Genomic DNA, 288,358 nt, shown 5'->3' with positions numbered 1-288,358 from the left:
GACAGGCCTCGAGGTACAAAGTGCCCTTCTTCAGGTCTCTATCATTTTTCTAAGAATGGAAAGAATATAGTTATTCAAGCCATAAAAGGCTGGAACATCAGAATTCCATTTAAATAATTTTTTAAAGCCCAACAATATTCAAAAACATTTGCAGGCAGGAATTCATATCTAAAAGATACCTTATGTCAAGGGGAGAGTGTATCAAGAAAGTGGTAATGATTATGGCACTGCTACAGTTTAATTGCATTTTTTTAAGTTTCTAGTCACTTTGTTGAATTCCACCAATCACATTAAGACAGGTGAATTCTTCATTGTTGATAACTGAATTGAGAATTTACAAACTAATTCATACAATTGGAAAGGTTCATGCATATTTGGGGACAAAAGGGAAGAAATTATTATATTTATTTCTTATTTGTATTTCTTATTTTTCCTGTTAAATGTACTGAATGGAGAAAGTTCACTGTGTATTTGAAAATGTTGAATGTTTCAATGTTCAGAATTGTAAATGTTAATAAAACTGAAGCTATTCAGTCATCTGATAAATTAAACAGATCAGAAAATGGATTTTTTAAACTATGCTCTATCTAGATCATAAATTGGAATCTGATCCAGCCTGTAACTATTGGCATTTACTGTTGTAGAGTTTTATGTCCCTCTAAGCTGCTCTATGAAAAGACCATGTTCGTATTCTATTTTGTATGTGTGATAATATTGTTCTTAAATGAGTCCAGGCTATATGCAACCTGACCTGCTGGCTATGGTTAGGTTGAGATTCTAGCAATGAATATGTATTAAATGAGGTTATTTATTTTATAACAATGCAATTTTTTTAGGTTTATTTTTATATAGCAAGGACATGGTCAAAATTCAATTTTTAAAATAAATCTTTTGAAAATATTACTTGTGTGGACTGATACTCTCTAAAGCAACCTCTCTAAACCCTCCCTTTTTGTTCCTTCACACTATAACACATTATATTATTTAATTTTCCATACCAAGAGCTTTACATGAAAAAACTATGAAGTTTAGCAGTAATTCAAAATTATAGTAATACAAGTTCTAGAGCTTCTAACTTTTTTCATAAAAACTGGTAATATAAATAATTTAAAACCTAGCAAATTATGTGTCAGAAAGAAATATTTGGAACCAAAAATATCAATTATAATTTCTCAGACATTTCTATCCTGTACACAAGGATAAAGAGTGAGATGAAACAGCAGAACAAGTAGCCTTTCTGTGGGGTCTAGGAAAACATGGCAAAACAAAAAAAAAGATAAAGCTGTCAGGTGTGGAACAATGGAAAGAGTACATTCTGGATTGATTTTTATCAAGTATAAATAGTCATCAACATAATTTAAGAGTAACACTTGAACCAAGAAGTAGTCAAAGATGATCTCTCCAATTATCATCTACTTCCTTAGTCCAACTGAGATCAGAAGACTTCAAGGTCTAAACATTCCACCAAAGGTGACACTCAACAAGGTAGCCAAGGAACTTGTTCATTCTTACTGGTCTATTCCCCATCTGTCCCTGGAGCTGTCTGATGAACTATTATTAAGGTAGAAAGACTGTAACCTTGGGTTTGAAATGTCTTGCTGTGCTAACTGCAATTCAGAACAAAATACACAACATCTCTCTCTGAGATGAGAACATCTGATTTCAGCAGTCCAGAAATTACAGTCTTTTTGTATTTACATATCATTCTGCAACCATTTACAAAAAAGGAACTCGAGCTCCTTCCTCTTTGGAACCACCCTTCAGGTAGTTGAAGGCTGCTATCAAATCCCTCCTCACTCTTCTCTGTAGGCTAAATAAACTCAGTTCCCTCAGCTTTTCCTCAGACACCATGTGTCCTAGCCCCCTAACCATTTCTGTTGCCCTGTGCTGGACTCTCCAAGTCTCTCCAACACATTATCTCAATGTGTCTAGCTGAAGAGGGAACCTGTATCTGAGCCTATCTCTACACAGTCACAGTAATGTGTGCTTTAAACTAGAATGCTCTCCCTCCCTCGCTTTTCAGCCCTCAAAGTCTCAGAAGTGCTGGACACGTGGGGAAGCCACATGCCACAGAAAGCTATGGACCCATTTTGGCTGATTCGCTGACACCCAGGCCATGACTCTAGAGTGAAGTCAGACTGGGGCGCGAGTAGGAGGCAGCCCTGATCAACATAGCTGTGCTGGCTGAAGCCCATGTTGTAGACACAGTCAGAGAAGCAAAGCTGTTTTTGCTGTGATAGTTCATCTTACACCAGAGGAATAAGTTATACCAGCAAGCTATGCCAGTATAAATTGCATACTCCACCTCAATACTGGTACAGCTAGCACTACTGTACACTTGGCCTCAGACTCCATTTCCAATGCTTTTAAACATTTTTTGCTCCGCCTGGTTTTACGCAAGCTAGAATCAGGGTAGAGGTCCATAGAATCATAGAAAATTAGGGTTGGAAGGGACATCAGGAGGTCATCCAGCCCACCCCCCAGCTCAAAGCAGGACCATTGCCAACTATATCATTCCAGTCAGGACTCTGTCAAGCTGGGCCTTAAAAACCCCCAAGGACGGAGATTCCACCACGTCTCTAGGTAACCTATCCCAGTGCTTTACCACCCACCTAGCGAGAAAGTTTTTCCTAATATCCAACTTAAACCTCCCTTGCTGCAACTTGAAAGCATTGGTCCTTGCTCTATTATCTGTAACCACTAAAAACAGTCTAGCTCCAGTCTCTCTGGAACCACCTTTCAGGTAGTTAAAAACAGCTATTAAATCCCCCCTGAATCTTCTCTGCTGCAGGCTAAATAAGCACAGTTCCCCTAGCCTCTCCTCATATGTCATGTGCCCCAGCTCCCTAACCATTTTTGTTGTCTTCTGCTGGACTGTCTCCAACTTGTCCACATCCTTTCTATAGTGGAGACCCAAAACTAGACAGTACTCCAGATGTGGCCTCACCAGTGCAGAATAGAGGGGAATAATTACTTCTCTCGATCTGCTGGCAGCGCTCCTACTAATTCAGCCCAGTATGCTGTTAGCTTTCTTGGTAACCAAGGCACACTATTGGCTCATATCCAGCTTATTGTCCACTGTCATGCCCAAAGGGGGTCCTTTTCTGCAGATCTGCTGTTTAGCCAGTTGGTCCTAAGCCTGTACAAGTGCATGGGATTCTTCCATCCTAAGTGCAGGCAGGACTGCACTTGTCCTGATTGAACCTCATGGGTACATCCACATGAGCATGCACGTGTCTTTTGCCCTGCCTCAAACCCCTTTCAGGTGAGGCAACAGGCACATGCAGGAACAAAAAAATATTCCCCCGGATATCCAGGGGTCTAAAAAAATCGATGTTTAAAAAAGCAGGCAGGGTAACTGGAGGCTCGGTCCTCCATGGGCACGCTCTGGCTGCCGGAGCATCTCTATGGTTGGCCCTCACCCTGGTGCTGAAACACACAGCCGAGCAGGCCACATGTTTCAGCACCAGGGCTCCAGTGCCAGTGAGTAAGGGGTCAGGGGGGCTGGAGGAGGATGGAAGGGACCATGGGGGGGGACCCCCCAATGGCTCTGCCCACTCCCCCAGCCCCCTGACCTCCGCCAGTCCCCCAAGGCCCCCGACCCCTGCTGGAGCTGTCCCCTCCTCCTGCCAGCACCCCCAAGGCCCCTGACCCCTGCTGAAGCCAACCCCTCCCCCCTGTCAGCTCCCCCGAGGCCCCGACCCCTGCCCTGGCTGGCCCCTCCCCCTGCCAGCCCCCCCAAGGCCCCCAACCCCTGCTGCTGCCAGCCCCTCCCCCCATCAGGCCCCCTGAGGCCCCTGACCCCTGCCCTGGCCAGCCCCATCCCCCCAAATTCCCCTGATCCCTGCCCACCCACCCCATAGTTTAAAAAGACCAAAAAAACCAAAAAAACCCTGCACTTACCAGCAGTCTGGCTGCCTCTGGCTGACTGGGGCCCTGCCCACACAGTGCAGGGCAGGGTGACAGCCCCAGCAACCTCAGCCCCGGCCCTGCTGCCCTGCCACTGCCCTCTGCTGCCTGGGGGGCACTGCCAGGAGGCCCTGGAGCCCCCCCACCCCTGCTTCTAAGGTAGAGGCAGAGGCTTTTTTTCCCATTTTTTTCTGGTTTTTTTCTGGGGCTTTTTAAGTGATGGTGCCTAGGGTTGTAGGGTTAGCCATGGGAGCCTAGGGGTGCAAGTTGGGGGGTGAAGCTGGGTGGGGCAGCCATTGGGGTGTCTGGGGAAGCAGGGGTGGGACTGACTGGGGCAGCTATTGGCAGGGCTGCAGCAACTGGTGGTGGGATGGGGCCAGATGGGGCAGCAATTGGGGGCGGCAGTGGGCATATGGGCCTTGCAAGGGAGGTAGTAGCACCTGTGGGGGCCATTAGGCCCCTGTTGGGGGGCTGTACCCCTTGTGTGGGGGCTGAACCTCCTGTTGGGGGCCCATACCCCTTGTTTGGGGGTTGAACCCCCTGTTGGGGGGCCATACCCCTTGTGAGAGGGCTGAACCCCCTGTTGGGGGGCTCAAACCCCCTGTTGGGGGGGGCAAACCCCTTGTGTGGGGGCCATCGCCCTGTGGGAGGGTAGCAAAACATGTAATCATGAATTCATGAAACATGTATTTAGAGTTCACTTTATTGTTATGATGAGAGACTTGCTTTAACACTATAAAATATATCAATAAAACATTGTCCAACTGATCACTGTCTCTGTCTTGCTCTCTGTCCTTATAGTGGTCTTTTGTTTTACTTGTAGAGGAACATGGATTTGGGGGTATTTTACAGAGTGACTTTGGAATTTTTTTATCAGGGATTTTTCAGTTTTCCAATAGGGAACACCAGAATTCCTGCTAGGCAGGCCAGTGGCAGGACCCTGCTTGCTCAGAGCTGGCACTTTGGACTCATCTGGCTGTGGCTGACCTCCTGGACAAATGGGGCCAGGAGGACATGCTTTGACAGTTCAAAGCAGGCCACCACACCCGGAACATCTTCCAGGTGATAGCTGCCCAGATGATCAGGCAAGGCCACACATGGCAGTAGTCTGAATCCTACCCCTACCCTCCAGCGTATCTGCTACACCCCCCAGCTTAGCACCATCCGCTAACTTGCTGCATGTGCAATCCATCCCATCCTCCAGATCATTAATGAAGATATTGAACAAAACCAGCCCCAGGACCAACCTCTGGGGCACTCCACTTGACACCAGCTGCCAACTAGACATCAAAACATTGACTACTACTTATTGATCCTGACAATCCAGCCAGCTTTCTATCCACCTTACAGTCCATTCATCCAACCCAAATTGCCTCAGTTTTCTTGCAAGAATGCTGTGGAAGACAGTATCAAAAGCCTTGCTCAGTCAAGGAATATCATGTCCACTGCTTTCCCTGCATCCATAGAGCCAGTTATCTCACTGTAAAGGGCACTCAGGTTGGTCAGGCATGATTTCCCTTTGGTGAATCCATGGTGACTGTTCCTGATCACTTTCTTCTCCTCCAAATGCTTAGAAATTGATTCTTTGAAGACCTGATCCTTGTTTTTTTCCAGGGACTGAGGTGAGGCTGACTGGTCTGCAGTTCTCTGGATCCTCTTTCTACCCTTTCTTAAAGATGGGCACTATATTTGGAAGAAAGTACTAAAGCATTGCGCAGTAGCACTGTTGCTGTATGGGCATGTGTAGACATGCCCCACATGAATTACCATGGATGCAGGAGTGTTGAAAATATTATAGTCATGATATAAGCAACATTATAGTCATGATCTAAGCATAATATTATAGTCAAGTGAAGGGAGGTGTTCTGTTGCTTCCCATAGTTTTATCTTACTATTTTAATTAGGGTACGGCCAGCCAGGAAGGATTCTTCTAATGTTGCATCAGATATTCAATAGTGATAGGGATCCTCCTTTCCTCTAAGCATAGGCAAGACTGGGATGACACAAAAGGCAAGAATGCTCGCCTTTGTAACCTATGAAATATTTGCAATAAGTCTGAACTAGGTAATTGCTTCAACTAAGGCAGTGTGGAATGAGAGGTCAGCACTGACTTTGTGCTGAAGCGTAATTCATCAATGAGCAAGGGGTTTCATGGAATCTCCAGAAAATGAAAATTTGAATAAAATAAAATTTAAAATGGTTATTGCCAGTATTCCATTTTGTCAGCATTCAGTTTTGTTAAACTTGTGACAAAACAGAATGCTGACAATAACCATTTTGAATTGGCTGGTCAATGTGTCTTTCTAATGGCTGTTATAATGATAAATCTCTTAAACTGAATAGGAAATAAGCGCAAGGATATTTCTGATATGCCCTGCATTGCTAGACAAGCCCTTAAGGTAGAAATACATATATACATATATTTACTCATAGTGGCCACATTACAGTCTAACAAATTACACCAAATGTACCAATTCCTATAAAAGGTTGTATGATGAAGTTATAATGATCCAAGTGTGCAGTGTAGAATTTAGTAATATGATCTGCTTCCTAACACAGTTCTGAAAAAAGAAGGAATGGAGCATGGCTGACTATGCTATGATAGAAATATCAGGATATTCATAACAGAATGGACTTATTCCATTATTTCAAGCATGGTTTAATAAAGATAAAATCAAATTTCTGTCTGTGTAGCTAGTTTAATAGGTTCAGATTCTTGGAAAGATTTACTTTGAGCATGTGTCATTTTCTCAGGAAAACAAAGAAAAAAGAAGCTAAGAACATTTATCAGATGGAAAGAGAGACCAGCAAGCAGTAGTCATATGTTAGAGATTTAGATACTTATCTGTTCTAAATTTAGGACCATCTACCAGAAAACATTGTTAAGTTGTGTAAAATAAGAGTTTGAACTCCATTAGGCAGAGTATTCTTAATAATCTATACAAATCCATTGTCTAACCTCTTAGCAAAACTACATAGTCAACCCTGACACAAGATACGAACACCCAAATCTGCCATAGGTAAAGCAGGTGGGCCACGGCTGCCAACATCCTGCTGCTGTAAAAATTGTTAATATACAGTCAAGAGATCCCAGGAAGAGGGCCACGTCCTACACCAAAGAAAAAGGCAAAAACATTCATAGTCCAAAACAATCTGACCATGGAGTAAAATTCCTTCCTGACCCCAAATATGATGATCTGTCTGACCCTGAGTGGAAGGACAAGACCCTCTAGCCAGTAACCTCTGGCTTTGGTCCCAGCAGAACTGGCACACTTCCATCAAAGTCCCCAGCTCTGGCTGTAGCCAACACACAATGCTTCTGAGGAAGGCTTAAAAAAACCCATAGAAAGACAAAACTCTTGGGGTAGAGGTGATATATTTTATTAGACCAACTAGATAGTTGCAAAAAAAATTATTATTTGCAAGCTTTGGAACCCAAACACCCTTCTTCAGGCAAAGGAAAATTCAAACATTGTACAATTTATCCTGGGTAGAAACAAAATTTCAAATTGCATAAGAGAACTGAAAGATGGTATGGGTTCTCCTGCATGAGAAAGTTCATTTGTAAAAAAGTTGCTCTTCGAGTATGGAAATTAAGCTCAAACAAAGGGTGGAACCCTTTTACCTCAAGGTGTCTGGCAGGATGTTGAATTTTAAAACAAAATTCATTGGGCACCTTGATTTCCATGTCACCCATGACTTCATGAAGATCATTGTCAAGGACTCCAAGATCTCTGCCAGTTCCTTCAATACCCTGGGGATCTGGGTACCAGTTACTTCCTCTGCTTAGAAAGACAGAGTGGACAAGAGTGGATAACTGAATTTATATAAACAGTAAAAGATTTGCCACAGCCAAAAATGGACTCTTAGTTTCCTAATATGCAATTCAAGAGTAAGAGAAACAAGGAAGTAGATCTTGAGAAAGAAAGAAGGAAAAAGTATCGCAAGAAAGTGACAGTACCTTCATCAAGATGTCCAATGGTCTCAGGAATTTAAATACAGATTAGAAAATATGTCTAAGTTCCTGAAACTGATTTGAAAATATCAAATGTTTATAGCTATGTTCATACAATTGAACAAAGTTGTGGGGCAGCCAACACATGCTATCTGAATAGAATGGAGTCACAAAAGACATCGGTTCATAAGGTAGCGTGGAGGGGAAAATACCTGACAGCTACCATCCACTGACAATGCTAAAATTCATAAGGTTTTATTGAGGAAAAGAGGAAGGTAAAAAGAAGCCAAGCAAAAGAAGAAAAAAAAACAGGGCTAAACTATGGCAATAACTTATTTATAAATCATTTTGGCATAGCATGCAAAAATGGTTGACTAAACAGAAAACAACTTTGGAAGCCAAGAACTAGGGGAAGATGGTTGGGAGTCCATTGGGAGGACAAATGACTTTGAAAGTTACTGCTTTTAAGTTATCAATGTCTACAGCAGCTGAAGATCTGACCATAGTATAGACAACACTAAAGAAATAAAACTTATTTTATTTATTTAATCTGACTGTTGACTTTCAGTGAATTTACAAGTAAGCTCACAACCCATCCCTGCTCTCCTCTAGTAAGCACCTGGCTCTCTTCTAGTAAGCACTCTCCTCTAGCAAGCACCATCCCTCTTCAATTCTCCTCTAGAGAAAGCACCAGTCTTTATAACTGTAAGAGCCTTGTTACACATATACTTGCAAGAGATGCAAATCATTGGACTGTTGTGATGTATTAAAGTTAAAGTTAATACATGTTAGGGTGGCATCACACATTCACTTGTAACAATTGCAAAGCATCGGAATGTAGTGACATATTAAAGTTAGTACACGTTAGAAAATAACCCACACCTGAAAAGGAACGACTTTGGAATAACACTCAACACATGTTAAACTGCTTCAACATGTATCTGCTTGCTGTTTAATTGCACTTAGTAAGCAATAAGTTGAATGTGCAATACTACCCTTAAAGTATGCAAAACCAATTCCCTTTCCTAATGCAAAAGCACAACTCTACTGACATCATTCAAATTGTGCTAAGGTATCAGCAGAGTTTTCAAAGTTATATTAAAATTAAGGACAATCAAAATTTTTCTGTCAAACTTTTCTTTTGGAGGGCGAGAACGAACAGAAAATTAGGATGCTGACTAGATACAACTTATAATTGGAAATGCCTGCTTTCCTTGAAAAAAATTCATTTTTTATGAAAAAAATTAAAAACTGAAAAAAACAGCTTGAGCTTTTGGCCCATATCTATAATTAGATCTATGTCTATACATATATAGATTATACTTATAATACATAGAGAGATGTATGGGATATAAATGAGAGAGACAGAGAGAGAGAGAGAGAGAGAGAGACTAGACAATTGCCCATCAACAATGATGGGGAGGACGGGGGGGCTGGGATGGAGCACTTGCAGGGAGTAGGGTTGGGGAGCTGAGGCCAGCGCTGCTGGCCTCGACTCCCTCACCCTCTTTCTGGTTCTTGGCATGGCTTTGGAATCATGGTGGCGCTCCCCCATGCTTGAAGCACTCTGACTGGCTGTTTCCATCAGTCAATCAGAGTACAAATAAAGCGTTATAGACAGACAGACTTAGGTTTTATAATTTTAGATTAGATATAGATATATAGAGAGAGCCTAATGATAGATAACTATCAGTAGGGTTAGAGCCCGTTTGAAAAGATGATCTTTTTATAAAATAGATTTATTTTTTTTTTGCATACTCTTATACAGTAAAAACAGAGAGATTGTTAGTCATAAAAAACAGAGGACCAGTATGTAATCTGAAAAATAAAGAGAATTTAAAGAAAAAAATATAATGTATCTTGTTAGGACATTGGCCACTTAATTCTTTTTCTTGTTCAGTTGTTTATTTTCTTCATTGGTAACCAGGCACATTTCATTATTTTAAGCTTATAAGGTAGTGATATAGGTGTGTGCACATCCCTGTTCAGACCTGCCCTGCTGACAGGTAACTTTTAACGCCTATTCATTTTCTGCATTTTTACTGTATTTGTGATAAACTTTCCTATGGATGAGAATTAAAGATGCTACACCCTTTTTCTCTACCTTTGGGGAATACACTTTCATAGCAGCTACCTAGGATAAAATGGGAGGAGGGTGGGGCAGGAAGTCCATGTTACACTACAAGGAACACCAGGAAACTAATTAATATTATGCAGCAACATGTGCCATCTTATTTCTATAAGCATTCCTTTACAAGCTGATATAAAAGTCTTTCCTATAAAAAGCCCTATAGGCTTCAGGATAGAATTATGATGCCTTATTGCTAATAATGCATCTGAAAATCTGCTGCTGGGATCCCCTGACTTCAGACAGTGGGTGACTGATGTTCTGAGATAGAATGAAGCTTTGAGGTAAAAACAAATATTAAAGATTGCTAATGTGTCAAATGTTCTATTTTACCTCAGGGCTAGAGAATAGTAATGCTCTCAAGACAAAGTAAAACGTGACAGCATTAGTACCAATTTGCATACTGAGTCTGTAAGAACCATGTAATGAAAATTTAAGCAACCTGATAAGCTTCCAAAAGTGTACTTCAGTTACCTAGAAAATTCATTGATTCTGCTTAACAAACAAAATGGGAGTTGCTACGTGCCCATCAAAGTTAATAATGAAGACACAATTATATTGACCTTGTTCAGCTGTGAAACGCTAGTTCTTCCACGTGATAGTGAATGCATTGACATACGCAATTAATGTGAAACAATAAACTCTGGAGCAGTTTACTGCTCCTGGGCATAGCATCTACACGTGTATCCAGGACAGCAGCAATATAAGCCAGGATAGAACAGGCCCAGGCTGGCAGGACACAAGGGGGGGGGGGGGGGGGGGGTCAGCCCCAGGCTCTAGGCAGTGGTGTTGGGTGGTGGAGTGTCTGGCTGGGGCATGAGGGTGCCACAAGTACAAAGTCATGTACCTAGGCAGCGGGCAGAAGTCTGGCTCCCTGCTGCCTGGGTTGGCCAGGCATAAATTGTATACATGATCAAAGTCTAAATGTGCATTTACTTGAAGTTATTTACTTCACTTTAAGATAGTACTGTCAGAGACAGCCTCCAACAGTACAATCTTATGGCAGAGTTAATTAGTTTACTGTGACCTAATACTGCTGCACATGTAGATGGTGATGCTTTACTGTGCAGCAAATTAATTTACTTATCAGTAAAGCACACATGTAGATGCATCCAGTGGGTGTGTCTACATATGATTTTAATGGGCGTGCTAATAATATGTGCCACTAATAATGAAAAAATAAACTCTGGCACTTGTTGCACCGGTGTTTTTTACTCCTGGGCGCACTGTTTGAATATTGTGCCTGGGACTGCAGCATGTTGATCTGTGTTGGAGCAACCCTGGCTGACAGGAGGCCCAAGGGCCAGCCTGCCAGCCCAGGACTGCTCCAACCAGCTTAATATGCTGCAGAAGGGCTGGCTAGGGCATGAGGGTGCTCCAGCTAGCAAAGTCAGCATTTATACATGTGGTACTGCAGAGTGTCACAGAGCAGGATCCCCAGGGGTGGCTGTGATGCCCCTGGCAGCTCTGTGATCTGCAAGCTCTGCCCCAAGGGCACCCTCTTATCTTTCCTGCCATTTCTTTGATGGAAAAATAACTCAGGAGGCTTCACTTAGTCTTGGTTCTCTGAGCCTTACTCAAGCTCTCTGATCTGTATGCCTTTTGCCAAGCCTCTCTTCAACACGGTGCTGCATGAGATACCTCAGGCTTTATGGGCCATCCCTTTGCCACGCCCCATGCCTCACGGGTGTTACATTGCTGTTATGCTCTGTTGGGGCCTTGGCCTACTCAGACTCCACCCCTTTGATATAGCTAGGCCTTCTAGCCTGGACCCACTGTGTTGGGCATGGCTTTGAGGCACTAGCCCACAAACTCCTCTTATTACTGGGCCTCTGGCCCTTGCAGCTCACGCCCTGGCACTGGGATCTCTGGAAGTGCTTCTGGTCTACTTCTGGGTCTGCTGCTGGGAAGCCCCCCATGCTTCTGTGGGACACTCCATGTACCCCAGCATCACAGCATTCATGAACCCCTGCTACCTAGAGGTATGTAGAAAAGACATTTAAAGCTGTGTCTATGTTCAAATCTTTCCGAATCTCTCTGAATTGATTTGGAGGAGTCCAATTCAATTCAGAGAGACTAAAGGGTCCTCTGATTCAATTTGGATTCGAAGATTCGGTCACCAAATCAGACCAAATCTCTGCCAAATCAAATCAGGGACTGAAGCTTCACACAGCCCTAATTGTTATGTGTTGTGCATCCCTTTCCATATGTTATACCCAACGTATTTCATTTTTATTTCCTTCCCTATTGTAGAACCACTTAGAAAATGTAAAATAAAGCAGAGAAACAAGTTATGTCATATAGGTCATAATTTATATATTTTAGTGCTAAGAATTCAAATAGATAAAATTATGAGATTACCACTATTTCTGTTGGGATACCATTCCATTGTCTGAGAGATTTCATTATTAAGCCTTTTATTGCTTTTCAAGCTATTTTTTCATTTTCTCACCTCTTTGTGCAAGCCCTACATACTTCTTGCCCTGCTTAGTATTTGCACCTTTCTGAAAGTTGTGTGCTGATGTCATTATCAAGCTATGCATATTTAGCACTTCATAAATCTAATTTCTTTAAGTATATTAGAAGCCAAAGACCTGCTAGGGAGTCAGCTTCACCTTTGGATAATCAAGGTGTTAAAGGAGTGCTAAACGAGGACAGAGCCATTGCCAAAAAATTAAATGTAGTCTTTGCATCTTTCTTCACTGTAGAAGATGTTAGGTAGATTCTCTCAGCAGAACCATTCCTCTCTAGGGACAAGTCTGTGGAATTGACCCAAATTAAGGTTTCAACAAATGAGGTCATAAAGGAAATTGATAAATTAAACAGCAAGAAATCACCAAGGCCTGACAGCATTCACCCTAGGGTCCTAAAGCAGCTCAGTAATGAAATTGCTGAACTCCCAACTGTAGTATGTCATCTATCACTAAGAATGGGTTCAGTAGCAGAGGACTGAAGGGTTGCCAATGTGGCTGCAATATTTAAAAAGGGCTCCAGAGGGGACCCAGGGAACCAGAGGCCAGTGTGTCTAACTCTGTTCCTGGAAAACTGGTAGAAATAATAATAATAATAATAATCATAATAATAATAAATCAGCACATGGATGGACATGATTTGCTGGGGAAGAATCAGCATCATTTTGTCAAACCTCACCAACCTTTTAGGATTCTTTGAGGGTGTCGATAAACAGGTGGCTCAGGGTGATCCAGTTGACACAGTATATCTGGACTTCCACAGGGTCCCCCATCAAAAATTATTAATGAAGTTAGGTACTCATGGGATTACAGGAAAAATCCACTCATGGATTAGAAATTGGTTTAAGGATAGAAAACAAAAAGAGTGAATATAAATCATCAGTTTTCAGGATGGAAAAAAACAGTGGGATTCCCCAGGGATCTGTGTTCGTTCTTTTTAATATACTCATAAATGATGTAGAAAAGGGGGTGAGTCGAGAAGCCAAACTTGTGGATTACACAAATTATTCAAAGTGGTAAAAACCAAGGCATACTACAGAATGATCTGTGAGGCACTACATAAGGATCTTGCTCTATCGAGCAAATGGGCAACTAAACAGCAGATACAATTCAATGGAGATAAGTGTAAAATGATGCACATGGCCAATAATATCTCAAGCTATAGTTACACTATTATGGGCTCTACATTAGCTCTACTTTACCACGCAGGAGAAAAAAATGGGAGTTAATATAGACAGTTTGCCAAAAACATCAGCTCAGTGCTCAGCAGCCATCAAAAAGGCAAACAATGTGTTATGAAATACTAAAAAGGGAATTATAATCAAAACAGAAAATATCATTATGATCCTTTATAAATCCATGGTTCATCCACACCTTAAACACCATCCCCAGTTTTGGTCACCGTACCTCAAGAAAGATATGGAAGAACTAAAGAAGGTACAGAAAAGGGAACAAAAGTTAATTAGTAGCATGGAGGTGCTTCCATACAAGGAAAAACTAAAGAGGCTAGGCCTGTTCAGTTTAGAAATGAGACACTTATGGCGGGGTGAGGTGGAAGAGGAGGGGAGCAGGCATATGATAAGGGTTAACTAAATTCAAAGTTGTGAAGAGAAAGTAAATAGGGATTTATTATTTAGTATCTTTCACAATACCAGAAGTAGGGGTAATAAAATTAAACTAATAGGTACCATATTTCAGGGTGTGTAAGTCAGGTTTTGAAGCCCAATTTTGGTGTCTTAAAAAACAAACTTGACTTATACATCATGACACTTCATGCTGCTGACAGACCATTACTTTCGCAAATACATGAGGCACAGTCGCGTTAACTGCACTAATTGAAGGAAGAGCGACCCCACTAATTACAGGAGGCACAGTCACACTAATTACTAGCACTATTTTATTGAAGACCAAACTTAGGGTAATTACCAATTACTCAAGATGTTGCCAGAACAAATTAAATACAATGCCAAATTCACGACCATAGTCATCAACTTTGCTCTTGGTACTAACAACAGTTCTGCAGTCTGTCAATTTGGTGTGCAATCGCTAGTGCTAATCGCTGCTGATGGTGCTATTCACGGTGGAAATTGTTTGATTGATTGCTCCCAATCTGTGCTGATTGATAATTGCACATAACCCATGGCAACCAGTACTGATTGTGCTAATCATGCCAATTACTCTTTGCTATTGATTCTGAATAAAATGTGGGCCAACTTATACACTGGGCCTATTTAAATCCTGATTTTTGCATCGAAAAACTGGGGTCAACCTATATACTATGTCAACTTATACACCGTGAAATACAGTAGTAAGTTTAAAACTACCAAAAGAAACTTCTTTTTCACACGGTGTGTAATTAGTTATTGACATTGGATATTGTGGAAGATGACAGTTTAACCAACTTTAAACAGGGATTGGATAAATCCTTGGAGGAAAGGTGCATCAGTAGCTACTGAATACAGGAGTTAGGAGCATAGCCTCTGAATCAAAACCTCTTGAACATTAATGCTGGAGGCTGCAAGTGGGAGAGAAACAAGGGAAAAACCCAAATCATACCCTGTTCACTTTCCTGTTCAGCATCCACTCTCTGCCAGTGTGTGACACAGGATAATGGCTAGGATTGATCTATGGTTTGATCCAGTAAATGGCAGTTCTTATGTTCTTATGTACATTCTTAGAAATGCAAACAGGCATTTGTTAATGCTGAAAGTTATACTCTCAAAGCCAGTTTTCAGTTGATTACTCAAAGCAACTGAATACTTTGAGGAAAGGAACTGTTTTGTTTATTTTCTAAATTATTTCCTAGCAATAAACTTATAGACTCCATACCCCATCACTCCTTTCCTGAGTGTCCCTGAAAGGGCAATACACTCAGTATACTTGTTGCTTATATCTTGGTTGCTAACTGAACATAAATGTGTTTCCAAAATACAGCCGGTTGTAGCATGCAGGGCTGGGATTCTTGGCACAATTCTTAAAAAATGGCTATGCTACAGCACATTAAAGTGTCCTTCAGAACTACCATTTCAATCCAGTATTCCCCTCCTGGAGGCATGAAGCTTCAATGCCCTACCTTTCAAATCTATTAACAGTCTTTACAAGGGCAGGGCTTGGAATTCTGTCCTTGTACTTACTCATTACTGCTGTAAAGCTGGCTAATACTCACACAGCCTGAAGGGAATTTGTTTGGTTGGGGGGGGGGGGGGCGTGTTTGAGAAGAAGGGTTGAAGAGGAAGGAGATATTTTTATTTCCTAGGCTTCCTGGGGTGATAATGTCAGCGGGAACTCTAACCTCTCAAACATAGGAAGATGCTATCCTGAAAGCAAAACAAAAAGAAAAAAAACTTAATTATACTAGATATTTTTAATGCTTTTGGACAAAAGAATGATCAACAACTCTGCCAAAATACAGCAATAATAACCATACTTCTTATAATCAACAGTTTCCTCAGAATGTGAAAGTGTATTAGGTACATGTATCTATGGTCTTCCTATACAGATGGGTTCACATCATGTTAGCAGTATGGGTGAGGAGTTAGGACATGTTTTAAACATCATTTTTGAGACCTGAGCCTCTGTCCAAAATTGCCAAAGAAGTATAAGTTATGGTAGTGAGTGTTTATTTTTCCCTGATAGGAACAGTTACCAAATAGACACAAAAAACTTCACTTAATGATAGCTATTTTCTAGTAAAATATTTCACTTTTACCTGAGTTTAATGGTCTATTCTATAAAATATTTGGTTTATTAATTTTAATGAAACCATGAAAGGCTAGAAGAAACCTGATTATTAATCTGTTAATGAACTTTCTGCATATTTTTCCTCCATTTATTAACCATCCTCTCCCTCCTCAGCAATTTCATTCCTTTCGCTGTGCGTGCAAAGGTAAAGGCATAAGCAGCAGATTTCCACCTATATTGCTCATGGACTAGGCAACTGTGCTTTATGACTGACTTTACCTTTTATGATGCAACCAGATTCTATTGGCTAAAAAAAAAAAAGTGTAAATGATGAAAGTTGACTTTGAAAGTAATTCAGCGTGTGAGCATAGGCCTGACACACATCTGATGAGTCACTTAAGTGGGGAAAAAATCCCACTTGTTAAAGCCACCACCTGACTACTTTTTTGGATTTTGGCTTGTTCCTCATGAATCTTTTCTACCTTCTAAAACCTGCTTTGTCCTTGTTTTGAGCAAAATTCATAACAACAGAAAGTAGATCTGAAGGTTGAAGTTTTCTCTTCTATACTGGCAAAGTCAACTGCAGATAGAATAATAAGCTTTGATATTTTGGAAAATGACTAGGGCCTGGTAGCACAAATCAATAAGACTTGATTTTTACATCTCTTTAGCACTTTTGAAAATATGATGCTAATCTTATATTGTAAATAAATAGGGCACACATAACTGTGCCTGATGGTATGCGCAATTATAGTTAGATCTTTTGAGAAAACAGGTGCCATTAGAAGAGTACTTTAATTAAAATATGTAAAAATAGGGATGTAACAGGGAGCCTATGGTTCCTGTTGCTTTAAGAAGGAAAAATAGCAGTAAACGGTGTTCAGACAGCCAAATAAAAGTTAGCTGCAAAGGAATAGGTAGTGAGAGACCAGAAGCTGAGAGTGCCTATTGCTGTACAAATTGCACAGCAATAGTATAATAGGTCAGAGCCCACAGAAGCAATAGAGTCATTGCTGTAGGAGTCAGGGTAGCAACAACAAGGTGCCTAGGAGAATGAGGCAGAGGAGAATGAGAATTATATCAGGAAAAACTTCTTCATGGTAAGGGTGGCCAACATTTGTAATGGGCTTCCAAGGATGGTGGTGCTCTCCCTTACCTTGGGGGTCTTTAAGAGAAGGCTGGATAGGCATCTGACTGGGGTCATCTGCCCCCAGCACTCTTTCCTGTCTAGGCAGGGGGTCGGACTTGGTGATCTGTTGAGGTCCCTTCTGACCCTAGTGTCTATGAATCTATGAGAGGGGGGCAGGTCTGCCAAGGCTACCAAGCCACCTGACCAGGAGTGGGCAGGGCTTGAGTGACATATAAACTAGGACTTGAACCAGGGCAGTCAATCTGGCTTGGGAAGCCATAGATGGAAGAGCTCTGCAAGAAGTGGGCAATAGCTGCAATAACAACTGAGATCTGGATAAAAATGGGACCTGGAGAGTAAGAAACTGAGGCCTTGCAGGGTGCAGGGACTCAGGATGAAGGTGATTTTGGTATGCAGCCAGTGAGCTGAGGAATTGATGTTATAGCCAGGGTGCTCATGTTTTGTTTTGTTTTGTGGTTTAGACTAGTGGACCAGGTTTGGGATTGTAGGGGAGGTCAGGAGGTCCCAGTAGTGCCACAGAGATGCAGTGAGGCTTGAACCTGCTGGAGACAGGATGCAAGCTTCAATATAGCCCAAGAGGGGCAGAGAGAAAGGCCAGAGGCCTAGCACAGGAGAGGCAGGAAGAAAAGGACATGGAGGCAGGAGTCAGGAATCCAGAGCCCGGGAAGGGGCAGAGACAGGGCCAAAGGTCCAATGCTGAGAGAGGCAAAGCCAGGGTCAGGGACCCACAGCCCAAGAGGGGCAGAAATTAGGGCCAAGGGCCCAGCAGCCCAGAGGGGCAGTAACTGGCAAGGGCATAGATGCCAGGGGAAACACGGAATGAGACTAGGGGCCAAGGGCACACTGAATTAATTAATCGTTAGTACCTGTGAGGCATGGGCATGGCTATAAGGGGTGGTCAGAGGTCATGATTAGCCCATAAGGCAACAGGTGCCCTGGGTGCATGTACAGGCCTGGAGGGCCAACTAAGTGCAAGGCCTGGAGTGAGTCCATCAGACTTTGGGGCGTCCAGTGGCAGAAGGCCAAAGTGGAGCTTGCTCTAGGGCCCTGGGACAGCCTTCCTTTTCAAAATTCTCTAAGAACATTCAAGCATGGCAAGAGGAGTGAAGGGAGGGTACCTACAGCTAGAGCAGGTCAGGAGCCAAGAGGCCACCAAAGGACATCATGACCACCCTGGAACACTGGTCCTATTCTATGGGCAGCAAATGAGCATTCACTTTGTATCTACATAGGAGAAGATTGTCTTATGAGACATTCAAGTTCTTACAAGAGGACTCGATGAATATATGTTTAAAACTACCCAACTTCCTCTTCTTTAGTAAGGAAGATGATTTTCTCTTAAGAACTACTGACTGATGACACTTCCTTGCAAATACTTCTCATAATTTCATCTGCAAATACATCTGCAATCAAAACAGGAAGAACCTTTGTTCAGAAAATGTTTCTTTTAATATCAGTAATTCCTGTGTCCCACTAACCATATTTTAAGTCCATGAATTTTTAGACTGAAGTTGTTCAACTGCAAACACGTTGCAAAGTTTCATGTACCTTCCTAGAAATAAAGGGCACATATCATTCAGTGCCTTCCACACTGCATGTGCAATGGAGCAGAGTGGAAGGAAAAGCAATTTAATTATTTTATTAGTTAAGTAGCATAAAAATCAACAGGCATCATTAAGCACCAAACAGCAGAGGCGTCACTAGCTATTGCAGTGCCCTGGGCAGAGATGCTGTTGAGCACCAGAGAGCAGGAATGGAGGGTGCCAAGCCCCAGATAATATGGTGCACAGGTATTTGTCTATGAGGGTTCTGAGACTCTGGGACTTGCTCCCTTCCCTAGTACTCACCTTGGTGTGAAAGAGACCAAACTTGGTTAGTCTCCCTTCAGTACACTGCAAAATACAACTGTTTCATGAGGATTCTGTGGTAGACTGAGGATATGCTTCCTACAGCAATCAAGGGCTTGAAAAGAAGGTGTTTTTGAATGTGGTAGGCTGACAGAATTCCTTTTTGCATAATTAATTTAGTGTTGCTGCCTTTCTTTTGTGTAGTGTAAATTGCTATAGAACATCTACAGCACTGTGTACCCATATTTTTAGTAATCAAATAAAAAATAGCAGCCTACTTCTTGATATATTTGAATAACTTCAAATACTTGTCATAGCATTTTTGCGCTATTTCACTGGCAATGATTTACCGGAATAGCTTCATATTATGAAACATATTATGAAACAGAAAATAATGAACAAGCATTTATGCAGTCTAGATTAAACTAATGAAAAGTGTATACATAACTGTTTGGATCATCATGCTCAAAGAGCAAATGTCAATGGCTCGATAACTAATTGACCGGACAGCTGGGAAAGGTTTAAACTGTACATCAGTGTGAATCCACAAGAAATGGATGCCAGGAAAAAGGGAAATGAAACATACTGTTGTGTTTGTCCAAGGACATTCAGAAAATAAAATGATTCTAGCCACAAGCATGGGTGAGAATGCTGCCAGGCTGGCCAGCATAGAATATATTATGAAGATAAGAAAAATTAAATGTATTAGTTGCCATGAGTAGATGCAATAAAAAATAAGTTTAGATTCTCATGTTTACATTCACATATCTCACAGAGCTCTATTTCTCACTGTAGATTATTGTGACACTTCAATGAGTTTCAGTTAATTTCAGCTCAGTTGGCTCCTCCTTTCTGGTTGCCAGTGGCACTGGTACTGCAACCTCTGTCTCCCAGGGTGTGAATTAAGGGGGAGCTGAGCCCCCCATAAGAAATGAGAGCCCCCCTGTAAGATTTGAAAACCATAACCTCAGGAGGTCTCTGATGGGATTGCTCCTTCACTTAGGTGGACTTATTGATCAATTAACTAGTTCAATTTTTTTGTGGCCCCCCAGCCCCCCCCCCCCCCCCCCCGAGTCAAAGTATATTTCGAACCCTGCTGGCTCCTGCTCACCCACTGTCTTGGTGGGTACCTTTTCCACCCCTTTTCTCTACTTGAGTCCCCCTGCAAGTGAGGTGACTAGTGGGACTTCTACTCACTGGGGTTTTACAATCTCTGTGAGGGTCTGACAAGGCTTTCTCCTCTCAATGCTTCCTTTTAGGGTCTCCCTACAGGAACAGTCCATTAGCTTCTCCTCTGGGAATTTCACCATTCTTCTCAACCCTATATCTTCTTATGATCTCCTATGAGCAACACCATGTCAGGTATCGGTAGGCCCCACTTCTGAAAAATTCATTCTTGGACCATCTGGATGGCAGACCACCTTGTTTTAGGAGTCACTCCTTCTTCCCCTCTGTGGACCTTGCCTTCTTCCATACTCGGGTCCTAGTCACTTCAACTGAACAAAACTGCTGTTCACTTAAAACTCAGCAGAGACCTATCAGGTTCTTGAGCTCTGTGCAGTTTCTGAATGAGCATCTTGTCACAGCAAGAAATAGAGCACCAACATGCAATTTTATACCAGATCTACTCACTCAGTCCTCACATCTTCTCTAGCTACCCTGCCCAAACTCCAGTTCTTAGGGATGCCAAAGAAACTCTCACAGTTCTTCCTACGAAATATCTCCCCATCCCCCTCTGCTATGTCTGGAATCCCCAACAGATGCTATGCAGAGTACACATGACTGCTAGGCTTCAACCCTTGCTTTCATTAATCATTCATCGCCTCTGTAGCTTGCTCTGTCCTTTAAATTGACAAAGACACATTTAGTAGTGACAACTAGACATGCCAGTGTACAGGAGGAAACCCAAAAATACACATTTTCCAGGCTTGATATTTTAACATAAGAATATATGGGACATACAGTATTGTATTTTGAACATCAACATTGTGCAAATCAACATTGCTGTCCTTCATCGGCACAACACGAACTCACACCCTATAAGCATCAGATCCTAGCTGTTTACTTCAATCTGTGGCTATCATTTATTAAACTAACTTACGCATAGAATTCTTCCTTTTTAACAGCTACAATAATTTCTTGCATGTTAATGGATAACTTGTGGAATTTAATGGCAGTCTTAAGTAGTTAATGCCTTCCGCAATTACAGTAGACGTCTCTGTAACCACCTTACCTTAATAGCTGTATATGCTCCCAAAAGTCAGCTCCATGTCGTCAGTTCTCCTACTTCTTTCGTGTGTGATGTGCTCCATTAATTATTATTATTTATGTTGTCATACTGCCCAGAGGTCTCAGCCAGGAACAGGTTTTCATTCATTGCACTGTAAAGAGCAAACTGTAGTCACCCTTCTGAACAGCTTATCCTCTACAAAGACAAAACACAGACAAGGATGTGGAGAAGGGTGGATATTCCCAGCAGGGTAGTCAGAGAAAAGATGGGTCATGATCTTATTAGTTCCATTATTTATTTATTTATTTAATTTTTTATTTTATTAAATGGGGGGGGGGTTCTACTTAGGTGGCAGGGATAAAGTAAGCTAGAGGTGCAAGTTAAGGGGAGCACAATGAAGTCAGGGAGAAAGGGTGAAAGGTAAGAATGAAGGGAAAGAAATGGAAATGAGGAAAGAAAAAGAAGTGGGTGAGACTGGCAGAAGAAGAGCTGTGAAGAAGAAGAGTATAATTGAAGATGGGATAGATCAAGAGGAGCACAAATTGTGGGATGAGTGAGGCCAGATAAAGCGGATGCAAGTGAGCAAACAAACACTCAGCAAACCAAAAACATTGCCCAGACTTCTAACTGTGCATTTCACTGCCACCAGGAGGCTGTGAACATCTGTGGTGTGGTAAAAGGCAGGGAAATAGAGTAGACCCTCGTCTGGGTCTTTTGAAATCTCTCTGGGACAACTGGTATGTTTGGGATAGTAACTTGGGAAGCTCGGATGCTTTACCCTCAGTACCCATTGCCTGAAGCCACACCAAGCTGGGCACAGAGCCAGCAGTTGGGGGGGAGGGGAAGGGGAACCACCTTGGTGCCTCTGCTCACATTGGCTCTGCTCCCAGGTTGGCTCCCAGGAGCAGAGCCAGGAGCAGAGCTGGTGTGAGTGGCATCAGGGAGGCAGGGCCAGTGTGGGTGGCAGCAAGGAGGCAGTGTGCCCCCCCCTCCCCTTCTCTCATCACTCAGACTAGCTGGCTAAGCTCCTGGGAGCTGAGCCAGGAGAAAAGCCAGGGTGAGCAGTGGTGGGGAGACAGTGCCCCCTGCCCTCCCCTCCCCCCCACACACACACTGCCTTGGACTGGGTCACTAAAGCTGTGAGCCGACCTAGTCTGAGGCATGGCAGGAGGCATGGGGGGTGTAGCACTCACTTTACCTGGCAGGAGCAGCAAGACTGTCTTTCATGTTGCTCCTAGTCCTGCCCCTGTTCACCAAACCTCTAATGACAAGTTACAGTCATGCAGGTGGGGGGCAGTCAGAGCAGATTTTTTGCCTTACTATGTGACTGCTCCACGAAACTGAATGGCACTGAGCTGATTAACATTTGTTTGGCTGACAGAGTAAGGTCTGTCAAAGCCCTTACACTGGTGTATTGTCACTCCTCACTTTATGAAGGGTAACTTTCTCCAGAATAGACTGACTTACAATAATATAAGGTTGTGCATCATGTGTCTACTCCTTTTTAACTCGAATCTTCTTGTCATGTCCTGTCACCATGTTCAAATGGTGTCCAAAACAAGGGACATATTGTTGCTCCATTTGTAGCTTCACCAAGGTCCTTATTGGTGCATAGTTCTCCTATACCTGGGCAGGCCAGCAGGCGTTCTGTAGTCTGAACATTTACTCCATGTGCACAGGTGTCATTTGAGTCATTGGAGTATCCCAACATTTGCATCTTGACTTTAGTCTTAACAATCACTGTTGGGAGGTGCTCAAGATTCTCTATGCTGGCCAATCAAGCTCTGCGCCTGCAAAGAGATATTTGGCAGTTTTGATATTCATCCTAACTCCCTCGTAGGTCACTGTAATCATGACTGCCATATTTTTATTCATGTGATTATCAGCATTCATGTGACTCAAAATCAGTGGCTGCAGAAACTTTTCAGTGATTTTTAGTCTATTGGAAGCCTCAGTATGGCCATATAACTGTTGCCTCTTGTCTTTGATCTGCCAGGTGTTTTATATTTTGTTTGCTCCTGCTCTCCAGATATCTGGTGGGCCAATTCCAGCAAGTAGATGGAAACTATTGACATTTGTTGGTGTAAGGCATCCCGTAATGTACTTGCATCTTTGAGAGGGGGGCAACTATCTATCAATCAGTATAGTGTACAGATATGCCAGTCTTTCTCAAACCAGGCATGTTATTCAGCTTCTGAATAACAAAGTGCAAGTGTACCAGGTCATAATATTGTTGGGCTCCCCCCCCGTCCCCATTTGGAGTTGATAAGCTTATTTAATATGTTGTTCTGGGAACTAACTTCGCTCTTTATCTTTTCTAGGTGTGCTTTATATATAAGTGTCAGGTTGCAGCCATATGGGTTTACAGGAAAAAGCAATCTGGACTTGTAGTAGAGATGATATCTTTTATTAGACCAACTAGATTTTTGCAAAAACATTCTTTAAATGGAAGCTTTCAGGCACAAACACCCTTTTCTCAGGCATTGGAGAAAAGATTGTAAAAGTTCTCCTGGGTAGAAATGAAAGTTCATATTTCATCAGATTTCACAGAGGAGTCAATAGATGAAATACTCCTCTGGGCAGGCATTTCTTAGCTGGTAAGGTGTCTCTGAGCTATTTAACAGATGATGCGGGGCATTACCTCTGCCTTGCAGCTGCTAGTCTCATACCATGCCCCCGTGCTGGGTGCTACAGGCAGCTGCCTAGGCCCAGCAGCACCAAGACAGTCATATGCGGGGCCAGACAGCATCCCAGATGGCATTCTCCCTGCCCAGGCCCATGCCTATGCCTATGCCCGTGCTTGCCGCCTGGGGCCCCAGCTGGTCCAAGGAGGAAACTGGCAACCTTATGGCACTGTGAGACTAGGTGGAGGTATAGCACCAGTTCATGGGGGTGGGTGCTCCAATGGCCACATCTATGAGGCCCTGTTAGGCCAGATGCGGGAATACAGGCATAACCAGCTGGCACAGCAGTGCTGCATAAAGTTGAAGGCCTTGTGGACACAGCAGGTCCACTCCACCCAGGTGCAGGTCTGATCCAGGCAGCAGTTGAAGTGGGCCTAGTGGGGATTCAGGTGGCTGATGTAGGGCCGCATGAGGCAAGGCAAGAGCAGATAGGCAGGATCCCAATGAGCAGCCATGGTGCCTAGCAGGTCTGGCACCCCCAGTGCAAAGCGGCCACTCCACCAGGCCTGGCAGACTGGAGTTCTGGAAGACGTGGGTGTCATGGGCACTACCTGCCCAGATGGCACTTAAATGTCTAAAGGCCCCATGATGGTCCACGAAGGACTAGAGCACCACAGAGAGAAAGTCCCTCTGACTATAGTAGGGGTGGTCTCTGTGGGACAGGCAGGTAACGAGGATGTGGGTCCCATCCAGACCCCCAATGAACTGGGGGAATCCCAGGGCACAGAACCCTACCACCGCCACCAGGGGGTCATGCATGCACACCTGCAGGATGACCTCCCTGACAATGGCCTTGCCCATGCCAAACAGGTGGCTGATGTACTGCATTCTGCTGGGTGTGGCCAACTTGAGCAGGGTGAGGGTCAGCCGAGTGTCTGCAGGGAGGGGCGGCTGCATGCCAGTGTCCTTCTGCTCCAGATGGGGCTGGAACTCCATGAGGTCCCAGAAGGTGGCCTGAGTCATGCAGAAGGCATCCAGCTACTGCTCATCATCCCAGGTGTGCTGGACAATGAGCCACCACCAGTCCTGGCTGGCCCAGCAGGCCCAAAGACAGCAGGGCTGGAGGCCTAGGAGGGCAATGGCAGCCCCAACGGCATCATCCAGAAGCCCCTCATCAGTGTCCCTGCTGGTGGCAGATGTGGGGCAATGGTGACGGCCCTGGAACAGTGCACTGTGGCCAGGCAGGCAGTCATTGCATGTGGGGGAGCCAGGCAGGCCCCAACAGCCATGTGCCAGGTGGCGGGTGGCACAGCAGGGCAAAAGAGCCAGTGCAGAAGTCAGCCAGAGCCCAGCGTTCTGGTTGTCACTGCCGGGGCAGGGGCTGGAGAAGCCATTGTGCAGGGAGACAGAATGAGGAAAGGGAGAGCTGCTGCACGCTGTCCCTGCACTTCGCAGGCTGCTCCTGACCAGAGAGCAGTGAGTGGAGCTGGCTTTTGAAGAAGGCTGCTGGCAGCTGCAGCTGGAGCCTGGAGCTCCTCCTGGTGGCAGCAGGGCTGCAGGAAGTTTGGTTCTAAGAGCAGCAAATCTCCGTAGTATCTGCGTGTGTAGACACCTGCCCAAGAGCACTTAATCTGCAGAAGTTTACTCCCAAGTAAACTGAGCCCAGATCAAATGCATGCGTAGATGCGCCCAGTTTGGTTTACAGCCTCCTGAGGTGCATCTTTTTGAGATGCTGTATAATGTTTTTACAAACTGCTCGTAGTTTTTTGATGTTGGTTTGATGTATACTGCAAAGGCATCAAGGTGTTTGGTGAAATCATTCCACTTTGACTTCTTGGAATTGAAGCAGCATCAGAGGGGTTCTAAGATTGGTGTTATGATTGGTTTGATTTATAAGATGATCAATCTGTGTTGTGAATGGCAAATAGGTTTCACTTTGGCTTTGTTACAGAATCTAGCTATGTTGTTGTTAGCAAATGCCATATTGGAGTTTTAGCCCTCTTTTCAGCAGCTACTATTAAAATAATTGTTTCACAGATGAGGCTCAGTTGATGTGCCTCTGCCCATGCTTCAGTCTATTTCCCATCTTCATTGAATGTGTTGTATCCCCAGTTGATGCTATGACTCTTAAAACTGATGATGATCACTTGCGTTTTACTGTGGCTAAGGTTGATGGGCTGTAACGTTAAACTCCTCAGATATCTATTGTTAGAATTTCAATATTTTCATAATCAGACATAGCTAATGCATTGATGATGAGGACAGGTTTAATGAAGATTGCATTGCCTTATTGTTCATGTGCTCTCAATGGCAAGCTTTTTCCCTGATCTCTTGGGCAGTTATCATCTGTCCCCCAGTGTGTCACTTGAAGGCGTAGTGCTTGGCAATCACGATCAGTACATAGTTTGGCAAGAATTCCTTGTTCAACAGCTGAAAAACCCATCAACATTCACAGACATGATTGTCAGTACTGGCCCTGATACAGACCTTTTATAATGCTTATCCCAGGGGTGGGCAATTATTTCAGGCAGAGGGCCGCTTACTGAGTTTTGGCAAGTCATCAAGGTCCATATGACAGGCAACCAGGGGCAGATAAATATTAATTTTCTAAATTTCTTTGGGGCCCCGTGGGCTGCATAGAATAGCCTGGTAGGCCACATCCAGCCCATGGGCCTCATTTTGCCCACCCTTGGCTTATCATGTTTCAGCATAGTTTTGATTATAGCTTTGATTGAGGTGATAGTTGTGTAGCGGGATTTGCAGACTCTGGAGTAAAATCAATTTACACTGCAATAAACATGTTGTATTCTCAGTTTCTGCACCTAGGGTATGTACAGCCATTACATTTAGATTGACCTAACTGCTCATCTGTGCAATCTGTTCAGGGGAGTTTAAATTGTCCCCAAAATAGTGGGCCTGATCTAAATTAGTTCATCTCCGGAGGTGGACTAACTTAGATTGGGAATGAGTTAACCCAGTTTATTGGATACCTGTATGCATTCGGAGTACAGCTCCAGAGCTGAGAAAGCCAAGCCACTTACCCAAGCTCCAGGGCTGTACTCTTCGTACCTCTCCCCCGCAACCATGACTGAGAAATATTTAGCTCCACAACTCCACGACAGATAGCACCCCACTGTGAATCCACTAGCCCCCACATTGACCTGCCAGCCCCCGCACAATCCCACCCACCCCTTCCCCCACACTGAGTTACTTACACCAGCTTTCCCACATGGTTCCCACACACCACTTCTGGTCTATGTTCATGTGAACGTAAACTGGGTATGGTGAATGGCTGTTTGAACCCTTCACAGGTAAGAGAAGGGACAGGGAACTTATTAAAAGAATTTCTCTTTCCATGAGTCTCACAAGGTGCTAATTCAGTTCTACCAGATTGAATGGGCCTTTAGTAGATAACACTGCACGCATTCACCAAGAATTAGCAAAATCAAATTTCCTAAATTTGGGAAGTTCCTGTCTAGCTCACTAAATGCAAGTCCATTTCAACAGGTGAATAAGTAAACACTGATATTTGTTTTCTCTGAATGCAAAGCCTACAAGTTGTACCTGTATACTGCAGCTGAGCTTGACATGGTACTGAAGGACTGGGAAAGGGAGAAGAATAAAGTTACCTATTTACCAGGATTGTTTCTCCTTTGTTACAGACTCACTGGCGTGGTTCTATACCTACCACAGGCTAGAACTTCATGGGGTTGTGTAGATATGTACCCAACTCCATCAGTCCCTCACCCAATTCCCTGCAACTCAACATGCATATTTGTAAAAGGTCATCCATTGTTATCTAATATTCTCAGAAGCTGACAGTTAGCCAAGTTGTTTGCAATATCTATTGCACACCTGACCCTTCTTCCTGCTTAAAAATAATTTCTCAAGCAACTGGTGTTAGACAGCATATTACAAACATGAATAGAAAGGTCTCTGTTTTAAAGGAGCTAAGTTAACACCCATGGGAAATGGGCATCTAAATATTTTTAAAACATATCCCCTAGGGCCTATAAATCATTATGAATGTATTAGTGGCAGGTCTTATACTGATTATAAGCATACTTGTGATCTACTGAGACCTATAACAACCTATAATAATTGATTCAGCATTTTTAAACACCTTATACATAGAAACGTAATGAAAAGCACAACCCTACTCACTTTTTTGCTTAGTTTATTTTTTATGCCTTGCACCTAGTGTTGCCATTCAGGAATGGTGAACTTGTTCCACACCTCTGTAATAACCAAAGCCTTCACTGGCAGTCACAAGCTTCAGATGTTCCTTGAAAAGGAAAAAAGGAAACAAAACCCTAATGAGCATTCCCAAGCTTACTTGCAGCCTGACCTGCACAACATAAATGCAAGTAAAATATGCAATAATAAATTTAAACAGTTCTTAAGGCTTGGAAATGCTGGCTTTAGACAGAGACTTCATATAATCCAAGCATTTAAGGAGAGAACAGTACTCTCTGAAGATCCAAAGAGGAGGAAGAAAGCAACGCCCAAATTAAAAGCATGCTAAAGGAAGCCTCCCTATAAAAGTTAATCTCAAGACTATATGGGTGTGTCCCTATGAGTATGCACATGCAGTTTGCAGTCCTCAAAGCCATTTGAGGTACCACAAACCACACATGGCACACATGTACCCATGTTCTGCGCTGCTAATTTGTAGCACAGTGAGGGTTTTTGGCACTCCCCAGGTGCTAAAAAAAAATACCACTAAAAAAAAAAACCCCTACCACTAAAAAAAGTGTCACAGTGCACGTTGCAATAGCATGCACCAACAGAAACCAATGCTCTAGCTGCCAACCAGGCTCCGAGCAGAAGGCTTAGTGCTGCTGCTGCCTCCCCAGGACCACAGGTAAGGCCGCTGGGGCCTTACTTCTTTGTTTGGCTTGTATAAGGTATTCTTTCTGTTTTCTTTCTTCTTTCATTGTAATACAAATATCCATAGAAGCATAGGAATCTAAAGCTTGTTGCCAGAAAAGACATATCAGCTATGAGTGTCTAGAACAGTAGTGTCCTGATTTTTGTTGAGATCTATGTAAAACCACACTATAAATATTTCCCCCATAAACCTTCAAAAACAGACAATACAATAATCCACAGTAATTCCCTTTGTTTGGTTTTAGATACATTTCTCTCTTACTTTGGCCTCACTACCATCTCTATGTAAATTCCTGTTTTCCCTGCCAGAGAAACATTCAAGTTTGGTGTGTGATATAAAAAAAAAAGTTTAGTATAACTTAAAGTTAAAACAAATACTAAAAGACTAATAAATAGGGACGTTGGCATGCCAAACTGTTTCAAAGTCTGGAGTATGTTGGATCATGAAACAGACTTTCCAGGTCTGTTTCTTTACTGCCTATAATAAAAGTCTGAATTTGAAAAAGCACTTCCAACAACTCTTACTGGCATATCTGATTCATTTTCACCTTGTGAATCATTCATCCTTTTTCTCCCTTTTACCAGAAACTGACATTAGACCTGTCCAATGGATGTATTCATCAGGTGAGATGTATGTGCAACAGAGCATAGCAGCAGAGGGGTGTCTGAATCTAGAGTCTGAGACCCATTCATCAAATATTCCTGGGTCTACTCCTGCTCAGCTTACTCAGTGCTATATTTAAATAGGGAGACATGTTTTCCCAATGGAAAAATCTTAAACATTATAAAAGTGCTTTTAAAGAAAATATAAGAGCAGAGAAAAGAGCTGGATGGCTTACAAAACTGATAGCATAATATAGAACTGATCCCCTTTAAGTCAGCAATTTAAACTCATCAGTCCTGACAGTAATTTTTGTCAGATTCCTGATAGTTGGTTGGGTCTCAGTCCAGTTCCTTATAGAAGGGCCTCACCATCAACACAATCCCAGAACAGTAAAAAATCAGAGGACTGGCCTACCTTATTAAGTTTTGTCAGCAGAATATGAACTATTTTGCATGCAACCAGACTCAAATTTTAATGTAAACTGGCAAAATCCAGCCAGATTACAGACGTTCTCAGCTAACATGTAGCAAAATGCTTATGTGAATGTGTTCCTTTGACACGGCAAAACCAGCAGGTTTAAGCCGTTCATTCTTACCAAATGTGCACCGTGCCTCTTCCCAGTACAGCCTCTCTCAATTGACTTTTATTAGTAGATGTTTAGGATTGTGAATCCAAAAAAGATGACAAAGCCGGTAGGGAAATACAGATCGCCCAAGTGAGGGACTAACATTAGAGGGATGGGGGTGAGGAGGGGAACGCAATAGGTTACAGGAGATACAATGTTAGCCAACTAAGCCCGGGAGTGAGAGGAGGAGGGAAGGGGAAGGGGAAGGAGGGGGTTCATGATGCTGAGAGATGAAGAAGATGGATACACACAAACCCATTACAATGGTCCGCAATGGTGGAAGAAGTGGTTCGAAGGAAGTGTCTCAGTCCATATAGAGTCTCATTGCGGGTGTCCTCTTCGGCTGGAGCGGGGTCATCTGTTGCTGAAGAATCCTCTCAAAGTGAAGGTCCACTGGTGCAGAGCAGGGGTTCAGGCAGTCCCCTCTGGGTCTGGTCTGGCGGCAGTTCGTCTGGGGGGGTTGGAGTACTGGCAGTGGCCCATGATGTGTTCCACATAGATGTCGTGGGACCAGCGGATGGTGTCGGACACCATGAGGCAGCACATCAGCTTGGCGTAGCAGCGGGAGACACGGCAGGCACGCAGGATGCTCTCGTTGCTGGGGTCCCAGGCTCTGAGCATTGCCATGATGAGCGTGTCGACCATCCCATCGTAGCCACAGCCCCGCAGGATGTTGGCCAGGATGTACATGCAGCATTAGCCAGAAGTCAAGTATGCAGGTGCTCTAATGACAATGTCATCCATCCTAGACAGGCAAAAGGTCTGATGGCAAGACTTCAGTGTAGACATGGATTTAAAGAATCCAAGAATTGAACAAACCTTGCAAGTTCCAAGGTGCTCATCTGTTAGAAGGAATTCCTCAGGTTTTTCTTTTAAGGATCTGTGGAAGCAAGCAACAGCTAGTACAATCGGTATCTATGTGTCACTTCTGCTATGGTGAAAGGGGTTCACTTCTGTGGGGTGTCAGATTAACAATTTGTACTAAACCTGGGGCTAGGTTTTTTGAAGAATCATGAGGAAATTGGATGCCATTTGTTTTCAATAGGTATGGGAAATATAATTCTATTTAGCTCCTATGGAAATCTTTAGCCTAAAAGCACTGCTTCCCTTCTTCCCTCTCTCCCTCCCACAAACACAAACATGCACACACACATACACACAAATTTTAAAACCAAAATATTTACATATTCTACAGAGCTGCATATGCTGACTGGCTATCAGACAATGCAAGAGTCTCCCAAGTGAAACTTCAGAAGGATTTCAAGCATTCCTGAGTCACACAAAACCAGAACAAGAAATGGGGAAAACATTTGAAAGTAAGGTCTTTCCTATGTTTAATTTGTATCATTTCCTAAGAATCTTATTGAATCACACTGAGTTACATGCAGTCTTTGACTGTAAATGTGTCTTTGACTGTTGAAACCAAAGAATCCTGTACAAGCAGGCTAAAACTTGGGATTTCCAGTTCACAGGAAATTTTGACATTTTGAAATTCTGTTTCATTCAAATCAGGGCTCTAGTCAACTTTTTTTTTTTTTTTAATATTCTATGCACTGACAGCAAAATTTGTAAATTTTTCAGTTAAAAAACACCAACTTGTGGTGTTTCTGTAACAAAACATGTTCCTGATGTCACAACCCAAGGGTGTGATTTTTTTTTTTGTGTGTGCTTCGGCACTGCTGAATTATTTTCCCACCGTTTGTAGCTTTCTTTGCAGAGTGCATTTCTTCGTTGCAACACAGAAATGCACGTTGCAAGGAGTTCCCGCCATTTGTATTTAAATTCGTGCCCCACTATTGGTCAGTTCTAAGTTATTCCTACATGGCGGCTAGCAATTGGCTTGCTAGCCGTATAAGAGGCTTGAGTGGTTTCTGCCCAAGTCGGAGAACCTTGAGCACACTGCAGAGTGCCTCCAAGGAGATTTGACTTGCGGCTAAGCTGATCGATAGACTGATCACCTATCGATTCTTCTCCCCGTCGCCGAACGATCCCTCGACGTACCCTTCCCTGCACGCAAAGTTCCACGGAGCCTCGAAAATTTCTTGTGAGTGAATCAGAGTTCTTTCTGAGTCCTTAAACTAGGATTTAAGCGAAGTATTCCTGGAAACGTTCCAGCCTACACCGCGACCATCTTCAGTGTAAGTAAACAATCTTAAACAACCATTAAGCGTCCGTGCCTAATTCTAGTGCGCCACCTGCCTTCCCCGACCCGGCATGTCCAGGCTGCTGGCCACAGCCCGTGGCGCAAAAAAAGGGCCTCGGATCGTTCCCGGCCCACACATGGCGACGAGTATGGGATCAGGAGAAGGCACGCTGGAGCTAGAATTAGTTAAGAACTGCCCTTGGCGCAGTGGAAAACGCCAAGTAGAAAACCTTATGGAACTGGAGGCGTATATCGCTTACCACCAGGCGTGCGGAATGGGTGAGAGATTTATCAGTGGACGTCTTTCGCTGAAGGGAGAAGAGGGAGCTTCCGAAGACAGAGCCCCGAAAGAGAGGGAAGTGTATTGCACCCCGCGGCATTTGGGTGTATGATGAGCGATGAGCGGGTCCTGTTCAGGCCCCTCGATACTGTGTCCCTCACCAGAGTCAACCCGGCAGGCGAAGTAAATCCGACCCTCACCCGGGAGTGTGCCCGTTGCCTAAGATATGCTCGGGAGAGTGAAGAACTGGTGCCAATCGGCCGGTTCTGCCCCTTCATGGTGGTGTCTAGATTAAGGGGTCGCGAGCTTCCATCCGAGCTCCGCGAAGATCTGGAGACGGAGGAACGCGCCGCAGATGAGAGGGTGGCCCCACAATACAACAAGGGGGGAGTGTTAACTGCAACTTTTCGTACTATAACTGATCTAATGACTAAGAATTTAAGTTTGAAAGCCCAGCTGCGTATGGCTGTTCGAGTGGTCAAAGAAGTGGCTGAGAAAAAGAATCCTGAAACGCCACGCCAAGATGGTGCCGAGCAAGAGGGAGACTGCGTGGAAGAACCGGAAAAGAAGGGTGGAGCTTCAGAGGAACCCGCGAGAGTTCGGTCAGCGACTCCGCCCATCGACGCAGCGTCGCTTCCGGCGATCCCGCCCATCGACGCAGCGTCGCTTCCGACGACCACGCCTTCCTGCTGATGAAAGGGAGAATCAAGTGGAGGAGTGCATCCACCCCTCCTGCCTGAAGCGATAACAGCAATAACTCCCACAGTAGCAGTGACTCCCACAGCAGCAGTTCAGCCTACAACCACAACTAACCGAGTTGCCACTGCCTACTATGCTCGTACCAGAACTGAACTACAGGATTTATGCAGAGAATCAAGAATCCAACCTGAAAAAACTCTAGCTGTGTGGTTGGGACGTTTGGTCGTAGAACTTGGATCCGACCTGCTAAACCAGGAAGAAGCAAGCTTCTTGGTCAGACAAGCTTCATGGAGTAGAGGACATGTCACTGACATCGACATGGTAGCAGTTAACGTTCACTGGCCTATTCCACTGCCAGTGCTTGTTGCAGGACTGATCGGTCAGAAAGCCCACGCATGGCATGACGGACGGCCAGAACATACCGGTGCAGAACATCTCATGCTAGCAATCATCGGAGTCTCGTATTGTGCCTGGAACCCCAGAGCATATGCGCTGGGACTATCATCACTCCAGCGAATAAGACCAGGGCCTCACCGTCATCTACGAGATCCTGGAACCGTTCCAGTGACCGTTCACAGCATAGATAGTTGTCTTGAGGTTTATGGGCAAAAGAACATTGTCGTCCTCCAGATTCTGCACAACCCAATGGTGAACCAGCCTGTGAGTAACCTCCTTCGTCAGTTGTCCCGACTGCGTATCCTGATGGAGCCAAGATTATCCGGTGATCGGGAGCATCAACACCCGACTGAAATTCAAGGCACAAAACACCGCGAATCCGACCTTCCATCATTGCCACAGAGAACACCAGAGGAGCGATACATGTTTGGATTTCTCCTACAGTGTTCTAGACTCAATAAGCGGCAACTTCGGATTTTAGGGGACGCAGGCCAATGGCAACTGGCCTATGAGTTAGGTTTCCATTACCTAGAAGAATTAGACGACGGCTCCTCGACGATTTCATCTAGTTGAGTGTGCAAGAGAGGGTAGTTTAGAGCAGCAAACACTTGTATTATATAGAAATGATAGTATAGTTCCATGGAAATTTTGTAAATACGTTGAGATGCGTTAACTTATTTTTTTTGAGAGTTTTGTTTACAGATCCGAAATTCAGAGTGCGTGGTGAAGGGAAGCCCCAAGAAGGATAACATCATCGAAAGAAGTGAGGGCCTGACGCATGACTTCGCCGTAACGCCCACTGAAGCCCTGATCGTGCAGTTTTTTGTTATGAATCTGATTATGTGTATATGTATTTGTGTTGGTTATTATTTGATTCGATTCCTAGAGGACGAACTTCTTATGTTAGCTAATTTTGTGTTTATTCATTTTGTTCGATGACTCGTGATAAGAGCTCTTAACTACTCGAATAACAAGTGTGCAGCATAATTCAGCTATGCCTTCAGCAAGGGGGGATGTCACAACCCAAGAGTGTGATTTTTTTTTTGTGTGCGCGCTTCGGCACTGCTGAATTATTTTCCCACCGTTTGTAGCTTTCTTTGCAGAGTGCATTTCTTCGTTGCAACAAAGAAATGCACGTTGCAAGGAGTTCCCGCCATTTGTATTTAAATTCGTGCCCCACTATTGGTCAGTTCTAAATTATTCCTACGTGGCGGCTAGCGATTGGCTTGCTAGCTGTATAAGAGGCTTGAGTGGTTTCTGCCCAAGTCGGAGAACTTTGAGCGCGCTGCAGAGTGCCTCTAAGGAGATTTGACTTGTGGCTAAGCTGATTGACAGACTGATCACCTATCGATTCTTCTCCCCGTCGCCGAACAATCCCTCGACGTACCCTTCCCTGCGCGCAAAGTTCCACGGAGCCTCGAAAACTTTGTGTGAGTGAATCAGAGTTCTTTCGGAGTCCTTAAAGTAGGATTTAAGTGAAGTATTCCTGGAAACGTTCCAGCCTACACCGCGACCATCTTCAGTGTAAGTAAACAAGCTTAAACAACCATTAAGCGTCCGTGCCTAATTCTAGCGCCTGCCTTCCCCGACCCGGCGTGTCCGGGCTGCTGGCCACAGCCCGCGGCGCAAAAAAAGGGCCTCGGATTGTTCCCGGCCTGCACACCTGAAAGCCAGTAAGTTAAAATAACATGTCAGTTTGCCTGTCACTTTTCCATCACCCAGACTCATTTATGCCCAGGCTCAGGAGGGCTTCCAAACTTCCTGGGCCATCTGACTTCCCAGACAAGGGTATATTCTTACAAGGCATGCAGTCTCAGAGGCCTGCTTCCACTGAATTTTGGAACTTCATTGCTCATATGAAGGACTTCCACTGCTGCTCCATTCCCAAGAGAGGCCCCAGGGTTTGCAAGCTCCCAAGTTTCTGGAAGAGATTTCAGGAAAATTGGAAGCCCTTGACTTTCTGGCATTCTCACCTAATAGGTTTTAGGGTCATCTCTCATAAAAACCCACACAAAATATTTTGATAAAGGCTGAAGACACATTTCTCCCAGCTAGCACTCAGCCAAAAAGTGAAATGCTGAAAAATTCTCACAGGGAGAGCATTCAGTATGTTCTGAGAATCAAATCCCTTTAAGATACTTTCACAAATGTTCACCTGTGGTATTATAAAAACTTATAATCACAAGATACAAACAAAATGGTGGGTGTTCTGAGGTGTATTGAGTTCTTTCTCAGATAGGATTTTGTTGCTGTAATTTCTGATATGCAGACTGCTGGGGTTCATGTATTCTGGAAAGCCAACATTAGCAGGTAGTTTCCAGATTCCAAAAGTGATGCAGAAAAACTCAAATCTATGTTCAGGGTGAAGGCTCAAAAAGTTTTATTGTCCTTGAACAGTACACCAGTTGGTCTGATTAATGGTCAGTGCAAATTAGGGCTCCTATTGACATTCAGGGAGTTTAGGGGGTGTTAGGACACATTAAAAATGGCCACCTGATCTAATTTAGGTCACCCAGGTGTGGACCATAAACAGAGGCCAGATAGAGAAATTACTAGAGGTGCACCGATACATCAGTCCAATATCAGATCAGTACCAATATAAAGAAAATTTGCTGTATTGGCCCAATGGGGTCAATAATTTGGCCAATAAGTGCTCATGCTGTGAGCAGCTGCAGCACAGCACTCAGGCAGCCAGGAGCAGAGCCAGCAGCATGGAGAGCTGCCTCCAGCTGGTCAGTCCATTGTAGTGGAAGGGGAGCAGGGAGGGAAGGTGGACAGGTGGGGCAGATCAATGCCCCCCGTGGTGAGGGAGGGGGCAGGCTGGGGCACGGGACAGAGTCACAGCTCCTTGGGGAGGGTATTGGCAATGCGGAGGGGGTTCATGTGCACCCCCTGGAAATGCCAGCCACAAAACTGGAAGTGCCGGTGGAAGTGCACTTCCAGTTTCACCGCTGGTGATTTCAGGCTCGGCAATCAACTGCTGGGGGACCCCCCCCCAGTCACCAATCTGGTGCCCCCCCAGACTTGGGAGGCATGAGTCACCCATGGGGAGGCACAGTTCACACCACTGCTTGCACCCCAGGAGGGCACGGGGGAATGTACCCTCAGATATGCATGGGGCAGGGTGGGCTGCAGCCAGGGCTGTGGGGGGCTCTTCTCAGCAGGGACTGGACTCAGAGTGAGTGTTGACTGGATGCTGCATCTACCCCAGATTTTGCCACAGCTCAGCTCCCAGTGCTGCCCTGGCTTTTCGTGGCGTGTGGCTGGAGGTGGGGCATTGAGCCAGAGCAGGCAGCTGGCAGCGGTGGTGCTGGGAGTGGTGCGGCAGCAAAATTTGGAGTAGATGCAACATCCTCCCAGTACTGCCAGTGCCTGCTCCAAGCTCAGCCCCTGCCAAGAAGAGCCCCACGCAGCCCCAGCTGCAGCCCACCCCACTCTGCCTTCCACATATCCTGGGGCACAGCCCCCCCCCGTGCCCTCCTGGGGTGCAAGCAGTGGTGGGAGCCTCCCCCATCATGAGACACAGCTCCGGCCCCACCATGCCTCGCCTGGGCAGCACCTGCCCCTGCACCCTCCCTCACCATGGGTGATGTTGAACTGCCCCCCCTATGCTCCTTCCCTCCCCATTCCCATTCCACCACACAAGAATTACCAGCTGGAGAAAGCTGTATTGGAAATCAGATTGGTATTGGCCAATATGCCTCCTTAAATATCGGCTATTGGTATCAGACCCCAAAATCTCTAGCAGTGCATCCCTAGAAATTACACTTATTGCATGGTAGGCACACAGAAAATGCTCTATAGCCATAACCAAACTAATGGTCAGGGTACATAGAGTGCTGTAAAAATGGCAGATCCCACTTAAGATAACTGTGAATGGATGTAGGTTATAGGGCCATAATAAACATCTGTACCAGATCCCACCCCAACTCACAGTAGTGTACATGCAAGGGGGGTTTAGTTCAGTTTAGTTCTCCCTAAATTGAAACAGTGGAAATGGTGGGTTTTTAAAAACCCACCATTTCAATTTAGGGAGAACTAAACCTCCATCACATGTACAAGCACCATCTGAGAAGAACCAATATCTTCAGAAACAAGCAGAATAGCTGGACCTGTCTGAAAAGATATGAGCTAGCTTTGTAAATCAGTGGATTCTAAAAAGGAACACAGTCTTTATTTTGGACACGGTTAACTGAAGACCAGCCAGGGGATGAAATCAAAAACACATTTGCCATAGCAGTGCCAGCTGGCTTTTGAGAACCAAAATACTTCCTAGTAACTGTAATTCAAGATGGGAAATCTGGATCTCATACTCTCAAAAGCAGTCAGCAACATCCTCTGTAGCCATAGAAGTACAGAGGCAAATGAGCAATGGTCTCAAATGTGTTTTACAAACACCCATTCTGAAACCAGCCTTGGCAAGTAAGGGTTCTTTGCAGTGGTGAAAGCTTAAGGAACAGAGGCTGGTGAAGTTTCCCAAGACAACAATGAGTATGTGAAAGAAGATCATATACAACTTCTAACTTTCTGGTTCCCTCCTTTGAGCATTAAATTACAGGCAAAACCTGGGCCCAGGTCCTGAAACAGCACATTTTCCTTAATGATTGTGATCTTGGTGGTGGTAGCTATGATCTGTGTCAGACTGCTCCGCCTCGTGCAGCAGGAAGGACTGGGAGGCCAAGGTGCACTGCAGCCAGCCCAAAACCACCAAGCCATCAGCCAGGTCCCCTCTCTCCCTGCTGGCAGCCCAGCCCAGTTCCATGGACCCCTGCCAGCCCATGCCCTACACTCCTGCTGCCCCACTCTGGGCCCCGCCAGCTCTGGCCCTGGGACACTGGCACAGGCCCCACGCTCTTTTCAATTCTACTCCCCCTCCCTCCCCACTGCTGCTTTCCCCACTTTTCTGCCTACCCACCAGCCACTCTGCACCACATGGCTCCCAGCTGCATGGCCAGACCATGGGATGCAGCAGTTGTTAGCTTGGCCCTGGTGACTGGGGTGATCACCCACGGTCCTCCCTGCCCCTCACCCCCCACTTTTACCCAAATTTCCCACTCACGTGTAAGCACAAACATCCCCATGGTCCCAAACCAGAAGCTCCTGCTAAGCAGGGGTTTCCTGCTGGGGAGGCAGGGCCAGGTGGAACCTGCTGTTGCAGGAGCTTGCTGTGGCTTCCCCTGGGGCCTACTGTCCCTGGCTCCTGTCATCTTTCGCCGGATAGAATTGCCTGGCAGGCCAGATCCAGCCCACAGTCTGTATTTTTCCCACCCCTGCCCCAGAGTGATGTAACTTTCCCCAGTGTCACCACAAGCAGACTGTGAATTTGTTCTGAGAAGGGAAGGAGGGACATATTAATGTTTTGAGTTCAGAAGTCCTTGTGGTATTTGAGTTCAAGGCATACCAGACTGGCCCCACCAGTTGCTGATACTGAGAACTAAAAGAATTGTATTGGGAGGCTGAAGCATTAAACCCAGGCTGGTAAACCCTTAGAGGACTGAGAAAAAAGGGGCACATGTTACCAGCAGGCTCTGGAGCCAGCAAAGAAGTCACCATCAGCTGGCGAGGCCAAGAGAGGAAAGACCCCAGGCACCCTATGCAGAGCTCAGGCACGGACTGCCTAGCCAGTGGACCCCCTACCGTAGATTAACAAGAGTTAGTAGCAGTGCTACAGTTGACAAGGAGTGTGGTCATGCAAGGGTGTCACAAACCCAGATTTTCAATGGAACCTGAGGAGATTTATCAACCAGTTGGGACTATAAGCCATAACCAAGCATGACTAATTGAGTGACCCGATAGCTGCATCATCCTTCCACCAGATGACCAGTGGCTTGGCAATCTTGTAAAGTCTGGTTGGTGCATGGATAGGGTGTAAGGAGAGGAGGAGCCCCAAGGACCAGCAATTCTGTGAGTGCCAAATATAAATAACTAAGGATCCTCCCTTTATCCTCAAAAGATCAAGATGTGGTGGGTGAGTTGGAGGCTGGACCTCATGAGTAAGAAGAAGAAGTCAAGCTGTCTGGTCCCAATAACTGACACTTAATGGACAGGAGTGCCCACTCCTGGCAACAAAGCCAAGTGGGGCACAGCCTTCCACAATACCACTAGCCATTCAGTGCCAAAAATAGCAGATATCCAAGGCCTCTCTGGTTGAAATTAGAGCAGAGAAAAAAATAGTGATGTAGAGTGTGGATGTTCTTTAATGGTAAGATACTTTATTTATACATGTAGATTCAACTTAGCCCTATTTCATTCAATGGTAAGCTGTTTTCATTTACCGCCAAGTAAGAAAAAACAGGTGAACAATTACTTTTCCCCATTAAGTCACTGCGACTCAACTCATTGGGAGGCAATGGAAATTATGCCTTTTGAGTGCCTGCACTCCTGCTGAAAGGGGGTAATAGATTCCTAAGTCATGTGGATGTTTTTTGTTTTTTTTAAATTACCCTATGGCTAAACCAAAATATGGCAGGCTTAAAAGTATTTCTGACTGAATGGACAAAGCCAAAAAGAATATAGCACTGGGTTCAGCAGGCAGGAAAAAGAACAAGTTCACCTAATGGGTAAAACAATAAAGATTAAAAATTCCACTATGGGAAGAACTATCAAATGACTGAGGGAATGAAATGGCAGATAGATCATTATCCATCAAGACAGATATGAAGACATAGAGAAGATAATAATAAAAAAAATGTATTGCTACATGTTCATTATTTTTGTTCCTCTGACTGTTATTCTGTAGAAATGAGGAGGGTTTTCAGTTACTATGATATCCAATCAGTTCCCTAGGACATAACATTTCTTTACTGGCATTTCTTCATAACTAAATTTCTACATATGTGTCTTATGCCATTGCAAATGTGTACAAAATTGCTTTGCAACTGTAAATGAGGATTACTCGTGTGTATGATTTTGATACTGCAAAATATACTTACGGCACTGTCAACATGACACAAAATCATGAGGCAATGACATTCAATGCCAAATATGCAAGTACCTTAAAATGGATATTTTGCAGGATATATCTAGAACACTACAAGAACAACGCATACTTACACAGGACTCCTTAATCCAGGCTAAGCAAAATACAGGCCATGGGGCAGATCCAGCCCACCAAATGATTCTATCTAGCCTGCACCTGCCCTGGCTTCTGGCACTTCCCCATGCCAGCCAGCTGCAGCAGCAGCAGCAATCACTTCCCTTTCCAGCCCAACCTACCATGTCCTGCCCCTACCCCCTGGTGTATGCACCAAGGCAGGGGGCACGGAGCTCCTGGCCAGTCTTCTGCCTGGTGAAGTTGTCTGTGCACAGTTCCAACCCTGTAGCCATTTGCAGCCCAGACCCTGGGAGTTCAAGCTCAGATAAGGTTCTCCCCACTGATGGGAGAGGAGATGCAGGGGGAAGAGGGCTAAGAGCCACAGGTTATCTAGGCTCTGCTGGGCTGAGGCATGGCAGGGGTGCAAGCACCACTAACAGAGTGCCATGCTGTGTTCCTGTGAGCCACTTCAAAACAGTGTGGCACTGGCCCAGCCTAGCCACATTCTGGGGTCTCAGGGTAGTGGACGGTGTGCAGGAGAAGGGGGCCAGGAACCATGAGTTATCTGGGCCCAGCCAGGATTTTCCTACACTATGCTCCCCGTCCCTCCCTATACCCCCTCCCCCACCCTGAGTCCCTGGCATGTGCCCAAGTCAGGCAGGAGTTGCTTCAGCTGCACTCACATGACCCAAGACAGTGCACAGGAACACAGTCCTGCACCAGCCTGACCCAACTGCATGCTGGGGACTTGGGGTGGAGGAGAGGGTGCAGAGAGAAGGAGGAAACAAAGGTTAGGTTCCTCTAACTTTTGTCTAATCACCTCCTTCCCTTAAATAAATGGGAAATTATTTGGACTGGAGAGCCACTTAGGAAGTTTTGGTGACCTGTTGTAAGGTTGGAGGTGCTAACCCAGCCCATGACCACTCACCAAAACTCCCTAAGGGGCTCTTTGGCTGAAATAATTGCCCACCTCTGATTTAATCTGATTTAGTTCTGTGGAGTCCCTGGCAAAGGAAACAAAGTGAATGTGGCCTTATTCATAGTCTGTTTCATGTAGTCAAATTATTTTGAGTCATTTAAGGCAAAAGTTGTCTTTCCAACAGTTTATAAAGATAACACATTTCAAATGCCTAGTGCCTCCTACACAGAGTGCCAACCTATCTCCCTTACTTGGTTAAGAAAATATCTAACCCTTTAACTGTACCCTGCATCAGTTTAATCTTGGAATTTGTTATATACCCACTAATTACCTTAGTTTGCAACCTACTTACCCTCACTTCTGTTTGTACAGCTCCCAGCACAAAGGGCTGAATCCAACTAGAACCATTCAGTGCTATCATAATATAAACTGTTATAATCTGCTAATATAATCTGCTAATAATGATACAATCATTTTTGCCTGACTCCATACCATGCATGAAGCCTTTTTTTAAGCAGATGCAGGCCTTTCACTTTCCAAATTTCTTCCTTAAAATGTCCTGAATGGTTCCAGAATGCTTGTGTGAAATATTTTAGGCTCCTTTTACAGAACTACATGACTAAGTTCATCTACCCCTTTATGCTAAACTTAGTTAGACCTTTCACTTTCTGAATTTCTTCCTTAAAATGTCCTAAATGGTTCCAGAATGCCTGTGTGAAATAACTTGTTTATAACATAGGCTCCTTTCACAGATATTACATAACTAAGTTCATTCACCTATTTATGCTAAGCTTGGTTAGGCCTTGCAGCAACTTTAGCCATTTTAAAATTTGGGACATATGTCTCTAATCCCAAAAACCCTAGAGCTTCCATACTTAGCATTACTACCTCCTTAAATTTAGGCTACAATAGAGACTAATGAAACTATGGGGTACTGGTCAAATCTTAAACAAAAATGAAGCAGGTCAGCTACTGAATCACTAACAGCAGTTCCCATAGGACATTTGGAGGGATTTTCTACATGTTTGTTAACTTTTCTGGGCTGTATCTACACATGCACTTAACTGTATTAGATTAATTAGCTGTAGTAAAGCATCACTATCTACACATGCAGCACTATTAGGGCTGAGTAAATTAATTAACACTGCTGTAACATAATGTGGCTCACTAATTACGGCAGGGTCATTAACTACAATTAAATGCATGCATAGTTGCTGACCATTAGTGTAAATTGCATCTTCAGCCCAGCCAGCAGGGGGCCAGACTCCTGCCTGCCACCTAGCCACACAGTTCCACACTTTTAGCACCCTCATGCCCCAGTTAGCCCCTCTGCCACCCAACACTGCCACCCAGAGCTCAGGTCTGACTCCCTTGTACCCCCTGCCAGCCCAGGCAAAGCAGGGCAGGAGCAATCCTGGCATTACCTGTTCCACCATGGCTCTAATTCCTGCTGTCCCAGGTACATGTGTAGAAGCTGGGCCTGGAAATAGTTTATTCTGGTTCAAACTGATCTGGAGTTTACTGCTTCAAATGAATTGCACATGTAGGTCCACCCGTTAAGTCATTTTTGGCTGTGTGTCAGAGAAGTTTATTTGTTTGAAGTTAATAAACAATGGGTTTATTAAAATTGATTCATATGCCAGTGATTTTCATTAAAAATAAGTACTTTGCAGAAGTTACAGAAGATGTAAGATATTTATACTATTAAAAAGAGGTCTAAATACAAGACAAGGTCAGAAAAGGTAAGTGAATGTTTTCCACATAACAAAGACACATAAATGGGAAATTTTGAATATTTATACTATTTGCACTCATGTATTCCAGGAAGTTATTATAAAATACATTCAAATTAAGTTACTTTTTTAAGCCTTTAGCCTACAATTGGATCTTTGCATTCACATGGATGGTTCTTGAATTGCTCAGATTTTGCTGCAGTAGAGTTGCAGTGCTATAGCTGTGATTGTCCAGGGAATATGTGAGAAGCAAGGTTTTGGTGGTATGTTTTATTGTACCAACTGTATAGCTGGAAGGGATATTAGATAAACTTCTGGAAACAAAGTGACCTTCTTCAGGCCTCGGAAAGAAGCAAGTGAAGCCTAGCTAAATACCAGATAAAATAATGTATTGCGTTTAAATCCATATGTAAAAAAAAAAAGGCACTTAAGAGAGGGGAAGAAGGCTATAAACTAGGAACGAAGACAAGTTAGTAGAATTCTCTTCAAAACAGAAGCTATTTTTGAAAAGAAACTAATAATGTAAAAGAACAAGACCATTCAGAAGGACTGTGAAGTACTGAGAGGTTCAAAGAGACACGTGTTAGATTATGGGTCATGAAACCATTGTGTTTGTAGTCAATGAGATTTAGTGTCCAGTAAAATTATGATTTTTTGTTCCTAGGCCCAACATCTGAAGTTATTTTGTACAGTTCTCTTTGCTGCTTATTATGTAAATCCCCCACATGCCTATCTTTCTCTAGGGGCTAGAATTTTTAATGAGATCATTTATTAGACCAACTGTATAGTTGGGAGATAAGTTAACAGCTCTATATAGTTGGTCCAATAAAAAATACAAGCAGTCCTCAGACTTACAATGCAATTGGCTCCAAAAACCACATCTTAAAGTGAAACAGCATACCTACAGGCTGGGGAACTCCCTTCTCGTCAGCACAGAGGCAGAGAAGGATTTTGGAAACACTATTGATTCCAAGATGAACATGGGCCCCCAACGTGGGGACGCGGTCAGGAAGGCTAACTGCATGCTGTCATGCATCCATAGATGCATCATTAGCAGGTCCAAGGAGGTGATCCTCCCCCTCTATGCAACATTGGTCAGGTCACAGTTGAAGTACTGCATCCAGTTCTGGGCGCCGCACTTCAGGAGGGATGTGGACAGAATTGAGAGGGTCCAGAGGAGGGCCACTCACATGATTAGGGGGCAGCAGGGTAGGCCCTACAAGGATAGGCTACAGGACCTGAACCTGTTCAGCCTCCACAAAAGAAGGCTGAGAGGGGATCTGGTGACCACCTATAAACTTGCCAATGGGGACCAGCAGGCCCCGAGCACTACTGGGGGTAACAAGAAACGACGGCCACAAGTTGACTGATAGTATATTCAGGCTAGATATCAGGAGGCACTATTTCACTGTCAGAGCAGCTAGGAGCTGGAACCAACTTCCAAGGGAAGTGGTGCTCACTCCTACCCTGGGGGTCTTCAAAAGGAGGCTAGACAGCCACCTAGCTCAGGTCATTTGACCCCAGCATCCTTTCCTGCCCATAGCAGGGTGTCGGACTAGATGATCTGCTTAGGTCCCTTCTGACCCTACCAGCTATGAAACTATGAAACGTCGTAACTCAGAACCAATTTTCCCATAGGAACAATGTTATAAATGTGGGGTTGGTTCCTTTATGATGCTGGATACAGCTGTATCCAGCTGGTAAGTCTGGTGTGGTGGAAGGGGAGGGGGAAGAGAAAGGGTGTGGGGGGGCCTATCTTCAAGGCCCCCCATAGTGAAGGAGGGGCTGGGGTAAGTTGCTCATCTGGCAGTTCCCGCCGCTTGTCTGGGAGGGCATGGGGGGTGCATGTGCCCCTGGAACTGCATGGGGCAGGGTGGGGCAGGCAGGGCTGGGGCTGTTTTGGGCTGTGCTGGGTGCAGGGGCTATGCCCTCCCACCACTTGCCCAGCTGGGGTGGGGAAGGCATGGGACAGGGACTCTGCACTGCCTCTAGACAAGTGGTGCACAGTGGCGGGAGCCACTCTCCCTCTGGATGAGCCATGGCTCCGTCCCGTGCCTGACCTGCCCCAGCTGGGTAAACAGCAGGACGGCATGGGGGAGATGTGTGCCCCTGAATCAGGGTGGGCAGGGCTGGGATTGTGCTGAACTGTACTCCAGGTGGGCAGCGGGGCCTATGGGAGGGCTACCCCCCCCGCCATAGCCTCCACTCTGCCACCTGCCCCACCCCACCACCTGCCCCAATCTGAGGGAACACACTCCCCCCATGCCCTGCCACCACTCTGAAGGGAGCTTATTCCACAATCTGGAAACCCTGACTGTGAAGAAGTTTTTCCTAATGTTGAGTCTGAATAGATCTTCCAGGAGTTTCTAGCCATTACTCCTGGTTTTTCCCTCAGGTGCCCTGGTGAACAGTTGCTCACCAAGCCCTGGGTGTACTCCCCTAGTGTAGTGGTAAGCTGCTACCAGGTCCCCTCTCAGCCTTCTTTTCCTCCAGCTGAAGAGTCCCAGTTCTCTCAGTCTTTCCTTGTATGGCTTGCCTTTTAAGACTCTGATCACATGGGTGGCTCTTCTTTGGACTCTCTCAAGCTTGTCCACATCCTTGTTAAAGTGTGGTGCCCAGAACTGGACACAGTATTCCAGCTGAAGTCTCATCAATGCTAAGTAGAGCAGAAGAATCACCTCCTTGGTTTTGCTGGAGATGTATCGATTGATACATGCCAGAGTATTATTTGCCCTACTGGCTACAGCATTGCACTACTGGCTCATATTCATAGCGTGGTTTATTATTACCCACAGGTCCCTTTCATTTGTGGTGCTAGTCAGCTTGGTGCCACCAAGCCTGTAGGTGTGTTGGGGGTTGCTCGTCCTGAGGTGAAGCACTTTACATTTCTCGACATTTAACTTCATCTGGTTCCAATCCGCCCAACTTGCTAGCCTGTCTAGGTCTGCCTGTAACTGTAGCCTATCTTCAAGAGTGACCATGCTTCCTCATAACTTGGTGCTGTTCATGAAATTGGCCAGAGAGCTCTTCACCCTCACATCCAAATAGTTAATAAAGATGTTGAAAAGTACTAGACTGAGCACCAACCCCTGTGGGACACTACTGCCCACTCCTCACCAGGATGATACAATTCTGTTCACTACGACTCTCTGGGTCCCATCCTGCAGGCAGTTTCTCACCCACCTGACTGTCTCAGAGATAAGCCCACAATCCTTCAATTTTCTCACAAGGACATCATGGGATACTAGATCAAAGGCCTTTTGGAAGTCTAGGTATACAATGTCAACCTGCTCTCTCATGTCCAGGTGATGATTTACCTGATCAAAGAAGGAGATGAGGTTGGTAAGACAAGACCTCCCTGCGAAGAAGCCATGATGGCTGTCATTTAGAATCTTACCTTCTGCAAGCTTATTGCAGATAGACCCCCTGATGAACTTTTCTAGGATTTTCCCTAGGATGGAAGTTAGTCTGATTGGCCTACAGTTACCCGGGTCCTCCCTTCTTGTGGATAGGCACAACATTGGCTCTCTTCCAGTCCTCAGGGACTTCTCCAGAGCACCAGAGTTGTGAAAGACTTTTGCCAGGGGTTCTGCAATGACTTTGGCCAGCTCCTTCAACACTCTTGGATAAAGATCTTCTGGTCTTTCTGACTTGTAAATGTCTAATTAATTGGTCATACACCAATTCTACCGCAATAGTAGGAAGGCTATTATTCCTACTGTGCTCATCCTCTACTCTACCTGATGTGGTTATCCCCTTGGTCCAGTGAAAGACGAAAGCGAAGTAGTCATTCAGGAATTCAGCTTTCTCCTGGGTGCCAGTAACCAGCTCTGAGTTGTTGAGCAATGGCCCCACACTCCCATTTGTTTTCCTCCTGTTCTCTATGTACCTAAAGAAGAACTTCTTGTTGTCCTTGATTCCCATTGCTAATCTAAGTTTGGTCACTGCTTTAGCCTGTCTTATCTGTTCCCTGCAAGTGTGGGCCATCATAAAATAGTCCTCCTTGGGGCCTGCTCCAAGCTTCCATTGTTTATAAACCTCTTTCTTAAGAGGACTGTGATTTCCCTGTTTAGCCAAGAGGGATTCCCAGCCCTTCTGTTACCCTTTCTCTGCATGGGAAAGGACTTCCTTTGTGCTTCAAGGATCATGTACTAAGGAACAACCACTCTTCATTCACACCTTTCACCTTCGGTCCCTGGTCCTGCAGCACTTGCCCTACTAGTGCCCTTAGCTTGTTGATATTTGCATTTTTGAAGTCCAATATTTCAATCCTTCTATCCTATTTGTCTGCCTTACATCAGACAGTGAACACGATGATTTCATGGTCACTGTCACCCAGACTTCCCTGTATATTTAAGTCAGTCACCAGGTCATCTCCTTTGGCCAGGACCAAGTCTAGCAGAGCATCACCTCTGGCTGGTCCATGCACTCCTGAGTTAGGAAGAGCTCCTCGACACAGATCAGGAAGAATCATAACCATTCCAACTTGGCTGAGTGTGCCTCCCAGGAAGCTGTGTGTGTTGGCTGGGGCCAGGGCTGGAGCTATTGGGCAGAAGTGTGGTGTGGGCTGTCCTGGGCAGAGCTTGGCTCCAGGAGGTGTAGGGTGGTGGTGTTTGGGGAATCCCTCCTGCGGGGCACTGGAGGACCCACCTGCCATCTGGACCCCCTAGCCCATGGGGTCTGCTGCCTCCCAGGGGTTTGCATCCGAGATGTAGCAGAGAGAATCCCCAGGCTTGTCCGGCCCTCCGACTACTACCCCATGTTCCTTATCAATGTGGGAACTAATGACATGGCCAGGAGTACTCCAGACTGGGTCATGAGTGACTAGAGGGCTCTAGGGGATGGGTTTGAGAGGTTGGGAGCCCAAGTAGTCTTTTCTTCTGTGCTCCCTATTGCAGGCTGCAGTCCCAGAAGGGAAGGATGCATCAAGGAAGTGAACTGGCAACTCCGACTCTGGTGCCACCGAGAAGGCAATCCACATTTTTTCCATGATTAAAATGAAACACCACTTATATATATTTGATTTTAATCATGGAAAAAATGTGGATTTGGGGTTTGGTTTTTTTTAGACCAGAAAATTTGGGATTTTTTTTTTTTATCAGAGAAAACCAGGATACCTGCTAATGATGTAGTCACCCATGGGAGGGCAAGGCTCTCTCTCTCTCTCTAAGTACCATATCCAAACAGGATTTTGGTGACCATGGTCTTTCACATATTGCTTCTCTTTGAGGCATGCAGAATTTCCAGTGTTCATACATTAGATAGACTCTTGACTTAAGTCAACCTCTGTCTTCCACAATCTCTCCTTCCTTCAATCTTTCCAGTTACAACCAGCCTTTCAATTTCCTCTTTCCTCATAACGTGTCTGAAAAACTCCAACTTTCTCTTCCTGATGTTAATCATCAGCTTCCTCCTGCAGCCTGCTCTTAATAAAATATCTTCATTTGAAGTGTGTCATCCAACATACCTTAAAGATGCACCTTAAGAACCACATCTCAGTTGCTTCAATTCCCTTTTCTGTACTTAGCAATATTGTCCAGAATTCTGATGTATACTGATTGCATTCTGATGTCTTGGAATGAAACTGCATCAATGCAAGGCTATCACATGAATAAGGCTGACAGCAGAAATGAGGTTTAAGGCAGAATCCCATTTCACTTTATGTGCCCAAAAGACGGTTTTCAGTTGCATACCTGCCATTTTGGGCACTTATACACAGTGTGTGATCCTAGTGAGGAGGAAGACAGTCCTCCCATGTAGGGGGGAGCTATCCCTCCCCTCAGGACAGCCACCGGCCAGCCCCATGCTGAGCTCAGCAAGCTCCGCTTGGCATGGAGCTGGTCAGGAGCTGCCCCATAAGTGGAACCAGCTCCTGCCCAGCTCCATGTAAATCAGGGCAATTCCTGATCTGTGCAGGGCTGGCAGACAGCTGCCCCAGAAGTGGAACATCTTCTTCCCCCACCTAACCCCATGCCCCCTGGCTGCTGCAGAGGGGCAGAAAAGAGATGGAGTATCCCTGCACAAAACTGCTCCCAACAGGAGCACATGTAGACATGTTCCTGCCCAAATGTTAACATGCCTTAAATTACTGCACAGTAACTTTAATGTGCATTAATTGCATGTGTAGACACACCCAGGAAGCATCTAGGTTTACTTCTCTTTTAAACTTAATCTTTTATCATTAAAAAAAAAAATCACAAACTTGGAGATAATTTATTCCCAAATTATTTTACTTGGTGATAATGAAACTGGGAGAGCAAAAACCACCCTGACAATACATGAGGACAGAAGCTGAAATGTACTCTCCAGACATTTAACACATTTACAATGGTGTGAAATGTAGTGGGCAAGCCATGCAAGCCATAGGTACCAAGTCTTTGGGTCTTCTCGGGCTGAAGCACCCACTGAAAAAAAAATAGTAGGTGCTCAGCACCCATGAGCCACAGCTGTGGCTACTTGCAGGCTTTTTTTTTGCTTTTTTTTTAAGTGTCTATACTGGAAGAAGCAGCACATTACTTCAACTTGGCTCTGCAACATCTATAATGATCAGGTGCTTCAGCAGGGCTTTTTGGCACTTTTATGTAAAGCTAATTCAACCAGCTATTAGATAAAAGCACCAAAAATGCCCCATGAATGCACCCAATCTTTGCAGATGCTGCAGAATTGGGTTGAAGTAATGCACTGCCTTTTCATTCCATCCAGGAAGAGCACACACCAACTGCTGAAACTTCCTTAGCCTGACGATGAGTTTTGAACCCAAAAGTTTGCTTAATAACTATTCTCCAACCATTTGGGTTAGTCTAATAAAAGATATCAAATTCACCCAAGGAACCTTGTCTGTCTTCTGCCTTTTTTGGGGCATACACAGGGCTTGGCACAGAAATGCATTGGGTTTAAAGTGCCAGGTTTTCTTGGGTGGGTTATTTAGTTTTTGTCAATGGGTGCTTGCAGATGTAAATTTAAAAACAAAAACAAAAACCCAATGTCTGTGCCTATGATTCAAACTTTCAAACTGAGACAATGTCAATAAATCCAGTGGGGAATTAACACTAAAAGAACAAAGGATTCAAACTCCTCTTGTGTAAGTTAAACTGGTGTAGGTATCATCTGTCCACAACAAAGAAGGACCTTATTATACACTGCAGTTTATGCTACTCAAATGTTAATCAGTGTTAATGGTAGTTTGAGTTTGGAGCAGACAAACCATAAGGCCAAAAACCTCTCTGGCAGGCTGGCTGGTGGGCTCACCAGCAGCCCAGCTTGTTGGTTTGAGCCCAAATGGCTCACGCTGATTGGTGGGGGCATTTCCCTTCCCCCACACCAATCAGGCAGACTTGCCCCTCCCTGACCCAGGGGCATGGTAAAGAAGAGGACCTGAGGGGGAACTAACCTCTGAGGCTTTCCCATTGGTCTGTTTTCAGTCTGAGGGTGGAGCCTCTGGAAGGGATAAAAGTCCATGTGCCCAGCACATCAGTGGCTTTGAGGGATGACAAAAGGGTTGCAGAAGAGCTGATGGAAATGATCAGTGGGGCAGCACAGTTGCCCCAGAAGTGCCCTGAAGATGTCTGCACTGAGAGGGAAGCAGCAAGCAGCTGCATTCCAGCCCTGCTACAGAGACAGCCACAGTGTTGGTGCATGGAGGGTCTGGAGGGAGCTGAAGGTACTCCGTGGCTGCACAAGGGAGCGCAGGGCCCCCACCCTGCAAGTGGCAGGAGCCCCGTGGTGCCCAGAATGGTGCACAGAGCCAGGAGGGAGCCCCATGTTGCACGGAGCCTGGGGAGAGCTGAAGAGACCCTGCAACTGCATGAGACAGCATAGGTCCCCACTCCTGTAAGAGGCTGGAGCCCCTTGGGGCAAAGGACCTGACGGGGCTGACAGGCCAGGTAGCTGCATAAGGCAGCTCAGGCCTTCCTGCAGCAAGTGGCAGCAGGATGGAGTGACCATCCCAGTGAAGGAGGGAAGCCCCTGCAACTGGGGGGGTGGTGGGAAAGAGAGAGAGACACACACACACACACACAGACATACAGATCAGAACTACTGTCATTTGTGAGTTACCCATGAAGGGAACTGCACTTCCAAGCAGGGGAAGAGATGAGCATTTCCACAGGGGAAGAGGGGCCCTTCCCTTTTGGTGATTGTAGGGAAGCCCTACAAGAAGGGTGGGGGGGCAAAGGAATGACCCCTTTGTGGCAGGGGGAGTTAAGGTCTCCTTCATCAGGTGGTGGCTTCATGGTCACTGAGCCATTCTAGGCACGTGACCTAGGGGAGGGTGACAGTTTCACAGATTCATAGGTGCTAGGGTCGGAAGGGACCTCAACTAATCATCAAGTCTGACCCCCTGCCTGGGCAGGAAAGAGTGCTAAGGTCAGATGACCCCAGCCAGATGCCTATCCAGCCTTCTCTTAAAGACCCCTGAGGTAGGGGAGAGCATCACGTCCCTTGGAAGCACATTCCAAGTTTTGGCTACCCTTACCATGAAGAAGGCCACCTTTACCATAAAGAAAAATTTTCCTTGTGGTAACCTGTTCTTTTTTCCTGGCATTATACAATTTCTGTACCACTGTTGTTGTTCTTGTTCCTTGTATTGTTGGAATCTTTGCTGTCAACTTGTGTACTCTGATGTTGTATTAAGAGATGATTATAAGCTGCCTGGTTTAGCCTGATAGTGGTTCAGTTGCTTAAGGGTCCGCTAGAGCAGAGGGTCTCAACCTTTGGTACCTTACGTACCCACACCGATCAATGTGGCAAAAGCAAAACCAGAAGTCCCACCGTGGCACTTCTGGTTTCAATACCATGAGCTGAGTCCCACGTTTTCCATCACAGCCTGGGGCAAAACAGCCTGTGTGGGGTCTCCCTCCCTATCCTCTGGCACACTGACGCTGGGGAGTGAAAGTCCTGGCACACCAGACACAGCAGGAGGAGCGGTGGCCAGAACTTCTGGCCCGAGCAGGCAAAGACCAAAACGCAGCACCCGCATACCCCCTGCCCATGTCTCATGTACCCTCAGGGGTATGCGTACCCTGGGTTGAGAAACACTGTACTAGAGCATCCTTTATTCAATATTTGCTTTCATTTCCTTATGTATTGAATCTTATTAACGTTATCTCATTTATGTATGTTTAGATTATTGTTTTATCTTTGCCAGGATTCATCTGTTGACCTATGTTTTATTGTCAATTGTTCCCTTGCCTGCCACCTGGAGGGCCTGATGAGGGTAGGGGCTATACACCAACTGGAAGAACACAGAGGGTCAAGGCCTACGCTAATAAAGTGCCTTCGTTTGCCATACTCAGCTGAGATTGCCTGGGTTTATGTTTAATAAGAGTTACTGTTTTTTTGTAAACTTACATCTGTAAAGTGTGAGTGTTAAATTTATTGGCACTGTACCATAAAATTAAATTTGTAAATAGTTAAATATCACTGGGTCTCTGCTCTGCTCTGCTCTGCTCTGTAGGGGAAGGAACTGAGCCGGCCTAAAGCTAGGCAGTCATGCTCCCATAGCTCACTCATACCCCTTAACATCCCTTCAACTGAAAAGAGGGTATCAGCCATGTACCACCTGGGCTACACTTCTCTGACTGTCCCCTACCTGCACAGCTGTGACTTGTCACTAGACCTAAGTACAGACCATCAAAAAGCCTGAGGATGAATCGATTTAGTCTTCGCAGGTTAGTTTAAACTGCATAGATTGACCCAATAAACAAGTGGGACACTCACTTATGATTCTGGAAATGCAGCCACATGTCTGCAATGTCCGAGGCCAGAAGTCAGAGGGTACTAAAGCATGCCTCCCTGCTGGGCCGGAGCAAATGGCTTGGGCCAAGACTAGCCTACCCACCCTGTGAGGGGTAGGAGGGGACTGGGGGTGGGGGGTGCAAAGCATCTGTTTCAATTTAACTTGAATCTGGAGGGGATCTGGGACAAGTTCAATAAATCAATTTAACCTAAATCAGTTCAAGTCTGATACTACGTCCATCCAGATTGATCTTAAATGGGTTTCAGCCATTCTGAAAATGGCTTACATGCACTGAATTTCAGTTGGTACAGATCTAAACCAGTTTCCAATCACTTATACCAGTTTATGTGTAAATCTTATCGCTAATCTAGAGGGCTTAGGAGCAGGGGCCTGACTAGGAGCTACAGCTGTGAGTTACCACTCCAAAGAAGGTGAACTAGGACAGGCATCTAGTCCTGCTCTAGGTTGGAGTCTATAAGAGATGGTTTGGAGGGGGAGGAAAGAAAAATGAAACTGGGAGGCAGAAAGTTAATGGGATGAGGGGTAGGTAAAAAGATGGGAGCTGGAAAGGAAATGGGAGTGGGGGAAGGGTGGTGAAATGAAGGATGTCAGCCACTGAAGGATAAACTAAAAAGTAGAAATAAAAAAAGAGAGCGAATTTTTGAAGACATGAAGAAGAAGTAAATTTAAGAAGGTCTCATGTTTTTAATAAATTGGGATTGAGGGGTAAGGGGTGCTGGTCAGCTTTCTGGGGTGGATGCGAGGTGGGAGCAGTGAGGGAAGTGCTTTTGGAGGAGCTACTGCCTCTGCTGCAGGAAAGAAGCCTCAGCTCATGGGGACCTGGTCTGGTCACCTACCTTTTTCCCTTCCCGTCCTCCAGGCCCCAATCCTAGACCCATCTGTGCCCTGCAACTTGACTAGCTGGCATGTCCCCCTTGTACTGTCATCTCCCCACCAGCCTGGATTGACCAGCTGCTCCCTTGCCCACTCCCCCCAGATTAGACTCGCCATGCTCCACCTCCCAGATTCCCATTTATTTCCCACCCCCCACCAGCCTGAGTTGGCCTGCTGCCCCCTTGGCCCCCGCAGATCAGACCTACCATCCTCCAGACCTCAGTTACCACCCCCCATAGATTTCATAGACATTAGAGACTGGAAGGGACCTTGTGAGACTGGGTCCAGCCCCCCTGCCAGAGGAAGGAAGTCTGCAGGGATAAGATGATCCCAGCACGATAAACATCCAAATGCCTTTTGAATGAGTCCAGAGTAGGTGCTTGCACTACCTCTAAGGGGAGTCTGTTCCAGATCTTGGACTTTCGGGCTGTAAATAAATTTTTCATTATATCAAGTCTGAATCAGCCTTCTAGAAGTTTGTGGCCATTAGACCCAGTTATCCAAGTTGGGGAACCCTGGTGAACAACTGTTCTCCCAGATTCTGATGCACCCCCCTTATATACTTATAGGCAGCCACCAAGACCCCCTCTGAGCCTTCTCTTTGCTGGGCTGAAGAGTCCCATGTCCCACAGCCTCTCCTCATAAGGCTTGCTCTCTTGGGCTTTTATCATATGGGTGGCTCTCCTCTGGACTCTCTCAAGCTTATCCACACCCCTCCTGAAGTGAGGGACCCAAAACTGGATGCAGTACTCCAGCTGAGGCCTCACTAAGACTGAATAAAGTAGGAGGATGGCGTCCCTGGTTTTGCTCAAGATACATTGGTGGATGCATGCCAGAGTTTGGTTTGCTCTGCTGGCCATGGCATCACATTGGGGGCTCATTTTCATCTTGGGCTCAATCAAGACCCCCCAAGTCCCTTTCAATTGTGGTGCTAGTGAGCATAGCACTGCTGAGCCTATCAATATGATGCTGATCTTTTTCTCCTGAGGTGGAGTACCCTGCGTTTCTCTACACTGAATACCATCAGGTTTAGGTCTCCCCCCTTTGCAAGCATGTCCAAATTGGCCTGTATCCCCAGCCTGTCCTCCAGCATGATTGCCTTCCCCCATAGTTTAGTGTCCTCTGTGAACTTTGCCAGTCCACATCTGACACTCGAATCCAGGTCATTAATGATGATATTGAAGAGCGCTGAGCCCTGGGGGATTCCACTGGTAACCTTGTGCCATGTTAATTTGTTCCCAACAACTAGTACCCTTTGGGTTCAACCCTGGAGCCAGTTCCCCAGCCATCAAACTGTGAGATGGTAGAGGCCACAATTCCCCAACTTGGTCATGAGGACATCATAGGAGACCAAGTCAAAGGCCTTCTCAAAGTCCAGATAAATTACATCAACCTCATCTCCCTCATCCAGGCAACGTGTCACCTGGTCATAGAAGGAGACATGGGTGACTGGTGCCACCTTAGTCAGGGGGGGCACATGCCCCACCCCCAGTGACCAGTGAGTGATCAGGGGGGTCCCCCCATAACCATTCTCACTGACCAGAAGGGGGGTCCACAGCCAATCTCACTGCCTCCGCAGCAAAATTCACCAACTGGGAAGCAGCCGCAGCACTCCCAGAAGTGGGCGTGGTGCTACATGCAGCGCTCCCACTCCCCAGCCGGCACTCAAAGGGGGGCACTGGCACTCCCACCTGCCCCCCTGCCCATCGCCTAAGCTGGGAGCACAGCCTGTTGAGGGGTGCACCCGCTATGCATTGCCACTGGAAGGAGATGAGGTTGGTCAAGCAAGACCTTCCAGTAATAAAACCATGTTGGCTGGCATTCAGTAGGTTGCATTCCATTAGCCTGTTGCAGATGGATCCCTTGATAATTTTCTCCAAGATCTTTCCAGGAATGGACATCAGACTGATGGGTCTGTAATTCCCTGGATCTTCTTTCTTCCCTTTCTTGAAGATTGGGACCACGTTGACTCTTTTCCAGTCTTCCGGTACATCACCCAAGTGCCACAAGCTTCCAGATATCTTGGCCATAGGGTATACTATGATGTCCACCAGCTCTTTTAAGCCTCTTGGGTGTAATCCACCTGGGCCCATAGACTTATGGATGTCAAGCCTCTTGAGGTGTTCTCTCATTTGATCTATATCAATTGTGAGCCCATCTCCTGGGCTCTGGTTGCTTTGCATCCTGTCTGACAGTGTGACCCCCTTGGGCAGGTGAAAAACTGATACAAAGTAATTGTTTAGGAGATGGGCCTGTTCCTGGGCAGTAGACATCAGCTGCCCCATTTGATCTCGCAGGGGGTCAATGTTGCTTTTGTTCTTCCTCCAGCTTCCCACATATCTGAAGAACGAATTTTTGTTATCCTTGATTCCAGTGGCTAACCTGAGTTTGATTGCTGCCTTGGCTTTTCTGGACCTATAGATAAGGGCTAGTGCTGAGTAATCCTCCTTGGTGATGATTCCAGTTTTCCATCTGGTGTAGGGTTCTCTTTTTTGTTTCAGGAGACACAGAAGTTCCCTGTTGAGCCAATGGGGCTTCCCTGCCCTCTGACTGCATTTCCTGCAGGATGGGATGGACTTCCCTTGCACTTTGAGGACTGAGTTCTTTAGGAACAACCATTACTCATGGACTCCCCTTCCTAGGGGGCCATGGTCCCTTAGCATCTGACTGACCAGTCTCCTGAGTTTGTGGAAGTCAGCCTTCCCAAAGTTGAGGATTTCTGTTTTGCTGAGGGATTTGCTCACCCTGTGTTGGACAGAGAAAGTAATCAGATCATGGTTGCTGTCACCAAGCTTGCCCTTGATCCTCAGATCATCCCCTTTGGCCAGAACCAGATTCAGCAGTGCCTCTCCCCTAGTTGGCCTGTAGACCTCTTGCATTAGGTACAGGTTGTCACTGCAGGCAAAGAAACTATGCAACAGGTCAGACCTGGCCACGTGCTCATCCCACAAGATAATAGGGAGTTTGAGGTCTCCTATGACAATCATACATCGGAAACGTGTGGGCTCGGCCAGTTCCCTATTGAATTCAAGATCCAGTTCTTCTTGGTTAGGAGGTCTGTAATAGACCCTATGAATATATCCCCTTCCCCATGTTCCCTCCGTAATTTAGCCCAGAGGGTCTCAAGATACCCTCCATGGCTAATGAATTCAGTTTGAAGGGAAGTGTACTGCTCCTTGACATGAGGAGCTACACCCCCACCCCTCTTCCCAACATGATCTCTCCTGTAGAGGGTATAGTCTTCTATACTTACTGACCAGTCATAGGAGTCCCACCAGGTCTCCATTATCCCTACAAGGTCATAATCATTATCAGTCAGGAGAAGGGCCAGCTCCTCTTGCTTGTTACCCAAGCTTCTGGAATTTGTGTACAGGCAGTTGAGTATGCCATGGAAAGTCCTAGGCTTCTGTATGTGATGGGATGTAACCTTTCCTTGGGCTCTTATTGGAGTGGGTTCCCTTGGGCTACCTAAGCTGTTACTGCTGTGATTGGTATGACCTGGGCTAGAACAGTTGACTGACCACCCATCCCCCAGCAATCTTAGTTTAAAGCCCTGTCAAGTAGGTCAGTCATTCTGGCCAAGAAGAGCTTCTTTCCCTTCCAGGTGCCGTGGAGGCTATCCCTTCCCAACAGTCCGCAACCTCTCTCACTGAAGTGCAGAGTGTGGTCAAAGAAACCAAACCCTTTGTGATGGCACCATCGCCAGAGCCTTCTGTTCACCTCACTGATGCATCTATCCCTCTGGAGCCCATGACCTGTGATAGGGAGGATCAAGGAAAAACTACCTCACCCCCCAGACTGCTGAGCCCAGCCCACAGAGCCCTGTAATCAGGAAATTACACCATGGAGCAGAAGCCAGGAAAAAGCCCCTGAATCAAGTAACAATCTCTTCCCCCATACCTCTAGTCTTGGCACCCTTTAATTTCTCTTCATGCTTGGTGGCACCTCCACTCCCCTCACATTCCCCCGCCCAGCCTCTCTACTTGCACTTCTTGACCTACCTTCTATATGCTGTCTGGCAGCTCCTGCTCCAGCCCAGGCTAGGGGGAGTAGCTGTACAGGGACCCAGATTGCTGCTGCTGCTGCTGCTGTCCCCAGCTGGAGAAGACTCCTCTTCTCTGCACCTGCTCTCACAGTGGCGGGGGCACTTGGGAGGACCCACCTGCTGCTGCCACTGCACCTGTCCCTGACTGAGTTTGGCTCCCTGTGCAGCCTAGATGGAGTGAGGCAGGAGCAGCAGCACTGGAAACCAACTCCTCCCCCCCCCACACACACACACACATGCACGTCAGCTGGAGGCAGTGGAAGGGGAGGAGACATGAGATGCTCCTGATCATAAAAGTGAATGAAGGAGGTGACAAGAGAAGGGGATTCTTACCTTTACTGGGGACTTTAAAAAATCCCAGACTGGTGTTCTATAGCATGCTCTGAAGAGGTGCATCCCCTCTGGATTGTCCCATGATTACTTTATACTTAAATAAAATAAACAGACATATAGGGTTAGAAGTTTGGGGCAGGGGGTTTAACAGAAATCTGGCAGCATTCTTTTGGGATTTCCTCAGCAGCACAAACAGAAATAGATTTTTTTTCTTTTATGGCTTTTACCCTCAAATGCCATCTTTCAATTAAAAAAAAAAACAATCACAGTCAGTTAACCACCCTCCAAACTAAAGTTTCTAGCCACAGGACAGGCACAATACAGTGAATGGGAAGGTACATTTCCCTCATAACCCCCTACCTCAGTGGTTAAATATGCATTTAAAAGGGCCCACTACTAAAAGTCTTAGAAAAGTTCATCCTTTTTAATTTCCTAGATGGGCGATCAGCTTTTCCCACGTTGACTGATTCATAGACCATAAATTTATTGTTATCTTTCTTTCTTCTGCTCTTTGCCTGAAAGTCAAAACCTCCCAAGTGATTTTTGCTTCACTAAAATTTTGGTGTTTTGTTGTGTTTTTTAAGAAAATGATAAATGTTATAGAAGCTTAGCCTTTGCATGGTTTTTAAGAACTTTTAATACTTGTAGGGCTGCCAGATGAATGCCACCCCTACTAACAATTAGCTGCATTTCCACTAAATCAAAGACTAACCTGTAATCCAGGACAATGCTTTACTGAGCAAGGTTTTTTTTGTAACTTGAGACATCCCCAAATAGTGAAGCTGGACTTACTCAAAGCCAGTATTATGAAATATCTTGGCCCCATTTCTCTGTAAACTGGAATAACAGTTGGTGTGAATATTTTTCTATGTGAGTAGATTTGTATTGGACAATGCCCAACACATGTAATACTCTAGCTCATAAATGCATGATCTCTTTAAAAATCTATCAAGTCTCTGTTCCTCCCACATTAACCATGGATCTCACAATCTTGACAGTAATCATCATTATTAAGCAATAACATTACAGAAATCTGCATGTAATAATATACTATTAGATCTCAAATCCTCCCATTACATGTGGTTTTTTTTTCTTTTTTTTCCTTTGGTCTGGGTATGCTACCTTTTCTTAGTGATTTCTGAAACAATCATCACATTTCCCCTCTACAATTTGCTAAGCTGCCATGCACCTTTAAGATGCACTGAACTCGGATTCTCCAATAATGTTAAATATTTCATGATTAATCTCATATTCACATGTAATTTAAATGGAACTGAGGAATTTTTGCTTGCTCTATGAATAGCCATTAATTCTAATATAATAAAAGGTTTGGTCAGTCTGTCTGTGTGTCTGTCTGTAATACTTTTGGGCAGCTGCCCATATGCTGCTGAGAGGGCGGGTGGCAACTTGCTGCATGGCCCAGGCTGCATGTGCCCAAGTTTGCACCACTTCTGGGGAAGTGGCAGTAGCAAACATGCCCCGGCTGCCCAAGCAGTGGGGCTTCCCCCCAGCGCCCTGCCTGAGGGCAAAGCAGGGGGATCATGGTCGCGACACCCTGCCCCGATGTCCCCCAGAACAGCCGGCAGGGAGGTAGACATAGCAGTGGGCTAGAAGGTAGGGAAGGGAGGTGGAGCGAGGCCGGATCCAAAGCAGTGAGGAAGAGGGGTCAAGAGGGGCTGGATGCGGAGCAGCAGGGGGAGTGGAGCTGGGTTAAACCTGGAACAGTGGAGTGGGGCAGTGCAATGCTCAACAAAGAGTGTTACCTTAAAAAATGTAGTTCTGGAGAATAAGAACAGAAGAATCCTTTCCCATCAAAACATCACCCTAAAAAAAAAAATGCAAACATTCGGTGAAGTTCCAACTTCATCTCTGATGTAAGTACAATGCTGGCAGTGACCCTGCAGACTTCCCCACCATGTTGTTCACGATAAGGGTGGTTCTTCATGGTAAGAGTGGCTAAAATTTGGAATGGGCTTCCAAGTGAGATGGTGCTGTCCCTTACTTTGGGGGTCTTTAAGAGAAGGCTGGATAGGCGTCTGGCTGGGGTCATCTGACCCCAGCACTCTCTCCTGCCTGTGGCAGGGGGTTGGACTTGATGATCTGTTGAGGTCCCTTCTGACCCTAGCATCTATGAATCTATGATTCCTATCAATTGATGTAAATCTAAAAGGATTAACTTCTGTAGATATGAGGGAAGTCTCACTCTCTTCATCTCTGGTATCTCCCTCAAGATTCCCAAAAAAGATTATCTTTTGAAATGTCACATTTGTCTTAAACCCAACTGGCAATAGAAACAGGCCTGTGTTACAGATAGAGTTGATCCAGATCCAAACATTTGGAAATATCTTGGATGTCCAGATCAAGGGTTTTGCTTTGAATCATTACAAAATAAGTTCACTGCTGGTATATGAATCTAAACTTTCCAGTCTACAGGTCCAGTGTCTTGGTTCAGCATTATATAAAGCTGGGGGAAATGCTCAGTGGTCACCTTCTGATACAGGCTTATATCAATTATAACATATTAGTATTTTAAAGGTACTTTACTTGCTGTTTTTGACCTCTAAAGGTCAATTATAAGACAGATATCTGTAATTCCCTACTCACTGTGAGAAAGAGAGAGAGTAGCAGACCCCAGATCCATATCTGGAAATTATTTTACATACTTAAAAAATCTATACCTACTTTTAGTCAATTTAGTTAAGGAAATAGATAATTTCTGAAAATCAAATCAAACTAGTAAGCACCCGAATCACTACTATCTGTGAAGCAAACAGCAATACTCTGTGAACTGAATTGTATTTCCATCACCTTTGTCATTTCCTCTTCCCCACTTTAAAAAAAAAGAAAAATTATGCACAATTGGAACTAATAATAAAATGACAATGAAAACAGCCTGTCATAGGAAAAAATCATTGGCTTTGGAACTGGTATGTGCTCAAAATAAACTAAAGAAAAGCTTATCTTGGGCTAATGGTGACTTGGATAAATAAGAATGAACAATCTAAGGAAAGGGGTCATATCTATGAATTATTCAGTTACTCAGACTTTCTCAGCTTTATCATCTGCATTTACTCAGACTATGATGCTATCAGAACTAGGAAAAAAACATTTTTCTTTTCAAAATATTTTTCACCCATTGGCAACTGTCCTCCCACCACCCAACTCTATTCATCTCCTTATTGCCCTTAATTGATGTCATAGAGGAAAACAATATTGACATTGTCTACACATCCACATCTGAGGCATATGACAGGGAAAACCCTGCTCTGTCTCAACTCCCTGTCTAAAACAAACAAAATATCATTGGGCCACCCATCTTTTAGTCATGGGACTACTTCTGCTGAAGTCATGCAGCCTCTGCACTGAATACACACCACGTAGATCTTTTTCTTTGAATGACCACAGCTAGGATGTGACTTTATAGCTAAACCTGTCCCTATGAGAAGTATCTTCAGCATTTGTTCATGCATAAATTTGGAAATATCTCCCCTACATTCTTTCCTCATCACAAGATTTAACTGTTATCTGCACTTACTTAGGCAGACAAGGTTATTTGGGTAAATCTGATATCTTTTATTAGACCAACTCAAATAGTTCTTGATCAAGATTAGCAATGGCTAACCACAAGTGGCACAGGCAGCTGATGTGTTTAATGAATGGCAGATTGCTGCTCTGATCCTTGTCCCTTCCAGTCAGGGTAGGGGCAGGACTTAGGGGTCAGTGCTGGTTTGGGGATTTGGCCCCACAGAAGCTTCTCGGGTAAGTGTCGCTGAATTCAGTGTTGCCATGGCAATGAGATGCAGTGCAACTAACAAGCTGACACAATTGCAAGCATGTCACAAATTAAGTCCAAAGCATGAAAAAAAAAATGGCTACCACTGTTCGGGATAAGCTGCTTGCTCTAGCACCCTTTACATAAAAAGGTTATTCTTCCAAGTAGCCACGACATCTGAAACTATTTACACTGTAAGACATCATGCACGTCTATGGCAATAAATAATAGTCAGTTGCTAGTAGCTTTGTGTAAATGGAAGCAAGGTTTCCAGGAAGCAGAGTTTCCTTTTCCAAACAGGTATAACAGTATAGTTAAAATACAGTCATTTGAAGGGAAAAATTAATAGTACATTTCTCTCCCAGGCATCTTGTTTGTAGATTTATTTTCAGAGTCTACCTGTTCCTACTTTGTTCTTTATTGTTATGAGCATATCAGAAGTATTTAGTACTTGATTAAGCAAATACTAAAATGACTACTCCTGTAGATGCAGCCAGTGTGGGATGCTTCAGACATGGCAGATATTCAAGAACATTAAGAGTTTGCGCAATCTCTAGGGACTCCAGATGAAATTTATCCTTGGAGAGAGGGGCAGCATAAAAGCATACTTTCAGTATGCTACGCATGGAAGGGGTGCATTAGACTTGTGCTACCTTTCTTCAGGCCCACAGACATTTCTTTCCTCACAATACTCTAACAACTGAATTACTGGGTATCTGGGGTGGGTATATCTGAACAAAGGAAGGAGAGGGAGTGCAATCAGGAAAGTCACGTTAGTGTCACCAAGACCATTTCAAGGATTTCAGACTGCAACATGTTGGTCTAGCCTCTCCCAACTACCTAAGATTTAAAAATCCACCCTAATATACACATTGCTCAAAATGGTAGACATTTTTTTCTCTGAATATGCAAATACACAGCAACAGGTAAGCTCCTGACCCACGCGACAATCACAGTATATAAAAACATAAGAACAACCATTTACTGGGTCAGACCATAGGTCTGTCTTGCCCAGTATCCTGTGTTACACAGTGCCAGAGAGTGGATGCTGAAAGGGAGAATGAACTGGGTATGCCCAGAGTTTTTTTCCATTGTTACTTTCTCACTTTCAGCCTCTAGCACAGGGGTGGCCAGAGTTACTCACCCTGGGAGCCACATCCAATCCTCCACCAAAGTTCAAGAGTGCTGGTGCCCAAGTCGGCAGTCCCAGAGGGAGAGAAGGAGGGAGGAGGATGGGCTCGGGGCATGCTCCCCATGGGGAAAGCCAGAGCAGTGAGAAGTGACAGGCTGCACTATCCCCAACAGCCACCTTGGGGAGATGTGGGTAGGGCTTCAAACAATTTCCAAAGACCCACAAGTACTGTACCATGGCCACTTTGGCTCTAGCATTTAAAATCTAGGAAACTCTGATGCACAGAATCATAAAGAAGGAAAGCTGAAAGAAAGGCCGTTGATATTAGTGAACTTCACAAAGTCATTGAGTACGTTTTACAGCACCAGGAAACAGTGCCTCTTTCTTCCAGTAAATTCTGTTGCCCGGTATGTGGCAGGCAGAAAATAGATACATGAAGTCCGTAAGTGGCCTCAATACAATTTCGGAACCCAATTATTAATGGGTTCCCAATTAATAGCATCCTCCTCAGGTGAATGGGTTCACCTATTAATAACCTCCTCCTCATTGTCTAGCCTTTATAACCAAAGGGCATAGTATATTCTTAATGTTTGCACATACTTCCATCCTAAAAGCCCCATAACTAATTTATACTACGAACCTAGTTAGTTACTGACCAGCTGCAATCAGGAACGGTAAACTCTCAGACAGTGATGGTTATGGGTATGGGCACATGTGCATTTAGAGTAGCTTGAAAAACGAAACAAACAAAAGGGCAGCAGCTGTTGCCTTTTAATCAGTATTAGAACAATGTAGACAAACCAGGAATGATACAAATGTAGCAAAACTGCTCCAACTTCTAACACTAAATGAAGCTGGACAACTTGCTAAGCGAGTGTCTCTGGATATTCTGAAGGTCTGCTGCCACTGCTAGTCATCACAAATATGTAGCAATAACCTGTCCCACATTGCTGCTATGTGCCCAAGGTAAAAACTGGGACTGTACTAAGTCAAGGCTTTCCAGGAAAAGGTAAAGAAAAGGTATGGGTTTCAATTACTTCTGCAAGTACTCACTTCCTTAAGCCATCCCAAGAGTTTAAGTATATGTGCAACAGCTTGATTAGATTAACTTCTCTGAGGATTGTATGTCATTGAATGTTGCTTTAAAAATTAGGATGTAAGATTCCAGCCAGTAGATTCTCTATTCTGGCATAGGGTGTATGAAGAGGAAACAACCCAGTTTAAATCTAGCTAATACTGTGTTTATGAAATTCAAGTAACCAAAGTTTATTTCCTAGCATGCTTAGCCTTAAGGACTTTTCAGTCAGGCCTATTAGAGGAGAAAGCAGACAGTTAGACAAAGGCTTCTGCCTCTTAAGCTGTATCACAGTCTGCCCTTTGATATAACTGTCAGATCTGATTCTCTAAATACCTTAGTCATGCAGTACTGAGAAATCCATCTAGCGTATCTAGGATAATGTGGCCATCAACTGGTATTCTTTAAAATAATTTTATGTCTATTTTCTTTCAAGGCCAAGTGGCCTGTGCTACCCATAAGATCTGTGACTTTGGAATGAAATCCCCAGGCTCAAATTTAATAATAGATGTACATCTATATATAGCTGTATAACATGAGTCATATACTTGTATTACCCTTGCACATTTCAGAATACTTCCATAGGTATATTTTTCTTCAGTCTGTGTAGATGATGAGACTCTTACTCTGTATAATTTAATACTGTATCCAGTAAAACTAGTTTGAGTTAAGCTAAACAATGTCTCACATATAAAAAGGGATTTTCTATAAGCCTGTGAGGTGGTCAGCAGAAGTTTTTATATTTTGGGGGAATGCTATTTAGTTCATGTTTTTAAACTTTTCCTAATAAAGAACAGAGATGAGAACAAAATAAAACAAAATACCATCTCCAAATGACCTTATATCTACTAAGATGGTAGTAACCTATTAACTATCTGACAGTGTTTGTCCTTGAATACATTGAACAGCTATATCTGGTTTCTTTTAAATGTTTCAGAGAAGAAAAAAATGAGATGATTTTTCACCAGTGTTTTTTAGTATAAATCAAAGCTAGAAAAGGGTTTTTTTGGTGGGGTTGCAGTTATTTATTATTTTTAAAGCTTTTTTATTCCACCTGCTTTTTGAAAAATACCCTTAGAAATTCAGCTTCTGACTACTGTGGAAATTAAACAAACAACTTTTTCAGGCAATGACTATGGGTAATTACAATTCAGAACTGAGCAATCTGAGATTCAGAAGTGGAAGTTAAAGAAGGATATTGCTTAAATTTACACATGCAAATTAGTTACTTCCAATAAATCCAGCTTTGTAATGAGTGATGAAGTTCAAAGTCACAGAGTCTGAGTGAGCACAAATACAATAATTGTCAGGTTTTAAAATAAAGCTTTTGGCTCATGAAACATTTTGTGGGTTCAGAATTTATTTTTGTTATGCAGTAAAATGATGCATAGACTTTGTATAAGGTCTCCCTGCATCATGTAATCTGGACTGAAGCCCCTGCTCTATTTCATTTCAATCTGGGATTTCACCTTGTGTCCTACCCTATGATGAGCTAGTGTAGCTTCCAGGAACCTAAGGAAGCCATGTCCATGATGTAACCAGTTCAATCAATTGTAGCATGAAGCTTCACAGTCTACAGTGCAATGCTATTAGACCACAGAAAATTAATTTTCACTGCCATAAAAACATACTGTCCCCAACAGTTCATCTTATGGCAAAATAACTGTGCCTAAACACATGTTTAAAAACTGACCCAGATGTACATTGCACCTGGTCAGCCCAGGCAGCAGGGTCCCAGACCCCTGCCTGCTGCCTAGCCACATAGCTTCACTCCTTGGGCACTCTCGTGCCCCAGCCAGCCAGCCCCACTGCTGTCTGATGCCCAAGGCTGACCCCCTGAGCCTGCTGCCAGCCCAGGGCTGCTCTACCCTGGATCAAACTGCTGCAGTCCCAGGCACATGGGTAAATGCTATGCCCGGGAGCAGTTAACTCTGGCACAAACTGCATCAGAGTTTATCATGTTACCTCAATAGCACATGCAGATGCCCCCTGTGTCTCCTTCACCCCATAGGCAATCCTACTAAAGGCAAGGTCTGCCTCTAGCCCCTACCTGCCGTCAGCTTAGCCATGTCTCCTATGTCCTTCTTAGTCCCCTGAGACAAATATAGGTCAGTAATTCCTTAGCTTGGCACTTGCTTCAGATTGGAGCTCTAGCTCCCCAGCTCCCAATTCAGCTCTAACCATTATTAGCAGAGAGAGAGATAATTACTTGTGTTAGTTTGAAATCAGGCAAAAGGCAGGGCAGAGTGGCACCTTAGAGATAAATTAATTCAAAGATACATAAGGTTTTGTAAGCAACAGCTTACTTTGTCAGATGCTATAAATAGACCTGCAGGAAGCAGTTCCACACTGCCCTGCCTTTTCCATTGTTACAACAGTTCATGACATGCTTCCCATATGATTAGAACAGGGGTACCAAACTCACTTTGCCCTGCAGATTAGATGAGTGACACACAGGTGGTCCACAGGCAAGATCAGGCCAACAGGCTTATGGACCCTGGACCTCACCCCCTATGCTGGATCCAGTGCTTTCAACTCCCACTACAGCTGCTCCAGGATCCACATTGCATGCAACACCTGTCCCAGAGTGGCTAGGGCAGGTGCCATGTGTGGTGTGGATCCCAGACCACCCAGAGCACCTGTCCCAGTTTCCATAGGACCCATGACGTGCCCCTAGCAGTTGATCCAGGACTGTGCTGCCCTCAGAGTCTACTACAGCTGCTCTGGGTCTAACGCTGCTTGTGGTACTTGTGAATGGGCCCCAGACCAATTGGTGCAAGCACTATGTGCAGTAAGTATTCAGGAGTTCCTAGGCAGGCATTATGCATTATGGTGTGGCTCCCAGAGAGGCCAGGATGGGCACTGCATGTAGCATGCATCCCAGGCCCTGCCTGCTGAGCTAATCCAGATCAATTCAGAACCAAGGGCAGCACCGTGGGCCAGATAATGTAGGCCACATTTAACACTTGTGAATTTTTCAGTGAATCAAAGTATCCAAAATGTTTCAAGTAAAAAAAAAAAAAAAAAGAAAGAAAAAGAGCTTTGATTATCCCCAAACTGAAATATTCTGTTTTGGATTCAAGACAGTAGCCCTCGACATTTCTGATCCTGTGGTCTCCCAGCCCAGCAATCACATAACCTAATCCCCTTGCAGTCTGCTCCTGTTGTTTCCCCTTACCCCCACCTGAAATGTTCCCAACACAAAGCTAATTTACATATGTTATCATGGGAAGCAGCAAAACAGCATACACACAGCACTGCATCTATGCTAACTACCCTGCCCACAGAAGCCCACAGCATCTGGAGACAGCTTTGATGCTTCCCATGCCAGAGTTAGCGCAAATAAAAGCACCCAGATATGTGACATAAAGAGGGGGGCAGCCAATTGCTCTTCAGGCAACTGGTTACAACAATGGAGTTATCAGATACAGTTATGCCATATTAAGAGTCCATGAGATCTCTTCCACCTTGGTTCAAGAAACACCTAGCACTGACAAGACTTCTTGGTGCTGAGCAATGGCATCCAAATCCACCTCATTCATAAGTACAAGCAAAGTTGTCCATTGTGATCTAATGGGCATAGCACTGGATCAGGATGCTGAAAACCTGATTATGCCTTGTTTGACCTTGGGCAAGTCACTTTCCCTCTTATTCTATTTTCCTATCTGCTACATGGGAATACAGACCTTCTTTGTGATTATGAGATCCAATAATGGAGATCTAATTAAAAAGCACCATGTAAGAGCCAGGTACTGATGATATGATATTCCCTTCCCAACTTGCAACAGTAGGTCTTCATGTGATGTGTGTTGTCATAGCATCAGGAAGGACAGATGGGGAATTTAACACCTGAACTCCCTAAAAATACAGCTTTTCATGCAAGATTAACTTGAGAGAGAGGAAGCAGGAATAACATTTGATTTGACATTACATTTTTCAAAGTGCTGCACACATATTAAACCAGTACCTATAGAGATCAAATCCACACCTGGCAAAAATAGACTGTGAAAGCAGAATGATTTTTAATAGATTTTTTTCAAATTTTTATATTGGAAATCAAGTTAATTGTTATATTATGCTCTATCTATCCTGCTTGTAATCTCCATTCCCCAAGGGAAGTAGTTACAAAAGAATTAAGATATTGTTTTTATCAAATATATTCTGTTACGTATTAGAATCTGGGAATAAGGTCTAACTTTCAGCCTTCCCATCTCTTACATAAGCAAGAGCCAAAGGTCACATTCTTATGCTATATTTTTAGATATAATACATACCTGAGTTTACATGTATATTTTACAACATTTAACAACTGACTCTGAAAAGTGTGAATTAAAAATCAAGCGTGTTGCATCAAAACACACACTTTACCTACCATCTGTAGTGGCCACTCTTCAAGAACCATGTAGTAATACTTAATTTGTATCACACAGAAATGATTACAAACACACATTTTAACAAGATGACTTACCTGAAGAAGAGCTGCATTCTTATCTTTAAGTACATTCTGAAGACTAAGGATTAACTCCATACTAAATAGTTGTTTGACTTTCTCACCCTTCCAAAACGTTTCAACCCCATGGTGACAATGAGACATTTGCCAAATATTTTAGTGTCTCAGAATCTGCAAGAAAGTTTCAGCTAAAAAATTTGACTCAATTCTAACTACTACATAGCCCAGCCAGAACTATTATAATTAAAGTATGACCTGGACATAGTGCTGATCTATGCTTTTGCATGAGCTACATTCCAGAGTGGAGACTTAATGGGTACCAATAGTAAAATCCATTATTGACACCCCAGCAAAAAGTTGGTGGGGGTTTTTTCATACGATAAAAACAGTGCACCAGAGTCGCATTTCACATTGCTGGACAGACCAGAGCCAAGATTGAGATGGACTGTCAAAGGCACTGAGATTTCCAGGATAATGGAAGATAGGGCATTCTATAACTACGTGATTTGAGGTCTGTGAGGGGGTACCGCATTTACCAGTGGTACTTGATATCAGCCTATTTGATGCATGTTATGGTAGAAGTGGCCATAGCCAGTTTGGAGCGTACTGAGGTAGACCCAGGAGGGTCTGTCCAAATCAAAGCTGGGAGGTCTCATAGAGGTGTTTGGGATGAATGTGTTGATTCTGCAGTTCTCAGGTGCCCATCGTTCTTCCCATAGTTGTGCAGCCCAGTCATCTGGGAAAGACTCTTTGGAAATAGAGCGCAGGTGAGCAATAACGGGTTTCCTAGTTTGAAGGTGCTGCTCAACTGGAGGGTTTGAGCAGATGTGCTGATGTAGGTCATTATGGTCTAGTTCAGTGCCGCAGGGGACATGGAGGCATTGCTGCTCATGGCAGATATCAAAGGAGTAATACTGCTGACAAGTGGAAGCTGTGATATAGGGGTAGAGCACATTTAGGACCAGCTGTCTATCTTCCACTTTTCAGAGTGCCTCCTCAATGGCCCAGCATGATGAACTGGTCCATATTTTATTTCAAAAGTCCATATCAAATGTGGCATTCACTCACGCCAAGAAACAGAAGAATTGGAGGACATCATCAGAGCTAGCTCCTGTGAGCCAGTGTTTCAGAGTTGCCATCTTGGCTTGGCCCAGCAGGAAATTGGCCAGGCAGATCACATTCCCCATAGCCACTCAGTACAGAATAAAGAAGATGTACACGGTCTTGAAAAAGTCCAAGTCCAATGTGTCAAAGAGGTTGCTGAGGGCACAAAGAGTGCACATATATGGGGGAAATCCAGGAAGGCATAGAAGAGAGTCTCCTCCACCTCCTCCTTACAGAAATGAGAGGTCACTGATACCATTAAGCAGTGGCCAAAAGTGCCTGTGGCCAAGGCTTAGGTTAACCGCCATCACTGGAGACCACCAGTTCTGTGAGTGATGGATAGCTTGTACAGGGTGCACCAGGCTGGGCAGGTTTGCTCTGGTTTTTTTACCACTAGGCGTCACTTGCATGTCAAGTCAGGGTGGGCAGCAAAGACACAGGAATGATGTACTTTGACTGTCCATATATACAGTGCCTTCCCAGACAGGCTCTCAAAGCAGATCCCACCATTGTTCTCATTGAGCGTGGGGAAGGATAGCAGGGTACTGGGTCTGCTACTTTCATCGCTGTCCACAGCTGGAGAAATAGGTTAGGATGAGGGCAGTCTGTCTAGCCAGCTGCCATTGGAGATGGCTCACCCTGTGAGGAGGTGGTCCTCCAGGGCAACAAGCGCAGCCACAGGGCAGGCAGCTTTCACTTCAGCTAAAAGGTGCATAGCAGAACAGACAGAGGGCAAGCCCAGCCAGTCAGCCAGGACTTTTGCTGTGAGGGAGGAAGGTCAGTCTTAGCTGTAGCTGTTATTTTAGTCATATTATTTCATTAAGCATTTAGAAATGCAAGCATATTAAATGAAATTTATCATAACATTCATTGATATTTTTGCTTTCTGTTTTTCCCCTTTTTTGTAATTCCATGGATCTAATTTTTTATAACACTAACAGAGTTTCTTGATGGATACTTCCAAGATGCCAGCACACACTACACAAGTATAACCTTTTATTGGCTCTAGGTAAATTCCTGAACAATTAAACTAGCCTGAGAGAGAGAGATGACAACCCCTTTTAGAGAGAACTGGCAGCCATAAGAAAAAAAGCTTTATCCAGTTGCAGTTGGCTGAAGTCTAAGCCAAATAAAAACATATTTTATGACAATAAATGACAGAGTAGTATGTAAAAGTCTCCTGAAATAACTAGTATGAGTCCTGGGAAGAGAAGTATATTTGAACTTGTTTAAATGACTACTTTAACCTTTGTGTAGATCCTATACAGCCTCCATTAGTCACATATGCAGAAATGCAACCTGGTAGAAGGATGAGGTCATTTACCAGTAATTTTTATGTATTAAATGTCATAGATTGTTATGGCATCTAAAATTAATTTTGAGCATATAAAAAATAGGGAATCTTTTGCCAATACTAATGGTCATTAGTTTGATTCTGACTGCTAGTCATTACCATCAGTAAGGTATGTACTGACATATAGGTGAAGTGAACAGATAAACTCAGTCCAGCTCTGTGCACTAGTCCCCATATCACTAGAACAGGCACTATTAGGCAAGCTTGTTATGGGGAACAACTCCAATCTATCGATATTCAAGGACAAGTGCAAAGTCCTGCACCTTTGACAGAATAATTGGGACTAGAACCATTGCAAAGGAAGTCTGTGCGTGCTTCCGATCAGGAGAAGAAATGCATTCTCCAGCAAATGTGTTTCACAGAAAATGGGGATCTGTTACAGCGTCCTCCTGTAAAACAGTTTTTTAGCAGCACATTTGGAGGCCTGGGGTCCCCCAGTTCACAAGGTGTGAAACAAGATGACGACTTCAAATATGCATCTTTTTTTTATCCCATGCTGTTGCAAAATGAAGTACTGCTTTCCAGTGCAGTGCTCTCACCCTCTCTCAAAAACTTAATTCGCTTCAAAAAAGAAATATTATGACCAGATAGTTTCCTGTCTAGAATAAATGTAGACACAACTCTTTGAAGTATCTGTTAACAGATATCCCTTTCACCTGCCTTTTAAGTAACCAAATTTGTTCGACAAACATTAATATTCGTGTTAGGAATAGTTTTGAACTGTTTATACTGGATGACCAGTTTTATCATTCAAGATATGAACTACATTTTTCAAGCTTTTTTATTAATCTCCAAAGGCATCTGGTTTCTGTCCCCAATCTAATGCCTTAAGCTTTATAAAACTTATTTCCCCTTTTGCCAGAAAATTGAGTTTCTTATTTAAACAAATCTCTATTAGTGGGCCAAAATTTGCATTTTGCTGACATTCCTAGAAACAAAACTTCAAATTCTCTAAGGCCAGGTACAGATGTTCAAAAAGTGCAAGGAAGAATGAATCTAAGTTATGCAGTTTTCTGTAAGCAGTGTAGTTTAGATCAGTAGTGAACAAAATACATACCTGCCAGCATGTTGCTGTTTTCAAAATGGAAGGGGAAAAAGAACAGAGGAAGATTGGTCTGGGTTGGGGGGGTTTAGCCCTGGCTGGAGGGTGGGGCAGGCGTATAGGAGCTCTCCCCTCCCCCAGGTGAGGGTCAGATCCAAGACTGTAACACAAACATTCCCCCCATGAACCTAAATTGAAATCTCATATTTAAGGCTTTATCCCTTTTTGACGTGAAAGTGATTTTTGAATGAGCTAGGCAAGTCCAAAGACTTTTTGCTTAGATTTGAGAACTAACCTAAGTCTCAGGCAAACATAAACTTGGTTTGAACAGGACACTGTTAGCAGTAGGACATTACAAAATACTTCCGAGTGTAAGCAGCTTCTTACTGCACTAGATGCATCTGAAATCATTTTGGAGAATGCCCAATGGAGAGAGTAGATATTATGGATTATAGATACTAAAACCAAGAAATACAGTTTATTTTTTGGTTATTTTTTTCCCCACAAAAGCCTTCAGATTAAGAAAGTGGAATGTTATTGAAATATTTTTGGGCATGATTTTGCTTCCTAATTTACACCCACATACATAACTGGCTCTTATTCTTATTTCCTTTACAGGTGTATAGAGCTCAGCAACTTCACCTGATAAACCTCAGTTAGCTTCATTCCCCTGAATGTGCTGTCTTCTCTCTCCCCCTTCCCCCAAACTGTAGATTTTTTGTATATTTGTTAACTGCTCTTAATTGTTACCCAGCTGGGTAATTGTCCCAGTGATTTTTCCCAGCTCAGTCAATTTCTGTAATGCACTGCAAAGAGACAAAACAAGAACAGGCTAGAGATGAACCTTACAGAGCAGTAGTTTTCAACCCTTTTTAATCTGTGGACCACTAACATAATTCAAATGGAGGTATGGACCTCTCTGGAAATTTGAAATGGAGGTGCAGACCCTTTTGAATTGTAAGCGTAGGTATTCATATGCTTTTGATTGATCATAGTCATCTTTTGTGGACCCCATAGACATCGTCCATTAACACAGCAAGAATCCATGGATCACAGATTGAAAATCAATGTTATAGAGTAAACAGTACAGTACAAAGACCCACTCCTGCACCACTTGAAATGAAGGTAAAATTACCCCAATTTCAGATTTAAGTGCTATTACATTTCAAATCTTGCATGTGACTGAAAGACTGTGAGATAAATTTAACCTCTCCCCTGCCCACCAAAGTTCACTGCACTATCCATTAGACCACTTCAGAAAACACACAGTGGGCATGTTGGTGGAATATGACCTACCATGAGTCTCAATGGGATGTGGTACAGATGTTTGTTATGGCATTCTGGTGCTGAAGTCTGATACCACATCAGTCCAGGTGCATCTTAGGATGGGATTTTTACAGTGCTCTGTGTGTCCCTCTTTGATTGGAAGAAGGCCAATGTGGTGCCCATCTTCAAGAAAGGGAGGAAAAAAGACCTGGGAAACTACAGGCCAAACAGTTTGACCTCAATCCCTGGGAAGATTTTGGAAAAAATTATCAAAGAAACCATTATTGACAAGCTAACAGAAGGCAACACTCTGAGGGATAGCCAGCACAGGTTTGTTGCGGGTAGGTCTTGCTTGCCCAATCTCATTTCCTTCTATGACCATGTGACATATCACCTGGACAAAAGGGAAGAGATTGATGTAATATATTTGGACTTTAAAAAAGCCTTTGACCTGGTGTCCCATGAGGTCAGACTCAGAGAATGGTAGTTGACAGAACTGAATCACTAGTCACGGCACTCGGTGACTAGTGGCATCCCCCAAGGCTCCGTTCTCAGACCTGTACTCTTTAAATGTTTTAATAAATGATCTGGACACTGGTGTAAAAAGTGGACTGGCCAAGTTTGCTGACAACACCACACTCTGAGAAAGAGTGTCCACACTTGAGGATAGGCTGGTGATCGAGGCCAACCTCAATAGGCTTGCAAGGTGGGTGGATGAAAACCTGATGGCATTCAATATGAAGAAATGCAAGGTGCTCCATCTCAGAAATAAAAACCCACATCACACTCATAGACTTGGCAATGCTACACTCACTAGCACCATGACTGAAAGAGAGTTGGGGGTCATGATTGACCACAAGCTGAATATGAGCCACCAATGCGGTACCTCAGCTGGCAAAGTGAACAAAACTCTGGCTTGCATCTACTGATGCATCTCGAGCAAGACACAGGATGTCATCCTCCCACTGTACTCGGCTTCGGTGAGGTCACAGCTGGAGTACTGCATCCAATTCTGGACTCCCCAATTTAAAAAGGACATGGAGAAGCTTGAAAGAGTCCAGAGGAGAGCCACACACATGATCAGAGGGCAAGAGAACAGGCCTTATGAAGAGAGGCTGCAAGCTATGAAACTTTTCAGCCTGGAGAAGCACAAGCTCGGGGTGACTTGGTGGCAGCCTATAAGTACATAAGGGGTGTGCATCAGGATGTGGGGGAACACCTGTTCACCAGAGTACCCCAGGGGATGACAAGGTCCAATGGTCACAAACTCCTGCAAAACCATTTTAGGTTGGACATAAGGAAAAACTTCTTTACTGTCTGAGCCCCCAAGGCTTGAAACAGACTCTCCCCAGAGGTGGTGCAAGTACCTACTCAGGACATTTTCAAGAACATTTGGATGTTTATCTTGCTGGGATCCTTTGACCCTAGCTGACTTCTTGCCCCTTGGCAATGATCTTATGAGGTCCCTTCCAGCCCTAATGTCTATGAAATCTATGAAATCCTGACTGTCTGTTTGGTTATGGATGTAGAGCACTTTCTATGTACCTACAGTGCAATATGTAACTTCTGTACATGGCCATGGGACCTAGTTTTGAAAACTTTATTCACATAAGCAGCCCTAGCAAGTAAGCATTAAATCTGAACAACAGATTACAGAATCAGGCTTTTCAGAAACAAAATGTAAAGTTTCTATCAATTCTTCCATTAATATTTATTATAAGTAGAGCAGGTCTGAACTGGAAATTTGTTTTGTAGGACATTTAAAATTTTTGAAGTTTGCTTTTCAATACTATCTGGAACCTACAGATTTTTAAAATTTCAAAGATACTGTTACTGCTTCTGTTCATCTTTTATACTTTTACATTGTTTCATGATTCATATAGTAGTGAAACAGTGTGACACATAATCTATGACACAAACAAGACACTTTGAAACATGTTATTTATAAAATAAACAAACTCAAAATAAACTCATAATTTTTTTTATAAAATAAATGAATAGCCATGCACAGGGCAGAGCTGCAATCTGTAGCCCTCATGCTCTGGGCAGGGGTGCACAAGCAGAGAATCACAGCTCTGCCTCGGCCCCAGACCAGGCTCTCACTGCTGCAAGGAGCCAGGGCAGTAGGGCTGTGCAAAGCTTCAGTTCCCAATTTGATTTGGTGGAGATTTGGCCCAATTCAGTGGCCGAATCTTTGAACCTGAATCAAATCAGATGACCCTTTAATCTCTCCGAATCAAATTGGAACCCTCCAAATTGATTTGGAAAGATTCGACAATTTGGATGTAGACCCAGCTTTAACTGTTTTTTCTACATATCTCAAAGTACCAGGTGGCTCGTGAATGCTGAGATGGTGGGGCAGATGGAGCGTCCCGCAGGAACACAGGGGAGTCCCCAGCACGCTCCACAGTAGACCCAGAAGTGGACCAGAAGCACTTCCAGGCCACTTCCAGGTCCACCGGGGAGCATGTGGCTGCACCCCTCTAACTCAGAGACTGGTGCCTCCTGGGCCTGGGGGTGCACCTGGGGCCCCCCTACAGCCAATCACCAAGCTGGGGAGTGTGCAGGGGGGACCCCCAGTACGCTCCCTGGTGGACCTGGAAGTACTTCCAGTCTACTTTCAGTTCATTGCTGAGCATGTGAAGGACCCCCCCCCACTCCTGTGGGATGCTCCATCCACCCCAGCATCGCAACACTCACAAGCCATGCTGGTACCTCGAGGAATGTAGAAAAAGCTTTTAAAGCTGTATCTGTGTCTGAATTGCTGATTCTCTGAATCAGCTTCGAATCTTCAAATTCGGATTCAGTCAAATCGAATCAGGGACAGTGATCCGAATCAATGAATCGAATCACTGTCCCTGATTCAGGCCAAATCTAATTGAATAGGACCTGCTTTGCACACCCCTAGGGGTCAGAGCTGCAATCCCCTGCTCAGAGCATGCAGGCTACAGATCATGGCTCTTCCCTGGCTCTGGAGTAAGCTGTCCCCATTGCAAGATCCCAGCGGCTCCAGAGCAGCCCTCTGTCCTGCTCTGCTGCACATGCTGAAGCTGGGGTCTCCATGAAGACTGGCACCAACCATGCGGACAGAGGCTGCTGGAAAATGGAGTCCAGCTTCTGGCTGGGTAGTCCATTTTGCCCACCCCTGCTCTAAAATGTCACTATAAGAGAAGCAGCTGTGGAGCAGAAGTGTAATCCCACAGGAGAGTAGTAGACCACCCTGAATCTTGAATGTTGATCACAAGCCCTGAGCACTTTCATGTCTTCTCAAATATTCAGCTCCCCTCCTGAAACCACATCCTCTCTCACAATTGACAGCATTCCCTGCCTTCATAGAATATTACCAAAAATTGTGAAATGGTGTAGTGCTCACCCCAGAAGCTACCATCAAGGGTAGAAGTCTGATGTTCCCCTTTAAGGAGGAGCAGCAGGCTCTGACAGCATTTCAAATCATCAGCAAAAAGTCCTGTAGTGTTTCAGATCATTAGCATAGAGGAAAGTCATTTATATAATTGTGAAGTTTTGAAATAGAGGTTCTTTTCAGAACCAGGCAGTGCTGTGTAGTGTTTCTCCAAAAGACCAGCTGACGTATTCAGAATTACAGTACTCTATGGGTATTTTTTCTCCTGTACTGTAGTCATTCCAACAAAAACATGCGTAATTATGTGCTGTGCATAGGAAGCCAGAGTGGAATACTGTGAGAGTCTGACTAAGAATAAGGGGTATGGTTAGAAAGTAGGGAGAGAGGTGAGGCTGTGAACCTAATATAGCCAAAGACAAACCTCAAGGCACTGGTTGCAGGGACGTTCATGAGCTCTTGTATCTGCAGTTATGTTTCTAGTGTTTGAGTTCACATTCTTGAAGTCTGCTTTTTTGTTTCTTTGTGGGGTTTTTTAATATTTCAGGGAACTAAGAAAGGTGCAGATAGTCATATGATTCAGCCTTACATGTTTAATATATGGTAAACGCTGAACTTCTGATAAGCACCAACAGCAGAATTTTATTTCATTTTACAAGTTGAAATGGCAGTTACCTAGGTTTACATGGCATTTCTGGCACTTATAGTATCATAGTAGCTAGGGTCAAGAGGGACCAGAACAGATCATCTAGCCTGACCCCTGCCACAGGCAGGAATGAATGCTGGATTCACAAGACCCCAGACAGGTGATCATCCAGCCTCCTCTTGAATTTGCCCAAGGTGCAAATGCCAGTTTGCAATTCCATTACCTGTGCAGTGTGGAGACATAAGCATCCTTACAAGCTAAGCATGTGAAGTAGATCACACACTGGCAAAACAGGCTAGGAATACACATATTTGAAAGTAAGTCCTGAAAAAATGGGGGGCTCCCATATTTTAAACCCAGTAGCTTATTGGTTATGGCACTTGCCCTGGAAGAGGGACAGTCATGTTCTAGGACCCCCCATACTCAGAGGAGGTTTAAACAAGCATCTTGTTGGCTTCTTGGCACAGTACACTAGCCACCAAGCCACAGGTCATGCATTATCCTACAGCACTCCTTTTGAAGGTGAATCTTGCCTTTAATAGTCATTGGATAAAATAAACAGAGAGCAATGGGGAAGTTTCTCCCTCCGTGGGAACAAGATTCTCAGCTAAAACCTAGAGGCTGCTTCCTTCCAGAGCAGTACCCATCTTACTCAGCTTCTGACTTGTTTGCTACTTCTGACCCCATATTGTCAAAAGGAGGGTTGTATGATGTCTAACAAGTTTCCTGGTGGCTAGAGCAAAGTAGAGGGCATATAGAATAAAACAGAATTTTGCCCAGAGCTTTTTCAAAGATGTCATAACAGGAGATCTGATCTTTAATATTTCTGTTCCTGAGTGACTGAAATATCACAAAATAAAATGTAAAGCTCCCATGATATTTCAACCCCATAAATAGCTTTCTGAGAGGAAAAAAAGACCCATGAAAAAATAAATAAATAAAAATATTAAGTTACTTGGCTTAAACTTCATGTCTCACAGAACCTTAATGAATTGGCCTATTTACACAAAAATTATTCTGATTATTTTCTAAACCTATCCAGTTCTCACTGGGAAAAACCCTGCCTGAGAGAGTGCTGTATTGTCTGTTTTTTACTACACAAAATATCACTGCAGCCTGAAAAATTCTCACGTTATTTTGTTACTTCCCTTTTCTAGCCACAATTAGGAAGGTCAGGGCCATAAAAAATGGAATATAACTTCTTGAAAAACAGAACTAGATACTTCTCAGTATCAGAAAAGATATACACAAATACTAAATGACTACGCAGTAACTGAAGTTACTGTGCAGTAGCATCGCTGAATGGATTTTAGGTGCTGCTGACTGTGCAGTAGATTGTTACTACTGCGCAGTAGCATCACATCATGCTTCGTGTCATGCGATGTTACTGTGCAGTAGTGAACTACTGCACAGTCAGCATCTCATGTAGATGTACCCTGTGTCAATGATTTCAACATCTAATGAATGATCATTTTATGATATCATAATATAAGCAAACAGGCATTTGCAATACCATATATATTAGCATATTTCATTTATGGAATTTTTTTAATCAGGGTAGCATGCTAAAAACATTTTTATAACCCACTGTAAATTATGTACTATCCAGGTTTATTAAAGCAGTTCATCTAAAAATCTTTTAGGAGATTTCAAGTTTTTCATAGTTCAAGAAATATGTCAGGCCTTTTATAAATCCTTGGTGGCTTTTATTTATATATAACTACTTTAATAAACTCTAAAAGTACATAATTTACATTGAGTTATAAAAAATTCAGTATAATATATATATATATATATATATATATATATATATATATATATATTATACTGTTTAGATCAGTACTGAACAAAATACATACCTGCCAGCATGTTGCTGTTTATACACACACACACACCCTGCCTGAAGGATATATATACATACATATGTGTGTGTGTGCGTGTGTATACACACACACACACACACACTGAATCAGGGTAGCATGCTAAAAACATACAATTTAATTATATTTATAAATATAATTTAGAAATAAATATAACTAACATTATGCATATATCTGTATATGTAGGTATACATATTTGTGTGTGGTTGGGTGGGTGTGTATCTCCCTAAGGATAGAATGAACTTGATCTTAACCTAAGAATCTCAGGCATTTGTCCCTACAGATCACAGAAAATTGGCTACAGCCTTAGGTGATTTATAGAAGGGATACTCCTGCAATACCCAGAAATACCACACTAAGGCTGTATATAGACTAAACGAGAGGTGTGTGTGCACCACACTTTAAAGCAGGCTAAATGTTTTTGCACCACTTTAATGGTGTTGGTGTTTGCATGCCTCAGCAGCATATTGCGCATTAATTCCAGCTGCTATAGGAAATTTGGCAGCGTAATACATTTTAAGTGACTTGGGGCGCAGCAAACTAAAACTCCTTCAAAGAGTTTTAGTTTGCTGCTCCTACAGTCATGGAGTGAAGCACCCGGCTCTGTGCAGCTCTACAGGAAGCCCTGCAGGCAGCTTGGCAGCAGCCCAGGAAGGCAGGCACCGCACAAGAAAAGTGGCAAGCCTGATCTCCCCCCGTCCCCCAAGCCTGCCTACCTACTTGAGCTGCTCCGGAGCCTGGTGCTTCCCTCTGTGGCTGCAATGCCCCCCGGGACTGTCCGAGCCAGGTGCCTGTAGGCGGGTGCTGCCTGAGGGGGAGACACCGCTGCCATGGAGGGAAGCACCAGCCCCTCCCCCCGCCTCCCCCACAGCCCAGGGACCACTCCACCTGCCAGCAGTTCGTCCTCCACTCCCTGCCGGAGAGACAGAGGAGTGTGTGCATGACACGGGGGTTTAATCAGTCCTAAATTGAAGTGGTGTTTTTTAAAACCCACCACTTAAATTTAGGGCCCCTGTTTCTTCTACACACACCCTAAGATCCTGAGGCTACAGGTGTAGTGATCTACTGAAACAGAGATCAAGGTTCAAGTGTCTTAGTTGGGAATTGAGTCTTCCCTAAGCCTACATTCACATCCCCAAAATACAATTTGTAAGTGAGAGGGCTTACTCTAGTGATTATGTATATATGCACGCACACACTCTCTCACTCTCTCTCCACTTCCTCCTCTCCTCTGCCCCCCAAAAAGATCAGTAAAAGCCACTGAATAAGGTGAGTTGAATTTTACTTTCTAATGTAACACGGTTGCATGTAGCACTAGAGGCAACTGCTTTCAGCTCTTTCTGGAGAATTCACAGCTTGCCCCTGTAGTTTGCTGCTGAACCAGGAGGATAGGTGCATATTCTATTTAGAAACTAAAAGTATGAACCTTTTACCTATTTTACAAGAGGGCAACAGACACTACTCAGCCAGCCTTCTCCCTTTGAACAGTTTTAAAACAAAGGAGCAGGTCCTGAATCATTCAAGCTGAATCTTACATAAAGTAAGAAAATCCAAAGGGAAAGTTAGCATGAGTAGAAAGTAAACTTCCCTGTTTGTGTAACTCATTGCTTAATCTTTTGAAAAGAAAAGCAACAAAAAAAAATAGTAAGAGTCAGAATGATCTAATATCCTCTTGCACGTGACTTCCAAGACATGCCTTTTTCTTTTTTTACAAACTGAACTAACAGGAGGGTGGTTCTACAGGGAGTCTAAATATTTCTTTCATTTCTATGACACAAAATATTCTACAAGCTCTCAGGCACGTACCATGTCTGATCACATAATACCCTTATACATATTTGTTTTTGTCCCACGATGTGCCACAGGTCCGCCACTTTGGAGCAGACTCAGCTAATCAAGTCTGCTCCACACGTGAGCTGATGTGAACTGCACTGTGCCACGCGCACTTGTGTAAGCAGCAAAATGCGCATCACATGCAGAAAATGGCAACGGCGCGCTTTTCAAATAAAACACCTCCAATGCATTTTAGTTCAAAAGCACTCCATTTTCTCAGCACTGTCGCATATTTTGCCATTTATACAACTGTAAGCAACACAGCACCAGCCACTTGTCAAAGTACCCAGCACTGCAGTACTTGCATGTGTAAAAATGCCAAATAGAGCACTAACAAATGTGAAGCTCCCTGCTCTAATTCATGGCACTTCCCAGAAAATGCCATGAGTTACACCGACTGTTCCCCCTCAACCCAACAGATATTCGCTGTTGGGTGAGGGAAGTGGAGGAGCAAGATCCACTTCAGAGCCAATCCAGAAGGAGCAGCTTCTCTCCCCTAGCCCCTCCCCAGCTCCAGTGCTATCTGCAGGATAAGAGCGGGAAGAAGCAAGGGGAGGGAGTTGCGGGCTGGGGTTTGCACAGCTAACAGCTCCTGCCCCCTCCCTCCTCCCTCTTTCTTCCTGCAGGCAGCACCAGGGGTGGGGCCAGGCTGCATTGGCCCAGCCCTGATCGCACGTAGGGACAGACAGAAGTTAACCAAGTCACTCCACATTGCAGTGCCTTCATCTGAACCCTCATTACATGATGATTCATTTGTCATGCAACTGGACACTTTTTAAAGTGTGCTTTCTGTGCAGAGTGCTTTCTGTCAGGGCATGGCTGTAGAGCATTTTCAACACTCCTACCATGCGACAAATGTCACTTCTGTCGGCACCCATAGTGTCAAAAATGTAACTTCTGTCAGCACCCATAGTGTCAAAAATCCACTTTGGTGCTTTACCATCCTTTTATATCACTTCTATACATGTGAAAATATGCTAATTTCCTTACAGACAGCTAGAAAAAAAATCATTCCACTTACAGATGTAGCATTACTATCTAAACTGAACAATTTTCAAAACAGGACCCCTGTATGTTCATGTATGTGCTATTTAAAATAACTTTAAAGTAAGAACTAATATTAGCCTTCACAGAAAGTCACAAGACATTTTCAGAACAATATTACATACTACACAATGTGCCATTCATGGAACATACAAGGACATTTGATATAGACATCCAAAAAGAGAAATTCAGTCCTGAACAGAGATTCAGCCAAAGCTCTTGGTATCAGTAAAGTCCTGATTCTAAACCTAATGGAGGTTCACAGTAGAGAATGTAACCCTAATGCCAGAACCCTTCAAATGCTCTTGTGATACCCCAGGATGCCAGACTCACTAAGGGGTGTCATCAGATCCCTTGAAGGATTCTGCAAGGTGTGAGGAAATAAGCAAGATACAAGGAGTTAAACAGACAAGCTAAGTATATAAACACAGTCTCAGGCTTGTCCCTGCCTGAAGGATCCCCCATCCCCTCTTCCCAGTCTCTCTGCAAGGGAGAAACACTGTAATATATAAATTAGTTTTTAAAATTGGGTGGGGAGGGTTGCCTAAGACAATTAGAAAAGTTACAGAGGGTTGACAGTGAGGGGTGCCTCAAGTCCAAAAGGGATAAGAATCACTGATCTATGCCCATAATATTCCACTGAAGTCAATGGAGTTCAACAGAAAGTTAACTAGCGATTTTTGCATGCTAAGTGGAAAGCAGGAAATGAAAATACTGAGTGCCAGAGGGCTGGGACCAGGATAGCAATAAGGAGGATGTATCAAATGTTATGAGAAGCATTGTTTCTAAATTGAAACCTGGGGCTTTGATTCCCCACTCTAGTTATGCTACTGATGTTCAAGTCAAAACAAAATGAAACCTTTGCAGTACCATTATTTTGAGAAATATTCGTTCACTCATTGGCAGACATCGGTCTCAGGAGACCATTGAGATTGCTCCTTTGGTGGGTTTGGATTGCTCCTTTGTGGGTATCACCACAGCTTCTTGAGTGGCTGAGTCAGGGGTGGGCAAAATACAGCCTGTGGGCCAGATCCGGCCTGCCAGGCCATTCTATATGGCCTGTAAGGCCCCTTAAAAATTAGAAAATGAATATTTAACTGCCCCTAGCTCCCTGTCAAAAATGACAGGGGCCAGGGGCAGTAAGACCCAGGGGGAGCCAGCAGCAGAACTAAACAGCCAAAACAGCAAGTCCAGCCTGCCCCACAGCCCCCCGCCCCCAGCCCCTTCCATAGATGTTATAGATTTCATAGGCATTAGGGCTGGAAAGGATCTCGGAAGATCATTGAGTCCAGCCTCCTGCCCCAGGGGCAGGAAGTCAGCTGGGGTCATAGGATCACAGCAAGATAAACATCCAAATTTCTCTTGAAGGCGTTCAAAGTAGGTGCTTGAACCACCTCTGATGGCAAGCTATTCCAAACCTTGGGGGCTCGGACAGTAAAGAAATTCTTCCTTATGTCCAGCCTGAAATGGTCTTGCAGGAGTTTATAACTGTTAGAGCTTGTTGTCCCTTGGGGCGCTCTGGTGAACAAATGTTCCCCCAGATCTTGGCGGGCACCACTTATAAACTTATAGGTGGCCATCAGATCGCCCCTGAGCCTGCACTTTTCCAGACTGAAAAGTCCCATAGCTCTCAAGCCTCTCCTAGTAAGTTTTGATTTCCTGACCTCTGATCATGCGCGTGGCTCTTCTCTGCACTCTCTCAAGCTTCTCCACATTCTTTTTGAATTGTGGAACCCAAAACCGGATGCAATACTCCAGCTGTGGCCTCATCAAAGCCAAATACAACAGGATAATGACGTCCTGGGATTTGTTTGAGAAGCATCTATGGATGCAAGCCAGTGTTTTGCTTGCTTTATTAGCCACAGCATCGCATTGAAGGCTCATGTTCATCTTGTGGTCAGTCATGACCGCCAAGTCCCTTACATCCATAGTGCTAGCCAGCATAGCACTGCTGAGCCTATAAGCATGCTGCAGGTTTTTCCTCCCAAGGTGGAGAACCTTGCATTTTTCAGTGTTAAACACCATCAGGCTTTTGTCCGCCCATTTCCTGAGCCTGTCAAGGTCAGCCTGGATCGCCCTCCTGTACTCAGGTGTGGATGCTTTACCCCAAAGTTTGGTATCATCAACGAACTTGGGCAGTCCGCTTCTGACACTAATGTCCACATCATTAATGAAGAGGTTGAACAAAATAGGTCCAAGGACAGAGCCTTGAGGGACCCCACTGCCCACAGGGCACCATGATGTTTGACTTCTATCAACCACCACCCTCTGGGTCTGACCACAGAGCCAATTCCCCAGTCAGTGGATCGTCGTGGACCCGAGGCTGCAGTTGGCCAGTTTTGCCAAGAGGTGATCCTGGGATATCAGATCTAAGGCTTTTTTAAAGTCCAGATATATGACATCAATCTCCTCTCCCTTGTCCAGGTTATAGGTCACCTGGTATTAAAGGAAATAAGATTGGTCAAGCAAGACCTACCCACAACACATCCATGCTGGCTATCCCTCAGGATGTTGCCATTGGCCAGTCCATTAAGAATGGCCTCTTTGATAATCTTTTCTACAACCTTCCCCGGGATAGAGGTCAGGCTGATGGGCCTGTAGTTTGCAGGATCCACTTTCCTCCCTTTCTTGAAGATAGGCACTACATTGGCCTTCTTCCAATCTTCAGGCACTTCACCAGAGCACAAGGAGGTCTCAAAGATCCATGCCAGGGGCTGAACTATGATGCGAGCCAGCTCCTTGAGTACCCTGGGGTGTAGATTGTCAGAGTTGGCTGACTTGAAGGTGTCCAGCTTCTCAAGGTGTTCCTTCACGAGGTCAGCATTGATGGAGGGCAAGGAATCTCCCTCACCCAGGCCTCCCTGTCCCATAATGGGCATGGGTGTCCCGTGGACTGATGAAAGACTGATGCAAAGTACCCATTTAATAGGTTGGCTTTTTCCTTGGCATCGGTTATCAGTTGTCCCATCTGGTTTAGCAGGGGTCCAATGTTGCCCTTGCTTTTCCTCTGGCTCCCCACATATCTGAAAAAGGACTTTTTATTGTCCTTGATACTTGTAGCCAGGTGGAGTTCTGCTGCAGCCTTGGCTTTCCTGGTTCACTCCCTATAGGCCCGGACCAGTGCAGAATATTCCTCCTTGGAGGTGGATCCCATCCTCCATCCTTTGTAGGTCTTTCTTTTTAGATGCAGGAGGTCCGCTAGTTCCTTCCTGAGCTAAGAGGGCTGCTGTGCCCTTTTGCTGCCTTTCCTCTGAAATGGAATAGCCTGAGCTTGTGCATCTAGGATTGCTCCCTTGAGGAGCAACCACTCTTCCTGGACTCCCCACCCCTTGGGGTCGTGGTCCCTTAGGACCTCACTGACAAGCTTCCTGAGCTTGTCAAAGTCAGCTTTCCTGAAGTTGAGGACTTCTGTATTGCTGACTGACTTGTCACCTTTTTGGTGGATGGTGAAGGTGATCAGCTCATGGTCGCTGTCACCCAGCTTCCCTTCAATCATTAGGTTGCTAATTAGGTCATCCCCAGTTGCCAATACCAGGTCGAGCAGCACTTTACCTTTCGTTGTCCCATAGACTTTTTGCATCAGATAAAGCTCATCCACACATGTGAGGAAGCTTTACAACCACTCGGATATGGCCAAGCGCTCTTCCCACAAGATGTCTGGGTAGTTGAAGTTTCCCATGACAACCATAGACCGGGAGCATGTGGCCTCAGCCAATTCCCTGCTAGTAGACTCCCACCATTGTATCCCCTGTGCCATGTTCCCCATGGATTTTAACCCAGAGGGTCTCCAGTCATCCACCCTGGGCATCAATGTTGGCTTGCAGGGATGCGTAGCTCTCCTTGACATAAAGAGCTACACCCCCTTCCCTTTTGTCCACTTGATTTCTTCTATATAGGGTATAGCTGTCTATACCTGTGGTTCAGTAATGGGTGGAGTCTCACCAGGTCTCCGTTATCCCTGTGACATCATAATTATTTGTGTAAAGCAGGAGGACAAGTTCCTCCTGTTTATTCCCCAAGCTCCTGGCATTCATATACAGGAATGCAAGTGTCCCCTTGGGGGCTCTTGCCTTGTCTACAGATTGTTCCAGGGCTGGGCTCCCTTAAGTGCCTTGGTCTGCTGGCTTTCCAAAGGTTGCTCAGTGGGCCAGCAGTGGCGGTAGCCCCCCGTCCCCCGGCAGGCTTAGTTTAAAGGCCAGTGGAGCAGGTCAGCCAATCTGGCTGAGAAGAGCCTCCACCCCAGCAGAGAGAGGTGGAGGCCATCCCTGCCCAGCAGATTGCTGCCTCTCTCACCAAAGAGCGGACTGTGGTCATGGAAGCCAAATCCTTCCTGATGACACCAGTGCCGCAGTCTTTGGTTCACTACCTCAATCCTTCTCTCCCTCCTCAGCCCATAGCCTGAAACCAGAAGGATCAAGGAAAACACCACCTGAGTCCCCAACCCCTTAACACCCATTCCATCCCGATCTCCAGCCATAAGCCTCTGCCTAGCAGGGGCTTCTGGCCTGGGATTCTTTCTGCCTCCCTGTGCCAAGGGAAATACAGATAAAAAGGATGGGGGGGAGGCAGGGAAGGACCATGGGTGATCGCCCCAGTCCTCAGGGCTGGCCATGCCAGCTCCTGTGGCCCCAGCACTGCAGCTGGGAACCACATGGTGCCAGAGGGGCAGAGTGGGGGGCAGGAGTGGGGAAATGGATGCAGCAGGCAGGAGGAAGAGGCAGCAAGCTGGCATGCAGAGTGCAGCAACAGCTGAGCAGGAGTGTGGAGCCCACATGAGCTAGCACCAGCAGGGGCTCTATGGAAACAATCTGGCTCCCTCCTCTCCCTCCTTGAGAAGCAGCAGTGGGAGAAGAGCAGCAGTGGAAGATGGGGGCAAATGACAGCAAATGGGAGCACAGGGCCCATGCCAGTGCCCTGGGGCCAGGAGTGGCAGGAGCTCAGAGCCTGGGCTTGCAGAAGTGCTGGTGGGGGCTCTGCCTGCTGCAGGGCAGGGTGGGCAGGCTGTGGGCAAACCCTCCCCTTCCAAGCAAGCCACCCTCCCCCTACACACTCAGCTCCACCACAAAACCTATACCCACCCACACCCCACACAACCACACCCCCACAAATCCCTCCACCATATCCCACATGCCCACAAACTTATAGCACCTCCTCACCCCCACACCCCAAAATACAAAAGTAAGACTTCATTTTAAGCTAATATACTGTCACTTCTATGTACACTACACAAACACATGGAAATCAGGACAGAAATATATTTTTTAATGAAATTAATAAATGTTGTAGTACATGTTTGATTTTTAGAATATAATTTGGTATTTTTCTGGTTCAGAGATGGCAAAACCCCCTGCGGAAAAGAGTAATTCTGGGGGCAAGGGGAGAGACTTCTGGTGGCAAAGGTAAGGGGTTTTAGGGTCATAACTTCCAGTCCCAAGATGGCAACCAGGGGGCGGAGCACCTGTCAAGAGGTAGGGTACCCATGTGGCCCTCAATGGCTTGCCAAAACTCAGTGAGTGGCCCTCTGCCTGAAATAACTGCCTGCCCCTGGGCTGAGTTCAATAAGCAACAAGCAGACCCTACAGCAAGTTGCACATACAAACTCAGTTGAGCTTGCGCTGAGTCTTGCCTGCCTCTGACACATCTTCTCTATCTCATTATTGACTACTGTCCATCTCAAAGCAACATAAGTCCTGCTTCTTGGTCGCTTCCTTTTTGTTTCAATGCATTGGCAAAGCTGGAGTAACCTCTCCAGGACGCAAAAGCCTTGGCATTTGTCTAACTGTTAGAATCACCCTTTTGACTTTGCTGACTCATCCACTGGAAAGGTAGAACCAATAACACTTGGGGCCGAAAAAGTTGTAGAAGCTGCCAGAAAGAAGATTGAATAACCACCTAACCACCTTAGGGGCTCCACTCTGGGTTTTCTTTTAAGGTTTACTCCCTTAGCCTTCACCGCTACCAAGACAATCCACAAGGCAGTAATTGTCATTGCCATCATCTTCTTCCACCAGCTTTGCCATTGGGAAATATTCTATTCTGCTGCAGATGCCATTTGGGATGACCAGAGGACAGTTCTTAATTATGAGAGATGTTCCCCCTTTCTAAGTTCAGCCTATTTCCAAAAGTGGTTGCCCAAGGTGCAGCACATGGAGCCATTAGTAAGAGTTGGATGCACGTGAGAACCAGTGATTCCAAACCATCTTAACAAGGTGTTGCCATTTAAGAAACAAAGGTTCTACCCCTCCTCAAGCATCCCATTGTTAAATATTTCATTTAAGAAATATGAAACCAAGATTAAAATGTATACATCATAGGCATCTGCTTTCCTCAGTGTCACAGGACACAGGTAACTTCAGCCTACTTCAAAACATTTTGGTTGCAGAGGACATAAATATTCACAAGCAGTAGTTGCAAAATGTACATAAACATTGTGCATAAACTGCATAGAGGGTTGCCTGTCTGGGGGTAGTGGGTCTAAAAATATCCCATCAGCATGGGAGGAGTAGGAAGAGCACAGCTCAGAGACTGGGGCAAGCGGCTGGGTTTTTTCACTCTGAATGTGCGCAAACATCAGGATAACCCATTCCTGATCTAAGTTCACCTACTCATGTGAACTACTTTAGATAGGGTCCACCTTTTTGGCCTGATTTAAACCCCCACTGACAGCCCATACAGATTGGCATTTAGACCAACCTAACCATAGTTAGCTGTCTTCCACACTGCTTGCACCCGAGGAATTTTTCTCCAGCTGCATATAGAGCTTGTAGGACCTTTTGTACCACTGTGACCCTTTCACTTAGTGTATAGGAGTCTGAAAAGTGAGGCCTTAACCCAGGGGTGGGCAAAATAAAGTCCATGGGCCAGATCTGACCTGCTGAGGGATTTGGTCTGGTCCACAGTGGGTCCCTCAGTCCTGCTTGGCCCAGGTGCAGGGGACAGCCTGTGCCCTGGCATGTGTGGCTGGTCCCACCACCCCCATGGAGACAACAGGGCTGGGGCAGTGTGATGGCTGGACTCCATTTCTCAAAAGCCCCAGCTCCTTCTGGCTGGCACTGCCAGACCCAGCTCCACTGCTCAGGCACCTCGGCCCATCTGTCCCATACCCACCACTGGAGGCAGGACCCACATAGGCAGGGCACTCAATCAAGGTGCTGGGATGGGTCTGCAGGCTGGTAGGTAATGGCATGCAGGAGTGAGATGACTCGGTGGGACGGGGGACACCCCAGGATGCTGGGTCGGTGACAGCACAGGGCGATGACAGCACCTGGGACAGACCTGCAATCCACTGCCTGCAAGCCCCTACAATGGGTTCAGGTTCTGAAGGCAGAGGCATGCAGGGAACAGATCCTGGCTATGCTCCAGCACCAGCCCTGCACTATCACTACCCCAAGACCCCAAACACAGCTCCCCATCCACCCAGCTGTATGCCTACCCATGTGGCTCCTAGCTGATTTCCACAGAGCCCCCAGGATCATGAAATGATGTGTACCCCCAGAGGCTGGGGGACATGGCAGCGCTAGCGGCGGTGGGAGTGCAGCGGTGGTAAGCGGAAAGCTCCTGCAGACACCGCCGGTACTGTCGGCAGCGGGGTGGCAAGCACTGACCAGGGATCGGTGACCACCCGCAGATGCCGCCTTCAGCAGTGGTGCTGGCCAGCAGCCAGCGGCAATTGCTGACCGCCCACAGATGCCACCAGCAGTGTCGGGTGCAAAGGAGAGTGGCGAGCGGTGACTGCCTGCATAGGGAGTGCACCACCACACTCAGGCGGTGCACATGCACCTGCATAGCAAATGCACGCATCACCAATGCCCGAGATCACGGGGCAGTGACAGTGTAGAGCCAGGGCTGGGGCAGAGCCCCAGTTCTACAGGAAGGGGCATGTGGATCATGACTGTGCCCCAGCCCCGCATTGTCACCACCCCATGATCCCAGGTTCTCTATGGAGATTGGCCATAATCTGCACAGGCAGAGTGCACAGCCAGGAGGACAGGATGGGGCCACAGCTAACAGGGAGCTCAGTCCAGGGCCAGGTTAAGGATCTTGAGATAGTGATAGCAGGGGCAAGGGCTGGGGCGGAGCTGTGATCTGCCCTGCATGTCCCTGCCTGCAGAACCAATGCATGTCACAGGGACGAACAGGGAGCAGATCATAGCTCTGTCCTGGGCCCTGACCCCATGCTGTCACCACCCCAAGATCCCACCCATTGATCTCGGCCTTACCAAGCCATCCTGATCCCAAACACTGATCCCTGCCTACCCAGGGCCTCATCCCACATAGGGAATTTGAGTGAGCAGCTGGAGGGGGTGAGAGGTGCTTACCCAGGCCACAACAGCTCAGCAAAACTCCTTATGTGGCCCTATGGGCCTTAATAATTGCCCACCCCTGCTCTAACTCATAATACACATATTGTAACTTTTAGTTCCCTCTGGGATTTCTAAATTTTCTGTCATACATAGCGACACACTTTTCTTAAGTGTAATTATTTCAAAGAGAAAAATATTCCTTCTTGTAACTTGATAGAGTGAAGAGTCTTTGCTGCCTTCTTTCCCTCACTGTAGAGTAGCCCCTTACTAGAATGTCATAGTCACAAAAAAAAATTGAATTCCCATGAGGTTTGTTTCTTTAAAAAAACAAAAAACAGTGCAACCTTTTCAACCCTAAGACTCTAAAAATGCACCTGCCTCCACTTTGAACACACTTTTACCAGGTGTGCTATAGCTCTTGATGTGTCAAAGAAACAATCATGGGGCAGAGCACCACAGTACAGCAGATAACGGGAATGATAAGCAGTGACACATTTAAGAAATGTATTAAGAAATGCAATAATCTTGTCTAGCAAAGGAAACCAAATTTTAATGCACTGCCAGTCCATTGGCTGACTCCCATATGATTATTTACAAAATAATGTAGGAGAAGTAATTTAGGATATAATTCATAGACACACTTCGTTCTTTTCTTCCTTCCAGTGTTGTCTCTAGCAGCATCATTGCATCTGCATATATAAAACAGGAAATGGACTGCCAAAACACTGATAAAAACATGGATACAAGTTACTAAGCACGCATTCTCCCCAGACTACAGTACGTCAACAATGGAATCCTAGTCTGAGAAATTTCTTGGATAAACTTCTCATCTTTCCTGGCACAGTGCATAACTCCCAGATGAAAGTCTAAGAACAATCCTTCACCATTTTCCTTCTGAATCATAGAAAGTTCTGGCTGGAAGGGACCTCAGGAAGTCATCTAGACCAACCCCCTGCTCAAAGCATTCCAGCCAGGGCTTTGTCAAGCCAGGCCTTAAAAACCTCCAAGCATGGAGGTTCCACTACTTCTCTAGGGCTACAGACATTCAAAAAGCCTGAGCCTGAATTGATTCACTCTTTGCAGGTTAGTCTAAACTGCAGCTTAAACCGATTAATAACTGGACAGACATTTTCTGTTAAATTAGGATATGCAAGCATGTGCCTGCAGTGTCTCAAGCCAGAAGCAGGGGAAGAAGGGGGGGGGGGGGGGGGGGGGGCTTTAGAGCATGCCTGTCAGCCACTGCCAAAGGGGAGGGAAGAGAGACGCCTTCCAGGGTTCTCACCCCTCCCTGATGGAGTAGAGGGGGCATGGCCAGGCAACAGCCAGGACTAGCACAACACACAGGATGCCAGCAACAGCTTGTGGGGAGGTGGGGAGAGGAGAGCTGATGCCAGACTGAGGAATGAGAATGGGAAAAAAGTCTTCTCTCTGAAGCAAGCATGTATTGAACACAGCAATTTGCAAAGCATACAACAGGGAACTACCAAAAATCTTCACCTAAACTAAGATACAGCCCAGTAAAACATAGCATACACAACTTAGTCTAACTTAAAATGTAAATCAGGACAACAAGAGAAAACCTTGCATAAATCTTACTAATCCTGAGGGCAGTGTCTCCTTACAGCCAGGCATTCAGGCATTCTGACTCTGTTAAGTGTATTTGTCCTTCTGCCACCCACAGCACTTTTAAAAAGATCTATTTTGGTTTAATATGCTGTAACAGAAAATTTGGTTTTCTGCCTTCAGTTATGCAAGTCCTCCCTCACAATGTCCACTTTTTTATATTGGCCTCTATTGCCAGGTCACTTGAGTCTAAGTAGGTGCAGCTGTTGTTTGGGTAGTGGATAGCCAATCAGCACCATCTACTGGTACTGGGAAGGATTAAGTATAGGCTTCCAAAAACTCCTGTTGAGAGTTTTCTTGGAAGGAGAAACTAAGGATGCAGAATTCTCATTTAAAAACAGGATGGCATAGTAGACTAAATGAACTAAAATCAGATTTGATAAGATGGGTGTCCTGCTCATAGAAGGGCAGGATTGTTTAATACAAGTAAGTTCAAATCATTCAAGAACCTCCCTTGAGGTAGTTCATTTCTCGTATTTCTTGTTCATTTCTAGAATATAATAATGTTTTAAAATTGTGTACTCAGATTTGAGACATAGTTAAGCTGAAATTCAGCTTTGCACAAGGAACCAAGAAAAAGCCTATGCATTCTGTAATCCTCTTTATGGCCTCTTGATATTTACAGGAAGCCTTTTGCTGGCTAGCTGAATCTCAGCCTGGATAACCCTGATAGATCATTCAATAGAAAAGAGAGGAAATATCATCAATTGGTATGCACAAATTTTCTAATATAATGCTTGATCTAATATAATCTTGTCTCTAGAAGTGGCCAGTGTGGGTGTTTTGCTTACAGGAATTTCTTAACACGTTTGATCTTAATCTGTCGCTATAGGGTACAAAATCCGGGACCTAACTAATATGGTATAGCTCTGGCAGAAGGTTTAACAAACAAGAACTGGACAAAAACACCACAAAAAATCTGCCTTTAAAACATTTCTAATTGGGTTTATAAAACTTAAGGACTTTAAAACATTTTAAAATTCTAATAAGCTCTACAGCTCACTAAAAATAAAGATTTCAGTTAATTTCCCTCATCAAGAATAGGTTTTTAGGTTGTAGGTTCTCAAAGACAAGGTTTTTTAAGTAGACGTTGGTCTAAGGACATAGGTAGACAAGGTTCTTTAAGTAGATGTGATATCTCTTATTAGACCAACCAAGTATTATTAGACCAACGACTTAGTTTCTCATTGAGAATGAATTTTTAACCAAAATAAACTCTTGCCAGAAATAAGCCCTAAAACTCCAAAAAGTGGAATTACAATCAACTTTATAATACTTCTTGTCCTGGAATATCTAACATTATGATAATGTAACTTTAAAATAAAGCAATGAAGCACTTTTAAAATTAATATATGGTATTTATTCAAATAAAAAAGCAATGTTTTTTTCCCCTCATGGGCAAAAAAGCCCTTTGTCTTGGATTTGAGTACAAAGTAAGGGAAAGGGGAGGTGGGGGCAACAGCTATAGCTCAGGCTCCAGCTTTAAGCTAGAGTCGAGGTCAGAGCCACAGTATCCAGTGACCCCCCACTCTACCTGTCCCCCACAGCCTCTTCTCCCTCCATACCACTTGTATGGAGGGAGCAGATGAAGGTCAGGCCCAGAGCTCCTACCACTGCAGGATACAGCTGGTGTTGAAGCTACTATGTGCCCCATGTCCCAGGCTAGAATGGGACCAGACCTGCAACTTACAGTGTGTGGCTAAAGGAGACAGAGGCTGTGGAGGGTAGGGGAGTGGCAGAAGCTACAGAGAGGGCAGAGGCTATGGGGAGCAGGTGGTGGGCCAGACAGGGAAGCAGAGGCTGTAGGTGGAAGAGGAGGCTACTAGGGGCGCATGTGGCAGTGGGCACAGGTGAGGGGGGGTGCAGCCACAGAGAGGACAGGAACTGCAGGGGGGGCAGAGAGCAAGGGGCAAGCTACTTACTCTTTTACCACCTACCCCCTGTCACTGCTTTCTCCACTGCAACAGTGGGCATGGTGAATTTAAGATGACTCTAATAATTAGATTCTATACATGGAAAGCTATAAGAAAATTATAAATTTTCCACGTATGGAATCTAATTATTGGGGGGGTTGTCTTAAATTCAAATTCATCTTGGATTCAGATAAATACAGTAAACTAATGTGCTCAATTTATGACAAACTATACAAATGTTGCCAAGTGTATAAAAGGTAGGCTTTTGACATCTATCAGAAATAGTAATATTTGCTTCATTTGAAAAGTGGGAAGGGGTTGTTGAAAAAATATTTAAAGAGTCTATGTACTGACTCTAGTCTTTGATTGGTTAAAGTATAATGCTAAGGATAAGAGCCCCTTTTTCTTCATCAACTTTTAGGGAAACAAATTGAATCAAAACTTAAATCTTCCTTAAAAAAGTGAATAGCTACACTGAAATCAATGAGGCTACTACATGAGGAAGGATTATTCCATAATTTACTTTTTATTTAGTAAATATACACAAGACAAAGGATAGTAGCAGTTACATAAAATACTCTATGAATAAGTAAAAATGTAAGTGATTGATAAGATTGCTGTAACGCAGGGGAACAATTCTAAATCCAGAGTTCATCAATGCACAAAAATGAAGATCCTGAAAGTCTTTACCTGCTGAAAAGTGTCACTAATGCCAGGCGGATATCTGAGTGAACAGGAAGTTTGCATGAATATAGGCTGCAGGAGTGGTTCAGAATGTTTTACGTGCTCCTATTTTGGCTGGAAAACAAAGGAATTTGCTGTGGGGCAGGAGCATTCCTATTTGAAATCTGTGTACAAAACTGTAATAATGTGACAATGCTATTAAGCAATATGATAATTATTTGGTAGGCATTAAGTATATATTATTCAACAAATAATCAAACTGGGAGAAGGGTTATGGTGAAAACTGAGTCACCTTGGTCAGGCAGTTACTGAAAGTCCATATGCTCCTTCGATTTCTGTCTTTGCTGCTATTCAATTAAAATATTCCTGTTCTGACTAGTCTATTCCATTTTTGCAAGTATTATTTAGAAGTGCTCCATAGCAGCCTCCTGTAGAAACTCACATAAAAGTATTCTCCCCAGCTTATGATACGGTTTGAAGAGGGGCTTAAACCCAAACCCTAAAGTCAATCATTCCCAAACTTTAGTTCAAATGTTGCCAAGCTTTGCAGCCTACAGTGGTATTTTAGTGGTGCTCTGTGACAGATTTGACAAAGTTGAAATGTCATATAGAAGGGACCTACTTAATTTGCAGGGGTTGCCCCGCAATCTAGCAGGCAGAATGTGGGCAGCCATTTCATTGGCAGAGCACAGCAGATCTCCCCCCTCCCCACACCTCTGATTGGCCAAGGGCCCCAGTGGCCCTGCTCCTCACCGCTGATTGGCTGCAGGATGCTACCTACCATGTGGCCCCACTCCTCACAGCAGATTGACTGCAAGGGCTTTCCATCATGCAGCCCTCCCCCACCAGCAATTGCTGGAAAAGGGCAGGGCCACATGACAGGAGGCCCTTACAGCCAATCAGTGGCGAGGAGCAGAGGCAGTAGCCATCTTACCTGCTGGCCTTTGAGCAGACAGCCCCCATCCCCGCTTCCCTTTCCTGCCTGGCTGCTACAGCATGCTGAGTAATGCTGGCTTCCTCTAAGAAGCCAGCATTTTCTGCCCCATAAGTTTTTTTCTTACCCATGGATTTTGTGGATTTCATGGGCAATGCTGGATTTCATGGAATCTGCAAAATCCACAAACTCACAATTTTGGTAGGTCCCTAATTATATGGGTTTAAATTAAGAAGATTAGATAGAAAATAAATTATGTTACAGAAATAATGTTAGAGGGGGCTAAAAGGGAACTGCCATCTGGCTGATACTCAAGGAGAAACCAGTCAGGGACCTCCGAGGGGCTTTCACATACGTACATTTAGAAACAAAGACTAACAGAAGCCAAGTACTTCCTCTGTGCACTTCCTTTACAGAAAGTAGATGATTATAAGTTTCAAGGTGGGGTGTGTCAGGTCAGAAATTCAGAATGTTAAGCACTAAGAAAAACATAAAGACCTAACATGATCTATAAAGTTCAGTTTCTGGACTTTGGCCTTTCCTACATATCCATCGCACCTGAAGTGTCCATGACTTGCATAACTGCTGCTTAACCTAATTCAGACTGGAAGAAACAACAGGAGAACAAGTCACTTTACAGTAGTCATTGCTAGCCATGCATTATATTCATAGTGTAAAAAAGGTCTTTGAAGACAAGCTAACCAAGCAGTGGCAAATGGACTTGGTTCTTTTGAAAACTATTATTTGGGAAATTAAAATTTTGCTTAAGCTAACAGGAGGATCAGGAGCTACTGATGAATTCTTCATTATTTTTCCCTGAAGAGTTCAACCCAATGGAAGTTATACAAATTATTTCCTATAGTAACATCCCTATTAGAAAGATGCTGTTTCTTCCAGTCCTAAAGTTCTTCACTTGATGGGACAGAGAGAGGATAATGAGGGTGTTCTAGCCTTAATAAAAAACATATTAAAATAACACAGGTAGCTCCATGGTGCAATAGGTAACATATTGGACTTCTAGAGGGTGAAAAGATTCAAAGGTTCTAGGTTTGAGTCCTGGAAGAGTTGTGCTTTTGGCTGGATAGGCATCTGGCTGGGGCCACATGACCCCAGCACTCTTTCCTGCCCAGGTACAGGGTTGGACTTGATTATCTGTTGAGGTTCCTTCTGGTGCTAGCATCTATGAATCTATAACCAGAAGAGTATTTCCAGGCTGAGGAAGTAAAGGGAGATTTTCCCTGCAGTCAAATTCCTCTTATAGTAACAAAATTGCATGCAGAGGTTTATGAATCTGTTACATTTTCCAACCAAGATAATCTGATTCTCTGCCTCAAGCCTCAGAGCTTGATTACAAGGAAATTTGGGGTGGCTTCTGGAGTTCTTAAACCCTGGATTTTCCACACCTGAAACTGATCTTAAGCACCCCTTATGTGGCTCAAAGTTATACCACACCAGGGCAGGATTATCTGATTCATGTTACCTGGCTCATGTTAAACTAAGATGTCGCAGGCTAGCCTACACCTTAGTATAAACACCCCACCTGCCCTCCACCCCTACTGGCCCAGATCAGGCCCACTTCCCCCCTCCCCCACACACACCCTCTCTGGCACCCCATATCCCTGCTTGCTGTCCCCTCCCCCTTTCCCACCTTCCCCTGCTTACTTGTGGCGACCTGTGCTGTCTGTCCCAGGAAGCAGGTAGGGAGGGGTTACCTTGCCTGCCTGGCCGCTGCTGCTGCTGCTTTCTGGGCCAGAAGAGCAGCAGCCTGGAAGCAGTGAGGCAGATGAACACCAGTAAACTATTTACTGAGACAACACCTCAAACAAGAAGGAAAAATTCATTTCTTCCATGAAGTGGGGAGAGAAGCAAAACTGGTTTATTTGAAAATGTGTGAAGATGTTCTAACTCCTAAAGTGCCTTATTAATTACTACCAGGGAGAGTCTGTCTACTTTGTCTTGCCTCTCCAGACTTCAGCCACATAATACCTTAAAGTTAGAAGGTTCAGTGAAATCTCTTCTAGTCCACGTTTTTTCAAGATTAGAAATTAATTTGCTCAAACGAGGTCTTTGCTAATCCTTGGACACTTTTATACATCACCCTACAATTCAATACATTCAAATAAAACCTCCTTTTAATGATCCATGGAAACAAGTCATCTTAGTGTTGCCCCACCATCATTATTTCCAGTCAAGATAGTTATTTAAAAAACATCTGTTACAGAAAGAGACTGTGACACATTCATAAAAGCTATGACTTCCATTGTTCCACAAAAAAAAAATTGTTCCAAAAACCATAGAGATGTATGTGGTTGGAAAACTTGGATAAGAAAAGGATAAAATAATAGATAGTTGGTGAAGAAGTCACCTCTTGGCCACAGAAAACTTTTTCTAGACATTCAGACAAGATCTCAACTTCTGCCTTCAGGATCTCATAAACTGATGTTGGACACAGTGCTTTTGCAGATACCAGTGGGACAGCCAGGTAGCTTAGCCTAATAAGAAGCTGCAGTTACAAACTCACAGTGGAGAAATGTTGCGCTGCCCAGTTAGATATGGAGGGGGCATAGAGAGGTGCTAAATAAAGATGGCTATCCAAACTTAAAGAGCTGTGATTCTGGTCCATATTCTATTCACACTATTATTTTCACGGTCACTATGAAAACTGGAAATTTAAGAGAAGTGCCTTTCTAGGCAAAGTTATGGCACTGCCCCAACAAAACCCTTTGAATGTCCATTGCCTGAGCCACACATTGAACAGCACACGTGGACAGCTGTGAAACATATTTAGCGTCTGCTTGTACATCACAGGATGACTATTTCTAGAATGAAAGGACAATACAGATACCACCTTTATTGTATGAAAAGTTACAATACCAACTCTTCAACCAATTCTTACAAAACTTCCCAACATGTCCATTCATTCACATAACTAACAACTGTTTTTCATTCAATGTGTGTACAGAAAACATCTTCACAGTGTGGCTTGTAACTTCAGACCACTCTCAAGCAAATTAATGCTAATCTAATTTTTAATGCAACAACACCAAGGCATCTATTTTTCCACTAGTTTCAATATATGCTCTCAATATTTGCTCTGCAGGGGGAGCATTTACATGAGCACTTTACTGCAGAACTAACAAATTAGCTCCACAGTAAAGTATCACTATCTACATGTGCACTGGTATTAGGGCACAGAAAATTAATGAACTCTGCCATAAGCCAGTACTGTCAGGGACAGTTTTATCTTATGGTGGAGTATTTAAGTGTGCTGAAACGCATGTGTAGATGGTGACAGGTGCTGGCTAGGGCAAGAGAGTGCTGAAGTGCAGGGGTTGCCTGCTGCACTGCTCCACACTTTAGTACTCTCATGCTCCAGCCAGCCCCTTTGCACCCGACACCACCACCCAGAGCCTAGGGCTGCCCCCTGCAGCCTCCTGCCAGCCCAGGGCTGCTCTGCCCCAGCTCAAATTGCTTCTGTCCCAGGCACACATGTAGATGCTGCACCCAGGAGCAGCTGACTCCAACTCAAACTGCTCTGGAGTTTATTGTGACATGTTAATGTCATGTGTAGATGAACCAGACATTTCAATGTACTTGGAAATAACATGCAACACTAGTACTTCTCAGCTGAAGATAAGCATTTAAACTTAACCCACAAGAAGTCATGAAATTCAGCATACCTGGTCATTTTAGAGTTCTTCAGGTGTTATTTTGAAAGTCTAAAGGATCCTTCTTACAGTTGGTGTGACACATCTCAGTAAGACACAAAAACAAAGATAGCTGGAAACTAGCTAGGAATACTGTTAAACTGAAAAAAAAAGAAAAAAAACATTTAAAAAAACATGAGAAATTTTCTTGTTTAATCTTTACACTCAGAAGTGATACATTTATGACTGAACTTCCAAACTTATATCAATTTATGATCATTAAAAATACACAAAATATAAGGCTTTTCTTCATTTCATGACATTTAACAATAGAATTCCTCCTTATATGACTGTAATAATGACTCTTTAGGAATTAAAAAGTTTGGCTGTAATATTAATGTTTTATTATAAATATTAATATTAATATTTTTGCTTCAATTTAAACTGAATATTTTTCCCAACTTTTCAGTTTAGTCACTGAACCAAAAATTCTATTATTCACTCAATCATACACAAAGAGATTCTGCACAGTTCACATAGCAAATAGAAAAGTGCTGGTACAAAGTACTACTGTGATCAAGAATCTACACAACTTTTTCCTCTAAAACAACTGCTACTATTTTAGTTTAAAATACAAAGGTTCAAAATGGCCTAAAACAACAGAAATGGGAAATAATTCTCATCTTAGACAAACTGGTCAGAAAGTCATAGTATTTCTTCAGGAAGCCTTTTAAAAATGTTGGACTGAGATAAGGAAAAATTGAAATGCTTGCTTTTATTGAAGTTATTTTATTGTACACCATTCACACAGCCAACTAAAGGACTGAGCTTATGATCAACAAAAAGAAAAAAAGACAAAAATTACATTTTTTAAGCATGTAAATGTTTCTCTTCCTTCATAGACAGAAGTCATGGCAGTCAGTAGGTGGAGGCAAACAAAAACAGACATTGCTATTTTCTATGGACTGAATGTCAAAGCCTCTATCAAATTATTATTCTTTTTATAAACTACCCTTGGGAAAGTGTCTTTATTGGGTGCATCTACACGAGACACTTAATGCTTATTCTACTGTGTATTGGCATGGCTGGCAAAAACTGTACTAATGCGCTAAAGTGCAGTAGATTAATGGTCATTAAGCTTCACATAAAAAGTGTTCATCTGCACTAATGCGCAGCAGCACCAATTATGGCACATAATTATAGTGCATTAATGAATGTGTAGACACACCCATTGGAAAGCACATGATATAACTGGAATATTATATCAATGATCTCTACTAAAATGATTTGTGTTGCCTAATATTCACATGCAAGTTTTATAGAAAAATTAGAATGATATTATTCCCAAAATAGGAAGCCTGTACTTCTCATATTTTGCAAGAGTTCACAAAGTCTAAATCCCTGAAAAGTAGCAGACACAAAAGCCTCACGGAGGATCTTTGTACCGACGTGGCCGGCCTGCTCTTGTCCGCACGCCATCAATTAGTAACTGCAGAATGATACATTACTGTGAGGCAGACAAGCCACGTAGACATGACTGTACGGCTACCGTAGGTACTTACTTTTTTACTAGTGGTCAATATATGCGGTACAAAGAAACAAGGGAAAGTATGTCTGGCATTTGATATTTTGGGGAGTTGGAGAGGAGGGGAGTGTGGTTTAATGGATTTCCACCCAGCCCTTATACAATTGTACATAAAGTCTGATTTCCTGAAGTCTGGGTATTAACACGGAAGGTACAAGTCCCAGCCCATATTGTGATTTTCGCCTAGCAATTATCTCTCATCTTTTGATAACATGCTGTACTCTAGCTCTTCATAGCTGAGAGCTTTCATTATCCAGTCCTGTGAACTATGAAGCAGATTCTTAGGAAGTTTGCCATCTGCTTTAATTTTGGGGGATTTTTTTATTCTTTAAATATTTATTTTGGAACAACCTGCTGAAATGTAATTGTGTACACTAAAAGGCTTGTAACTAGAGATAATAACTAGTTCCACTTCCTTAATCTTTCCCTACCACAGCAAGAAACAAAAATACAGTGCTGGACAGGGTTCATATTTAAAACACTGAAACATAGTTATGGTTCATTTATTCCAATACCAAACAGTTTATCACAGTTATTGTTTTAAACAAAATTCTGAGATATATTCAACAGATTTAGATGAAGGTCACCAAGTATTGGAGAATGACTACTAAGAACAGGGTCTCCCTTTCTGCTATTTTGTTCTTATTAATAATAAAAGACAAACTGAACATGTAAAAAGAAAGTTGACAGTTTAGTGATTCAAGTCCCTGGCAGTGGCCGAGAGCACAAAGTGAAACTCAGGGAAGAACAGCCTTAAGCCATTGCTATCTCAGACCAGAGGTTCTGTCCCTTGAGCATAATACATGACATCACAATAAAATGTATACTAGCTACAGATGGCTCCCAATTCCATTCAAGACAATTACAAAAAGCAGGTGTTTCCTGGATAAAATAAAATCCTGGTCATATTTCTATACTGGCCCCTGGAAGGAAGTTTTGTGGGAATGGTTACACTGGCTCTATATCCCTGAAGGATCCCCATTCCATTTTAGAGGTCCTCCCATGGTCAGCTACCCAAAAGAACTACCAAACACTAGGACCTGTGTTGTGGGTAAGGACGGTAGCCTGCACGCTAAATGTAAAAACAATATTGCAAGAAAAATAAAATTACTAACTTACACACATTTTCTGCATGAAAGTGGCCAAACACATTGAAGACATAAAGAAGCAAGGTTTCCTTTATGAGCTAACTTGCATTACTGATACATTTCTCAATTCAGCTTAGTTGCATGTGATTTTTTAACTAGCCAATAAGCATTTCATTACAGAAGAAAGGAAACCATTCTGTCACCAGAATACCCCAAGACTTGTTTATCACTGGGGAAAATATATACTAAAAAGAAATAGCCTTGAGATGTGAGGAAATACAGGGCTCCTCCTGAAAAGTCTAAATGTCCAGGGCAAAAACCAATTTAATTTTGTCTTCCATTGAAGGTGAGAAGAGTTGGGTACATTCTGCATCATGTAGAATCTATCTTCTGAACCCCATAGCCAATATGAATAGGAAGTGTTTTGGGAAAATACTGCATTTTTAACTATTGCATCTATATTTGGAGGGAGAGGTGTTAATAATGATGTGCCTCTCTTTGTTAAATTCTACAAAATTTTCCATTTCCAAAGAATAAAATGTCACAGGCATGTCTTTTCTTTTAGCTTTTCTTTTCTCTTTCATCAATATTTGGGCTGTTTGTATTATGTGCCTTACTTTTTCCACAGCTGTTCTTTTGATATTCATTTACAAGCCTCTTACTTATAGATCACCACCCTTGGAAGTTAACTGGATTTTACTGCATTTTGGTCACTTTACAACCTCATTTTATTGTTTCCTATATTGCCCCATTCCTGTCTTTCCGCTTTAAGAGTCTGACCCTTTTTCCTTTGGACTTATTGGTCACTCTGGTTTTAATTTATCTGTAACATTTACTTGAAGAAAGAGTGTATTATTTCCTTTCCATATCTACAAGACCCCTTCCATAAAGTGAAATGATAAGTAGAGACCATACTCTAATGCTCCAAACTGCAGCAGTGAGGATCTCAATGATATACATCCAGAAGATTTAAAATCCATATGTCATGGGTTCTCAAACTGGAGGTAGCAAACAGGGGTAAGGAGATTGCCCTTTCCTTTTTTTATATGGCAGAGAAATTCCAGGTAGATGGGAGGGTAAAGAAGTAGCTGTGAAGAATCCAAACTTAGAAAAGATGGAGAAACTCTGTGCTAGGTATTCCATGTAAACCACTAAATTAATAAGTTTTCACCTGATTAATAACTTCAGTATAACTTACTAAGAGTGGTACATCACCCACAATATTTTTATTCAGTCAGCACATGGTATCAAACTAATGCTTATACCTTAGTTTAGCTGATATGCATTTGAGAAGCCCTTTGATCACAAATGTGAAGGCAGCTGATACACAGAATGAAATTCTCCACTTGCTAACTTAAGCAAGCAGGGGAAGAAACTGTTCCAATAGAATACATCCCCCACCCAGGTACTATTACCTTAGTCAAAGCACCCCACATAGGAAGTAGCAAGTTTTGAAATATTTTCCTGCTCCCTCACACACCAAAGTACACACTCAACAAAATTTATCTGAAGATATTTTTCTCATTTAGGAAACTAGAGATACTACCTACATGACTGTTGCAACATCATTCTCGGATATATTCCTTAACACTTCTCTGAAATGTCCTGATTCTAAAAGGAAATGAACTCAAAGATCCTACACTGAAGCAAGTGATTTAAATAATAAAACTGGGATTTTCCGAAGCAGACTATTAAATTAATCACTCAAAGGGCAATGAATTTCAGTGGGAGGTAAACTCTCATGCACTTTTTTGAAAATTCCAGCCTAACTTCCGTTGCTTCTAGTTGGTATAGTATTAAAGCATATTCCTTTGTCCTGTCTCATGTGACAGGCTTTTATTTGCAGAAACCAGATTGAATATAATACGGATTGCATGAGAGTATAAAAGTGATGAAAAGCACTATTATATGAATACACAAACCCAGGTGGAAAATGTATACAAGAAACATAATCCTTTCAACCCACACCTGCAGGTTGGGAATGAGGGAGTGAGCAATTTCCTGGCCTCTGTGCAGGGAATTTCCTGGGCCTGATTTTATGGGTTTTGGGGCTGATTGGCCCTGCAGGAAAGCCAGATGGAGGAGGAAGAGAAAAGAGGAGGAGGAGGAGTGGGACTGGGACACAGCTGCCTTTCAGCCCTTACCAAATGGGGATGGCTGCTGTCTGCCCACTGCCCTCACAAGTCCCCAGTCCACTGTAGTCCCCACCCTGCTACCCCTGTCCCACTGCTCCTGTGTGATCACTGCTTACCACTCAGATGGTTCCAGATGGCAGTAGTGGGAGGCAGTGGGCATGTCAAAGAGCTTGGGGCCAGTATTGCACAGGCCAGACTGAGCTAGTGCACTGCATCCTGACAGAGTAGTTCCAGGATCTGCAGCAGGGACAGATGCCAGTGGCCTTGAGCAGCAGGCAGGAGATGGCAAGAGCTGCAATGTGCCCATAGCTGTCAGGGGCAGTCTCACTCCACTGGGACAGGCTACACTGTGCCCGCTGCTGCCATCTGGAACCATTTGGATGGTGAGTACCCAGGAGCAGCAGGGCAGGGGTAGCAAGGCAGGGAACTACATGGGGGCAATGGGTGGTCCCTGGTTGGCTAAAAGGGGGCTAACAGGAAGCTGGAGCAGACCTCACCTGGTTCCATGGGTAGTCCCTGCTGTGTCCCCATCCCACTCCTTTTCCCTCTTCCTCTCCTCCTCCTCCACCTACCCTCCTACCTCCTGTCTGATGCAGGGACAGCCACAGCAGGGGGGAGCTGGAGCTGCAGCTGAGAGGGAGGGAGTGCCGGGTAGGCAGGGGCTGAGGGTCAGGAGTGAGGGTCACCAGCAGGGCTGGGGCGGGGGAAGAGGCTGTGGCTTGGGAGTGAGGGGCACCAGCACATCAAGGCTGCTCAGAACCACAAAGTGCAGGGTCGGGGGGTAGCTGCAGCTGGACCCACATCCTGGTGAGTGCAGGGGCCAGGGAGAGCTCTGATTTTCCATGATAAAAAAAACCAAATCAAACACCAAAATCAATAGGTATTTAAAATGTATTTAATTGTAATGATTAAGGCACTGGTAGGCTTGCAAATGGATTTAAAATTGTAAATATAACAATACAACATTGTGTTCAACTGATACCTATATAGTGGTGTTTCATTTTAATTACAGAAAAACGTAAGGGGGGGGAGGGGCAGTTAAATCAGAGAATTTGGGACTTTTTAACAGAGAAAACCAGGATCCCTGTTTATTAGTTAAAGGAATTGCCTCAAATAAGATTTTAATTTTGATAGCAGTATCAAACATGGAAATTAAAATTCTGTGCGTCTTCAGGGCCCATTCCAGTGATGACCACATGATATTGCATTTCTACAGCTCTCTAGCATATTCTGGGTATGTCTACACATGTATTTACATTGGCTTAGATCTACTACACAGTAAATTACTGCGCAGTAAGTGGAAATAGGCATCTACACATGCAGACATTAAAGTGCATTAATGCCATGTGTGGGCTGATTTGGGACTAACTTAAGTCCCAAGTCAGTCTGCACACACAGTGTTATTTTACAGTAAGGTGCCTACATGTGCATTACTGCACAGTAACTAATTGGGCATAAATTTGATACCGCATGATGCAGGTAGAGGCACACCTGTACTGAGCAGTAATTTTGGTTACTGTGCAGTAAATGTGTACATGTAGAGGTGCACTCTCTGTAAATAATATAAAGTGAAAACCAGTACTTGTAACACTTGACTGCTCCACTGTAGGTCTTGTATTTCCTGCTCATGGAGCTTAAAAGCTTTACAGACATACTATCACTGATAGAGGAAAAGCAGAGATTAAGTATGCTTCACAAATGTTATCAATGTAATCATTGTAATCAATTACAAAACACCCAATGAAATGACTGGAGGCAAGTTACATCCTCCAATGGTAAAACGGGGAAGGGGAGACGGTGGGGAGATGATATTATTGGTTTAGCTGCAGGATTTTGTAGGCCTAAAGTCTATCCCAGATTCGGTACAAATTGTGGCATATTGTTATCATATGAGTAAAATGGGTTTAGTTTCACATATGTAAAATGGGTATGAAAATATCATACATGTGTGTCTTGTAGGGATGTCAAAGTTAGAATTAATTCCTTAGGATGAACCATGTTATCCACAGCTGTAAGATATTTATATGCAAGTATAAAATGGATTTATATACTCCCTATAGAAGAAAACATCTCGACAGTAGTAGACAATAGGATGCAATAGTTGAGATTAGACTTTGTTTCTCCCCTTCTAACTTGCTCATCCCAAGGAAAGGATTTTTGTCAGCAGTGACCCAAAAAAAAGACCCACACACATCAAGAAAGCAAATACATTTTTCCCCCTGCAATCAAGCAAACAAACATCCCATTCTTGCAACAACCACAAGGAAAGAAGCACCACATGCTAAGCATAAATTGAAAATAGAGGACTAAATTCTCAGGCAGTGTAAGACGTGTAGGGGGTGCACCCCCTGGAGGCACCAGCCACAAAACCGGAAGTGCCGCCGGAAGTGTAGACTTAGGAGGCACCAGTTGCCCCAGGCAAAGAATATGCTACACATATTTTTTAACCTAAAAGACATTTCTGTGTCTTCTGCTGGTGGCAGCCATCTTGTTAAAAAATGACTTCTCTTGTGATGCATGCAATAGCAATATCAGAATTCAGTATATGAAACTGTCCAAACACTTCCCCACCTAAGTTTGAAGCAGTGTCTAATATCTGGAAAAAAAATTTATTGTGTAAACACCAAACATAAAATAAAACAGGATTTTTCCTGTGTAAATTAATGAGGCTAAAGCCATTTGATATAGTGGCATAATCTGGGGGTTTTCCCTGAAACCCATCCATTCAGATCACAGTTGAACTTCAAGTCTTTCAGTTTTGACTAAAAAATACAGCTAATGATATAGCTGTAAATATAATAGGATTGCTGTGATCCTTCCCACCTCAGTGTCATATGATAGGCTCAACTATTATCAGGATTATATGATTCAGTCATTCTAATCTTAGCAATTAGTCAACTTAGTGTGTATTATTATCAACACCAGTAATAATCCTTTAATTGTAATTATATATATATATTTTTTTTTTATTCCCTAAAGGAAAAATATTCTTTCTTCAGACTCTGGTTATGAAATCAATCCAGCAGTGTAAACATTTTGAGATGAACTCATTGACTTCTATGGGCCTTTATACAGAGGCATGCTAATATATTTTACTTCAGGCAACTTGTTTATCTAGAGGGTATATAAAATTACTGCCACAAAGCTCCAATAGAAAAAACCCCAACCTTACCACATGCCACAAAGGGGAGTAGGAAAGCAAGGCATCTTCATGGCACAAGAGGTAATACAACAAAGGAAGGTCAGTGAATGGTAAAAAGGACATGAGGTATGGTACATAAGGTGCAGCTCATGTGGTTGTATAGTATTCATAAGCTACAATATATTTACCTCTCATTCTTTATATTATTTTTTTTCCTCTTCCTGATAGTCCGTTTTATCCAGATTTCTCTTCCATCATGTAGAATCTGTCATGGTAGGGCAGAGTAGAACCAGGTGGGGAAGCTCAATGCCACCACCACAAACCCCATACCCCATGGCAAAGCACCCCCTGCCCACCCAACAGCAATGGGGTGGCGGTGCAGAGTTATGCTCCTCACTGCTGCTAGGCAGGTAGGAGGTGCTTTACCATGGTGGCATGGGGCTCGTGGAAGTGGCACTGAGCTTCCCCACCATGCTCTGCCCTACCATGCTGGATCTCACCGGCTAGGCTGCAGAGGCCTTGGGAGTGGGCAGAAGGGCTGGGAGCTCGAGACCACAGTGGACAGCCTGCCTCTGCCCCATGCATAAATCTGAGGGGCATTTCCCCCCCCCCCCATGCCCTCCAGGAATGTGCGCAGTGGGCAGACAGCCAGCCTCCCTCTGCCCCATGGATGAGCCACCCATGGCTCCACTCTGCTCCCTGCCCAGGGCCTGCAGCCATGGAGTCCAGCCCTGGGCCTCATACACTGCCCAGGCTGGGCAGCAGCTCCAGCCCTGCTCAACTCCCTCTTTCCCTCATTATGGGGGCCTCATTCCCTTCCCCCTGCCTCCGACTTACCTGCAGGGAGCTGCTCTCCAGGCTGCCTGGAGGCCATGTGCATGTGTATGCATATGGTGCCCCTGCCTGACTGTCCTCTTCCTGCTCCCTCCAACCCCTTGCAGGCTGGAACTCTGCCAGCCTGCAAGGGGAAACCCACCATTACCCACATTTTTCTCCTTCAAAGGGAGAAAGTGTGGGTTTTTCTCCTTTAAAGGAGAAAATGTGGGTTTTTCCATGGCAAACAGAAAACCCAGATCCCTAGTAATAAACTATAGAATGTTAAGAATAGAGATAAAATATAAGTTTTAAAATTACTTGAATTACTTATGTGAAAGGCAAGGATTTTTGTGGGTGATATTTTTATTGGACCATCTTTTTCCCAACCATGCAGTTGGTCCAATAAAAGATGTCATCCACAAAAATCCTTGCCTTTTGCAAAGTTCCTGGACCATCACAGCTTCAGCATCATTCCAAAGCTACAAAAACACCGAATTATTTATGTTGATCTAATTTTACATTTGTTTGCTTAATTTGGGCAGTGGGAAGAAAAAAGTCCAAACTTTGCTATTTATGCATGATCCATTTTCACTTTTAAAGTCCTTCATGCTACAATATTTGGTCTACATACATAGCAGGATAAAGTCTGCTGCTTTAAAAAGAATAGTTTAAACTTAATATAAAAAACAACAATTGGAATATTTCTTTTAGTCTTTGGTTTTGGAAAAGCTTGTTTGCAAAATCTAAATTGAGGACCAAATTTGATTCGACACTGACTCCTTTCAGGGATTCATTCTGTATATAAGAAGTGGGATCAAACTAATCCTCTTAACTAAATGGAAGCCTATGCTATCATATAACATATCTTCTTGTTAGAAAACAAAATTTAGTACAGATGCTACAAAAAATATCACTTGGACATTTATCTGATTTTGCTTGTCTTATGTCTAAGCCAAGAGCATTAGTAGTATAAACTAGTATATTGTATGGACAATGTGCCTCTAGCTATATAACAAAGCTGCATTTTGTATCATATAACTATCACAAACAAAGTTATTGTTGCTCAGAATTCAGTTTTGCTAATTTGGCTGTCACACATCCATGTGTGACTGGATGACACACATGGATACATATCTCACACCCCTGATTCTGATACCCAGCAGAAGCCTCTGGTATAGGTCTAGGCTGTGTTTATGCCCCTCAAGTTCCCTACTGGCAGGAATGTTATGATATCCAAGCAGAGGGAAGAATGCCATGTGATCTATTTAGCTCCATCACAATGGACTGAATTTCGTATATTAAACCCAATGAACAAATTGCTCAAGGGAACTACATACACAAGAATAATTTCCAGAAATTATTTTGAGAATAGTTATGAAAAAAAACCACAGGACAAGAGTTGTCAAGAAAACCACTGACCATTCAGAGTATTCATAAGTAAAACCAAAAGGTAAAATTCAACTAAAATAATTATTTCACCAGTTTACCCAGTCTTATTTAAAGTACCTTTCATTCTACTTTCCATCTCACGCTCTGTAGGACAAATGGGGAAATAAAATAGTAATTATGTAGCACTCAAGAATATGTATGTTGCTAATGATTAATATTATGTCATTTTGTTTGCATATAAATCAAGCAAATTTATAAACACAAAGACTACATGTATACATGCATAACTAGTATTGTGCATATGTGAAGGCTTTCTTTTTTCGCAATTTAAATTTGGACTAAATAGGGCAGCCTGAATGTAATTCAGGGAGCCAGATTCTGCCTTCTCTGCAATCAGCAAGGCTCCATAAGGATCCATGAGAGCAGGATGTGACCTATAAAATTGTTAATAACATCAGAGCCAACACAAATCTCACTGACTTACAGCTCCCAGACAGATGTTTCTTTAGAAAAAGCCTCAATTTTACATGTATACAAAGAAAAATAGTCCAGTCATCAGTGCACCACAATAAATACGGGGCCCCATGACGCCGGTTTTACAGGCATTTTTTTCAGAGAAAATGTGCGTAACCACATTTTCAGTTGCAAATGTTTTATTTCTAATAAGGGTTGGCCAGTGGAATAAGCTGCCAATGAAGACTGTGGAATCATCTCAACTGGACACATCTAGTGCTAGACTTGGCACACATGAGTAAAAATGGCTTCGAGGAAAACAAAATCCTTCCATGACGCAGTGGGATAGAACTAGGGGTTCCTTCTTAAAGAAATAATGAAATCATTCTATGATTATATGTTTAGAAATACGTGTATGTATTGCCAGTTTATTTCCGAACATAATCAAAGTTATCCCAGCAAAGTGATTCAGATCCAAGTCTGTGACGTACTGTATTATATCAGTAACTGTGAATAACTTCCTTCAGCACCACATTTGAAGTCTACAGCTAAGCCTCAGTCATTTCTGCTTCCCCACTCTTTCCCCATTTTATCTTATTTCATTCCCTCCTCATCCAGACACTACTATTCAGTATATAAATATTTCTCCTATCTGATTCCTGTATGTTTTAAAAGGCAACAAAAACAGTGTGCTCTCCAACTCTGACAGAAAGGTGCCATTGATAACTCGCAGAATACATCATTCTCATGCCCAGTTGATTTGTATGGATGCCAGGTTCCAATCCAAAACATAGCCAATTATTAAAAATAAATGTAAAAACAGCATTGTTCAAAGAAAGTCCCAAAGTCTGCGTGAGCCATTAAATTATTAAATATGGCATTTTACTAACCATTAGAAATGAGCACTGTAAATTTTCTTTAAAATAGGCAAACTAAAAGATGCTTAACACCAGGACCATGCTTAAATGTGGACTTCAGATACCAGCAAATTGATGACAGCCACATGGAGTGCCAATGAGGGACTGCTAATTTACACATTTACAAAAGAAAAGAAAAGAAAATCAACCTCAAACTATACAATTAAACTCTGCAAGCACATTATCTTATTACCACAACTCTTCCCTTCCTCCTCCACACATTCCTTCTTATTGTTACACTCGTGGTTTCTTTCAGATTTGGTTGTCAGCTCTTTAGGCCAAGGATCATAGCTAGGCTTGGCAGAATTCAATTTTTTATTTTTTTTATCATTTTGACAGCTAATATCAATACTTATTTTTAAGCATTTCTTTAAATTTTTACCAATTTTTATCCGTTTCTATCAATTTAAATTTGGATTGCATGCCCAGCCCAGGGCAGAAAGCAGCTCCCCGCAGCCCACCTGGTGAGTACCAGCAGAGGGCAGCCTAGCCCCTTAATGGCCATGGCCTCCTGCCCTTCTGGGCAACACAGGCAACTAGGCCCCAGGGCCATCCCCATGTGCCCTACCCAGATCATGCTGCCTCTCCCCATGTACCTAGAGCTCCTGCCAGGCCCATTCCCTTATTCATTAATAATTAATGAATGAGAAGCAAGCTACAAAGAGTTGGCTCCTGCACTATCTTCCAGGGCACCCTACACAGAGCCAGGAGCCAGATCTAACCCACAGGCCAGGGGTTGAGCACCCGTGTTCTATTAAATTAGATTTACTCCTGTGGTGTTTAATCTCTATTTACATTCAAATGAAGCTGGGTTCAGATCTGTCATTTTCTTATCTGTGGGTATATCTATGCATGCATTTACGCCAGCTTAAATTTACTGCACAGTAAATTACTATGCAGTAAGAAGGAATAGGCCAGCATCTACATTTGCAGGCATTAAAGCACATTAACACTGTGTGTGGACTGACTTGGGACTGAAGCTAGTCCCAAGTCAGTCCACACACAGTGCTACGATTCAGTAAGGCGTCTATATATGCATTACAGTGCAGTAACTAATTGGGCGTAAATTTGATACCTGCAAGATGCTCAAGTTGACATAAGTCACTATATTTACTGTGCAGTACAGGTGTGCACATGTAGACATGTGCCCGTACTGCACGGTAAATGTGCACGTGTAGACATCCTCCATACATATTATAGTATTTGATATAAATGTAATTTTTACGTAACTTCATAAAAAAGACAAGTGTGACAGGACTGAGACCCAGAGGCAGCTGTGGTAACCTCCAGTGAAGCTCACTTGGCCTTCAGCCAACAACTAAATTCCTCCAGAGAGATAGACTCCACTTTTGAAAGAGCCACCCAGATACCACATGAAAATTTGCTGCAGCACAAAAAGAAAATCCCCACAAATGCACATCATTAGTTATGACATATCACCCTTCCCTGGAGCATACACAGAAAATCCTCAAACAATTGCAACCCATACTAGAAGAAGACATGATTCTTAAAGAGACCTTCCCAGAACCACCCATCCTAGCCTTTAAAGAAGCACCAAACCTTGCTAAGCAGAAGCAAACTCCCTATGACCTAAACTACACCTAATGGATCCAAACCATGCCAGGACAAGAAATGCAAAACCTACCAACACATGTCCACCACCTGCACAATTACCACACCAAACAACAGAAACATCACCATTCCTGGATCTTACACCTGCACCTCCAGAAATGTTATACATCTCATCCAGTGCACCAAATGCCCTTATGGAAAATATGTAGGAGAAACCAAACACCAACTGTGCACCAGGATGAACACACACCAAAAATCTACCAAAGACAAGAATGCCCAACTACCTGTGGGGGCACACTGCTCACAAGACAATCACTCCCTCCCCAATCTCTCAGTTCTAATTCTCAAAGGGAATTTATAAAACACCTTTTGTAGATGAGCCTATGAACTTCACTTCCTAAATCTACTGGATACAAAAAGTCATGGACTCAATGTAGACATTGGTTTTATGACACATTACAACCTGCCTGATATCTGATTCACCAGGTACCTGCCAGGCCTGACGTCTTACACTTTTCTTTTGCCCCCCTCCTTACTTCTGTCCGCTCCCCTATTTTTCTGCCCTTTGTCTTCCTAATTTCCAGCTATTTCCTTTTTCACAGACAGCCTCTTTTCTACCTTGAATTATTACCACTGTAGAGTTTCCCCTAGGAGTTGTCATAGCACCAAAGTCACTACCACTGTGAGCTGCTCTTCCTCTGCCTGTTCCTGTGCAGGCTCTGTCCAGGACAGGCCACTGACCACCAAAGCTTCCACCTAGGTCCTAGTCTGGCTTCATGGGAGCTATAGCCTGCATGTCCTGCCACAGACAGCCAGATGGGGGAGTATTTGCTGGATAAGAGGTCTCCTTCTAACCCTGGTGGTTTCTCTCAGGAACCATGGAAGGGTGCTATAGGAGGAGGTGGCTAGGCTCAGAAGCTTCTATGAGTATAAGGTTTTCATCAACTGGATGCACAATGAGTCCTCCAACACCATGGAAGAAGGGCAGCCATAGAAGGCAATGGAGGACAAAGACGACTTGGATACTTAGGAAGGTGAAATCTGGAAGTTGTTAACTCTGGCAGCAGACAATCCTCTTCTTTTGAAACTGTGAGGGAGAAAAGGTACAAAACCCTGTCATCAGACAAGAAGGAGCCTGTTCCAGTGGCTTGGCAAGAGATGCCCCAAAGGGTGAGAAGATGAAGACCATTGCTATCAAGGAGTGATGAGTAGTGGCAGTGACTGGTCAGTAAAATATTCAGCAACTGAATATTACAGTTCTTGACAACTACATGATTACAATGTTAATGAAATACTGTGTATCAAAGGCAAACATTGCCCTCTACAGGCGATATGTGTAATGGCAAATATTTTCTAGGAAGCAACAATGTATAATATCATCCACCCCATGAAGTGAGCTCCGGCTCACAAAAAACGTATGTATTTAGTTAGTTTATAACAGGAGTGGGCAATTACTTGGATTGGAAAACTACTTGATGCATTTTAGCGAGCTGTCAAGTGTCATGCACACATGTATAAGCACACACACACACACACGTGCACTCCCCACAGAGGCTGGGGACAAAGCGCAGCTCACCCAGGGCCTGTGGGGCTGAACTGCATCTCCAGAGTGCTACGGGAGACTGAAGCAGCCCTGCCTGCCTGGCACCACATGGCAGGCCCTAGGCAAGTATGCTCAGGCAACCTCTGCTGTTGGGCAGCAGCTCCAGCTCCAGCTACTGCTGGCACTGTACATGCTAGGCAAGTGGGCAGGGCTGCTTCTGCCTTGCATCCCATCATGTCCTGGGTGGACTGGACTCCATCTCCCAGGCCACCATGTGGTGCCAAGCATCTGGGCAGGGCTGCTTCCACCCAACATCCCCTGCAGCACAACCAGAAGCCAAAGCTGGAGCCACTGCCCATGCCACCTTATGCAGGCCAGATAGGATCAAATAGTGGGCTGGATCCAGCCCATGGGCCATATTTTGTCCACCCCTGGTGTATATGTCCTGCACCTTGTATAAAATCATCCATCCCATGAAGTTCGCTTGGACTCTCAAAAAACTTATGCATATCTGATTTAGTTAAGTCTATAACTAAATAGACTCTACCCTGTTTTTTGCCTGACTTCAGACTACCACAGCTAACTACTTCTCTAAAATCATCCCATCAAAATTGAAGAAAAGAATCATTAAAATAAACCAGAAACTTTAGAAGTGGTAATGTATCTCACTAGAACAGGTCTCCTTCTAACCAGAAATATTTCAGGATAAAAGAGAAATAAAAGTATTCAGAGCTCATGATGCAACAAAATAATAATCCCTGCGAGTTTGAGTCACTCTTTTTGGTGCAACTGGTACTAAGCCCCTAAGGAGAACAGGCGATGCCGCCTCTGCTGCCATTCCCCTCCCCATTCTGGCAAATTTAGTTTAAAAAAAATGTTTCACAGGCCCACCCAAAGTTTCTATGGCAGTCTCTTCCCTGAAGCACCAAAATGCCATAATGGAACAAGACAGTGCAGCTCTGCGGTGGAATGAGACATGAGGAACTACAATGTTCTGTTTGCTCCTCATTTTAAGCCAAATGACAAGCACAGGAACACACTGAACTTTTCTGGTTTGCTCAATATCAGATTATATGACAACCTTTAATCCAACCTTGTTGAAATAAACAATTATTATTATAGACAGCAAAAAATGATAGACAACCAAAAATTTTATGTAGAAACTACCTCTTCGTAAACAGGAAAGTTACCATTAAAAAGTACACATTAAAATCAGTTCTTCTAACAAATGTGATTCTGCAAACATGCCATGCATATTACACCTTCCTAACAGGGAGGATGCAGTTTTACTCACTGATATTAAGGGTGAATTTTCATGGAATTCTGAGGTATATTTTGTTCTCAGAAATAAGAAAGGAAAACCAGACAAAATGCAGAATTGAGAACTCTTACAAAGTAGAGAAGAGGAAGGCAAAGCAGACTACAGCCAGTTACGAAATAGCCACATTAGAGCATCAGCTATATGACTGCCCAATTTGAAGGACCAACCCAAGAAAGACATGCTGGGTGAAAAAAAGATTCCTATAAGGCAGCAACCCTGCAATAAAGATTATTAATTAGTAGGTGGTAAGGTGTTGTAGCTAGTCCCTATATTATACTTAGGGGTCAATTACGCAGAAAAAAAATGAACGATTCTGAGGACTTCAGTTATAAAAACTGGATGAAATTTAATAAGACAAGGTCCCTTGCTTAGGTTCAAATCCAGAAATTTAATTTTATGTAAAATTTAGACACCTAAGCCTAAGTAAAAATTGATAGAATCATAGAAAATTAGGGTTGGAAGGGACCTCAGGAAGTCATCTAGTTCAACCCCCTGCTCAAAGTAAGACCATCTATATCCCACCCAACTATAGCATCCCAGCCAAGGCTTTGTCTAACCACGTCTTAAAAACCTCCAAGGATGCAGATTCCAGAAGCTCTCTGGGTAACCTGTTCCAGTGTTTTACTATACTCCTAATGAGAAAGTTTTCCTAATATCTAACCTAAACATTCCTTGCTGCAACTTGGGACCATTGCTCCTTGTTCTGTCATCTGCCACCACTGAGAGCTGTCTAGCTCCATCCTCTTTGGAACCCCCCTTCAGATAGTTAAAGGTTGCTATTAAAAGACCCTCAGTCTTCTCTTCTTCAGACTAAATGGGCATGTCCAGATGTGCATGGAAGTTTGGTTCTCTGGAGACAACTAGCAGCAGTGCACCTTGTTGGATATTGAGGGGTCAAAAAAACCTGTGGAAAATAAAAACACAGAGCAGTGCACACTCAGGCAGTATGCCCTTGTAGCATGGAGAACATCGGACTGTGCAGTATGTGGCACTGTAAAGGTGTTTGCGGTGCCACATACTTCATGACCGTGCTCCTCTGGACGCACCCTATAAGCCCAGTTCCCTCAGCCTCTTCTCATAAGTCTTATGCCCCAACCTCCTAACCATTTGCATTGCCCTGCACTAGGCATTGTCTCCATCGTGTCTCCAATTTGTCCACATCCTTTCTGTAGTGGGAGGACCCAAAACTGGACACAGAACTCCAGATGTGGCCTCACCAATGCCAAATAGTGAAGAATCACTTCCCTCGATCTGTTGGCAACAGTCCTATTAATGTAGCCCAGTATGTTGTTAGCCGCCTTTGCAACAAGGGCATGCTATTGGTTTATATTCAGCTTATCGTCCACTATAACTGCCAGGTCCTTTATTGCAGAGCTGCTGCTTAGCCAGTCAGTCCCCAGCCTATACCAATGCATGGAATTGTTCCATCCTAGGTGCAAGACTTTGCACTTGTCCTTATTGAACCTCATGAGATTTCTTTTGGTCCAATCCTCCAATTTGTCTAGGTCTTTCTGAATCCTAGCCCTACCCCTCCAGTGTATCTACTGCTCCCCCAGCTTGGTGCCATGTGCAAACTTACTGAGGGTGCACTCTAACCCATCTTCCAGGTTGTTGATGAAGATTTAAACAAAACCAGCCCCATAACCAAACCTTGGGGCACTCCACTTGGCACCAGCTGCCAAGTAGACATTAAGCCATTGATTACTACCCTACTCTAACTGACTCTGAGTACTCTAAGCCCTAGAATGCAGTCAGTTTTTTATACACTTTACAATCCATTCATTCAACACAGACTTCCTTACCTTGCTTGCGAGAATGTTATGGGAGACCATGTCAAAAGCCTTGCTAAAATCAAGGTATATCACATGGACTGTTCTCCCTGCATCCACAGAGCCAGTCATCTCATTGCAGAAGGCAATCAGGTTGTCCAGGCATGACTTCCCTTTGGTGAGTCCATGATGACTCTTCCTAACCACCTTCTTCTCCTCCAAGTGCTTCGAAATAGATTCCTTGAGGACCTGCTCCATGATTTTTCCAGGGCCTGAGGTGTGGCTGACCAGTCTATAATTCCCCAGATCATCCTTTCCTTCCTTAAAAGATGGGCACTATATTTGCCCTTATCCAGTCATCCAGGACCTCTCCCCATTGCCATGAGTTTTCAAAGATAATGGCCAGCAGCTCTGAATTCACAATGGCCAACTCTCTCAGCACCCTCAGGTGCATTACATCCAGCCCCATTGACTTGTACATGTCCAGCTTTCCTAAATAGTCACTAACCTCTTCTTTCACCACTGGTGGTGGCTCAACTCCTCCCCAAACTGCCATCAGGTGCAATAGTCTAGGAGCTGACCTTGCTTGTGAAGACTGAGGTAAAAATGTCATTAAGTACTTCAGCCTTTTATGCATCCTCTGTCACTAGGTTGCTCCCCCTTTTTACTAATGAACCCACACTTTCCCTGATCATCCTCTTGTTGCTAACATACTTGTAAAAACTCTAGTTACCCTTTGTAACCCTTGCTAGCTGTAACTCCAATTGCACTTTAGCCTTCCTTATTTCCATGGGGGCATAGAGCTTGAACTGCTTAAAACAGCTTAGGCCACATCAGTTCTTATCCACTGTAATCATGTAGGAATAGTTTTGTAAAGGAACCCCTCAGTTCAACAGACAACAGTCTTCAGTCTGGAACTTGCTTTCTTAATTAACAAGATCAAAGTGGGAAAAGCCTTCCCCCTGAATAAACAGAAAATAAGAAGAGTTGGAGCATGGGTCCAATCCATAATCAACTGAATAATTCAGATAGTCCAATGATAACCACTTTATGACATCCCTCCTCTCTTAATTTATAGCTTAAACATAGTCTTTTAAATACCTTAGGGTTCTTCTCCTTTTCACACAATAGACCTCTCTGAAATAGCTGGGGTCATCTTTACAGACAAGGACACACCTTCCTTGGTTTCTTCTCCAGTAATTTCGTTGATACTATTGGCCAGAAGAAAATCTTCCAGCTTTAGTTCTATGAGATGGTCATTACCAAAAAGCAAAGTCTTTTAAAGTGCTGCACATTATCCATGACATACATTACTTGAAATTTGTGTGTGGCAAAGTTCTCTCTTGGGCTTTTTCACAAGTGGCCTCATATATCCATATATCTGAAGATTTTGCCACACTTCTAATAATTTCAAAACTACATCCACTGTAATTAAAAATATTTAAATCACAGTGGATCTGGCCCACCAGGCCATTCTATCTGGCATGTGGGGCCCCTAAAAAAATTAGAAAATTAATGTTTATCTGCCCCTGGCTGCCTTTCAAAGATGACAGGAATCAGGGGCAGTAGGACCCAGGAGGAGCTGGCGGCAGAACTAAACAGCTGCAGCAGCAAGTCTGGCTCCATCCCCCTCCCCCCCCCCCCGCCCCAAGCCCCAGCAAAAGCCTCTGCCTAGCAGGGGCTTCTGAAGGCTTCTGGCCTGGGAGTGTTCCTGCCTCCCTGAGCCAAGGGAAATACAGATAAGAAGCAGGGGGAGGGAGGCAGGGAAGGACTGTGGTCAAGTGCCCCAGTACTCAGGGCTGGGCCAACTCCTGTGATCTTAGGACGCAGCAACAGCTGAGCAGGAGCGCAGGGCCTGCGCCAGTGCCCCAGGGCCAGCACCAGTGAGGCCCAAAGCAAGGCAGCATGAGTGTGGGGCTGGGCTGCCAGGGGCTCTATGGAGCAGAGCTGCCTCTACTCCCTGCTTGCGCAGTGCAGCCCAGCTCTATACAGCCTCTGGCAGCCCAGACCCTGCACCCGTGTTGTCTTATTCTCAGCCCTGCCAGCACTGGCCCCAGCACGGGCCCTGTGCTCCCACTGAGCTGTCCCTGCACTCTATATACCCATTTGCTGTCCCTTCCCCACTGCCTGCTGCAGCCATTTCCCTACACCCCCCCACCTCCACCCGCTGCACTCTAGCACCATGTGACTCCCAGCTGCAGCACCAGGACTGCAGGAGCACCTGGGACATGGTTCTGGAGTGACTGGGGGGACAGGGAAGCAGCAGGAGAAGGGCAGCAGTGGCAGACAGGGGGCAAGTGGCAGTGAGCGGGAGCATGGGGCCTGTGTGGCAGAAGCGCGGAGCTCAGGCTTGCAGGAGAGCTGGCAGGGGCTCTGCCTGCCACAGGGGGAGAGGGGAGGGACAAACCCTCCCCCTTCATGCAAGCCACAACCCTCCCCAGCCACCCACACCCTCCACACCTATCCACCTCCCTGACAAATCTCACGCAAACACACACCCTCCACCATACCCCACAAACCTATGCCCACCCTTCTACCCACACCCTCCCACATTATACAAAAGTCAGGCTTCGTTTTAAGCTATTATACCATCACTTCTATGTATACTACACAAACACATGCAAATCAGGATAAAAATAGTTTTTGAAATGAAAATAATGAATGTTATAGTACGTTTGATTTTTAGAATATAATCTGGTATTTTTTTGGTTTGGAGATGGCAAAACACCTTGCTGAAAGGAGTAATTCTGGAAAGCAAAGGGAGGGACTTCTGGTGGCAAAGGTCAGGGGCCACAGGGTAGGATTTCTGGTCCCAAGATAGCGACCAGGGGGTGGAGCACCTGTCAAGGGGCAGGGCTACCCATGCAGCCCCTGATGGCTTGCCAAAACTCAGTAAGCGGCCCTCCACCTGAAATAATTGCTTGCCCCGATGTGGAGGCAACAGTGCCTTCTGGCATATGGCAACTGTGTGGTTGTAGCAGTAGCTGCTATATCCACACCTCCACCCCCACCAAAGTGCCAGGGCTGCTGCCCAGAGTTAGTTATGCTACCATGCAGGATTTGATTTCATCCTTGTGGGGAAAATAAAGGCTGCTTCCCACAAATGTTTGACCACACTGATTTCCAGAAGTGTAAGTAGGAATTTTGGTGCCCTGGGCAGAGGTGCCTGAGAATGGAGCTGGGGGAAAGGTACCGAGTGCCAGAGAATCTAATGGAATAGACTCTGCTGCTGCCTGTGCCACTGCAGCACAGGTAGCTACAGAAGTTTATGGTTTGTGATCTGTCCTAATGGTAAAGGACTTCCCAAACAATTGTGGATGGGATCCTTCCCAAAATTAACAGCTAGACATTCCTTCTATGACTAGGAATAAACCTATTCAATGTTAGCATTCCAGAAACAAATCAAATTAGCCATTCTCTAAAATGCACCATTCTGTTATATAAAGCTACCTCTACCCCATATGATGAAGCATCACATGACAGAATTTATTTCCTAATTAACAAGGTGTAGAGAGGACTTGAGTAGCTTACTGAGCTTTAAAAGTGCTGCTGTGTTTGGGGATCAGGGACTCACTCAATAGCTTTAACCTTGTCTGCCCCAAATCCTCCTTGTCTACCTGATGGCCTAGCTATACCAGTTCTGCTCTCATAAAAAGCATTTATTTTCTTTTAAGAAGGATATACATGTTATGTACTGTTTGAAAACTGATCTTTACCAAGTAGTGGTAAACAGACTGTAACAATGGAAAACAATGCAGAGGCTTCACCATTTATAACATAGTGACCCTAAAGGGATTGTGCACTTAATATAGCATATAATCCTTTCAAATGTACCCCCACCCTGCCAAAAAAAATCTAGGAAAAGGAAGAAAGCATATATATAAATAAATCAGCAGCATCTAGTGTGGGGTACTTGGCCTTAAATTTGTCTCTGTGAATAATAATGAATAAAAAAGTCCAAATATATCTTTTACTACAATAACAAATGCTATAACAAATGAGTAACAAATAATTAACCCTCCAACCTGGTTGCTACAATACTGCTCATTTCCCTCAGCCTCAGTGCCAACTACCATTTCCCCACCAAACATGCTCAAGAGGGTCTCTCTGACCTTCCCAAGGTGCATTTTGAAAAGTTCCCTTCTGCAGTACAAAGGGGTTACACATCCTTCTGAGTTTGAGATGTTATTTAATTTCCTATGCATCCTATATTGAGATATTGGTTTAAATGTATAAACTCATACAAAGGGAAGGGAATCATGGGACCACTAGAAACAGCCCCAACTTTCTGGTAGCATCAATGTTCCCTTCCACACTGAGTACATTTGAAGAGAAGCAGAGACCATTTGCTTGTTCTGGGGCCTACATGTTGCTGCTGTCACAGGCAGCATTACTACTTACAGCTCTTTGGTTTTAGAAAAAATGGAGAGCAGACTGGAAACAAAGGGAGAAAGCAGAAAGAAAAGCGGAAAAGGAAGGTGCAGCAACAATGACCTTCAGCTGCAGATATTGGGAAGGGAATATGAGACTGAAAAGGAGAAGTTTGGTTTTATTGTGCCCAAAGGTTAAAGCTGAGTCAATAGAATTAAATGTTGCTTATCACACAAAGAATCCAGTTTGCTCTAAATATTTGGATGAGTTTATTCTGAGCAAACATTAGCAAAATTATATGGTACCTGACATACTATCTAATTCACGGTACAAGTAGAGAGGAGAGATGAAGCAGAAAAGGAGCCAATAAGCATTCACAAAATTCTCAAAAAAGTAACTGTCCAAATAAGCTAGGAATCGTACTTAGAAAGAGCTTCCCACAATTTTCAGTATTCTCCAGAGAAATATATATCTGCAGGCCCCGCAGATTGGCAATGTTGGCCTCTTTAAAAATCCTTGTAAGCGCACACAGAAATGCATTACATAAAAACTAACAGAATATTATGTCTTGCTACTCAATAATGTGTTTACACTGAGCAACCTGGTGAAAAAAGGCTTCTTGAAATCATTCCACTTGTGATGCATCAAAACACCAAGTGTGGAAGGGAATCTTATGGCTACCAGAAACCTCTGCTGCAGAAATGGATTTTGCAACAATGTTTCTACAATGTTTCTATTGTTAAATTGCTTGCTAAATTTAACAAAATCCAACTCAGAATGTTTTGGACCTTTAAAGCTGAACACTATAAAGAAATCAATCTGTTTCACACGTGCAGTTAAGTAGGCCTTAAATATATGGGTCTTCTGGCTAAGCATAAACTTATTCAGCATTTTCTAAACTGTTCTTGAACACGCCTGAACTACACAGTGAGCGAGTGTTCACAGGTAAGGCACAGCCCTGGACTGTGGTGGGAGCTGGAGGAAACTTTTCCCAGTAGTTGGTAACAAGGGTAGAAGGAAGCATGGCTCTAACTTCTTTTTCCCTCTCTGAGTTATTATGCGTTTTCAAGAATGCACAGAGACAAAAATTCATATTTTCCCTGCACAAGATTTGCGACAGTGACTGACCTTTGCATAGACAATATATAGGAGAGACACTGGCCATGGATGGGGGGTACATCTGTGCTGGGAAACCCATCCTTTTTCTGGCATAAAAAGTGAGTGTACTGGTGTTCAAGGAGTTTATGGCAAAAAAACCAAAGTGATTCTGTTACGGTCTGTTAGCTCTTTCAACCAGCCACTTTGTCAGAGAGTAGCACCATGTGGTAACACCAGTACAGTTTCATATAGTGGGATGGATGTCCCCAGGATCCCCAGGTTACCACAGTCTTGTACTCTATCTTCCCCTCTTCAAGGGAGGAGGGAAGGAAAGCAGCTGATTCCCTGATAGCCCAACCAGCAATGAGCTGTCAGGGAGTCCTGTGAGACCCTACTACTGCAGGCACTTAAGAGTCATAGCTGTCTTCAGCATGGTTAAAGCAGCAGTGCCAATCTCCATCACCCCTTGAACTCAGGGACTATTCAAGGGACAGCAAGAATGTCCAAATGTAGTGAGGGGGGAGAGGGGCAGGAGAGCAATTTGCCTTGCACTACCAGTGCTGCAGGGTGAGTGGCTGTTGTTGGCCACTGATACTTAGGCAGGTTGTCAACGATCAAACTCCACTGGCAGTGGCCATCTACACAGCAGCCTTCTATTGCCTCCCGGCTAAAGAGCTTACCTTTGAGGCAGCTGTGACATTCCCAAGCTAAGGAGCTGGAATGGCTATACAGCCTCCTTCTCACCCTATTTTTCATGGTACAGGAAATTCTCAGCACACAAATTGAATGTCTGCCCATAATATCTCTGAGATGGGCCCAACACTCCTATGGCACAACAGGTTAAGAATCCTAAAGGTCAAATATAGTATCCTGCATGTTCATTTAAAGCTATTCTACATTTCGCACTTAATTTATATCACATAGGAGATTATACTTTCATTTGACATAAGGTAGCATTTCTCTCTTTTGCTGGGTCTTAAAGCTTTGTTTTTTTGTTTTTTTTAAATAACAGGTAGGTATATATTACTGCACTGTTTTTATAAAAGTTAGCAAAATTTCTACTAATAGCTTCATCTTATTTATACAAAGTGATCAGCGATCATATCAAATCTATTTATAACCTAATCAATGTTGAAAAGGAAGTTGCTCCCTTGTCTATTAGGCACCTGTATATCTTAAGTATTTATAACATGCCTATCACCACAATATTGAGGTGCCATCTGTATCTCTTCTTTAGGCCGGGTTGTTTTTTTCATTCCAAATTATATCTATGTATTAAAACCTTTAAATCCTTGTTGAGCCTACAATGTCATTGGTCCAGACTAATGTAGAGAATTTACTAATTCCCTTATGTTAATCCTATTACCTGTCCAGGCTATTTCTGTAAGGGTCATCATTATGCAGAAACCTAAATCCTACTCCAGAACTATCTGTCTTCAGTTGCTATCCAGCCAGGAAGTCATACCCTCCTCTGCTGCAAACTGTCAAGGACGCTGGTCACAAAACTGGAGCTGAGCTGCTGAGCCTATAAGGTAGAATTTTTAACGTGCTGATATCTTAAAGTTTTACTGTAGCTGCTAGAAAAAAAAGATGCAAGTTTAGAAGAGTTTGCAAGGGCAGTAGAAATGTGTAAGTAGTACCCAATGCACATTCTGTATTGAGTGCTCTTTCTTAGACAATGGTTAGGTAAAGCATCACGAAGTAAAGCTACTGATTTAAAAAGACCAGATTTTTACTTACTCACCAGATTTTTTCAGCAAACCAGCTGATTGTACTCTGTAGAATAATAAGCTGTGCAGTAAACAAATGCTGGCATTGCAGCTGTAGAAACAAATCAGTGGTAATGAGTGGTACAGCTCCAGAGAAATTAATTTTGGTACAGTATAGGTCTATTGAAGTTCTAAGCCCCTGAGGTACAAAGCATGCCCTGAGAGGTCCTCTGTGTCCTTCAGTGGAAGGAACTGATACCTGTTCCTTGGGTGAAATTCTGAACCTATTTAAGTCAATGGAAATCTATACATTGACTTCACTGGGGCCAGAGGTATAGCTAGCAAGTTTTGCTCTTGGGGCAAAACTCTGCCAAAGAGCAAGGAAGGACATTGAGAGAGAGGGTAAGCAGAAGGAGTGGGAAATGGGGGATCAGTCTAACCCAGGGATAGGCAAAATGGCAGATCTAGCTGGCAACCCGACTCCATTTCCTGCACTCCAGAGGTCTCCATGGAGAGAGACCGGCTGGGCAGCAACTGCATGGGCAGGACCTGCAGCTGGGCAGGGAGCTGCTCCAGGGCCAGGATCTTGAAGTAGTGACAGCGCGGAGCTGTGGCAGAGCCATGATCTTATCCCTGCATGACCCTGCCTGCAAAACCTGTGCTTATCACAGGGGCATGGGATGGGGGCAGTGGATCGCGGCTCTGCCCTGGGCCCACTCCTCACAAGATCCTGGGGTATCCCCAAGCCCTGCCCACCCAACTCACTCCCAGCTGCGGCCTCATCCCAACTGCCTGGCTGTGTACCCTGCCCATATGGGTCCAGCAGTGAATATGGGATGGGCAGGCCAGGGTGCCTGGGCAGAAGGGGAGGGTCCAGCAACAGCAGTCAGAAAGAGCTGCTGCCACAGGCACTTCTGGGAAATGGAGTCTGCCACAGGCCCAATCCAGCTCGCAGGTTGGACTTTGTTCACCCCTGGTTTAACCTGTCCTGGGGACTCGAAGTTCCCAGCTGATGCTGCTGCCACTGCCCTAGCGCAGATGCCCGAGAAGCCACCATTCTGGTATCCCTCCAAATTAGTGCTCAGGGCTGGTGCCCCACTTACCCATCTCTAGCTCTGCCATTGACTGTTGATTTCAAATCTTGCTTTTGCTGTACTTTAACTTTACCCTTTTCAAAAGATGTTACAGGAGATGATAATTGTGTTGTTCTTTTAATGCACATTTCAGTATTTTTGATTGGAATGTTTTTCAGATCAAATTTATTACAGTTAGGCCCAAACATCTGGCTCCTTAGTGCTATCCTATTAAAATCTGAGAGCCACGGGGTATTACTGGTTTTAAAATAGGCCACTTTTTTTCAGGTCCCTAACTTTAGACATCCAGGTTTGATGGTATCAGCTCCTGGGCTCAGAATTTAGTAAACTTAATTGTCTTTGTTTTATGTTGCTGTAAATTAATGGAAATAAATACAGATATTGGGCTAAATTTTGGCTTCAAGTGTACCTGGTGCTGCACCATAAGCCATAGTAGTTTTGCAACAGTGAAATGAAAGGCATAGTAGTCCATAGTATGTAATGATAAAGGAAGTGCCAATCCTGCTCTCTTTCACAACAGTGGCAGTTTTGCCATTAACTGTAATAAGAATAGCGTCAGGACCATGATTCCACTTGTATATCCAGAAGAGAAGCCTTTATTAACTGGCATTTGTTTTACCATATGCTGACATCTCTCTAAGTGTAAAACACAGCCAATTTTTTCCAATTTGTAAATAAACATTTATTTTTCTTGTATACCAATATAAAATAAAGGAGTAATCTATGGTATCATTGGGTTTTGTTCCTTATTTGTACCTTTTAGGGACACTGTATATGCCCATGAAAGATACAAGTTTAACATTGTTTTAAATAAAATTACAAATAAAAAATTACAATGTCACCAAGTAATCAAAGTAAAATTAAACCATATAAATGTTCCTTTACAGCAATTTGCTATGCAAGTAATTTCATTACTTAATTCTCAACAGTAGTAATCCCTAAAACCTGAACCTTCAATTGATCAATCTAGTTTTCAGATCATTCCAGACACTTGGGGGGAGGGGGGGAGCTATGTTTTTTACCTTTTGTTTTATTCCAATTTATTCTCATTTATGCATAAACAGCAGTGATGTTTGTAATTAAATTCTTGGGAAAGTTTGCAGTTCATGAAAGTATTTCTCTGGGTTCACCAAAAGGTTTCTACCTAGAATTAATTATTTGAACAAGATTGGAACTTAAGTTAATATTGGTCACCATTTTGAATTTGTTCTCTGCTACTTCAGCAAAGAGACTTCTTTCATGCACTGCTAGAGTTATAGATGAATGCTTCTTTCCATTTCAAAACTGGAATTGTGGTTGGTTTATTATGATATAAAATATTGATTCCTAATTCTAGTATGTCATTGCTAACATCACCCAGGAGAGAATGAGGGGTAATAACCAAATAATCTGATTATGACACGATTGCTGCATTCCCTTCCCAGGTTTCTACTGCGATACAGAATTCATCCATAGCCCCTGTGGAACTTGAAATTCTCACAAGTTCTTCTGTATGTCAATATTTTTATCACTAGTGCAACACTGATTACATATATTTTTTTATTTTTTAAATTTTGTTTGTGGGGTGCTCACTGCCTCTAGCACTATTTCACATCTTAGAAAACTGAATAACCCTGTCCATTTTCATCCAGTTCATTTTTATCTTCAGAAGTGCTGCAAGGACTTCCCTGTTGTGTCAGCATTTTTTTAAATATACAACTGCTACAAAAACAATTATTTATTGCGATTCTGTTAAAGAGAAAAGCCCTGTCAGTACAGAGCATGGAGAATTGGCAGGTCCCAGGTCTGCAGTGAGGTTGTTTTCAACAGGGCACACCTACATGAGATGCTTAATATGCAGTAGACTAATTCTACTGAACTTTAGCGTGTCATGGCAAAACCTGTGCTAAGGCTCAGTAGAATTAGTCTACTGTGCATTAAGCATAATAAAAAGACTGTGGGCCATTGCTACTGCGCATTAGCACCAACTACTGTGCATTTATGTAGTACCTCATATTAGAGGTACTAAACTGAATGCAACAGCACATTAATGCATGTGTAGATGGACCCACAGAAGCCTAACTGGAAAGGTTTGCACCTTGGGCAACATAGAGGTCACATCCCAGTAGTACCAGTACACTCATCTGCTTCACACCTATCCCCTATGGGGGGGATACCCTGGCTGCATGGGGGGGAGGTGTTGGCATGGCCAATAGCTAGGGGCTTAACACAGAAACAATCTTGCTTCTGACATCTGTGGCAGGTGACACCACTGCCCCTCCCCGACCACATAGTGCCACTGATTCTCATTGATATCGTAACACTGAATTTGGCAAAAGACACTGTGGTAGGGGACCCCTGGCTGCTGATTGAATCAATATATCTCATAGAACCATGGAGAAGTAGGGTTTGAAGGGACCTCCAAAGTCATTTTGTTCAACTCCCTGCAGAAATCGCATCTCCCACTGGGGGGGTGGGCGGGGGAGGAGGCCGGTGAAGAGGTAGGGGTTAAGGCTAATGAAAGGACCAAGGCTACTGAATGTGGACCCCTCCCCCCCGCCCCCCCCCCACACACACACAAGCCCACAGATCCTTTTAAGAGTGACTAGATGCTGCACAACATTAGCATGTTAGGTGTAGAAATACCTACATGTGATTTACAAGATAAACCCAGAGATATAAAATAGGAATCCATCATGTCAAAAGAATTCTGACCTGTTGTGGTCTTTCTGGGCAGGTATACATGAGACACTTTACTACACAGTGGACTAATCTACTGCACAGTAAAGTGGCACTGTGTAACCGTGCACAGCAATGACAGAGTGGTAAAATAGTCTAACACATAGTTTGCTACTACCTGTAAATACAGGTAATAGATTTACAATGCAGTAGCTACTGCGCAGTAGCTCATGGGTAGGCAACTGATTGAGGAAAAATTGTTCTTGGTTAGCCCACGCAGCAGGGAACAGAAGAATTGTCCCCTCTCTCAGGCAGCTGCCTGCTTCTGAGCCCCCCACTCTGATTGGCCAATCAGAGCTGGGGCTGGGACACCATCCTCTGCCCTGGCAGCACGCAGCTGCCAGGCCTCAGCTCCAAGATCAGAGCCAGGGCTGGGACATTGAAATCAGAGATCAGAGCAGGGGCCCAGCAGCAGGCAGCTGTTAAGGCAAAGGACAATGTCCCTGCCCCAGTTCCAATCTCAAAGTGGGGGTTGGGCAGCAGGCAGCTGCCCGGGGCAGGGCTGTAGGGTGGGAGGCAGCTGCCTTGGAGGCAGGACAGCTCCCCCACCTCCCAGAGCCAAGGCCTGACCCCAGTGCCCCCTGCCAGCCCAGGATTGGCACCCAGGGAAACCTAGCGCTCCCCATGGCTGCTGTATCAGAGCACAGCAGGACAGGATTAGCCCTGCATTATGCTGCTCCCTTCAGGAGCAAATTTGCCCTGATGGGCACATGTGCACACAAGCTCCCAGGGAAAGTTTACTATACAGTAAGCTTTCAGTGCATTGATACCACATGTAGACACACCCTCTGAGTTCTTTGCAACAAGGGAACTATCTACTCAAAAATGCTACTTTTTTCCTTGGCAAAAAATAATTCACTTGCAAAATTTGCACAGCTCTATTCAAATGGATACTTTTATTCTACACTATATTAAACAATGAATTAAAAAGCATGCAGTCTTATTTGTTTCGGGGTTGTTTTGTATTTATTTGTATTTGTTTCTTTTCTGCATTTGGCTTAATACCATTTTATAAACTACCTTGTTAATACAAAATGAATCAGAACTCATGGTAGAGGTGATATCTTTTATTAGACCAATTTGATTTTTGCAAAAAAAAAAAAATACAAAAATCTAGTTGGTCTAATAAAAGATATCACCTCTACCACAAACGTTTATTCCTTTTGCCTCTAGACCAACACAGCTACAACCTGGCAACCTTGTTAATACACACATACATTCTAACTTGTATAATACATATTTGATAGGAATAACTTTGAGTATATGACTGGAAAATTCTATTAATTAGACTTGCTAGAAAACGTTCTTCATGGATAAACCTGCTTTTGTTCCAATTTGTTTTCTTAATTGCATCACTAAGGGTACCTACAACTATTTCATTTAGATTGTCCTAACTAAGTTTAGGGCAATCTAAATGGCTGACCATGCAAGTAGTCATAGGACTTAAGTCAAAATGAAAAATGGAACACCCAACCTAAAGTTAGCTCACCTCAGAAGTGAACTAACTTTAGACTGGCCTCAGTTAACCTGATCTAAAATGGGTTAACCTGGCCTAACAAATACCTGCACACATTTACAAAACAGACCTGGAGCTCGGAAAGCCCAGCCACTTGCCACAGCCCTGAGGCTGTGCTGTTTTAGTTTCCCTGACTACCCACTCTCCCCAAACTGAGCAGCTTCTTCCATAAACCCACCACTCTAACCTCACAGACCCACCAAAGCACCCTCCTGTCTTCACTGATTTTATCAGCCCCTTCCTCCCAATTTACTTACCTCCGGCCGCCCACACAAATACTGGTAAGGTGTAGAAATACCTACATATAATTCACAAGATAAATCCAGAGATATCAAATAGGAATCCATCATGCGTGGAACAGTAGGGGGCAGCAGAGATCACCCTCCCCCCGCCACCCCCCAGGCAGCAGCTGGTGAGTTCAGGCTTTTTTTTTTTAAGAGCCGGGAACTGGGATGGGTGGGGCATCCATGGCGGGGGCTGGGAGAGTGGGCAGGGGATGGGGCCTGGCAGGGGTACCCCCATGGTGTCCTCCCCCTTCCTCCAGCCCCCTCTCCCCCATCCCCTACTTATCAGCATGGAGTCCGGATCCAGCTCCCTGCTGCAGCCAGCAGGGACTGCCTGAATCATCAAAGCTCTCTGAATCTTTTCTGAATCAATTCGGAGAGCTTTGAATCAATTTGGACCTTTTAATTGGTCTCCTGATTCAATTCTGATTTGGAGATTCAGCCACCAAATCAGGCTGAATCTACTCTGAATTGAATCAGCACCCAAAGCTTTGCACAGCCCTACTACTTATAGATGTGAAACCCACCCCTCCAAAAAAAACCCAGCGCTTTACTTTCTGCTCAGCAAGCCCCTGCACCTAGGGCAGCACATACCCAGAAGAGGCATTGTGTTAGTTTGACCCAGTTCACCCAGCGTCTATATAGATCACATGCTTCAGCAGGGCTTTCTGGTGCTTTTATATAATAGCTGATTGAATCAGCTTTAGATAAAAGCACCAAAAAGCCCTGCTGAAGTGGCCAATCTATATAGATGCTAGGGAGTCAGCTCAAACTAACCTGTTTCTTCTTCTAGTAAAGCATTTTTTTCCACATTTGTCAGCACCCTTACAGGTCTTTTCCTACTGTCCTTTTTCTATTCCTCACACTTCCTGCTCACTTAGCCTCCTCCTCCAGTTACCAGTTAGAAGGGGACAGGGTCCTTCCTGTTGACCCTCTTGTATTTGTGGGGGAAGCAGTGTTGAGAAATTGTAAGTAAATGCTGATGGATCACTGTGGATTAATTAAAGGAGGATTGACTCATCATTTATTAACTCCATCTAGACTATAAGGGAGGCAGGCAGTCATCAAGAAGGAGAACCAGTCCTTAGAAGTAGCATGGACCTAGAATTGGAGCTTTATTACCAGAAGTTTCTTCATGAAGTCCAGGCCCAGGAATGAGGTTAATTTTGGAAGCACGTGTAGGCTGTGTTCTGGAGTAGTGAGAGAAAGTCAACTTTTTCATGTTATTGGTTCTTTCTTCTACTGAAAGATAAACAAATATCAAAGTAGTATCTTTAGTAAAATCCAGGTGCTACCCTATCTTTTCCCCCATTGAGATCAGAGTTAATGAGAAATTTCAAGACTCATCAGATTGCTATAATATTTCACCTGGAACTACCCTTAGGTCACATTTCAAAAGGGGTGTTAGCTGCATGGAGCAGTAAGAGAGATGCTGTTTTTTTCTTTTCTGCCTTCTTCTGAAACCTTGCTTCAGCTGAACCATTCCTCAGCTTGACAAAAATCTCTGTGTGGTAACATCTTGTGAACACCAGATCCAAAAGAAGTAGTAGAATTAGCAGATACGTTTTACTGGGACTACAAGGATGTTGCCAAGAACAGAAGAGTCCAGGTTGGCAGCAGCTACTCCACAGCAGATCTGAAGTACAGCAGGAGAAATCTACTGGTGTTCTTTCAGATTTGTCATAGAATAAACTTCAGCATATTGTTTTCTTCTCTGCAGAGAAATAACAGCCAGTAATTTTCATCTGGTGCATCCTTACAAACTAGCTGTCATTTTCTTTATTGATGGGGTCTGCACTGAGAGAGAGAGCTACTCAACGTTTGTAGCTAGGAAAATAAGGTGCATAGGACAAATTTTAAGGTTTTTAAATGACTGAGTTGATGAAACAAAAAGTGGTCCTCAGAAAGGCAATTGGAAAAAAAAAATCAGGGACTTGGAGGAACCTATATGCACATTTGGGATATTCTCTTTTTTGCTCCAATCAGGTATTTTGCAAGCCCCTAATCCCCTCCCACTAAAAGCATGACTTTCTGGCGAAAAAAAGTCTATGTGAATCATTAGGAATTCAGGAAATATTTGCTATTGTTCTGATCCAAAAAAACAAGGTGGTTACAAACTACTGCCTCTCCTACTTTTTCCAAACAGATCACATTCAAAGCATCTAGATCAGTGCTTACAGTTGTGGCCCTCAGGTTTGTGCTGCTTCCACTCAGCCCCTGCACACCAGGGCTCAGTTGCAGGAACCTGCACTTCCCACACCTGTGTGGGATCAGGCTCAAGCCCCATACCACCTCTGCACAGCCAGGATCAGACTGGGGGACCCCAAGCTGCTCTGCCTGGTCCCCGTAAGCCAAGATTGGGCCCCGTGCTGCCCTGCATGCCTATTCTAGCATTCAGGACCATGGTCCATGGGGCTGTCCACAGATCCATGGGGAGCCCTGCAGACCAGATGACATGACATCAGAGCTGGCCCATGGACCAGAAGTTGAGCACCCCCAGTCTAGAAAAATATTAAATTCCTTCCCGATATTACTTTTTCTTGTAAGCAATTCTTGCAGTTACTATACGGATGTTGTGTGATCACAAACTGCAGAGGAGGTGATTTCTGGTGTTGCACATGGGCTGCCCACAAGACAGTGTCTGTTTTAATATGTAACCCACATTCTGAAGACTTTTGAGAACCCCGATGAAGAGAAAGCATAAAGTTTGAATGTAATGTGCATGCTTATGATTAATTTATTCATTTTTTGCTGTATTGCGCTAGGACAGCAAAATGTTTTCTTTTTAAGACACACCATCCGGCTGTTGAAAGTGTGATTGTTCAACAAAGGAAGCTCCAGTTTTTTCACATGTTCTTGCTGTGTATGCTGATCATGTCCTAGAGTTGCAATCTATGCTGCAATAGCAATGTCCATCTCTATCTTTCAGCTTAGACACAAAATATACAATCTTTACAGAAACTTGCCATTGCAAAAATCCATCTTCATCCTTAAAATAAATATATGCACCAAGCCTTAGATGAACAACTCTTGCTTTGATTTCTCTAGCTAAGGAATCATTCTTGCAGTGGAGATGCAAGTAGTAAACAATGGTCTAGATCAAGAATGTCTAACTTCTGAACAGTGGGGGTGGAGCAAACACCCCACATGCTGCAATTCCCCAGGTTGCACATTCTGTGGGTATCCTCCCTATCTCCCTGAGTTGCACAAACAGCCTGACTTCCCCCCAACTATGTGGGCAATGCGAGCAGCTGGCTCTCCTCTACTGCTTTGACAGTGTGAACAGCCAGTCCCCTCCTCCACTCCACGAGCAGCATAACTTCTTTACTAGCCACGTGTACAACACAGAAAAACCAGCCTCTCTTGCCATGTGGGCAGCCCAGATATCTCCCTGCTGCACATGCAACGCTCTCCTGCTACCTGTCCCAGCCAGTTTTCATCCTGCCCCCAACCTTCACTGTCTGCAGAAGTTATTGAATAAATGGTTACCAATCAGCTCCAGGTGTATCTGGATTCCTAGACCCACGTCAGTCTGACTTTCATTCTGGATATTGCACAAAGACTGTGCTTGTAGCCTTGGTCAATGATCTTCCTCTGGAAATCAATAAAGGAAATGGTGCGCTGCTGATCTTACTAGACCTTTTAACAGCCTTACATAGATTTATCGTGAAGTGCTGATAAAATATTTGCATGACCTGGTGGGTATTTAGGGGGCTGCTCTAAATTGCTTCCACTCTTTACTAGAAGATAGGTCTCAGATGGTTGGTGATGGGTGAGTGTTGTCATCTTCAGGACCTTTGCTGCAGGATCTCCCAGAGCTCTATTTGTTGCCCCTTCTGTTCAATGTGCATATGAAGTTGCTTGATTAAACTGTGCAGGGATTTGGAGTGAAGTGCTCTCAATATGCTGATAACACCCAGCTGTACCCCTCTTTCTCATCTGACCTAGCACCTGAAATCTCTATCTTTTCCCAGTGCCTAGCTAAAGTTGAGGATTGTATGCAGGTAAACCAATTGAAACTGAATCCAAAGACACAGAGGTGATGGTGATGGGTAGACCACTTGACTTGGGTAGTAGTGTGGGATTGGGACACATAATTAATGGGGTTCAGTCTCCTATTGTCACACAGTTTCACAGCCTCAGGGTGCTCCGAGATCCTCTGCTGCACCTGGATATTCAAGTGGCAGCAGTGATTAGGAGTGCCTTTCACCAACCCCATCTACTGAAAAGGAGGCCACCCTTTCTTTCAGGTCAGATCTCTCCACCATCATGCATGCCTTTGCAACCTTAAAGGTAGATTACTGCAATGAGCTCTGTGTAGGACTGCTATTGGAGATCATCCACAAGCTACAGCTGGTGCAGAATATGGCAGCCCAACTTAAGATGGGGGTAGGTTGTCAGGAGCACATAACTCCAGTGTTCCAGGGTTTGTATTGGTTAACATAAAAAATTGGTTTGCACAGATAAAATAAATGTGTAATTGATAATGTATGTGCACAATCACGAATGATTATCTGAAGGCTAGGACCGTAAGATATCAAGTGGTTAGACGGAGAAAATTTTCTTTTACCACTTGATATTTAACCTAATAGCATCCCTTGAAATCAGATGTAATTGCTTGGAATAATTAATTGTTCTTGACAAAGCTGTGAGGATCAGTGAAACTGAACTGCATTCATTTGCATTTTTTTCCATCCAGGCAGTGACTAACTACATAACTCTTTTAAAGACGATAAACTAAGTAATCCAATAACATTCTCATCAACTTGATGATCTACAGCGCAGCTGACAGCTTCTTACGTCAGCCAACCCAGTTTATATCCTCTTATCATATGACCATTTATTTAATCTAATAAATTCCTGTGTGCTTGCATTTGTAACATTTTCCAATATAATAGTCTCCTGGTGATTCCATATCAAAACTATAAAGTAGAAAATTCTGCACACCAAAAGCCAACATAACTTAGTACACTTTTACTGCATTTCATATATATGAACAAAACACTTGAGGGCAGAAATGGGTACATAGGGCAATGTTTTAACCCCAAATTCCTGAAATTAGGCTCCTAAATATAAATGTAGATATCTGCAAATATATAAGTGGCCTAATAGTCACTGAAGTTAATAGGAGCTGCAGGTGCTCAGAACTTTTGACTATTAGACATCTAGTTAGGCACTTTACTTACACAGGGCTAGAGTATCAAGAGTATTTAGATACCTAAATACTGGGTTTCAGGTCTCTAATTGTTGACTTCAGTTCCTCAACTATGGCATGTAGGTAATTATAGGTAGCATAATTAATTAGTCTCCTTATATGAACATTTGGTTCAGGTGGTTTTTGGTTCATCTAATATTAATGTATATATTTCATTAGAAGTCTTATTTAAAAACTCACATTTTGAGTAAGAACAAGTACCACAGTAATTAGAATAATTGTATTAATAGTCTCCTGTACATTTTTATAGTGGTAGTAATGCATCCTATAGTAGAGGATGGTTCACCTGCAAAACGTTGAACACTAGGATTGTAATTTAGCAAAGCATTCAAGCATGTGCTCAACTTAAGCATGAGTTGTACTCAGCAGTGTAGATAAAACTCTGTGGGTTGTATGACATCAATGAGCTTTTATCAGGCTTATTAGAAATTAAGGCAGAAGGCAGGGTAGGGTGACCTTATAGATCAGAGTGTCAGGCACCACACTCTGGGGTGCCTTAAGATTCTTTCATGGTTGCCATGGGATGCCATGCAACATTAGCGTTGTTAGGTGTGGGAAAAGTGATTCACAAGATAACCCTAGCGATTTCAAATAAGATTCCTGTGTTAAAGATATTCTGATTCTGAGTTCTTTAAAACGGAAGAATTACTTTATTATTTTTCTGTAGTCAAAAGCCAAGTGAAAAGTAACAGCTGGCATTTTCTGAAGGATGCCTTAAGTCTCAAACGTTTTAGACTCAACTCATTCAGAAATGCGTGAGCTTTTGCAGGCAATAGATGACTTCCGCAGTTGCTATGAATGGCATCAGGCATAGCATATTATCATAATTAGATGACGGAATAGGCTGTTGCCTGTTAAAGCTTATGCATTTCTTAATGAGTTCATCTATAAGGTTCCCATCCCTGATCTGTCTTCTACCTCACTTAAAACTACCTTTCTCTGCTTATTGGAAATTTTAATACTAACTATAGTATTCCCCCTCCTGCCCTATCCAAATTCAAGCATACATGAGCATGTCTACACATGTGCTTTAATGCACATTACCCTATTTTAATGTGCATTAATTAAATAGTATGTGTGTTTAGTGATGCTTTAATGCACACTAAAATAGGATAATGTGCATTAAGCATCACTTAAAAAACCATGGGCATTTTTACATGTGCAAGTGCCGCAGCACTGGATGCCTTGAAAAGCACCTGGCACTGAGATGCTTGCAATTGTATAAAGTAGTGAAATACCCATCAGCGTTGAGAGAATGGCAGTGTCATGCTTTTGAAGTAAAACACATAAAAGGTGCTTTAGTTCAAAAGTGCACCACCGCCATTTTCTGCGTGCTGATGCACATTTCACTACTTGCACAACTGCACACAATGCAGCGCAGTGTGCATCAGCTTGCATGTGGAGCAGACTCAAGCAGTGGATCTCCAACATGTTGCGGGACCAAAAAGTATGTTTATAATGCCCCCAGTTCTTTAGCTAATGCACATTTTCTTAGTACCTCACAATGGAGGTACTAGATTTAATACACATTAACTAAAGTGTGTTAACACACATGTAGATGCACACCCTCAGTATTTAGTGGCTCTGTTGTACCAAAAGGGAGGAGAGCATTTCTGTAGATAACTTCTTAATGGAGGCTGATTTCAGTGAAAGGAACAAAGGAGCAATTTATAACTTGTGCCCAAGGGAGACAGTCTCCTGCTGGTTTTATCATACCAGTGAAAGGTTATGTTTAATGAGTCTAGAGGCTTCCAAACCTTACTGCTGATACTACAGCTTGTATATTCTATAAATTCAAAACTTTTAGTTCAATGTTCTTAGAAAGTGTAGCAATGAATTCAGTGGAGATTTGTGAATCTTACAGTTTTAACAGTTCTGTATTTTCTCCCATTGAGAAAAATTCCACAAGAACTGAAAACACAAAAACATGCATTAATGTAGATAGCCAGGTTACAGGTTTAATCAGAAAACAAGTTAAGGAGTAATAACAATATCTCACTCATTCTGCACAGATTGTATTGACTATTCCTCTGTTGCATTTTAAAGGTGCATATTAATATAAAGTTTCTATTGTTTATAACACTATGTGTTGTGACCCAAATAACACTATCTTACTCCAAGAGCCTTAATTTTTCCCATTTCCTGAAGTTTGAGAATTTCAATCCATAATGGTTACAAAAAGCAGCTAATGAACATCTTTAGGAAGAGGGCTCTTCATGATTTGAGACATCTGTGGTTTAGCTCGTGACATCTCCCATTCCCTCAGACATCCCACGTCTCTTGCTCATCTTGTCCCTTGATGCTAGTTTACATTCCCCTCCACTCCTGGCCTCCAGCCAGTTGAGTTTTTAAATGTTAATCCACACACAAGACAAATTCTTCAGTGCATAGAGGGAGCAGCTGCTGAATTGGACCTGACCTTGTTTATAATTCCAAAAAGATTTTCTCCTATTTGTTTAGTGTCTTGCTATTATCAGCCATCAAAGGTTTGGCTACTTGTTACCAGTTTAACTCTCTGCCTGCCTTGCCCTGTGCAGAATACATCCTGCACATTCCAATTTTTTCATCATGACTTTTTATAGGGGAAGCAGGGGGAAATATTACTTTTATTTACAGTAAATCTACTATTACACTAGATTCATTAGGACAAAAAGTTGTATCAGTAAATATTATCAGAAATTATCAGGACTGCCCAACCTGCATAAATTAGTTCAAAGATTTATTATACAACAAAGAGGACAGTTGAACCTTTGGGCCTTTGGACAATAAAAATGGAGACAGGTACAGTCAGGCTGCATGATATTTTACACCTGCTAAATTCTATGAAGGATACACTCAGGAGCATACCTAACCTTTTAAAAGTTGTTGGGATTCTACCCATCATTACCCAATGCAACAAATAACCAGTAGCCTACATTTTTCGGTTCTTCCAGCAAATTCGGCATTGAAGAAATAAATAATCTATTAATCTTATCTCTGACTAGAGTATTATACTGGTTTACATGTAATTTTAGTAAAAGGTCATTTCTGCCCTGTAATATACAAATGACCCCTCACCTTGGACTCTTGCCCCTCGCACTGAAAGGACAAGCCTCAGCCTCTTGAACGAATGGATTAATGACTTGATCCAAAGCTCATCAGACTCAGTAAATAACTCTAAGTATTTGCTTAAGTGCTTTGCTGAATCAGGGCTTTATAGAAAAGGTATAAGTTTTACCTTAATATATACACATTCTAGTTCTATTTTTTTCCCCTTATTCTGAGATGCATAGCCTTGGAAGCAGAAAAAGTAAAAATAACTATCGATATAAAACTGTTACATTTCTGAAAAATGCATACAACCACTATTATACAAAAACTTGGTAAAAATGAAATATTGACCTACTTTGGTGAGGAAGAGACTTTTACCCTACAAACATTTTAAAGAAAAATCAACAAAAATGAAGTTTAGTTAAAAAAGCAAAAGTAATTCTTCAACATCTTCAAGGCGGAACGGGATCTTGGAGTCAATAACTCCAAGATGCACATGACCCACCAATGCCAGACTGCAGCCGGCAAGGCCAGCCATACCTTGTCATGCATCCAGAGATGCTCCTCAAGCTGGTCCAGAGAGGTGATACTCCCCCTCTATGCGACATTGGTCAGGCCGTAGTTGGAGTACTGCGACAAGTACTGGGCACCACATTTCAAAAGGGATGTGGCCAGCCTGGAGAGGGTTCAGAGGCAGGCCACCCACTCGGTGAGAGGGAAGCAGGACAGGACCTATGAGGAGGGATTGAGGGACCTGAACCTGTCCAGCCTCAGCAAGAGGAGGCTGAGGGGGGACCTAGTGGCTGCCTACAAACTCATCAGGGGAGATCAATAGCAAACAGGTTGACCCTTTTCTCCCCAGCACCACCTGGGGTGATGAGGAACAATGGTAATAAGCTGATGGAAAATAGGTTTAGGTTAGAGATCAGAAGGCAATATTTCATAGTTAGGGTGGCCAAAATCTAGAACCAACTTCCCAGGGAAGTGGTCCTCGCCCCTATCTTGGGCAAATTCAAGAGGAGGTTGGACAATCAATCACCTGTCTGGGTCTTGTGAACCTAGCATTCATTCCTGCCTGTGGCAGGGGGTCAGGGTAGATGATCTGTTCAGGTCCCTCCTGACCCTAGCTACTATGAAACTATCTACCTCTACACCATTTTTTAAAAAAAAAATTCTTTAAATTAAAAGTTTCAATCTAGTGAAAATGAAATTTCTATTAAAATGCATCCAAGAGGAGAATTTTCAATCACTTCTAATGAAGAACGGTCACATGGGGCACCTATACGTGTGCTGGACATCTGTTTTGACATGTACTAATTAGCACATGTTGGAGCAGACTTGATTGATCAAGTCTGCCAGAACATGTTAATTAACATGATCCAGCAGCCTCTGTGCCATATCTATTCAACATCCCTGCACTTCAAAATGGTGGTGGGGGTGTTTGAACTAAAGCTAGAACTAGCTTTATTTCGAGCACCCCCTCCACCATTTTGAAGTGCGGGATGCTGAATACACATGATGCTGTGGGCACTTTAATTAGAGCCACTCTAATTAAAGTGCCCCCCCACACACACTCCAGCCCGGAGCTCATGTATAGATGCCCGTGAAGGCTTACTAGTGCTTGTTTAAAATTAAATGGTTTTGACCCATACGTGAAGTGATTCAAGCCAATAAAAACCTTTCTGCCACCACTCATTGTCCTGTGATCTATTAGATTATATGACTATCACTTGAAGCTATTTCAGACACAGCTAAAATAACTCTCCTCAGTTTGTAACTAGGTGTGCCATCATGCAGGCCAAAAACTCAGCAGAATTCTAAAAAGACTAGAAGATTATAGGTATAATAAGAAAATCAATAAGGTAGGGTACCAAACTTATAGACCATCTTGCTCAGAGATATGAGCTTTCAAAGACTTCATCAGATGCATCTGAGCCTATGAAAGCTCAGTCCTCACCCTGCACACCCCGCCCCCAACTACTACTTAATTCATAGGAGCTGCCCTGCCTTCCGCCTAACTTCAGACTAGCATACCTAACTACCTCTCAAAACCATTCCTTGTTATGGTAACAAGGGCTGCTTGTAGACATTAAAAAAAAAACAACAACCCAAAATGACATTTTACTTCAAATTCTGCATGCCCCTGCACCAAGCCCAGCACATGCCCAGAAGAGGCAGCACATTAGCTAGATCCAGCTCACCCAATGTCTGTATATATCAGGAGTTTTAGTGGGGCTTTGGGGCGCTTTTATCTAATAGCTGATTGAATCAACTATTAGATAAAAGTGCCCTAAAGCCCCGCTGAAGCACTCAAGTTATACAGATGCTGTGGAGCTGGGCTAAACTAATGCACTGCTTCATCTTCCATTACAGTGAGGGTTTTTTTGTTTTGTTTTGTTTTGTTTTGTTAGCATCTGCAAGTAGCCAAGCGTATTAAAGGTTAACATCTGCAAGCAGCCAAGGGTATTAAACCTTTTAAAGGGATAAAACGGATGGTGATATCATCATCCTGTATGTGTTCCTCAACACCTTAATTCTGCTCAAAAGAAATCAACATGCCGCTGCAGCTAGTAATCCAGACTAACTGATAGAGCTGCCAGAGGAGGTGTGCATAACAGCTATCACCCCAGGCTGGGTGCCTGTAGATGTGTGGGGGGGCTGCTCCAACACACTGTAATAACTGTCAGAGCAGACTCAGCTTATCAAGTCTGCTGAGGCATGCTAATTAGTGCACCTCCAGCAGTTTCCACATCTCATGCATCAGCATCCCCACACTTCAGAATGGTGGAAGAGGTACTTTAACTAAAGCTTGTTCAATGAGTTTTAGTTAAAGCACCCCTGCTGCCATTTTGAACCATGGGTATATGCTGATTCACAAGATGCCTGGGTAGACCAGAACCAGATGAAGTTCAACACTGAGAAATGTAAAGCCCTCCACCTGGGGACAAACAATCCCCTGCACACCTACCAGCTTTTAAATGCCAACCTAACCAGCACTACAGCTGAAAGGGACCTGGGGGGAATAATAGACCACAGTATGAACATTAGCCAACAGTGTGACACTGTAGCCAGCAGGACTAACAATACCCTGGCATGCATCAATCGATGCATCTCCAGGAAAATCAAAGAAGTGATTCTCCTACTATACTCAGCAATAGTGAGACCGCAACTGGAGTACTGCATCCAGTTCTGGGCACCGCATTTTAACAAGGACATGGTAAAGTTTGACAGAGTCCAGAGAAGGGCCACCTATATAATCAGAGACTTGCGTGGCAAGCCATACGAGGAAAGGCTAGGGAATCTGGGACTCTTCAGGCTGAAAAAAAGAAGGCTGAGAGGAGACTTGGTAGCAGCGTACTGCTACATCAGAGGCATACATCAAGGGCTCAGTAAACAACTGCTTACCAGGGCACCCTTGGGGAAAACAAGGAGTAATTGTCACAAACTCCTAGAAGACTGTTTCAGGCTCAACATTAGGAAAAAATACTTCACAACTAGGGTGTCCAGACTGTGGAATAAACTCCCTCCAGAGGTGGTGCAATTGCTCCAGAGATGGTGCAATCACCTACCCTGGAAATCTTCAAGACACTGGACGGTCTCCTGGCTGGGGTCATCTGACCCCAGTTGTCTTTCCTGCTTGGTGCAGGGAGCTGGACCCAATGATCTTCTGAGGTCCCTTCCAGCCTTATTTTGCCACATTTTCCCATATGAGTAGTACACAAGCATCCTCAAAGAAGGGAACTCCTTGCAGGGAAAGATACAATTCAACAAAAATAAGGGCGGGAGAAATCAGGCACTTACCTATTATTATAATTATTACTGTTGTTATCACAACTGTTCTAGCTGACTGGCAGCTGACAATCAGGCCTTGCAGGTCAGTCTTCATTATCAGGTGACAGAATCAGAATTTTGTTTAATGGAAGTTGTTTACTTGCAAGATGTACAGCAGTCCTATTTTCCTGAACACTGGTAAGAACAAAGTGGATGAAGAGCAGCCTAAGAAAACATCGTTCTTCCATAATTTTGAACTTCTGCTCCCCAGAGACTCAATGCCAAACACAGCCCAGGGACCAAAACAAAACTCCATCTACTGACGGCACAACACATAACTCTATTCCATCCTTGAGTCTGAAACAAGAAATCCTTCATTGGCTCATGATCAGCTGCATAGCTTCAGCCCACTTGTTTGAAGCCAGCTGTCCTCCTAATGGGCCCCTAGTCCATTAATATTTATAATATACATCAAGTCTATTCAACTGACAACTCACAGGCTGCATCTGGCTCCCAAGCGGTTCAGGTGTGGCCCCAGGCTCCCCTCCACCCATTCCTCTTCTGCTGCTGCCACAGATCCCTTGGCTCCCTGTCCCTCCTCTAGTTTCAACTTCCTATGTCTGCCCTTGGGACAGAGTGGTGTAGCCCGCAGGGCTGAAGCAACCTGCAACTGGGGCACTCAGGGCACTTGGGGACCTAGTATGGCACAGCAAAGGGGCACCCACTCACAGCAATATGGTGTGTGGCAACAGGCCATTCAAGATACTAGACAGCCCTGATACACATAATACTGAAAGGACAACATAAAGGGGTGCTTCATATTCTTAAGGATTGCACACATTTTATTTACCTAACTTTTTAGACAAGCCCACTTGAAGTGCCCAGATTTTCAAAAACTGATCCATACCCAGTAGCTCTAACACACCACTTAAATAAATAGGTAGGTTCTCAACCCACCTAGTTAAGATGCACAAGTATTAATAATTTCATTATTCAAATGGGAAAAGGGGAATAAGATTTAAGTGACTAGCTCCAATCTCATAAAAGTGAGGCAATAGCAGAGCCAAGTTCAGATTTCAGGAGTCTCTGGTTTGTGGTCCCATGTTTACCTCCATATTTATGAAACCATTTGAAACCAAGGAATGTATCTTCCTGTACTGTGATGATTCAGTTACATATTCTGGGATTCATTATGTATAATAGACCTATAAAATATTTTTAAAAATGGATGCAGATGCTGTTATGAAATCATCTTCCACTCAGAATACCTCCCCCAAGTTCCGGGTAATTGTTTCAGGTTCAAATTTGCAACAGCCAGGAATACCATTTAATTGTACCATTTATTTTTCATGTATACTTTAGGTGCACTTCTGGTCAAAAACTCTGGAAAAGCAAAACCCACATCAAAGAAAATTAAACTCTTATTTCCTTCTGCAGTAAAGGATGCATTCCCACAAATTACCAGCTTAGAGGTCTTTGCAATTGTTTCCAGACACTAAGACAAGCCACAGCAAGGAGTTATGGGCGCCTATCACTTTTCTCTCTCTAAGGTGTGGTTTCAGCCCATTGGATCTGCACAGTGGTCATATCGCTGACATATCCACTAGACTTTGTTCTTCTGGAGACTTGGATGACTATGTGGTGTGCAACAGGATGTGGGATTAATTTATATGGAGTTCTATGGGCACCTGCCCCATGACTCGCACCATATATGCTACTTTGGACATGCTATAGGTAAATAGCAGGCCTCAAATCTGGCAAATAAATTTAGTAGGTACAATCCATAGAATCAAGTTCACAGTAACTTGCACCTGAGTAGTTCTATAGTAGACTCAAGCAGAGGTGGAACAGCTAGATCTGCAGCAGCTGGGTCAACAGCAATGGTGATGGCTGCCACTCTTAGAAAGTGGTCACTCACCCAGTCACCTACCACTTATTACACTACTGGACTAAACATAGTATTTCATGTAGTATCATATGCTTGCTTCCCTTTGACACAGATTCAAAACACAGCCTCCATTGACAATTCACTATTTGCATCAAAAAATATTTGCCTAGAACATTTTACCACCACATTTGTTAACTATCTTCACTTTGAACACAGGCACAGGCATTAGCTTATCTACTAATGTCCTACTCAAAAACTATTTAATTTGACTACTCAGTCATGAGAAACTTAGAGTTGTTATGGAAACACTGAAGGAGGAAAAACATTAAAGTTGAATTTCCTACCAAACTTGGTCTAAAATGAAAAACATTCATATCTTACCTTACATCAGCTTTTAACCCCATGAGCTTTTGGCCGTTAACTAGCAAAAAACTAGCACTATAATTTAAAGATGACTGTGCAGTGCAAGCTTAGCAGCAACAAAAACAAAAGGTAAAATTAGACTAGATTAAAAGGCATGTTCATTTCTCTCAGTTTCTTGCCTATGGAAATTACTTTAACTCGCAAGAAATGAAAGTTATTATGCCCATCTGAAAGCCAAAACTAGTTCAGTTTGGGGTCAATGCTCCAATCTGATCCAAATGCTTTGTAACTCTGACAGCTTAGCTTGTTTCAGAATTGTGTCTGTAATAATGAGGCAACATTGTTCTCTCACATGACTCCCAAAAGCTCTAATGCATGGGACATTAACAGGAAAAGGCACCTGGTAAGAGCAGCACTGGTTTCTTTTTGCCAGATTAGCCCAAGAGACTTCTCTAATATACGGTACAGACCCTCCCTTCCTGCTGCTCAGTCAGCCACCAAACTAGGGGACCTTGGAAGTGGTTGATAGTTGCTTTTCCTCACTAATCCAGCTTTACAAGTAGGGATCAGCTAGGCTAGAGAATCTAGCCCAGGTTTGCCTATAAACCTGGTCTGCCTATAAACACAAAGGGTGTGTCCACACATACAAACACGTGCGCTTGCAGCAGCTCAAATAGAAGCAGTGCAAATTTGAGCTGGGGCTTTTTGCCTCAGTGCACGTGCCCGGACATGCACTTTGGTGTGGGGCAAATTCTGCCACTTTGGGCAAAATAACCCTGCCTGGCTTCTCCCAGATCTGCAGCCAGGGGGAGCTAGAGCCCAGGGCTAGCACCTGTGCTGGCCCCAGCAGTATAAAAAGCTGCCCTGGCAACTAGCTGAGGGCTACTTGCTCTCAAGAGCTTCTGGGGACCGGCCAATTGGTTTCTAGGGACACCACCCCTTGTGCCAGCTGGACTGCTGAAGCACAAGGGGTGGTGAGAGTTCCCTGCACCCTCTACCCACTGCAGCAGTCTGGCAGTGGGGGTTGCTGCCTGGCTGTGACCTTCTGCCTCCTGCAACAGCATGTGGCCCCAAGGCTGCACACCTGCCAGACCTGGGTGGAGACTGCACAGCCAGTAGAGGCTCCTGCCTCTCTGGGCCAGCTGCCAGTGGGCTGTGGCTGCACAGTTGCCTTTGTGCAGCACTACTGCCATGTGTGCTCTTGCCCAGCCATCTGGACAGCTATCACCCAGAAGATGTTCCCATGTAGTGGCCTGCTTTGAACTGACAAAGCATGTCCTCCTGGCCCCAAGTGGCCAGGAGGTCAGTCACTTCCAGATGGGTCCCAGGTGACAGCCCTGAGCAGGCTCTTCTGCCTGCGTCTTGCCACTTGACTCCCTAGCAGGAATTCTGGTGTTCCCTATTTAAAGCCTGCAAAATTTCTGGAAAAAAATCCCAAATTCACTCTAAAATACTGCAAAATCCATGTTCCTCCACAATTAAAACAAAAGACCACCACACATACACACACACACACACACACACACACACACACACACACACACACAGAAAGAGACAGACAGACAGAAAGATCAGTTCCGCAATGTGTTATTGATATATTTACAATTGTAAAGCAACTTGGAAGCTTACCAGTGCCTCCATCATCATCATAAAATAAATTCTAATTATCTATGCAGTTTGGCATTGACTTTGGGCTTCTCTGTTAGTCACAGAACAATCAGAGCTGCCTGTACCCCTTTCACTCACCAGGATGTACAGCACTGAGCAGCAGTGATATGCCACTGCTCTGCCCCTTCCCTTGACCCTCACTCTCAACCCACAACTTACCCTCTGCCCCCTTCCCCTCACTCCTGCCACACAGGGCCAGGAATGTAGGTGAGGGTTTTCTGGGGGTGTTTTGGGCGTGTGTGGTTTGTGGGTGGATTGTGGGGGGAGTGTGGGTGTGAAGGGGGCTATGAGGGGGTGCTGCTCAGGAGGTGTGGGTCCCCTGTCCCCTGCAGGGTGCAGCCCTCCTGCACACCTCATAGACTGCCACCCCACAGGGGTCACAGCGACTGGGACCTGGGCTATGCCAGGTAAGTAGGGGGTGGGGAGAGCTGGAAGAACAGGGAGGACTACTGAAGGTGTGGGGGCCAAGAAGGGTGGCTCAGGAGGGGTAGGCCTGCTGGCCACCCCCTGGATGGCTCCAGTCCCCTGACTTGCCTCACAGCCAGGTGCATCCCCTGCTTGCCTCCCTGCTCAGCTACAGCCCCGCTCTTGCCCCCCCCCCCCAGCCTGTGGCCAACTGTAGCCTGTTTACTCACATGGCAGCCAGCTTCACCCCCCCCCCCCACCGCATGCTCCCTGCCCAGCTGCAGCCTCCTTGCTCGCTCCCCACCTGGCTCCAACCCAACCCCCCACATAGCTTACCAGCAACAGCAGCCATGATCTTGGCCCCATAGCACAGCCCCCCTGCATGGAAGGGGCAGCACGGCTTGGTCCTAGCTGCCAGGTATCCACACAGCCTCTGCCACAGCATGCTGCTGTGGCCCAGTGCGACGTGGGACCCTGTGCTTTCAGGGAGCTCTGGGCTATTATCTAGGGCTGTGCACCCCTTGTGGGGACCACCAGCCACACCAGCCCAGGTTCTGCGTGCATGAGCCCTGTGCCATTCAGCTGAGCCACACCTGTGCACACAGGACCTGAGCCGATGTGGCCAGCAGTCCCCACGAGTGGCACGCAGCCCTGGATGACAGCCTGGAGCTGCCCGAAAGCACACGGCTCCACATCGTGCCAGGCTGCAGCAGCACGCTGTGGCATAGCTGCCAGTGGATACCTGGCAGCTGGGGCTGAGTTGTGCTGCCCCCTGCCGTGCAGAGGTGCTGTGCCACAAGGCCAAGAGCGAGGTTGCTGTTGCTTGTAAGCTGGGGGGGGGGCGGGTTGGAGCTGGGCAGGGGGTGAACAAGGAGGCTGCAGCCAGGCAGGGAGCGCATGGGGGGAGCTTCAGACAGGTGGGGAGCACATGGGGGGGGCTGCAGCTGGGTGGGGGGTGAGCAAGCTGGCCACGGGCCAAGCAGGGGGGCTGGAGCTGAGCAAGGAGGCTGCAGCCAAGCAGGAAGGTGAGTGGGGGGCTGCACACGGCTGCGGGGCAAGTGGGGGGGGAGGGCTGGAGCCATGTTGGGGGGGGGACTGGCAGACCCACCCCTCCCGAGCTGCCCCTCCTTGGTTCCACACACATTCAGTAGTCCCCCTCACTCCTGCAGCTACCCCCACCCCCTACTTACCTGGCACAGAGCCCAGATCCAGGTCACTGCAGGCAGGGTGCTACAGCACTGAGGAAAGGGCCAACCACAGAGACACTGTGGCAGGCTAACAGAGCATCTCTGTGGAGGACCGAGCCTCCAGTTGCCTCAAGGCATGGTCCCGGACTGTGTCCTGCCTTGCTTTTTTCCACTGCAGTTTCTTTTGACCCCTGGATATCCAGGGGTCTAATTTTGCATTTAGGGGAAACATTTTCTCATTCCTTCACGTGCATCTTGCAGCGTCTCAAAGGGCTTTAAGATGCTGCAAGACGTACATACGTGCTCATGTGGATGCACCCAAAGAGCGTAAAGTTTTGACTTAGATAGCTCTAATTAATTTTGATGATGCAGAATAAAGACTGTATTGCATATGAGCTATTTGGTGAATACTTAAGAACAAATAAATTTGTAAAAATTTGGATTACATGTTTAAAAATATAGGGCACGGGGAGAAGTTTGCCACGAATATTATTATTCTTAAAGATTCTACTAGCTGTTTTTTTTTCACTAGATTGTTTAAGTTGCTTGATGACTTGGAAGAGATAATAATACTTAGGGTGTGGAAAAAAAAAGTTTGTGTACATGCAATAAGCCTTGATTCAGACACTTTTACTAGTACAGACTAATCACTGTCCTAACTGCTTTTTATGAGGTGAACAGAAGAACTATAATTATGATTGCATAAGCTTTAATAACAGATTACACCGGTACCTAGTAGCAGCAGGAAATGACATTTTGTGCTATATCCAACAGTAAAATCAGCCACTTAGCTGTCATGTTATTATTTCCTTTGTTGAACCTGCAGTCACAGTAATGGAGGAGAACTCAAATGCCAGTTTTGAAGAAGATTTTGAAGGGCAGGCTATGCATACAGGTAAGGAAACCATGCTTTGGGTCAGTTTAGCTCAACATTTAAAATAGATATAGAGAGGCCCAATCATACTCCCTGCTGGAGAGCAAATAAATAGATGCTCTAAATAGCTAACATTATCTCTGCACTACTGAAGCCCCTTTATATTTTACTTGTGCCCTACTAATAGTCTAGTCCAGGGCTGCCCTACTTGTAGCCTGCATACTGTATACATAGGGTGACCACCTGGGACAATGTGAAATCTGGGGCACTGCCCACACACCTCGCAAGTCAGCGGCATTTCTGCAGGCAGGGGCAGGGCAGCCTCTTGCAGTTCTGATATTCAGGCAGCTCAGGGAGTCAATGGCCCATTAATAACCCATTGTTCTTTACTTCACAGGTGTTAGCAATCATCTCCTCTTTTTAATGGCCATTCCACTAATCAAGCTAATTTATTTTCAGGCAATTTTGCTGCCTGCTAGGGCTTTCTATTTCACAGCTCATGCTGCTTCACCTCCCCACTCCCACCCAGGTCACTCATTTGTATATTCACCAGCCGGCCTGGACTGACCTCCAAAATCTAGGACTGTCCCAGCCAAACCGGGATGTATGGTCATCCTATGCATGGGGATTGGGAGTGATTAACTAGCAGCCTGAGAGTCCCACACAACCACCATTTCCTCCACTGCTGCTGGGTGCTCCAGGTTCCCCTTCTCCCCTCCAGCTTCTACTTCCTGTTCCTGCCTCTGGGATCTAGGCAGCATGGCCTGGAAAGCCTACATATCAGGGATGAGAAGGGAGCCATAATGAGGGAGTTGCTCTGTGGTGTGTACCAAGGGAGTCCATGTAGCCTGCATGGGAATGGAGGGCCCACACGGTGAGCAGCCTCTGGCTGCTTAGAAGTTGGGCAGCCTTAGTCTACTCCATTGTAGCAATGCATCTTCTGAGGATTCCTTTCTAAATCCACACTCTTGACCTATTGCTAGAGGTTTTTAAAAAGGCACTAAAACAGAGGTATTAGATTCATTATTAGACTTCCAAATAAGTGCCCTGAATTCTAAACCGTGGAGTACCCAGCAGCTCTGAAGATATTCATAATTTCAGGATACTTATAAGCCAGTGGTCCAGCACCTGGGACAGGCACGGCAAGGCCCAATCTGGCTATGCAGAGGGGAACACGGGCAGCCTACCTCTAAAGCAGCTGCGCAGTGGCCTCATCCAAGAGGAGGAGGGCCTAGCCCTGCCCTCATCCAGCCATACAGGGAAAAAAGAGTGTGGCCTAGCCCCAGTGTGGTCATGCTGGGGAGGGGACATGGTCTGGCTCCAACCCATTGTGCATGCCTTGGGAATTTGGCAAGGGGCAGGGTGGTGGTATTAATTACCACTGCTCCCCTGCCACCCAATTTCCCCACTCATAGGAAGCCCCACAGGCAGGAGGTTGAGCACCCCTGCTTTAAGGTTCTTGAATTCAGGTGAGTTACCTATTTTCTCACATGCCATAACCAGATCCCTTGCCCCCTACCTTGTGGGGAAAAAAAGAGATGTCCATCTTGTTCAGGGAAGGCAGAATGAAGAAAAAAGATTTTTTTTCAGTCGTGGATGAGTCCTGATTGGACAATTTTCAGCATCACTGCTCAGCTCAGCATTGCTGCTCAGATTAAAGATATAGATTTAACCCTCTCATAGCTGTCCTAAATTGGCAGCAACTTCTGACTGAGAGGGTTAAACCTGCAGCTTTGATGCTGAAGGGTGCATTCTGCCCTTCCTCCATGGCTGGGAAAGAAGCAGAGTCCCAGGCAGTTATTACAGTACCTATATGTTTTCATCCTAGCACAGAAATCAGATTTCCTGCTTAAGACACAGGCTTCTATTTCAGAGGACTGATTTTTTGTGGGAGGGAAAAGGTGGATATGGCATTTGAGTGAATATGGTGTTCAAGCTCCCAATTTTGGCCTCTTTTAGGAAATTCTTAGCCTTGATTTTTCCCACCTTGTTGCGTAACACGTACCTCTCTTTATAGCACTGGCTCTTTAAAACCCATATTTAGAGCTTTTACTTTCAAAGATTATAAAGATAATCCTCATCAAATCACTATTACAGGGAGTTGCAACATTTCCAACAATGGGAAATTTTGCATCTCAGAGTGGCAGAACTGACATGCTTGACATGTTTTAAGTGTTTAAGAGATGTGAAATTCAAGTGACCTTCTGAAAATTTCAGATGTTTTCATCTATTCAGGGTTTTTTCCAGAAGGCTGAGATTTCACTTTTGAAAAACTTCAGTGAAATTTTGAACGAGAACAATTTTCAAGAGTTTGTTAAAAAAAAATAAAAAATAAAAAAAATGTATTAGCTAATGCTAGAGTATGACTTGCTTTCAGTTAAAAATTTCAGCACGTCCTGAATTATATTTCAAAGACACAGATATAAGCTAAAAACCCCACAGTACTCCTTGTTTTACAGTGCATGTAAAAATCTTTAAATGTGCCCTATATTTAAAAACATCATGCTTTTTAGAAAATTAAAAATAAAATCAAATAAGATCAAATATCTTTCTTAGGGCCCAAAGGGGTGATCAATGACTGGAGAAAGTTTAAATTAGAAAGTGAAGACACAGACCCTTCAGCTCTGAGCAAGAAGGAAATTCTCAGACAACTGTCTTCACCGCATAGGTCTTCCAGTAAAGAAGATAAAGACACCAGAGACAGATTCAGCCGTAAGGTAAGAGCAAGGGGAGGGAAGGGACAACCTGAACAAATTAGCTGTTCTAAAAACAAGAAACCAATTAAGGAGGTAAGCCAAAAAATCCTGACTGTAATTTGCACCAGTCTCAATTTTAACATTTTGCACAAAGTAATTTAATCTCTCTTCTCCTTCCCTTCCCCAATTTATCAAGCTGGGCCAAAAATTACCTAAATGGTACTGTAAAAATTAGCTCAGGTTTTGGAAGTACATCAAATGTTAGAATGGCTATATGTGGTTCATATTAGCATCAGTTATAGAAATGTAACCTATTGTAAATGTAATATGAAGTAATAAAAAAGGAAAAGACTATGCTGCCCTTAAACTGCATAGTATTTATCTTCGTGCAAGTAGTTCCACAGAGGAAAATGAGACTACATACAGAGTAAGGAAGTAACTATCTAGAATAAGGATGGAAGCATCTTACCCAATGCATACCTTTACGAGCAATCGGCTTCTTTACAGGAGGCAGTTGTGCAGCTATCATACACAGATACCTCACTTAAAGGTGAGAGCTTCAATCAACCATTGATCAGTGTTGAGGACTCAATCCCTAATGACAGATTTTGCCAAGAACGTTGAGACGATTCTTATGGTATCTAGCTGCCTCAGATCGCCTGCATTTCAATATGCCTCTGAGACCATATGCGTTACAGTGGTTATGGATTTCATCCAACAAATAAAAAAAGATGGGGCAGAGCTTGGACCTAATTGACGTTACTGACAAAATTCCCATTAACTTTAGTAAGGCCACAATTTGACCATATTCTTATTATAAAGGTATGTCGATGGTCTTCACTACCATTTATTTGTCCGCACAAGGGGGAAAAAATAGGGATCCCATTCAAAAGTTTCATTCCTGTCTTTCCAAGATGGCAGTTGTCAGCTATTATTCTTCCACCTTAGTGTCTTTATGTAAAGATCCATGGTTAATATCTTGTCCCCTTCGTGGTTTAGTAGATAAAGGACCGCTCTGTAATATGCTACTCTCTCAATGTTTACAGATGAGTATGCAGGAATATGAGCTAATGCAAGAAGAGAAAGAAGATGAAAGCTGCCTACAAAAATATCGCAAACGATGCATGCAGGATATGCATCAGAGGCTCAGCTTTGGGCCCAAATACGGTTACCTGTGTGAACTGCAAAACGGAGAAGAATTCCTGGAAGTCATTGAGAAGGAACGAAAAACCACCACAGTTATTGTTCACATTTATGAAGATGACATCAAGGGCTGTGAGGCACTGAACAACAGCTTAAGCTGCCTTGCAACAGAATATGCATCAGTGAGGTTCTGTAGCATAAGGGCTTCTAATACGGGAGCTGGAGACCGCTTCTCAAGTGATGTGCTCCCAACACTGCTTGTCTACAAGGGCGGGGAGCTTTTGAGCAATTTTATTAGTGTTACTGAACACTTCAGTGAGGATTTTTTTGCTGTGGATGTGGAGTCCTTCTTAAATGAGTATGGGCTGCTTCCTGAAAGGGAACTCCCAGCACTTAAAAATGGCAACATGGATGAACAAGATATTGAATAATACCAGGGGTATGCCTACCTCCAGGGAGACTTAGAAAGGCCGTAGGGGGTACGTGCAGGCAGGCGGGGATGGAGTGTGCCGCGGGGCATGGCGGTGGCATCTCCTCCAGTGTGTTCCCACAGCTTGCCTCTTACCTATGGGAGGGGCAAGGGGAGAGGGAGGAGCATGCCAGGTGCCACTGGCCCCACACAGCAGCACCTCCCCACCACCTCAGCTTCCTTTCCTCCACCCCTTCCTGGACAGCAACGAGGGTTTGAATGGCCGGGGGGGGGGGGGGGGAGGGAAGGGAAGGGAGTGTACTCCTATGCCTGCTCCCAGGAGCAGGACCAGGGGGTGGTGAGGGCAGTGGTCCCCCACTGTGGGCTGCATAGGCGCAGGGCGGACAGCCAGACTGGGGGGCTCACATGCAGTGGCTGCCGCTGCTGTCACCACCCACTGCTCTGTGCTGCCACTGTGCCTGCGCCGCTTTCCCACGACCGGTCACACCTGCAGCTCCATGGGCTGCTGACAGGTAGCGCGTGATTGGCCAGGTGCAAGGCCCGTCAGCAGCCTGTGGTGAAAAGCAGTGCGGATTTAGCAGTGGTAGTGATTGGTAATGACAGTGGCAGCAGTGTGGGTCAGTGAGTGGTGGTGGCAGTGGCGGCCACCATGTACGAGCCCCCCCCCCATTCACCCCTCCCTCCCAGCGCCGCCTCTACGCACACCCTTGGGAGGGCACATGCCCCTAGATCTGCACAGGCTGCCACTGTGGGCCTGGGCTGTGCTGGGCTCTTCCCAGGGGGAGGGGGTTGGGCCACACTGCACTTGGGCTGGCTGGTGGCAACAGCACTGGGAGGGGGGTTAGGGGGCTGTGGCAAATTCTGGAGTGGCTGCAGCGCCTCCCATAGCCCCACTCCCAGTGCTGCCACTGCCTGCCATGAGCGCAGCCCAACCCCCACCAGGAGAACCTGGCAGTGCTGTAACCCCAGCCCACCCTGCACACAGATGCGAGGGTATGTGCCCTCCCATGCCCTTCTGGGGGGCATGCAGCAGCCGCTTCCCCCTGTGCCCTCCAGATGAGCTGCCCATGGCTCTATCCTGTGCCCGCCCTGCCACAGCTGTGCAGCACCTGCCCCAGCCCTGCTCCCTTCCTCACTGTGGGGGCCTCAATCTGCCCCCCACCCCTTAAAAACAAGAAAAAAAATATAAGGGAGTATAGGAGTTGAAACCAAGTCAGAAGGGGTACACTTATTTAAAAAGCTTGAAAACCCCTGAATTAGGGAACTAGTTTTTTACTATCTTTCATTTCTCTTCAATGTATTGCAATTGACTGCAGCAGGATCCACCTCAGTTAGAGAAGGCTGTGTGCGCTTATTATGTAAGATTTGTTTCCCACGTGAACTGTGTTAAAAACACCAGTCAGTTCTATATATACTTGTTTCTATGCAATCTATAGTAACAGCAAAATTAGATAGTTTAAAGGCCCAATTTTTGCCCATTAAAGACAAAGAGAGCTTAGTATCAGATTTTAGTAGGAACAGAACCAGATCCTCTCTCCAGTATGTCAAAAGCACCCAGCACACAGTGTTCTATATTTATCTTTAATAATTGTGAAAGTGGGAAGTCAGCACATTGCTGAAAAAAGTTCTCTTCTAAGAAAATAATATAGCCACTGAACTTTTGTTAATGCAAATTTTATCAGCTACTTTCTGGTGTGATGTTTTACCAAATTGTGACCATTTAAGCTGTTTCTTTAAAGTATTTGTGTATTACTGAACTAGTATTTTTGTGTTTATGTAATGAATATGAATAAAGGTTAAAAAAGAAACAGGAGTCATTCATAAAATGTAACTTTACAGCCCATTTAAAGAATACCTAAAAAATCGTCAGAAAAATGTTCAAGCTGAAAATTTAAAACTTTATTTAAAAGAAAAATTGTGGAGACCTAACACTGTAAACAAGGGAACACATAAAGCAAGAGCTTTGAAAGACCTTTTCTGACACACACAGTAAGGGAGCACTGCAAAAAAAAGTTCTATAGTTAAAACCATGAAAGTCAATAACTGCCCAGTACATAAAGTAGGTGTTCCACATGTTGATCTTTTCTAGCATTCCAGGGGTTTGTTTCATGCCTTGACAAGCTTGGAGGGTTGATAGGTTCAATTACCAAATAAAAATCAAATATATTCTACACTTGTACCTGTTTTACTGAACTTCTGGGGCTATTGAAACTTTAAGACTATTTAGCAACCTAACTTACTGTTCATCACTAATGCTGTTTTTTCAGCTTTGCATTTTATTCACTGTATCCAACTACTCTAGTAAATCTCGCTTTCTGTTCAGACATTTCATGGACTGAAATCCTATTAGTGTCTGTGACAGTTCTGCATGTTGAGGCCTTAGTCCTCCAGCATGTAGCTTTCCTTTGTTACTGTTCCCATATATATTTTTGCCCTAACTTGCAGACATCTAAGCATTTTCTATCTCAGTTGAAAGTGGCAAATGCTTCCCAATGAATTTACATGATGAAAAGATTTCTATTCACTCAGAAGTTTCTGCTGTCCTTCATAGTTACCACAAAGCACTAATAGACTTCTGCTTTACAAATTAGAAAAAAGTAACATAAGCATCAGAGAGTCTTCATTTTAAAACATGGGAACTTAATAGTGAAAGCATTAATTAATTATGTAAGTTTGCGACACTCAAGAGCAATGTAAAATAAATTATATAAAACAAGTGAGGTCTTCCCAGCTTTCCAACCAATAACTTGCATTCCTTTATAAATCCAAGCCCTAACTGAAAAGTATTTCACATTACATAATGACTGACATCTCGGTTCCACCTACAAGTTGAATAACATACAGCTAAAAGTGCTTATATTCTTATGGTATCAAATTCCTAAGTGTAGATATACTGTTATATTACATTAATCAAATCCTTCAGTGCAATGCCTAGCAGAATAATTCAACTATCATCATGCTTCTCTGGAGCAGCCCCTTTCCCCTCTTAAAGATTTGTCTCTGTTGCGCTTCTATCCCTAATCAGTAATTACAGCTGATCTGATGCATGTCCATTCTGATCAGTATATCATTTGTTAGTAAGCTACAACCCGAATGAGTAGACAAATAGGTAAATTATTACAATGATTATCAGCTAATGCAGTCTTGTTATACCATAAGATGAATTATTACCACCTTGGGCAGAGAGCTGGAAATAGACAACTCTGCTGTGGAAAAGACAGAATTTAAGAGTGAAGGGGGGAAAAGTTATTATTCCTGATGAAGCAGCTCTCAGCTCCTCCTTTTAGGGTGCGTGCACACACACACACGGTATATTTAGAAAGAAATAATCACATGCCAGCTTTATAGGTAGATGAAGCATGCTTAAGCAGGAGTTCCCTAAGAATTCCATAACCCATAATTTTTAAAATGAAACATCCGTTTGGCACCAGCTCTCAACAGAAGTAGCTTGTGAATAATCAAAGTTAGAAACGAGAGCTTTGATCATGGCATTCATACACAACTTTGCAGGAAAGACTAAACAAGAGGAAGGAGTTGACTCAAAACGCTGTAAATAGTTCTACACAAGATTCCTGAACAACAAAGTTTAAGATTTAATGAATCCATAAAACAAACTTTTTGCTCTCCATGGCTTGCATCTCAGTCCAATTAAACTCAAAGAGAATCTTTCCATTTGCATGGGTTTTTGGTAAAGGAGAAATAAAGGATGTGTTTTTTGCCTATGGGCACATTGGCAAAAAGGGAGCCAGTAATTTATGACTAGTACAACTTTCATGTTTTTTGCAGTGGTAAAATAATGCTATCCCACCCTACAAGCATCAGTGAAAAGTTATAGATCCAATGCCACACAAGAGCTTTGAGGTCCAATGTAGCTTCTACTGTAAATTCGGATGCATTTACATCAGTATAATTTACACGACTTTGTTCCACCCAACTTCAGAGCCAAAGAAATGACTGGTAGCAGACTGTAGTACCTTACCACTAGGTTCCACAGCAACCAGCTTAAATATTCAACTAGCTTGCGGACGTATGACAGATGAACCAGTTTTGTTTGGTTCTTTTACAAGGTAGCTTTACATCATAGGTTCAGTGATTTACACTAGTATAGGGCTCTGTATCATGTGTCCACTCCAGTTTCACAGCAGTGTAAAAGGCAAATTATACCAATGTAAACATGTGTCCATGCTATGCATAGGAAAGTACTCAATTCACAATTTCTGCTAAATCATTAAATTGGATATTGTCTGCAAAAAACCCCAAATTTAAATACTTACTAAAAATAAAATGCTGGCTCCCCCCGCTGGGGTGCAGCCATGCAGCCTGGGAAGGCGTGGGGGGCACTGTTGACACAAAGGGGAACAGCAAAGATGGTGGAAGTCTCTGCCCTTTGCTGCTGATTGGCTGAGAGGGCTGCCTGTCATGTGGTCCCACCTTTCTCCAATCAGCAGTGAGGGCTGGGGCCTCATGACAGACAGCCCTCTCAGTCAATCAGCAGCGAGAGTTAGAGCTGCTGAGGCCCCTTGGCTACAGGCACGGGAGGGCCCCACTGAGATAAGCCTGTGAAAAAATGGCAGCCAGCCCTGCAATCTGCCTACAAAATCAGCTGCCTGCCTCATCAATTTAGGTAGGTCCCTAGCTATGAGGTTACATGGATGTAATTTCACTGAACTTAACAGTTATTCCCCAATTTACAACACACAACAATGTTTAGTCCCTCATAAAATATTCAATTATTCAAACGATCTATATTTAAACAAAAATGTGTCAAACCAACCACTTGGTATGTAAAAGACAAAGATAATTAAATGAGTACATGGGTCCAGGCTTCCAAAACTTACATTAATTTAAATAACTGGCCAGATTTTCAGAATCTTGAAATTCCAAAAGCTCTCACTGAAGCCTTACATTGGAAAATCTAATTGGAAAAGGCAAGTGTATTAATGAATAGAAGTGGTTAGAAATATGTAAATCTGGTCTAAAAAACATCTTAAATTAAATGAAAGGGGTCCTTAAATTTCAATTAAAACTGCTATAAAAGGTTTGCTTAATAGCAAAAGACTAGACAGCACACGTCTTAGGACCTGAACAGATAGAATCAAGAATAAGCAGCTTTTATATTTTTTGTTTTCTTGATTTTCAGCCCTGGGATCTCTCTCTCCTTTAAAGGCTTGTTTCTCTATTTTCTTAAGATAACTAGAACTTGCATCATAACTAAAATGGCAACTATGAAACTAATGCAAGAACACTGGAAAATCCCTCTTCTGTACCATTACAATTCTCAGACCACATTTAATTCTTCAACAGGGAGAATTATAGTTGACCTACAGACAGGCAAGCCAGGTCCTACTACTTTTGCCACCCACTGTTTCCTATAGAATTTGGTTCTTCTGAGAATGACAGTCAAACCTGTAATACTTTATTTAATTTGCTTTGATCATTTGTAAATAAGCAAAGTATTAATTTTCCCTCCCCATTACTCAGAAAATAAACTATTATTTTTGTGTTAGACCAAATGTCTCATCCTAGGCTACTTTACTTCCTCACCATCAGCTCCCAACCCTTTAAACTGATGAGTTAGCCTTCCATAAATCCATCGTGTGTACAATTAAAAATAATCCGTCATTTGACAGCAAGAGAATAGGGGTAGTACCCTTCCTATTTAACAAATAGATCTTTATGATTTATTGAGTAAGAAATTACCTGTCCCACACACACTCATACATACCCATTGCCACACCCACCCCCAGTAGGAGCCAGCGGTTCTCATGGATGCTGTGACCCAGCCGCAAAGGTCTAATTTTAAAATCTAATTTTAGTCTATAGCTAACAGTCAGATTAGAGTGACTACCACTGTTACACAATACACTAAGTTCTTGGCATCATAGAAGACTTATCCACCAAATAAACCTTATGAGAAAGGCTCAAATACCACCCAGGGTCAAGTTTTACACTTCTAGACTTCTCAAGAAGTGCTATATTTATGCAAGTCTTTCTAGCCTTATACTTCACCAGTTTTAGAACTGGAGTGTTGAATCACTAAATCACCAAAAACTTTGCCTGACATTTCACAATCGTGCAAGACGATAATGGCATAGGCTTAAAGTTTGCAAAACATTAACAAAGGGAGCACAAGAGTATACAGGGGAAACAAATGGGCATGCTATTGTTAGTGTTGTGGTATTAGCAGCCCCAAAATTGATCAGCACTGCTTATTTTCAAACCTTCAAAACAGTCCGTTCTGAGGCTGCTAATACCTCCACACTGACAGCAGTGTGTACTTAAGGAATGCAGTTTACATTATGTTTAAATAAGTACATACTACAGGCAAATGTACAACAGTTTTTTTTCCTCCTAAGCCTATGCATGTAAGCCTAGTATCACATATGTGGATTTACGCATGTGCATGTATGCATTTATACATATTCGTGTTTCTCTTAACAAAACCTAGGCTTTGGAAAACTCAGACTTATTTCTGATGGAGGGAAAATCAAAGGCCATAGTTAGGGTGCTTATGTGAATAAATGTTCAGGCAACCGTTCCCTTCTTTTATAAACTGTGGGGGTTAGGATTCCAAATTGGTTTCCTAACCTGAGGCAGTACTGAGAGAGAAGAGAACTCTTTGACAATCAAATCCAAATTTGAGCTCCTCTTAATAATCACATGGGGGGAGGGGGAGAAAAATCATACAACCATTATTTTATCAGCGAGAAACTGATTTGCTCCTTCCTTTCCACCATTCTCTTAGGAGAAGAGAGCAGACTGTAAGGAGCAGTTTTTGAAATAAAAGGCAGCTGAAAGAAGGATAGGGAATTCATTTCCATCATGGGTCATAAAGATCCATTTGTCATAGGCTATTTTGCCTATGGACCCCATGAAACTGCACTTATTTGCAAAATAAATTTGCTGCAAGATTACCTTCCACTCCTGTCTAAAGGCTTTGTTTCCTCCTCCTGCCTTCAGGTAGGTCCATTCAAACAAAGCACTGAGCAGAAAAGGGCCATATTCATAAGGGTCATAAAGGAGCATACCATAGTTGCTTAATAAGGTTTTAACCAGCAAATGTTAAATTGCTGACTTGGTGGAATTAGAAACAACTTCTTTAAGTGTTTAGATTTGATGTTTCACTAGAACAGTAGTTCTCAACCTGTTCAGAGTCGGGATATCTCCCACATTTTTTTTCACGTGACGGTGACCTAGTTATGAACCACAGTTGGCATTGCTTTAACTTGCCTCAGTGATTCTCAACCAGATTCTGTTGCCTCCAGATAAAAGCACCCCACACACTCGCAACACAGCCAGTCTGGGAAAGGCTGTGGCACATGTGCTACATTAGGACTCTGATTAGCCTAGAGCTCCCTTGTGCTGTGTGGTCTTTCCCAGTCCAACCCTACCTACTCTTCTCCCAGGACCAGACATGTGTAGGTAGAACTTTCTGCACACCTCTGTTTCCAGGACAGGCATGGGGGGGGGGGGGCCAAGGGGGGCTGAACCAGGAATGACTACACAGCATAAGGCAGCTCCTGCTTGCTTTAGGCTTAGGTTCCTAATGCAGGAGGAGTAGGAGTGTGCAAGGCAGTTTAACATGTCTGCTGCTTCTGCGATGCATCACAGCACCCCTGCAGAACTTCTGTAGGCTCCCCAGTGGAGAGCCACTGCACTAGAATTTAGTGAAGGAAGTACTTGCATAACTTCATTTTGCTTTTTAAAAAGTTTCAGTTCAGCTTTTTTTGATCCACAGTGAGAAATAACTGAAGACTTCCAAGTATAGAAAATTAACTGTTCCTGGGCTTATTGCTTCCAGAAAGCAAAATTCAGAAGAGCCTTAGCTTTTTATAGTTACACTTTATTCCAAGTTGAACGTTCCATTCTGTTGCAAGCCCAAAACTTTCCTATTCTTCCCCTGTAAGGTCTAGTACCTTAGCATTTCAAAACCAAATGAAGCTGAAAAATATGAATGTTAAATATTGTTGTAATATTAGCCTCCATGGAAACTCTGATGAATTTGAATTTCAACCTCTCCCATATAAGAGGCAACCCCTACTAATTCTGTTTCAATCTTTTTTTGGGTGGGAAAACAATCATTCTGCCTACCACACATGCCTAAAGAGCGTCTCACCATGCAAACAAGGTAGGTTGACCTCTCTTATTCATAACTTAAGATATTAATTACTGATCAGCTTCTAAAATGTATTAAATAATTGTTCATGTTATATAACCAATTAATACCTTGTGCTTGTTTTTGGCAAATCAGAATGACATTAGCTGAATATTTCAATAGGAAAGTTAAGTTAATTTTTTTTGAGACATGAATAGGAATGCATACGTATTTCTGCATGCATCTTAGAGACTTAACTGTTTTATTATTTTCTAGACTCTATACATCTTGAGTAAAAAAATCTGTACAGTTTGGATTAATCTAAAAGCAGGATCTTGAGGCTATTACTCTACATGTGTATTTGCAAGGTGTGCTCAGGGAATATATATTCAGCAAACTCTTGGCCCATTCAAGTCAATCTTTCTGACTTGAGGTGGCCAGGATTTCTCTCCTTTTAATCTAATAGCAATTTAACATATTAGTGTCAAATCCAGGACCTGCCAAATGAGGTTCCTCAAATAAGGCAAATGTTAAGCTTTACCAGCTTTGATAAAGTCTCTTAATATATAATCTTTAATAGAAGCTACTCAGAAAAAAGGAAATTTACTTTTAAAAAGATCATTCTTTCTGGATAAGAAGCTATTTTATAGGTAATTTCCCCATCAACAATACAGAGCTCTAATTTCCTTGAAATTGGACCCACCTTCACTATTTTGAATGTTAAAACAAGACAGCTGCATGCATCACTACTATTTACAAACACATGTTACTTGTAATTTTTAGGTAACATATTACATTACTGATATTTAATCTACAGGTTTCTATTTTGTATAGATATGAATACTGGTCAAATTTTTCCCATGAGGATCAGACTTCTGCTTTTGCTTGGAGTCTAGTCACTGAAGTAGCTAAAAGAGAAGGCAACTGCAATGACTGCGATTACAGTCCCCATTACCACACCTAAAATGATAAAGAAAACACATTTTCAGTGTGTGAAGACAACAGTACAAGTCACCAGAAGATAGGGTGGGAATAAAGGAAAATGAGAGAACAATAAACAACAGTGAAAACAGCTCTTCTGAGAAAGCAATGCTGGGCAAGCACTAAAATGCTTAAATATCAGCCTATATTGTATAGCAACATGAATTCAATTTATTATACAACCGACTTATAAAGAAAGAAGTCTTTCAGAGATCCAATTGATTGTGTTTTTTATTAACTCCTATTTGGTGTACTGGCCCATAAAACCTAATGCACCAAACCTACACTATTTATCTTGACATTAGGGAACTAATTCAGATTAAATGATGTCATGTAAAGGAGCAGCACAAACATAAACCTAAATTCCAAGAAATGAACTAAATCTTTCTAATACAAAAGGAACTTGGAGCAGATGTAGTAGAACTTAAAAATCACCCTGAAGATCTCATCTTCCTACCGATTAAAAATGAAGTGCTGCCGCAAATAAAAATTTATAAACAAAATCAAAATATAGCTGTTTTACTTCTTCAGTTAAAGTAAACCTATGTATTATGACAAGTAAAACAAATTTAATATTGAAGTTGATTTAAAGTTGCTGTAAGAGTTGTTCAGTTGATTACTCAAATAAGGAGTGTAACTCAGGGTTGACCCAAAAGTCTTAGTTAAAAGAGAAGATTTCTATAAAGATTCTAGGAGAGAGAAAATTTTACTAAGTTTGCCCCAGGAGTGTCAGTGTTACATACTCCTACATATACAAGGTCTTTTCTTCATCAGATTTTTTTACTGCTGCTACATAACCTAGACAAGCTGGAATTCATTGGCAGTGTAACATGTCAATTTGGCTAGCAACAGGTGCTAATGCACCCTTTACTCTAAATTTATACACTTATTCAACACCTTGACTCAAGCCTCCTAACTGCCTTTAACTTAGAAAAGAGCAGGAAAAACCTGGGGCTTCCCAGAAAAGAAGAGAGGATTACTTATATCATCTGTTTTGAGGATGATTTGTCCTCCTGTCTGTTTGCTGGCTACTGTTTTTCAGAACCGCCAAGCACCTGTTACTCCCAACTGAGAAAACATTTTTAAAGGCTATTAAATTAAAAAGGTTCTACTTAAAATTACCACTGTTATGCTGTTGTGCTCATCATTAAAACCTCTTTGTTGTGCTGCACACTTGGGACTTAATCATATACAGTACTGAGTATGCTGGCCCTCAAACACAAGCTAAATATTCAAGTGCTCCTACTCCAGTCAGCAGGACCAGATGTTTAAATGTTAAGCATGTGCTTAAGTCATTTATTATATCAGTAACAGTGGGGTCAGTATTTTGTAGGATCAAGCCCTTAATGAGCAAGACAAACAAGGCAAAAGTCCCTAACATTCTTTGCAAGCAGACAGGTATTCGATTTAAGCACAAAGAATAAGTTTAAATCTATTTCACCATTTGCTAACCCTATGTTTTAAATCCTAAATTATTTTTCTTTTGCTACTTCCATACGAGGTGGTTACTACTGATATTGTGGGAGTAAATGATACTGAAAAAGCAAAATATTTTCCTAATCTCACGGGATTTCTAGAGGTGACATACCCAAGCTTTGTTGAAGTTTTAACAACACCGTTGCTTTTGCTAGCTTCTTCTGCTGCACATCATCCGTGTTGTCCATAATTGGATTAATATCAACTAAATAAAGGTTAAGAAAAAAGTTTAGTGAACCATGTTCATTACTTCAACCATTTTTAAAACACACACACGTATATTCATGATCAAAATAGTCCCAAATAGATGAAGGTGCACACAATTCTTGATCAACTACTAACATGACAAACCAATTCATTATATGTGTAATAGTAATACTACTGACAGAAATACAGCACCAGCAAAATCCTAGGGACTTCAGAGAAGCTGTAAAACGTTGAAAACAAACTAAATGAGGAGCCCAGGTTTCATTTTCAAAATGGGCAGAGGATCCCAGTCTCCAGAGTGGAATCCTAGTATCAGAGTTAGGTGGCCAGGATTCTCCCCATATTTAGGATAGGTGACTCTGAATGGGATCCAAAAGACAGCTGCCCAAGCTAGTCGGTAAGAAAATGCTGAAGGCAGAAGTACATCTTATTCCTGCCCCTCCCTAATTTAGGTGCTATTGGAAGGTGCTTGCCCCCTGCTTGCCTTTCACAATCTGCTACTCTTTCTTAAAAGTTTATGCCATTCTCTCCCCATCCACCCTCCAAAATGGAGTGGGTGCCATTCCTTCCTTTTAAAACAGTCACCAGAAGAAAGAGTAGGCTAGTGGCACTGCCAACCTTACATGCAAAAGGTGACTGATGAGGGCACTCAGATAGGATGTTGAAAACCTAGGCTCATCTCCTCCCCCTGAGGAAATCCAAACTTTTTTTGCACCTCACAGAGGAGTGCTCCTCACAAAAATATACATCATTCTGGAGTAGGGGAATTCGATATTTCATGCTGAAATGATTCCACTGCATATAAAAAGTATGAGTCAGGGAGTCAGAGCAAGTATAGGAGCATGACTTTAAGCTAATGGTTCAGGCCATTCTTCAGGGAGGAGTCTAACATTTCAGTCCCTGTTATAAGGATCATATATTTTATGACTATTTCATATTAAAAAAAAAAACCACAAACACCCTGGAAAAGGGACTGGAACATTGGACTCCCCTTCCCCAGTTGCATACCCTAACAACAGGGCTAAAGTCTTATGTTCTCTTTGGGCCTAGGATTATTGAATTATTTCCTGCTTAGTATCACTGCTTTCAACAGGGTGGGTGGAAAGCAGCCCCAAGCCAGATGAACCTAAGCCTGGTGGTTAGAGCTCTCTCATGAGGCGCAGAAGATGTGGTTTCAAGGGCCTCAAACACAGAAGCGAATCCTGAATTTCCCACCTCCAAGATAAACCAAGTGTTCTAATACTACACCAAAAGATAAAGAGGCCAGTAGAGTCCAACTCCTCCTCCCCAGGTTTTGAAAGCAAACGGCAGCAGTCAATGGGTTTGTGAAGATCCTGATCTGGTAAGGATGCTCTGGTAAGACTGAGTGGTTGAAGCCAATGAAAGAGGACAGAGACAGGAATGCCAGATTTCTGGATCCTGACGAGGTTTAGGTGCAAGCATAGCACTAAGGTGTTCAGCCTTGTAAAGACTGCACTTCCAGGTATGCACAGAAGTGGAACTTTAGGTGCCTGAAAAACTTCAATGTTGAATACTAAAATGTGTTTACAATTAGTTGGCAGCTGAATAGGGCACTGAGTGGAACACTACAATAGTCTCCTAGCCATGGAGGTGTATGGAGCATCACCGCAACTCTGTGGCTGGGAGACCACATGGGCTATGATCTCCCAGCCCCAGGGGTACATTGCGCTCCCCAGCACCTGGAAGACTGCAGCAGCTGTTATGTCCCCCACAGACTGCCTACACATGCAAATTAAAGCTGGACAGAAACCAACTATAAAAAGTTTTTCCACATTTTCAAACCATAACTTTAGATATGGTTGGATCTCTGAATTTTTTAAGGTAGGTAGCTAGTTTGCACATATAGCCAGTAATTGTGCAATAGATATAACGTGTATAGAGGGGGTCATAAGCATAGCAGAACTGACATCTTAATTTACAATTCTTAAGAATTAACCTACTTCTTAATTTAAGACACAGGCTAACTACAGGTAGGCTCTCAGTAGTACTGGAAATAAAGAAGTTACACACTTACACCCAGTACATATATGCAAGACCAATCTCTGAATACAAATGGAGCCTTCAATGTAAGGCTGTGTTAGCCATATGACTATCAGTTATCCAGAGGACTCACTGCTGAGTGATACAAAGCATGCTCTCTGCCATGCTGATTCATACAGACATCCTTCCACATTACATCAGCAGGAATATAAACTGGATTTGGGGAGTTCAGACTGGTGGCTTCTGAGATGTGTCAACTGTATGATAAGCTTTGTCACAGATGTTTACATAAACAGTGAGTCATTTAAATAAGTCATGCAAATTATCTTTTTTTAAAAAACATTGCTTTACTTGTTTTACTCCCACAGACCAATAGGTTTACACAGGATGTATTTTAGCACAGCAATGACAGATAACCAAAAAGAGACCCTACCTAGTGACCTATTCCAGTCATGCAATGCAAATGCAATGCAAACACCCAAATTTGAAAGCAGCACTAGTATAAAATGTGTTTAATTTTCCAAACCAGAATGACCTCAGTCTCTACCTTCAATAATTCTTAAATTTGCTAACAAAGAACAAGTAAAGGGTAAGAGATTACAACTGCTGAAATCTTATTTGCATTTACCCACTCAGCATATTTAGCCCCTGGATACCAGGAACTGGGATTTATTTAAGCCAATTATTACCGCAACAATTGCTCATGCTACATTACCTTTGAACTAGTCTTACAGCTGTTAATGACTTGATTGGCTACTTTTACTTACTATTCTTATTTAAAAATCTTAAAACTGGATACATGGGTATTGGTCATTAGCAGGGAGTTTCAACCAGAAGCAAGATATGGCAAAAATGCACTCATAAGCATGTATGCGAAGAGCTAGTAAATCAATAACTATGAAGAATGCCACTCTTCTGAATAAAAGAACATTTTTAAATTTGTCCCATATTAAACTGGACTCTCTTCTAAAAAGAGATTTTTAAACACAACGAGTATGTTGTTATTCCTTCGGATTTTGATAATAAATATTGTGCCATTGCAATAGTGAGGCACTTTAAATAGATTTTCATAATAGGTCTTTTTATTCAAAATAATATTTCAAGGATTGTATCTACTACAGTATGAGTATTGTGTACAAACCAGAAGTGATATCAAAAATCAACTGCAACTCTGCATTATTTCATTACATCAATTACTGTTGTATTAATATAGGTTAGCTTTGAAAAACGACTTATTTTAATCATAATTCACTTGTCACCCAAACTTCTTTCATGCCACAAAAATTATGCAAAAATTACTCTTTGAACAGTTTATGTGAAAGTACATGATATGCACCTACATCATAAATAATTAAATTATTCTGTCTTCCCATTGAACAATTCCTACTTTAGGCTGAGAACTATATTTAAGACAGCCTGAGTACAGAAGAATGTAGGATGTTATGCATCACAAATTGTTAAAGACTAACCCCACAAGAAAGCTGAATTTGAATAATCTTAAAATACAGGTGAGAAGTCAGATAGAATATTTATCTATCTGATATCAGGTTTATTAGGAGACTATTACTTCTACCAAACAAACTTGAATTGATTCTGTCTTAGCAGAAACAGTAGTCTTTTCAATATTTTTTTCTAAAAGGCTCTAGTTAAGAAGTTTTCAGCTTTCCTAAGTGTATAGTTACAGAAATATATTCATGTATTATTTTGTTTTATTCTAAACACACCTTTCTTATTCTACAAACATGAAATTATTCTAATAGGATAAAAGCCTTTGTCTGTCTGTCTGTCAATAACGGTTTATTCACACTCTGATTGGCTGTCTTGGCAGCCAATCACACTGCTGACTGAAACAAGAAATCAGAGTGCTCCAAGAGCATTCCGTAAAGGAGGCTGAGGTGGCAGCAGTGCGCCACCATGATGGCAGGGATGGAGCAGGGGGGCAAGGCCAGCACTGCCGCCGCCGCACTCCCTGGAGGAAGCAGCAGCACAGGGTGCTGGACAAAGGGGCCACAGGGCAAGCTCCCCCCCGTCCCCCCCAGGAGGCAGTGGCAGCACAGGGTGGTGGGTGGCAGTGCTCCATTCCCGCCTACCCCTCATCATTCCTGACGCGCAATTGGCTAGTTTATAAAATAAAAAAACTACCTGGAATTCATTTTTGTCTGTCAATGGAACCAGAGCATCAGAATTTGTGACTATCATACACATTTTCTTCACTTTTTCTGACAAGCTGTTATGACAATGATATCTAACTGTAAATCAGTGAGGGACTTTTTGGCAGGCATGCCACAAATTAGCCCTGAACCCACTAATATCCCCTTTCCTTGCCCAATCTAACCGCTCTACTTTCTTCTTCCTGCTCCCTCTTCCCAATCTGTTGCTCTGCTTTCTGTTTCCTACCCCATCTGCCACCACAATGTCTGTCCCCTCCTTGATCTACTGTTTGCCACGCAGAGTCTGTCTGTGCCACTTGAGGCACATGAGCTGTAGATGGGCCACTCATGTTGTAAACTGAGACAGGGATCACGTGTCCCTGTCTAAAAAGTCAATACTGTCAGTACAATCAAGATGTATGATCACAGTACAAGCTGTATTTCGCTAAGCTATCAAAGATTACCTTTTTATTAGTTTTAAAATGATTAAGAACAATAAAATGCATTAGATGTTAGTAAAATAGTTTGCTTTCTGTATTTTAATTAATTCCTGATTTAGTACTCTTGAACCAAATTCACCTCTGGCTCTCTCCACTCATGATCATTTCTCTATCAATTAATCTGATTCAAACAGGGACATTTCAATCAATTTAGAATGGATCGAGAAATTTCTAGCTGGTTTTGAAATCCACAAAATAAAATATGGGACTCAGTAAAATGAATGGTCTTCTAGGGTACATTTAAATCAATATAAATATAGGTGGAATTGCAGCAATACACCGCACTTCCTCTATCCAAAATATTCCGGTTTGAAGCAATAAAACAGTAGCTCTGAGAAAACAAAAGCAGTTAAGATCTTTCAACATATTACAAAACATCAGTGTAAACTATGGGAGGAGACCGACTTTTTTTTTTTTAATCTTGGCTTCAGGGGGAAAATGGAAAGGCTAACAATTTGAATGCTTAACAGGATGTTAAATGTTATATTAGACAGAGACAAAGAGAGCAAGTGTCTCCCACATCACATTTGACAGACAAATTAAAAGAAGAAAAAAAAAGAAGAGTGAGTGTGCACACGCGTACGAGTGACCACACATTAAGCTGTTAAATGTCAGGGGGAAAAAAGAAAACAAAACAAGACCTCCCTCCCTTCCCTACACACACTGCTCCTTACATCTAATTTTTCTCTTACAAGCTGTGGCGGCAAGGTACCCCCACAGGCTCTCGAGGGAGAGGGAGTAGACCCCACGGGCTCCATACCCCGAGAGCAAGTCCCCAGAGGAGCTAACGTACCTCCCGCGGAGCAGCCGGAGCAGGAGCCATGCCCGCAGCTGCAGCCGCACGAACCAGCATTATGCTGGCTGTTTCATCAGCTGTTTCCGGCATGGGGAACAGCTGAGCCAATCCCAGCAGTCGTACCAGCCGCTGCAGGAAGCTTTAAAAGCCCCGCCGGAGCTGGGACGGGGGGAGAGCTGGAGAGAGAGAGCACAGGCTGGCAGCTCATGAAGCGGGCTCCGGCACAGGGAGGAGGTAACCCAGCTTGCGTGGCTCAAACAGGCAGCATAGGGAAAGGCTTTAAGCCTCCTGCAGGAGGCAAAGCAGGAGCACCCACACAGCCACCGGAAGAGGTTTACACCAAGGAGGCAGGGGAGCTCCCTGCTTACGGTAGGGGAGAGAAGGCACCTGAGACCCCAAGAAGGGGCTGGGATAAGGGAGGCAGCCCTGCAGTCCCTTCTTACTCAGAGAAATATTTTCTTTGAAGTAAAAATTACACCAAGAGGGGAGAAAGAGTGACCGGAACCCGGTAGACCAGTCCTCGGCCATCATACAGGGCCAGGAAACATCATTAACGCATCCCCAACCGGTTGGCGAGTGGACAGAGTGTAGGGGAGGCGGAGCCCCATGGAACATCACATTGGACGATCGTAAGTACCGCCATCTATCGGGAGGCCCACCCAGGAAAGATCTCCACTGCAGACCCCTCTTAAAGTACATTTAGCATCAAACTTGTGGCAGGCAAGTTGAGGGGAGGGGCCACACCCTGATAGGCCGGGCGGCCAAAGGGGTGCAAGCCCCGCACAAGCATATTTAAAATGTAAATCAGCAGGTATATTTTAGCTACACGACATGAATATTAGTACAGTAAAAGCTGCACTATCTGGCATCTTACAAGCCGGCATGCTCTACTAACTGGCATGCCAGCTTGTAAGATAAAGTGAAACCGGAAGTGCCCACAATGGCACTTCCGGTTTCTGAGCCCCCACGGCCAAGGACAAAGCAGCCTGTGCTGCTGAGCACCCATGGCCCGGGCGCATAACAGGCCGCGCAGGGCTGTGCAGGGTCCACCTCCCTGTCCCGCGGGACCTGAAGGACAGGCGGTGATGCGGTGGGAGGGACAGCAATGTCGTGGGAGGGGCAGAGGAACGCCCCAGACGCGGCAGGAGAAGTGGTGGCCGGGGCTGCTCAATTAACCAGCATATTTTGTTATCCTGCATCCCCCATTCTCAGGGGATGCCGGATAACAGAGCTTTTCCTGTATAATCAGTCTGTACTATCAACCAACTATTCTGCAATCCCTGTTATAGTTTAGTTTTTAACTCAGGATGCTATATTTACCCATGTTCATTTCCTCTGCTACATGTATATCCTCAGCATGCACAGCTTGATCCAGCATCTCAACAAACCGCTCTTGGATTTCCCCAGCTGACTCATCTCCAAATTTATAATCACATAGTGTCACACTGGATCCAGCAATGGGGGCAAACACTCTCTGAGGCAAGGCATGATACTCCCTCTTGAGATCTAAAAAAGAAAGAAATACATTTTAAAGAAACTAAGGCAACTACTAACTATTCTGAAAACCATGTTGTAATCTACATTCACTAGATAAAAACAAAACAAAAACCCTACTAAGTAAGAACTATCTGACATTTACCTGGAACAAAACAAAAACAAAAACAAAAAAAAACTGATTTCACATACTTCAGACAATTTCTTTTTCACTGTGTCTTAGAAATTCTGGCCACTGTTATTTATAAAATAAATTATATGCCTACTAACTGAAATTAAATAGGGTTTATATAACACTTTTCACTGGTCCTGAAGGAGACAAATGACCTTCAGAAGTGATGATAAATCAAGAATGTTGACTAGACCCTTTATCTTTCAAAGAGAGACCCAAGGAAACAATTGGTATGTTGGAGATAAGAGTGTTTTATAAAAAATTAGTTTCAGCATCAGAAAGGATTGCAAGCATGTGGTTTTCCTGTGCAGTAGTTAGAAGGCACAGAGCACAAGTGCCACCTAAAGAGAAAATGGAAGACTGCATGCACCTGATAAATCACAATTTTTACCAGGGTTATAGGTTGTAGCCATGTTGGTCTAAGGACATAGGCAGACAAGGTTATTTGGGTAAATCTAGTATCTTTTGATATCAGATTTTTACCATGTACTTATTCCATTTTTGCACGCATAATGATATCCTAAAGTTGGTGATGAACACAGTATTAACAGCATACAGTTTTCCCTTCATTCAGTGTTTCTCTTTTCAAACACCTAATGAAACATTACTTGTTGCTTTAAAAGGATGGTATTCTAAAATTTCTACAGTGGCCACAAAATAATTGATCTTGAAGGGTAATCTGAGCACGAACCACCAGAGGTGGTAGAGTATGTTCTCATGCTTTGTTACAGGGATATCCAACTGAGAGTTTAACCTGGAGCCCCCAAGATCCACTCCCCACATTATCAACCTGCTGCTGCTGCCACCATGTTTGCCAGGCTTTCTTTTCCTCCTCTAGCTTTTGCTCCCTGCCCAAATGCCTGGAGAGTCCATAGGTGGTAGGCTCAGGAGAACCTATGGACCCCACAGAGTGCAGCGCAGCAGCAGTGATACAGTATAGTAGGGGTAGGGTGGAGGGAAGTGGGGAAGGGTTTACCATGCAGTACAGAGTGGCAGACCTTGGAGGCTTGTAGCCCCTGGCTACACCAAAGTTGGGCAGCTCAGGTTTATAATCAAGAGCAAAAAATTACTTTTACAAAAAAATGAATTGATGGAATATTTATATTTCCAGCCCTGAACTGAATACAGAACTTGTAGCCATTCATTCAAAAAACTGAACTGATATGACTTGACTTTAGAGGCTTATCATTATTTTTAAAACCCACCAATATACAAAACTGACAAATGATAATACTGAGGACATTGACACCAGAGTGACTATGTTTCTAGATCTAGTTAGGAAAACAGGAAGAGGTTGCCAAACTATATTACACCATATCAGCCACATGTGATTTCATTCAGGTTGCTAAACAGTTACAGGTTAGCAGAATCCATGAAGCAAGAGATTTAATACAACTTTTTAGTCATGATTTGTTATAACTCTGGGTATTCTTGTTATCCAGGTAAGTGCCCAATTTCTTTTCTAATCTAGCAAAGTTCTTATGTATTTTTCAATTTTACCAGCAGGAACATCACAAAAATTATCACTTCATTTTTAAGTGTTAAAATCCTTCCGTATTAACAAAACCTTAACGCTGAGTCTCTGACTACAGCACATGTCATTAAATTCTTGGTCTGCAGAGCCAAGGAAAGAATAAAATCTGAAGCTCTACTGTATCCAGAAGCTAGTCAATAACAGCTGTGAGAGAAAAAAAAATAGTCCTAAAGAACAATATTTGAACTTGAAAAAATAATCTTTCTTAACTAGTTCATCCTTTTCTGCCCCACCAGTCACTTGTAAAACAACTGTGCCGCCAAATGCATTTTTAATCTTCTTTGACTACATTCAGATTTCAGTACTTCAGACTGATTCCTGCTGACTATTGGTAAAGCACACTATATTACAAAGTAATTTGTTTTCTCTTTAAAGTCCTACTTTTTTTGCCAGGTGCTTCATTTATAAGCAGGTCTTCAAACAATATTTCACAACGGTCTGAGAGCGTGTTTATTATATCTCTTCTCAAAGCCTGCAAGGATCAAAAGCAGGAATATAAGTGATGCAAAAACCATATCTGAATGATTTATAATTAGCAGAAAACAAGCATGTGGGGATAGGTGAGTCTGTTCTATACCTACAGTCCACCTCTACAACAATATAAAAATGTAAAGCCAATAATAAAAAGGCCTGACCAAAAAACCCTCTAGCATAGTATTATGATAAAATCACCGGCATTATTGAAATCATCATACTATAGTATTTTATAAAATAAGCTTAAATTGACATAAAAAAATTAGGGCAACTATCCTGAAAGCCTGAGTTGTACAAAGATGTCCTGTATCATCTTGGACCAATTGGGACGCTTTTTAAAAATACTTTGTCTGTTTCCAAAATTATTTTGAGAGAGTGATTTAATTCAGATCCATATGGTGTTCAGGGCTGCTCACATAATTGTGAAGTGTCAGATCAAATGCTGTCCTCAGATATACCCCTCCACCAAAATTACTGGGGTTCCATTTTGTAAATAAAAAGGCCATTGTCACGCACACACACACACACACACACACACACACACACACACACACACACACACATGAAATTAAAGGCTTTTAATACTGATGTTATATACAAAATAATTTTTAAAATTCTAGACTGTCTCAGTGTGGGCCTGTTATTAGCTGATCCATGCCGGTATGTTAGTGTGGGCCTGTTATTAGCTGGTTCATGTTAGCATAGTGGTAAGTATCACTCACTACCTGTTACAAAGGAGACCAGGGGAGAGACTGAAAATGTTGGGGGTTGAACCAGATGATCTCTGAGGTCTCTTCCAACCCTATGGTTATCAATCTACCAAAGGGAAACTTAGTTCAATAAATTTTAGGATTTCAGTAAAATATTTCAGAAAGACTAAAAAGCAAGCGCTTCAAAAGGAAGGAATGTAATTACTTAATTAAATACCTGGATTGCATCTTTAACTCTTGGTTTGTTATTATGAATGTAAGCTCTACATTTGATAGCACCTTTAAGATTTATGGAGCCTCTGCAGACCTGGACAGTAGCTGTGGATCTGTGACTTGAACTCTGGGACTGAAAAGAAAAACACATTTAAGTTCTAATCTTAGCTATGAATCTGTAGTATCAATAAGAAAGCCACTTTCTGATATCACATTAATTTTATCATGTTAATTTTAAAAATTGATGTTATTGCCCTTCCCAGCCCCATTCAAAGTCCTTAATTTACAAGAAGAATAAACATAAGGAACCTCCTTTCCCAGCTCATAAGAATTTTCTGTTTTTTCAGGAACTCAGGGCACTTATACACATACCTTTTCATGCTGCAACGTGCCAGAGATCCAACATGTCAGAGCAGACTCAATTAATCGAGTCAGCTCCGCATGCAAAGTGACGCTGCATCTCTTACATTTGTATAAATGGGGAAATGCATGTCAGCATGCAGAAAATGGCGATGGAGCACTTTTGAACTAAAACACCTTTGATGTGTTTTAGTTCAAAAGCGTGCCACCACCATTTTCTCGGTGCTAACAGGCGTTTTGGCATTTATACTAATGCATGCAGCACAGTGCCAGGTGCTTTCAAAAGCTAAAAAAATGCCCTCAATTTCTTGCACTTAATACACTTATCTGTCATCAGTAAACAAAAAGTCACAAGAGGTATATCTAGCACTGCTATCAAAACAGCACTTGTCAGATAATTAAGCTCTCCCTCTGTTGGTTCTTACATCTTAGTCACTATTGTTTTTACAAACAGAATAATACAAACTTTTTGGTATATGCTCAGGGTACAGAATTAACATGATTTTTATTCAAAAACTTTGCTGCTAATATCAATACATCATTTCTAGTAATTTAATTTGTATACTACTATTTGAAACTCTGTTTTAAGTTACAGAAAGTGTGTACATTTATTGTAAGTAGTAAGTCTAATTTACAATATCTACGTTGAGCAGATGGTGTTGTCTGGCCAACCCAGTAAGAAGGGCTTTTAACTAGGTGTCACAGGGGATGAACATCAAAACCCTCAAGCGACTGAGCATGTAGTACAGAGGGGAAAGGACTCAGAGAAGAAACTTAACTCTGGGAAAGGGCCAGAGAGCTACAGGACTGCAACAAGTAGTGCAAAAACAGAAGCAAATAAGTCAAAATGTAAGATACACCCAATGCATGTATACAAATACGAAAAATATGGGAAATAAACAAGAGCTGGAAGACGCAACCTGTAAAAAGAACTGTGATCTGATTGGTATTACAGGGACCTCGTGAGACAGCTCTTATGACTGTAATGCCAACAGTGGGTTACACTGTTGCTGAAGGACAGGATTGGGAAAAAAGTGGTAGTGTTGCCTTGTATGTCAAACACATGCACAATTGTTCCCTGGATCAGGAGGAAGACAGCAAAGCAGAATGCATTTGGGTGAAAGTGAGGGGTAAAAAATGCAGCAACAATATAATGGTGGGGATTTATTATAGGCCACCAAATCAGGAAGAAGACATCAAAGAGGCACTTCTCAAGGAACAGACAAATCTATCAAAGAGCCATGGGATGGTACTGATGGGAGACTTCAATTTTCTGGATATCTGCTGGAAGAACAATACAGCCAAACATAAAGGCTGCTTACAGACTGCAGTAGGGGCCCAGCGGAGCCCTGTGCTTACTGGAATGGCGGCTGCTGGAACGCTCGGCAGATCCCCAGCTGGACTCACAGGGAAATGGCAAGCCTCAGCTCTTGAGGCAAGCCCCGTGGTGCTGCCAGACAGGTAGCCAGCACACAGCAGGCATTTCCTGAGCCCTGTGCCTAAATCAGGGCAGAGATCAGAACCACAGCACCAAGGATCAACAGGCCGCCAGTGCACAGAGTGCCACTTGGGGTCTGAAGGAAACAGCTGCAGGGGATAATGAGCCCCTCAAGAGCACTTAACACTTATCAGCAGCAGCAGGGCAGGTGGGGGTGCACAAGGGACTAGATTGGTTCACACCAGCCTGGATACCCCTATGAAAGCCCGCACTGATGCTAGGAATGGGGGAATGCACAGTCCAATAAAGACTCGCATCGTGTTTCCCCATGGTCCAGGAACCTGAGACCCCACACATTTGTGAGCAGTAGTTCCTAGCGATGGGTACGACGTCATCAACCTAAGACTGTATAAAAAGCTCTACAACTTGCTGAAGATTATGCTGCAGCAGAAGGAGATGGAGAGGCCCTAGGAGAAACTGCTCAGGAGGTCCAACATCTGGGGCCCGGCAAGGAACATCGAACCAGTCGCGCCGGGGAGAGAATACTCAGAATTTGGGACAAGAACTCTGAACCTGGAAATCAAGAGAAGTAACATACTACAGATGTGGGGGAAAAGGGCACATCTCACAGTTCTGTCCACAAAAAATCCAGCCCGGCATAAAGGGCCAGACTGTCAAAACAAACCAGTAGTTGAAGTAAGAATAGGAGACACTATCGTACCTGCAGTGATCAATAGTGGTTGTTCCCAATCAATGACTTGGGCTGATCTTTTTCCAGACTAACAGTCTTATCTAGGAAACCCGGAGAACCCGGTGAGCATGATCTGTATTCATGGGGCTTCATACACTTATGAATGCAGGAGGATTCAGCTGATGGTACTCGGTCACAGAGAAGAAATTGCTATAGGCCTAGCTGAAATACTACCTTGCCCCATGCTCTTAGGAGTATACTGAGCATGTCTAGAGGAAGTCCTTGCATGAGTCATCACCAAGAAAGGAGGTGAGTGGGAAAGGTACCCTGGAACAGCCTGCTTTGGAGATCCAAAGGATGAAGAAGATGACATAGATATAGAGCAACTGATAGGTGAGGGGTATTTCGTGATGAACAAAGACAAGAGCCCCTATTCCAAAATATCTGGCAGTCTCAACTGGCTAAAGATGAAGAAAAAATAGTGGATCACCAGAAGGCAGGACAGAGTCCATGATATGAGGTAAAAAGGGGCATCCTCTACTGGGTGAAAAACCATAAAGATGGGGATGAGTCAGATCCTTATTCCTCGCAAATATTGGGTTGCCCACAGGCTTCCCAAGGGAGGGCATCTGGGACAAGATAACATGGAGCCACATCTGAAACGGTGGGTCTTCTGGACCTTACAAAATGGTTGAAAAGTTTTGTGCCAAATGCCCCAAGTGTCAAAAGACAGGAGGGATAAAACCTACGAGGGTACCCCTGATATCCATGTCCCTGGCAGGGCGCCCATTTGACTGGATTGCCCTGGATGTGGCAGGGCTGTTCCCCTGGAGCAGACCAGGGTATCAATGTATTTTGGTGATCATCGACTATGCTACCCGCTTCTCTGAAGCAGTGCCTAAGATCAGTAACAGCTACAGCAATAGCAGGGGCCCTCCTGAAGTGGATTGCATGGGTAGGCATTCCCCGTGAGATCCTTACCAATCACAGGAAGAATTTTATGTCTAAAATCCTAAAAGGAGTCTGCCAAGTTTTGAGGATTAATCTGTTAAGTACCTCTATCTATCACCCTCAGACAGATGGATTAGTAGAACGATTTAACCACAACCTGAAGGGAATGATTCAGGCTTGCATTCAAGGGGATCCCTGGGAGCGGGATGCCATGATACCCCCACTACTCTTCTCCATAAGGCGGGCCCCGCAAGCCTCAACATGGTACTCCCCGTTTGAATTAGTTTATAGTCATAGTCCACAGGGACTTCTTGATCTCATCTGTGAAGAATGGAAAAGAGAGGGTGGTGAGGTAGCTTTACCACAAGTGGTGGCTGACTTCCGGGAACGCCTGGAGAAAGCTCAAGAGATAGCTCAACGGAACCTGAGTCAATGCCAGGAGAGACAAAAGCAACATTACGATGTCCAGTCCACGGAGAGAGAATTACAACTGGGAGACTAGGTGTTAGTATTATTTCCTGATAACTCCCTAAGATCTTATCCTGGTGGCAGGGACCCTTTTGGGCAGCAAGACGGACAGGACCAGTCAGCTATGAGGTTCTTCAGACCACGCCTACCCAAAGGAAACAGATTTACCACATCAACCTGTTACAGAGGTGGTGACAGCGAGATAGGTGGCTGATGAAGGAAGTGAATGAATTTGATAAAGAGGAGGTGACAGTACCTCAGGGTCTAATAAACTCTCCTGGAGAACCAGAAATTGATAACCAATTAAACATCCCACAACAAGAAGACCCTGGTATGAGAATTCCGTGATGTGTTCAGAGAGGTATCAGGTTTAGCTAAAGGTGTCCACCACCAAATCTTAACACCGCCGGGACAGGTGATACGTAAATCACTGGAGAAGGCTACCTCATCACCTCTGGCCAGCAGTATAACAAGAGATCGACCAAATGAGGAAACTGGGAATCATTGAGGAGTCTAGAAGTCCATTGAGAAGTCCGACGGTGGAACCAAAAACAGATGGTTCGATACGCTTATGCATGGACTACCACAAGATTAATGAAATCACTATATTTGATGCCTTTCCAATGCCACAAGTGGATGACATGCTGGAGAAAACTGGTCATGCCCAATACACATGGACGCCTTGGGTCCACCACGATCCACTGGCTGGAAAATTGGCTCCATGGTCGGACCCAGAGGGTAGTAATTGATGGAAATCACTCATCATGGTGTCCTGTGACCAGTGGGGTCCCCCAAGGCTCTGTCCTTGGATGCATATTGTTCAACATCTTCATTAATGATGTGGACACTGGAGTCAGAAACAGACTGGCCAAGTTCGCCGATGACACCAAACTTTGGGGCAAAGCATCCACACCAGAAGACAGGCGGGTGATCCAGGCTGACCTGGACAGGCTCAGCAAGTGGGCGGACGAGAATCTGATGGTGTTCAACGCCGATAAATGCAAGGTTCTCCACCTTGGGAAGAAAAACCCGCAGCATCCTTATAGGCTCGGCACTGCTACGCTGGCTAGCACTATGGAAGAAAGAGACTTGGGGGTCATCATTGACCACAAGATGAACATTAGCCTGCAATGCAATGCTGTGGCTAGTAAAGCGACCGAAACGCTGGCTTGCATCCATAGATGCTTCTCAAGCAAATCCCGGGACGTCATTCTCCCCTCGTACTTGGCCTTGGTGAGGCCGCAGCTGGAGTACTGCGTCCAGTTTTGGGCTCCACAATTCAAAAAGCATGTGGAGAAGCTTGAGAGAGTCCAGAGAAGAGCCATGCGCATGATCAGAGGTCAGAGAAGCAGACCCTATGATGACAGGCTGAGAGCCCTGGGGCTCTTTAGTCTGGAAAAACGCAGGCTCAGGGGTGATCTGATGGCCACCTATAAGTTTATCGGGGTGACCACCAGTATCTGGGGGAACATTTGTTCACCAGAGCGCCCCAAGGGATGACGACTAGGTTGAATGGTCATAAACTACTACAAGACCGTTTCAGGCTGGACGTAAGGAAGAATTTCTTTACTGTCCGAGCCCCCAAGGTCTGGAACAGCCTGCACCGGAGGTGGTTCAAGCGCCTACATTGAACACCTTCAAGAGTAAACTGGATGCTTATCTTGCTGGGATCCTATGACCCCAGCTGACTTCCTGCCTTTGGGCAGGGGGCTGGACTCGATGATCTTCCGAGGTCCCTTCCAGCCCTAATGTCTATGAAATATATCCACCTTGGACCTGACCAAGGGTTACTGGTAGATTCCTATGGCAGTTGCTGATAAAGAAAAGATGGCCTTTGGCACTCCATGGGGCCTGTTCCAATTTAAGTGAAAGCCATTTGAGATCCACAGGCCAGCTGCGTCCTTCCAGCAGTTGATGGAACAGGTATTAGCACCACGTTAGGGGTATGGCACAGCATACATTGATGATATCATCATTTTCTCACAAGACTGGGAAACACACTGTTAACACCTACATCAGGTACTGAAGGAACTGAGACAGATAGGGCTCAAGGCCAATCCCAGGAAGCACGCATTCGGGAAGAGGGAGATTCAGTACCTTGGGTTCCTAGGTGGCCAGGGCATCATAAAACTGGTGGCAGTCAAAGTGGTGGCTATACAACAACATCCTTTGCCAAAGACACTCAAACAACTACGATCCTTCCTGGGGTTCGCCAATTACTACCTACGTTTTATACCAGGATTCTCAGAAAAGGCGGCTCCTTTAACAGAATTAACCAAAGGTCATCAAAACCCAGTGCAACAGAACCCAAGAGCACTCCACGCCTTTGAGCAAGTAAAAACCGCTCTGTGCCAACACCCAGTATTGTACAATCCAGATTTTCAGAAGACGTGTTACTTACAGACGGATGCCTCAGGAGTAGCACTGGGGACAATCCCCTTTCAAAAAGACAAGGGTGAGGAAAGACCCATAGCTTTTTCCAGTAAAAAAATTAAACCCCGCAGAAACTCGCTACTCTATAATTGAGCGAGAATGTTTAGCTAACTGGTGGGGAATAGAATTGTTCCGTTGTTATCTCCTCGGGAGGGAATTTGTGTTGATAACTGACCACGCACCCCTTCGCTGGTTAAGGACAGCAAAGCTAGATAATGCTAGGCTAATGAGGTGGTCCCTAGCCTTACAACCCTTTTATTTTACAGTAAGACATCGGGCAGGGAGACGGAGCGGGAATGTTGACGTTCTCTGTCACCCAGACAGCGAACAAGGCTTACCTGTCAGAAGGTGAACGGAGATACCAGCTTTAGAAGAACTCTTTAGTTTCTTGTCTATTTCTTCCTGGTTGTTTTTTTTCTTTTTCTCGGTTGCAATGGGGGGTTGTTTCTGGATGAGGGGGACTACTGATCTTAGGGGGGAGGTGTGTAACAGGGACTCAGGCAGGAGCCTTGTTACTTAAGACAGTCTGGCAGGATTGATCAGACAATGAACTCTGTCAGGTGGCGGACATCATGCACCCGGGAAAAGTGCGGGTGATTAGCCCATGAAAACCGGGGGATAAAAGACAGCAGCGGGGCATTGATTTTTGCCTCTGGGCACCAGAAGACAAAGAAGAAAACCACAGGGACTCCGGAAGATGGAAATAAGATCATACCTGTAATCTTAGAGGACGCTGGAAGAGACAGACTTCAAGAGAGGCGGCAGGTCAGTAAGAAAAAGGAAAATATTTCTTTGCAAACCCCGCTGCATGGGTGAGTGCGGGAGCATTGCAGGACACCTGGAGACAGGTGCCTTAAGCCAAGGGGGAGAAAAGGAATCACCTCGGGGAAGACCCAGTGGCTTGGACAACTGCAGGACAACCCTCTCACAGGTCAATAGATAACTGGCTCAACAGCCACAAGCAAAGGGTAATTATAAATGGATCCATGTCAGAATGGCAGGAAGTTTCAAATGCAGTTCAACATGTTCATTAATGATTTGGATGCTTGCATAGAAAGTTTCTTGAGCAAGTTTCTACAGGACATGAAACTGGGAAGGATTGCGAACACATTGGAGGATGCAAGAACAATTCAGAAGGATCTCAACAGATTGGAAAATTGGGCTAGTGCTAAAAGGATGAAGCTCAGTGTGGACAAATGCAAGGTGCTACACCTCGGGAGGAATAATCACAAACACAAATATAAAATGGGTGACACCTGGTTGGATGGCAGCACTATGGAAAAGGACTTAGGAATCTTGTAGATGAAAGACTCAATATGAGTCTGCAGTGTGATACAGCAGCACAAAAGGCCAATGCAGATTTGGGATTCATCAATAGAAACATTAGATGCAAGACATGGGAGGTGCTGGCATCTCTCTATTCAGTGCTAGTGAGGCCTCATCTGGAGTAATGTGTGCAGTTCTAGGTTCCATATGTTATAAAGAGCGTGGAGAAGTTAGAGAGAGTCCAGAGGCAGGCAACAAAGATGACAAATGGCTTAGAGAGCAAGTCAGATGAGGAGAGGCTGAAGTAGCTAGGCATGTTCAGCTTGCAGAAAAGACGCTTAAGAGGGGATATGACAGCAGACTTCAAATACCGAAAGAACTGCCATAAAGAAGAGGGAAAACTCCTTTTCTCTCTTGCTGCAGAGGAGGATGCAGACCCATGGACTGAAGTTGCAGCAAAGGAAGTTTAGATTGGATATCAGGAAAAACTTCTCTACTGGTACAAGTTAGTGAGGCAGAGGAATAGATTGTGTAGGGAAGTTGTGGATTCTCCGTCACTGGAGGTGCTGAAGAAGCGGTTGGACAGCCGCTGATCAGGGATGATCCAGGCCAGAAGCAGGCAATTATTTGGGCCCTAGGGCCATATAGGGAGGGAGGAAAGCGGGGAGGGAAGGTGGGGGGAAGCCCTGTTGCGAGATGGAGGCATGTGTGGGGAAAAAAACCCTGCACTGGAGGCTATAGGAGGTGGTGGTGGAGGGAGTGAACAGGAGGTGTGGGGGGACCACGTAAACACTCCCTGAAATCCGCCATTCTCTATGAGCAATTAGCTAATAAGATAACAACAGTCCTCAATTTTCTACCACACCTGAGCCAAAAAAAAAAAAAAAGCAATGGTTAAAAGTATTGGCAGAGACCCAACACACTCATTACATGTAGCAAGACTCAGAGAGCAAGCCAGAAAGCCAAGTGGAACTAGAAGTTATGAGATACAGGAATACAGGGAGATAGTACAGTCTGGGTTACACAGGTCTACAGACTAGAATCAGAAATAGTCACTTGTGGCCTTATGATATAGCAGCTACCTGCTTCCCCACTGCCCTTGTATGCAATTTTAAGATGAACTCCACTCCTCAAATTAGCTATAAGAGGACTGATCAGAGACGAGGGGCACCCACTCCACAGCCACATTGTTGCTCCCAGTAAACTAATATCACGGAACAGTTTCCTCTTTAGAGCAACTAGATGAAACACTACCAGCAATACAAATAAAACTCTGGTGATCACAGGAGGGAGTCAGGATGAACGTCAAAACTGCCGAACATCTCCCTGCAGGCACAGTGCGTGACTGGCCAACATGGAGAAGTTTAAACCGCCTCTGAACACAGGACAGTAAGACTAGAATTAACATGCAACAACACAACCACCATGTATCAAAGTGAAGGAAACTATCAGAACATAGTAATCTACAGGTCTGCCCATGAATGAGAGAACCATGCACCAACGAGGACCCCACTAAGGCTACAGATAGGGAAATAGTATGTGCCTGCTTCTGACCTTGAAATTGAACATGGTGACAGGATATGAAAAGATCACAGAATTAAAACTGCTTATAATACTGAACTCAGCTTTACTGGTATTTTCTACCCATTATGCTTACCAGCTGTGTCAGAACCTTGACATCAAAGGCTTGAATACTGGGTTGACTATTTCCCCTTGACTTTTTCTGAGAGAAGAAAAAAAATGATACATGAAACAGATGGAACATTTATTCAAATATACTACAGCAGTATTCTTTGTGGCCATCATCCCTATGATGTCAGTGTCTTTTATACTGTAGGTTTAAATAATGTTTCTCAATCAAGGTGCAACAGCACCCAGCGGTGCCATGGGACCCTTAAGGATGATGTAGAATGCTGCATAATATTAGCATTATTTGGTGTGGAAACCTGTACCCATAACTGGCAAGATTAACCCAAATATTTAAAATAGAACTGCAGTGTCAAAAAGAATCTAGCCTGTTGTAGTTTTTTGAGTTTTTTTGCAACAGAAGGACTGCTCTATTATTTTCCTTTAATCAAAAAACAAGTAAAAGCTATGGAACTCCTTGGAAAGTGTAAGGTCTTGAGTCTATTGAGGTTGAGAACCACTGTTTTAGAAAGCAATATGTAAAAAGACCATAAGGTCATGTTTTAACAAAGTATGTTAAGAGTTATTTGTTTGTTTTTTCCCCCTGGGGAGAAGGGGAGTGAGCAACAAAATAGCAGATTTGATACTAAAACAAACTGCCAAGTTTTCTTCCCCTCTCTTAGAAGCATCTTACATGGGCTTCTTTATTTCAATAGAGTACAACAAAAATAAATGGCAATTTAAAAACAAAACCAGAAAACCCTATAGTATTCAGAATAGTTCTTACAGGGTAATTCTTCCCCCTAACACGTTCTATTTCTTCTCACTGCTAAGGACAACACTTTCTTTTATATATGGAACATGTCAGTAAAAAACAAAATGTTCTAAGGAAGACCTTCCCCCCAAATTTACCGTGCAAAAATGTTTCTTATTTATAGCCAACCTGTAATTCATTTACACAGCACTCACTTGTCCTTCCAATAACTCTGCATCCTCTTCTTTAATTTGCCCATTAATCAGAAAAACACCTTCCTCTATCTGTTTTGCCCACCGAGTTAACCCATTCTTTAAAAAACAAGAGCATAAAAAGTTTTTTCAGTATACATTTTGGGAAGACAACTATAGTAAAAGCAAAGAAGACTGTGTTTAGTGTTGCCAAATTCCAAGACTTAAAATGCCGTAGAACATCTTTACCAGTCTTCAGACCTGCAAGTCACATTTTGTACAATAATAGACAACACAGTAATAAGCCTCAAGTCACATTTCCTAAACACTTCTGGCTTTATAAATGAAATGATTATCACCAAATAAAAAGTTATTTTTATAAGCATCTACATAGCGATAAGACATCTGAATTTTGTTTTTTTCCTCTATTTACTAGGAATAGAACCTATTAGTAATGTATATGGGACAAGAACAACCCATTGGCAAATTCTACCCAAAATCTGATTTTGCATTAGGAGGAAGTAAATCAAAAATTTACAAGACAGTAAATCCTCTTAGTTAACATTAAGTGCTCAAAGTAATTATTTCACTCTAAACAGAGTGAAAGGAAACATTCACAGAAAAAAGAAGCCAATGAAATAGACAAGAAGATAACAGATTTGAGTATTCTTCTTCTTTTCTTATACTTAATGTAACTGATTATTTCTTAATAAAAACCTGTTTTACTGAGTAAAATATTCTATCAGAAACTACTTCTATTCCCTTACCTACATCAGAATTTTAAAATAAAGTACTCATCATTTAATTTTAAGCAGTAAAAAATGATACACAGAATAACTAAAAGAAACAAATAAAAATTGTATATTATTGGTCAGTTACCCTTGTATTTTTCTCTAATTCATGGTTGGCTGATGTTGCAGGAAGTGGAATATGGATATTAACATTAACTGTGCAGTTCAAAGATAGCCAGAAAGCAGAAACATCACTTTGGTATTTCCAATCTGCTGGTTTAGCTGAACTCTATAAGAGGAGGAAAAAAACACCACGCACAGGAGATTGTACTTAAAGTGAAAACAGAATGACTAGAAAAAATTTATTATTCAGAATATTACACAGTACTCAAACCTTACCTTTGCATCTTGTACATCATAGGTTCGACAAACTAGTCTTTATTACTTAAGAAAATATAAAAGCATGTTTCACTGCATTTAAGAAACATGTATGTAAAAACAAATATCTGAACCAACTTGTAATTGGTGTACCTTCCACATAAAACTAAGTTTGTAATACTGGACAATGCTCTGACACTCTATTGATGAGAATGAAGAAAAACTCAGCTGCAAACTAGAGATGTTCCAGCTTGTTAAATATATATCATATGATTAGTACTGATTATGATTCTGTACTGAAGGACAGGGCTGATACTTCTTATACTTCTGCACAACCTTGCTGTCTCTTTAGACCTCCTACAGGAAACTTAAAGAGAATGACTGTGAGGTATGTGTTCAACCCAGCCTCCACCTTCCCTCAATATTCCCCACCTGTAAAACCCTTTATTTTCTCATTGGCCTACAGCATACTTGACACTCACTCTGCTGCTTCCCAAACAACCAATTTTAAAAACTTTTTTCCTCCAATTGCAAAATTACCTGTTATTCAGAATCCCACTCTTATTTTAAACAAAAACATGAACTGTAACACCTAAATCTGAATGGTGGACTATAAGCATGGCAAGGAGCAACATCGGGCATAGAACGCAATGAAAAAAGTGAAGGTTGAACTGGGAAGAGGCTCTTTGTTCTAGCAACCAGCATGCAATTTATCAGATTGGAATGCTTGTCCCTTCTGAGACCACCTGGCCCCTCCCCAAGGTCTCTTCCAGCTGAAGACCCACTTTTCCATTCATCTCTTATTCCAGTACTCATATATCTCAATCTACTCAAACAACAGTCTCACGCTCTGGCTTCCAGAGCCATGTCAACAAACCGCTGCTGAAGGAGGGCTCTCCAGCCTGCAAGGAGCTCTGCAGTCCACACCTGGCCGATGGAAACCAAATAATTTGAACACCCTTGCTCTAGGTCAAGGGCTGCACACATGTACTATTAAAGGATACTTTTTTGTAGTAGAGCAAACTTGAAGAACCACTCTGTCCAGGACCTCCTCCCCAGCAAAATTCCAGAGCCTCTTTTTAGTCACAGACTTCTGTACTGAAAAAACTAGCTGGGGGGGGGAAAAAAAAAAAAAAGGGGTTATAAGATTTTTCTATGCATTTCAGACAAAGGAGTTAAGGCAAGTAGTTGTATTGCTGAAAACAGCCCTGCACTGCCATATGTATCTTTTTCACTATGTGCAACCTGTCAGTTGCACCAACATATAACATTCATTGTTCAGGGTCTTGTCAAATGTCAGCTTGTATTGCTAAGTCTGAAAATTATCTACACTTTGATGATTTTAAAATCATCCCAGACAATCACAACTTCAGTGACATATATATCACTCACGACAGATTCAGATGCCAAGTATGAGGTGAAAAAATGCTTCAGATACAGATTCCAGCCTGTACCGAAAGTTTCCAAGGTATAATGTAAATGAGCATAACTCAGGTCATCTGTCTTTAAAATCCTGTTGATTCATATTCATTTGCTGATAGCCCTGCTGCTTTTAAAATCCATTATGGATTTGTTTGATTCTGCTTCACTCTCTTCACCTCCCTCATTCAAGTCTCTCCATACAGCATGGTGTCCTTAACACTGTGCAGGCAAGCCTTATAGCATCTCTCTCCATATCACTTTTTCAAGATCACAGCAGAAAACATAGCTATTACTTACAAGTCCTTCAACATCTACTATTAGGAACATATTTGGTACATTTGTAAGTTACCTTACAAAAAATTATGCAATTGGGGCAGAGATGAAAGGCCTGATGTTATATTAACACTGTCCCTGGCCACTTGTCTGCCAAAGTTATCTACAAAAATGTCCTAATATGGAGCAATAAGGATGTTGCTTCCAATGACATATTGGTTATTACAGATGGGGTTGGCAGTGCCAGCAATTAATCTAATACTCCTTTTACGCAATTCTCTTTTTAGTTGCTTATGACTATTGTCAAACTTTAACCATTTGGGATGAAGTTACACTCTGGATGTTTGATTTTTTAAATCTTTCAAGCAACACAGTTCAAGTTCAGCTATTTCCAAGAATATTAGAGAAAAATATGCTAGTTTGTTCATGTCAGTTTTCTAGCAATTTTTCTCTAATACACTCTAGTGCAACATACGTTGAAGCACAGACCTGAACCATGACAGAAGATTCCCTTATGTCTCAGTACCTTTTGAAATTACTGTGAAAAATATGACTAAATCTGGTCAATATTAAGTTCTTGGAATGAGAAAGTAAACTACAGTTTGCACATGCTCAGTGTCCTCGCATCTTAAAACTGTCAAGCTTAAAGCTGAGCAGGACTTTCCATTAATTTGCAATGCTAAACTGCTTCTATAGGTTGCTTCAGCACAAGGCTCTGCAACTGAAAGCAAGGCTCCTGGCACTTCATTTAATGGCGTGATGGGATCCGTTTCCTGACCTCGACAATCACACCTCCTGCTATATGACATATGCATGGCAGGATGTACATTTTTTGGATGGGGGGAAAAATCCAAACCAAATTGTGCCACTACTATTGGCCAGGGCAGGGAGAATCCAGGTTTCACCTGCACCCGCAGGTTGAAACCAAAGTGCCCAGTGAAGCAGTGTGGTCCCAGGACTAGGACTGCCAATCAGCTGATTAATCTGGCTCAGCCCCAGGATCCCACCAGAGCCAGCTGGAGACTCAGGTGTTGTTCCAAGCTGATTGCGTGTCTCGGCCCAGAAACTGCATTCCAAAAAGCTGCCAGAGCCCGTGCACCAGGATATCAGAAAACCTTGGTGAGTCCTGGCACGGGTTCTAAGGTCCAGAAAAGGTTCATAAATTCACCACAGATATCTGAAAACTGTATATGCAGCTGGGCTGCATGCATGGTTTTTAAAGATCCCAGTGCACGGTGCTCCTGAGATTAGAGAACCACTCACCATTCCAGGGTCCCCATGACTGGGGTGTCAAGTGCCTTGCTTTGCAACTCCCTGGGAACTACAGGGCAAGGCAATCAACTTGCCAAGTCATGGGGAGCTCTGTGGCTCCCACATCCCAGGACCTCTTGTCCAGTTGAGCTTCCCTGACTCAGCACTTGAGGTGTACCACATAGATGTCAGCCTGATGATATGTGGGAAGCAATCAACCAAACTCTACCATGCAGCTGGAATCATGCTACATGGAAAGGATCCTGCCACACATCCAATTTAAGAAGCAAAGGAAACCAGCCACAAGATGTATTTTGTGGAATAATTTTGTGGCTTGTTTCTTTATTTTGCAGCATAATCAGCTGCCTAAATGTATGGCTAGTTACTTTTAAGACAATTAATGGATTAATTTTGCCTTAAATAACATGTCTTCCAGGCTCCCAAGAGATCCAGTTTCTCCTGTGTTCTCAGTAAAGTCCTCTGCTGGCTTGCAAGGAAGAGCAGCATTTCCCATACTTTCCATACTTTGGGGCGCACTTTTTTTCTGGATTAGAACTGGCAACCATCTCACTTCATTTTTACATTTGAAAAGCCTTACGCAGTTTTTTGGCCCTGCAGGATGGATAAGCAGTGCCAGGTCACTGTGGGCTGGATGGGTCTGGTCCATGGGGCTGATACCACTGCACAGGGCCTAGAAGCATGGCAGCAGGAGAACGGTAGCAATGTTAATTGCCACCGCTCTTCTCCCTGCCATATTTCCAGACCTGTATAATTTTTCTCAGCATACTTCTACTGCTCTTGTGGCACACTAATATGCTGCAGCACACCCTTTGTAAATCAGAGAGGAAGCTTTCCAATTCAAACATAGAAGAAGCAAGAGTCTCTTGAAAAATAGAGGAGAATGGGCCACACAGCTACGTTGAGTCAGCACTGAAAGCCAAGAGCTGAGGTGGGGACTCTTTGGACAAGGCGGCAGGGAACCAGAGGATCTCAAGACTCAGCTTAAGGTCAAGAAAACATTACAGGCTTTGACTTTAGAAGAAATATGAGAAAGGGAAGGAGGACAGCAGTCAATTATGACTGGGGAAGGCCACAGCAGGGGCAACCAGAAAAAAATTGTGCCCACAATTACTGAGTTTCACCATTCCTGGGCTGTCACCATATCTCTATGAAACCCACTGCGTTTACTCCCCCAACCACTGCTATCATTTACAGTGTTAATTCAAGAGACAGAGGTCTGTGGTGATTCTGAACATCCCAGCCATGCTGATGACCCATGAGTTCAGCTACAGTTGCCTCTGGAACAGCCTTACTGGCTTAAATCTGGGTTTAGACCATGGGTGAGTGGGCCATGCTCATGAATGTCCTAGACATGGCAAACTGCTGCTGCAGTGTAGACATCCCCTCAGAGCAAAGAATGGATAGTGCTAACTTAAAATTATTCAATATTTTGTTTTGTTCTCATTTTCCAATGTATGACAATATGCTTTTTTTTTTTTTTTAAATAGGTAGTCCTCGACTTGCAACATTTTGAGTTACAACATTTCATACTTACAACAGTTATAAATTGACATCGTATTTCAACTTTCTGAAGTCAGGCTCGACTTTACAAAGCTTGATTCAACACCACGCCACGTCAGCAAACAAGTTCACTGCATCACCCATCTCCCTGGAGAACATATGTCCAAACTTCCTTGGACACTTTCTTTAAGAAAGCAGACAAGACTCCAGAAAAACCTGCAGCCAAGACTCCCGAGAAGACTCCAGCCAAGAACCCTTCAAAAAGTCCAGCAAAGTCACCTTCCAAATCAATATGATTTCTATTTACAATATAAATATATTAATGTAGCTATGTGACTCATCTATAATTGCCTGAGTACAAAATTCCTGGTTATTTTTGGTGAAAATAGGGTATTGGGCCTCGGTTCAGGAACTAATCCCCCATTATAACATCGTTTCCTATAGGAAAGCCAGTTCAGAGTTACAACGTTTCAACTTAAGATGTAGTTTTCAGGAACCAATTATGTCGTAAGCCCGAGGACTGCCTGTACAACAGCAGCATACCGTTCAAATCCAGAGCCGAAGAATCAATTTGTATTTTCCTTAGGAGCTTTTCTGTATTCTCCATTGCATGGATGGAGAATCAAGGGACAGAGCTATTAAAGTGACATATCAACTAATTTTGGGTGCCTAATTGTTCAGGAGTACTTAGTATTAAGTAGTACTTCATGTGCTTAAGACAGTTCCCCACAGATTTCAGTTGCAGTTTTGAGCGCTGAACATTTCTATAGAAGGCCTCAGGTCTGTCCACCAGAAAGAGAAACAGTTTAGTTTCAAAATTTGTTCTGCAGAATTTTAAATGGCTTACCTAGAATAACAGAAATTCTGGGACAGGTGCAGGGGTAGAATCCAACTCTATAAAGCAGCATTCAACCGCCTTAGCCATGAGACCATGCTTTTTTCTTCCTTCATAACCCTGCCTCATTCACTTCTAATCTGTGCAACAAATAAAATAGAAATCATGTCCACAAGCTCCTTGACTAGGCAACCTCAACCTGTCTCCAGAACAGGTCCATCTAGAGCACTGAATGATATAGGAGTCCCATGGGGCAGGGGGAGGAAAGGGAAGGAAACAGTATTCAGAGGTAATGTAACCGTAAGGCGCAGGCACCAAGCTCAATTCAGATTGCACAGATAACTAGTTCTGACCTTTCTAACTTCTAAGCATTTGATTTTGTTTTCAAGAATGCTGACATTTTGCTTATAACGTTACACACATGAAAGAAGCACATAATCTGTACCCATATATTTAGATACAAATTTTAATTCATGAGCTATTCTGTGCTGAAAGTACAACCTAAAGTTGAAATCTGGATTTCAACCTATAGGCTCAGAGTTAATCCTTACCAATAATCAATTACAATAACATCTATCTCCCAATCAATAGAAGACAGTTCAATCCATTTATAAAAATGGTGACGCTGTAACACAATACATCAACTCCCTCATATGGTCACTAAAGCACCTCATGCAGAAGGTATGGCAGACTGGCACCTTAGAGAACTATCATAGCAGCTAACAAGGTAGGCTGTTGTCTATGAAAGTACATGCCTCTCCAAACTCTCTAAGGCTGCCTGGATACAAGCGTGGAGGCTGCACTGTAGTTACAGTGCGTCAGAGCAGACTTGATTAACTGAGTCTGCTGGAGCATGGCAATTACCACGCTCCAGCAGCCTCCCATGTCTCGTGCATCAGCGTCCCTGAGCTTCAAAATGGTGACAGTGGTGTTTTAACTTAAGCTCGTCGAACAAGCGTTAGTTCAAGCACCCCTGTCACCATTTTGAAGTACAGGGATGCTGACATGAGTTGCTGCAGTGCTTTAAATAGAGTGGCTCTAAAAGCACCATCCCTAACCCCCAGAGCATGTGTAAAAGTGCCCTAAGGTGTCAGACAGAAGGTAAGGCAGAGTGGCTTCAGACTAGAATAGCTAACTACCTATCATGAAAACCTCACCTGTAGATTAATATATTCTAATGATAAATAATAATGTAATATAATCCCCAAGTATAAAAACAAATACAAATTGCCACACTTAATGAATAGGCATTAGTTTCAATTTACAGGCATTCATAATTGATAAACTAGATCTAAGAGCATAAGATTCCTGTTTTTGCATTAAATAGGGGTTATTTTTGTTTTCTGTTTGTAAGAGCATATCGAGTGTATCCAGGACCAAAACAAAGCTATTCTGTTGCATAACAACAATAACTAAATATTATATATATAATTATATATATAATACCAACACTCCTTGCCCCCCTTGCCTCCCATAGCTCTTTCTTGGTGACACTATCTAGCCACTTACCTTGCGCAAAGCATTCTGGGTGTCCTTTGCCAGCTCTGGAGTTGCAATAATAAATACCCCAAGAACTAACAATCCTCCTGGGAGCATTCTAGACACCTTACAAAATAAATAGAAATGCAAGATTATCATCACACTTTTATGAACTTAAAGAAATATACCTCTGATTTATTATGCTAAATCTTTTCTTTTGGGGAGAGGGAGGGGGAGGGCAATGGAAGGCAGAGAATAGAAACAAATATCCAAACATGAGTGTAGCTTAAACTGCAAGAATGAAGCTAGTTTAACCATTAAACTTCCCATACACTGTTCTCCCACTTTATTTTATTTCAGGCAAATTTCTGGGCTGAAAATCCATAAGCTATATGGCTTCAAAGAAAAATCTGGAAATGTATTTTAATTTTATTCAGAATAATTAGAATTTTGGATTGACATCTACAATTGGCAGTTCATAAGGAACTGTGTTCATACAAAGAAATAGGGTATAAAATTATGAAAAAAGAAAAAGACTATTTCCTTTCACACTTATTTAAAATTATGAAATTGTGCTACCTGACTAGCATGTGTTGTCACCCATTCTTCATCAATATCAGTCAATTTTGTAGGACAGTAGGTTTCATTTTGCTCTTCTTTTGGAGGTGTTCTAACAGCCAAAATCACATAATCTCTTTGTGGAGAGCACTTTAAAGACAGAGAAATGGAGAAAAAAAACACCAAAATGAGGTTGACATTAAGATATAAATGTTGTCTAGTGTATATAGTTCATATATATATAATGCTTTATTAAAAATGCATTATTTTTCTCCTTTTGCCTATAACTATTCAAATTTGTCTGCATATATATATAAGACAAGCAGGTTACAGCATATGCAGGAGGTGGGAGCCATACAAATGTTTCAAATTACATACAACTTTACATTCCAGCAAACATACAAAACTTCCAGCTTTAACCCTGGTTGAAGCAGACAGAATTAGGACCCAATATATGTTCCCCCATGAATTAGCCAAAATGCTTAATTCAGTTTAAGCAGTATATTTGGCTCCAAAAACATTTCACTGATTTTTTAACCTTTATTGCATAACCCCCTGTGACAGGTCAGCCCCAGGAAGCAGAATAAATTTGCATGTGCAAAACATTCTTTAGCAGAGCTCAAAGCTCCTAGCCACGGTCAACCGGTACAGCTGGAGAAGGCTCTGCATCCCCTAAGGGCTGTGGTTGGGACTGGTTAACAGGACCTGGGAGTACCTGCAGAGTGAGGGCTTAAGGAAGATCCAGGGAGAAAACTGTACTGGGCCTTCTCAGGGACTGATTAGGGGGTTGTGAAAGGCATTCCCTATAAGGCAATCTACAACAAGCAAACTTGCCAAAAATCAACTTTCAAAAGCTGCAGCCAGAGTAGCTGAGACTCCAGAGCAGCAACTTGCAAGATGACAAACAAACATCCAGAGCAACTGAAACTCCTGCACAGTAAGTTGCAAACAGAGCAGCAATGGCTGCAGCCAGGACCCAGGCCCTAGAGGGAAAAAGAAAACTCTGCATTCTTCTACAATCCAGCCTTGGATTAGGTTTCTGATCCATTAGTTGCAAGTGGCTCAGCGGCGACTTCTTGCAGCCACTGTCTTGCAATCAGATGGAAAGGACAAGCTCAAGGGATATGCTGCAACAGTGGCAAGGTTCAACTGCCCCAAATGAATGATCCTCCTGAGCCCCTTCATATATTGTTGACAGGCAACACTCCAGATGCACGTCATTTCCAAAGCAACATTAGAAGCTACAACTCATGCTTCCAAATGACATCTTTTGGCATCACAAAAGACATCAGAGAATACGGCTACATGCCCACATTTAAAGAGCAGGACCAGGTTTTTATCATCGGCTTGGCAGTCTGATGCCACTCCCAGATGAAGAGCCCAAATTCCTGCAGATCTACTTCACAGGTGACAATACAAAGCAGGCTGAACAGTGTTGCAACAATGTCATTCAAACCAACCTGTAGGTGGTGTTGCACTTACAAGACATGCTCCACAAGGAAAACAACTCTGTTCAGTTTCAAGTGTGCCATGCAGAAGATGACTCTATAGTATCACGTTGTCATTCATGCAGACAAAACTCCAGCTGGCGAGCCCGAGCGGCACTTCAGTGCACCCACAACATCAGAAGTGGTTGTCATTCTGGCTGGTGAACAACATGGCAATTGAGACATTGTGTTGCAACTCAGGAACAACTCCCTCCAGAATACTGCTGAGACACACCAATCATGACGCACTTCAGTATCCACTAATTTTCTGGCAGGGTAATGATGGCTACCATTTTGAACTGCGACAAACAAACCCAGCAACGAGGTTGCCAACTCAAAAGAAGATTTCTGCCATGCACTTTTATCCCTACAGGATGATGCTGCAAACTAGAAGTTTCAATCACATCTTGTGATGCAAAGATCTCTTCCACCAATTTGCTGTGGACGTGTATGCCAAAATTGAAGCAGAAAGGTTGAGATTCATTTGAATGAACCGAAAGAAACTCAGAGCTGAAAACTATGTTCACCTCAGGGATGCCATGAACAATGAAGGAGATGCTGCCAATATTGGCCAATTGGTCATCTTGCCTTCCAGTTTCACCAGGTGGGCCTCGCTACATGCATGAGCGCACTCAAGATGCCATGACATATGTGCAAAACTATGGCTGCCCTGATCTCTTCATTACCTTCACCTGCAACCCAGCTTTGGCAGAAGTGGCTAATGAACTGATGCCAGGCCAAAAACCACAGGATCGTCACGATTTGCTGGCAAGAGTATTTCAACAAAAAGTGAAGGCATTAATGAATCTCATCAACAAGGGAAAGATTTTTGGAGTCACTCAGTGCTACATGTACACAATTGAGTGGCAAAAACATGGCCTGCCACATGCCCACTTTCTGCTGTAATGATATGATAAATGAGATTTTGAGAGAGACCAACTACTACATTGACCAGCTTACTAAATACATACAAGATAATAATCCAAGTCTGGTCCCATACCAAAGAGAAGCCTTCAACAAGATTACTCAAGCAGTTTTCAATGCGAGTGGTGGCATCTTCTTTCTGGATGCTACAGGTGGAACTGGGAAAACTTTTCTCCTCAATCTTCTTTTGGCCAAAATCCGGCAGACAAACAGGACTGCCCTTGCAGTGGCATCATCAGGCATTGCTGCTACACTGTTGCCAGGAGGAAGTACAGCTCACTCAGCCTTCAAGTTGCCCTTAAATCTTGCAAGTGCAGAGACACCAACCTGCAACATTGCCAAGGGTACTGGCAAAGCAAAGGTCCTGCAGGAGTGCCAGCTCACTGTCTGGGATGAGCGCACAATGTCTCACAAAGCTGCCTTAGATGCTCTTGATCACACCCTCCAAGATCTTCGACATAATGACAAAACAATGGGAGGAGTGACTCTGGTGTTGGCTGGGGATTTTTGGCAGACGCTGCCAGTCATTCCACATGGAACCAAAGCTGATGAACTGCAGGCCTGCCACAAAGCTTCATACATTTGGAAAAACATTCAGCAACTCAGCCTCATGACCAACATGCGACTGCATCTAACAGGTGATGTATCTGCTGGAGAGTTTGCTGCAAGCCTGCTCGAACTGGGAAGTGGGGCCATCATGTATGAGAATCAGGATGGAACTATCTCAATGAACAACACTGGAAAAACATTCGCAACACTTCAAGAACCGAAAGCGGCAGTTTTTCCAAAAGTTGCACATCACTTTCATGACCACAAGTGCCAAAGAGCCATCTGGGCACCAAAAAAAATGATGCGGTCAATATGATAAACAAAGACCTTCTTTCTCAATTGCCAGGCACTGTGCAAAAATAGAAATCAGTGGACACTGTCCCAGACACCAATGAGGCAATCAACTAGCCAAAAGAATTTCTCAACTCTCTCGAACCACCAGGTATGCCTTCACATAATCTGGAGCTCAGGATTGGTGCACCCATCATTCTTCTCAGGAATCTGGACCCACCAGCACTCTGCAATGGAACACGATTGGCTGTTAAGAAGCTTATGCCACATGTCACTGAAGCCAACATCATGACTGGCCATGCAGCGGGACAGGATGTCTTCATTCCATCCATTGTAATCATTCCCTGTGACCTGTCATTTCAATTTAAAGGGCTCCAGTTCCTGATCCGCCTCAGTTTCGCTATGAGCATCAACAAGGCACAGGGACAATCACTCAAAGTTGGCCTCAACCTGCAAAGCCCATGCTTTTCTCATGGTCAAATCTATGTTGGTTGTTCCAGAGTTGGCAATGGCAGAAACCTTTTCATCTTGGCAGCAAATGGTAAAACATGCAACAATGTCTATCTTGAAGCTCTACATGGATAAAAAAAAAGTGTCAAACACTGTCATAAACTGGGATAGAAAAATGTGATGTGAAATCCTCAGTGCTATGCCACAGTCTTACAATGTAAACAAATAATTCTACCTCACAATTCAGTTTAATACATTTAAATGTTCAACTTTTATAGGTTTTTGGTATGACCAAGAGCTCACAATGTCAAGCTGTATCACACAAGTAACATAGGGTACAAAACTAAACACAGCTTATTAGTAGAGGGAAATAAGAAAGAATGAAAATATGTTATTTATAAAACATTAAAATTTGATTACTGCAACCCATGCAAAGCTGGGTACTTTGGCTAGTGTATACTATAATACAAAGGTGGGCATTCTAGGTGGGTCCCCTAAATAATTTAGAAAATTAATTATTTGTCCGTGGCTGCCTGTCAAAGATAATGTGGTGCCAACAGCAGCAGGACCCAGGAGGAGCCAGGGAAAGGACCCAGTGGCAGAGCAACAAGGCCTGGCAGGACCCACCCCACCCCCAGCCTCCCCTACCCTCAGCCTCCAACTGGAAGGTTCTGTGGCTTCTGGCCTGGTAACCCTTTGGCTACTCCACAGCCCTCCCTCCATCTGAGTGGAAACTCAAATAAGATCAGAAGGAGGGAGGGGGAAAAACTGCGATGATCAGCCCACATTGCGGGACCCAGGCCAGGCTGGACCCGTGCCACACCACATGGCATGGAGTTGGCGGGACCCATGCTGTGGGGGGACACAAACAAACTGCTGCAATCAGCCCATGCCACAGGGGCCACACTGGGCAGGACTGGTTCCATGCCATGCTGTGCAGTCCCAGTCATGCAGCCAGGATCTGCATGGTGCTGGCTAGAGTTGGAGCAAGGTAAAGCCGTTGGAAGGGCGGGGGAGCGGCAGAAAGCAGTGCTGGGTGGGGGGGTGGCATGGGGGAAACAGCGGCAGCAATGGCGGATGGTCATGCAGGAGGGAAAAGTAGGGAAGCAGCAGGGAAGAGCAGAAGCAGCAGTGGGGGAAGTGGCAGGGGAGTAGTGGCAGTGGCGGGCAGGAGCACGAGACCTGCACCGGTGTTCTGGGGCCAGTGGGGACCCAGGGTAGAGCAGCGGGAGTGTGGAACCTGGCTGCATGGTATGCCTGGCTCCATCACACAAAGCCTGCATGCAGTCCACCTGAACCACGTGTCTGGGGAGAATCCCACACAATGGACCTGGCAGCCCGGCCCCACTCACTGCTATGCACAAGTCATGGGGAATAGCAGGGATCTCCGCGCTACGTGGTCCCAATTTTCAAGAAAGGGAGGAAGGAGGACCCAAGTAACTACAGGCCTGTAAGCCTCACCTCGGTGCTCGGGAAGATCTTGGAGAGAATCATCAAGGAGCACATCTGTGGGGGGCCTGCAGGGGAGACCATGCTCAGGGGCAATCAGCATGGGTTCATCAAAGGCAGGTCCTGCCTGACCAACCTGATTGCTTTTTATGACCAAGTAACTAAATGCTTGGATGATGGTGTCGCCGTGGACGTAGTCTTTCTAGACTTTACGAAGGCCTTTGACACTGTCTCTTACCCCATCCTCATCAATAAATTAAGCGACTGTGGCATTGATGCCTACACAGTAGGATGGGTAAAAAAATCAGCTGATGGGGCACACCCAGAGAGTAGTAGTAGACGGGTTGTACTCAACCTGTCAAGATGTGAGCAGTGGGGTACTCCAGGGCTCGGTGCTCAGGCCCTCACTGTTTAACATCTTCATCAGCGACTTGGACGAGGGGTGGAAAGCATGCTGTCCAAGTTTGTTGATGACACTAAGATGTGGGGCGAGGTGGACGCACTTGAAGGGAGAGAAAGACTACAACTAGATTTAGACAGACTACAAAAGTGGGCAGATGAGAATAGGATGGGGTTCAACGTAGATAAATGCAGGATGCTGCACCTTGAGAGAAGGAATCCACAGCATACATACAGGCTGGGAAGTTCCCCTTTTGAAAGCAGAGGCGGAAAGGGATCTCAGAGTTATTACTGACTCCAAGATGAACATGAGCCACCAATGCCAGACCACAGCCAGCAAGGCCAGCCATACCTTGTCATGCATCCAAAGATGCATCTTAAGCCGGTCCAAAGAGGTGATACTCTCCCTCTATGCGACATTGGTCAGGACGCAGTTGGAGTACTGCGTCCAGAACTGGGCGCCGCACTTCAAAAAGGATGTGGCCAGCCTGGAGAGGGTTCAGAGGAGGATCACCCGCTTGGTGAGAGGGCAGCAGGACAGGACCTATGAGGAGAGACTGAGGGACCTGAACCTGTTCAGCCTCAGCAAGAGGAGGCTGAGGGGGGACCTGGTGGCTGCCTACAAACTCATCAGGGGAGATCAACAGCAAATGGGTAGAGCCCTTTTTTCCCGAGCACCACCTGGGGTGACAAGGAACAATGGTAATAAGCTGATGGAGAATAGATTTAGGTTAGAGATCAGAAGGCAATATTTTATAGTTAGGGTGGCCAAAAACTGGAACCAACTCCCCAGGGAAGTGGTCCTCGCCCCTACCTTGGGCAAATTCAAGAGGAGGTTGGACGATCATCTGTCTGGGGTCTTATGAACCCAGCATTCTTTCCTGCCTTTGGCAGGGGGTCAGGCTAGATGATCTGTTCAGGTCCCTCCTGACCCTAGCTACTATGAAACTATGAAGCTGGGCCGCCTCCTCCCCTCTCTCTAATGCCCTGGCTGAGCCCCATGACCTGTGCTGCCGGCTTCATCGTGCAGGGTTTGGTGGGGCTGGCTCTGCACACTGCCACCACCTGCAGTTGGGGAATAGGGTGGGAGTGTGGAGAGCTGCATAGTATAGGACCAGGTGGGGCTGGCCCTGCTCACTGCCACCACATGCAGCTCCAGGGACTGCAACACTCCAGGGACTCCAAGGACCCACTCCCCCCACACACTTGCACCCATACCCTCCCACACACCCCACCAGTACCCCAAACACACCCATCCTACACACACTCTCACCCCACCCACCATAACCCCACACCCTCCCACAACCTCCACCCTAACCACATACCCCATAGCCACACCCATCCCCCAGACACCCACCTAATCCCCACAATATACAAGAGTAAGACTCTACTTTGAGCTATTATGCAACTGCCTCTAGATACACTATACAAACATGCATAAAGCCAAACAAAAATATATTTAAATAAAATTAAAATATGTTATAGTAATTTTTTATTTTTCAGTGCACGATTAGTTTTTTTTTTCCTGGTTTCAAGAAGGCAGCACCCTCCCTCCCAAGAGGAGTACTTCCAGGGCAAGGGGAGAGACGTCCAGTGGCAAGGTCAGGAGTTAGAGGTGGGACTTCCAGACCCAAGATGGTACTCAGGGGGCGGGGCACCCGTCAAGGGGTAGGGCTACGCTTGCAGCTCTCAACAGTTCACCAAAACTCATTAAGCGGCCTTACAGCCAAAATAATTGCCTACCCTTGCTATAACACATGAATGAAAATAAAGAAGTGAAATATAAAAGTGCTGGTGTTATATCTTCATAGTCACATGTACCAAACCACTTGGAAAAACAAGTTGGAAATCCAACTTGTTTGGAGGTGAATAAACTGCATTCCCCAAGGGTACTTGTAAGTTTCTGTATAAACTCACTGCCTGATAAGTGTTCAATATTATATTTATGGGCTTAATCCTACACTATGAAAATCAACTAAAATGCTTTCATTTCCTTGAACAGAAGCAGAGCAAACCCCTATACGAACATATTATTAATTGCAGTTACACATATCCACTAAAGAGGCCAACACATGCTTACATCAATTTAACACACTTACCTGTCCTATCAGCAGGCCAGTGGCATAAACCTTTGGCTTGGTGCTGAGGTCTGAAAGATACTGTCCAACAGTTTCTTCCACAAAGTAGCTTCTTCCCATTACTACAACTTTGCAACTCAATTGTCTTGCTTCAGTCTATGAAACGAAAATATATTATATTAACTCCAGCAGCAGTTAAATCTTTTTAAACTCAAAGCATCCCTCTATATTTTTATAGGGGTGCATCAATAAAGATTTTCTTGGCCAATACCAAAAGCCAATTATTAACCAGCCATGTTGGCTGATACCGAACCGATAACCAGTTTACGGAAATGCAACCAGGCAGCATGGACAGCAGCACCCTGAGGGTAAATCTGTGGAGGGGAAGGGACGTGAGGGAGCGAAGAGGCATGGGAAGGGGACAGATCGAGACCCCCACAGTGAGGAAGGGAATGGGGCAGAGGCTGGGGCTAGAATGAGCTTTAGTCCAAGCTCCAGCACCACCATTTTTAATCACAGGGACACTTTTAGGAACACAGCCAAGCGGGGCAAGGGCAGAGGCAGGCTGCCCACTGTTGGCTCAGGGCTCTCCCCCCTGCTGCCTTTCCCCCAGGAGCCATGCACTGACTGCGTGCCCCCTGCCTGGCCAGAAGCAGGAGGCACAACTTACTGCCACCACAGCTGCCAAGTACAATGCACATGTACCCCATGCCTTCCAAAGTGCGTGCAGCAGCAGGAACTGAGCTTCCCAGACAAGCCACTCGCAACTCAGTCCCACAACCCACCCCAGCTGCACAGGGCCAGCCCCAGCCCCACTCTCTCGCTCACTGTTTAGTGCCCCTCCCCACCCCACCCCACCCCTGCTGCAACCGCCACAAGCCCACAGATGGGCTCTCTTGTAGCCCTACCACTGCCCTGTTTGGGGGGACTAAGCCCCATTAGCACCCCCTCCTTCCACTGCTGACGATGGGAGATCAGCCAGGAAGGAACTGAGGTCCATGTCACATATTACACTTAAAATGCAATTACCCCATTCATCATGCCATGAACAGTAGCTCAGCCACATGTTCCGGCAATCAATCGTGCAACAAAACAAGACAGTCACCACAAAAAAAATGCCACAAAACTTGTATTACTTTTATGGCTGGTTTCTATAGGACCTTAAATTAAACATGTATCATAGCAATCTTACTATACAGCATGATGCCAGCTGCATGGTGGGGCTTGGTTGACGGATTCCACCCCTCCACCACAATTGGCAGGATGACAGCTGTGTGGTCCAGCCCTGCATTGGGCTGCATCCCACTGTGATCAGGGTGCTGAGTTCAAGAGAACTTATCAAATAGTGAACCCTGCAACCCAATAGGTTGACTGCATTGGCCTGCAACTCTAGTGGCAGCTGAGTAGACAGGCATCTGACAAATCCTAGATAACAGGACCCTGGGATCAAGGAACCAAATCACATGTTCCCATGCACTGAAACTTCTAAAAACCATGTGTATAGCCTATGTATGCATACGTATAAGAGTTGCTTGGGCATTCGGGGATGAAGTCAGGAATCCCAAAGCACAATTGGAGTTGCAGCTCCAAGGGACATGAAGGGTACACAAGAAGGGTTTCTACAAGTATGTCAGTAACAAGAGGAGGATCAGGGAAAGTGTAACCCCCTTACTGAATGAGGGAGACAACCTTGTGACAGAGGATGCAGAAAAGACTGAAATACTAAACGGCTTTTCACCTCAGTCTTCACAGGCAAGGTCAGCTCCCAGACTTACTACTGCACTTGGAAACACAGTTTTGGGAGGAGGTGAGCAGCCAACTGTGGAAAAAGAACAGGTTAGGGACACCCAAGGGCGCTGAGGGAGTTGGCTGATGTAACTATAGAGCCAATGGCCATCATCTTTGAAAACTCATGGTGACTTGGAAAGGTCCCAGATCATTGGAAAAGGGCAAATATAGTGCCCACACTTAAGAAAGGAAAAAAGGAGGATCCAGGGAACTACAAACCAGTCAGCTTTACCTCACTCTCTGGAAAAATCATGGAGCAGATCCTTAAGGAATTCAATTCTAAGCACTTGGAGGACAAGAAGGTGATTAGAAACAGTCAGGATGGATTCACCAAGGGCAAGGACAAGGACAAATGCAAAGTCCTGCACTTTGGGCAGAACAATCCCATGCACCGGTACAGGCTGGGGACTGACTGGCTAGGCTGCAGCCCTACAAAAGAGGACCTGATGGTTATAATGGACGATGAGCTGAATACGAGCCAACAGTGTGCCCTTGGCGCGGAGAAAGCTATCGGCATACTGGGCTGCATTGGTAGGAGTGTTGCCAGCAGACTGAGGGAAGTGATTCTTCCCCTCTGTTCAGCACTGGTAAGGTCACATCTGGAGTACTGTGTGCAGTGGGCCCCTCACTACTAATGTGGACTCTCCATTCTTGGAGGTTTTTAAGACCTGGCTAGACAAAGCCTTCGCTGAGATGACTGAGATGGGGCTGGTCCTGCTTTGTGCAGGTGCTTGGACTAGATGACCTCCTGAGGTCCCTTCCAGCACTCGTTTTTTATAGCAGGAGGGTGCCATTAGAGAACAGTCATCTTGTTGCAGGGGGAGACTAGAATCATGAACCCAGCCCTGCCCTGGTGAAATAGCCCGATAGGGATCTGATCCCTAAATCACACATCCTGTTATACACACGTAGCAAGGCAGAAGATACAATTGTTGCGACTGGAAATCAGAGCCCATTGCACCATTAAATGAATGTGTGCAGACAGCCTGAGCCTGTGCTCCCCTGCTCATCTCCTTGTGCTTTGTGGCACCCACATTCAGAGTCGCTGAGCTGACCTTTGCATACCTGCACAACTGTACAGAAATGCAGTCTCTCAAAGAGGTGATATCTTTTATTAGACCAGCTAGATAGTAGGTAGCTGCAATATTATAATAATAATAATAATATTTGCAAGCTTTCAGGCTTGCAAGTCAATAAAAAATATTTTCTGCAACTATTAGCAAGCTTTTGGGCTTGCAAATAAATACAAAAGAAAGTTGCAACTATCTAGTTGGTCCAATAAAAGATATCGCCTCTTCCTCAAGAGTTTTGGATGCCTTTGCCTCTAGACTAACACAGCTACAAACTACATGTCTCCGAAAGCCCCCCTGAAGGAGTTGAAGCCTACTTGTGACTAAGCAGGAAGTTTGGACGTTGCACTAAAAGATTTAAAGGTCTGAAATGAGCCCGGGGGAGGGGGGGGGGGGATAATCTTAATAGGCTCGTTTCAACAGAGAATTATTTTGAATGCGACAACTGTACCGTCGCTTTTGTCCCCAGTAATGAAGGATCTGGGCCGCGAGCCATTCCCGCTGCAGGAGCAAGGAGGGGACACACTTCCAGCCACCCCGGCCCGGCCCGGCCTGGCCTACCCTCCCCGGCCGCGGGCCGCGCTCACCAGCTTCGACCTCAGCTCCGGAGACCGCTCTCGGAGCTCAGCCACACACACTGATGTGTCCCAGCCTCACGTCACCACCATGCGCCGTCCTCCCCCAGCGCCTACCAATGACATCAACCAATCGGCGCGTATACCAGCTAAGCGCGAGAGAAAGACGTTACCCCCCGCCCCCACTCCGCCATTTTTGGTGGGGCAGGAGCAAGCCAGTGCACTTCCCCATAGCCCACACCTCACACATGTCCTTTTTTTATTTGTCTGCTTGTTTCAAGCCAGCAACACCCTAGTGCTTCAGCTCAGGCGCTTTAAACCCACTGGCCGGCATTGCGGCCCTCACTCAAAATGGCGGGGAGAGCGCTACCCGCAGAGGCGGAAGTTCCTCTCCTCCACTTCCGGTGGGGCTAGCGCCCGGCATGTCGCACGATGCTGGAAGGGGAGGGGCGGTGTTCGCGCATGCTTCGTGCGCTGTTTCTGTCTCTGCCAGGCCGGAAGCGGGTGGGAAGCGACGGCGGCGGCAACGCCAGCGACGGCGACGGCGGCTCTCAGCCAAGATGGCGGCGGTGCTGCAGCAGGTCTTGGAGCGGGCCGAGCTGGCCAAGCTCCCCAAGCTGGTGCAGGGGAAGCTGGAGCGCTTCCTGGCCGACCAGCAGAGCGAGATCGACGGGCTGCGGGCCAGCCACGAGCGCTTCCGCGTGGACAGCGGTGAGCGCCGGGCGCAGGGAGCCCGGGGGAGCGGGCCGCGCGGGGAAGGGGCCTGGTTTGTGGAAGCCGGGAGCGGACACTGCCCGCCGGAGGCCTTCACAGCCGCTCCGTCCTTGCTGGCAGGCAGGCCTCGGCGTGATTGTGGGAGGGAGGGAGCGGGTGGCAGACTCGGGGCCGGGAGGCAGAGGGCACTGTCTGGCGCTGCCACTCCCTCCCTGGCACCCCTGAGCTCCTTTCAATGGCATTGTCTGGTGTCCGCGCCCTTAGGTTGCCAGCACAATAACCCCGGACATCCCCAGTAGAAAACTACAGCATAGACCTGTTGCAGGCGGGAGGGTTGCTCTATTGTTTTTCTCCAGTTTAAAACAAAAAAGTTTGAAACTTAAGCGCTGGCATTTTCCTTCAGTCTAATGAGGGGCACCTTGAGTGTAAAAATGTGGAGAACCACCAGTCTAGTACCTGATCGTGTTTAAGCATGGGCTTAGATGCCAGTTTGTTTTCCACCTTGGTGACGGAATTATGTAGGGTTACACCAATACATGTTTGCACCGATAAAAGGAAAATTGTCAGCAGTTGGGCTTTTTTGGATGATGGCACCGATAAATGCCGTGTGCATGCGCGCAGGTCTGTAGTGTGGAGAGCAGCATCCAGCTGGTAAGTTTGTTGTGGGGGAAAAGCGCATGGGGGGGGTGCAGTCCAAGGCCCCCACAGTAAGGGAAGAAGTGGGGCTGGGGCAGGCGCAGGTGTTGCCCAGCCAGGGTGGGGTGGAGCACAGGACAGAGCCATAAGTGGTTCATCCAGGGGACGTGGGGAGGGGGGCTGGTTCCCACTGCTGCACGTACCCCAGGAGGCATGGAGGATGTGTGCTTCCCGGATTTGTGTGCAGGGCAAAAGCCAGCTGTCACTTCAGGTTGAGGGCAGCACTGGGCTTTCCCTGGCAGAGGTGGGGGGTTTGGGCAAGGGCTGCACTTGGGGTGGCCAGCCGCTCTGGGAAGGGACTACAGGGCGGGTTGCAGCCACCCCAAAATTTGCTGTGGCTCCCTGTATAGTAGCACAACCACCACCCACCCCAAGTGCAGTTTCCCCCTGCCAGGAAAAGCCGGTGCCACCCCTGATCCCAGCCCACAGCAGCAGCCTGCACTCACCCCCTGCACAGATCCAGGGGACACATGCGCCCCTCCCCCCCATGCCTTCTGGGATGCATGCAGCAGTGGAAGCCGCCCCTCCCTCCACCCCCAGATGAGCCATGGCTCCATCCCATGCCCCACTTCCATCCCACCTGGGCAGCGCCCAGCCCTGCCCGAGCCCCTCTCCCTCCCCAGGACCTGGACCTGCACCCCCCTTGCCTCTTCCCCACCCCTCAACAGGCTTACCACCTAAACATTGTTCTCCATCCTGCCAGGCTGCAGTATCGACAATTGGATCGGTGTCGGCTGATATGGCTTGTTAAAAATCGGTCATTGGTGTCGGCCCAAAAGAACTCTATCAGTGCACCTCTAGAATTTTGTAAACTTTCATCTCTCTGTGTCTTTGTTTTTGCTGCCTGTGATGGGGGTGCTTTTCCTGTCTCTCGGGGGGTATTTTTAACTGAATTCGCTAATGTTTGAAACACTTTTGTGCCCCATTTTTGGAAGACTTGTAGTTATATAATCATCGATTTTATGAACAATTTGAAGACTTTCTATCCACCAAAGTATATCCATTAGAATTTCTCAATTGAAAAAGGTTGGTCATTTTCTTTCACTTTATGATTCTGATATACAAGCAGGAAGGACTCTGTTATTTAAAATTATAAATGCTTTTTGAGAAGAGCATAGATAAGAAAATTGTGCATTCTCAGAAGGGGAATATTTCTCCCTTCTGTTGTTCCAAGAAAATAGTAACATCACAGGATGTAAACTAGTGGTCATCATTGTATTATCTGTAATATTTGCTAGAGGTGCATTGATAACGTTGGTCCCATATTGGATTGATAGCAATATAAGGAAAAGACAGCGGTGGCACTGGGAGTGGGGTTTGAGAGAGCTGTGGCAAATCTTGGGGTGCCTGCCCCCCCAGTAACCCCGCTCCAAGCTCTGCCGCCACCTGCCCCAAGCGCCGCCCCAGCCCGCAGCAGTAGCTCACCCTCGCCCCCCACAAATTCAGGGGCACAAGCCCCCATGCTCTCCCGGGGTGTGTGCGCAGCAGGGGAACTGCTCCTCCCTTCCTGTGCGCCCAATTATACCCAATTATATGCAGTTTTAGAAATAAGCTATAGTGTTGTAAGAACTGTTAAATTAGCATCACCATGTGCAGTTAAAGTTACTGCTACTAAAACTGAAATAATTACATAAGTACAAAAACTGTGTAGACAAGCTCTTTGTGCAACACAGAGAAATACAAAATAAACTTCTCACCAAAGTAGTAGAACAGCATAAACAATGCTGGCAATAAGTATCAATGTATCAGCAGGCTTGAAAAAAACCTGGATTTTCTTCTTCGGATTCTGTGACAATAGTATTATTTCTGGGTGTTTTCCTGATGGATGGTTTTCTGTTGTGGTGTTTGTGAAATAGCACTGACAATAATGTGTCATTCTGCAGAACAACAATACTTTGAAGTTGAAAAACGTCTGGCTCAGAGTCAGGAAAGACTTGTAAATCAGACACAAGAATGTCAAACCCTCCGTCAGGAGTTAAATAAACTAAGTAAGTATGTAGTATTTAAATGAACTAAATATGCTGTATTTTGTAAGTTTTTCCTTAAAACTTCTGAAATTGTTTTGAAATGCTTAAAAATGTATGTCAGATAAAAATCCATAAAATAAGTGTCATTCACGCCTGCGCTTTACACTTAATTGCCCTGGAGTAAAATAGCCTTGTATATGTTAAAAAACAGAAGTTCAGATTAAGGAGATCCTTATGCCCAAAAGGGTTAGTTTGGAGACTCCCTAACATAGATTAGCCTTAGATTCTTCAATATTAATAAGAAAACCACTGAATACATAGCTGTGTTACTTAATCATTTTGTTGGAGAAGGAGAAATGTTTAATTCTTGTCAGACTTGAAAGACCATGAGTTAACTAAATAAATACTTCAGCTTCATTTTTTTAACACCAAAATAATGTCTTACTGTTCCATATTGTATTGCACAGATGAACAGTTGAAGTCCCTGAGTGAGAAAAGCAAAGAACTAGAGGCTGCTCAGGATCGCAGTGCTGCCATCCAGGTACAGGAAGTGCTGTATATAGCCATATAAAGCAGTAGTTTTTTGAATGATTTTGGAATACATGGTGGATGTTTTGTCTGGTGTCTGACGGCAGTAACAATTTATCTGATATGTTCATCAAGCATATAGATTAAAGCCACTAGGGTCTCATGTACACTAACAACTTTTAATCTTTTTAAATCTTTAATACCATTTTTTGACCTTTAGCTCACTATGAGTGGCTTATACTAGTTCAGTTCTTAAATTTGTTTAGCTTAGATTCCTTAGGGTCTGAATAATTCCTCAGGTCTGTGGGGCTGCATTCAGGAAGCAGTTCAGGTCCAGGGGCATGTAGATGCACAGTGCTTTATTTGGGCAGTACTGCACCAAAGGTGCATGACAGCAAAGATTCAGGCGTATGTGGCGGCAGAAAGGTCTGGACAGGTTGTATCACAGAGCTGGAGGCAGGCGATTGAGCAGAGATGCATTTAGGAGCAATGCAGACATGAAAAAATGACTGTAGGCTGCAGCCCCGTGTCTCCACATTGGCACCCAAATGTGGCTGTACAACTGCACACCCGACTTTGTGCAGTATGGAATGGTGTCTGGTTGGCAGTACCAGGTGCATGTGGCAGTGTGGAGCATGTCCAGTAGACTACTGGTGGGCCTTGTGCAAAGGTTCCATAGGCTGGATCTGACCTGTGGGCAGTATATTTGCTCTAAGGAAGTCTCAGGGTGCTCAAGGGAGTGGCATTAATTCAGCAGGAGACGTCTTTTCCTCTGAACTAGAACTAAGTGTATTTATCAGCATAGAGCTGTAAAATAATGGCAGATGCAAGATTCCATTTTTTTCTGAGTCAGTAACAAATTTGCTTGCACTATTCCCATATAGTCTATATTTTGAATGCTTCCACTTTATCTTGCCTGCTAGGATTGATAGTTTTGTTTTGTTTTTTTGCATTGAGTATAGTTAGGACGACAACTTGCGCTTATTATCTGTGGATAGTAATTTATTAGTAAGTTTAAATAAGTTTAAATAATACCTATAGGGTTCAATGTAAAACTAAAAACATTTTTGTTGTTTAATTTAAGAGTAAGCTTACCAGAGAAAAAGAAGAATTGGAAGCTGAAAAAAGAGATTTAGTTCGAACGAGTGAAAGGCGATCTCAAGAAGTTGAACATTTAAATGGTATGGCCAGTAAATATATTTAAAGCGTAATAAGCATAGATTACTTTATGGTGCAAAAAACCCACCTGCTTCTAGGGTTATACTTAAACCTAAACTGCATAAGGGTTCTCTATGTTTTTAATGGGTAGTTCTTAGCATTATAGTAGAGGGAAATAGAGAAAATGTAGGCCACGTACATGATGTAGTACGGTGCTGTATAGAAATGGCCGTGCTGGTTTCAGATGAGTTGGTATGTTCATACTGCCTAGTAGAATACTGTATATGGATACAGGCTTGGTTTTTGGGATGTTTAGAGCCACTTGTCAGCTAGAGTAATTATCCCAAATGGGTCAGTGTGTTATTGTGGCAATCTTGGGTGTCTCTGCACTGCCTGCATTGGCAAGTGGACCTGCAGTTGGAACAAGTCACAGAAAAATACAGTACCTTGATAGATTGTATTAAATTGTAAAGACCTGTTACAGCGCAGACTTAGAAGCATTTTTCTAAACTAGCTTTCCTTACTCAGAAGATGGCTGTTAATTTACAACAGTAACTGATATCACTTAAGTATTTTTTTTCTTTCTTTTTTTTTTTAAAGAGGATGTTAAACGTTTAAATGACAAACTCATGGAAGCAAATGCAGAAAAAGTTAAACTTCAGTTAAAGCTAGATGAACTTGAAACCTCAGATGTCTCTGTGAAGGTGAGTAGTGTTTTACATGTGTAGTAATAGCTGTAATAGTGATGGTGATGGTTAGAATTTCAACAATTTACTTCTCTGTGGGCACATTTTAAAGTATGTATTATTTTTGTATGAAAATCATTCTTCCCTCAAATGATTGACCATCTTTATTGTTAAATTAGCAAAATGCCCGTCATGAACGTGTGGCCGAGGGGCATGGTGTGTGGGGAATGGTCATGGCGTGGGGAGCACCCGCCAGCTGCATGGCATGTGGCGCAGCCTTGGGGTGTGGCACAGGGTATGTGTGGGGGGCAAGGCGCTCAGCTGTAGAGTGCTCCTCATATGGCACCCTGTGGCCACGTGCCATGCCCTCCCCTCCAGCACACCCTGTGGCCGCAGCTGGCAGTTGCTTCCCGTGGAGGGAGGAGGGCATGGCCAAAGGGTGCCACGTGGGGAGTGGGCATGGGGGGCATGCCCTGCCCTGCAGCAATGTACTGCAAACGGTGGGCGCTGCCTGCGTGTCCCCATGCCGGCTCCCACGCACCCCCATGCCCTGGATGCCCCATGGCCACAGCCAGGGGGGCCGCAGTGTGAAACCCACTGATCGAAAACTTGCAGTCTCCCCTAGCAAGGAAGGGACTGTCATTGGGTACCTTTGTAGCTGCTGAAAAGGAGACATTTTCCTCACTTCTTTGTCCTCCCTGCACAAATCAAAGGCACCCCTGTGCAGGCCAGGGAGCAGAAGCAGCATGGCTCCACTTGTCCCTGTGGCATTGCGGATGTTTTGAACTGAAGAGAAATTCCCAACCCTGATCTACCCTTCCCTCCAACTGCCTTACACAGACTGAAGTGATCCTAATCTGTTCAAGGGGCTGGTGGTAGGGACAGCACAGCTGGACCCATCCTGGTGCTGGGTTGAGTCCAGCTATGCAGAAATAAGCCCCTACCTCCTGCACAGAATGGATTTTTCCTGGCACAGATGTAGTCCACAGCCTCTGAAACCCCAAATAATAGTCAGCGGTTAATATGCTCACACAGAAAGGAAGGTTTTGCAAAAAAAAAAAAGTGTTACACATGCAGATCTACTTAGCTTTATCTGTTGCAATTTTACTTTTAGTACCGTGAGAAAAGGTTCGAGCAAGAAAAAGAATTGTTGCAGAATCAGAACAATTGGCTGAATGCAGAGTTGAAGGCTAAAACAGATGAACTCTTGCATATTGCCAGGGAAAAGGGAAATGAAATCTTGGAGCTGAAATGTAGCCTGGAGAACAAAAAAGAGGAGGTAAGATTGCAAATGGAAAAAAGAATTTTATTAATAATAGTCAGTTAGATCAAGACAGACGTTTTCTGGAGTCTATACTCTTTGAATGAATCACATTTTGAAAACTAGATGTTTCTTGTAGATGTGTTCATGGGAGTGATGTCCTTAGGGAAATTTGGCCTTTGTGGTGTTGTTGAACTTAGAAATTGTGAAATTTCTAATAAAAAATGAGATCACCTATCAATCTAATAATAAAATACGTTTTGAAAAATGTACATGGTTCAAAAAGCAAAATAAATATCATGGATCTATCTTCTGTCATTTACACAGGTTTCTAGAATGGAGGAACAAGTAAGTGGTTTAAAACAAACAAATGAAAATCTACAGAAACATGTGGAAGATCTTTTGAATAAACTAAAGGAGGTAAGAAGATGTCTTAAACTGTAACTTACTTTAATCTTGTAACACCAACTTTAGAATTACTTTTGATGATAAAGATTTTTATCTGCTGTACTACCTTGCAGAAAATTCAGTAGTGTGTTCTCCAAATGTGCCTAATTTTGTAAATGTGTTACTGGGGTTGCCAAAGTTTTAAGGCGATTTTAGAATATTCTTCACAGTAAGGGTGGCCAAAATTTGGAATGGGCTTCCAAGGGAGGTGGTGTTCTCCCCTACCTTGGGTCTTTAAGAGAAGGCTGAATAGGCATCTGGCTGGGGTCATCTGACCCCAGCACTCTTTCCTGCCTAGCCGGGGGGTCGGGCTCGATGATCTGTTGAGGTCCCTTCTGACCCTAGCGTCTGTGAATGTGTGAATTGCATGTTGCAATACCTGGGTACATCAGGGAGAGTTTCTGTAAGACGGAAAAACAAATTACGTTTATTAAGGGCAGCACTCTGATGTCAAACATATTTGATGGAGTGAAGAAGGAAGACAGTTTAAAAAAAGTTATTGTATGTTAACTTCACTTTGACTTAGGACATGAAAAATTAAATACATGTGAAACAAATAATGCTATTACTGTTGTTCTTATTTATCAGGCAAAAGACCAGCAATCTGGTATGGAGGGAAGATTCCATAATGAGCTAAATGCCCACATAAAATTATCTAACTTGTATAAGGTAAGTTGGAGGATGTTAAATACATTTGAACTTGAAACTAGGTTCAAGGCTTGACATATGGTGCAGATCAAAACATCTTCCAAGTCCATATTTCCACCTTAGCATTTCATTAATATGAGCATTGTGTTAATAATTTAGTTTCTTCTGATCAATGAGTAGTGACACTTCTATAATAAGAATATTCATTAAAGTACAGGTCAGTTGAGAACTTCCTGATCATGTAAGATATGAGTCCTAGCTTTTACATCTTGAAAGAAGGGAAAGGGGAGAAATGTGCTCCGTTGATTTGGCCGTGTCTCTAAAATGTTGCTTACTTTATAGATCGAGGGTGATGTGGATATATTTCACACTTAATTTATAAGCTTATTTTGCCCAATGAAAATTTGCCATTCTTCTTCATAGTGTTGATTTAAAAACATTATTTAATTCACTGTATTGCAGCTTCTTAGCATGTAAATGTGAATTATAAAACATAATGCTCACACAAGCGTTACCAATAAGTTTGTAGTTGACTTTGTCATAAAATTTTCTCGTTTATATTTCTTTGATGACCAGGGGTCAATGTTCAGGTTGAGAAGAGAATTGGTTGTGGTACATCAGCTTGGAATAAATTTATGTAAGCCTATAGTCCCTTCATAATCTTAATTTTAAATTTTAGACCTACTCACTTACATGAGACCCTTCAGAAAGGTTACCACCAATTAACTAAAAGTGTGAACCTAGTGAATGTATCTTAAAGTACTCTAAATCATGTGTGAAAATGATCTTCAGAAGTGATCTCTGTTTATAATCTACAGCAAACTTAAGGCCAGTTTGCTTCTGAATGAAAGCACTCTCATAAGTGTTTAATGCACTTTCACTTTCTAGCTTTCCTGAATGTTCCTGTGTAGACCAGACGCAATCAAATGTAATAGAAATAAGTGCATTTATTTCAGCTCACATTTACACAAAAAATACAAACGGAACTGTAGTATTTGCTGTTAATAACAGCTTGCTAGATATGCTTCTATTGCTCAACTACTTTTATGTATACTTAATTGGACACACATCACACACTAATTGGATATCCTCACACACGTAGGCCATATATATATACACTTGTATGTATGTACGTCAGGGGTAGGCAACCCCCGGCACAGGTGCCAGAGCATGGTGCGCACAGGCCTTCTTGCTTGGCATGTACAACAAGGATCTGGCGCTTCATGGCTCCCCTGCCATCCGCCCTGGCATACCAACATCTTACGAGTCAAGGTTGCAGGTATTTTGGGTACCCTGTCCAAAAAATGTTGCCAACTCATGATGTACATATAAACATAAAATGTAACTGCCTTGTTTAACCAGGCTTATTTACAGTGTAACAAGATTTTTAGAAAGGATAACATGCTGTTATTCTAAAAAAAAATCTATAAAATAACTATGCCCAGTAGCAAATGGTTACAGCACAGGACTAGATGTTGAAAGATCTGGGTTTCATTTTGAGCCATCTCATTTAGTTTTCAGTCAGGATCTTAAGACCAGCTTAAGAATAGCTCTGGCTAGTGCTACAACTTTTGGGTGCCCATCTTTTCACTAAAGGCCTGATGTTTCAGAGGTTTTGAAAATTCAGTGTGGGCTTCAGATGGGGATTTTTCTTACTCATGAGCTTCAATCCTATCAGTTTAAATTTAAATTAAAAAATTAGACACTTTGGAAAAATTGAGCATTAACATCTGTCTCCAGCTAAGTACAGATATTCAGTTTCTCCTGGGAGAAGAGTAGAGCTGGGGAAAAGACTCCCTGCCTTCCTGAGACCAGGGTCACCCCAATCCTAAAAAGTGGGCAGCTGCTTCCCCTCTCCTGTAGACTAAAAGGTGAAGGGAGCAGCAGCCATTTCTCCCTACCTCTTCCCCAGACCAAGCAGTCCCCGGTTTGGGGAAGAGGCACAGAAACTGGTATGAGGAGTAGGCAGGTAGCAGCTGGTGGCTGCATCCCTCTTTCCCTCCCAGTCTACCGGCAGGGTGGAAGCTGCTGCCCCTCTCCCCACCTTCTCAAGATGAGTGTGACCCTGGTCTTGGGAAAGCACGGGAGCCTTGCCCCTAGCTCCACAAGCCAGGGGAAAGGGTATAGACATTCAATCTCCTAGGATAGACTTTCCCATGGGCAATTTAATCCTGGCTGTTCCAGGATTATTTTTTCCCAGAGGAGCCATTTTTGCTTTGAGTGAAAAAGCCTGAATGTCTGTACACTTCTGGTTTCACTGGGAGAACTGATTCTCCCAGTTGAAACTGACTGCCTATACATAGCCAGTGTTTAATCATGTAAGGATGATCAACCTTAAATACTTAACTCACTTTAAATTATGATTTGTGTTTAAAAAGCCAATATAAACAAAAATGCTACCCAAAGGAATAAATGCTAACATGTTTGAAGTAGTTTTAGGTTAAATGAATAACTGTATCCCTTTATGAGCATAGCGGTGGTTAACCAAGTTAGTGACAAGGTAAGTAGTTTCCTACAAAAACTCATGCCTTTCTGAACTAGATGCCACTTTCTGCTTGAATGCTTTAACTTATAAATGGGGAGTTGGTACCTCAAATGCAAGATTCTTACAGCATTTTTTTTTTTTAAGAATCAATTTCATTTTAAACACATGTTTATTTTGGGTTGACTTTTTTAGCATTAACATTAACTACACAGTCTGTTTGGTCAGTTTTGGGCTTCTGAGGAGCTACTTTATCTGTAATTGTCAAATAACAAAAGTAAAACATTTGTTTTTAGAGTGCCGCAGATGATTCAGAAGCAAAGAGTGATGAATTGACACGAGCAGTGGAGGAACTGCATAAACTTTTGAAAGAAGCAGGTGAAGGTAAGAAGCTGCATATAAGAATTAGAGAGCATGTTATTTCAGTTTCATGTTCCTATCACTTGACTTAACTATATCTCAGGGTTAAAGAAAATGTCGTGGTAGTTAGATGGGTATAAAAAAAAAATCCTATTATATGGAAGAATTTCCTATTTAAAATGTAACCAGTAACATTTTTTGCAGTAGTGGCTCTACAACTTAAGAGTAATTTCCCATTGCCTTCTAATAAACTTACAGATTTTTTTTTTAGGTCTTTGTTATTTTGAGACAGTTAAACAAAGAGACTTTCCAAATAGTCTGGTTTTTTTTTCAGATTGTCTCTAAATCTGTCTCCTTCTAGATTGCTTTGCCAGTAAAGGAACAATTCAGTTTTTAATTGTTAGCACTCATGCATTCAACTCAAAACCAGAATAACAGCCATTAGTTTGCAGGGGTTTGGGTTGTAGCCGTGTTGGCCTAAGGACATAGGCAGCAGACAAGGTTCCTTGGGTGAATTTGATATCTTTTATTAGACCAACCCAAATGGTTGGAGAATAGTTATTAAGCAAGATATCGGGTGCATTCTTCCTCACCCTGTGTTTCTGAAGCATTGGTCTGTTTTTAGATACACTTTATGATATTTTGGAATAGTTTGCTTTTCTTAAGAAAGACAAGAGGTTTTATATATGTACATGTGTAAATTTCAGCTAACAAGGCCACACAGGATCATTTGGCTGAGGTGGAGGAGTCAAAAGCTGCAATGGAAAAAGAACTGAGGGAGAAGATTAGTAAGCTAGAGAAAGAGCTAGTGAATGCAAATGAATTACTTTCTGCTACAAAACGTAAAGGTAATTTAATGTGTTTTAGAAGTTCATAAATGTCAAATTTTATACCTAAAGTAATCTTATAAAAGAGGCAGTGCATTGCAATCTCTAAACCAAATCATTGTACTAAATCTTTCATTTAAAACTTATCAACATTTTTTAAGATTATGTCTAAATATAAGAAGCATTTCCCTTTAGAAATTGCTATTTCATCCAGATCATTAAAAGGTTTTCTGTTCTGCAGAAATTTCCCATTAAAAAAGGGATACCTGGAGGGGGTGAATGTTCCAGCTGCATCAGAACATCCCATTTTGATCTCTTTAATTCAATATTTTTACACATACATTGAACACCTTCAAGAGCAAACTGGATGCTTATCTTGCTGGAATCGTATGACCCCAGCTGACCTCCTGCCCTTTGGGCAGGGGGCTGGACTCGATGATCTTCTGAGGTCCCTTCCAGCCCTAATGTCTATGAAATACAATGTCATTTTGAAAATACAAAAGCAGAATATGTTGATATATGTACTTTTGTCTTTTAAAGGCTATTTTTAAAATATGCCCATTTTAGTTTCAGTTTAAAATGAATTCTTTTTTTAAATGAATTCTTTATTCTTTTTAGAAATTTTTTAAATGTTAAAATTCAGTTGTAATGGAAACAGGGGTATAGGTTGTAGCCGTGTTAGTCTAAGGACATAGGCAGGCAAGGTTCTTTGGGTGAATCTGATATCTTTTATTAGAACAACTTAAATAGTTGGGGAAAAAATGTTTAAACAAGCTTTCAGGTTCAAAAACCCTTCATCAAGCTGAGGAAGTTTTCAGCAGTTGGTGTGCGCTCTTCCTAGATGGAATGAAAAGCAAAGAATGGAAAGAAATTTCAAGCTTCATGGAAAAATACATCATTAAATAATGCAGGGGTGTAGGTTGTAGCCATGTTGGTCTAAGGACATAGGCAGACAAAGTTCCTTGGGTGAATTTGATATCTTTTATTAGACCAACCCAAATAGTTGGAGAATAGTTATTAAGCAAGCTTTCGAGTTCAAAAACCCTTCATCAGGCTAAGGAAGCTGCAGCAGTTGGTGTGTGCTCTTCCTGGATGGAATGAAAAGTAAAGAAGCCAGGGGCTGGGCTGGGGAGTCAGTTGCTAGGCAGATTGTAATGTATCAAAAATCCAATGTCTATGTTTAGTCCATGATCTCTAGTATCGAGGAGGTTGATGAAATGGAGCTCATAGGCTCCTCTCTGGGAAGTGTTGTGTAAGTTTCCCTTGAGGATCAGGACTGAGAGATTGGAGAGAAAGTGGCCCTTCTGTGAGAAATGTGCCCCCACCGGTAATTGGGTATTTCTGTCTTTGATAGATTTCTGGTGTGCGTTCGTTCTGGTGCGGAGTTGTTGTTTGGTGTCTCCTACGTATTTTCCATTAGGGCATTTGCTGCATTGGATGAGGTATATTACATTTCTGGAGGTGCAGCTGTAAGATCCAGGGATGCTGATGGCTCTGTTGTGGGGTGTAGTAATAGTGGGGGTGGTGGAGATGTGTTGGCAGATTTTGCATTTCTTGTCCTGGCACAGTCTGGATCCTTTTGGTGTGTTCTGGGTTTGAAGTTTGCTTCTGGTGATGAGGTTGGCGAGGTTCGGTGCTTGTTTGAAGGCTAGGATGGGTGACTCTGGGAAGATCTTTTTAAGAATAGGGTCTCTGTCTAGTATCAGTTGCAATTTTTTGAGGATTTTCTGTACAGGTTCAAGGGAAGGGTGATATGTCATCACCAGCGGTGTGCGATTTGTGGCGGGGTTTCTTCTGTACTGCAGCAGTTCTTCACGTGGTATCCAGGTGGCTCTTTCAAACATGCGATCTATCTCTCTGGAGAAGTGTCCTCGTTGGGTGAAAGCCTTTTTAAGATTGGTGAGGTGGCAATCCCGGGTGTTCTCTTCAGTACAAATGCGGTGGTATCTGAGGGCTTGGCTGTGTATCACAGTTTTTTTGGTGTGTTTCGGGTGATTGCTGGTTCTGTGCAGATATGTATGTTGGTCTGTGGGTTTCTTGTATACTGTGGTCTGTATTTTACCCTTCTGGATACTGATCTTTGTATCTAAAAAGGAGATGTTGGTGCTGGAGTATTCTAAAGAAAGTCGGATGGAGGGATGGTGATTGTTGAATTTCTGATGGAACTCAATCAAATTGTAGGTTTTCACTCCAAATGATGAAGATGTCATTGATGTATCTTAAGTATAGCAAGGGTTTGATGGTGCAGTTCTTGAGGAAGTCTTCTTCCAGGTGGCTCATAAAAAGGTTGGCATACTGTGGGGCCATTTTAGTGCCCATAGCTGTTCCCATCATCTGGAGGAAGTGTTGATTATTAAAAGTGAAATTGTTGTGTGTGAGGATGAAGTGTATAAGGTCAGTAATATCTTTGGGTCTGTATTCTGGGTTGTAATCTTGTTCCTGTAGCTATGTAAGGCAGGCTTGGATGCCATCCTGGTGTGGGATGTTGGTATATAGGCTGGTAACATCCATGGTGGCTAGGAGTGTGTTGCTGGGAAGGTTCATTTGCTGTCCAATATTAAGTGTGAGTGCATGCATGTATGTGAGCCAAGCCCTTGCATTCACCATAAATTATTTATTTATTATATTTATTTATTTATATCTCTCGCGCATGTGTATAGGGAAAATAAGTGTTTATTGTCGTAGAGATTAACCTAGATATATCTGTGGGAGTCTGCATACCAGTTCATTGAAAATCAGTTACTCTTGTATCTTTAAACTTTTAACAAATGTGACAGATAGCATTTTCTGCTGTTTTATTTTACCAGATCATTGTTTGCAGAACTTCCCAAGATAATTAGTTTTTGTTGAACTCTGCCAGCCATTTACCTTCATATTCTTCCATTTTTTTATCCTAAAATTATTTTAAATTTCAAACACTTGACAGTCTAATTCCTCAAATGCTTAATTAGACCAGACAAAGCACCAAAGAATATAATGTTGCAAACAGTTTCTACTAGTTGACTTTATTGCTTTCTCTGATTTCATAAATGCTTTTTTGAAATGAAGGTTGATGGCCATCTCTATAATATAGGTTGTCTTCAATCCTATGTATGATATATTTAATTAAAAGTGAAAATGCAAGCATGGGTGAAAGACATGCCCTTTATTCTATATTGTTTTGCATAGTGGGACAGAATAGCATTTTTTGACAAGTGTGGGATTATAATCTTTCCAGGAGCCATTCTCTCTGAGGAGGAGCTAGCAGCCATGTCTCCTACTGCTGCAGCAGTTGCTAAAGTAGTAAAACCAGGAATGAAATTGACTGAGGTGAGTGGTGTTAATTTAGTTCCGTTTGGCTTAGAATCCCTAGTCAAAAGCAAACAGAGTGGGGGGGGCATTGTACAAAATTAACCTAACGGAGAGAGAGAGAGCGAGCAATGGTTCTCATTCTTGGTAGGCTCGAGGCAACTCTTGGAAAAATGCCAACTCTTAGCCATCTCTCAGTTTTTAACAACAAATAGAGCAATTCAGCTGTTGCAAAAAACGCAGAAAGACCACAACCAGTCAGAATGTTTTTTTGTTAGAGCCAGAGATTTCAAAAAGAAGTCCGTTCAATTTTGTTTGCATGCTTAAATCCTGATATTGAACAGCACCTTTAAAAGGATCTTGCAGCACCCCACGGTGCTGTGGCACCCTTGTTGGCAATTCCTGATGAAGAGTCTAGATCTCATTGTCTAAATCTTAATTCAGTAAGATGCCTGAGTATAACTTAAAATCAAGTGGATATGCTCTTATGTTTTAGTGTTTTGCTGAACTGGGCAGGTCTTAGTGGTTTAAAAAATTATTAATGGAATTTTTATGAAACATAACATTTGTAGAATTTCTTCACCACGAGAAATCATTTGCAAATGTTCTTTTAATTGTGCCTTAGTTTTGCAAGCCAGCTTGTTTCATATCTATCACTGTTGAGAACCTACCCTTGCTACTTGCATTTATTTTGATTGGTTGGAACAAATGAGTGCTACTTGGGGTGTGTTAAATTCAGTTGCAATTTGTTCTGTCATGGAATTGTATCATGCTTTTTTCAGAAAGGTTGGATTTCATAAGAGAAAATTTACTTTTCCTCTTTCAATACTTTGATCCAATTATTTCATTTCTCCAGTCATTAAAGAATGGTTGCAAAATATCTCATTTCCTGTGATGCTAAACTTGTCATTTCTGAAGCTTTTGTTTTTTGATCCATCATCTACAAAGAAGAATAATTTTTTGTCAAATGACAAGTTGATGTGTTTTAGCATTTGTCCAATTTCTTTTTTAGCCTTGAGGCACATTGCTGCAGTTGCATTGTACCTTGTAAAACTGTAAATTCCTAATAGGGATGATTACTTTACCATAATATTTTTTATAATGCATTTGTAAAGGTTAAGCTAGTTGGTTATTCGGAGAGAGAAGTTGAAAACATCCTGTATAAAATCTATTAAGCACAATGTAAATCAGTGTTTTGAATGTGTGCATTATCTAACTGCTAGTAACAGGGTTTTAGAGAGATCTGTTTGGTATTTAATTTTTTTTTCTTGGTACAGTTGTACAATGCATATGTAGAAACACAGGATCAGTTGCTTCTGGAGAAGCTGGAGAATAAGAGAATTAATAAATACTTGGATGAAATAGTGCAGGAAGTTGAAGCTAAAGCACCAATTTTAAAACGTCAGCGTGAAGAGTATGAACGCTCGCAAAAAGCTGTAGCCAGTCTGTCTGCAAAGCTTGAACAAGCTATGAAGGTCAGTGTGGGCATTAAAAAAACAGGAAATTACTTGGAAAGATAATAGGAAACAGACCTCACCAAGCATGAATACTCTTGCCAAGTTCTATTTTGTACATTTACTAAATGTGTGTTTTGCAAAAGAATTTGCTCTCTCCAGTTCTTGAGACATGACCTTTCCATTCCAGATGTATGCAGGGTTGTTTACAATTTTTTACACTTATAAGCCAAAGTATGTTGATCTAGGCTAGGTGAAGGCATTCAAAAAGCCTGAGGTGGAATTGATCTAAGTTACGTGGTAAGCAGCGTAGTTTCGATTGGTAGCTAACACAACACACATTTGCCCTTTGAGGGAATGGATCAAATCCTAGACTGGGTTCTGACATTTTTAAACCAGTCTTTCTGTGCTAAACTTGTGTTATGGGCATAGACCAGTCTCTGATCACTTGTACCAGTAAACGTGTAATGTCTGTACCTGGCCCTTCAGTCTTGAGACAGCTCTCCATTCACAGAAACAGTTTATAAACAAGGCTTCACATCTCAATGTGTAACAAGTAACAAAATGGGGAGAAGAATGGTTAAGGAGACAAAATAAGATTTGTATGTCCCATTCTCATTCATTACAATGGCAACTGGATGTTGACCCTATAGGCAGCTTTGAATACCTAGTGAACAGTTCTATATTATGGTGAGCTACAAAAATTACAGCATAACTTAGAAAAATAAGCATTTGGCTTTGTGTTTTGATTGAATTCTTAGGCTATAACTTCAGTCTTTTAAGGAATAAATAAATATTTGGTTGTTGGGTATGATGAGCTTTATTTTTACAGTATATTCTCTTTCCTGGGCCTGATATGATTGCTGTAGCATGAAATAATGATTACTTGCATTTCTGTGTGTTTTTAATAAATGTTTGTTTATTAGGAAATTCAGCGATTGCAGGGGGACACTGATAAAGCCAACAAGCATGCCTCTGTCCTTGAAAGAGAGAATCAAAGGCTAGAAATACAAGTGAAAGACCTTTCACAGCAGGTTAGAAACTAAACTGTAACTCCTTGTTTTTGTTTTTTTATTAATCCAGTATTGTACTGCTTTTACTATAAGTGAAAAGTAGTTCATTTCTGCATTCAATTGGGTATCAGTTTCGTGAATTGAGCTTCTTAGTTAAAAACATCTCTTCTGCCAGGCTGGTGTTTACGTTTCTGCTTATAAAATTTCAGACAAATTCAAATTATTAGACACTCATGTTATCTAAACAGCATTGTTCTGCATATTTAACACAAAAAATTGCAATATAAATCTGGTCTGTATAGAAATGGAAGGTTCAGTGGCTTGAGTTCCCTTTGTGATAGTTAGCGACTGAATCTGTTTTACTGCTTTTATTTAAAAAATGGAGATAATGCTTGTTTCACTGGCATTTAGTGATGATCAGTTTATGTTTCTAAGGAAATGTGGGTTCAATTTTCTAAGTCTTCTGTTATACTGAAAGGTAGAAAATAGAGAAATTGTTTTTCCGCCTTTTGTCTCCTGTCTTTTTCTGTTGATGTTCAAGTGAAATGTTATTTATGATTTTACAAATCTGCTTGTTCTTTTTTAGATTAGAGTGCTTTTGATGGAACTTGAGGAAGCCAGAGGCAATCATGTGATTCGTGATGAAGAAGTGAGCTCTGCTGATATCAGTAGCTCCTCAGAAGTGATAACCCAGCATCTAGTCTCTTACAGAAATATTGAAGAACTTCAGCAGCAGAATCAACGTCTCCTGGTGGCTCTTCGGGAATTGGGGGAAGCCAGAGAAAAAGAAGAACAGGAAACAACTTCTTCTAAGTAAATTTACTTTCCCTTTTCCACAAGAATGCTGTCAGTCTATAGACAAAGTGATTTCTAGTTCCTGGGATGATAGTGTTGCCAACATTTTGGTGGTAAAGACTTCACGTTTAGTTACATTATGGCTCAAGAAAATAGCCACAACTTAATTTCTTGTGTTAAACTTGAAATCTGGATGCCTGGGAGAAAATCAGATCTGATTTGGATTTCATATCTGAGAAAAATCAAATCTGATCTCATCAATCAGTGGGCAGACCATGAAAGACGACTAACCTAGTGTCATAAACTTTCAAACAGATTCTTCCAATCCATCTCCTTTTATGTGTGAAGAAATGTGAGGGAATAAGGGAAGGATAATGCCTTCTTTCATCCTGCCATTCACAAGACCTTATCATCCACTTTAAACCTCCTAATCAGGGAATAGGTTAATTGCTGGGGTTTTGGCAAGTGGTTAGAAATGATGTGAAGAAGAACCAAAGTGTCCTTTTCTGTATCCCAGGTAGTAACCCTCCTATAGCCTAAGCATGATGGGAAGATTTAGCTAACTAGTCAACTGATATATAACTTTTTTACTCCTCAGAGATTTTTTTTCTCCTCCCAGATTTAGTGCTGCTTTTTTGTTCCTATTTTGCCATTTTCACCAAGGAACCTAAAGTTGACATAAAGATGAAAACAGGCAAGAGTCCAAATAAGAGCAATAATATCTCTTGAGATTGTTTTTTGGATTTTAAAGAGGATGACTGTCAGATTCACAAAGTCAGATCCATATTTTGCTCAAAGTTCCAATGATGAAAGTTAGTTACAAGGGTAGACTTGAAAGACTTGTGATTAAATGTAAGAGCTTTTTTTAAAATATCATATTGGCTAACTATAATACTCGAATGCTACAATGCTGCAAATAAGAAAAAACTTCCTTTTCTTTAGAATTTCTGAGCTGCAGGGTCAACTTGAGGAAGCTCTCAATGAGCTAGAGAAGTTGCGTGAAGCACGTCATCTTCAAGTGCAGCTAGTTGATTCTATTGTTCGTCAGCGTGATATGTATCGTATACTGTTGGCACAGACCACAGGAGTTGTCATTCCAGTGCAAGGTAGGCTCCTGCTAGTAACTCAAATAAGATTCCATGCTACTTCCATTCCTGTGCCCACCCCTCCTTGCCTGCTCCCTCTGCTTCAGTGCCTGTATCCCACCCCTGCACCTGCCTCTTCCCTCCCCACATCAGTGCCTGTCCCTTCCTGCCATTTTCCCAGTCCCTTGCTGCTTACCCTGAATCATGGCTCTGGCTCTGACCTGGGGCATGGAGCATATGCTGGCTCCACCCCATTCCTCCATGCCTGTGTTGGGGCCAGAGCAACACCAGCATCCTGCCCACCCCTACTTGAGTCCAAGAAGAGGGCTTCCTTCCTATATTGAATGGGGGAAAGGAGGGATAAGGAGACTCATCATCTTGGATTTAAGTAAATATGGTACTTGCAATATTTTAGTGGTCAAAAGCTTTTGAAAATGATGGTAGTGGAGCACTTTGAGTTTTTAGTTGGTGTAGAAGGTCTGTTCTTAGCTAAGAGGCAGTTGAGGACATGGGCCAAGTGACTTGACACGATCTTTCCTTTTTTTATTTCTTGGTATATTTGGTTGTTTTAAAATATAGCTGTTCTTATAAAGCTTCAGGTATGTTACCAGAAGAGATATCCTTTGCATCCACCCCAAAACGTTCAATAATGCCTCAGGCCATGTCAACTCCTGCTCCAGTATCAATGACTGAGTCCATAGAGGCAGTGGAAGCTAAAGCTGCACTTAAACAGGTATAGTTATCTTTATTTTTCTATTAAAAAAATATTAAAGGTGTTTCAACTTCTCTTTGGAACCACTCTGCTTGACCCTTGATGTGTTCTATAGTTGCAGGAAATTTTTGAGAACTACAAAAAAGAAAAGGCAGAAAATGACAAATTGCTAAATGAACAGAATGAAAAACTTCAGGAACAAGTCTCAGACTTGCGATCACAGAATGCTAAGATGTCTACACAACTTGAATTTGCTTCCAAACGGTAAATTGGTTTTTATTTTTCCCATGACTCGTACGTCATTTGTATGCCTTCCATTTGAGGAGGTAACAGGCTTGCTGATTGGTGTTAGGTGTACTGCATGTTTGATACGAACTGGTAAGAGTGTATTAGTGTTAACAGTTAAGAATGATTGCTGCATGCAGGCCAAATCAAATAAAACAGGTTAAGTTCAGTTGTACAAAAAGCAACTCCATAGGAGACCATGCTTTACTACTAACAAAAAGACCAATGTTGCTTAGTCCAAAATAGGAGTCATACTAGATTCTTCATTAAAACAAAACAAAACTCTAAGCTGGGGAAGAACTCAAATAAACTCTGGATTTATAATTTTCAATGTAATGGGTTAAAGCCAGAGACAGATGCCTTCAAACTCTGGTCTTTCATAAGGATGTAAATTATTATTTTAAAAAGTATCTGTTTAACCTCCTCTAATTTTATATTGATTAAACAGTTAACCAATAACATGGCAGCTCTGACATAGTTACTACTGGAAACTGCACCCCAGGGCCTTTGACAGTATGGGGGAGGAGGTGGCAAGTCCCGCCAGACAGTACAGCCCAGGTGAAGCTGCTGGTGTCAGCAGCAGGCAAAGGGCTTTCCAAGGCTGCAGCAGCCACTAGCTCGCTGAGAGGGAGGGAGCACCTGTGAAGGAGTAGCTGATTGATCATATGATTAGTCATTGGGCTGCCCCCTGTTTTCAGGCATGGCTGCCATGATTCCCTCTGAACTAATCTCCATTGGTACTTTTTTTAATGCTGATTAAACATAGAAAGTGAGGGGGAAACTTTTTTTTTATGTTCAGTGAATCTTTTACTAGGCTGTCTCTGTAACTCACACTTCAAACTGTTATGTGTAGGCATGATGTTCTGATGTATGGAAGCATCTTGTAATTCAGATTGTCATTTAACTTAGAAATACAAACGTCTTTTCTATTGTTGTTTGTGAAGTTATGAGATGCTGCAGGATAATGTTGAAAGTTATCGTCGAGAAATAACATCTCTACATGAAAGAACCCAAAAGCTTACGGCAACAACTCAGAAACATGAGCAAATAATTAATACCATGACGCAGGACTTGAGAGGAGCTAATGAAAAACTTGCAGTGGCAGAGGTGATTAGCACATTTTGCATGCTCTCAAACATTTAGAGTAAATAGGGTGAGAGAGAAAATGTCTCCTATACTGTCTTGAAAACTGATATAACTTGAATAGATTATACTGCCTATTCGGCAAACCAGCTGAAATCCTAGAATCCCAATAGGCTATATGTCTACATTTCTTAATTGCATGGTGTTTGTAAAAATATTAATATATCGTTGATGTGGGGAGAACCTCATTTACCAAGTGCCTTTTGCTGTGCATTTTCTGAGGTTTTCCATGTTAATTCAGAATCCATTTACATAGAGAAAATAGGGATGTAATTTTAATATTTGTGAGCTTGCTAAACTTTTAATTCCTTTACTATTTTTTTTAATTTATTTTCTTAAACTTCTGAAATCTGAGCCAAGTTGTATTTTTTAAAGAGCATTGACCAATTCTTTGTAATGTATATGAGCGTGTTTAATTTGCTTTTTAAAAAGTTATGTCGTAGAGATGAACGCAGTTTTGCCCAGTTGTACTGAATGCACACATTTATTGTCAAGTTCCTGAATTACCATTTCTAATTCACTCTGTTAAGGTAAGAGCAGAAAACTTGAAAAAAGAGAAGGATATTTTGAAGATGTCTGAAGTTCGCCTGACTCAGCAACGAGAATCTTATTTAGCCGAACAAAGGGGACAGAATTTGCTGCTAACTAATCTACGAGCTATTCAGGTATAGTGAAATGATGCCCAAAAAGGATAAATGGGTAGATGCAAAAACTTGGTCTGAGCCCAGTGCCCAATATGATCATTGACTCCAAAACATTTAAGCAGTAACCTTTGTTTCAAGTTATAAACAAACATTAGTTAGCCATTTTTTCCATTCTCATTCAGGGTAATAATACTGTGTTATCAATATGGATACACTGTCTGTGTCCTTTTCAAAATAAGGGATTTTTTCCCCCCTATTCTGTGACAGTACACCTATTAATTTAACTGACTGAAATTGTTGATCAAATCAAGCAACTCATTCAGTTAACTCTGTCTTGATTCTGATTGCTACTGGCCCACCAATTTTATGGTTCCTTCCTATGCTTAAATTGTTGAATGGTTTCCACGTAAGTAAATGTTCAAAGTAACATCACTGACTTTTTCTAAGTTGTGTCTGAATTTCATTGTTTAATGACATGTCATCTTTTAAAGCTTTTACAGCTTTATTTTTGTACTTACTAGAAATCTTATAGGAGAAAAGATTATGCAGGCAGTATTTAATAGAGATTTTTTCAAAAACAAGTTCTACACTAGGTTGATGTGCTATGGTATAACAATTAAAATTACAAAGCAGTGCAATTTTTTTGGGAGTGGCAGGAATAGTACAGGACTAATTTGTATTAGGCAATGTTAATCAGTTTTCTGAATTGCTATGCATTGTAGCAAATATTTTTTGCTCTTTCATTAGGCAATATTGGAGAGATCCGAGACGGAGACTAAACAAAGGCTCAGTAATCAAATAGAGAAACTAGAACGTGAGATATCCCAGCTAAAGAAAAAACTGGAAAGTGAGGTGGAACAAAGGCATTCACTTACCAAAAATCAAGATGTGAGTACTAATAGAAAGTGGTAATGATTTTTTTTTCCTATTTCTTCTAAAGGAAAAAGATTGCTTACGGTTTTATCAGCTTACCAAGATCTACATATAAATCTTTAATTGTTAAATACAAAGAGAGCAGTTATTTTAAGCACTTGTATTATTTCATAAATTCAAGACTGCTGCCTTTACAGGTTCATCTGTTGGATCTTAAAAGACAGCTTGAGACTGAAACAAGCCGTCACCTGAACACGAAGGAGCTTTTGAAAAATGCCCAGAAAGAGATATCCACACTGAAGCAGCAGCTCAATAATACTGAAGCCCTGCTAGCTTCGCAGTCATCACAGAGAGCTCCTGGGAAAGGTAATAAGAAATAGTAACATAATCTAATATTTACTATGCTTAAGAGGTTCTCATGGATAAGACTAGAATGTGTTAGGTCCAGTGTTGTGTATGTGAATGCAGGTGCACAGTACTTGCAATCAGGCAACAGCTTCATGATGTGTATTGTGTTCTTTCCCCAGAATCTGACTAAGTGCAAAAATTCAAAAGAGGCAACAGACTTAACAGGTTAAAACAACAAAGTGATCTTTCCTGCATACTTGAAGTATTTAGATATGTACTGCATTTTAACATGCATCATGTTACATTTTTCTCCATTGTTAAGTTTGTTGCCTGGACTACATGCCATTTAGCTTATGCTGGAAAGCAGGCAAATGGCAGGTAAAGGCAGGGCAGGACAGAGGCAGATGAGGGTGGTGCGCCAGGCAACAGCTACAGCCACACCAGCTACCTTCCCCCTCCCTTCTTCCTCCCCGCACTACCTATTACTCAAATCCAAGATGAGGGGCCTTTCCCCCTTTTTTGGGGTGGGACAAAAGCCGCATCTTGGGTTCAAGTAAATAAGAGAAATATCTTTTATTTCATTCCTCCCCTGCAACACCCTATAAAAGTTAATATGCATGAAGAGGTTTATATGAACTTGCTTCCTGTTCGGTTTTAAAATTCTCTGCTCGCCTGTGTATTTTCAGAAATTGTAAATTGCACATAATTTCAATCTTAAAAATGTAATCCTAGTTTTATACATTAAACTGTGTTTTGGTATCATAGGGCAGACTAGTACCAATGAGGATGTGGATGATCTTGTAAGTCAGCTAAGGCAAGCTGAGGAACAAGTTAATGATCTGAAAGAAAGATTGAAGACTACTTCTAGTAATGTGGAACAGTACAGAGCTATGGTCCTTAGTCTTGAAGAATCCCTTAATAAGGAGAAACAGGTACATACTGACATGTAATTGGCCATCAAAGTTACTTTACTAAATATTGCTGTAAGTCTTGTTCCTGTTTTTACTTTCTTTTGCTTGTGAGTACCGCAGCATGTGTAGTATTATGGAGGAGTGGCACAGGCTATACTACTTCTCAGTGTGTTCTAGAGTAATGAAATTTAAATTCCTTATCAGTGGGTACATCTGCACTTTACTGCAGAGTAGACCAATTAGCTCAGTAGTAAAGCGTCACAGTCTATATGTGCATGGGCATTAGGGCACAGTAAACTAATTAATTCCACCGTCGGATGGTACTGTCGGGGACAGTTGTTGTGGTGGGGTACTTCACTGCACCAAAATGCACATGTAGATGTTCAGCTGGTCAGCTCAGCTAGCTGGGGGGCCTGCTCTGCCCTGGCATGTGTAGATGCTGCACCCGGGAGCAGTTGACTCCAGCTTCATCTGCTCCAGAGCTTATTGCATAGCATTAATCACACATGTGGATGCACCCAGTCTCTCCCATACATGTACCTTTATCAGTCTTCATAGTCTGTGTTCTTGTATTTAATTTTTTTTGTTTAATATGACTGAATGTAAATTTGAATTAAGATCGGAGTTTGTGCTAAAGTGTTGTTCCCCAGCCCTGCCCCCCCGATCCCCCTGCCCTGCATAAAAACAAAATGCCCTCAAGAACAAGGTAAATGTATTACTGTGGCAGGATCATTAGAAATACAGGCATTGCAAACTAATGTGAGATAATTATAAGCATACCATATTCAGTGGACTAAATATCCCTCAAGAAACAAAACCCTTGTAGGCATGGGCTGACTAAGGACACGTGCACATTTTCTTCTATCGAGCACATTGCTGCCTAAATGTACCCTGTCCTCAAATAATTTCAGTATGTCTCTAAAACAATAGATTAGCACAGTTCTAATATAAAATCTTTTATCACCAGACAAGGTTATGTATTTTCTATTAAAACTGTGATATGTGACATTGATGAACTGTCCTTTACCAAGCATCCAGGTGTCTTCACCTCCAGTATTTTGTTGTTGCAAACACTGCATTATGTTGCAGTTGTTTGTACAGTTGAATCTGGAGTAAATAGCCTATTATTTAGCTGGCACATTTTTTAAATGAGTTACATGAAACTGGGCTCTAATACTGGATTACTTTCAAAGTATACATTTTCACCATTATCCATGCTTTCTGTTGTCATCCAATAACTGTTGGACTGAAATGGGAGAATACATATCTTGATATAAAATGGATATTATTTGAATAATATCTGCGAGGCATAACATCTACTTTCTTATTTAAGAAAATGGTTCAATTTAAGCAGCTTTTGTCATGTATTTTGATATGCAGAGGTGTAAGTAAGTTACTACTTTAAACTTTTACTGTTGTGGCTTTTGATGCAGGTGACAGAAGAAGTTCGTGCAACTGTTGAAGTCCGTCTAAAGGACTCCTCTGAGTATCAGGCCCAGCTGGAAAAGAAGCTGATGGAGGCAGAGAAGGAAAAACAAGAACTTCAAGATGAGAAACGTAAAGCTGTAGAGAGCATGGAGCAACAGGTACAACACACTGGACCTTCACTTTTCCTATAGATGGTGTAAAATACATTCTTGCCAACTGTGGTGTTTAGTGCTAATGCATTATACCTTTTTTTTTTTTTTACTGTAGAGTTTACTGTAGAATTTGAAGGACATTAAGTGGATATAATGTATTAAAACTTGTTTCTATTCTCTTGAACTTTGAGCAGTGCATAAAGAGAAGAAAATTGACATGTCAGCCAAAACCAGATTATTCTATGGATGGAGCAAAACATGAGCACTCAGGGTGGCTCCAGTTTATTGCAATCACAGCATTGCCTTTTTTTGCGTGATAAAGACATTGTTCCATGTGCACAGCTACACATGCATACATCAGGCTGTCGGGAGGAGGGAAAAGGGACTAACAGCTTGGACTGCCACTGCTGACCATAGTGGACCATGCTAAGCTCTTGCTGGTTAGCAGCACCACTGAAAGAGTTGGATAAGTCTAAGGAATCATCCCCAGGATCCCTGGGTTTTCCTAGAGAAGAAAGCTGGGAATGAAGGGGAAATCTTCCCATCAGTTCTCCCAACCTGTGTGTGGAGCTGGAGAAATCCTGCCAGGCTAGAGCAGACCCCAGGTCTCCAGAGCAGCAGCAAAGGGAGAAGGAGGGATGGGGGCCCCCCACCCTCCACCCCCATTCTTTCCTGCACAAGTTCAGGGAGCTGGGGACAGTGTGTCTGGCCACAGTGCTGCCTGGCCTGCTGACAAGCAACAAACACAGGGGATTACTCTTGCAGGCCTTCCCTACCCTTCTTCCTCCCCCACAATGCTCCAGTATGGCAGGGACATCCCTGTTTATCTGCTCTGAGCTCACATAAGGGTTGGCTGGGGGCCTGGTATTTCTCCTGCTTGGTGCTGCTAGGTAGAGAGAATGAATGTAGGGTTTAGAACTGTGCAGGGGCAGAGGTTTCCTCCTTGTTGTATTTTAGAGAAGTTTACACTAGAAATGGAACAATGCACCCCGGGATGCCGGAGGACCAGGAGATTGCTTTCACACAATGTATTCCTTTCTATACATACGAATTAAAGCTGGATAACAATCGGCTGTAAACATACATTTTCAAAGTCTAACTTTATAGTTGGTTGGAGCTTTATAGCTGATTATAGCTCGTTAGGTGCTTCAATGATTAAAGGCCCAGGTTGAAGGTACAATAACTTATTAAAAATGTATGACATCCTAAAAAAGTAAACCATGAATAAACCAAAACCTTTCAGAGGTTTTCTTCATTGGATTATAACTGCTTTAAATGCATACCTTGGTTCTCTACCTCATTTAAACGTGCTCAAAGCTCTTACCAGTTCACTGTGTCTTAAAATATGCTGACTGTATTCAATGTTGTGTACCCCTCCCCCCCACTTCTTACAGCTGTCTGAACTGAAGAAGAGCCTCACTGCTGTGCAATCTGAAGTCCAGGAAGCTCTTCAGAGGGCCAGCACAGCCTTAAATAATGAACAGCAAGCCAGACGAGACTGTCAGGAACAAGTATGTTTAGACTATTTTAGCTGCATGTAGCAAAAATGAGAATCCTATGACGAGATGACATTTGCATATTTGTTTTTGACACACAAAGAAAATAGAAAAAGTCCTTATCTGATTTGTAAAGTAATGTTTACTTTGTCTGTGTACAAGCTGCAGTAATTATAGGGAGACCAATATTTTTACCAGTTCTGTGAAAGATAAAATTATTGTGAAATAACTGCCTATTTTTAAAGTGGATCTTGGTCCCATTTTATTTTTTTATATCTGTTTCTATTCCAAGTAACCCTTTTAGATAGGAGGAAACATCCCAGGTTGGCGCTAACCTGAATTGGGAGTTTAATTGCCAGCTTTCCATGTCTCCCAACACTTGGACTGAATCAGTCTCTCTCTGATTACATTTCCTTCTCCACATTTGACTTCCAATAGAATTGGCAGAAATACATGATAATTCTTGTTTCTTAGCAATGCAGAATTTAATAAGAGGACTGATGGGAAGGTATCTAAAAAGCTCTTGTTCTTCAGTCTACTGGAGTTCTAGTATGATCCTTGGGTGAATAAGCAAGGTATCTTTTTCAGAGTCCTTTCAGAGTAGGGTGTTTGCTCAGGACCACAACAGTCTTGATTGGTCTCTTGTGTAGCCCCCAAAGCTATTCTAGACATGATGTCTAAGGTAAGAGGAGCCCTGGCTCCTCCTCACTCTGAGATCCTGGTCTTTCTGTCCTTTACTCTATCTTCCAGGTTCTCAGTGGCCCTGACACAAGGAGCTAACATCTGATTCCGCTCCTGAGAGAGAGACTTGACCTCCTTGTTGAAGAAAACAAGTGCAACCTAAAGTTCCAAGCAGCAAACAGGCACTGTTTCAATAAAAGCATTTAATAAGGCAAAAGCTACCTAGCCATAGATTCTCTCTTCTTCTCCACCTCAGGGGTTAAGCCATTCCTCTGTTCCCAGTCCAGGCCACACAGGCCAGAGCACCTCCAAAGATTGCCTCACTGTTCTCTTTCCAGTCTTCCCAATCCCAAAGCTGGTTTGCTGGTCTCTCTCCAGACCCTGTCTTCAGACTCCCCACCAGGAGCTGCCACCCTTCTTGTCCAGGCAGCCCATCTGTTTTCATGATTATTTCTGTCTCTCCTGGATACCTCCTGGATGTTACCTGCACTCTGCACCTTTCTTGATGTGTTGTCAAAGCTATTCCAGTTTCTGTAAATGGATAGGCCTGCAGTTCTGGTTTCATTGTCCCTTTAACCCATTCCTTCCCCATGTATTAACTTTGTGTATCTGGCACACAACATTACAATGACATGAATGCATTTAAAACAGAAGTATTAGGATAAAAATCACACCTCCTGAGGTTTGTCACATCTCCACAGGAGCAAATCATGCTTCTGCCCTTCGGAAATGTCAGTTGAAGGATAAAGCATCTTTTTTGAGGTGGCTTTGATTGTATTGTGGTTAGCTGGTTTATTGAGAGAGATCAGAGAGGACAAATTTAATATAAGAGAATTTTACCTTATTGCAGTTGTGACCTTTGTACAAGCACAAAAGCTGTCAGGAATAGGTGATAATTTGATAAACTTCAGGAAATAAATAAAACGCTGTTGCCTTTTCCTGCAGGCAAAGATAGCTTCACAAGCTCAAAATAAATACGAGCGGGAATTGATGCTTCATGCAGCTGATGTTGAAGCGCTACAGGCTGCTAAAGAGCAAGTCTCTAAGAATGCAGCTGTAAGGCAGCAATTGGAGGAAGCTGCTCAGAAAGCTGAATCTGCATTACTGGAGTGCAAAGCTTCATGGGAAGAGCGGGAAAGAATGTTAAAGGTAGATTTTTTGTTTTCTTTTTCAATTTCCAGTGACTGTTTTGAACTGTGCAGATGTTTGTGGTTTTCAAACCCATGCACTGTGGGCAAACATTCACATATTTTTTGTTGCAGGATGAAGTGTCAAAACTTGTCTCTCGCAGTGAAGACTTAGAAAAACAAAATAGATTATTACATGAACAGCTGGAAACTCTGAGTGATAAGATGGTGACATCGGTGAAGGAAGCAAACCCAAGTGCATTGAATGTTTCTCTCAATGAAGAAGGCAAATCACAGGAACAAATCATGGAAATTCTTAGGTAACCTTGATACTAGACTATTTATCTTAGTTTTTGTAAATAAATTCAGTTACCAAACTGATTAATTTGTTTTCATGTCAAGTCTTGGGACTAAAAGAGAAAAATTTGGACTAATTTTTATTAACCATTTTTTAGATGAGTGAAAGGTGCTTCCCCTCATTCAGTCAAAAGCTGCTCTTCAGTATAATATGGAAAAGAGAGAGAACTGAGGGAAAGATGTTTTAACACAGCGAGACCTTTTCCCAGACTAGGCTTAGGGTTCTTGTGTCCTTTTTTTATTGGTAGATATTAGGAGTTCCTTTTGGATCTTTTTAATCAGTTTCCATATCTTTTGTCTTTTTAAAGCACTGAGACATCAGCTGCCTCATTTGAGAATTGCATTATCCTGTGCTCTTCAGTTCATGGCACCTCTTTTCTTACTGCAGATTTATACGCCGGGAGAAGGAGATTGCTGAAACTAGGTTTGAGGTGGCCCAGGTGGAAAGCTTGCGTTACCGTCAGAGGGTGGAACACCTGGAAAAGGAGCTCCAAGAACTGCAAGACAGTCTGAATGCTGAGAGAGAGAAGGTGCAGGTGTGTACATAACCTGTCCGTTACTGGCTAAAGTATCTTCTTCTGTACTCCAGTCTTTCTACCACGTGTCTGAAAGTGAATGATTTTAGAAAAATCCAGTTTGAAATTGAGGCTTAAATTTAGCCCATCTTGCTGGCATTATTTTTATAACCCTGTGAACTTGTTCTCAAAAGCGATAGAGCAATTGTAGAGAATAGATCAGTGGTTCTCAAGCTTTTTACACTTGGGACATATCTAGTTAAATTCAAGGCATCCCTTGGAAAATGCCAGCTTGTTCCCCCTTGTATTTCAACTGCAGAAAAATAGTAGAACACTTCTGTTGCAAAAAACTCAGACCACAACAGGTCAAAATATTTTAACAGTGTGGGTTCCTAATTGAAATCTCTGGGTTTATCTTGTGAATCATCATATTTACACACCTGACAGTGTTAACATTGTATGGCACCCTGCAGCACCCTTGAAAACACCTCAAGGCACCCCAAGGTACTACACTGCAATAGATTTAAGAGAAGTAGAAAATAAGTGCTTAGATAAATATACTGAGAAACTTTTGTAAAGTCCAGTACTTCTGTAAATATTCTGATTTTTTTCCACGTCCTTATTTGCTTTTGCTCAGTGAATTAATGAATGCAAGGATAGTTTTCTGTTATGGTCTAATGCCAGTTAAAATTGTGTACATGTACAGATGCTTAAACTTAAAAGTTAAACCATAGGGTTATAGAAAAGTAAGGCTGGAAGGGACTTCAGGAGATACTTTAATCCACTCCTCTCTGATCTAGGCAGGATCATTCCTATTCAAACTATCCATGCAAGTCCTTATTTAATTTATTCTTAAAACTCCACAATCAACAGTGTCACACAACACCGAGGGTATTTTGTAGCCCGTGATAGATGAAGCAGGAAAGCAAGGGCTAGCCGTGTCTTGCCACTGTAAGTGTTGTTCAAATACACTTGAGAGAGCCAAAGGAAGATGGCCATGCCCTCCTGCTACAGAAGAAGGATTTAAATTATTTTTTTCTGACCTGACAGGTAACTGCAAGGACAATAGCTCAGCATGAGGAACTAATGAAAAAGACTGAAACCATGAATGTTTTAATAGAAACAAACAAAATGCTGCGGGAAGAGAAGGAGAGGCTTGAACAAGAGTTGCAACAAATGCAAGCAAAGGTTGGTGCTGAGACTTATGTATGAAGGTTTCAGACATTCATGTGTCGCATGAAAACAAATTAAATTAGTGTCTTGCTTAACTGGATATAACAGATTGCTAATTATCAGGGATCTGGGTTTTCTTTCATTGTGGAAAAACATGGATTTTGTCCTTTTAATGGGGAAAAACACGGGGAAACTGTGGGTTTCCCCTTGCAGGCTGGCAGAGTTCCAGTCTTCAAGGGGCTGTTTGGGACTGGGAGGAGCAGGGGAGAGCAATTGGAGGCAGCGGGTGCCATGTGAATGTGCTCATGCACATGCACGTAGGAGCCTAAGCAGCTGTGGAGAGCAACTCCTGCAGCTCTCTCCAGGTATATCTATGGGGGCAGGGGAAGGAGCAATGTGGCAAGGGGGGCATGTGCGCCCCCCCCCCCCCCCCCCCCCCCCCAAAAAAAAAAAAAGCACTTCCTTGCTCATAGCAGGGTGCAGGGCTGCAGCAGGGCAAGAACAGCTCTGGGCAGGAGCTGCCTCCACGGCCCAGGAGGAGGGACCTGGCGCAGCGGGACATGCCTCACCACTACAGCCTCCAAGGTGAGGGGCACGGAGTTGTGCTTTCACTGCTGCCAGGCAGGCAGCTGGTTGCCTCAGCTTGGTGGCCATGATGGCACAGCATTCCATCCTGTGCTGTGTCCTGTTGGCTGGGCCATAGCTCCTGCCCAGAGCTGGTCTAGCCCAGCTGCAGACCTGCTGTGGAAGCAGAAATCTGGGGGGGGGGGACATGTACCCCTTCCCTCTCCACTATGTCACCTGTGCCCACACCAGCCTTCCTTCCCTATATCCACCCCATTTCCCACACACTCACCCCTTTTGTCATAAACTGGGGGGCGGTGGGAAGGGAGTGAGGGGTATCAGCAGGGAAGGGGGGGCTGTGGTTCGGGAGTGAGGGGTGCTGGCAGGGCCCAAAGGGCTGTGGGTTGCAAGTGAGTAGCAACGGAAGGGGCAGGGCACTGGCATATTGAGGCTGCTCGGTGCCACAAAGCAGTGCCAGGGGGGCAGCTGCAGCTAGACCCATGTCCCGGTGAGCAAAGGGGCAAGGGGAGCTCTAATTTTTCTATGATTAAAAAACAAAAAAAACCCCCAAAATGCCACAACACAGGTTATTCACAGTTATTTTATTATTGTGATTGAGGCACTGTTAGGCTTCCAAATTGCTTTAAAATTGTAAATATATCAATAAGACATTGCGCTCAACTGATACCTATATATATAATGGCATTTCACTAATTGTGGAAAAATGCAGATTTTGGGAGATTTAATCGGAGGAGTTGGGATTTTTAAACTGAGAAAACCAGGATCCCCACTACTTACAGTAACTGGTGTGTTGTTTTTTTTTTCTCTCATTTAATGCACAAACGAAAAAATATTCAGTGCAATATGTTCCAGGATAGACCCATTTGCCACACTGAAAGATTTAAGCAATTTAACTCTTTCATTCCTTATCAAGGATTCAATAGGAAGCAAGTTAACACAGGGATAGTGTTAATCTACAGGCCATAATGTAATCTAACATTGGAGAGAGATGCTATATTACTCTCATCTCACAATAGTCATGTTCCAGGTAGACCTAGGACTCTGCTTCTGTAGCTTTTTACTCTCCTGCAAGAAAGGAGTGGGAATTTCAGTTTACACAGACTTCTACAAGGTCTGTGAACAAAAACTTAGATTACATTGTCTGTCTAAGCTTTTCTTTACACTGAACTTGGCCACAGAGCAGCCTTTAAAAGCCCTGGAAAGATTTAAATTGATTGTCACCTGCACTTGTAAGTCAGTTCACCAGTACTTGCAGCTGGTCAGTAAGGGCATTTATACACATGGTCCAGGAAGCGGGAGTAGGGTTCTTTAATTAGAAAGCTGCTCTAATTATAGTACCCCGAATGGCAAATGCATCAACGTCCCCAATTAATTGAGTCTGCTCTGATGCACTGTAGTTATAGTGCATTGGAGCAGCTTTGATCCATGTGTATAGGCACCTGCAACACAACTCAAAGGGAAGGGATCCATTCATTTGCACCTCCCTATCTCCCTAGTGATCAAAACAATGACTCATCTCCTGTCTGCAATATGATGACACCAGAATGGAGGTGTATATTGATATCTAACATCGATTTTTTTCCAGGTGCGTAAACTAGAAGCGGATATCTTGCCTTTACAAGAATCTAATGCTGAGCTGAGTGAGAAAAGTGGAATGCTGCAGGCAGAGAAGAAACTACTGGAAGAAGATGTTAAACGTTGGAAAGCCAGGACCCAGGTGAGTAGTTCATCTTTCCAAAACAGATATTTCCAAGAAAGAATGTCAGTACTAATCAATTGTTCTAGCACATGAAATGGGATGCAACATTGAATTGTATTTGTTTTATGACACTTCAGTGAATTTGCATTTATAAGCCTTGAATTTATAGCATAAAATGTCCTATCCCTAATTTAGGATACTGTCTAAACTAAATTGTAATGCAATGGAAAAGCAACACTACAGCTTGTTAAAATTCTATGGGGTACAATGTTTTTCTGTTGCAAAAATGAACCCATTCAGTTTATACATCTTACAGCATTTACTGAGCCAACAAAAAGACACTGATGTTGAAGAATATCGGAAGCTCCTTTCAGAGAAGGAGGCAAACACCAAACGCATACAGCAGATGAGTGAAGAAACAGGGAGGCTTAAAGCAGAAATAGCAAGGTATAGTATATAAAATCATTGAAAAACTTATTTGGCAGATGGGGGCGGCTCCTAGAAGTGTTTTGTTGCATAATATATAAGGCAGCATCTGGAAATGGAATTCATAGCTCATTTTGTATAAATATTATATCTTCAGTATTTGTCCAGCAATTTAACCAATTTTATTATTTATTTTCTTTGGGAACAAATCGTAGTCCAAATATTAACCAGGTGACTCCAAATATAACATTTTAAAATATAAAAAGCAAAGTAAAAATATAATATTTTAGCAAGCCATGTGCATTTGATTTTGTGAATTATGATACTGCATAGCACAGCAATATCAGACTGCATTCCTTTTAAAAAAAAATCTCAAATATGTTAACATGCACTCTTCCTCCAATTTTGATATTTTAGAGCTAATGCATCCCTGACCACAAGCCAGAATCTTGTTCAGACTCTCAGGGATGAGCTAACTAAAATAAGAGGTGAAAAGGATAATCTTCAGAAAGAGCTAGACGTGAAAGTGGCTGACATACAAGAAAAAGTCAAGACTATAACACAGGTTAAGAAAATTGGGCGCAGATACAAGACTCAGTATGAAGAGCTGAAAGCAAAGCATGACAAGGTAATTGTAAATTCTGTTGGTTCAGAAGTTCAGCCAGTTCAAATAGACTTTTTAAAAATGAACCCTACTATATAATACTGGTTATAATTTCTAGAGGTGCCACAGATGCATCAGTCCGATATCGGATTAGTACTGATATAAAGAAAATTGTCTATATCGGATATCAGCCTGTTTGGGCCGATAATTTGGCCAATAAATGCCCGTGCTGCGCGCAGCCGCAACGCAGCACGGAGCAGTGTCTCCAGCTGGTAAGTATGAAGAGCGGTGGGATCAGATCAACGCCCCCTTGGTGAGAGAGTGGGGTTGGGGGGGGGGGAATGGAGGCATGGCTTGTGGGGTGGGGGCAGCTCCTGCTGCTGCTAGCACCCTGGGAGGGCAGGGGCTGGATGACATGTGTCCCTGTATCTGCACGGCGTGGGACAGGCTGCAGTTGCAGGGTGGAGCTGGCACTGCAGGGCTTTTCTTGCCAGGGTCTGGGCTCGGAACGGGCTCCGGTGGCACTAGGAGGAGGCTGCAGCCACCCCAAATATCTCTGCAGCTCTGCTCCCAGCCCCGCACCGCCACCCAGCACAGCCCTGGCTTTTCCCAGCTGGTAGAGGTGGGGCATTGAGCTGGGGCTGCATAGGGCTGGGAGCAGAGCTACAGAGACATTTGGGGTGGCTACAACCTGCTCCCAGCGCTGCTGGAGCCTACTCTGAGCCATGCCCCTGGCAAGAAAAGCCCTGTGCACTCCACCCTGCAGCTGCATCCTGCCCCGCTCCACACAGATCTGGCCCCCACTCCCTCTGTCCCATGGGCCCCCCCCCTTCCCCGCCCTGGCTGTGCAGTGCCTACCTCTGCCCCCTCCTCACTGGAGGGGGGCTTTGATCTGCCCCCCATGCCCCTTCATCCCCTTTCATCACACTGGACTTACCACCTGGTGGCAGCTGTATCAGATCAGTATCAGCAGATATGCCTCTTTAAATATAGGCTATCGGTATTGGCCCCCAAAATCTTTATCGGTGCACCCCTAATAATTTCATATGATCCTTAAAAACAAAAAAACCCCCAAAACCTAGTGATGTTGTTTGACATTCACTTGGTTGCAAAATAATAATGGATGGTTATAATGTGTTCTATCTTACATTATTATATGACACATTCTTTTACTGAGCCATCATAACTTGTATATTTGTGTTCTGCCTAAAACTTTATTGATAATCAGTGCACACATGACAGTATTGTATATGCAATTGTTTCTGCTTTCTACTTCTTTCCAAAGCAAAAGCCTTCACCCAGTATCACTTTGAAATGTTTTAGGTGGTGGCTGAGACATCAGCTCAGTCATCTGCAGAACAACAACAAGAACAGCAGGCCTCTGTTCAGGAAGTACAAGAGTTGAAAGAATCTCTTAGTCAGGCTGACGTGAAGACAAAATCCTTGGAAAGTCAGATAGAATGTTTACAAAAGGTAAGAATAGACTTATTTTATGGTCTACAATACATACTTTTCCAAAGCAGTACGCCATACTGGAGATAATAAATGGGCATGTATAAATGTGTATAAACACCCACCCCATGCACTTGTCACAAATGGAGAACAAATAAAATTATTTATATGTGCTTTGATTCATTGGAAAAGATTAAAACTCGAATTCCTTGTTTCTAACCCGGTGCTCAGTCCATATGATGCTATTCCCCAGAATCTTTGTAAATAGGGACGAAAAAAAGTTCAGTGTAAAAGCGTAACAGACAAGGCTAGAGTGCAGTATCTCGGGGGTTCGGGGGTGTTACATTACCACAGTACATCGGTATTGCTGCATCAAGGTTCTCTGGACTTTTTTATTTTACCGTAATACTCTCATCACACACATTTTATGGTGCCTTATAGCAGTGGTTCTCAACCTTTTTTGTGTCAGAACCTATTTGTAAACATCAATGGCCAGTCCCAACCCAGTGCCCCTCTCTCCTGACCTGCTGTCCCCTACCCCCAGGCCTCAATCCCCCACTGTGTGGGGCAGGGGGTGGGTGTGTAGGGCATGGGGGGCCAAACTAACCCCTTGTGGGCTGGAAATCTGACAGCCTGCAAGGGAAAAGCCATGGTTTTCTCCTTTTAAAGGATAATCCATTTTTAACATCTGTTGATCCATTTTCAAAGTTTGTTTGCAACCCTTTCATATAGTCTTAGAACCCACTTTTGGGTCGTGGCCGGTGGGTTGAGAAAACTGCCTTATAGCTATACTACATCACTCTTCTGTAGACTATAGCAGAGAAGGAGAGTGAAGCTAGGAGTCTACAGGAACAGATTTCACAAGTACAGCTGGAACTTACTCGTCTTCATCAAGATCTGCAAGAGAGAACTACTCAGGAAGAACAGCTCAAGCAACAGATAACTGAGAAGGAAGAGAAGACTAAGAAGACTCTGCTGGCTGCCAAGCAGAAAATAGCGCAGTTGGCTGGTAAATAATCTTTCTCTTTATCTTTAAAGTTTTTTGTTCCGTTTTCATATTAAAAATTGATCTTGTGGACATGCACCCTGGGCTGAAATTTATTAAACAGAAACTCCAAATGAAAACTAGCAGTGGTCCATTTTAGTAAATTTTACCCAGAAGGATTATTTAAACTGAATTCTAAAATTGAATGCAACTATTTCTTGAGGAGATATTTCAGTTATATAGTTTGGTACGCATTTTTAAAGATCATGTGGTCAGTAACTAATCTTGGGATTTTCTTGGATGACTTGAGCGGTAGTGCCAGCCAGCTCAATATCAGGCACTTATTTCACACAGTACACTAGTACAAAGGAAATATCTTTTAGCAATTTTATTATTAACAGAAGCAGGTAGGAATGACAAGTGCTAGTATCTGCTTCTTGATAACTAGATAAAATATCCAATCCTTTGATTCTTTTTGTATTTTAAAATATATATTATAAGATACCACAAATAATTAATTTTCTCTTTTAAAATGTGTTGATAGATTTAGTACTCTTTGGAGTATTACATTTAAAGCAAATGGTCCTTAAGTGCACAAAAAAGTGTAAGCTATTTTACTATGAAGATGTTAAGTTCTTTGTTGCTCAATTAGGTACAAAAGAACAGCTAACAAAAGAAAATGATGAGTGGAAACAAAAGAGCATTGCATTAGAAGAGCAGAAGACTGAATTGGAGGTGCGGATGAGTGCTCTCAAATCGCAGTATGAAGGTCGTATATGTCGACTGGAGAGAGAGCTAAGAGAGCAACAAGAGAGGCACCATGAACAGAGAGATGAACCACCAGAGTCCACTAATAAGGTACAAGATATGTGAAGCTTTTGTTAGCTATATTATGTATAGTGTACATACATTACACTCACCACCCTAATACCAAAAAATCATGCAAAGAAGGAAAACAGCTTTTCAAAGCATTTAGAAATTAATTTTAGAAAATTAGTTCCAATGGGATTCAAGCTTCCTGACTAGGATTTACTGCAAGAGTTTTTCACACATTGCTTCTCTCATGTTCCTGTCTGCAGAAAATGTGTCGAATACAGCACTTGAGAGCTTGGTCCTGCTGAAGTATATTCTTTCTTCCAGTAGAACAGGATTAATATATATTATTTTGGGCTTTCAAATTTATCTTGCAATACTTAGGAGCAAGCATGAAGCTTGGTGTTCTGGAAAGTCTGCATGTGGAGGAATTAATGGTTTGGGAGAACTGCTTGCTGAAGTGGTCCTCCAGAATTGCAATTTTAAATTGTTTTAGAGAGCCTCTTAGCTTATACTTTGGCTGAGAAAGCATGCAACTCAAAGGAATGTTTCTTTTTCTGATAGGTTTCAGAACAGCAGAGGCAGATCACACTCAAATCTACACCAGCTTCAGGTGAAAGAGGAATGTGAGTTGCAGGGGTTTTTTGTCCAGTTGCTGTGTCTATCCTTTTTAGTTGCGAACTCCAGAAATGAAAAAGACCTTTTGATAGAATTTTGTTCAACAGCTTTAGGAAGTTACTAACTGATTTAAGGGGTTTGGGTTGTAGCCGTGTTGGTCTAAGGACATAGGCAGACAAGGTTCCCTGGGTGAATTTGATATCTTTTCTTAGACCAACCCAAATGGTTGGAGAATAAAAGATATCAATCTTCGTCAGCAGCTTCCTTAGCCTGACGAAGGGTTTTTGAACCCGAAAGCTTGCTTAATAACTATTCTCCAACCATTTGGGTTGGTCTAATAAAAGATATCAAATTCACCCAAGGAACCTTGTCTAACTGGTTTAAGGCACCTTAATGCTAATGCTGACATATGCACTGCTTCTGAAGCAAATTTTAATCCGTTAAATAATTTACTGCTGAACTGTAATATGTAAACTTAAAGCTGTGCAGAGAACTAGAATTAGCCCATTTAAAGAATTAAAAGCAGTTTGGGAGACTTAACCAGCCTCTAAAGTGTTCCACAGTGTAGGGCTTTAAGGTATTTCTGACCTATTTTTTATTCCTTGTTGCTAAGTAAAAATAAACTGTTCTGAAAGGGAACTTGAATGAATCAATGGAAAATAACAGAAGATAAAATGATGTCAAATGAAAGAAGTAAACATGCTGAAAAATGGAGAATAGTTTTTTTGGTTTTATTTTTTTTATATCAACTTTTTAATATCTTTTTTTGAATTGATGATGTCCCTTTAAAGTGAGGCTCTAACCTTGAGATATGACTAAAAATCATTTCAGTCCCTATGTAAAAGATCTCCATGTTTGAGCATGTTAGCTGAATGCCACACAGTTATTTAATTATGCTTCTTCTTAGGAAGGTCAATAGAATATTCACAAATTTTAAGTTAATAATACCTTTTGTAAGCTGATCAAGTTGATGAGGTTATGAAGAGGTGTCACTGAGGGCCTAATTTAGTCTGCAGAACCCATTTCAACTAGCCATGATGCGTAAGAATGCACACTGAACAGAATTATAGAGGTAACTTGACTGTGCCATGGCTTATTTTAAACGTTTTCAAACACTAATATCTACATTTGATATTTGTTTACAAGTATATCAAATTCAGTCTTTGAAATCTGATCTCAGTGGTGTTTGCACAAATAAAATCAATGTCTTGTTTCCAGTGCTAGCACTTCAGATCCTCCAACAGCAAACATTAAGCCAACTCCTGTTGTGTCAACTCCAAGTAAAGTAACTGCTGCTGCAATACCTGGGAATAAGTCTACTCCACGAGCTAGTATCCGTCCGATGGTTACTCCTGCTACTGTAACTAATCCAACTACTACTCCAACAGCTACAGTTATGCCTACAACACAGGTGGAAACCCAAGAAGGTGAGTTTTCCAAATGTAATGCAACTATCTTTGTTACCTTTTAAAAGAATACATTTATCTTGGAATCTGGTTAATTTTGGAGTTAAATATCATTGTGGGTATCCCATGATCTTGATTTCCTCCAACACTTGTTTGAGCAGTCATTTTCATTTTTTTAAAACATTTTCTCTCATTTATTCCTGTAGAAAAGAGATACCAACCAAAGTAGAAATAGACTGACTTTATAAGAGAAATTTGAATCTGATTACCCACTGCTTTCTAAAGTGAAGAGAATATCTAATAATATCAGGGTAATTAAGTGTGCTAATACTTCCCTTTCAGCTATGCAGTCAGAAGGACCTGTGGAACATGTTCCAGTCTTTGGAAGTACTAGTGGGTCTGTACGTTCTACTAGTCCTAACGTCCAGACATCTCTCTCCCAACCCATCTTAACTGTACAGCAACAGACTCAAGCTACAGCTTTTGTGCAGCCGACTCAGCAGAGTCATCCTCAGATTGAGCCAGCCAATCAAGAACCATCCCCTACCATTGTGGAAGTTGTACAGAGCTCACAGATTGAAAGGCCCTCCACTTCTACAGCAGTGTTCGGTACAGGTTCGTTTCATTTTCTAGTAAAAGGCATTGAGGTATCGAGCCTCTTCAGATCTTCATCTAAGGTTTTTGGCCCCATTTTATCACCACTACAAAAGTGCTGCCTTTTTGAAGTCAGTAGATGAAAACACAGGTAAACACTAACATGCCCATGTAGGCTCGTGTTTTAGTTTAAACTTACTTGTTTCAAAATTTGCATGATTACCCTTTCTGCCCCGCTCTATTCTTTAGTGGTTTGGTTATAAAGATGTAGAGTTCTCTATACATTGTTGACTAAATTCTACAAGCCTCTAGTATAGTATAGAAGAGCAAACTAAAACAACTGAACAAAACCTGGCACTGTATCTCTATTCATTCCACACCAATCTAAACCTTAAATTGAAATTTAAAAAAAAAACCAACAATGTTTTACTGCTATACAGAGTACCTGTTGCTGAAAGAGCTGTTTACGTGGGAAATATGCACCCCCTTTAAAATTATGGGGTATTTTTAATTGCCTTTGTTACCCATTAAGCTGTGGCCAATTAAGCTGTTGATTGGAAAAACAGATGAAAGTTCAGGCAAGTCAATTATCTTAATTGTACCCTACTCTTAGATTTTGGGTTCTGCAAAACTGCAAATGGGAGCCAAGTCCCAGAAGGTAGAGATGAAGCTGAAAAGGCCCTGCTGTGCTCAAGCCCAGTAGAAAATCTCGCCATTCCAGTCCAGTCCTAATTGCTATGATTGAGTATAGGGTGAAAGACAGTGTTCAAGAGTGGTCTCGCACCATTTGATCATCTTCCAATTCCCTGAGTACTTTTATGTAGCATAGCACTTTTGAAATTAACAATAAAGGGTTCTTTCAAGTTTCAGCTACCCCAAGTTCTTCATTACCCAAGCGTCCACGAGAGGAAGAAGAGGACAGCACAGTAGAAAACTCTGAACAAATTTCAGAAGAGACAGTGGATGTTCCTCTTCCAAAGAAACTGAGGGGTATACAAAGAGTGGAACCCGAGGTTTGTAAGAATGGAAAATATTATCAATACAGTAAAAGCCGCGTTATCTGGCACCTTACAAACCAGCATGCACTACTAACTGGCATGCCAGTCGATGCGGTAAAAGTGAAACCGGACGTGCCGACTGTAGCACTTCGTTTTGCCGAGTCCTCACGGCCTGTGGCAAAGCAGCCTTTCCCCAGCGTGCCCGGGGCCTCCCTCCCTGTCCCCGGCACACTGACATGGTGGAAGGGGCGGTGGTGTACCAGATGCAATGGGAGGGGCAGCGTCCTGAACAGGCACATATGGGTGCCAAATAACAAAGCTTTTGCTGTAATTTATTTCAAGATTCTTTGGACCAAGAAACAGAGAAATAGTTTTGTTTGCAAAAGGTTAAAAATTCTGGCTCTGGCAATAGACTCTTTTAGGAAGATCATAGTTGTAAATGATGTATATTTATTTTGCTTTCAAATAAAGCAAAAAGCAATAGTATTTAGTTGTTGTTTTCAAAATAAATCAAGGGTTTGAAATTGAGTCTGAGTTTTGCAGTACCTTTAATAGGTTTGAACTTTGAGAGCGTGTCGGAAAGGCAGAGATTTTTAGTAGGCAAAGCAACGTGAGGTTCTGAATAACAGTTTTAGTATAGACCAGTGGTCTGCAACTTTTTTTTAAGAAGCCGTGAGCCTGAACAACCTATCTCCTATCTGGTGCAGGCATAGGCAGAGAAGTTGTTTCAGAGCCATGCAGCTTCCAGCTGTGCCTCTGCCACTGCCACTTCTCCCTGCCCCCCCCCCACCCCTGCCTGCATTGCAAACACAGCTTCTAACCCATGGGGAGCTGCCCCAGGGTTGAGCAGATTTCAACTGTGCCCACGCTGCAGCTGGGATGTGGTACGGGAGAGGGGAGGAACAGAAAAGCAGAGGCATTGTGGGTGCAGTTGGCAGCTCTCTAGCCCTGGAGCTTTTCCCCCCACTGGCTGGAAGTTGAGCCTGCACACAGCCTGGGTAGGGGAGAAGTAGCAGTGGTTGGACACAGGGAAAGCCCTCCAGCTCCACAGGCCAGATGTTAACACCGACTCCTGGTTAGATAGGGAAAAGGTTAAATGTTGAATTTCAGAGAAAGGATGCAACAATATGTGATTCTGGTTTGGATGTTCAGATATAAAGAAAATGTTAGGATTGAAAGGTAATTATTAGAAGATGTTGGAGAAGTAGAGATGTGGAATCTGAGTCTCAAGATAGATATGTAAAAGTGGGATAGTAGTGATAATTAAAGCCATTGGTGTACTTGTTTCTAAAGATGGGGCTTTGCAGGCAGCCCATGAAAAGTGGTAGAGACTCAAAAAAAAAAACAAAAAAAAAAACAAAGGCATTACAAGGACACAAGTCAAAAATAAAATTGGTTGTGTTAGAAGACAAGAAGATGTGTCAGTCATCTGCAAGACAAGAGATGGAATTAGGTGCCCTTAGAATTTGCTGTGAAGGTGTTTAGAGACCTCCAAAGAGGTCTTTGGAAAAGCTTCCAAAGAAAGCTGTTTCAGTAGAGAAGACATGGTGGAAATCAGATTACAAGAGACCAAGATAGATTCTCCAACTCTGAAGCAACCGGTGTGAGAAGTAAATACGGTGAATTCAGAGAAGGATAAATAAGTTGGTAATTGAAGAGGAGAGGGAAAGGGAATATGAGAGGGCTTTCAAGTTAAGGAGAACTTTATAACACCTCTTATTTTAAAAAAATAAATCAGCGGAGTCATAAAGATCAAACTTCCCAATCTTCTCTGTTGCATATTTGAATGTGAAAATGATGTGATCTTTCAGGAGGAAGTGACAGCAGAGGAGAGCACTGACGGTGAGGTAGAAACTCAAACATATAACCAAGATTCCCAAGATTCCATTGGAGAAGTAAGCAAACTATAAATCTTAATTTTAATTGCAGCACAAACAGCCCTTCCCTACAACTGGCATTTGATACAGTGCTAACCTCAGCACAGTATATCGGTTTTAGTTACTGTTTAACACAAAAAAAAGCATTTGATGGTGGTATTATCTTTGTGCAATCACAAGTGTAATTAAGGTAATTTTACAGGAAATCCACTTATATAAGCTAAAGCAATTGTAGGGTTAGAATTTCTACTCAACCCCTGTATATTTACATTTTTATTACAGTTTTAATGTATTTTACTTTTTATTGTAGTTTTCACATACCAAGTAATACACAAAGTAATATTTTGTAATATATATTTGTTTGTTACATTTTCAGTGTGCTGTTCTCCTGTCTTTGAGTTATGTCAGTATCATTAACTGGGTTATATATGGAGAGATTTGAAAAATAAGGGTAGTTGAGTCATTATCCAAGCCACATTTGGGGTTGCAAAGTTCCTTGTTTGTTCTTTGAAACACCACTTTTTTCATTTTATACTGTACCTTGTCGTAGAAACTTTTTATAAGTATTTGATCAAGTTTCAACCAGGAAGGAAGCTCCACTGGGTTACAAAAAAATAGAGGAAACTTGTCCATTCTCCTTTCTCACTGCTCAAGGAAATATCTTGCCTTATGTCTGCGTCTGTCCACTTTCTGTCTTGTATGTTGCTGTGGGTTCAATTTGTCTCTAACCAGTGAAGGCCTTGGGTCTTTTTCCTGTTCCTTTTCTTTATAATTTTACACACTTTAGTATATATCTTCCTGAGGTAGCCTTTCTTCCACCTGTGTTTCCAGACTTTCTTAAATAGACTTTTACAGAGAACTCAATGTAATTACTGGTGTCCAGTTATTTTCATTGCTGATCAGTCAGATACAAAGAAATTGAATGACTTGCTGTTTAGAAAATAGCTGCATCTAGCTCTTACACTTAAATGGGCCTGGGTGCTGAAGAATGTAGATTCTTAATTTGAAAAAAAAAATAAATGTGTTGTTGTATCTGAAAACCAATATATTTATCAAGATTTAACAGATTCAGTTTAAATTCTTACATTCTTTTAATGCAGTTCTTGCAACGCTAAATAAGAACCACAGCAAACTATTTTGATCATTTTTTTTTTGTAACTGACTATTAACTGATGGACCCAAAGAGGTCTTGTCAGTCTGGAGTAGCAACAGAGAAGTAATCCAGAGTTGGTGAGTCTTACAGAAGAGGTTTTTGTCAAAGGTCCTTGTCACACTTCTGACTTTTAGGTTGGCCTGTACCAGGTTAGTAAGATTGTCAACTTCCAGTGTAATTTGTGTCCACGCTCCAAGTATATTAAAACTTACAGAACTTAACAGTGGAAAACTAATGTTTTCCCTGTGGTAGCAGTAGAGTTTGCTTCTGTTTCAGTTGTCTTGCTATTCTTTTTTTGCAATGTTGACACGTTGATTTACCCAGAACTGATTTGGCAGAATCTTCTTTCTTCTAACTGTGTATGTCAAGAAGATGGGATCAGGAAATATAAATTATCTCTCTGTGTTTGGGGAAGGCAGTTGGCTATGTTAGTCTGAAGTTGAGCAGAAAGCAGGATAGATTTCTGCTTGATTTAGACCTAAAAATGTAGATCTTTATGAACTAAACAAATCATAGATGCATAGCTCAAGCTTGCTTAAGCCATGGGCTTGCTTAATCAAATTTTATTTATGAAAGCTTATAGTATGCAGCTTTGATTTAGCTAAATCCGTAAGGTGCAAATCTACCCTGCTTTCCTCCCTAAATGCAGCCATCCCTTCTCACTGTGCATTCCTCTGGATATGTGATCCTTGCTCAGGTATCACAGTCACTCTAGATCAGGGGTGCTCAACTCCAGCCTGTGACCCAGATGTAGTCCCCAACACTCGGTCATCCAGCATGCATGCTAGGTCCTGTATGCATGGTTCTGCACGCTAGATTAGGTGCTCAGGGAAGCAAAGGGCCCTGATCCTGGCACATGGGGTTGGGCACTGAGGGTAGCACAGGGCCCCAGTCCTGGTACATGGGGCATAGACTGGCCCACAAACTGGCCTTGTGCCATTCATCTGTCCTATGGAGCCAAAACATTGAGCACCATTGACCTAATCATCCCAAAGTGCATATTAGTTAGCAAAAATAAGATGTGGCAACTACTTCAGATGAGTCTGAGAGACAGATTACAGAAAAACAACTATATAACAAAAGGTGGGCCTCTAACATAGCTTCAGAACCTGAAATAGCAGCACTGCTGCTTTTAACAGTACTCAGGTCAAACTTTACAGTTGAATGGGATTTCAGTTTGATTGTCAGTGCTCCACTGACATCTTTTTAGAAGTATGAGTATAAGATATCACTTGTTTACTTTAAATTTTTAACTTTTTTTAAGGGGGTGACACAGGGGGAATACACTCCCATGGAAGACAGTGAAGAAACTTCTCAGTCTATCCCAATAGATATTGGACCTCTTCAACCAGATCAGCAGAATACCTCGTCATCCCAGGAGTGTCAGTCCAAGCGAGATGATGTTATAGTGATTGACAGTGATGATGAAGAGGATGATGATGAAGAAAATGAAGGCGAGCAAGAAGTATGTGTAATGTATAGTTACTTAATTTGCAGTTTCAAATGTCTTTTGGCAAAAAGCTTGTTCTGGTTACCAGAGAGAAATGAAATATGTCCCTAAAAACCACATTATTGAAATTTCTGTTACATAATAAACAGAAGAGTAAGTGCATCTTTAATAATTCTGTGCATCTTTTAATTTGTTTGACCAGAATTGTAAATGTAAACTTTTCACACCGATGCATGAAAATGTAACCACACAACTTCTTTTAATTAAGGTTCTACATCTTTTTCTACAGATAATTTTTTTTAAGATTTTTCTTGAATAGCACTAAAATTATATTTTATATATATATATATATATATATATATATATATATATATATATATATATAAAATTCTGGATATAAAGTACTTGGTATTTATTTGGTTTCTCTAAAAAAAAAAACAAACAAAAAACTCAATGTATCATAATGGCATAAAATTCCTTGAATTTTGTTTCTGTTGATATAAAACTAATTTATATTACCATTCTGCCCTGAATTCCCAGTCAGGAGCTGAGCTTACTTATGCTAGGCACTTAACATGGCTGCTTTAATGCCCTTGTATGTGTAATCAAATGCATCTTCTTGCTACTTTGTGGAATGATTTGCCATTCCTTTTGGGACTCCTTAAGTTTATTTTTTTTTCCTGCTCTCATAGGATTATGAGGATGAAGAAGAGGATGACGAAGATGATGATGAAGATGCAGGCATGGGAGATGAAGGTGACGATAGTAATGAAGGAACAGGCAGTGCTGATGGTAATGATGGATATGAAGCTGATGAGGCTGAGGTAGGAGTAGCAGTTTTATATACATCTATGAAATCTCTTGAAAAGTAACTGATATGTTACCTTGTTCATACAGTATTCAAAAGAGGAAACTTAAGTTGATCTAGTTTATTCTGGTAGTCTCATTGCAACTTTTCTCATGAGTGAAATACAGTTTTAATTGTGTAGCAAGCAGCTATGTTAGTCTGAAAGTCAGACAGAAGACAGGGTAGAGGAACACTTTACAGATTAGATTCATTTGGTCATTTCAGCATGTTGAGAGGGTTAGGTAAAATATGAAGTACAGAAGATGATAGATGCTTCTATTGTGGTAGTTGATCTTTGAAGTTAGCCAAGCAGCTCATGCAACACTTGAGTATTTCATGCAAGAAGTGGCATTTTATTAGTTTACTGAGCAAAAGTAATTTTGATATATATGTTGGCTTTCAGAACATAATATAATTACGTATATTTACACAGATTTTCTTTGTAGTGACTTACTGTATTAAGCTCCCAGATTTTATCTAAAGGTGATGTTTTTTTCATGTTATATTGGGTGGTTTTGCAGAGAATCACCAGTATAAATGCATGTATTTTTAGGGTGCTGATGGTACAGATCCTGGAACTGAAACTGAAGAGAGCATGGGAGGAGGTGAAAGCAACCAGAGAGCAGCAGACTCACAAAACAGTGGTACGCTATCAATGTTTTCTCCAAAAAAATGCTTGTTGGAGGGCAAAACTGAAAAGTTGGAAAAGTTGTTATTAGAGACACTACTTAAAAAAAAATATTTTGGGTGGGAACTGATTCTTCTTAAATCTGCAACCATGTCACTTTGGAATGTGCTCCAATGAAATTCCAAAGCTAAGGAACATTGGGTGTGTTCAATACTTGTCTAGATTTAAAAAAAAAAAAAAAAACTCCAGCTGCTGCAAAAAGTGCTGTTAATGATTCAATAGCTGATCATCTTCCTTCTGAGTCACTGCTGAATAACTGTCTGTTTTAGTGTTAACAGGGGCTGAGCTCATGGAAGTGCTATTCAGCAAATTTACTTTTAAACAGTTGTCGCAGATCAGCTGCTACTTTTTGCTGGAGTAGAAATATGTATGTTAGCGTGTTAATGAAATTACAGTTATTTGGCTGTCCTTTCTAAACGTTACTTCTCAAGCTGTACTGTTCAGGGTTGAAGGGTTTCTACAAGTATGTGAGTAACAAGATGAAAATTGGGGAAAGTGTGAGTCCCTTACTGATTGGGGAAGGCAACCTAGTGACAGAGGCTGACTGGCTGGGCAGCAGCTCTGCAGAAAAGGACCTGGGGGTTACAGTGGACAGTAAGCTGAATAGGAGCCAATTGTGCCCTTGTTGCCAAAAAGGCAAATGGCATACTGGGCTACATTGGTAAGAGTGTTGCCAGCAGGGTAGGGGAAGTGATAATTCCCCCCTATTCAGCACAGGTGAAGACAGCTCTGGAGTACTGTGTTCAGTTTTGGGCCCCACACTACAGAAAGGATGTGGGAAAACCAGAGAGAGTCCAGCGGAGGGCAGCAAAAATGGTTCAAGGGCTGAGGCATGTGACATGTGAGAAGAGGCTGAGGGAATCGGGCTTATTTAGTCTGGAGAACATAAGACTGAGAAGGGATTGTAATAGCAGTCTTAAGCTACCTGAAGGGTGGTTCCAAAGAAGGTGGAGCTAGACTCTTCTCAGTGGTGGCAGATGACAGAACAAGGAACAATGGTCTCAAGTTGCAGCAAGGGAAGCTTAAGTTAGATATTGGGAAGAATTTTCTCACTAGGAGGGTAATAAAGCATTGGGACAGAGAGGCTGTTGAATCTCCATGCTTGGAGGTTTTCAAGACCTAGCCAGACACAGCCTTGGCTGGGATGGTCCTGGTTTGAGCAGGGGGTTGGACTAGATGACCTCCTGAGGTCCCTTCCAATCCTAATTTTCTATTATTCCATTCTGGCCATGGGTGAAATGGTCCATATGGTTTGTAAAATACTGTGATAACTAACTTTTTAAAAAAAGTTTATCATTCTTGTCATTGGTTCTACATTGTCTATATGACATGCATGTAGAATTACATAAATTGCTCTCGTTTTATATTGGTGTGCATGGTTTTGTTTTGATCCTTGTATTTTAGGAGAAGGGAGTACAAGTGCTGCAGAGTCTACTTTCTCCCATGAAAGTTCAAGAGAACAGCAACCAACATCTGCCTCTGAGAGGCAGGCCCCTCGACCACCACAGTCACCACGCAGACCTTCACACACATTACCTCCACGCTTAACTATTCATGCTCCACCCCAAGAGCTAGGACCTCCAGTACAGGTAGAAGATTGTTCAATGCCTCAAAATTTAAACAACAACATTGTTTTAATTATATGACTGTTTTCTAAATAGCATCTTAGCCCTCTATTTTGCAAGATCATATTTCATTTGGCGTCTTGCAAGATGGAAACTTAAGATATTAATAAAAACAGCTGACCAAATGTAATGTCTCCTCCCTCAAAATGTGGCAGCAATTTTCTCTGGCAGAATGGGTAAGTAAATGAACATTAAAAGAACTTAAGGCAATAGTAATGGGTGTGTATCTTGAAATTATTATACCAGTGCTGTTTTAGTAGATGAGCGTCAATATTTCCACCATAGAAACAGTGTTTGAAAAGGCCGTAACTCAGCTGGATTGGCTGGAATTTCTATTAAATACTCTCTTTTCAGATGCAGATGTGGTGAAAGTAAACTGCAACTGTTTTTTCCCCTTATTTAGCCCCTTTAGAACTTGTGCCTTATGCATCCATCAGCCATATTTGGCACGCTTGTTGGAGACCATATAATATTTTAATGTTCTATAGAATTTAAATTTTCCTTTGAAAGTTTTAAATTCCTTTGAAAAGAGAGTAATTTTAATTTTGTAAAACCACCCGAATGTGACTTTTTTTTTATATTGGGTCTTCCAAAAGATGTGGACTATTCTAAATTATCACCCTTGCTTATTATATGTGAACCCTAAAGATGGGCTGATTGTCGGTATTCCTTTTTCTGGCACTACTCGTTTTGTCAGAAATCAGTTAATTGGTTTCTGTGATTTGGCCTGCAGTATGGAGTGGTAACTCTTGCTACGAGCAGATCTTAAAAGTGTAGCGAGCCCTGCAGCATTGCACAATTTTTTCTTTATTTCCTATGCATGTTCCCCCTCCAGCTCTACTACCTAGAGAAAGAGAATAGCTGAGGCTAGTCAGAAGAGGGAAAAGTGGTTTTCCTTTTTTATTCTGGAAGATACATTGCTGCTAAGCAAGAATCAATATTAACCTCTTTATCATTGCCTCTCTGAAGCTCCTCTTGCCACCTGCTTTTCCTCTGTTGTATGTTAAGGAACTGAGTGAAAGGCACAAACAGCAGATCAGGAGGAGTTCATTTGTTCAGATAGTACTTGCAGAAAAGTGGAACCTTGTGAAAAGGATTTAGTTGAATTCCCCCAGTGTCCTCTCTAATGTTGAACAGTTTCTCTGTAGTGTTATTGCTTCATTTTTGCCATTAGGGCTGCTTACAGTCATGAATAAAACTAAGCAAAACAGTGCTTTCTTTTCAACTTGGTGCACCCCCACACCAAGCGTAGCGCATGCCCAGAAGAGTCGTCATGTTAGTTTGATGTGGCTTGCCCAACATCTGTATCGATCGGGCACTTTTATCTAATAACTGATTGAATCCGCTTTAGATAAAAGCACCAAAAAGCCCTGCTGAATTGGGGAGTATGGGAATTATGTAGACATGTAGTAAGTAACTGCCTAGTGCAATGTGTGAAATATGGCTTTCATTTGTAAATGGAAAAATCAAGCTAGCTTTATTGAAGTTTGTGTTTTGGATAGAAAGCCAAGAAATGTTTTTTTTATCTAACTTATAATGTTTATTAATGTAATTACATGTTGCTAGAATCCTGAAAACCCCTTATATTCCTTCATTTATACTCTATTACCATAAAGAGAATCCAGATGACTAGGAGACAGTCCGTGGGACGTGGACTACAACTGACTCCTGGCATAGGGGGTATGGTAAGTAATGGAGATCTGTTCCTAATGATTTAGCATGAGAGAGCATAGTGGGCTTTAATCAATAAAAAATTCTTTGGGTTACCTTGAAGACATATTTCTTAGCATTAATCAGTCAGACGTGTTTATGTTAAAAGCAGTTCCATACATTTCCCTATTCCCAAAGAAAATACTAGGTAAGGTATGTTAAGAGTTTTTTCACTGCATTTTTTTACTTAAGAACCAGTGGTTATTAATTACCATGTTTAGGAATCTCTCTCCTAAAATATATACACCTTTGAGTCCTGTTTCTTATTTTGCAGTCGTGTCATTCACACTGGAAAGACAAATATTGTTTACACTTGGTTTGTCTTTGTTTTGTTGGGAAGCATCAGCCTTTGAAGATTAATTATATTTAGAAGTAAGCATAGTCTCCTGATCTCAATTTTTTTTTCCCCAGCAGCAACACTTCTTTGATGATGAAGACAGGACAGTCCCAAGTACTCCAACGCTTGTGGTACCACATCGTACAGATGGATTTGCAGAAGCTATTCAGTAAGCAGATATAAAGAAGTCAAAAGAAAGCTTTATACTGACTCACATTCCCCTTTTGCTGATAATGGGACACTCTCACTCAATAGGAATAAATGGAAAAGATGATTGAGTAACATGCTAACTAGCATGCTATCTTAAAGGCAGTTAGAGAAAAGAGAGATAAATCAGTGAGAATTGTTTTGAGCTGTGCATCATAAAGCTGAGCTTAGAAAAAACTCATCTGTTGCAACCTTTTGACTTAACACACCCTATAGTTAAACAATTAGGACAACAGTAGGGGTTACCATGCTACTCCTGTCCTCTTTCACTCTTTCTTTTACACATTTATTTTCCAATGTTATAGGTGCTAAAAGGCATGTTTTCCCATACTAATTATGAAGACCAGTTAAAATACAGTAGGAAGGTACTATGAATAGTTCATCTCAGGTGTGGCGTATAGGAAAGTTGTAGATGCGTTCTCCGGGCTAACTTAGAAGTTATGAAAGTCATAAGGATTATAAGCACAACCTTCACTTAAGTAAACCTAGTAAGAAAACAGGTAAAATGGTTTAAACACATTGATCCAAATAGAATGGAAAATCTAATGCTGTGCAACTAAAATTCATAAATGTTTTGTTAATAGTCTCATTTGTTTGTAGCAAGTGTCTTTTTATTTTCCTGAATCAGCTAAAAATCTGGCTATTACTGTTTTTTATAAAAGAGTGTACGGTTCTCTTCATCTTTGCCTCTTCATAGTTCCCCCCAGGTTGCTGGAGTTCCTAGATTTAGGTTTGGGCCCCCAGAAGATATGCCACAGACCAGCTCTAGCCACTCAGATCTTGGTCAGCTTGCATCACAAGGAGGTAAATCTCTTCATGCATTTATGTTTTTCTAAAAAACAAAAATACAAAGGAAATTCCTGGAGAAAATTATTCAAGTTTGGGTCATTGTCACTGGGCTTTCTTACATGTGCAAATGCTGCAGCACTGGGTACTTTGATGCATGCAGTTGTACGAGTGGTGAAATGCACATCAGCGCAAAGAAAATGGCAGCGGTGCGCTTTTGAACTAAAACACCTCAGAAGTACTTTAATTCAGAAGCACACCACCACTACTTTCTGCGCATTTCACTACTTATACAACTGCATGCAGCGCAGTGTGCGTCAGTTTGCGTGTGGAGAAGCAGATCTCTGGTACATCATGGGACAGAAAGGTATATGTATAAACACCCACCATGTATACATTGTTTCCAACTAAATTGTGCCTCCTTTTATGATTGCAAAGATACTTTTCTCACATAGTAGTATTAGCTTTTTTATATATAATTAATATAGCTTAAAATGTATGTATGTATATACAAGTATTGGGAAAACTAAATCCTTGGTAATTAAGCAGATAGTTTCCATAGATATTGTCTAATCACACAAAAACTGCCTATCCTGCTTACCTTATATAAGGTATATTGAAAAAGAAAATTTCATGCAAGTAATATGAAATACACAAGCAATAAAAGAGGTGTTCATGTTGCATAGCAATTCTTTTTGTCTTGATGATTAGCTCGTATGTTTGTTTTCTTACTATACGGTAATTTTTTTCTTTCAAGAGAGCCAAATCTCTACTCATCTTTTCCATGCCCCCTTTATACTCATATGCAGTTTGCTCCATTGCCTGGCTTGATTTGGTATCTGGTTCTGGGAGGAATGTTATTTGGCTGTGTTCTAACTTCATTATTATGCAGCCTATATAGAAGAAATAGGCTTCACATGGTGTTCAACATTAGAGTGTATTTACAGTATGACTGAGAAATCCATAGCTAAGTATTCTCATTTGCTAATGAAGAGTTTGGGCCTGGAAGCTTCAGATTTCCTGTCAGTTAATGCCTGATTTAGTAAAATATCGAAGATAGCAAATAATATAAATGATAGCTTTTCATAGTTAGGCACTTTCTCGTAAAGACACTGACTGGGCTGTTGCTCAGCCTTGTTCTTGATGTTCTTCTGAATCAGTCTCCACATGGGCTTAGGGGATTTGCTAACTGTTTGCTGTGGGGGAAACACTCAGCCACTAATAGGCTGAGAAGAGGCATAAAAATGAAATGGTGAGAAAATAAAGAGCTGAAGACACTGTCAGCTATGCAGTGTCAGCAGTAGCTTATCCAGCTATTTTGCAAAGAAAAATGTGACAATATTATCTTGTATAATTATATATTTTGGTAATATTGAAATGGTATAATTTCTTAGCATATGAACCTTTTATTGTAGGTGTCCATACATTTAATAGAAATATTGCACAGTTAGTGTGTTTGGCTTTCTATGTTTTTACTTTCAGGCTTCTGTAGGAAGAACTGTCAAAAAAAAAAATCCTAGCTAGGATTCTCATGCAGAAGTAACCATCTGACAGGTTTCAAGTAAATAATAAATATCACTGTAACTTCCATGTTCAGCTCAAAAGATTTAACTGGGGGTTAACTGAAACTTTATATAGTGTGTATTAGAGCTGTGCAAAGCTTTGGGCCGCTGAATTGAATCAGCAACCAATCTCCAAATCTGAGTCGAATCAAGAGACCCTTCAATCTTTCCGAATCGAATCGGAACCCTCTGAATCCATTAGGAGACATTCGGAAAGATTCGACTATTCGGTCATAGACATAGCTTTAAATAGTTTTTTCCTACATACCTCAAGGTACCGGGTAGCTTGTGAATGCTGAGATACTGGGGCAGATGGAGCGTCTCACAAGAGCACGGTGTGGGGGGTCCCCAGTGCTCTCGGCAGCAGACCCAGAAGTGGACCAGAAGCAGTGGTCCACTTCCGAGGCTGCTGGGGAGCACATGGGGGTGGACCCCCGACTCAGCAGTTGGTGCCTCCTGGGTCTGAGGGGGCACCTGGAGTCCCCCTGCGGCTGATTGCTGGGGAGTGGGGTTCCCACATGCTTGGTGGCAGACCCAGAAGTGGACCAGAAGTACTTCCAGTCCACTTCCAGGTTGCCAGCAAGCACATGGGGCACCCTCCCGCACTCCTGTGGGACGCTCCAGCCGCCCAACCATCACAGTGTTCATGAGCCACACCTGGTACATCGAGGTATGTATAAAAAAAACATTTAAAGCTGTGTCTGTGGCTGAATCGCTGATTCACGAAATCAGCATCAAATCTTCAGATTTAGGTTCGGCGGAATTGAATTGGGACAGTGATCCAAGTCAACGAATCGAATCACTGATTCGGGCCGAATCCAAATTGAATACGGCCCATTTCACACACCCCTAGTGTGTGTAGTCAGGAGCTGTAAACAGCTACAAAACAACCATGGCACAAGTTACCACTTCTCAAGATTAACTTCTGTAAAATATGTTTGCAATAATACTAATACACCTATTTTGGAAATAATTTTTTATAGTTGTTTTAAAATGCTAGCTGTGAGAAACAGACTCTTAGTATTTAGAAAAGAAAAAATTTAAATAAAAGGCTTGATACTACATATCAGAACTGTGGATTTGGCTCTGTCACCTAACATCTTTATTAAGTACTTTTAACTTCTCTGCATCTTTTTTTCTTGTCTGTAAAATAGAGTTGATATATCAAGTGGGGATGTAGCTTAAACATTTAATACCCTTGGTTTGTGAGCAGTGTGGAAGTGCCAAGTAAGTTACAAAGATTCTGTATTGCAGGTTTAGGAATGTATGAAACACCACTCTTCCTTGCCCATGAAGAAGAATCTGGTGGCCGCAGCGTCCCAACAACTCCTCTGCAGGTAGCAGCACCAGGTAAGCATCAGGAATTTTTGCAAAGTGTATTGTTAGTATTAGAAACTTGACTTCCCAACAAAGTAACTTGGAAAATGATTACAGACTGCTTATTGCTATAATGAAAGTATCACCATAGCCTGATTTCTCCCACTCTTAATATATTAGTAAACTGAGGTTATAAAATACAAAATGACTTTCTACTTTAATTGGCTTTCTGTTTTTGTTTTTTACAGTAACTGTTTTTACAGAAAGCACAGCAGCTGATGCTTCAGAGCATGCTTCTCAGTCTGTTCCAATGGTTACAACGTCCACTGGCAATTTATCCACTACTACAGAGTCTGGAGCAGGTGATGATGGAGATGAAGTTTTTGCAGAGGCAGAATCTGAAGGGTAAGCTAGGACTACTAGTAGAGTCATTTTAGTATCTTAATTTTGAATGAGTTTTTTTTTTTCCTGGCTTCCTACCCAAATAGGTCTTTAATCTGTGATGTTTTAACACAGTGTTCTATAACAAGGATAATTTACTAACACTAAATTTGTTTTAAAGTGAATCTTGTGACATTTACCTTTCTTTTAAAATCAATATCTAGTTTTCTTTTGGTCAGTTTATAAATATTAAATGTATACTATATCAAATGTACCACCTTAAAACGGGTTCTGTACGCCTATGAAGAAAATTACTCTAAATTTACAGAGGAAGGAGATGATTCATAAATGCATCTGCGTGTAGTGTTGCTAATTCACTTCTGAATTAGCAATTTATGCAACTGATGGTGGTGCTAGTGACCTCTAGAATTTCTAGATTTCTTACACCTCAGAAAAACCAGGCGGTTTGACTCTACCACATTTTGGGATTGGTTTTAGTTTCCTTTTTCTAATAACTGTTTACTACTTACTACAAACATGCACTCAACTTTTAGGATACTCAAAAATGTGTATGAGAATTTCTGGTGGCAATCAGCAGCAGCCTCCAGAAGCTTCTGGCATTTCCACATAACCATCTGTGTCAGCAAAAGGGGGTCTGGTTACTATCAGGGAGCTGTGGTGCTCTTGCTTCTTCCCCAGACCTTCATATGTTATACATTGGGTCATATATTTTAGGCTTATTAGAATTTATTTAATTAACTACTTCCATACTTTCCTCAGCCCTTACATTGTATGGAGTAAAGAGGTGTAAAGCTGTTCTAATAGCATATCATTCCTTCAGATGTACCTAAGTAAACTTTGTTTCCCTTCTTGTGTTACTTTTGCTGATCTCCAAAAGACCATTACTAGGCAGCAGATGGGGGAATGTGTGTCTAAGAACTTTTGTTAGCGTTGGTTTTTAAAATACAATTTCTGGTAACAAGCAAAAGTGTTTGGGAAGATAACTTAATTTCTTTGGAATTTCTAATCTCTATCAAGGGAAATCTCAACTTCTCTTTTGAGTTGTCAGGTGTCCTAATATTCAAATTGTATCCTCTAGAATTACTTCAGAAGCTGGTCTAGAAATAGATAGCCAGCAAGAGGAGGAATCTGTTCAAGCATCTGATGAGTCAGATCTTCCTTCCACTAGTCAGGATCCTCCTTCCAGCTCTTCAGCAGGTACTGAGTTCCTTCCTATACTTTTGATTTGTTTCAAACTGTTGGTTAGAGCACTTACAACAGTCTCTTTCCACAATGCAGTATTTATCTTTACCAATGGAGATTGGAATAAGAATGCTTGTCTCAAACAGCTAATAAGCTGTCTGAAGTCTGACTTGTTTAGATTATGAATAAATGCTAATAATATTTACAGTGCAGCAGGAAGATTGTAGGAAGATACAGTGGCAGTTTTGATGGTCTTTATCTTAAATCTGAAACTTCCCACTTACATTTGTTTTAACTTGTAATAATTTTAAATCGGTTGATAGCATGGATAGCCTCCATAACATCATAGTTGCTTTTAAACATAAATTTCCTTAATTTTCCTGTGTAATTTTTTTTTTAAATAATATTTACTGGAATACAAGATGATGCTAATTTTTAAAACGACTCGTTCCCCATACCCCCCCCCTGCCCCCGTAATTAGACTCTATACCAGGAAAGTATATACATTTCTTATAATTTTCCTTGTATAGAATCTAATTATGTAGAGGTCATCTTTAAATTGTGGCAGGGGAGCCAAGCAGTGGGTGAGGGAGGAGTAGGGGGGCAGGTGGTGGGCGAGTTGAGCAGTTTGATCCATGATGCTTATTTCCTCCCCCCCCCATGCCTGTCCTCCTGTTATTTTCCTGCTCCCCTACTGCCTCCATCAGCCCCTCCCCCCACTGACCTCTGCTCCAGCTCTGGCACAGGTCCAGCCCGGGGCATAAAGCACATGCTTGCCCCCGTTTTTTACCAGGTTGGCCTGGGGCCAGAGCAGGCACATGCTCTGTGTCCCCAGCTGGAGTTGTACCAAAACCTTTCAGAGCTCATGTAAGTAGGGGTGAGGTAGGCACCCCCTGCCTCTGGCCACTTGTACAGTAAAAGCTCTGTTATCTGGCATCCCCCAGGAATGGGAGATGCTGGTTAATCCAGTGTGCACTGTCTGATGCACTCTCCAGCGTCAGTGTGCCGGGGGACAGGGAGAAGGGCCCCACGCAGGTTGCTTTGCCCCAAGCCGTGGGCCAAAGAAGTGATGAAGAGGAACTTGGCTCACAGCGGTGAAACCAGAAATGGGACTTCCGGTTTCATTCTGCCACGTCGCTCGGATGCCGGGTAGTGGAGCTTTCCGACTGATAAAGCGCCAGATAACACAGCTTTTGCTGTCTTTAAATCCAAGGCAAAAGGGCTTTGTTCCCTATGTTAGAGGGAGGGAATCTTGTCTTGAATTTGAGTAAATGTGCTATGTAACAGGGACATACGAGCACGCAGAAACAGTGAAGCTTTATTCATTCTTTACCATTGTTACAGTCAATCAGTTGTTTTTTAAATGAAACGTACAAAAACCTTTAACGTTTGATAAACCTCTGGAAAGTTTTGGAGCTTCCCACAACATGGTATTGTAAAGAGCCTTGCCCTGCCACTTGCTGCAGTGCAGCAAACACCAAAGCTTCCTGCCTTAGTCCCAGATCAAGGGCTGCCCCATTCTCATGATGACAGTCAGCTACACAGTCAGTTTTTATGGTGGCATACAAACCAATCCCAAAGATGTAGTTTGCCAATTTATGGCACCATTAAATTGGCTTAATGTGCTTCATGTTGCATATTTATGGTGTGATTAACACAATCGTGCCATAAACGTAATATCTGATGGGACCCTTACAGTCCTACTAAAAGCATCTTATTCATGTTCTTGAGTATATACCTCGATGGGACCATTTGTGTGAATAAGAGATGCGCAGTCTGGCCTAGTGGAACTTTAAATTGGGAATGAAGTGAGCCACAGTGATTTCAAGGACAAGAATGCAATTAGATGCACTTAATCCTAGCTGCAGGTAATCTGACCCAGACTTCAGTATAGGCTATGATAAAAAGAAGCACTTCAAAGAGAGAATTGCTACTCATATGTTTGTATCCATATAACATTTTGACATTAGAAGAAAAATCTTTTCATCCAAACCAGATATTAAAATAGAATGACGCATAAAGCATTTTGTCAAGTGAGTAAAAATAATCAAGGGAAAAATAAACATTTTTGCTCATTCTATAAAGCTTTTATTGGTGTTTGAGATGTCATTGTAAATATTGCACCCTTGCAAGTTTGAATACTAAAGGCAAGAACACAGATGTATGTTCAGGACTAATGATGACTTCATATAATAACAGTCTTAGTCATTCTTTGCTATCCCCTTTCTTTTGCACAGACACAAGCAGTCATCAGCCCAAGCCATTCCGGCGTGTCAGGCTTCAGCCACCAACATTGAGAACTGGTGTTCGTGGTCGTCATTTTAACAGACAAAGGGGTAAGTGTCTATCAGCACTAAATTTATGACTTTGTATTCTTTCAAAGGAGCTCTAACAGTTTTCTTCTCTCTGTAGAGCCTGTACATGTCTAGTGCCTTCATAAACGTACATGATGCTTTGTGAGACAAAATAATACAGGGCTCCTGCCCCAATGAGCTTTGTTTGTCATGCTAAGTATTTATTTTCCTGACAGGCAAAAATGACTACAGAAGAACGTCCTGCTTGTATACCACTTGGCTGGTACCTATGGAAAGCCTATGAATCTCAGTAGCTTTAAAACTTACAAAAATAAATCAGTAGTTTAGTACTAAGATATGGATTCTTAACATGATTCGGTTCTAAGATTGTGCATCAATTCCTTTCTCAAACTGAAATGATGCTTTAAATCATTATGTGGATTGAAAGAATGATTAAGTGAAAATAAAACTTACTGAAGCGTATTGTGTTATAGCAATTACCGAGGAGAATATATTGAATTTGGTTCTAACTAACAAGCTCTGCATTAAATATGATCCAAATCATTCATTTTTTATTTATTACCCTTTTAAATGTTCTGCATACAGTTGTTGCCAGCCCTTTTATTTCTGTTAATATTCTAGATGTACAGAGCTAGTCACAAAAAATGTACTTGAAGACCAGGAAAGATTTTCAGCCCATACATTGCCCCTTCATAATTAGCCAGAGGTATCTGAAAAGGGAGGCCATACTGAACATGCCACTTACCTCTAGATAAGAGAATTGGGGGACCAGAAGTAGAATTATACTCTCTCAAATGGCAATATTGTAGTGCTTCCAAGCTATTGGGCCAGAGAGAAGAGACAGATAAACTGTCACCAACATTTTAATTTACTGATGAAAGAAGGGATTTGTATTAACTCTCTCTTCTTTCCCTACCTAGGTGTGACTCATGCAATGGGAGGCCGAGGAGGCCTTAACAGAGGCAATATCAGTTAAACATTCTGTGAAGTAATTGGAGCCATGTATGCAGACTGCCTTAGTGTAATGATGGCAGAGCTTAAAGCTGCATTTTGTATTTAGATTTGTGTGCCCACATTTCAGTGTCTTTTATTAATAAAATTAGACAAACTGTCAAAAATAAGAAAGGCTTCCTTCTTTCAAATCCTGTGTTCCAAATCACTGTTAGGACACTTGTACCAATCCTTAGATACTGTCTGCCCTGTTATAGCAGTAACTGATCTTACTATTCTGCTGCCCACATTCACGTTGTAGTATTGATCTGAAATGAGAGAAATGCACAGATAAGAACTTTAATTCCAGAAACCATAAATATTTAGGAACCAAACAGTTTTAATTCCTTTCCATTTGCAGTGTCATTTTTGGCATGGTTATCATCACACAGCTGTAATGCTATTTTCCAACCAAAACAATTGATTCTAAGGTTTACTTTTTTATTAAACTGGGTTTTGGAGTTCTTACGATTGCCTAGTCATATAATTGAGTGAATCAGAGTTGGGAGTTAAGGAAAGACTCTTTTCTTTCTTCTTTACAGCAATGACTCTATACAGTTTATTCTTTCTAATAAATTATTAAATCTTACAGCAGCTAAGGGTGATTTTAAAAATATCTATCTGTGCTTCTGAAGTATTAAGTCTTCAGTCTGTAAAATCTGTGCCAAGTTGCTTTAGCAACATACCTTTAGAGAAGACATAGTAGTCATAGCCATCTGGCTTCTGGTAATTCTGGATTGATAGGGCTGTGTAAACTGTTTTTGGAAATCCTCTCCAATAAGTAGGAAGTTTGACCTCATCATGTAATATTCCTGCAGACAAAAGAAAATCACTTTAAACTGGAGAGAATGTGTCCACTAAAAAAAAAGTAAAATCTGCTTGTTGAAACAGCAGTAAATTACCAAAAAAATTTAATGCATTAAAGAAGTGGAATGGAAAAGAAAATCTTGCCTTTTGGAAACCACTAGCTGTAAAATAGAGAGGAACAGGACATTAAATAATAATGTATATAATAATAAATAAATAAATAATAAATAACTGGCCTGTTGAATATTTCTGGATTTTGATAGTTTGGTAAACAGTCTGTGTTCTTATTGCACGTTCAAAACGTCTCCTTATCACAAGTCTTGCTGGGTACCTTATAGTAACACGTGCTTTTTTTTTGCACTTCTTGGCTGGTTCTTGTCTGTAGATGTAATGCTGCATGTTGCCACCTAAAGCAGAAGTTTGTTCCATTTGGGGGCAGGAGGAAAATATAGTTGGATAAAATATTAAGGCTGTTATTAATATCCTAGCAGTATATGACTTGGCATAAGAGCAGCTTTTAATCTACCTTTTAAATTAAAATATGTTCCAACTATTCTTGAAACATTCAACTGTGTTCACCCATTCACTGCCTATGTATCTTTTGAAGTATGATACTTGCAAGCATTAGCCTACTTGCGTCAGCACTTCTGGATGCAGCATTGGCTTCTGCCAGTGGTCTCGTTACTGGGACCATCCATGATAGTAAGCATTGTTCCAGGAACAATGAAGGCGTTGGCCCCCCTGCATTATAATTTGAAGGCTTTCTGGGTGCATCATTCCCATCTCTTAACAAAATCACATGAGAAAGGGCTGCAGTAAAGTAACTTATTTGCCTAGCAGTTTTATGTAAGTCCTTCAGTGTTCCTGAGGATAATGAAATGGCTTCAATTTATTGTAAATCCTATACTTCACAAGGTAAGAAACAATGATTCATAAACTAGTGTATATGTAGCTGTGGGTTAACTGGATTCTTTTTTTTAAGCCTTCCCTAGCCCCATTAACACATGACTGAAATTTTCAGCATGTTGCATTTTTAACTTTTTGAAATCTATCGCTTATCTATCCTGAAAAGTATTTAAGCATCCATGAGTACTTAGATGCAAACATTTCTGAAGCCTTAAGTTTCCTTTTGATATCACCTGGTATGTTATATACTGCTGTCATTATTTGTATGTGTATTGAATGGTGAGACAATTTTCCCTTAAAAATCTAACTGTATTTCTTTTCTAAGAGAAATAAACTAAGTACTGCTAAAATTTGAAAGCGCTCTAATCATGAAACTTACCTTTTTTGATAAAATATACAGACTCTGGCCTGTTGTTATACCTTGCTACTGGGAGAGCTGCAATTATTTTTCCATTTAGTCCTGCAAATCCTTTTGCAATTTGCTTGGGATACCCTTTATCCATTACATCATTGGTGAAGCGCCAGTATTGTGAACCCTGAAGATTTAAACCGAAAATGAGCTTTTATTTCACAGAAAAAGAAAGGATGTTTGCAACTAATTGAACTTCAGTGTAGGCTAGACGGATAACAATAAACTATAATTATTATTGTTATAAACAGCCAGAAAGATTACTCCCGTCTCCATCAAAAACGGAAAAAAAAATCATAGCTTATGAAAGAATACTCTGCAGAGTGTAGGCCTAAGTATAATAGTTTTGTTTTGGTAGACAGAATTCATTTTAAGAGCTAGAATTTCTAGACCTCATAAAATGTTACTCTTATCGCTTCTTTTAAAGACTACATACTTTTAGCTTAGTATAACAGATTGAAAATCACTGCTATATTATTCTCTCTAGTAATATTTATATAATGGTCCTTCAGGGTCATTTCATGTTCTATGCTGTGCAAAGACATGGGAAGGAGGGGGAGACAATTGGTATCCTGAGGGGGTATTATTTAAAAGTGGTGGTTAATTGAGCCATGTAAATGACATTTGTGGTGGGGGCAGGGGAGAGAGGCAGACAGGTCATTAATTTTTCTGCTCTTCTGTTCATATCCTTACTACCTGACTGCTTTGATTCAGGAAGTAGGATACTGGGAGATGCAGCAGTGACTACTTCCCTTCAGTTATATCATGATATAGCCTGGCAGAAGTCAAACAATGGTAAACTTTTCAAGTTTACTAAGGGCTTAGACAAATTAATGGAGGATGGGTCCATTTGAAATCTACTGAAACAGGGATGTAGCCTTTAATGTATCTTTAAATCAATGATAGTGAATGTTAAGCAGGGTATGACAGGGGATTGATTACACTAGACATGCCCCGTAAATATACTCAGGCTATAAAGGATCTACTACGTGCACTGTTGACAGGTCTTTTGATGTGCCATTCTAGAACATGGGCTGAAGCCCAACAAGAAGAGCTTATAAGCCCCCACTGATGAGGGGGGCTACTAAGGGCACACCAGTGATGGGTTGGGACAACAGAAAGATAAAATGCACAAGAGTAAAAGTCATTGGTTCAAAGCAAGTGTGGCAAGCGGGGATACCAGACAGTGTCCACTGGCCCTCAAGCCAATGTTGATAGGATATTGGGCTAGATGGACCATTTGCCTGACCCAGTGTGACACTTGAGTTCTTATGATCCTTTGGCTTTTTCTATGGCAAATTTAGAAACAAGTTCATTTCAAATCTACATTTTAAAAGTAATGTTTGTTTTAATTCTGTCATGTACCTTATGCCCTCCTTTTGCTCTGGATATCAGGAGCACAAGAAAGGAAGAAAGGGAAGGAAAGAATAGAGCAAGGAAACTCAAAACCAGGAAGAGAAAAGCATTTGGCAGTTCCCTAAATGTCAGAATAAAACAAAGCTTTTCATGTTGAAATTTTCTGCTGGAATCCATGTGTTTTTTAGAATGTTTCATATGAAGTTTTCCTTTAAAATGCTTGGTTTTCCAATCAACCCATCCTCTGCCTGGCCACGTCCAGATGAGCGCAGCTGTGCAGTATGTGGCACTGCAGACACATCCACTGCACGTTTTTGGGTCTCTGTACTGCAAGGAAGCAGTGTGGGGGTGGGGGTTTTGACCCATGGATACCCAGGTGTCAAACCCCCCTCCCCCCCCCCCCCCCCCAAAAAAAAACCCCACAGAAAAATAAAAAGCAGAGCAGTGCACGTGAAGGCAGTGCACACTGCTCAAAAACGGACCCTAGCTGGCCAGAGCCATATTCTGGCTGCTGGTCAGGCTCTGCGCAACAGGATCTCTGCTGCAGCTCCAGAAAGATCCCAGAAACCCCAGGTAAGGCTGCTGGGCCTAGCCCAGTGCCACCCCTACTTCACCCAAGGTAACTTGCTGCATGCTAGAGGGCTGCAGGTAACAGATAACCAGGAACAGGCTTCCCCTTCCCACTCCCACTATTTGCTCATATGTGACTATAAATGGAAGCCTTACAGCAGCTGTGATTGTTCTGCCTGTTTCACTGAACAACAGTGACTGTTCTGCCTGTTTCAAATTATTTCCCCAAATACACAGTATGGCAGTAAGGAAGGATATCATGTTAAAGTATGGTGGGGGCAGTAGTTTTATAGCCTACACAGTGCTGTATTTTGAATCTATGGTGTTCTCATTCCAATAACTAAATTATAAGTTGTTTTAGTGGACATGAATGGATCCACCTTGTCAGTTCTGAAAACATAAGCACTCTATTCATAAAGCATAAAGAACACAGATTTCACTCTTGCTGCCCATCACGCCATACCAATGTCCTCCTCAATTCTTCTATGAGTTAATTCAGTCTGTACATCCATTCAGTCCTTAGCTTCTCTCCAGAAACTGTTAACAAAAATATTAGTTTGGGCAAACTGGAATTTAAGTATGTTGGCTGCTAACTAGCCTAAAATCCCCAATGCTGCTTTCCTATTCCTGAGCTATTCAATCCTATGTTATTTTCCCATTTTGAGAAAAATTAGATCCCCTACCTTCAAGAAGAAAGTTTTGCCATCGCAGTTGCATCTGGAGAAGACTGTATCAATGGGGGATGGAATGCCCCACACTTCACTGATTTTACGAGGGGAAACTGTTGGCGGGCTATCGGGATTCAGCAGCCAGTAGTAGTGACCTGCAAAAAATAAGAAGCAACAAAGCTCTGGAAAACCTTGCTAACATATACCACTTGCCTCTGTTGACACATTTTATATTAAAAAAGAAAGGCATATTATAGAAAATGTCATAATTAAAAATTCCAAACACGAAGGACTAATGAGCCACCTTGCCTTTGAAATGGCAGCACAACCTCTGCAGCTATTCAGTCCTTCAGTGCCTTAGAGACAAAGGGAATGGAAGATGTTCAGCATTTTGCAGGATCAGGCCTGTCCTGCAACTAGCTCACATGTAGTTCCTGTAGACTAGTGACTAGCAATCTTTTTTAGGTTCTCAATACCCCTACATAACTTCTATGAATTTAGTAGCATCCCAATTTAGTAACTAATTTATTTATTACAGTACTTAACTCTTGAGAGGGCAAGAGGTGTGAGCACTTAGCTCCTTGTGGACCAGGGACATTTATGGTCATGGAGGAGCCTGTACTTACCTCCTGGCACGGAAGGGGAGGAAGGAGGAAGACTGAGCACTTAGTTCCATGAGCTTACCTTCTTGCACTGCAGTCAGGCAGAGATGACCCTGTGCTTACCTCCTTACATAGGGGCTGTGATGGAAAGAGTAAGTGCTTATCTCCTGGCACCCTGTGGCACCCTCAAAGGGAGCATGCAACACCCCAGTTGAGAATTACTACTGTAGATAGCAACAGCTGAGACATTAGCAGTTTGCAAGCAAGGGAGAGAAATGAGCTCCAACAAGTTGCCAAATTACAGGTGCCTAACAGGAGCATTATGTGTACAATGCTGGGCCAGAAAAAACAAAATATGTCATATCTGGGAATTAATTTAAACAAGGCTTTGACCTCAAAAAATGTGCTGTTCAGGGAAAGGGAACAGATTGCATCTACAAGGCTAGTGCAGAAACAAACCCAGTTAGCTTTCAGCAAGAGGAGCTCAGCTAGCCCAAAGCAACCAGTTTCAAGGTGAGGGATTCATCCTGAGCTAGCTGGCCCCAAACACTTCTGTTACAAAAGGTATCAAGTTCAGAAAAGACCCTGGCTCCCTTGCTCCACTCTCCCACACTTACCAAGTCACAGGCTAAAACCAGCTATAAGAGCAGGATACTCTGAGAGCATGGCCTGCCTGACAGCAACATTTGCCAAGCCTTGCAAAGTCAAAGAAAGGTCCAGGTTTGAATAACTCTGGGTACATCTACAAATTAATTAATGTGCTGTAATTATGGTGCATTACGTTTAGTACCTGTAATTACATGTACTACCTTAATGCACCATAATAGGCGCTACCATGCATTAGCATCAGTGCACACTTTTTTGGTGACGATAATGCACAATAAACTAACTCCAGGGTTTGAATTACACTACGACTCTTGGGAGGAGGGGGGGGTCTGCGGCTGTGGCAGCCAAAAAGCAGAAGGAGTAGTTGTCATCACCGCCACTCCCTCCCCCCAATCCTTCGTATTTCGTACCGACTCATTCTACTGCACGGTTTTGCCCACTGCGCTGGGCAGTAGAATTAGGCTACTGGGCTGGAAGCGTCTTGTGTACACGTACTCTCTCTGTCTTAGCTCTGCCTTAAAAGCTAATCTGCCTCCTCACAATTTGATGTCTGCACAGAGGTAAACGGTCAGTATAATGTGCAAACAAACGAGAAAGGGTTCTGGGGTGAGGTAGGCCTAGTCTGGGGAAATTGGGAGCACCCAGGTCAGATCTCCAAAGGTATTTAAGTGTCTATTTCTAGTGATTTTAACAGGAGTGAAGTGTCTGAATACCTTTTCAGGATTTGGACCTAAGTTCCCAGCCAGTGGACAGACCTTTGCCAGCATTGTGAAGCCACTGAATTGCCGTGGCCTGTAAGGGGACTTGGCGGCTGTCAGTAATTACTGTGGTCTGTCTGTGGGCTCCTGGTTGTTTATTAAATGAGACATGATTATTAGGTGAGCCAAAATGCCTGAGTATTTATTCTTGAGGCATTATTCATTTGCATATTTGTTACCTTTCATTTCCCAGCCTTTTTGGAGTATTCTTAGTTCCTACCTATGCCCCTTCTTTTAATTTTACCCTTTTCTTAAAATCAGTAGGGCTTCAATTTTTGTCAAGTTTAATAACTGTAAGTATCCTTAGAGTCATTGAGGCGGCATGCTAGTTTATGCAGCTGCTTGTTGGAGCAGTGTTAACATATTAAAGAAGTGAGCAGTGATGGGAGTAGGCAGATTATTCCTGGAGGCAAAAAAGTTGGGGTTGCTAAGAGTGAGGACATGAATTATGGATCTGGAGAAAGAAAGTTCCATAGTTTCTTTCTAACCTTTACTGTACCTACGAAAACAGACCTTAATAATGTGTCATTGTTCCCAGAGTTATACATCACTATGTCATCCCCGTAATCAGTGCAGGGATACTTAGCTATGTTTGTTTTGATATGCAGTTTTATGTTTTATGTTGAAGGCATTATTGTAGCAGTTACACCTGGATAGTTTATTCTACAGTCATAAGGACTAGAGATTTTTTAAACAAAATCTTAAATTATGAAGCATTAGCAAGCAAGCAGTAATTTAGCAAGAATCTGCAATTATAAAAGCAACTGTTCATTTATTATATATTGGTAGCAGCTACATTAAAATAAACCTTAGGGGCATACATTTCTTGAGGTTCATCCAGTTACTTACTAAGTGAATCATGGAACATTTTACAATACTATTCCTCCTTGTGTTGGGTAGTTGCTGCGAGTGAGGTGCTTCCATAAAGGCAAATACTTTGTCAGATGCTCTGGCAAACTGATCTTGAAGTCACAGCTTCATAGATTCATAGATTTTAGGGTCAGAAGGGACCTATTAGATCATTGAGTCCAACCCCCTGTTCTCCTATGAACCAGGAAAAAGTCCTCAAAATATCACCAAACTTGCAAATTATTGATACTAGGAAGTAATCTTGGATGCACAGTAGGCTAAACATGCAGTATCTGAGCATTTGAAAATGCCAGAAAGTAACATTTCATTAAAAAAGTAAAGTCAAATAGTGAAAATACCCCAAATCTCACCTCGGAATACAGCTAATGTTCCATTTTGTAAAGCAACCATCCCATCTGCTGGCTTTTTGTTACACAAATTCTTCCCATCTGAATCATCTAGTATGAAATAATTTGCATCAAATGTTTATTATATCAAAATGTAAGATTAAAGAATAGAATGTAAAAATAAAGAATCTAATATTTGCCTTATGAATAATTACAACGTATTAATTCAAGGCGTGTTTTTCACAGATTTAACCTTGCATTTATGTACCCAAGAATACGTGTGATATGTTTATAGGAAACTATGTAAGTTTTCTTCTGTTTGTATTAGGAGTACCAGAATCTCAGGGGAAAAGCTACAAAGAATTGTAAATACACAGTAAAAAATAACCAATGATTAACTCGTCCTTAAGACTCATTTCATTCTCCATCCTTTTCCATCTCTAAGTGAAAAGTATTTAAAGGACAAGAAGAATCTTAATCAGCTCAAATAAGAGTTCTCCAGAAACATCTCATCTTTTTTACTCAATTTTTATACTTATCTGAACATCTTCATTTTGGCTGGAATTAGAAGCAGAAAAACTGCAGAAAAAGCTAGTCTGGCATTGTAAACCTGATCTGTCTCCTTGTTCAGTCATACAGATGAACAGATACAGGTTTAAGCACGTTATCTTAGATAACCTGAGAGGCGGACTTTCCTCTGCTTTTAACCATCTCTTTTCATTTACAACAATGAAAGATATAAAAATATATCTGAATTCTCTATTCCCACATATGAACAAAGAGGGTACCACATAGTATTTTTCCTACCTTTTTTCTTTTCCATCATAAGAAGACTTTAGATACCATTCACATTAGCAACTGTTAGGGCTAGTTTAAGACTCTAGTTTTCTTTTTAATTCAGACAGTGCAACTCTGATGATACCTAGTTATTGTGACATATTAGGAAAATCTGGACTTGAAAAACTAAGGAAAATAAAAGGGCTAAAATCTAACTACAGTACAATATGTACCAGAGATGGGTGCCACGTTGCAATATAAGGCTAAAAGAAAAGTAGAACCAAGGGGCTGCTTTGCCTTCTATTACATGTGAGACTATAAAATGTATATCATTTGGTTACATGACTAAGGTTTGAAAGCCGTTCAATGATTGGCTGAAATACTTTCATGTTACTTGGAAAACTCCTGTGATTCTTATTCTTTGAACCTGTTGTGCTTTGCCTGTTTCCTGTTACTTCAAGACTTTAATTCCAGTTATCTCTTCAGAAACATTTGACTCCCAAAATAGGGTCATGTTTTGTCTATTTCAGAAATTTAGACAGTAATGCCCCAGAAAATGTGCAATTATAAAGAAATAAACATACCTTTTTTAACCAGTGGCTTGTTTTTGTCATCCTTTGGGTTGGAGAGATTAAAGTTCGCATGTTTCATAGTACTTCTTTCAGGAGCTTTTGTTGAGTAAGATGTAAATGGTGTTTCAGTGGGGAAATGTTTAACTTCTCTTTCTTCATTCCTTATGAATCTGCTAGGCAATGTAGGGATATGATGTGCAGTCCTATCAGTTGTATAGGTTGAAGTTGTTACAGTATATTTTACTGAAGTGCTTGTGTTATCTGTTGGGCTTTTCTTGGTAGTTTCTCTATCTGAAACAAGATCAGTTTGGGGATTAGCTGTAACGCTGTGTGTTGTTTCTTGCTTTCGAGAGAGAGCAGGATTAGAGTTTGTGGTTGTTGTCATCTCTGATTTGGGGGTACTGCTTTTCAACTGTTTACTTGCATCACTGCCTTTAGGATTAGGTGGAAAAGCAGTTGTGAATAATGTTTCTGGGTTCTCCTTGAAATCATCTTCTTTTGGAGAGTGAGGATTTTGTGTGGGAACCTCAAAAGGATCAGGGGTTTCTTTTGGGCTGCCTGTGTTTCTGTGAGGTAAAGTTCTGTCTGGAACAGGCGTTGGATCAAACGTATTACCTTTAGGTTCCTCCTGTTCAAGAATAATTGGACGTGTTGGTTTCTGCAGATTTTCAGTTGTAGGTGGTGGTGTGTTTTTCTTGGTGGTAGGATGTCTACTGTGCGTATGTGCAGAGTTTTGCGTGGTCTCTGTAGAAACAGGGGTTGCTACCATTCCTTTAGTAAAAGTTTCCTCAGTGGTTTTAGACTGAACTTTTGTATTGGATGGTTCTTTGAGCCGCATCGTAGAAAAGTTTGTAGGCACAGTAACAGTAGCTTCTAGATGTGGCATCACAGAAAGGGGAGATGAGCTGGGTCCTTTCTTAGGGTTTGAGATGTTTCTTTTTTCGGTAACTATATATGGGCTGGATTTTTCAGTAGTTAGGAAAGGTGTTTTGGCCATGGTTCTACCTTCTTGTTCAACCAGTGGAGAAATAGTATTTCTCCTTGGAGAAGTAACTTTGTTTCTATCTTGTTGTGTAGGGAGAGGCCTTGTGTATTCTTCGATCAATGCAACTCCTGTTGTGCTTTCCACTGGAGCATCTGGTACTGTCTTTGCTTTTTCTCTTGAAGGAAAATGACTACCTGGTGTCTCTCCCAGGAAAATACGGGAGTCTGTAATTTGTATCATAGGCTTGTTAGTTCTTTGGTCAATGGTGGTTTTGGCGGTGGCTCTTACCAGTGGGATTTGAGTGACAGTGGGTTCATCTTGTATGGGTGAGGCTGAACTTCCCTGGGAGACTTTATCTGTGGTGGGTGTCTCTTCAGGGGTGGTACTGGTGGTTCTGTCATTATTTTCTGTAATTGCCTCTCTGTTATTAGGTGGTGTTTCTTTTTTATCTATTGGGGTTGTTTCTTTGATAACAGTAGTTGTCTGTCTTTTTTCAGTTGATGAAGACTCTCTTGTGGCAGCTTCTTTTTCTTTTTTTTCCACTGCAATTTTATCTTTGGTAACAGTGGTGAACTCTTTTTTACCATCTGTACTTCTCTCTTTATCAGTAGAAGGTGTTTCTCTTGTACCTGCTGTAGTTGTCTCTCTTGTATCAGCCACACTTGTCTCTCTGGCTGCAGTAGTAGTGTCCTTTTTATCTCCTGTAGTTGTCTCTTTAGAAACTGTGGTAGACTTTTTGCTCTCAGTTGTTGTTTCTTCAGCAATAGTGGTAGTCTCTTTACCTTCAGTAGTTAATTTTATAGCCACAGTTGTTGTTGTTTCTTTAGCAGCACTAGGCATCTGTTTAGTGGTACTTAGAGTATCTTTCACTGTTGTCATTATACTCTTTCTAGCTCCACTAGTTGTGTCTTTTTTATCTGTTGTTGCTGGCATTGTGTCTTTTTCATCTTTAATTGTTACAATCTCTTTGTTTGCAGTTGTTGTTTCTTTTTTAGTTGTTGTTAGAATATCTTTAGCTTTCGTTGTTGTGTCTATCTTAGCAGGTCGTGGTGTTACAGTCTCTCCTGCTGCATGAATTGTGACTGTTGATAACACAACTGCAGGAGGTCTGTCCGGTTTATCTGTTGTTATCATGCTGATCTTTTTGGGCACAACTACTGTAACTTTCTCATCTGCTGTCTTTGGTGCATCTTTAACTACAGTGGTTGTGTCTTTTGTAGCTGATAATGTTGTAGGATCTTTTTCATCTGTTTTTGTTACAGCCCCTTTGTCCATAGTAGTTATGACAGGGTTAGTTGTGGTTCTTACAGTCTCCCTAGCTGCAGGACTTGGGACAGGTTTAGCTGTGATTGTGTCTTTTTCACCTGGGGTTACTACAGTCCCTTTGTCCACAGCAGTTGTGACTGGTTTAACTGAGGTTTTCACAGTCTCTCTGGTTGCAGAAGGTGTGACTGGTGTAGTTGTAGTGATGTCTTTTTCATTTGTTGTCATTATAGTCTCTTTGCCCACTGTAGTTGTGTCTGTCTTAGCTGTTGTTATAGTTTCCTCAGCTGCAGGAGTTGTAACTAATTTAGTTGTGGTTTTTACAGTCTGTCTGGCTGCAGGAGTTGTGACAGGTTTAGCTGCAATCACGTCTCTTTCATCAGGGGACGTTACAGTCTCTTTGCTCACTGTAGTTGTGTCTTTCTTAGTTGTTGTTACTGTTTCCTCAGCTGCAGGAGTTGTGACTAATTTAGTTGTGGTTTTTACAGTCTCTCTGGCTACAGGAGTTGAGACTGGTTTAGCTGTAATCACGTCTCTTTCATCAGGGGACATTACAGTCTCTTTGCCCACAGTAGTTATATCTTTTTTAGCTGTTGTTACAGTTTCTTCAGTTTCAGGGGCTATGTCTGGTTTAACTGTGGTTTTATATTTTTCATTTGTTGTCATAATTTCTTTATCAATCGGAGTTGTTTCTTTTTTAGCGGTTGCTGCTTCTGTTGTGTCTTTTTCATCTGTGGCAGTGACAGTCACTTTACCCATTCTAGTTGCATCAGTTTTAGTGGTTCTTGTTACAGTGTCTCCCTCTGCAGTAGTTGTATCTTTTTTATCTGTTGTAGCTACTGTCGTGCTACTTGTAGGTGGTGTTTGTTTCTTTCCTGTAGTTACATCCCCCTTTCCCACAGTAGGTGTAGCTATTTTAGGTGGTAGTGTTTCAATTTTAATTGTTGACACAGGTTCTCTACCTACAGCTGTTGTATCTTTTTTTGTTGTTGTTGTCTTTACAACTGCTGTAGTTGTATCTTTTATAGCTACAGGAGTCATATCTTTTTTATCTGCTGTGGTCTCTCTTTTAGCCGTTGTTGTTGCCTTTCCACCTGCTGTAGTTGTGTCCTTAGCAGCTACTGTTGCCACTCTAGGAGCAGTAGTTGTGACTCTTATCGCTGTTGTTTCTTCTCTACCTGCTGTTGTGGTAGACTTCTTATCTGTTGCTACTACATCTATAGCAGGAGTTGTTACCTCGTTAACTGTAGCTGTTGTTGCTTTGTTAGCTGCTGTTGTAGTGCTTGTCTTAGCTATTGTTGTTGGTTTTGTATCTGCAGTAGTTGTGTCTTGTTTACCTACAGTTTTTCCTTTATCTGCAGTAGTTGTCACTTTCAAAGCTGTAGTTCTGGTGTCTTTAATTGTAGTGGGTAATGTTGAGACCTTAGCCATACTTGGTGTACTAGGTGGTAGATTCATTTTTGTAGTTAATGGTTTTGTAGTAGCCATTTTGAGGTGTGTGCTAGTTTTATCTGACTGAGAGGTAGGGGTCTGGCTAGTACGATCTTCTGACAAAGTTGCCACTGTTGTACCTTTATTTTCTAGTCTTGAAATATCTTCATCAGGTTCCTTTGTAATGGGAGAAGGCCTGATCTCCACATTGTCCAGTCCACTGCCAACCTCCTCATAAATTTCTCCTGGCCCATCAATTTGACTTTTTTCCAGTTCTTGCTCTAAAGAAGAAGTATAAATTGAGTTTAAACGCTGCTTTTTTTAAAATTTATACAGAAGTCTAATATTTGCTCTTTTTTATCTGACATTCAGTAACCCATAATTTTTTGTAAATATGGTCGAAAATAGTTTCAATTCCCTTTGAATAGAAGCAGTTTCTCTTTCATTCTCCTTTTTTGTAAGACCAGTCTATATTTAAAGTTGCATTACATTGGTTAAAACAATATTTAGTTAAATTGTCTGTGTGGACACTTACTTCAATTTACACCTTTTGTAAATTGAAGTAAGTGTCCACACAGACAATTTAACTAAATATATTGTTTTAATATACTTTATATCATATCAAATATATATTATATCAAATATGTAGTTTATATCAAATTCAATTTAGTTTGTCAAGAGAAAAAACCGTTTAAACTAAATACAAACTAGATTTAAGTTAAATTACAAGCATCCGTGGAAGGCTTTACTGTGGTTTGATTAAATCAGTTTAAAGTAACACTTTTGGGTAAATCATTGCAACTTTAACTATAGACAGGCATAGATGATTTTACTATGTGTATGGAGTAATGGGGAGTACTGTGAGAATCCAACCACAGGCCCCTTCAATTTTTGCCTATCCATTCATTGTACTAATAACCTGGAGTACTAATAAATAGCAAGTCTCTAAGACAGTTAAAGGTTAGATGCTATTACCTCATCTAGCTGCTAACACAAACACAGATCACAATAGATACTGCTAGGTTGGAAAAGATGCCTACTAAGAAATCTCAGCTTTGACCTTACGAAGCTAATGATATATTTTCCTTGTAATAAAAATATTCAAAGATTCAAAAAGAATTTTGCCATTTCCCAGGACCTGGCAATTTTGAGAGTATTGCTGCATCAGCAGCTCTATTCTGAATATACTTGTAAGAATAGCTCCATAATAATGTCTGTTGTGATGCTCTCAGGGGCATGACTCTGCTCAGTCAGTAAATGCTCCAAAGCCACTCCGAAGTGGCAAAGCCTCTTTCTCATTCTTCTTAAGAAGCTGGGTTCCAGTGTGTTGAGTTGTCCAGCTTTCCTCCCACAGTTAGAAAGTTATCTAAGTGCTCCTAATATTTTTCAAATCTTAATATGCACAGGGCTGTGCAGAACAAAGGTGTAGCTCAGCTAGCTACAGTTCTGCTAGTCAAAGTTGCCATATTAGTTGCTTAAGTTGCCACATTAAATGGGAAAGACAATGTTTTTCTTCTTAATATAAAAGGAGATGATATTTCTGGTGGATACTAAGAACTAGAAAAGAAAAAACTATGATATTGGCAAAATGGGGACTTTTACTCTTTAGTAACTTTAGGATGGGATTATATTAATTGTGGTCCTCTTTCTGTGCAAACCTTTAAGAAATGGTTCTGCTCTGAAAACAACTCTGGAGGTGGTAATATGAAATTCTGTATCCCATGTCCCTTCATGAGTTCTATATCAAATGCTCCCAGTTTACCAGTAAAAATACATTTTTTAGCTGACTGACAGCTCTGAAAACTCAGCCTGGCTCTGACATTGAAACTGGATTCTTACCATCTTGTGTACCACTGATAATAGGTTCTGCAAGTGTTTGATAGAGACTTGCACTGTGTTGTACTGTAATTAATTCTACAAGTCATTCCCATCACTGGCCTGCCATGTCATGCCATTCCAACATGAATTGCCAACAGCAACTCTCTCACCACATACTACTGTTCATGTGTAATAGGTCAGCGTTTCAGAACTTGTTAATCAAAACTGTATATATGACAGTTTAATCCAAATAGGTAACTATACATGCAGCTATAGAATGCATGCTTAAACATAGGACTTTTAGGTGTGATGGTACTATGTGTTCATGGGGTGCACCTGATGCCATCAGTGCTGAAAATCTCTACCTCACTAAGATCCTGGAAGTTCAGGATCTGTGCGCTCGGAAGAATGTCTTGCATGTTCCTCAAAGTGCACAGACCCTGGACCTGTACAGACTGTACTGACCTTAGTGGACCATCCCATGAAGTACAAGCATATTTACCTTAAGATCACCTACTATTTAGTATGTTATGACATAAAATGGTAGACTATCATATAAAAGAACACAAGGGGGGGAAAAGATGCTTTGTGTTTTCCATTGAGAAAGAAGGGATTAGGGGTATTTTCTGAAATTGTATGCATGTGGCTTGAAAGGATCTACAGACACTTCCCCTTTAGGTTTCCTTTCCTGGATTTGCCAATTCATTGCTGTTCTAACCTGGAACACCCAAATCATTACAGCCTTCGCCTTTTTCTGAAACTGCCACTGGTGTGTGTAGAATGCTTTTGAGATGTGGATGAAAATCTACTAGGGAACAAGAAGAGATCATCACATCTTTTTACCATTTATATTAACTGGAATACATCTTAAAAAGTCATTCAGGTTTTCCCTGAAAACTAGATGATGTAATGAGTTATCTGAATGTTCCCAAATTTGGTAACTGTCTGGTAATGTTTCATATTAGCTTTCTACTTCCAGTACAGGGAAATGACTGTTAATATTAATTCAGGTAACACCCAGTCTTCTTGCATTCATGTTCTTTCCTACCTTCCATGACTTCATGGGATTCTACTACTTTCTTTGGCGTCCTCTTCTTTCCATTTTTAGGAGAACGCTTTGTTGTTGACTTGTTGACCAAAGGAGTGGTTGCGGAAGAGTGCGATGATTTCACAGTATGGACTGAAGTAAAATTGGAATTTGGGGTTAATAGAAGTTTCACGCTAGTCATTCAACATCAAGCTTATGGTCATCATCTAGTGATATGGTACTGTAGTGACACATTTCTATTACAAGCAGAGTGTTATTCCTCTCTGTGTAGATCCCCAGATTTTGGGGGGAAAACTAAAACCACGCACAAAAATCGTTTCAGTCTGAAGCTTCATATGCTTAATCCAAGACAAAAAAAATTCCCTGAAAGTTTGAAATGAGTCACACATTTTTCTGTAGTGAACATTAGAAGATAAAAAGATTTTCTTTCTAAACTTTGAAAATTATTTTCATATTTTATAAACTCATCATTTAAGATATCATGAGCCTAAAAATCATGCTTTTGTAATTATCTGTCCTTAGAACTATCCCAGTGCCTGAGTGTTGCCTTTTGATAGTCAAGGTTTTAGTTTTTTATTCAATTCTGCACATAAATAATGATTTCCAAAAGGAGGCTTCTGGAAATAATACTTGTGAAATATTAGAGAGCTTAAGTAGACTTGCACGAACAATGCAATGTGAGAGCCTGTTACAAAACTAGCCCACTAAGAGGTTCAGTTTTAAGGCTGAATCAGGGCTTGGGTTCAGATATACTTGGTCGCATCCACATGAGATGCTTCAAACACAGTAGACTAATTCTACTGCACTTCAGCATGGCAGGCAAACCCATACCAATGCACTAATATGCAGAAGAATTAGTCTACTGGGTATTAGTGGCACCAAAAAAACATGCACTGGCGCTAATGAGCAGTAACACCGATTATGGTGCATTAAGGCAGCACCTGTAATTACTTGTACTAAACTTAATGCACCATAATTACAGTGCATTAATGTATGTATAGACTTACACACTGGCACTCAGATCTCAGTGAGTTGGCAGCTGCATTCTAACAAGAAACATAAAAAGTTGGGGACCCAAACCGGGATCTAAATTGAAAGTGTGAGTTTAGATCTGAGAATGAGACATATAGCAAAAGGTCTGATAACAGCTAGTTTCCATTTGTGCAACCGTTCTGTAGTGTTTATAAAAGCTTTTATTAGTACAAAGAACTATTTATACACTGCTTTGGCAGCATAAAGGGACCTTAAAATTGCTCTAAATAGGTAATGATCTTGCTCACTTGCAAGTAACCATAGCCTTTTGCAAAACTCTTAGAAATCATCCTGGCCAAAATATAATTGACTGAATTAATCTTATATTAGGTAATCCTCTATACCATCATTTTCTACTTCCCCTCTGCAAAATGAGATATGACAAAAATCTATTGCAATGTATTTAACGTGAATCAGTACAGAATTCATAAGAAACTTTGCAGTTCATTCAAAATCTAACATTGTTAGGTAGAATAGTCTTAATTCTTAACTTATATATTGACTCTACAGGCTGAGCACTGAGTGAAAAACTTCATCCAATTTAAATTTTGAATATCTGAGATATACACTTAAGCTGTGCACCAGAATATTGTTTCCTTTCTAATTTTGCCTTTGCTTTGCACCACCAATAGGAACACAGATTCATATATGCAATTGATTTAAAAGACAATAGAACAGAAGGAATGAAAATATTAATTTCAAAAATAGCTCAGGGGATTTTAAAATTAGATGAAAAGTGTTCGTAGCCAATAATTATGCAGTATAGCACCATTCTGTTAATCTAATCCCCTCCGCATCTGTATCAGTAAGATGTTGTTTTAAACAATAACTGAAAATAAGACTAAGAAAACAGGAAGCAGAATTGGAATAAGAATTCTTATTCTCGGGAATGTCATTAGGTATAGAAAATTAGCAGTTGCAATGCATGAAAGATTCAAAGGCAGCAGGACAGAAATTCATTTCTTGTAAATAAGTTGGTGCAATGTTTCAGAGACTTTAGTGGAATGTCTTCAGTTCCACCCACACAGACAGAAAAATTGGAACCAAAAATGTGGCAATATAATTTACTGTACAAGTGAGCAACAGAACTGCAATACTAGAAAAAATTCTTGAGGATTGGGAGAGACTGGTTAAAATACCAATCAATTGAATTATTATTGGAGTCCAATAATATATATTTTTGCATAATGTTCATGTTTTTTGTTTTACTGTTCAGTCACAAAATTGGCTGCAATAATGCTATAAAATTCTGTGATCTCAGAATGTAACATACCAGTGCTATCATTGGTACGCACTTAATCTAAACAGGGAATAGCTGAGCTATGTGTCAAAGCTATTCAGCAGAATACTTTTTTCCTTTCAATTTTTCTCATTTGCAGCGTAACACTAATGGAAATCACAGATCAATGACACAATTGGTTTTTTTTAGGAAATTAGGAAAGGTGGAATGAAAGTATTCACCATAAACAAAACGTAGCATAGCTGATCTTGAAATGAGCATGTAATTAGGGACCTATCTAAATTGTGGTGGAAGTCCAGCTCCTTTAATCTTGCTGTTTTCACCATGTGCCTCCCCACCACACCTTGCTGCTGATTGGTGGAGGGGCCCTTGTTGGCCCTGTTGCTTGCTGCTTGTTGTTGATCAGCTGGGAGGCAAAGATCATGGTTTTAACTATGCCTCTGTTTTTGCCTTCCATTGCTGATTGGCCAAGGGGCCCTGGTGGCCCTACCACTTACTGCTGATCAACTGAGAGGAACATTTTTAAACCGCAGCATATTTTAAATCACAATTTTTGCCTCCTGCCTGATGAGCAGTGAGTGTCAAGCAGCAGGGCCAATAGGGCCCCTCCACCAATCAGCAGTAGGGTGGGGGGAGGGGGGCTAGACATGTGGCTAAAATAGCAAAATTAAAAGAGCCACTATACAGTGCATTTCCACCACATTTTAGGTAGGTCCTTAAATATAACAAAATACTTTTGTAAGCAATAATTCTGCAGAAAAAATTTTCCTTTGTTTTAACCTGATTCTTTCTGCAGTTGCATCAGTAATATTTGTTGTTTGGGCACTAACTAAAATAGTATCATACTAGAAGTCTGAGGAAGCAGAAAGCAAAAGACAAGGGAATCCTAATCTTTGATTAGGGTACTTAAAAGGGTTGTAATGTCTAAATTTTAGGTGCCTGAACCCCAGAGTCTACTTGAAACCCTGGAATTCAGTGCCTAGGCCATGGATACTCAACCCCTAGCCTACAGGCCAAATCTGGCCCCCAGCACCATATCATTTGGCTATGGGTTTCTGGGGAGCTCTGCAGGTCGTAGCCTTGCACATTACATTGGGTGCACTGGGCAGCACAGGACCCAATCCAAGCACACAGGAATAAATGGAGGTAGCACAGGGCCTAATTAGGCCATGTGGACCTGATCCCGATCCCAGTGCAATCCAGTCTATGGACCAATCCAACTCATCTGGCCCATGGGGCCAAAAGATTGAGCACCACTGGCCTAAGATCACCACTAGGTACTGAACTAGTGGATAAATAAGTGTCTCAGAGTAGGGAATCGCCAGACAGTAGCCAAGAATAGGTAGCTGTAAGTAAAAGAACTATTATATAAGAACAAAGGACTGGACAGGGCCTTCTGGCCCTTCAGAAGAATAAAATTTTAGGATGGCCTTCCAAAAAGAGAGAAGGAAATACTTTGAATCACTTCAAGACGAAACGTCCCCAGCCTACAGAAGAGATTTTATGACAAGAGAAGGTATGTTTGGAGCATGTGGTAAGCAGATTCATGCATTTGGTACTCCCACGATGGCGTTGAAAGGAAGTCTGATCTCCTTGTGGGAGGTATCCAGGAATCCCATGCTTCAGGGTTTCTGTTTTTCTATATAAGGGCCAAGAAGGAATGTGTCCCTTGTTTGATTGCTCTGTTGGCTTCTAGGTTATTTTTGGGAGGTGCAGTTTGAGGGTGTTGGCTTCCTCTAAAGATAACAGCTCTAGGATAGAGTTTGAATTACTGTTGCACTGGTGTTCCTGGTGGTACTTAGAAACTTTTTGGGTAACCTGGCTAGAATTTTTGCTCTTCCACTCAAGGTCAAATTCATTACCAGTTCTGGATCAGGAAGGAAATCCTAGAGAAGTAGGGCTGGAAGGGACCTCAAGAAGTCATCTAGTGCGAACCCCTGACTAAGACAGGACAGGTCTTGTATCCCATAAGGACATCAAACCAATGACCTTGGCATTATTAACACCATGCTCTGAATAACTGAACTAATCAGGTCATATTTCAAACACTGTGGAGATTTTTGCCTTTTTCTATATCATGCAAAATGGTCCTCTCCTGAGGGTCATTTGAACATGTTTTGGCCTAATGACTTCTTTACCATTGCAGAGGCAGGACAGCTGAAGTAGCCTTGTTGTCTCTGCTTCTTACCTGTGCCATGTTGTAGGGTTGTTTTGTTTTGTTTCAATAAGATGTTCTATAGCTATGATAGATGTGAGGGACTGGAGTGGAAAATTTAAACAAATGGTTGCCTATGAGGCCCTTGCCAGTCCCATGCTCCTGAGCATCCCACTGTTTAACTTTTATTTTTCCTTTTTATGATAGTCATGTACAGCACATGTGCCACAAGTGGCATGGGCAACTGCTGCATGTGGCGTGCACGCCCTGGGCAGCCTACAGGAATGCAGGCAGCAGGGCTTTGTGGAAAGGAGCAGCGGCAGGAGACTGCTATTAGAGGAGGTGTTATGTGTCACAACCAAGAGCCAAGTTAACCCCTCCCTGGCCCTGCATCCAATGTTCCCTCTAAGGTGTAGCAATCCGTGCGTGCACCTCTTTGGTCCAGGAGTGCGCCACTTCGGTCCGTGAGCACGCCACTTCGGTCCCGCCTCCCCCTTTCGCTAAGCCTGGATCTGGACTATGCTAAGCCTAATAGACTAGAATCCTCCTGTAATGGATCCTCATGCAATGGATTTTGCAATAATCCTCCTAGCATAAGACTGGGGGCTGGGGAGCAGAGCAGTTCCCCGGAGCCAGTAACGGGGACTTCCCATTCATGATGCAGAAATCTTATGTCATTGTTAGACAAAGTGCTTTGGGTAAATGTGATATAATTTACCCAAAGCACCTTGTCTGCCTATGTACTTAGACTAACACAGCTGTAGTGTGTTAAAAATAACCTAGAAGCCAGCACCCCCAAACTACATCATAGTTAGGAATGATTCCTTGCATGGGCTCCTTTTCCTCTGATGCAGACCACAAAAAGGCCACCTCTCTCTCTCCCTGGCTAGCTCAGAATCCTGCTGCTTCTGGCTATGCACCTCCCTACCTCTATGCACAGCTAATAGAATCGCGAGGAAAAATGATTGACATGTATTTCCACCAATGAACTGTAAAACAGGACTTTTTGCAGTCTGTTCCTCATTTAGAAGTGGACAGGGGACAAAAGGTTGAAAAACAAGATGGTCTGGTATAAAACAGGACCAATGGTTACCCTAATACACACTGCCCATCCCTCCTCTTGAACCTAGACTATTGTGAAATAAGAAATTCAAGATTAATTGGCAAAGAGAACAAGAGCAGAGAACATGGATAGTGATTAAAGTATTCATCCAAGAGAAAGGAATCCTAGGTTCTGGTCCCTTCGGGTTCTTTCTGCATTTTTACATTACGTAGGCACTGGATAAAACTAGAAATAATTCTGTCAGCAGAAATAGGAGCCCAAGGAATTCTGATGACTTTCCTTATTGCTGACTATAGAGTCATGTTCCTCTCCCTTGCTCTGCTTCTAGTCTCATAATTCTTGCATTCCTTGCTGCACAGTGATCCATCTTCAACAAGAGGCCCAGGAGATTAGAGTAGAATTCCTGTGTGAATGAGCAGCAAAGCTAAGTAGTTACAACACTAGAACAAGTCCTTAAGGATTAGGGGTGCTTGGCTAAAAATGTCTTTGAGCTGAGATATTGGAAGCATATTTTTAAAAAGATATTGGCACGATGTTCGTGCTGTTTATTAATCTGACATTTTAGAATTGCTGCAGTAATGCCAGGGTGATTCTGTCTTCTTGGAATACAGCATCCCCATACCTGCTGCTTATCTCAAGGTTTAGGTGGGATGCCAATATTTTGTTCACTTTCAACAAAAAAAATTAAGTAAGCAAGAAGCATACACTGAAGGATGTTGGAAAATGGGATGGCATTGCTCATGGGGCTGACATTAATCATATACTTAACTAAACCTGTGCCTTAGTACTCCTGAAAGTGGATATCCCTGAAAAATTAAGTTCTTTTTTTTACACACAGCACAGTTGCAACTTGGGAAGGAGCAACATGCACTTTCCACATAACCCGGATATTGTAGCAGAACCCTAATCTGAAGGAACCACCTCAAAGGTTAGGGAAGAAATTCAGCCTCCATATTTGTTTAATTCTTAATATTCAAGTCTTGACAATTATGGTGCTTTTTTGTGATGTAACCTTGTTTGTATGGAACTAATGGATTCAAATCAGGTCTTCATTTCATTTAAGTTGGCAAGCCACCATCAGAATCCACAGTATTGGGTACAGAACACCATATTTTGTCACATACAAGACATACCTTTTTCCCCCCAAACCAGCACCTTAAATTGGGGTGCCTGTTTTAAGCAGGGAAGCTGTTTTCTTTACTGGAAAAACCTGAAGGCACTGCACATGCCATGCAGCTGCCAAGATAGCAGAGTCCTGTGTTAAACCTCTCTCAGCCATATCCCGTGACTGAGCACTGTGGCTTTTGCTGCCAGCAAGCAAGCTGCAGCTGGTAGTATCTTGGTGAGACTTGTGGCATGGAAACAACACTATGTACAGGAATGGAGACAAAGAACTACTTGTACTAAAGAACTAGGTCTTGCTACTGCCTTTGCAAGGGTCTGGGGCCAACAATTTTCTTGTGGTTTTTAAATCAATAGGTGTGGATTGTCTGGGAACATGAACATTTAGAGTTAGTAAGTAGCTGAAAGCAGTTACTTTAGAAGAGGTTAGTAATTAGGTAATAAGAAATAGGTAGTACAGAAAAGTTATGTTCAGGTAGAAGAACGTTGCTAGGTTCTCTGCCTGTGAGGACATGTGTACTGGAAGATGTCTGAGCGAAGCATGGTGTGGCCACTCCACACGCATTATACCCCAAAATGTACCCATTTTGGAGTGACACAGCATATCAGTAAATTCATTGTCTCAGGCAAGGTTATTGTTGTCCCCCAGGTGCTTCACTAATGAAGCTACTGTAAGCCATAGCTCTGTGCCTAAGCTTGATCTATGTAGCAGTGACAAGCTGCTAAGTTTGGCTAAGCAGCAGAAGGCCTCATAGCCTGTGCCTGAGTTACTGTAGTGTGAATCTTTGCAGATGTAACAACCAGCTTGAACAGCAAGTGCCATCAACATGTCTAACAAAGCATAATTAAACAATGCACTATATTATGGCTTTATCTTAAAATATTAGAAGTAGTGAATGACCAAACATATTATATATTCATTTGCTATAATAGATGCATTTTTGCCTAGATGATTTGTAGAAACAAAGCAGCCTTGTCAAAGATCATCTAGAACAGGGTTTGGCAATGTTTTTGAGCAGAATGCCAAAGCCACCCACAACCTCAACTTGTAGGATGGATGGTGGAGGACCTGATCCTTTTTGTGGTGGCACAGCCCTGCCCCCCTCCCCACTATTCACCCTAAGGCCTGCATACCAAGCAAAATGCCTTCATGTGCCATGCTTTGGTACCCATGCCAAGGGTTGCCTATCCCAAACTAAAACAAAAAAGTAACAAGAAAAGGAGATAAGAAGCCCTCCTTCTTTACTTTCCCAAGTCTTCCAAGCTGACAAGAGATCTAGTTTCATCTAGTTCTAAAAGTTTCAGTGAAACAAAGAAATTCAAACAAAACCAATCAATGGCCATTTATTAGAATATGATAACCAACCAATTATAACTATTGGGCATAGGCTAAAAAAAACCAAGTTAAGTCCCCAGGAGAACAGAGAAGCCTGGCCAGTGGACATCTTTTTTCCCTGAATCCAAGACAACATAAGCATTGTCTTTATTGATACAAATCAGTATTTGCTATTGCATATCTTAATAAAGCTTTTGAGTTGTAACTGGAATGGTCTCACTAGTTAATCAACCTCCTCTCACCCACCATTAAAGTCGAGTGTAACAATTAGTGTAACACTACACAAGTGAATCTACATTACACCTGTTTTAGGGTGTAGCACACAAAGAATGTGTAGGCCATGTTTAATTGCCACATGCCCTATCACGGTCCAGAGGCACTGATGACATACCCATAATTCCCATTTGTTAGGAACTATCTATTAGAGTTCTGTTAATGAAAAACTGACCTGTCTTTCCCCATTAAATTTAATGGCAGTATTTCTTTCAAATATAATGTGCGTAGTATCAAATAAAAATTTTGAGAGGTTAATATTCCATTACAAAAATAAGGTAGCTGTTTCTAATATATATATTGATAAAATACAAAAATGGAGGAAATTTATGCTTACCTTCTTTGCAATGCTTATTATAGTCTGAGCAGCACTTGCCATATTTTTCACAGTCTGCATCACAGTCGCACTCTCTTCCTCTTACAAAAGCTTCAAAGCAACGTCCTCTACAGGAGAGTTCTACGCAGGACAAAGCAAAGAACTCAGCATTATGACCTAGCCTTTTTTTTCATTCAAAAGTGAACACATCTACGTGAGATGTCTACTGTAAATGAGCATGTCTACATGAGACGTTTACATCTCAGCACCTGCATGTGTGGTCTTGTTAGGCCACAGAAAACTAATATACTCTGCAGCAAGTTGTACTTGTACTATCCTGCTGCATAGGGTTTTTGTGCACAGCAGTACATGTGTAGATGCTGATCCAGCTGGCTGGGGTATGAGGGTGCTTCAGTGCAAGGGCTACCTGCTAGCTAGCCTCACACTGGAGCACAATCGTGCCCCAGCCAGCCCCTCCACAGCATGTTAAGCCAGGTTGGAGCAGCCCTAGTTGGCAGACTGACCCCCCAGGGCCACCTATTATCTGGGACTGCTCCAACCCAGCTCAATGTGTTGTGGTCCTGGCACACATGTAAACGCAGAACCCAGAAGCAATAAACTCTAACACTTTATGTGCTAGAGTTTATTGCTTTGCCTTACTATGCACATGTAGATGTGCCCAGTGTAACTCTTTTATAGTAAAGTCATACAAGCAAATGGTTTCTGTCAGTCTGATCTCAAAGCCCATTTTGGTCATTGTAAAGAATTCCATCAACTTTAGCAATATGTGGATTGTGCTGCAATTTATGCATTGTAGTGTACTGAAACAACGGAGAATTTATACTCTCCTTCATTATAGTCCATTCCATTATCTCAGAGTTCATTGTCAGTAGGTTCCATTCCATAGTATTTTTTTCTCCCTAACCAGGTCAGTGTTTCTACAATTCTGAGTGATGCTTTCAAATAAGTACTGAATTTAGATTCAACAAGAAAATTATCTTGGGTTAGATTTTCATAGATGCCAATCCATTTGCACAACAGGGTGTGTCTACATGTGCATAAATTAACAGTAGTTACTGTGCATTTAGTTTAGTACTTGCTTA

General features: G+C 42.6%; 5 protein-coding genes across 10 annotated transcripts in view; 3 read left to right on the top strand and 2 right to left on the bottom strand.

Moving 5' to 3' along the window:
• PTGS2 (prostaglandin-endoperoxide synthase 2) overlaps positions 1-900 on the top strand; it is a 10,124-nt gene extending 9,224 nt beyond the window's left edge. The window contains exon 10 of the mRNA XM_006267574.4: positions 1-900. This exon is cut by the window's left edge and continues 2,005 nt beyond it. The gene's annotated coding sequence lies outside the window, so the exon portion shown is untranslated.
• Positions 901-123,989: 123,089 nt separating this feature from the next.
• Positions 123,990-152,834, top strand: PDC (phosducin). The gene is made up of 4 exons (XM_019500176.2): positions 123,990-124,116; positions 148,259-148,327; positions 150,863-151,023; positions 152,049-152,834. Exons 2-4 carry the CDS (start codon positions 148,267-148,269, stop codon positions 152,574-152,576), a joined length of 750 nt encoding a protein of 249 aa, XP_019355721.1. The 5' UTR covers positions 123,990-124,116; positions 148,259-148,266; the 3' UTR covers positions 152,577-152,834.
• A 1,618-nt stretch (positions 152,835-154,452) lies between these two features.
• ODR4 (odr-4 GPCR localization factor homolog) lies at positions 154,453-203,390 on the bottom strand. 4 transcript variants are annotated; one of them, XM_019500301.2, is made up of 15 exons: positions 203,077-203,184; positions 201,370-201,450; positions 199,653-199,787; positions 192,026-192,154; positions 191,477-191,572; positions 185,670-185,776; positions 184,687-184,723; positions 184,436-184,576; positions 183,581-183,676; positions 182,643-182,708; positions 173,383-173,511; positions 172,363-172,453; positions 170,102-170,287; positions 163,240-163,332; positions 154,453-161,630 (listed from the first exon to the last, which is right to left on the bottom strand). In XM_019500301.2, the coding sequence occupies exons 3-15, from the start codon at positions 199,749-199,751 to the stop codon at positions 161,563-161,565; spliced, it is 1,338 nt and encodes a 445-aa protein (XP_019355846.1). In that variant the 5' UTR covers positions 199,752-199,787; positions 201,370-201,450; positions 203,077-203,184; the 3' UTR covers positions 154,453-161,562. The 4 variants fall into 4 exon arrangements, with proteins under 4 accessions (XP_019355846.1, XP_059584380.1, XP_006267634.1 ...); XM_059728397.1 differs by lacking the exons at positions 201,370-201,450; positions 203,077-203,184 and adding an exon at positions 203,306-203,390; XM_006267572.4 differs by lacking the exon at positions 201,370-201,450 and having other exon boundaries at positions 203,077-203,185.
• Positions 203,391-203,572: 182 nt separating this feature from the next.
• TPR (translocated promoter region, nuclear basket protein) lies at positions 203,573-263,081 on the top strand. 3 transcript variants are annotated; one of them, XM_014596028.3, is made up of 51 exons: positions 203,573-203,775; positions 206,358-206,462; positions 206,909-206,982; positions 208,054-208,150; positions 208,728-208,831; positions 209,928-210,092; positions 210,402-210,494; positions 211,110-211,190; positions 213,948-214,035; positions 214,719-214,859; positions 218,056-218,147; positions 219,404-219,601; positions 220,507-220,614; positions 221,180-221,406; positions 222,331-222,494; positions 223,067-223,206; positions 223,301-223,449; positions 224,415-224,577; positions 225,144-225,278; positions 226,005-226,145; positions 226,328-226,496; positions 227,244-227,410; positions 228,823-228,975; positions 230,364-230,480; positions 232,092-232,295; positions 232,409-232,593; positions 233,019-233,166; positions 234,196-234,333; positions 236,489-236,620; positions 236,919-237,049; positions 237,446-237,656; positions 238,956-239,105; positions 239,895-240,093; positions 240,722-240,927; positions 241,447-241,508; positions 242,719-242,927; positions 243,249-243,521; positions 244,371-244,513; positions 246,310-246,393; positions 248,793-248,993; positions 249,671-249,802; positions 250,379-250,469; positions 251,918-252,102; positions 253,755-253,823; positions 254,260-254,354; positions 255,090-255,196; positions 257,995-258,090; positions 258,306-258,462; positions 259,538-259,656; positions 261,879-261,977; positions 262,877-263,081. In XM_014596028.3, exons 1-51 carry the CDS (start codon positions 203,625-203,627, stop codon positions 262,930-262,932), a joined length of 7,104 nt encoding a protein of 2,367 aa, XP_014451514.1. In that variant the 5' UTR covers positions 203,573-203,624; the 3' UTR covers positions 262,933-263,081. The 3 variants fall into 3 exon arrangements, with proteins under 3 accessions (XP_014451514.1, XP_014451513.1, XP_014451512.1); XM_014596027.3 differs by having other exon boundaries at positions 203,574-203,775; positions 244,365-244,513; positions 254,263-254,354; XM_014596026.3 differs by having other exon boundaries at positions 203,574-203,775; positions 244,365-244,513.
• A 7-nt stretch (positions 263,082-263,088) lies between these two features.
• On the bottom strand, positions 263,089-288,139 carry PRG4 (proteoglycan 4). Its single transcript, XM_059727665.1, has 10 exons — positions 288,100-288,139; positions 287,277-287,396; positions 278,719-278,850; positions 272,186-276,133; positions 270,849-270,935; positions 267,678-267,817; positions 265,039-265,195; positions 263,990-264,160; positions 263,633-263,758; positions 263,089-263,215 (listed from the first exon to the last, which is right to left on the bottom strand). Exons 1-10 carry the CDS (start codon positions 288,137-288,139, stop codon positions 263,094-263,096), a joined length of 5,043 nt encoding a protein of 1,680 aa, XP_059583648.1. The 3' UTR covers positions 263,089-263,093.
• Between the last annotated feature and the right edge of the window lie 219 nt (positions 288,140-288,358).

Source organism: Alligator mississippiensis, chromosome 5 (genome assembly GCF_030867095.1).
Source record: "Alligator mississippiensis isolate rAllMis1 chromosome 5, rAllMis1, whole genome shotgun sequence".
NCBI classification, from domain to species: domain Eukaryota; kingdom Metazoa; phylum Chordata; order Crocodylia; family Alligatoridae; genus Alligator; species Alligator mississippiensis.
This window is presented reverse-complemented; position numbering and strand designations above follow the sequence as displayed.

Excerpts from the sequence above, each read along its gene's own strand:
- PDC (XM_019500176.2), top strand. The coding sequence starts at position 148,267 with ATGGAGGAGAACTCAAATGCCAGTTTTGAAGAAGATTTTGAAGGGCAG. Across the intron at positions 148,328-150,862 it reads AGGGCAGGCTATGCATACAG|GGCCCAAAGGGGTGATCAAT; the intron begins GTAAGGAAACCA and ends TATCTTTCTTAG. Across the intron at positions 151,024-152,048 it reads GAGACAGATTCAGCCGTAAG|ATGAGTATGCAGGAATATGA; the intron begins GTAAGAGCAAGG and ends CAATGTTTACAG.
- ODR4 (XM_019500300.2), bottom strand. The coding sequence starts at position 202,985 with ATGGCTCGCGGCCCAGATCCTTCATTACTGGGGACAAAAGCGACG. Across the intron at positions 172,454-173,382 it reads GAGTTAAAGATGCAATCCAG|GCTTTGAGAAGAGATATAAT; the intron begins GTATTTAATTAA and ends TGATCCTTGCAG. Across the intron at positions 163,333-170,101 it reads AGCAGAGGAAATGAACATGG|TTGATATTAATCCAATTATG; the intron begins GTAAATATAGCA and ends ACCTTTATTTAG.
- TPR (XM_014596026.3), top strand. The coding sequence starts at position 203,625 with ATGGCGGCGGTGCTGCAGCAGGTCTTGGAGCGGGCCGAGCTGGCCAAG. Across the intron at positions 246,394-248,792 it reads CCCAAGATTCCATTGGAGAA|GGGGTGACACAGGGGGAATA; the intron begins GTAAGCAAACTA and ends ACTTTTTTTAAG. Across the intron at positions 254,355-255,089 it reads GGATTTGCAGAAGCTATTCA|TTCCCCCCAGGTTGCTGGAG; the intron begins GTAAGCAGATAT and ends GCCTCTTCATAG.
- PRG4 (XM_059727665.1), bottom strand. The coding sequence starts at position 288,139 with ATGAACTCTGAGATAATGGAATGGACTATAATGAAGGAGA. Across the intron at positions 278,851-287,276 it reads TAATAAGCATTGCAAAGAAG|TCCATACTGTGAAATCATCG; the intron begins GTAAGCATAAAT and ends ATTTTACTTCAG. Across the intron at positions 267,818-270,848 it reads AACATTAGCTGTATTCCGAG|GTCACTACTACTGGCTGCTG; the intron begins GTGAGATTTGGG and ends TATTTTTTGCAG.